Here is a 259804-nt window from a genome sequence, read left to right as displayed (position 1 = left end):
AGCACCCACCCCACCCCGTCCTCCCATGGCCCTCAACGGCAGTCACCACCATCACAACACAGGTCACCAGGAGACGAGGGAACTCAAGCCTACCGAGCCCCTGGGCATGGCGCACAGCTCGCCGGACACAGTTGTGTCCATATCAGTCCCCTCTGCAAGGCTGATCTGTGGCCAAGGCTCCTAGAAGTGTCCAGAGGAACTGGCCAGAAGGGGCCCAGAGACACAGGCCACAGGGCAGCCAAGAAAGGGTGGGGGCGGTCCGCTTCCCGGTCCAACCTCTTGGGCAGTGTCACACCTCCTTCCTCCTGGGGAAAAGGCCTTCTTCTCCAAAGCTTTGCCAGGATTGTTGACAAAAGGGCAGGGTGCCCGGGCTGCCTCTGAGGATCCCCTGCCGAGCGGCACCCCCTCCTCCCAGTCCTGGCGGCGATGCCCTGCCTCGTCTCCTCGCTGCACCAGCAGTCATGGCCACCAGGGGGCGGCTGATGTCAGGCCAGGAGGCCAACAGCTCTGAGTCAGGACTCAGCCTTCCTCCTTGGAGCCCGGAGGGTGGCAGCGATCCCGGTGCCTCCGCTGGGGAATCCAGCCCCAGGTTCTCAGGGCTGGGGCCCTCTCCAATGCGGCCATCCAGGGTGAGGCAGTCTCCCGTCTGGGTCCAGCTTCTCGGCAGGGCCTTTCCTCTCCCTGCACGGGGCCTTCTCTGCTTCCCTCCCCGACTCGCCCCTTTTAGAAAATCGCCCTCTCAGCCCAGCTCCTGATCCAGGACTCAGAGGGTTCCACCTCCCACCGCCAGGCCCAGCCCTCAGCCCCTCCCCAGGGAGGGAGAAGGTCAGGCGTAAGGAGTTCTGCCCACCGAGACCAGCTCCCAGCAGGGTGCCCTGAAGCAGTCCTGCTCACCCCACTTCAGCCCTGTCTCCCTGTCGGCATGCGTGTGTCTGAATGGCTTTGAAGGTGTCTTCCAGCCCAGACACTCCGGGATTCTAGAACCTAAACCGGTGACTGGCTTTCAGGAGGCTTGCCTCGGTGTGCACCCTGAACTCCCTTCCCCTCACCTGCTCACCATCCCCCGCCGCCGCCCGCCACTGCACGTCTCACGCCCAGATCGGCTTCGTTTCAGGGTCCTGTCCACAGCCTGAAGAACCCAGGGTGGGCCCAGCACCGGGAGGCTGGAATTGACGGTCCCTGCTGGGGACCACACCCAACTGGACGCTGGGCCCTAGAACCTCCTCGCGCAGCCCAGAGGGAGTGTATCTTCTCGGTGTTCTCCATAGCCACAAAATGATCCCGGGCCACAGCCACTCAGCTGTGACCCTGCCCCCGACATTGGAATCAGTGACCACTGACCTTGGTCACACGCTGAACCCTGATCCTGGTCACACACTGAGCTCTGGCCACACTCTGAACCCTGATCCTGGTCACACACTGAGCTCGGTCACACACTGAACCCTGATCCTGGTTGTACACTGAGCTTGGTCACATGCTGAGCCCTGATCCTGGTCACACACTGAGCTCGGTCACATGCTGAGCCCTGATCCTGGCACACACTGAGCTCAGTCACACGCTGAACCCTGATCGTGGTCACACACTGAGCTCTGGTCACACGCTGAACCCTGATCCTGGTCACACACTGAGCTTAGTCACATGCTGAACCCTGATCCTGATCACACACTGAGTTCTGGTCACATGCTGAACCCTGATCCTGATCACACACTGAGTTCTGGTCACACGCTGAACCCTGATCCTGGTCGTACACTGAGCTTGGTCACATGCTGAGCCCTGATCCTGGTCACACACCGAGTTCTGGCCACACACGAGCTTCCATCCTGGTCACACACTGAGCTTAGTCACACGCTGAACCCTGATCCTGGTTGTACACTGAGCTTAGTCACACGCTGAACCCTGATCCTGGTCACACACTGAGCTTGGTCACGTGCTGAGCCCTGATCCTGGTCACACACTGAGCTTGGTCACGTGCTGAGCCCTGATCCTGGTCACACACTGAGCTTGGCCACACACGAGCTTCCATCCTGGTCACACACTGAGCTTAGTCACACGCTGAACCCTGATCCTGGTTGTACACTGAGCTTAGTCACACACTGAACCCTGATCCTGGTCACACACTGAGCTTGGTCACATGCTGAGCCCTGATCCTGGTCACACACTGAGCTTGGCCACACACGAGCTTCCATCCTGGTCACACACTGAGCTTAGTCACACGCTGAACCCTGATCCTGGTCACACACTGAGCTTGGCCACACGCGAGCTTCCATCCTGGTCACACGCTGAGTTCTGGCCACACACGAGCTTCCATCCTGGTACAGACTGAGCCCTGATCCCATGGCCGCTTTGGTCCATCCAGAGCTTTGGTCCCAAGGCTAAGTGTAGACTCTAAGGCGTCCCTGATTGATAGGAAACAGAAAGGGGGGTATGAGGCCTCGGAGTGGGGCAGCAGGAAGTGTGCCTCAAAGTCCTATATTTCCAGCCATTTTCACATAGGACTGTCCCATCCTCAGGGAGGTGGGTGTTTGTTTGAGGCCACAGGGGAGCCAGGGCAGTCTACAACCCAGCTCCCTGACTCCCGTTTCATGGTCCCCCAGAGCTGTCTGCAGGGACCCCCAGGGCAGAATGAGGGCTCTTTGTATCCGCCAGTGCTTCTTAGGGCTGAGGTCGCATGGGGGCGCAGGAGGAAGAGGACCCCTGGTCCTCTTGAGGTACTCAATAGACTTTGCCAGCCAGAGGCTGAAGGGCCTCTGTGTGGGGGTGACCGGAATGGTGAGTACTTAGTGGATTCACAGGCAGAGGAGTTAACTGTGGATGCAGCAAGTCTAGGTTAGCCTCCCAGTCAGGACCCTTGGAGCCCCTGCCTACCACCATACAGGATCCTGAGGCCTTGCCCTCACCCAGCCTGTCCTGGTGCATCCTGGCCCCCCTCCCACCCCCAGCTCAGCCCGAAGGTGCCCCAAACTGTGCAGATGTTGAGGAAGGATGGGAAAAGGAGAGAGACTGTCAGAGAGCAAGTGATAGTGAGGGCAGAGGCTCCTGTTAACAAGGTTCTAACAGTGTGGTGCACCCGGCCTCCTCTTCCAGGAAGCCTCCTCTGGTCTTCTGGTTGGCAGGCATGGCCCCTTCCTGTGTCCCAGGCACATTGCAGGTCCTCTGTCTCAGCACACCCGTCAGTCAGCAAAGGCAAACATGGCCAGGACCCTCCCCGGTTCCTCTGCCCAGAGGCCCCATCTCCTGCCTGGATTCAGAGGAGGAAAGCAGCCAGTCCCTCCACCCAGGGCTCTGCATCCCAAGATGGGGGACAGAGACAAGGCACAAGCTGGCTCCCGGGCAGATGCACAGCCAGCTTCAATTCTGTGACATGCTGTAGTCCCTTTGTGGCCTCAGCCTGCACCCAGGCCAGGCAGCGTGGGGACCCATGGAGGTGACTCGGGCGTGCTCTGCTCTCCAGCCATCCCAGTTCAGGGCCTCGGTCATGGGGAGGAGTTGCGAGGAGGTGGCCTCCTGGCTGCCACCAGCCCAGGTTTCCAGGAAGACAGAGAGGACCCGGGGAGGCTGCCTTTCCCTTCCCCCATCCCCCATCCCCTTCCTCTCTTCCTCCCTAACCTCCCCTCGCCTCTGTCCCGGACAGCCCACCCCTGGACTGGGGCCAGCAAAGGTCAGAGAAGGCCCAACCCTTAGGTCCAGGCATCCGAGTCCAGAGCCAATCTCTGGATGCCTCTGTCCATGGAACTGCCTGTGATGGTGGCAGCGTTCTGTGTCTGTGCCGTCCGGCATGGCCACCACTGGCCTTAATGTCTACCAAGGGCATGAAATGTGGCTTGTGGCCTGGGGAACTGAATTTTTAATTTGACTGGCTGTAATCCATTTCCAGTTAGATAGCTACATGTGGTTGGTGGCTATTGTATTGGAAAGTGGTCATCCCAGCCGGGTCCAGCCTCCACCCAGATCCTGAGGCTTCCTCCAAGGTGGGGTTCCCAAGCAGGGGGTGCCTGACACTTGTCACTGCCTGGACTCCAGCAAGTGCACCTCCTGTGGCTCCAGGTCATGCCACCCAGCGCCCCTCCCCACACCAGGGACCCTGGGGACACCTTGGGAGGAATGGCTGGGTGCTGGCCCCTCCCTGCTCTAGCTGTGAACTTCAGACCAGTGGCTAACTCCGCCTGCACCTTCCCTGTTTTGCCTGTAAAGAGGAGGCAGCGACAGGACCTACCTAGGCAGTCCTTCTCCTGATTAAATGAGCATCTGGGGTCCTGGTCTGGACTGTGGTCCTCGCTCTGCAGCCGGGGCCGCCTGCCCTCCGTGTGCACTTTCCCACCCAGGCCCACTCCCAGCTCTGGCTCTCCTGCCTGCACTCACTCAGCCGGGCCCTGCTTCCCTCCCTCTGGGTTGGCAGGCATGCTAGGCGCAGGTGGAGGCTTGACCTCATACACCTGGTCCCGCTTCCGCTCTGCGCCTTGAGCTCCCTACCCCCACCTGCCTCCAGTGCTGCAGAACTGCCATTTCCCAGGGACCCACTGTGCTCCCCCTCATACTAACCCCCCTACAGCCCTATGGGCCCACCTGGTACAACCCACCCCCGATGGAAGCCTGTGCTAGCTGGCTGAAGGATGCCCCAGTCTCTGCTCCCCTGGAAGGGCAGGGATCCAGCCTCCCCACCAGACGCCAGCCCGTTCCAGCCCTCACCCCAGCACTCCTCCGGGCACCTGCCCTTGGCCCTCCTGCTCCAGCCTCAGCCCAGGCAAGTTTGGAAAAGTCTTCTCCAGGGCCTTACTCAGAAGAGGTGGGAACTGATGGGACATTGTTGCCCCAAATCTTGGGACAGCTGCCTCCTCTCACAGATTTAAGGAAGCCACTCAGGCCTGGAAAGGCTGAGGTCCCTACAGCCCATGCAGGGTGTGTGTTTCCCATGGGGGCCCCGGGGGATGGGTGCCAGGGCTGGGCTTGCCTCTTGAGGGTTCCTGCAGGCTGGGATGGGGCAGAGGTAAGGCGGGGGCGGGTTGGGTTTAGTGGGAGCCAGCATCCAGGCCTGCTTTGTACTCTGCCAAGCCCCGCCTGGGATGGTGGCTGCCCCAATGATGCTGGGCAGGGCCATTTCTCTGTGGTCTCTGGGAAAGGGGCAGAGAGGTGCAGGCGCTGGCCAAGGCCATGCAGCAGGCAAGTCTTGGTCTTGGGCACCTGGACCTGGCACAGGCACCTGGGGAGGGAAGGAAGGAAAGGCATTTCCACAGCACGTGGTAGGGGCACTCCAGGCCAAGCGTGCTGGGGACTTCCCTTGCCCTGTCCTCTCAGCCCCTGGAAAGCCTGCAAGGCCCAGGCCCACTCCGGGCAAGGACCCTTGGTTGTGAGGCAAGGTGATGCCCAGGTTCCTCCTGGCCCTGGCGCTGACGCTGATCCCTCAGCCTTCTCCCGAGGCCAAGGCCGAGCTTATGTAACCCAAGTGGCCCGGTCCACTCCACAGGTGCCCTTCTCTGCCTGCCCTGCCCTCTCTGAGAGAGGAGGAGGAGGCAGGGCGGGGGGTATTTTTGGGCTATTTTCAACCACTCATTTCACAGCTCTCCTTGTGAGAACCAGGCGTGATTGGCGGGTTTTCCTAACACTCTTGTAGGGACTGTGCAGAGATGCAGGTCAGGGAGAGGCGAGGTGGCACCAGCCGGGCAGCTGCTAGGGCTACAGGGCTCCTGAGGCAGGGGGTTCCCTTGGGGTCTTCAAGACCCCTGCAAATGGTAAACCTGGATATGCATTCTCCTGACATTTCCTCAGCAGCTGTGCTGACCAAACTGACTTCGCTCCCTGTCCCCATCTGCCCTCACGGCCATTACCAGAGGTGGCCAGGCGTGGTCCCATTCCATGGAAGAACCGTGGCTCAGAGGGGTCGTGTGTCTTGCTCAAGGTCATGCATGACCAGGGACCAAGATTGACACCAACGTTTGCACTCTGACCACAGCAGGGCCCGAGTCGTGGACTTGTTCTTGGAGGAGAGTCTTCAAGATTGACCGGGCAGAAAGGGAAGAAGAGGGGGAGTATTGCCTGGAGAATGTAACCTCCTGGGCCAGGAACAGCACAAAACACTTCAGAGCACTGTTTCCAGTCCCCACAACATCCTGGGTGAGGCCTGACCCTGTTCCTAGAAACCTCTGATCTCTCGTCACCATCTGAGCCCTGGTCCTGGGCACATATTGATCCTGATCCCTGATCACTGACTGAGCCCTGACTCTGGGCACATACTGGTCCTGATCCCTGATCACAGACTGAGCCCTGACTCTGGGCACATACTGGTCCTGATCCCTGATCCCTGATCTCAGACTGAGCCCTGATCCCTAATCACTGACTGAGCCCTGACTCTGGGCACATACTGGTCCCAATCCCTGATCACAGACTGAGCCCCGAGCCTCTGGATATGCTGGTCAAACCCTGAGGATGGGCATCAACTGCCACCATTCATCCAGTATTTATCATACCCCTCTTTCAGGCTTGGCACCCTGCCCACACCAGCCAATCCTTCACCCCATCCCCCAGCCGTTGCTCTAAAGCAGAGGCTGTGTGGACTTCAGGGCCTGTGCAGGCCACTGCCCCAGCTTCCCCTCCAGGCTCTCATCTGGGCTTAGTGAGCCGTAGGAATAGGGGATGCCAAGCCAGCTCTGGGAACTCTCGGTGGAGGGAGATTAAGCATCTAATAAACACTGCAGTGAAAATCAATGCAATCAGAGAGATCGAGGCGCCAACAGGAGTGGGGGCTGGAGGTGGGGCTCACCCGCTCTGCACTCTCACCTGCTCACACTCAGTGCGTGGCAGGCTCCAAGTGGTATGGACAGCAAGTCAGGGCAGGCTATGTTCTCTTCCAGCCTGAGCTGTCTCAGGCCCACCACTCAACAGCGTGCACTCCCCCACAAAACATCCTGTGCCACGCTCAGCACAGAGACTCCGGGCATCCAAAGAAGGCCCTCGGCCCCTCTTGGGTGTCCACACCCCAGGCCCTGATGTCCAAGCCCCACCAGGGCTTCAGTGGTTACTGGTGGGGGCGACCGGTCTGAGTACCCCAGGACACAGCCCAGCCTGGGAGTTGGGTAGACAGAGGGCAGGAGGCACAAAACCCCATGCCAGAGCATTTCAGAGGAAGGCCTCAGACCCACTGGGGGGCATGGAGTGACATTCTGGGGGTCCTCATAGCCCTGAAGCCTGAGACTGACTCAGGGGAGGATGGGGCGGGGCCCAGGTCACATGACCAAAACCCCCTCCCCTAATGCCCTGAGCCTCCAAGGCAGTCCCCAACCCTGCTGGGCTGTAGCCCTCTCTTCCCATCCACTGTGCCAGCAGGGCCTCAGTGGAGGTGGTCCCGTGTCCTCACTGGGTCCCCTCACTGTGTCAACAGTGCTGACACTGTTGTGCCCCGTGTGTGTTGACAGCACCAATACCGGAGCTGTTATCTGTCCCTGTTACAGAAAGGAGAGCCGAGGCTGGCCCTCCCCAGTTGTAAGTGCTGGAGCCAGATCTTGAACTCTGCACCCACCCCCACCTGACCCCTGCCTACCCACCTGCCACAGAGGGGCTCACCGGCTTCTTGCATACGTTCACTGGGGAGGTGGTGCCTGATGAGCCGCCTGTGGTGTAAGACCCACAGCTAACCCATGTGCTTCGCAGAACCCTGGAAGCCTGGAGGTAGAGACAAGGCCCCCATCATGGAGGAAGCTGAGGCTCTGGGCAGTGAGGTGACCTCCCTGAAGATACATAGCCATGAGTGGAGAATCCTAGACATAAGCCCAAGTCCCCAAGACCCCGTAAGCCCTGGGCATCCCTGCAGCCTCCTCGGAAGGTCAGGGAGGAAAGGCTTCAGCTCAGAGGCCTGGGGTGCTTTTTTCCCTTCCCAAGAAACGCAGAGGGAGGCAGTCTCAGGAGGAGCTTGGCTCGTCTACATCACCGGGCCCCTGGGGCTCCCACTGTCCTCCCCCTTTCCTCAGGTGGGTGCCACTGTGGGGGCAAAATGGCTGCCAAGCTCCGGGCATCACATCTTCCCATGGCCACCTCTAGAACGGGGAGGGAAAAAAGGAGGCAAAGAGGCTTCTGCTTGCATGTCTCCCGCTTCTCGGGGTGGCTGGGACGAGCGTCGGGCCAGCTACGAGGCAGGTGTGGCGACCCCACGAGAGGGGAGATTATGGGTGAATTGCGCCCCTCAGAGATGCATATGTTGAAGTCCCAACCCCCTGTACCTAAGAACATGGCCTTATTTGGAAATAGAGTTGACATGGGGTCACACTGGAGTAGGGGAAGCCCCTAATGCAATGCGACCATCTGTTTTTTCTTTCTTTTTTTTGAGACAAGGTCTCACTCTGTTACCCTGGCTTGAGTAGAGTGGCGCAATCTCGGCTCACTGCAGCCTTGACCTCTTGGGCTCAAGCCATTCTCCTGCCTCAGCCCCTCAAGCAGCTGGGATCACAGGCATGTGCCACCACGCCTGGCTAATTTTTTGTTTTTTTTTGTAGAGAGGGGGTTTCACCATGTTGGCCAGGCTGGTCTCAAACTCCTGGTCTCAAGCAATCTGCCTGCCTCAGCCTCCCAAAGGTCCAAGATTACAGGCCTGAGCCACTGCTCCCAGCCAACTGATGTCTTTATAAAAAGAACATCACGTGGAGAGACAGACACTCAGGGAGGCCACATGGAGTGACAGATACTCAGGGAAGCCACGTAGAGACATAGACACTCAGGGAGGCTACATAGAGTGACAGACAGGGAGGCCACGTGGAGAGACAGACACTCAGAGACAGGTAACTCAGGGGGCCACGTGGAGAGACAGACACTCAGGGAAGTCACGTGGACACATAAACACTCAGGGGGGCCACGTGGAGAGACAGACACTCAGAGAAGCCATGTGGAGAGACAGACACTCAGAGACAGATAACTCGGGGGAACACGTGGAGAGACAGACACTCAGGGAAGCCACGTGAAGACACAGACGCTCACGGAGGCCACATGGAGACACAGACGCTCAGGGAGGCCACGTGGAGACACGGACGCTCAGGGAGGCCCCGTGGAGACACAGACACTCAGGGAGGCCACGTGGAGATGGAGGCAGAGGCTATAACGATGTATCTGAAGCCATAGATCACAGAAGATTGCCAGCAACCTCCAGAAGTGAGAAGACAGGGAACACATCCTTCCCCAGAGCCTCCAGAAGGAGCCAACTCTGCTGACACCTGGATCTTGGTGTCAGTGCCGCCAGAGCAATGGGGAAGAATTTCTGAGCTGGCTACTTGGCCACAGCAGCTCTAGGAAAACAAGGCAGGGACAGGTCTCCCCCTACCCAGTCTCCCTCTTGTATCTCATTGGTCAGAAAGGGATCACATGTTCCAAGCTGACCAATCACGGGAAACAAAACAGGGTTGCTTCTCTGGCTGAGATCAATCATGGTTCATCCCCTGGGTGGGGGGTCTCTGCTGGAAGAGTCAGCCAGATTCAGGGGGCAATGGCATGTAGGCAATCCCCAAAGACCACCCACATGCCAGGAGACCAGGGCACCCTGAAACTCTTTTCTCTAGGGGACAAGAAGGTGCTTGTCAGAAGAGCAGGAGTTGTCCAGGGTTTGGGTAGCTGGAAATGTGGCAGATTGGGCTTTTCAGAAATGAATGCAATGATAGCGCCCATGATGCTGACACTACTCCACCCGGGGTGGGGTCTGCCTCTCCTTCCCGTGAATCTGGGTGGTCTTGGGACTGCCTGACTGGAGGTGACGCTGCCTGGCCTAGGTTCTTTAGCTCCCACCTGGTCGCTAGAGGACTCACTTTTGGAGTCCAGAGCTGCCATGTAAAAACTTGACTTCATTAAAATTAAAAACTGCTCTGCAAAAGACACTGTCGAGAGAATCAAGAGAGAAGCCACAGGCTGGGAGAAAATATTTGCAAAAGACACACCCAATAAAAGACATAATGAAAACATCCGAAGAACCCTTACAACTAGACAATAAGAAAACAAACAATCCAATTTAAAAATGGGCAGAAGATCTGAACAGACACCTCACCAAAGATGCAAGATAGCACATAAGCGCAAGAAAAAACATTCAATAGCGTATGTCATTAGGGAAATGCAAATTAAAGCCACAATGAGATACCACGACACACCTATTCAGATGGCCAAAACCTGGAACACCAACGGCACCAAATGCCAGCGAGGATGTGGAGCATCAGGAACTCTCGCTCATTGCTGGTGGGAGTGCACACTGAGCCAGCCACTGGGAAAGACAGCTTGGCAGTCTCTTACAAAACTAAACACGCTCTTACCTTATAATCTGGCAATCATGCTCCTTGCAATTTACCCAAATGAATTGAAAAGCGAGGCCCACAGGAAACCCTCCACGTGGATGTTCGTAGCAGACTTATTCATGGCTACCAAAACTTGGAAGCAACCAACACACCCATCAACAGGTGAGTGGATGAGCAAACTGTGATACATGCACATAAGGGAATATTAAGTGCCAAAAAAAAAAGAGCTATCAAGCCATGAAAACACATGGAGGCATCTTCAATGCATATGACTAAGCGAAAGAAGCTGCTCTGAAAAGGCTACTTACTGCATGACTCCAACTCTACGACGTTCCGGAAAATGGAAGACTATGGCGACGGTAAACACATCAGTGGTTGCTGGGGTAGTGGGAAGGGAGGGGTGAATGGGCAGAGCACAGGGGTTTTTAAGGCAGTGAAGCTCCTCAGGGTGCTGGTATAAAGGTAGATACGTGTCACACACATTGGTCAAAACCCGTAGAACGCGCAGTGCCCAGAATGAAGCCTGATGTGAACTGTGGACTTCAGTGATCATGTTGTATTATTGGCTTCTCAGTTGTAACAAATGAACTACATTAACACGAGTTGTAAAAAATGGGGGAAACTGGGTGGGGAGAGGGACAGAGTATCCTATTTTCAGATCCACAATAAGCCTGACACTGCTCTAAAATGTAGTCTATTGAAACAAAGTGCTGCCCAGAGCTCACTATGTGTTGAGGAAGCCCAGGCCACTTGGAGAGACCACACTGGTCACTAGCCGCAGCTGGTCACTAGCTGTACTGGTCACTAGCCGCAGCTGAGGCCCCGGAGACAAGCTGCCCCCCCCAGGCCTGTTGGAAGTCCTGACCCACAAACTCCACGGGCACCGCAACCCCGTGTTCTCAGGCTGGAGGTCACGGGCTGACTTGCTGCAAGGCAGCACTAACTGGTGAAGAGGCCTCGGGCGAGAGGGGAGCAGGAGGAGGGTAGGGCTGCCTTGGAAGGTGTGGGTGTCTGGCTGGGGAGTGCAGGCTTTATCCTAGGCCTGGGAGCCCCCGAAGGGTTTGAAGTAGAGAGGTTGATAGTCAGATCCACAACCTGACAGACCACTAAGCAGTGAGACCGCTAAGAGGCAGGTGCTGGGCAGGGGTGGGCCGTGGGCATCTTTAGGGTGCTTGGGACAGGGATCTGGGCAGGGGTAGGAGTTGAGGAGGCATCAGGGTGGGGGCATGAAGTCACCCTGAGAGACTGTGTGCCCAGAAAGGTGGAGGAGAGGAGGTGACACCACTTTGACCCCCGTCTGTCTGCTGGACACAGGCCACTCTTGTTTTCCAGTGCCCTGTGCTTAGGTGAGGCCACGTGACTGATCCCAGCTGATGGAGTGTGGGGCCATGAAGGCTGAGCTTGCAGAAAATTCTCAACCTGCTCCATGCACCCCCTGCTGCCTGGGGGCTGGTGGCGTCACAGATGAGAAGCCTGGGTCCTGGTTGTTGTGGGGTAGAGACCATCCTGCCACCACAACGACCCTGATGAGCAACAGAAAACAACTATGCAGTTTAAGCTGTTGCATATCTGTGGTGTTATTGCTACAGCAGCCCTGGCCTGCCTGCTCCAACTCACACAGAAGACTGGGGACGAAAGAAAGACCTGGGGTATTTCTGGAGAAGGCAGTGAGAGGAATGCCTGTGCAAGAGTGCACATGTGAGTGTGTGTGTGAAAGTGCATGTGTGTGTGAATGTACACGTGTGTGCAAGAGTGTGTGCATGTGACTGTGAGTGCACGTGTGTGCATGATAGTGCATTTGTGTGGGTGTACATGTGTGTGCAAGAGTGTGTGCATGTGACTGAGTGCACATGTGTGTGCATGATAGTGCATGTGTGCAAGTGTACACGTGTGTGAGTGCATGTGTGTGCAAGTGTACACATGTGTGAGTGCACGTGTGTATGAGCATGCACATGTGAGTGTGTGAGTACACATGTAAGCATGTGTTGGTGCACGTGTGTGTGAGAGTGGATGTGTGAGCGTGTATGAGTGCACTGTGTGTGCATGATGGTGCATATGTGAGCATGTGTGTGAATGCACATGTGAGTGTGAGTGGATGTGTGAGGACGTGAGTGCACTGTGTGCCTGATAGTGCGTGTGTGTGTGTGAGTGTATGTGTGTGTGTGAGCACATGTATGAGTGCATGTGTGTGTGAATGCACATATGTGTGTGAGTGGATGTGTGAGCATGAGTGTGAGTGCACGTGTGTGTGAGAGTGGGAGTGTAAGCATACATGTAAGTGCACTGTGAGGATGTGTGCACGGGACTGCATGCGCCCAAGTGTACTCTGCCTCAGTAGCCCAAGGGAGGGTCCGTGAGCCCTCCTGCACGCCCCACCCGCCCAGCACCAGCAGAAACTTGGCTCTAACATCCTATTAGAACAGGTACCTCAGTGGCCCTGCAAGTGTCCGCAACACAGCCAGCTCCTCCAAATGCAGATTAATTTTTTTTTAAAAAAGGAAGATGAACATGGGATTTGACACAGATTCCATCACAAGTAACTTCATGGATGGGCGCCTTCTGCACCCAGACTGACATTTGGGGCTGTCCGAGGCACTGTGGTTGCTCCTGGCCTCCTGACGGGTGGACTTCACTGGCCCAGGTCCCCCACCCACAGGCAGAAGGTGGGTCCCCAGGTGGCCACAGCTGTCGCTACAGCAACAGGAGCCTTTACATGGGGCCCAGGTGACGTGGGGGTCAGCTCCAGGCTCTTGGCTCTTGTGCCAGCCCCAGCAGAGAGGGCCCTGGAGATGGGCACAGGGCCTGGGCTTGGACTCTGGAACCCTGTCCCCCCGAGAGGGATGTGCACACCAAACCCTGCCTCACCTGAAGGCACAGAACAGCCAGGGTGCAGCAGGACTGTTAAATCCCTTCTGGGAAGCCCCAGAAGACCCTCTCACCCATCACTGTGCTGTGGATGAGCCCCAGGAGGCAGCCTGGTCACCCACATGCCCCTGGGAGGCATCCTCAGCCAGTGAAGGGCAGAGAGTGCTGGAGGGCTCCCAGGAGCCATGACATGTGGGCGTGAGCCAGCCATTGTCTGCCCCAGACTCCTGTGGGTTCCAGGGAAAGCTGGTCAACTCTTCAGGGCTGTGAAGGGGCTGCTGGCTTCCTCACCTCCAGCGCACCTTGCCCCAGGCTATCTTTCCTAAGGGCACCTGTGACCTGCCACTCCAGGGCTTCAGAGCCTTCGGTGGCTTTCTTTTCCTCCCGTGAAGCCCAAACCCCTCCCCACTCATGAGGCCTGTCCTGGTCTACCTGGCTGCTGGCCCACCTGCCTCATCTCCAAACCCTGCTGGTCACCACGCCTGCCAGGCTCTCTTTTGTCCTCTTACTCCTTGTTCTGCTGAGTCCTTTGTCCAGGACACCCTCTCCCTTTGGGCTGCCTGGACCACATTGCCCTAGGGAGAAACCTCCCTTTCCCTGAGGTGAGGGCAGCCCCTGCCTCAGTGTCCCCACGTCACTCTCCATATTGACACGCTGTGGCCTGGGCCCGTGGGGTGGGACCATGATGGGGAGACCCTAGTGGGGGGATCATCTCCTCTTGTGTCTCTCCTCAAAACCAGAGTTCCCACCATAGGTGGAGAGTGCGTCCAGAACCTGCAAGAGTGCCCAGGAAGAGCTGGATGAAGGGAGGGAGGAGAGAGGATGGGGAGTGAGTGGCTGGGAGCTGTTAGGGAGGAGGGAGTCAGAGGCTGACAGGGGAGACAATGAGGGAGGCTTGGGCCTCTGTAAAGACACAGTTGATACTTTGCAAAACAGAGACAGGGCAGCAGCATTGGCCAGTTGAGTTCAATCAGGTACTGATGTGTCAACGCCTTCTCCCTCCTCCTCTGACTTCCCCAACTCAGTCCCTCCCCATGTTCAAAGCCAGCGGCAGGGCAGCCCACCCTAAAGAACCAGGCTGGGATCTCCCAAAGAAACACAGGGAATTTGCATGTTCATTTGCATATTGTTTGCATTCCAGTCAAAGGTGGAATCAATCTTCCAGCTCCTGGGGTCCGTTCCTGGAAATTTTGCCCTCCGAAGACCTGACAAATGTGTGGTTGCTGGGAGGAGGGCTGGGGAGGGGGTCACTACTGGGAATGGGCTTCACATTGTGATCATAACATGTAAGATTTGCTCAGCACTTTACAATGCACACACACCTTCAAATACTTCAAATTATCTCACTCTCAAACAACATTGAAAAGCAGAGAGGTTAGCGAGCATAATTCCCCTCTTAAAGGTAGGGAAACTGAGGCTCCAAAATAGCACGCTGATGCACAAGATCACACGGCAAGCAAGTAACCTGACAAACTTTCTCCTGTTCTTCCAGACCAAACTGCCCAGTAGCCTTTGTCACCTGCCCTCAACTGAGTTTACACAGTCCTCTGCTCATAGCCTAATTGGGAAGATGGTGGTGGTGATGGTGATGGTGATAGCAGTGGTGGTGATGGTAATGGTAATGATAGTGATGATGGTGATGGTGGTGGTGATGGGAGTGATAGTGATGGTGGTGGTGATGATAGGGACCATGATGGTGGTGGTGCTGGTAGTGACGGTAGTGGAGACAGTAATGGTGGTAGTTGTGATGATGGTGATAGTGGTGATAGTGATGATAACGGTGGTGATGACGGTGGTGGTGGAGATGGCAGTAATGGTGGTGGTTGTGATGGTGGTGGTGGGGTGATGGTAGGGATGGTGGTGATGGTGATAGTGGTGGTGGTAGTGATGGTGGTGATGCTGATGGTGATGTTAGTGATTACAGTGTTAGTGGTGGTGGTGATGATGGTGATAGTGGTGGTGGTGGTGGTAATGGTGATAGTGGTGATAGTGATGGTGATGATGGTAATGGGGTGATGATGGTGATGGTGATGGCAATGATGATGATGATGGTGATGGTGGTGGTGGTGTTAATGATGGTGATGGTGGTGGTGATTATAGTGATGGTAGTGGTAGTGGTGATGCTAATGGTGGTGACGGTGGAGGTGGTGGTGATGGTGATAGTTGTGGTAGTGGGGTGATGGTGATGATTATGCTAATGGTGGTGGTTGTAGTGATAATGCTGATGGTGGTAATGATGATGATGGTGGTGGTGATGGTAATGGTTGTGGTAGTGATGATGGTGATAATGATGGTGGTGGTGATGATGGTAATAGAGATGGTGGAAATGGTGATGATAGTAATGGGAGTGATGATGGCGATGGAGATGGTAGTGGTGGTGGTTGTAGTAATGGTGGTGATGGTGATAGTGGCAATTGTGATGATGGTGATGGTGATGGTGGTGGGAGGTGACGGTGGTTGTCATAGTGATGGTGGTTGTGGTGATGGTGGCAATTGTGATGATGGTTATGGGAGTGGGGGATGATGGTGGTGGTGGTAGTGATGGTGGTGATAATGGTGGTGGTTATGGTGATGGTGGTGGGGGTGATGGTGATTGTCATAGTCATGGTGGTTGTGGTGATGGTGGCAATTGTGATGATGGTGATGGGAGTGGGGGGTGATGGTGGTGGTGGTGATGATGGTGATAATTGTGGTGATGGTGATGATGTTGATAGTGGTAATAGCGATGGTGGAAATGGTGGTGATAGTAATGGTAGTGATGATGGTAATGATAATGATGGTGATGGTGGTGGTGGTGTTAATGATGGTGATGGTGGTGGTGGTGACGGTGGTGATTACAGTGATGGTAGTGGTAGTGGTGATGCTAATGGTGGTGATGGTGGTGGTGGTGGTGATGGTGATGTTGATGGTTGTGGTGGTGGGGTGATGGTGGTGATTATGATAATGGTGGTGGTTGTAGTGATGATGCTTATGGTGGTAATGATGGTGATGGTGGTGGTGATGGTGGAAATGGTGGTGATAGTAATGGTAGTGATGATGGCAATGGTGATGGTGGTGGTGGTGGTTGTAGTAATGGTGGTGGTGGTGATAGCGGCAATTGTGATGATAGTCATGGTGATGGTGGTGGGAGGTGATGGTGGTTGTTATAGTGATGGTGGTTGTGGTGATGGTGGCAGTTGTAATGATGGTAATGGGAGTGGGGGTGATGGGAGTGGTGGTGGTGATGGTGATAATGTTTATGGTTATGGTGATGGTGATGGTAGTTTTGGTTGTGATGATGGTCATCCTGGGGGTGATGATGATGATAGTGGTGGTGATGGTTATGGTGATGATAATGGTGGTGGTAGTGTTTATGGTGGTGGTGGTGATGGTAGTGGTTGTGATGATGGTGATTATGATGATGATGATGATGATGGTGGTGGTGGGGGTGGTGGAGGTGATGGGGATAGTGGTGTTGATGAGGGGGTGATGGTAATGGTGGTGGTTACGGGGGATGATGGTGAAGGTGATGGTGGTGATGGTAGTGGTGTTCGGGATGAAGGTGGCGATGATGATGATGGTGGTGGTCATAGTTAAGGTGATAATAATGGTGTTGGCACTAATGGCGAAGGTGGTAGTGGTGGTGGTGCTTCAGGGGATGGTAATGATGATAGTAATTGTAATGATGTTGAAGAAAATGGACCTATAGGGTTTGGACGACCCATGGAGCCAGGAACCAGAATCTGTGTGGCTTTCTCCTAGATATCTTTAGAGCCTGGTAACTGGCTCACTCAGTGCCCATGCCATTCTTCCTGTGGTCAACCCACCATGTTTTTCAGTCTGAAGCTCTGGGAGGGTGGGGGAATCCTGGCCCCTCTGAGCTCTCCCTGCATCCTATTCATCCCCCTCTCCTAGGCAGTGCCTTCTGGTGTGCAGTCTCTCCCAGCAGAATGCGGTGGCATGGCCTGCCACATTTGGATTTTTGTATCTATCCCAGTCCCAGCTCAGGGCTGGGCCCAGAGCTGCTTGACTCAGCTACTATTTGATGAGTGGGTGTATGAATGGGTCTAGACGTAGGGGTGATAATCAGACAAGGTGGAGCAGCTCCTTATACCTCAAGACTCCACCATCACCCCACAACCCTCATCCCACTCCTCCACAGCACATGACCCAGGGCTAGCCACCTCCTCCTGCTCCCTTCTGTCCTCAACTGGAGCTAGGCCCAGGAAGCTGACAGCTCTGTGGGTCCCTCAGGGTCTCTGTCCCCCAGAGGGTCTCAGCCAGAGGTGTGCATGGGTGCACAAGCATAGGTGCACATATACACAAACACATGAAAACACAGACACAAAATGCAAACGTATTCACACTCATATATGCACACAAACTGGCACACAAGGCCCTGGATCACATGGCCAGGCAGGGCGGATCCAGCCTGGGGGGCTTTTCTCCTGATCCCATGATCCTGCTCACCCCAATGCACCTGCATGGCCTCGAATGCCAGGCAAGCCTCTGCAGGGACCCCAAAGGATGTCACCCAGCCATAGCTCGTGTACTCCCAAGGAAGGAGCTGTGGCTGCCCAGTGCCCATTCCTAAGAATCAGCCAACTGAGTCTTTCCTGGTGGCGGGCAGAGGGTCAGCGCCGCATGGAGAGGAAAGGTGGGACCCGTGCTCCCTCTTGCGGGGCTTCCACGTGGAGAGATGAGAGCCTTGGGAACCAGCATCCTGGGATGTTTTCAGGGATTCCAAGGACAGTCCACTCCCTGCTCCACCACTGGACGGCCAAGGAGCCCATGACACCCCATTAGTCCCTCTCCGCTTTGGGGTCATTTGTACCCCTGCAAGCAAGGCTCCAGAAGCTATCAGCATTTTACACCTCCATGGTGCTTAGTTACTGGGTATCTTTCTTCTTTTAAACATTTCTGTAATATTTCCACTAACTGAAGTGTATGGGGACAACATAATTGGCAGCCAACCCGGTACCCCGCTCCAATGCCTCTTAGCACGCTGCCACATTTGCCTCCGATCTCTTCTGGTTTTAGGGGAACAAAACCAAACGCTGCGGTCTGCTACCTGACTTTCCCTGACCCACAGGCCTCCCCTTCTTTGTGCTGCAATGGAGCCTCTGGTTCCCAAGTCCCTTTCTTCACCTCTCCCTTCCATACACGTCTTTCAGATAGTGCACAGAGGGGCTCCCCTGGCTCCTAAACTTGTAAATGGCTCCCCAAGTCACGCTCCCTTCAGTACTTTGCGTTTTGTGCTCAGTGCCATGTCTGAGGTTAATTCGCAGTGAGGCCTGCAGCTGTGTGCCTCCCAGCTCTTACACATGCCTCGGTCCTTCCAACCACTCTTCTGTCCCTGAATGCCATTCCCAGGATTTCAACTTCCCCCGCTGTTCTGTATATTAAGTGGGTTGTCACAGGTGAAACACAGGTTGTAGGGCCCGGCCTGTGTCTTCCAGGCTCACATGCTGTGTCTCCCTAGAGGAAGCTGCACAGGGGCCTCCTTGAGTATGTGAGGCACCACTCTCTAGGGTGCCTATGGGGGAACAGAAGCACTGGGCCGAGGCCACGTGCAGCCTGAGCTTTACCGGTGTGGATTCTCCATCAGCAGTGCATGCGTCATACGTGTTATTTTAGCCAGTCCTGCCCAGCGGTGTGGATGGGCATTTTGTTGCAGTTTTCATTTGTATTTCCTGTTGGCAGATATTCCATTGGCCGAGGAAATGGAGAGGGACAGGGACAAAGGTTGGGAAAGGGCCTGGTGGGGCCTGTAGACCCTGAGGCCCATAGACACTGGGAGTGGCAGCAGGATGCTGAGGCAGTGCAGGCGGGGCCTGGTCTGGTGCAAGTCCAGGTGCAGGGGCCATGTTAGAAGCATCAGTCAGGGCAGCTGCAATGGCCGGTGGGACAGATGGCCACACTGAGGCCTGGGGCTTTTCTCTGTCCCCCTGCCTCCAACCCCAAGCATCCTGGGACTTCCTGACGTTGGAATCCCCCTTCTTACAAGCCTCATTTCTGAATCCCTAGAGCACTTCTCTCAGCCAGGTGAACTCTGAGTAAATGAATGACTGAAGGGATGGATGGATGGATGGATGGATAGATAGATGGATGGATAGATGGATGGATAGATGGGTGGATGGATGAATGGATGGATGGGTGGATGGATGGATGGATAGATGGATGGATAGATGGATGGAGAGATGGGTGGATGGATGAATGGATGGATGCGTGGATGGATGGATGGATAGATAGATGGATGGATAGATGGATGGATAGATGGATGGATAGATGGATGGATAGATGGGTGGATGGATGAATGGATGGATGCGTGGATGGATGGATGGATAGATAGATGGATGGATAGATGGATGGAGAGATGGGTGGATGGAGGGATGGATGGATGGATGGATGGATGATAGATGGATGGATGGATGGATGGATGATAGATGGGTGGATAGATGGATGGATGGATAGATGGATGGATGCATAGATGGGTGGATGGATGGATGGATGGATGGATGGATGGATAGATGGGTGGATGGATAAATGGATGGATAGATGGATGGATGGATAGATGGGTGGATGGACAGATGCATGGATGGATGGATGGATAGATGGATGGATGGATAGATGGATAGATGGGTGGGTGGATGGATGGATGGATGCATGGATGGATGGATGGATTGGATGGATAGATGGATGGATGGATGGATAGATGAGTGTATGGATGGATGGATGGATGGATGGATGGATGAATGAATCAACAGACCAGTCATGAAAAGCTTCCTTTAGGAGGCAGGCAGTTAGCTGGTTTGGGGATGAGGTCTCAGGATGACCAGGGGACACAGGGATGGGCTTTTGACTCCCTGTCCTCTCAGCTCTCCTTGTCCCCAAGCAGCACAGGTGACAGGCCAGGTGCAGCCCCTCACCCTTTGACTCCCGCATGTGGTGCTCTTGGTCAAGGCTCTAGGTCAGGTCCAAGGATGGTGCTGCAGTGGGGCTGGAAGGAGCGTCCCAGTGGGAGGGATGCAGTCTCCGTGGAAGGCACATGTGGTGGCAGCAGTCCCTGGGGTGGTGCAAAGGGTCTGCCTGATGACCAAGCCCAACAAAGGGGAATCAGGAGCAAGTCGGAAATAAGTTGGTGCTGCCCGGGATCAGCACAGCATCACCTGCGAGGCAGTGAGCTCTCTGCCCCCTGCCCAGCCTCAGGCCATTCCCCTTTCCCAGGTGCTCCCTGCGTACCTGAGACAGAGCCTGCAGAGACGAAGGCGGCTGAGAGAGTGCCTCAGGCTTTCCCTAGTGCCCTGTCCAAGGCCTGGCTCCCGGGCACACTGCCCCCAGCCATCTCCCCACACAGCCTACTGGCAGGACAGGCAGGGGGCTGGGAAGCCTTGTGGCCCACGACGTGACTCAGACTGAGATGCCTGCCGGTGACTGCAGAACACTGCCTGCCAGATTAAATTAGGCGCCTCAACATTAAAAATACATATTTATTTTAACTGGTTGGGGTGTTTGGAAGGAGATGAAAGGGAGGGGAGATGAAAAATTACAAATGAGATAATTAAGGAAGCAGAGAGGAGTGCGTGCCGAAATGGGAGTGAGGAGGTGAATTGTGAATTCCCTGCGCCGCACCAATTTAGAGGGTAGAAAAAGGAGTTAGAAGCAAAGAGGAAAAAAATAAATAAACAGGCAACAAAAACCCAACCCAGCCAGCCTGAGCCATTTGCATTAGTGTTCATTTAGGAAATCAGCAGACGGGAAACGTTGGGGAGCGGAGTGGGCCCTGGCCTTGGGGACTGCAGAGCCCGCTCAGCCCTGGGTGGCTGGGCCCATATGGGCTGTGCCCCAGGAGCACAGGAGGACCCAGAGGGTGGCTGAGGGAGTCTCGCCAGGCTCCGGTATGGGTCCTGGCCCCTCACAGGTGCGAGCCTGGCCCAGTGACTATGGACGCTGTGGGAGGGCAGGCCTCTGATATGCAGGGGTGGGACTGCTGACCTGGAAGGTGGTGCTGGGCGTGTCTGTTGAAGGTGTGGTTGGCAACTAGAGAGAGACGGTGGATGGGATGATGCGGTTACCCATGGTCCCAGTTTTGAGGCTTGACGGTGACAGAAAAGGACGTCGGTGCTGGCCACGGCTGCTGTGGAGGTGGTGCTAAAGCTGATGGGGGTGGCACGAGGTTTGTCAGGAGGACAGTGAAGACGCTATGCTGATGGAGTGTGCCGAGAAAGACGGCGAGGGGGCCGTCAGGAGGGGCAGCCCTGGTGCTGGTGTTGGCAGGCGACGAGAGTCACAGAGGTGCCGTGGAAAAAGGGAGCAAGGATCTTCCCCAAGGCAGGGCGGGCTCCAATCCCAGCTCCAACCCTGAAAAGCCCTGGGCCAGTCCCCACAGTCAAGCCCTGGGCCAGTCCCCACAGTCACGGTCACGCGCGCACAGCCAGAATATCCCACATGGGAAGAACTGAGGGCCTGGGGGTGGGAGGGAACGCAGGCTCCGTGCTGAGGCAGGCTGGCAGTGACGCAGGTGGAGGTGGCTGAGAGAGGACAGACGACGCAGGTAATGACAGAGGAGGAGTCCCTCCACAGGGCCAGGCTCACCATGGGCCTGGGCAGAAGGCACTGTTGGATCCAGCCGCTACCACGGGTGGGTCCACAGCTCAGAGCCCAGATCCTTCGCCAGGATCTGTGGGGGCCCAGGGCATGCCACCAAGGGTATGATGAGGATGTACTCGTACACACACTGACTCTGTGTGTGTAAGGAATGCAATCTCAGCACACGCCCACGTACACGCCCTCCAGTGCCACACCCCAGCCTGCACTCCCGGCAGTGTCTAGAGTGCGTCAGGCAGGCGATGTGGGTCATGAACGGGGCCATGGCTTGTGTAACCATTGTAACTCATCCCCCTAGGCTGACCTCCTTAGTACCAGAGGCCGCTGGCGACTTGCCGGCCCCAGATTTAGAGGGCGTGAAGAACAACAGCTCCCCAAACCCTGAAGAGGTGGAGAAGGTTGTTTTCCCAAAAATAAAAGGAATAAAAGACACAGGCTGTCTCCTGTCCCTATCCCTGTCCCTGGCCTGGAGGAATGGAGGCCACATGGGTGGAGGCCGGTGAGCCGTGCTCGAAACTTGCTGATCTGAGACGTTCCACACGTTCCCTCCCTTCAGCCACCACGTGCCCCCCAAGCATGGGACCTCACCAGCACCAACGGCAGCGAGGGTCTGCACCAGGTTGGTTGACACAGACATTGGGATTGTGAGACAAAGGAAATCTGGGTTAGAGAGGAGGGGGCTTGGCTCTCTGAGACTCCCGTGAAGCCGAGGTCCCGCTGGGCCCCAGGGAGGAGCCCCCTGCTCTCTCCCAGAGCAGAGATCTGGAGCCAGCCAGCCACCTCGCCAGCACTCCCCTGGGCTTCAGCCACACCAGCCCATCTACCCGCCTACCCGCCAACCCCAGCTCTGAAGCCTGACCACCTGAGGATGTGCAAATCTCCCTGCCTGCTGAAGTCTTTAGTCTTTGGTTGGGAATCAAGGTAGGGGTGAAAAAGGGAGGCCCCTCCTGCAGAGGGGGAAGGGTGTGGTGCTGGGTTGGCCTGGGGACTGGTTCAAGCCCTGCACAGCCTGGGGCATGGGGGGCCCAGAGCTGGATTCTCGACCTCTGTCCCCAGCCGTAGCTAAACCCAAGGCTGGCAGGGGCCTCGCAAGCTCTGCCACAGTTGGCCGAGGTGGGCATGGCCCTCTCTTGTGGTGTCAGCTGGTCTCCCTCATGTCTGGCTGGACCCTGGCTCAACCCACGCCCCTTGCACTTCTGCCTCCACTAAATCTGCATGGAGAGTACGGCATATTGGCATGTGCCTGTATGTACATCTTCATGTGTATATGTGTGTGCACCACGTGTATGCATGGGCACGTACATGCATGTACACACATGTTCATGTGTACACTTGAAGTGCAGCTCTGCACATGCTCCTCGTATATGTAGGAGCATACAACATGCAGACACTCTGTGTACATGTGTGCACCCACTTGTATATACAGAATGCATATGCAAGTACACACCGTGTGTGTGTGCATGGACATGCTATGAGCATAAGTGCACGTGCACACGTACACCACACGCACACAGTGTACACATGGGTGTACAGTGCATGTGAATACACGCATGGGGTGCAGGCATGTGCACTGGCGTGTAAACACAGAGGTACACACAGAGCCCATCTGTCTATGCAAGTGCACATGTGTTTGTGTATCCTGTGTGCATGTGGTCAGAGGAGGGCAGCCCTGGGAAAGCTGGGAGGTGCGGTAACTAAATCTGAAGGGTACATAGAGGCCATGCCATGCTTTCCACAGTTCCAGGGAAGGTGTGAGCCGCTGCCTGAGAGCTTTAAATTGGGCCAAATGGAGCCTGGCAAAGGGCCCTGGGATTGGGACCCAGGGGCTACCTGGTTATCAGTCCAGGGGATACCAGCTCTCCTCCTGGTCTGAGGACCTGTCTCCCACACCCTCACCCACAGTATGGAGCACCCTTCCCTCCTTTCTCCCAGTGGGGCTCCTCCTCTAGGAAGTCTGCCTGGGTGCTCCAGGCTCACAGGCCAGCTGAAACACATTACTCTCCCACTGTATGTGTTGGGAAGTTTTCAGTGGCCTGTAACAGAAAACCCAACTCAAGCTGGCTGAAACCACATGCAGGCAGATGGTGGACAGTGGATTAGCCCAAGCAAATGGAAAACCTGATGTTGTTGTGGGTTTTGGATGAAGTGTGATGGGGCCGCAGCTCTGCTTCTCTGATTCTCCACGCTTTGCCTCTTCCTGACATGTTGACTGAGTCTTCACAATGGCTCACTCCACGGAGCAGGATGACGTCAGCATCTCTGTCCCTCAACTGCATCCCACATGGTTCCTCCTCATCTGTGTCTTATACCTCATGGTCCAAGGGGACTGCTGGAGCTCCAGCTGTCACACTCACCTTCTGTCCATCAGGAAGGAGCAGAGGAGAAGAGCGGCCTACACTGCTCTTTAAGGGCACTTCCTGGAGGTTGCACACATCACTTCCTATGCATCCCATTGGTCAGAAATGAGTCAGGCTGTGAAGTGAAGTCTTTATTCTGGCAACTACTCACCCAGCTAAAGATCCAGGATTCTATTCCCCAGGGACCACTGGCAGCTCATGCTACAGATGCCACCTCCTAGGAACATTTGGACTATTAGAGGCCAGACCACCCAGCACAGGGCCTGCCCTTGTTGGTCAGTGTTTCCCATGGCTGCCTCCTGGGGGCCGTGGATTCTGAGATGACCCATACACTGTCCTACTCATAGTCAACCCACCGTCTGGACGGGGGAGACAAACCTTGGACCCAGGGCAGGGGGTGGCCACAGAGATGGACAAATGCAGAGGGAGCTGTGGGATCTCTTCTTCAGATACTCCGGGCAGGAAGGAGGCAGGGCAGGCCAGGACAGGGAAGACCTCACTGGTGGGCATGCGGCCTGTGCTTCACATACCATCCGACGGCGTCACTGTGACAGCAGCCCAACGCGGGCTGTCCAGATGAGAGAGTGGGTGGCCTGCCGTGGACACAGGAGGGAGAACAAAGCGGGCAGGAAAGCCCAGGGTCCTGGGGCCAGCGCCTGCCTGGTGTCCACAGGCTGGTGTCCCCAGCCTCCACACCCACCCACCTGCCCTGCACAGCCAGCCCCCGGCAGCCAGACCCTGCCCACGCTGCCATGTCCTGCCCTCATTGCCTTGCCCCAGATCCTAAGAGCCACGGGTGCTCATTCTCACTCACCAGCCATGCAGGGAGCCAAAGTGGCATTTAATTAATTAACAGGTCCTCTGCGGCAGCGGGGAGCAAGTTTTTAGCACAACCCAGTTTGACTGCTACACAAGGAGCACTCGGCAGGCAGGCGCCGAGTCCTGGCCTCCACCCCAGAGTGCCTGTCGGTGCAAAGCCAGTTCCCTCCCTAGATGCCCCCCATGCAGGGGCCTGCAGAGAACCTGAGGAGTTCCTGCTTCGGTTTCAGGCTCCCACCCGGCACCCTGGCTGTCCTCACCCTGGGCACCGCAGATGCAGGCAGATGGTACACAGTATTGGTAAAGAACTGGTCTGAGAGCAGAGCTGCACACTGGGAGGGTGACCACTGGCTTCAGGTGGCCCTGCATCCAAACCAAGCCCCTCCTGGACCCACCCGTGCCCTCTGGCTCAGCCTCTAATGGCTCATCTGTAAAGTGGGGGCAAACATCCCTGCCCCAAGCATGTGCAGATAAATGAAGTGCCATTCCAGGACCTGGCAGGGGCCAGTGGAGAGTAGATGCTCAGTAAACCCCAGATCCCATCCCTCATTTACTTTGGAGAGCTTCTGGTCTAAGGGGAGGGTGACCCTGTTCTCAGAGAGCCGGACAGGAAAGACGGAGCAGAGCGAGAAGGCAGAAAGTGGAGGTCAGGAGGAATGCTAGCGTCAGGGGTGTTCAGGGCTGGCTGCTGAGTCTGCCGGGCCAATGTCACCATCAATCACGTCATATGATGACATCAGATCCCCTGCCCCAAAAGCTCCCCTGAGGAATGTTCCTGAAGCTTGGCCCTCCCTGGGTTCCAGTCCTTCTCTGGCTCTGAGGCCTTTCATCTAAGATAATTTAAAAAATTTAATTCACATGTGGAGTTCTATGAGTTTATACGTACAATTTTTTTGTAGAGACAGGGTCTTGCTATGTTGCTCAGGCTGGTCTTAAACTTCTGGCTTCAAGTGATCCTCCTGCCTCGGCCTCCTACAGTGCTGGGCTTCCAGGTGTGCGCCCCGTGCCCGGCCTGTGTTTATATGTAACAATCACCACCATGAGGATACAGAACAGTTTCTTCCCCTGCCCTGTGCCTTCTGCCTGCAGTTGCACCTCCCCCAGCCCCTGCCCCCTGCAACTCCATTGCTGTAGATCTGCCTTCCTGAGAACGTCATGTGGATGGAGTAGCATGTTCGCCTCCTGTGGAGGCTGGCTTCTCTCACTCAGCATAACACCGTTGGCAACCACCGTGTTGTTGCATATCCCAGAAGTTCGTTTCTGTTTCTGTTCACCACTGAGCTCTATTTCGCAGTGTGGATGGATCACAACTTGTTAAGTCGCTCACCTGTTGAAAGATTCGAGTACTTTCCGATTTAGGGCTAATATAAATAAAGGTGCTATGAACATTTGTGTGCAGGTTTTTGTGAATATAAGATTTTGCTTAACTTAGGTGAGTACCTCGAATGGGATTTCTGGTCCCTGTGGCAAGCACATGTCTAACTTGCTAAGAAACTGCCAACCCGTCTTCCAGAGTGGCTGAGCCATTTTGCATTTCCATTGTAATGTGACTGAGTTCCAGTTGCCTTGAGTTCTTGCTAACACTTAGTAGGGTCAGTATTTTTTTTTAATTTTAACCTCATTCTTTTTTTTTTTTTTTTTTGAGGTGGAGTCTTGCTCTGTTGCCCAGGCTGGAGTGCAGTGGTGTAATCTCGGCTCACTGCAACCTCTGCCTCCTGTGTTCAGGTGATTCTTTTGCCTCAGCCTCCTGAGTAGCTGGGATTACAGGTATGCACCACCATGCCCAGCTAATTTTTATATTTTTAGTAAAGACGATGGGGTTTCTCCGTGTTGGCCAGGCTGGTCTCGAACTCCTGACCTCAGGTGATCTGCCCACCTAGGCCTCCCAAAGTACTGGGATTACAGGCGTGAGCCACCACTCCCGTATTTTAGCCATTCTAGTAGGTGTGGAATAGCATCTCCTTGTGGTTTGAATTTGTATTTCCTTAATGATGAATGATGTAGAATATCTTTCCATGTGCATATTTACCATCCAAATATCCCCTTTCTTGAACTTTGTTGAGGTCTTTTGCCCTTTTTTTCCCCCTTAACTTTTTATTTCAAAATAATGATAGTCTCACAGGAAGTTGTAAAAATAGTACAGAAAGAGAGTTCATTTAGTTTCACTTCATCTGAGAATGTCTGTACTTCACCTTCACTCCTGAAGGCTGTTTTCACTTGGTATAGAATTCTAGGCTGTAGTTCTTTCCTTTCAGCATGAAAATTTTCCTCTGCTTCCATCTAGCCTCTGTGGTTTCTGATGAGACATCCAAAGTCATTTGGAGAATTTTTCCTTTTATAAATAATTCATTACTTTTTTCTGCTTTCAAGATTTTTTCTTTGTCTTTAGTTTTTAGCAGATTGATTTGATGTGTCTGGAAATAAATCTCTTTGGATTTATACTGCTTGGGGTTCACAGATCTTTTGTATCTGTAGGCTTGTTTTTACTAAATTTGAGAAGTTTGCAACCATTATTTCTGCAAATATTTGTTTCTGTATTATATTTCTCCTCTCCCTGTGGGCCCTGATTGCATGAATGTTAGACTTTGATATGGTTTTGGTTAGGCACTTTTTTGTTTTGGTTAGGCACTTTTCAGTTCCAATGTTTTTATTTGGTTCTTCTTTCTCTCCCTCCCCCTCTTGCTGAGCTTTTCTATGTTTCCATTTATTTCAAGAGTGTTTGCCTTTACTTGTTGGATCATTTTTATAATAGCGGCTTTTAAGTCTTTGTTTGAATCCTAACAACTGTGCCATCTTGAGTTGGCTTCTGTTTATTGTTTTGTTTTGTGCAAAACACAAGTTATCATTTTCCTGTCCTTCATATGCCAAGTCATTTTGGATCATATCCTGGAAAATCTGAATATTATTGTATAAGGCCTTGGATCTGGTCTAAATCCTGTGGAGATGGAGATAACTCTTGTTTTAGCAGGCAATCTCCCCAGCTTCCTGGCTGCAAGTAGTTCTTCTCCTTCTCTGTCTCTGTCTCCTTCCCCTTCTCTTTCTTCTCTTCTGTCTCCTCCTCCTCCTCATCCTCCTTCTCCTTCTTCTTCTTGAGACAGTGTCTTGCTTTGTTGCCCAGCCCAGTCTGGAGTGCAGCGTTGTGATCATAGCTCACTGTAACCTTGATCTCCTGGGCTCAACCAGTCTTCTCACCTCTGCCTCCCATTTAGCTAGAACTACAGGTATGCACCACCATGCCTGGATAATTCTTGAAAATTCTTATGGAGATTGAGTCTTACTCTGGGTTTGAGACCCAGGCTGGTCTCAAACTCCTCACTTCAAGTGATTCTCCTGCCTTGACCTCCCAAAGTGTTGGGATTACGGCATGAGCCAGCACACCTGGCCCTGGCTCCAAGTTCTGACCTGTCTTTCATGGGCTGTGATTTCTATGCCAGGTCAGTGTTTAAGGCCTCTCAGGGCTATTCATATGGGTCCTGTGTATGAATACCCCATGGCCATTCTCCAACTTGGGCAGTGTCTACCCCACAGATGGTTTCTCCAAGTGTGTGGTATGCTGTTTAGGGTCCATGCATGCTCAGCTTGGGACTGGTCCTAGACAATCATAAACAAGTTGATGATGTCCCCTTCCCAAGCTTCCTCAGTGCCCTCCTATACCTCTGTTCACTGGGATTTCCTCTTGTGGTCTTCTGGCCAAAAGGAAGATTTCCATTAGGACACTGCTCCATGCATTCCCCACGTGTGGGCCAAGTGGGACGAGGATAGAGGGAAAAAGAAAAAATTCAGGCTCACCCCATCTTCCTGTGAACTCAGCTCCTCTGATTAGAGAGGAAGTTTCCCTCCTGAGGTCTGTAAATGCCTGGGGCCCCCTTGCTGCTCTGCCTGCAGGACACTGCACCTGGGTTGCCTGGGGCTGGGGTGTGAGATAACAGAAAGGGACAAAATAAATGGAAATCTCTCCCCCGCTCTTTCCGTGTTAGGAGCCAGAGCTGGAAGGAGCTTCCTCCATCTCCCTCTGTTGGTGCTGATGCCCACTTCCAAACTCAGGCCACCTTGAGTCCAGGCTGGAGGTTACCAGTGGGGAGAAAGGAGGAGATTTACCACGGGCTTGGGGCTGCTTCAGATGTAAATTTTCCTCCCCAGTTCACCCACTAGCATTGACTTTTGAGAGTCCTCAGGCAGCTGCTGCCTGTCCAGGTTCATACCCTCGATCTGTGGGGGAGGAAGCTGGCGTGTGTGTGCTCCATCCTACCCAGAACGAGAGCCCAGGGTACTTTTACACAGACTCTCCCTCCCCGCTGCCTCCACTGCCCAGGGGCTCCCACCTGTTCCCAAACAGAAGGAAAAGGAAAAAGAGGGCAGGGTTCGTCCCCTCCATCCCTTTTCCATCTTCCAAACAGTGAAAAGCCACAGATTCTCCACCTGTGGATAGTTTGAGGCTGGAGGCCATGGCAGCACCCGCCAACCTCGCCAGGATTCCAGTTCAGGCAGGAGCTGGACACAACGGCTCTGTTTCTCCTGGGGCTTCTCTTGCATCTAGACCACTACAAACAAACCCTTTGGCCTGATTAGCCTCTGCATGCTCCACCATCCAGAAAACACTTTGGCTGGGATGGCAGTGAGGGCAGGGCCCAGATGTGCCCCAGTGGGGGCTCCCACCCTCCACAAGACAGAGACTCAGAGAGGCTTCCAGACCCCAAGAGCCATGGTGAGGCTACCAGGGAAGGTGAAGTGAGAACGGGCCCTCATGGAGGGGGATGGACAAAAGGGCAGGGACAGCAAAGGGTCCTGGTGACACTGAGCACATCCCTGCCTCCAGGCCTAGCTCTATGACTCAGACCCGGGAGCCAACAAGGTGTCTGCCCTGTGGCCTCCCTGGCCTGAAGGGTCTTCTCCACCTGCACACCAGAGCTCCACACTGTCTCCTCCCGCAGCGCCCGCTCTAGCCCCAAGGCCCCTGCTGCACCTGCTGCATCTGCTGCATCTGCTGCTGCGCCTGGACCTGCCCCACGCCCTCCTGACCTCTCAGCCTCCAACTTCTAGGTCTCCTTGACTCCATTCCAATGTGGCTCACCTCCTTTCTCTGCTTCACAGCCCCACTCTCACCTCCCAGGTGTGGCCACGCCTCTGCCTAGCCTCGCACTCTCACCTCACAGGTGCGGCCACACCTCTCCCCAACCTTGGCATTTTGTGCTATCCATACCCCTGCCCCAGGGCATCCCACCCCAACCCTGCAGGGAGAGCATGAGGACTGGCAGAGGCTGTGGCCCAGAAAAGCCAGGACCTGGGCTCTGAGCAGCCTAACCCAGGGGTCTCGAGGCCTCTGGGGAGGCCTGGGCTGTCTGTGGTGGGGCTCAGTCGCTTTGCCCCTTCCAGCCTCAGTCTTCCCCTCCATAAGATGAGGGGAACCAGGACGGCAAGTTCCTGAGGACTCTGCCCAGCGCTGCACGACAGGGTCACCCAACTCCTACCTCAATGCCACAGCCACTTTGCCTGGGCGGGCAGGGCGGGACACCCAGGGCCCCAAGGCAGGAAGAGGCTCCGCGGGCAGAGGGCGGGACACCCACGGCCCCAAGGCAGGAAGAGGCTCCGCAGGCAGAGGGCGGGACACCCAGGGCCCCAAGGCAGGAAGAGGCTCCGCGGGCAGAGGGCGGGACACCCAGGGCCCCAAGGCAGGAAGAGGCTCCGCGGGCAGAGGGCGGGACACCCAGGGCCCCAAGGCAGGAAGAGGCTCCGCGGGCAGAGGGCGGGACACCCAGGGCCCCAAGGCAGGAAGAGGCTCCGCGGGCAGAGGGCGGGACACCCAGGGCCCCAAGGCAGGAAGAGGCTCCGCGGGCAGAGGGCGGGACACCCAGGGCCCCAAGGCAGGAAGAGGCTCCCTGCGGGGGTCGGGGGTAGGGAGCCTGGGGCTGAGGGGTGAGCAGGTCTGGCTGCAGGGCTTGAGAGGAGCTGGGACCTCTCCTGGTTTATGCTAATGAAGTGACACCACGCGCCCATCAGGAGCTTCAGGGGCTGACCGCGAGTGCATTCACGTGCCTGCCGTGGGGCAGGGGAGCCCCAGGGACAGCTGGTTCTGGCTTCTCTCCTGGGCTGTGCCATTTCTCTCATTCAGTCACTCAACAAAGTAGGAGCAGAGTCACACTCCTCCTGCATCCCGTCACAGTGTGGGGTAAAGGGCCTGCCACGGGAGCAAATGGGACAGGGGGCCTGCCACGGTGCAGCCAATGCACTGGCCAAGCCCAGCCTGCTCTCTGTGCCTCGGCAGTGTCCCTCTGCCCCCTCTGCCCTGCGCATGGCCTCCTGGGGCTCCCGCTCCACCCAGGGGAGCCGCGGCAGCTCCGGCAATGGCCATGTCCCCTCCTACAGGCTTCATCCCTCCTTCAGGGCCTCCTACAGAGCCTCGCCATGGGACCCTGGTTGGCTGATGGCCAGAGACCCCAGCACTGCTTCCTGGAGCCAGGGGTGGTGGGCTGTGATGGCTAGAAGCACCTCTCAGCGCTTGGCAGCTACTCTCCAACCTCGTTGTGGCTTGCACACCCTGAGCAGTGTTCAGCCTCACAGGGCCCAGGAAGCCCTTTAGTTTCCAAGCAGGCCCCACTTTCCAGAGCCCACCACAGCCGGGTTAGGTGCAGATCTCCACTCAGAGGGGAACAGAGCCCAACTCAAGCCTGTTCAAGCGAAAAAGGAACTAGGACCCTGTACATTCCCTGAAACAACTAGCTGCAGGTCTGGGTGGATCCAGCAGCTTGTGGGGGCGGGGCATGGGGTCCCATCTTGCTCCCCAGCTCTCCAACGAGCTCCCCACTGCTGGCAGGCAAGCTGGTGGCATCAGGCCTTCAAGACCCATGCCCAGAGATGCAGCAGCCCCAGTCGAAAGTGTCAGAAAAGGCTGGGAGGCCCCGACCTCGGGAGCATCAGGAAGTGTCCACCCAATTCAAACAGACTGGGGTCCCCATGGGAAAGCAGCCTTCTGCCTGGAACAGATTCTGAGGTGGGCGTTTGCCTGATGGACATTTACTGGGGAAAGCTGGTAGGGGCAGCTCCTGTGAGGAGGCAGAGCGGGAGAATGGACTGGGCACTGTGGTCCTGGGGCCTTGGCCAGCCCCATAACGGCCCCTGGAGCTGAGATGTCCCTGCTGAGCTGTGCCAACCTGGGGTGAGCGGTCCAGGACTGTGTCAGCCAGTCCCGGGGGTTAGGCTGCCCTTGGGTGGGGGCGGCGAGGACATTGCTTCCAGTCAAAGACCATTCCCTGAGAGGGACCCAGCTAGGAGCTGGCAGCGGGTGACTCTCAGCAGTGGGAACAGGGTCTCCATGGAGGCCACTCCAAGTCCAAGGCCAGGCAGGGGACAGGCTTGGAGCTGGAAAGCAAGCACTCCCGAGGCTTCTGCCAGCCAGGGCAGCTCTCCGCGGGGGGTCCAATTGGCTGTTCGTGGCTCCCTTGCCCACCTGAAGCCTGAGGCTCATGTGGGCTTGACTTACAACAGCTGAACTCAAAGCAAAAATAGAGGACGGAACGCAGCCGGGGGAAGAGCCAGGCTCTCGGGAAGACATGGAAGCGGGGAGCCCACACAGGGAGGACCACACACATCCTAACGTCGGCACAGCCCTCGGCAGCGTGCAAAGCCCTCACAATAGCCCTGTGATGTGCAGGGGACCCGCGCCGTGGGATGCCGGAAAGGGACAGTTAGAGCCAGGGAAGTTCCAGATGAGGGCTGGAGGACAGATCCTGCCTGGGGTTTCAGGATTCTGGAAGCTCCTCCTACCTCGGAGCCCTGCTGAACCTGACTCTGGTCATGCAGGCGGCCTGGGGATGGGAGGCAGACAGGCCGCACTGGGGGAGACCCTGCTCCAAGCTTGGAGGGGGGCTGGCTGCCAGCGCAGGAGTGAGCACAGGGCTCCACTGACACCCAGCTGTCCGGCTGTCGTGGGCTCAGCCCTGTCTGGGTCCCTGGCCCCTGCCCCCTTACCCATCCCACCCCAGGCTCTGTACCCAGCTGGGAGGCAGAGACCACGCTGCGAAGCACTGCAGTGACTCACGCAGCTCCTCCTCACTTTATTTTTATCTCCATCGAGCCCTATAAATACAGCAATGATCACCAAATACAGTCAATATTCCCAGCGCCTCCCGCCCCCGGCGCTGGCCCACTGTCACCAGGGGGAGGCCAGTGAGCGGCCCATCCACACAGCAGGGGCACCAAACGGAGGAGCGGCGGGTCCCTGGCTTCCCCCAGGAGAGACCCGCATCCCCTTGCCGGGATGGTCTGGGATCCCTCTTCTTTCTTCTCAGTTCTGGTGCCAAGCACGAATAGTGTATTTTCCTCTGCTGGGGACCCGGCTGTCTCTTTTCCTGTCTAAGATGGGCGTGAGAATCAGGGTGGGTTGTGTGCAGTCGGCTCCGTGTCTACTCCGGGTGGTGGGGTGGGCAGGGGCTTTGCTGGTGTTGGTCGCTGCTGCCCCCCAGCGCCTGGGTCACGGTCCTTGATGAATGTTTTTGGGGTGAGTGAAGGACTGAGCGGGTGCATGGATGGCCTGAGAGCACAGCCTTGCGTGCCCGGGATGAGGGGCTGGGTGGGGATGATGCCACAGTGCTCATCAGAGCACCTGCTGCCCCTCACCTCCCGGCAGCCACTGGACAAGACAGGAATGGTCCCTGTCCCCATCACAGATGGGAAGGCCTCCTCACCTCTGTCAAGGCATGGATGGAAGCTGGGGCCTGGAGGCCAAACTCGCAGGGTGGACAGGAGGCACCCAGGTTGAGGTTGGGGCTTGGAAAACCAAAATTCCACACACACGGCCCCCAATCTGTGCCAAGCTTCACAGACATATTTCCACATGGTTGGTCTCAAGTGCCCGTTTCCTGGACAAGACAGTGAGGCCCAGAGAGGTAGAGTGACTTGTTCAAGGTCACACAGCAAGGGAGAGCTGAGGTTTGAACCCAGGCTTGCTGAGATTTTTGTCCACACCCAGGGATGAAGCTCCCAGGGCCTTCAGAATCTGAGTCTCACCTGGTTGAGGCCAGGCCGGCAGGAAGGCCACCGCCCAGCCACTCAGACAGGCTCAGGGCCCTCAGCTGCTGTCCCCCGCCACTGCCACTGGCAGTGCCCCCCATTAGCCCCTGCCCACTGTGTCCCCACAGCCTGAAGTCACACTAGGGGGAGGAAGGGAGGGGTAGTCCTTCATGCCAGAGAATCGTGGGGTCACACGGAGCTGCAGAGGCGCCTCCTCTCCTGAAGGCAGTACTGCCGCCCACAGCCCCAGGAGGGCCCCTCCCTGAGCACGCCAGGGCCCAGGAGCACCCCCACCCCAGCCTTCTTAACAGGTCCAGCTGGGAGCTTGTTCTTCCTTGATTGAAAGGGGGGCTGCAGGCAGGCCCCTTCCTCTCGCCTCTGTCCATGTGAGAAAGTGTGTGCATGTGTGTGAGAACATGAGCGTCTGTGTGTGAGGGAATGTGTGCATGTGTAAATATGCATGTCTGTGAATGTGAGGGGCTATATGCGTGGGTGTGAGAATGTGCGTGTCTGTGCACGTGATGGAGTGTGTGCATGTGTGAGAACGTGAGTGTGTGTGAGAGAATGTGCATGTGACAGAGTGTGTGCATGTGTGAGAACATGCGTGTCTGTGTGTGTGTGCATGTGTAAACATGCATGTCTGTGTACGTGATGGAGTGTGTGCATGTGTGAGAACATGAGTGTCTGTGTGTGAGAGAGTGTGTGCATGTGTAAACTTGCATGTCTGTGCATGTGAGGGTGTGTGTGCATGTGTGAACATGTGTGTCTGTGCATGTGAGGCGGTGTGTGCATGTGTGTGAACATGTGTGTCTGTGCATGTGAGGGGGTGTGTGCATGTGTGTGAACATGTGTGTCTGTGCATGTGAGGGAGTGTGTGCATGTGTACATATGCGTGTCTGTGAATGTGAGGGGGTGTATGCATATGTGTGAGAACGTGTGTGTGTGAGGGAGTGTGTGCAGGGGTGTCAGAACTTGAGTCTGTGCATTTGAGGGAGTGTGTGTATGTGTGATAATGTGCGTGTCTGTACATGTGACGTAATGCCTTCATGTGTGAGAACATGTGTATCTGTGTGTGTGAGGGAGTGTGTGCATGTGTGTGAGAATATGTGTGTCTGTGTGTGAGGTATTGTGTGCCTGTGTGTGAACATGTGTCTCTGTGCATATGAGGGAGTGTGTGCATGTATGTGAGAACATGCATGTCTTGTGTGAGGGAGTGTGTGCATGTGTGAACACGTGTGTCTGTGCATGTAAGGGAGCGCATGTGCATGCACCCTGTGAGGTGTGTGCATCTGTGTGGGGAGTGTGTACATGCATGTGGGAACGTGTGTCTGTGTGTGAATGTGCATGTGAAGGAGTGTGTGCATTGTGTGAAAACATGCGTGTGTGCATGAGCTGTGTGTGGGATATTTGTGCATGCATGTAAGGGAGTGTGTGCATGGCTGTGAGAACATGTGTGTGCATGCACTGTGTGTCTGCACGTGTTATTCAGGGAGCATGTGCATGTATGTGAGAACGTGTGTGTCTGTGTTGCTGTGCTGTGTACATGTCTGTGTGTGTGTGAGAACATATGTGCATATGCCGCATGTCTGTGCATATGTGTGTGTGAGAGAGTGTGAATGAGTGGTGTGTGTGTGTGTGTGTCTGTGCATGTGTGTGTATTTCAGGAGTGTGCAAATGTGTGGTGTGTGTGTGTGTGTGTCTGCGTGTGTGCACTGCAGGAGTGTGTGAATGTGTGGTGTGTGTGCGTGTGTGTGTGTCTGCTTGTGTGCATTGCAGGAGTGTGTGACTGTGTGGTGTGTGTGCGTGTGTGTGTCTGTGTGCATTGCAGGAGTGTGTGACTGTGTGGTGTGTGTGCGTGTGTGAGGTGTGTGTGTGGGTCTGCATGTGTGCATTGCAGGAGTGTGTGAATGTGTGGTGTGTATGCGTGTGTGTGTCTGCGTGTGTGCATTGCAGAAGAGTGTGAATGTGTGGTGTGTGTGCGTGAGAGTGTGTGTGTGGGTCTGCGTGTGTGCATTGCAGGAGTGTGTGAATGTGTGGTGTGTATGCGTGTGTGTGGGTCTGCGTGTGTGCATTGCAGGAATGTGTGTGAATGTGTGGTGTGTGTGCATGTGGGGCAGGGTGGATGCGTTTAGGGGAGGACCTTAGCAGGGTAGGAATCTCACTCTACAGCTTTGCGAACACCCCAGGAGGCCATCACACCCTTAAGTTTTGGGGGCACTCTGACAGCTTGGTAGGAGGAGCAGGACAGAGGAGGAAAGGCAGGAGATGGCCGCGGGGAAGGGGAGGTGTCCTATGCCTCAATGGAGAAATGGAGGTTGGGAGGAAGCCACAGGTCCCCCCAGCCCCGCCCTCCCCCTGCACCCCTCACAGGCCAGGCCAGGAGCCCCTGCCGCACTGGAGCCATGCCTGGCACTGTCTTGGCTGCCTTTCCCGGGAGCTTGGCCCCGAGCTTCTCCCTGCTCCAGGCCAGGGCCCACCAAGCAGCAGGTGCGCCCCCGACCCTGCACCTGGCAGCACAGGAGCCTGGTGAATGCATGACAGGTTCAAGGGCCTCTAGCAGCTACCCCGCTTCACTTACAGGGAAACTGAGATCCAGGGAGGTGGCAGTAATGCTCCAGGGCTGCCCCAGGCTTCGTGGGGGCAGTGCAGTGGGTTCAGTCTGCGGGTCTGGAGCCAGGCCCCAGTGGGGACCAGCTGCAGGGCCCTGGACTCCTGGGTGGGCAGGCAATGAAGCCCTCCCGCCACAGCATTGCTTCTCTGAGGGGCAATGTGGGTGGGTGAGGGGCAGTGTGTGGTGGGTGAGGAGCAGTGTGGGGTGGGCGAGCGGCAGTGTGGGGTGGGCGAGAGACCAGTGTGGGGCGGGCGAGGGGCCACCTGGTTCGCCCCCCTTGCCAGAAGCCTCAGTTCTGTCCTCCCGCAGGGAACGGTGCCCCACACTGAGAATCAGAACTGAAGACACAGCACTCATTTTCCAGATGGGAAAAGGGAAAAACAGCAAAATACCAACATTGCTCAGGGCCGCACCTGCCGGGCTGGGCCGGACCCACCTGGGCTCCCTCTCCCTTGGCCTCCTGCTGTCACCACCGAGCATCACCTGGGCATGGCTGCCCTGCCGGGGGCTGGATGCTTGTCCAGGGTGGTGACAGCTCCTTCCTGGGCCCTTCCTCACGTGGCACAGGGGAGCTGTGTTGGGTCCGCACCGCCCATCTGTCTTCATGATACCGGTGAGTTCTCTCTCTGCAACCTTGATGAAAACACAGGGAGAGGCCTGGGCACTCAGGATGATTCCACCCAGGAATGCTGCCCTGTGGGCTGGAGGCCACCATCCCATGGCCCCTGAGGCCCTGGGAGCTCTTGGCATGCAGCCCAAGGGAGCACTCTGAAGAGATCCAGCCTCGATGACTTTTCTCTTGACTTCCACGACCTCCAGAGACCAGAGGTACTTGTCTGTCCTGGTGCTGGGCCTCTCCCAGACCTGCACCCAGGTCCCTTGGAGCTGGGGAGAGTGATGGAGCACAGGCCCCGGGTTACAGGGGAGAATGCCTGGCCCTGCCCTCAGCACCTCGTCTGCTCTTCAGAGCCCATTTCTCAGCCACAGGGAAGCTGGGGTGTCTGGTTCAGAAAGGGATGATGGCGCTACAGAGAGCGGTGGGGACCCCAAGGGCAGAGGAGAGGCCATCCTGATGAGGGCAGGGCTCTGGCCCCTGGGGATTTTCCTGCATTCCAGTGGAGAGGGAAACGCACTGGCTGGGGAGCCAGAAACTCAGTTCTGCCCCCACTGCTGGATAGCTCTGGGGGCCACTTCCCTGCTCCGGGCCTCAGTTTCCTCCAGGATATTCCAGATGATCCCCAAGACCCCTTCCAGCTCAGTCACTCTGTCATTCATTAATTCACCTTCTATCTAATTCATTCATCCAACAAACACACAATGAAGAGCAGTAACGGCCAGGTGCCAGCAAGGAGGAGTTCCTCCATTTGGGGGTGAGGGGACAACACAGTCAGCGCCCAGCAGGCAGGAAGGTTGGGCCTGCAGAGCTTAGAGGAGGCCCCAGAGCTGGGCCGCGGGGTCAGGAAGGCTTCTTGGAGCAGGTGGTAGAGAGTGTGCAGAGGTGCAACCTTAAAGGATGCACCTCGAGGCGGAGGCCCAGGCTGTGCCAACACAGGAGCTGGACGCAGGCGTGTGGAGAACCAGGAGCTCTGGCTGCTGTAGTCAGAGGCCTGGGACACTGGGCAGGTGCTTGGATGTAAGCCTGGCATGACGCATGGCCCCAGAAGGCCTCAAGCAGGCAGTTTCCCAGGGAGACCAGGTGTGTAAGCCGAGCAGACAGGGGCACTGCTGGGCAGGGCCTGGGGCCGGGCACACCCCGGCAACCTTGAGGACCCCTTCTGCTTCCATCAACAACCTAGGAGTTGCCCCCCCACCCCCCACAGTTGCTTTCAGCCCACACACAGCACTGTCGTGAGCTTTGGCAGCACGCTTGCTGGGGAGGGAGCCCCTGGAAGTACAAACTGTTGTGATTTTGCAAAACGCTGTTCTCTCTGATTTTTACCTTAGCTCGTTAGCATCTCATTACCGTGTTTCCCTGTGTGCAGAAGTTGGGGTGTTTTGGGTTTCTGAGTGGGCATGGAAGCTGATTTCAGCACAGCAGAGTCAACTCCAGCTTCTGTGAATATAAGAATGTTTGTAACTGTATGTGAGTATCTGGGAGTGCATTTGTGTGCAGATGTGAAGAGAGGTGGGGGCCAAGGGAGGGAGGAGGTGTGAGCAAGTCCCTACATGTCATGTCTGGAATAGGAGTTGGGGCAGAAAGTGATGCAGGAGGTGGATGTGGCAACCTTCTCCAGCAGCCATGTTAGAGCCACATTGCTCCTGCCTGGCAAACTCCTACTCATCCGTCAGCACCCAGCCCAAATGCTCCTTCTCTGGGAAACCTCTCCAACACCCTGGACAGAATGTAGTGTTTCCTCATATCACCTTCTAACAACAGTCTCACGGTCTAGCGGTGACCCCTTTGGCTGGTCTGCCACCTCTTCAACTTGCGAGATACCCTGAGGGCATCATGCTGTGTTCCTTAGCTCCCATGTCTGGTTTTGGTGCTTGGCATCCATGCAAGATGTCAATGGCAAATGCTCACCCACACACAACGCATGAGCTTGCATGTTCCAGGGCTTCCAGAGGGCGAGGCCCTGTGCTCAGTGCTGTTCCAGGTTTCTCTTGCATTGACTCACTCAAGCCTCAGGTTGGCTCCACGGAGCTGGGAACTTTTTGGTGTGCATGGCACCGATGAGGAGGCTGAGGCTCTGGGCATGTGTCTCATGCACTGGGCCACCCAGCGGGCACACGGTGGAGCCAGGGGTCAAACCACACTCCCTGCCTCCAGGCTGAAAGGGACTCAGGGATTGGCTGGGAGGCTGGAGCTTCTGGTGGCTCAGCTGGAGGGAGCACAGAGCAGGGAGGAGGGAGATGAAGTGCGTCTGTCCCTAAACCGACCCTCATTACCGAGAGAATAATACGTGCCTTTGCAGAGCAGCTCATAGGATAACAGGTGGGCTGTGTCAGTGAAATGTGTCCCGGCATGGGGCTTCTTCAGCCACTGCCCCTCGAGGGACAGCTTGGCTCAGCTCCTTGAAGAGCTGCAGAGGCAGGGCCAGGAGGGAGAGCACTTGCCCTCGGCCCTGCCCTGAGCGCTCACCTGGTCTCCCCCAGGGGAACCCAAAGGTCAGGGCGCAGCCTTCTGCTCTTTCTGCCCCCAGCATGGGGGATGAGGGCGTGACCTGTTCCTCCGCAGGCCCAGGGCCACCCACTCGAGGTGGCAGAGGTGGCCGCCTTCTCCCTCCCCGACACTCAAACAATCCCCCTGTCATTTGCTTGTCTTCCTCATCCATGCACAAGCTCCCCATTCATCCCCCTCTCTGCAATGGGATGAGGCCTCTCTCCTGGGACACGATGCCCCTTCCTCAAACGCCCCAGGTGGACGTCTAGAATGCAGGAAGGGGAGGCTGAGGGCCTGCAGCAGGCCTGCAGCCCCTTCGCCTCTCTCCTTTTCTTTTCACTCAACCCTTGTCCACTCGACTCAGTGACCCCCAGGACAAGAACGAGAGCCTTGGGACCTGTCCCTTCCCTCTTGTGGCTCCACTGCTGCCGGGCGACTCTGCCTCCTGGCCACAGGCAGATGTGCAGGGAAGGATGGCAGGGTGCGCTGCACCCACTCCCGCATGGGGCCAGCCATGTGGGCCTTAGACGGCAAGAGGGGTCGGAAGTGTGGCTGCATCAGGGGGAGAAGAGGGGAGCATTTAGGGAGCAGCTGCCGCCATAGTCACCATTGTGTTCATGCTCACACCTCTCATCGCGGGCACTCACACACGGGTACATGCCCTCAGCCCCACTCACCAGTGGCTCCTGATGGTTTCTAAGGTGTCCACCAAGAAGCCAGGTGCCAGCGTGCACGTCTAGGATGCTCTCTGCCCAGCGCGCACGTCTAGGATGCTCTCTGCCCAGCGCGCACGTCTAGGATGCTCTCTGCCCAGCGCGCACGTCTAGGATGCTCTCTGCCCAGCGCGCACGTCTAGGATGCTCTCTGCCCAGCGCGCACGTCTAGGATGCTCACTGCCCCTAAAGTGTCCTGGTCTCATTCGGGTACCAGGTCTAAATCCAAACAGCGGACACACAAGAACCACACATTCAGAACCAAAACGTGTGCTGTTGACTGTAAAAGAAGTGGTGAATGACACCATTTTCAAAGTCCCTTCAGAGGCTGGGCGCAGTGGCTCATGCCTGTAATCCTAGCACTTTGGAAAGCTGAGACAGGTGAATCGCTTGAGTCCAGGAGTTTGAGACCAGCCTGGGCAACATGGTGAAACCCTGTCTCAAATAAAAGAATACAAAATATAAAAAAATGAGCTGTAGTCCCATCTACTAGGGAGGCTGAGACGGGAGGATTGCTTGAGCCTGGGAGGTCAGGGCTGCAGTGAGCTGTGATTGCACCACCGCACTCCAGCTGGGCAACACGGCAAGACCCTGTGTCTAAAAAAAAAAAAAAAAGGAAGCAGAACAAAATAAAGTCCCCTGTGACTTCATGGCTCTTACAGGCTGAATGTGTGGAGAGGGGAGGTACCATGACGAGGAGGCAGAGACCAAGTCTGGGGTGAGGGGACATGGGCTGGGCCCAGAGTGGCCCGGTGCTGGTCTGGGACCCTGTACGTGTCCCTCCCCTACCAGGTTTCTCACCTGTGCAATGAGGAGGAGCCAGGAGATGGGCCGTCTGAACCCTCCCGACCTCAAGCAGCTGGAGGGGTCAGGATGTGTCCACAGAGGAGAGTGAGACGTGGATGTTGCTGGCTCCTCTCTCGTCATGGTACTCACAGCTCACCCCCTAGAAACGCTAGCCCCAAGACTTGCCCATTTTGGTTTCCTCATTGACAGGGCTTCCCTGATCCCCATCCCCCCGGGTGCCCCCACACCCCTGATCGCTCCTACACGGCCTCAGCACAGGTTCCCAGCACACACGTGTGTGATTTGCAGGTTGTCGACATTGGCCTGCCTGCCAGGTGGTGCACAGGGCTGTGTCCTGATGCAGAGACTGCCAGGTAACCCCGTCCTTCCCTTTTTACTCAGTGCAAGAGTCCAGCTCTTAGCTGAGAACACAGCCGCTGAGGTGGAGACATGTCTTAGCCTCCCCTGCAGCTTGAAGTACCCGAGACCCAGCTGTGGCCAAGGGGGGCTGTAAGCAGAGGTGGGGTGTGCAAAATCCAGGCAGCATCTGTAAAAGTATGGGTTGCAAGGTTGGGAAGAGTATGCCAATGTATCCTCCCTGCTGGCTGAAAGCAGACATGATGGCTAGAGCTTCAATAGCTGTCTTGTACTGTGAGGCAGAAGGCCTATTTGGGGATTGATGGGGCAACCAGACTAAGAGGGCCTGGGGTCCTGATGATTGTGAGGCCACCTTTCCAGTCCTACTGTCTACCTGGACATAAAAATATCACATTAAAAGCAACCATCAATCGCTAAGCCACTGTTATTTGGGTTGTTCTGTCATCAGCAACCAAATCAAACTGGACGGTATCCCCGGATCCTAGCACGTTGCTTGACGTGGAAGTAAAGCTTGTTGAATGTGTGAAAGAGGAGACAGGCTTTGCCGATGGGATGAAGTGTGGCAGGGAAGGAAAGGGCAGCTGTGCCCAGCAGCAGGTCTAGCGGTGGTTGTGGAATCTGGGGGGACCGCACCCCTGCAGGGCAGAGGCTCCTCCTGTCCCCACGTCCCCACCTGCTGATCTCAGGCTCAGGGATGCCAGGAGGGGGCCGGGGAGTGGGGGGCATTCCCAGGAAGGGTGGCAAGTGTCCTTTCTTGGACGATGCATTAGCAAGAACAGCACTCCACATGCTTGTTGATGGATTTTCTATTCTTTTACTTCATTTTTCTTTTTGTCACTCCTGCTCCGTGTTAAACACCTTGGGAGGCTGTTATGTGCATCAGGCTGGAGTTGGTTTCTAAGAGCCTGGTCTCTGATGATGCAGACTGAGTCTTGAATGGTCAGACCCCTGTCCTGCGCTGGGGCAGTGTCAGGCCCTTCCCAGAGACTCCCACGTGTCCCCTCATGACACTGCCTCTGTGTGGGTGACGAGGGAATGTACCGCCACCCTCCCACACACCCCATGCCCTTGGTTCTGCCCAGCCCTTTACCAACCTCACTCTTGGGCAGGCCTCATGACTGCTCTGCCCCTACATTGCGGCTTTGGTGAACAAGCCCAGAGAAAGTGTGCCTCAGGCTGAACATCACACAGCAAGACAGGGCTTGGTTTGGTGTTAGGACCAAAATTTCTTCTCCTCCCCATCTTTTTATTTTTTAAGATGTGGTTGGAAGCCTGGGCTGCATGGGGACATGTGGAAAATAGGCACCTGGGAGTGTGGCTCCTGCGCCCTCACTCCTCACAAGCTCCTCAGGCTGTTCCAGGTGTGGGGCACTCGCTGTGTGTGGGGCCACGACGCGCCCTCGGGACCTGCCCGCAAGGAGCCATCGTTGTTGAGGGGCAGGACGCAGCTAATAGAACCATGTCCCACCCCCGTGAGCTTAGGAGCCCAAATCAGCTACAATGGAAGTGGCACTGGCTTGAGTTACAGAAAACCTAATGAAATCCAATGAGGCAGCCCCATAAAGAGAGCAGGGGCTTGTTCTCCCCATGGTGATGGGTCTGACGGTGCCATTGGGGCACCAAGGCGTCTGCTCACATCCTCAGCTTGGGCCCCTGCCCCTTGCTGGCCACACGGCTGCTGTCCTCGGGATGCCGTGCCCACACTTCAGGCTGGAGCCAGGAGAAAGGAAGACTGTCAGTGAGGCGGGTGGCCACAGCTGCCCCTTCCAAAGGACCAGGAGGCTCGATTGTGCCTCCTGCACTCATCCCCTGGGCAAACAGTGTCACAGCTGGCCACAGACGCTGGTGAAGCTGGGTACATTGATGCCTTGAACAAAACTGGGGTTCTGTTGCTAAGGGACAAAAGAGGCCTGGGTAACAGTGAGGGCGGCTCGGCGGGGTTGGTGGGTGCAGGAATCAAGGACTGAGTGCCTGTGGGCTTTGCTGGAGCAGACGCTGTGCTGGGAGCAGAGCAGGAGGTGCAAAGGCCTTCTCCTGTCCAGGCACGGGCTACAGGGGAGCAAGGGATGGTCTCCTGAGCAGGCGACATTGGAGCCAGGCAGCAGAGGGTAGAGAGGAAGGGTGGGAGGGCGGGGAAACTCACAACAAATCCATAGGTTGACACTGACCTGGAAATTCGGCTTAAACCCTGAGAAGTCCATGCTACTATTCAGACAGGGAGCATTTCTGGGGTCGGCTTTAGTGGGTGCTGCCTCAATGTTCCTTCCGAAGGCCTTGGAACCACCCCCCAACCTTGTTGCCCACATTCCCTCTGGGACCTGGAATGGTAGATCCAATTTGGGGGGTGCCAGCTGAGGACCAGGCAACCCCCGCCCCCTTAGGTAACAGAACTCAGCGTGCTGGGGCCAATCCCATTTATTCACCCTGTTGGTCTCGCCGGTTGGCCAAGGGGTGGGACCAGAGCTCTTCCCCGGGAGTCCTGCTTCTCTGGAGGAAGGAGAGAGCCCAGAGCTGCCTGAGGTCATGCGATGACCTCTTCCAGGGAGGGGCAGAGATGAGGGAAGGGAGGGGAGCCCCGGCCCTAGGCCCAGGCAGCTATTGGCTATTTCCCTCATCCTTTCCTGAGGACCCCTTAGCATCCTCCTCCCCCTCCCCATCGGCTCAGCCTGAGGGAGTGGGCTCCTGGCTCTTCCACGGAGAGGTTTACCTTCCCTGACTTGCTGTGGGGCACTCAGGCGGGCTCACCCCAGATTTCCGAGAAACCAACAGGTACGGAGCCCCTCCTCTGGTGGTTCCTACCCACGCTAGACCATTCCCCTTGCAGTCTCTAGGCACAGAAACATCCCCATATACGCCTTGTATGGCCAAGAAAGCGGCTCCTGGAGGTGGTCTGCCCTGGGAGGAAGGGGCTTCACTTTCCCCTCCTTTCCACACCTGAACACGGAGCTGTCAGAGGAGGCTGAGTGAAGGCGGCCAGAGAGACAGCGCCAGCCACAGAGGGGGAGGTGGGCACCGTGCCAGCACCCGGCAGCCTCAGTCCGGACTGCCAGCTCTCAGACAGGCATGGGTCCTGGCGAACCTTCCCCTTCAAGTGGAAGCTGGGGGGTCAGCAGTCATGGGCATCCTCCCTGGATAGGAGCCGGCTTCCCTGCACTCTAGCTGTCCTAGCAGAAGAGGGAAGCCCTGTCCAAATCATGGCGAGGCTGCAAGACAGGCACACACTACTGCCTCCTGGGAGCCAGGGGACACTTAAATACACCAGGGCAAGGAGCCTGGGTGGGCCCAGGACAGGCCGGCCTGAGCACAGGAACGCTGGTGGGCATGTGCCCCTCTTCCATCCCACCCATGTGTGCACACACATTTGTGCCATATACTACCGTTCCCATGCTCGCGGCTGGGCACACACTTGTGCCAGCATACACACACTTGTGCACTTGCACCTGGTGTCCAGGAACACTCCCTCAGCTCACAGACGTGCGCTGCGTGCACACACAGTACCACGCAGTGTCCACGAGCATACTTTTGTGTTCCTGTGCACAGAACCCGTGTGCGCACACGTGCACAGTCCTGGGCTGCAGAGAACCCCAGCCAGCGGGGCGGTGGGGGATGGGGAGGGCACACCCCCTTCCCAGGAGCTCAGCAAGGCTCTCTGCGGGAGCCCGCAGGGCTTTGGCGTGGGCCTCGCAAGGACGGCAAGCATCAAGGAGTGAGGGCGGCGGAAGAACCTCCGCTGGCCAGAGAAGGTGCAGCGGCCTCATCACTCTTGTTCTCCTGCCTTGGGTGTGACTCTTGGTTCACCTCTGGGGAAACAGGCTGAAAGGTGACCCTGGCGGCCCAAGGACACACACCCATTGTCCCCAGATTCCTCCCAGGTCTCTTCTCCAGCAGGTCACCAGGAGAGTGAGGGGCTGGAGTCGTTCGGGAGCTCAGTGCCCGCAGGCAGAGCAGGGAGAGGGAGGCGCCCCAGGCCCCTGCGGAAGGAGGTCCCAGGAGGGTCTCCGCAAGGGGGTCCCTACTCTGTGCTTCAGCTCCTCCAGGGAGGGGCTGCGACCTCGGGCAAAGGTCCATCAGATGTCTTGAGACTCAGTTTCCTCGTTGGGGACACTGGGCGTCCGGAGTCCTAGCAGGGCCTGCCAGCCCCCGGCCGAGCACGGCCCCACGCGGAGCCCGTGCAGCCTGACCTGGGGCCCGACGCCCGTCCCCGCAGCCCGAGACGCGCAGGTGCCCGGCCCTGCCCTGGACAAGACCCGCCGCCTGCGCAGCCCCGCAGAAGCTCCAGCTTTGGCCCGTGTGAGGTCCGGGCTCGGCCCGGGCTGGGCGAAGCCCGCTCCCGAAGCGCCTCAGCGCCGCCCTCCACGTGACCTCCACCTTCGCCGTCATCCCCATGTGCAAAACGGGGAAACGGGGAAACGGAGGCCCACCACCAGGCAGGTGAGGACAGCCGACTCGCGCGCGCACCCGCAGAGGCCTCTTGGCCCAGCCGACCGCCGTCCGCGCCGCTTCCGGCTCCGCGCGGGGGCCTCTGGGGCGGGTAGTCCCCGCGCGCGTCCGGGCCCGGCGGCCATTGGCTGGTGCGCGAGGGGACGCGCACGCCGGCGGCGGGAGGGGTCGTCACGTGATGTTTGGGTACCCGCCCCACCCGCCTCGCCCGCCGTGAGCGCCCGGAGCGGTCCGCGAGCCAGCGAGGCCCAGGTGAGGCGGTGGCGGTGGGGCTGGGGCCTGGCCGGGGCCGGGCGTGGGGCGGCAAGGGCGAGGCGGCCGGGAGCCGGCGCGGGGCCCGGGGCCCGGCGGGGGCCGCAGCGTGGCGTGGCGTGGCGTGGCGTGGTGTGGTGTGGGGCTTGCGGGAGGTCGGGCGGGGGGCGGGGCCGCGCCGGTGGGGAGGGGAGGGGGCGGGGCCGTGCCGGGGGTGGACCCCAGGGGCGCCAGGGACCCGGAGCCGCAGCCCACCGAGAGCGCCGCATTTCGGGGACCGGCCCGCGGGCATATAAGCCCCTCGGCGGGTCCTTGCGCGCTATCCAGACCCCAGGTCGGTGGGCTCTGGGCCGGGGAGCCGGTGCCTGCGCCTGGAGGTCAGTGCCGTCCCGGGGAGCGCCCCAGCGCCTACTTGTTGGGTGCAAGGGATGGTGCCCTGCCGCTCAACGAGCGGAGCCCGCCTTCGAGCCTGAGCTGGGGACCCCGCCCCTGTGTGATTGCCTCTCCACACCTTTCTGTCCCTTCTCCAAGTTGTAAGAAGTGCTTCCTGGGTACTGGGGCCTGCGACATCCCCACCAGGGACTTTCAGGTGATGTTGATCTGTGCTGCCCCCGCAGAAACTCTCCAGGGACCTCGTGTTTGTTGCCTCATGGTGCACTCCTCCTGCTCTGGAAGCTCTGCGATGTCCAGTGTGGTAGCCCCTAGGCATGTGTGACTGTTTACATTGATCTTAACATGAAGGATTCAGGTCCTCCGTGCCAGTGGTCACATGTCAGACATTCAGTAGCCACACGTGTCTGGTGGCGGCTGTGTTGGGCAGCGCGGGTAGGGAACACCGCTTATCACAGGAAGTTCTGTGAGCGGTGGTGCTGCTCAAAATGGGCCTCGCCTGTGCTTCTCCGCGCGTGCTTCTCTGCCCCTGCGTCTCTGCCCCTGATCCTGCCAGGTGCCTTTCCAGCCACACCTGGCGCCCTTTCCTTTCTCTGCTGCACACTTGCCTCTTCTTTTAGTTCCTAGCTCGCTCCTGGCTTGGTGGCAGCTCCGCTTCCAGCATGTCTGAGCTCACCTTTCTGACCACTCTCCCTACAGTATTTCTTGTTTGTCATTGTCACTCATCTGCTTGTTTTCTGTTTTATCTTTAGTGTCTGTGAGACAGGGGTGGGGATTGTTGCTTAGGATACCCCCAGTGTGAACACAGTATTAAGTTGAAAGAAAGCTGAAGTTTGTTAGTACTGGAGTGCTTCCCCCGACTGAACCGCTGCTTTCATACGGTTCGACCCCATACATCACAGGACCTCAGCAGAAATCTGGTAGAACAAATGTTTGGACACAGCAGCACAGGCCGTGAATGCAGGTGGCTGTAGGAGGCTGGCAAATCCAAGAAGACTTCCTGGAGGAGGTTGAGTTTTGGCTGGGTTACCTCTGTTTCTCTCCTCCTCTGCTGGCCTGGCCCCATGAACATCTGGCAGCCTGTGGCTGCCCTGACTCTATCCAGGAACCTTCCCTGGACGCTTCTCCTGAGTCTGGCCCTCTGCAGATGCTGGGGCAAGAGCCTAGACCTAGGCACTCAGTCTAGGTGCTCACGGGCTCACGGGTAGCCAGGTGTCCCTAAGTCTCTTCCACAGCTCCTCATGGTCTGCAGAGCGAGGTCCTGGGTTTGGCTCCTGCCAGCAGCTCCTGCCACATCTTCAGTCGCTGCTTTACGTCCCTGACAGTGCAGTCATTTTTCCTGCCTAGTCTGTGGCTTGTCTCACCGGTGTGCCTGTCGATGCAGAGCCTTCTGCTTGGCATGCCCTGGCACTCCTGTGTTTGTCTCTCCTGTGTGCCTGGGAACCTCTGTGGCATAGACCTCTGCTGTGTCACCCTTGTGTCCTGAGCGCCCAGCCCAGCACCGAGAGTAGGATGGGCGCCCAGCAGGTTTTGATGAATAAATAAACTGGACACGTAAGGCTTTGAGGAGAACGTGGTGAGAAGTACAGCTAGGTCACCATGCTGGAGCTTGAGACGGAATCGGGGAGTCACCTTCCAGGTGGGGGGAGTTGGGGAGTCACGTTCCAGGTGGGGAGGAAAGACACACACCTCGACCGTGGCTGTACCAAGCCATTTGCGACACGGTGTGGGTGCCTCTTTCCATGGTCCTGAAAAGGGGTGGTGAGTGTCTGCAGGTGATGACACTAATGATACTAGTCACAGCACTTCCTGGTGCCAGGTGACCAGCGACCTGTGTTCATTACTCAGTTTACTCTCACAGTCACCCTGGGAGGACGGTCTGTTATCCCCATTTCCCAGATGGAGAGACTGAGGCACAGAATGGTTATCTTGCCGTGAGTCCCTCAGCTGTCGGGTTCTAGGACGTTATTTGTTCAGCCCAGACAGACACATTTCTTCCGAGGTTGTTGGGCGTGTTATCCCTCTGAGTGGTGTTTGGCCATATGAACAGTTGGCTAGGGGTTAGCCTATCTTCTTCTTATTTTTATTTTTATTTTTTGACACGGAGTCTCACTCTGTCGCCAAGCTGGAGTGCAGTGGTGCAATCTCGGTTCACTGCAACCTCCACCTCCCGGGTTCAAGTGATTCTCCTGCCTCAGCCTCCCAAGTAGCTGGGACTACAGGTGCCTGCCGCCACGCCTGGCTAATTTTTTGTATTTTTAATAGAGATGGGGTTTCATCATGTTGGCTAGGATGGTCTCGATTTCTTGACCTTGTGATCCACCCACCTCGGCCTCCCAAAGTGCTGGGATTACAGGCGTGAGCCACCATGCCTGGCCCTTTTTATTTTTTTTGAGAAGCTTCCCTCTTGTTGCCCAGGCTGGAGGGCATTGGTGCAGTCTTGGTTCACTGCAACCTCTGCCGCCTGGGTTCAAGAAATTTTCCTGCCTCAGCCTCCCGAGTAGCTGGGATTACAGGGGCCTGCCACCACACCTGGCTAATTTTTTGTATTTAAAATAGAGACGGGGTGTCACCATGTTGGCCAGGCTGGACTCAAACTCCTGACCTTCAGGTGATCAACCTGCCTCAGCTTCCCAAAGTGCTGGGATTACAGGCGTGAGCCACTGTGTCCAGCCACCTCTTTTTTTTTGGCCAGGCTGGACTCAAACTCCTGACCTTCAGGTGATCAACCTGCCTGAGCCTCCCAAAGTGCTAGGATTACAGGTGTGAGCCACCGTGCCCAGCCACCTCTTTTTTTTTTTTTTTGAGATAGGTGTGTCTCACTATGTTGCCCAGTTGCCCAGGCTGGTCTTGAACTCCTGGCCTTAAGCCATCCTCCCGCCTCAGCCTCCCAGAGTGCTGGGATTCCCAGCTTGAGTCACGGCGTCTGGCTCCAGGCTTTCTGTTTTAATGCACACAGGCGTTTCTGTGGCTACTGGGTTTGTTTGGATGGTGTTGTTTGCTACAAGTAGATTTTGACCTTGTGGCCCAGTCCAGCTGTAATTCATTATGTTCTTTAAAGTCTGATTTGTGCGTCGTTCGTAGTAGCGGACTCCTGAGCAGCCCTCCTCTCAGATTCCTCTGCTTTCTGCTGGGATGCTCAGCCCTGTCTAAACGTTTGCGGCATCTGTGTGTGGAGCAGTGGTGACCAAAAGACTAAAGGCAAGAAGGAGTGAGCGGGAGAGTTGGAGAGCTCATGGCCGGCGCTGTCTCTCCAGAGGTGACGGTCATTTGTTCAGTGTGGATGCTTATGTTTGGCTCTGCTCTCTGTACTGAGGGCATCCTCATCCTGTCCCTCTTGGGTGCATTGAGGCAGCTGGGGAAGATCGTCATTCCTCCTGCCCCCACGGTCCCTAGCACCAGTGGTGGACTCTACCTTTCCACACCTCCCCGTCTGCCACCCCACCTGCGGGGAGCTGTGTGTCTCTGAACGTCCATCCAGCTGTGGCCCAGGGCCTGGGGCCCAGTGAATGCCTGGTGGAGATTTGCTGAAGAAGTGAGGGGTTGTTTCAGAGCTGATCTTGAACTTGTGCTGTTCTTATTCCACTATGCTTCCTGTTAGTGCTGCATGGTGAAGCCATCTGGAAGCTTCCATAGGAAGAGTTTTCTTGGTCTGAGTTCCCTGGGAGAGAAGAAGGGCACTACCAACAATGGCAAGCCAGGTGCCTTGAATAGGTTTCTGAAGATGCCTTATGGGCGGGGTGTCCTCATCTACGGAGCCGAGTTGGGCGGTGTCTCCTGCAGGGGCCTTGCTTCAGGGTGTCCTGCTTGCCATCCAGGGCTGTCCTCAGAAGCCAGCTGTGTCTGTCCTGCCTGGCCTTATCCAGGCTATGAGATTCTCTCGTCAACTTGCGGCTTGCTGAGTCCGGGATGGGGGTGAAGGTGGCTCCGTGTGGGCTTCAAATCTGGACTGTGCTGCACAGGGCCCTTCCTTTTTGGTCCTTGGGTCGGTCCCGTTAGGACTTGAACCCACTCGGGGGCCACTGCAGGCAAGCAGGATGGTCTGCTGGGGGTGCCTGCCTGCACAGGGTCATTGGCAAGTCCCCAGCCCCTGCCCCTGCCGTCAGGGCTGCTGTCTGAGATGTGTAGTGTTCTGTGAGACTATGCTAAGGCCAAGCCTGGCATGAGTCTTGGGATGGACACAGGGGCAAGCAGGATCAGGCTGTCCTGGCCTTGCTCCAGACACTGCTGTGCACCTTACAGAGCAAGGTCGCGGCAGTGGAGTGAGGAGGTGGGGAGGGCACCTTACAGAGCAAGGTCGCGGCAGTGGAGTGAGGAGGTGGAGAGGGCACCTTACAGAGCAAGGTCCTGGCAGTGGAGTGAGGAGGTGGAGAGGGCACCTTACAGAGCAAGGTCGCGGCAGTGGAGTGAGGAGGTGGAGAGGGCACCTTACAGAGCAAGGTCCTGGCAGTGGAGTGAGGAGGTGGAGAGGGCACCTTACAGAGCAAGGTCCTGGCAGTGGAGTGAGGAGGTGGAGAGGGCACCTTACAGAGCAAGGTCACGGCAGTGGAGTGAGGAGATGGAGAGGGGAGCTGACTCCGCTGGGGATGTGCTTTGGGAGGGTTTGGGGGCATATTTTGGGGCTGGGGGTGTATTTTGGGCAGGGCTGGGGGTGTGTTTTGGGCAGGGCTGGGGGCATGTTTTGGGCAGGGCTGGGGGTGTGTTTTGGGCAGGGCTGGGGGTGCGCTTTGGGCAGGGCTGGGGGTGCGCTTTGGGCAGGGCTGGGTAGATACCTGGGAAGAATCCTGGATGCTGGTGAGGCCTGAGTTGTGTCTGGAGAACTGAGTGGCCTTAGCTGGGGAGGGCAGGAGAGGCAGCTGCTCCAGGCAGCGAGAGGCCCAAGGGAAGGCAGTGCTGGACTCCTAGTAGGCAGGTCTGACTCGGGTCAGCTTGTGAGGGTCTTGGGAGGCAGGGTGAGGCCTGGGCTTTTCTGGTGGCTGTTGGTGCTGAGCAGGGAACCTGGGGCCCAGGCTGAGGTTTGCTGAAGAGGTCTAGAGATAGGGCTGGGTGGAGCAGTGCCATACCTAGGGCCTGTGTCTGGAGCCTGCAGGGGCCAGGCCCCATGCCTTGGCACTGTGTGGCTGGGTGCCTTGTGGTGGCCACGCTGTGGGCCCCCTCGATGGATTGTTGGGCTAGCCATGCAGCTGAGTGGACTGCAGCAGCTGCTGCTCATTATCCTGGCAACCCTGAGCTTCAGGCTGCAGGCTCGAGCCCTCCCCAGCATGGAAGCGAGTGAGCAGAGCCAGGCATTCACGCTGGCCTGGGAGCCCCTGGCCCAGTGCTCTGGCCAGATCAACTGTTGTTTTCTTCCACAGTGGAAGACTGCCTTGTTTTCTCCCTCTGATTTGCCCCGAGGGGAGGGCTACAACCCAGCCCTGACTTATATAGCATCCAGGTAGGGACACAGCATTGCCACATCTTAGCCGTGGGACCCTGACCATGTCACTCGGCCCCTCCAGAAGCCCTGATTTTCTGTGTCATTAGTCTGATCCTGCAGCCTCCTGAGAGGTGGGCGGCATCGTGTCTGTCCCAGAGACTTGGAATCTCCGGGCATCTTGGGGACATCACCTGAGGGGTGTAGGGAAGAATTCCCAAGGTGCACAGAGGGGCTGTGGAAGGTCAGGGAGTGCAGCCCCAGGGCAGGTGGAGCTGCCTCTCTTCTGTGAGACCCTTGGGCTGCCTCGCCACTGCCCCACGCATCAGAGAGCTTGCTCTACTCGGTCAGCCACGGCACGGCCAGCTTGCACAGTAGAACTGAGCGTCAGGCTGCCTTGGATCCTGATCATAACACCTCCCACTTTTGACCACAGGGCATCTGTCAGGCACCTGCTAGGCTCTTCCTACTCCTCAGATCAGGAAACTTCCCAGCCTTGGGAAACTTCCCTCAAGTCACAGGGGTGGTAAATGCCCAGCCATGACTTGAGCCCTGGTGTTCTGACCAGGATTCTGATCAGAGGCAGAAATCAGAGGCACTGCTCACCGTTCTGCCCTGCCCGCCTGGCGATCCTGCTCTGCTGCTCTCCAGGAGGACCAGGCTGGAAGCAGCTTTACAAACGAAAATTCCGTTTGAGTTAGAGGATGTTATTAATAACGGCAATTACTGCACTAATAAAGACCTAATCCTGTCCCTCCCTTCCATCTTGAGATGATGTTCCAGAGCAGAGTGTGGCAAGGGTTCACAGGCCTGAAGGAATCCAGGTGTGGAGGTTGAGATTTCTGATGGAGAGGGGAGGTGGGCGGAGCTCACGATTCTTGTTCCCATAAGTCTTGAGGCTAGGAGGTCAGGGTGGCGTGAGCCCCTGGAGGCTGTGGTTGCCTGTGGATGGTGTCTAGTTGAGTCAAGCGTTTCCAGGGCTTTGGGGCCCAGCGCACGCGCACGCGCTCGTGTGTGTGTGTCTTCATTGCCTGAGCCTGACCCTGGGTGTCATCTGAGGGGTGCGGACTGAACCTGTACCAGTGGGAAGCTGGGCATTGGAGGGGTGATGGTGAAGGAGTTGAGTGTGGCGTGGTCTGGGGAAGATGAGGGCCAGTGTTCTGAGGGCGTGGGTCATCAAGGCTCCTGTCAGAGAGACATGGACAGAGAGAGCCACAGGCGTCTGCCCTGGACAGAGCAGGCCACCTTGGCTGCCCTCTATCCGGACCCATGATCCATTCTAGCCAAGTATTTGGAAAGGGACATATTTTTAAACCAGGAGCCCAGAATCAGTCTGTCCCAACATTAGAAAGAAACAACACAACACAGCAGCCTCCTTCCTGGGCTGGCTGCCCTCGGTGCTAATGAGGAGCTGGATTCCTTGCTGGGAGTCTGACCTCCTTCCCCCTGCTGCTCACATGTGGGAAGGTGCTGATGAGCGTGGCGTGCTGGGAGTGGGCGCGGGAGGCGGAATTGCGAGTGGAGAGGACCATTGCTTCTGCTGCTTCCTAGTACCTGGGCATTTTCGCTGGTCACAGCCTCCAGCCTGGGCCCCTTAATTCTGCATCTTGCTGAGGGGTGGATCCGGCGGTGCCGCCCCCGGGTGACAGATCTTCCTAGCAGCCCCAGCCTCGCTCTCACTTGGCATTTACGGTGCTCCCTGGGCTTTCCAGCCCCTGGGAAACCTGCTGCGCTGACTTCTCAGGCTGCCCCCAGCCTGCCCCCGGTGTCTTTGCTGGGGCTGCCCCTCTGCCTGGAGTGGCCCCGACTGGTGACCTCCTGGGCTGTTGAAGTCTCCGCTCAGGGACGCCGTCAGGAGTCAGCCCCATCCCCTCATCCTGAGGGCCTGGTGCCTCCTGGGGAGGGCAAGGCAGAGAGAGGGCTGCAGATTTTGGGAAGTGGCTCCGCGTGGCTTGGGCCTTGTTGCATTGCAGTCGTTAGCTTTCCTCCTCCAGGGCAGGACCTTGTCTAGTCTGTCTCTGTGGTACCAGCACGGGAAAATGCCCACAGTGGGCACAAGATAACCATGGGAGGAGCTGAGCCTCACCTTTAGGCCGCTCAGCCTCTGACGCACAGGGCCGCCCCCTGCCCTGCCAGGAGCAGGAAGTGGTGGGGGACAGGAACAGCAATTCTTCCTGCAGGCAGGTAGGTCCTGACTTCCCAGAGCAGCCTCCAAGGTGACACCATCACCTTGTCTTACGGAAGGGAGACCGGGTCACCTGCCTGTGTCTCTCCTCATGGAGACTTGGCTTCTAGGGCCCTGCACCCTTACCACACCCCACTGTCCCCAGGGCGCAGGCACAGCCTGGGATGCTGCCAGCAGAGGAGCCTTGGCAGGGCACGCAGGGACGTGGACAGGCACGCTGGTGGCTGGGGTGTGAGGAGTGCTGCGGTGACCCTGTGGACCATCCCACAGCTCAGAGCTCAGTGGCCTGGTGGCCCTGGTGCCCCTGGTTGGAGCAGGGAGGTGGGAGTTGTTTTCTGTCCAAACCGAGAGGTGATGTAGTTTCCCAAGACCACGAAGCAAGCACAGAGCAGAGCTGTGGGAGGAATCCCGTGGGGTCTGGCCGTAGAAACTGTGGCCTGTCATTCCCACACTGTGCCACGGGAAATGGGCCCAGGACTGTGGGGCACTTCCAGGTGAGTCGATTTGCGCCTTGGAACCCCAGGGGTTCTAGTCTTAGACCTGCTGCCATCATCGTCTCTCCCTTTACCCAGAGCAGCTCTGATGTGATCTGTTTCACTTGGCGTTTTCTGAGTAAGGTTGTGTTTGGAGAAAAGATTCTGTAGCTAAGAATAGTTCTAGAGCTGCTTTCACTCCCCGGTTTACAGATGGGGAGTAAGAGGTCCAAGCTGTCTGGTCCACCCGCCCTGCTGCTGTGGGGTGCCCACACCCTGGTTCCTTCAGTCTGGTAGGGTGGTCCGACGGGCAGAGCACCTCCCGCCTTTCTGTGTATCTGCCCCCGAAGCTGTTATCTTGACACCTTAACCGGTGCGAGAGGGTATGGAGGCCACTGGAGGCTGCAGGCATAAGCGTGGGGCCCACGGGCAGCCTGCAGGCTTCTGCCTTAGCCAGGGCAGGAGGGCCTCCCAGCCCAGCAAGGAGTGAAGATGGGCAGCCGGCGTGGGCAGAGCTGTGATTGGACGGGTGGAGAACGTGACCATATAGGCAAGGTTTTGCTTTCGTAATGAACATCCCTCAGGTTTTAGTAGCCTGAAGCAACAAAGGTGTGTGTTCGTTGGGGACTCACGGTTCATTGGCCAGAAGGAATCACATGGCTGCAACCACAAGAGGCCAGGAAGTGCCCCACACTCCCCGAGGGAGGAGAACTGGAAGTCTCGGGTGAGCAGCACGAGCGATGCCACACCAGCACGTAGCCAAGCAGCTTGTGCTGTGAACTGGCCGCCTTTGCTGCCTGGGCTTTCCCTCGATTTTCCCCCTGGGCTTCCCTGTCTGCAGTAGGAGAGGGTGGGCTGTGTGACGCTTCGCCTCCCTCTAGTCCTCTACTCCAGGAGGTGGTGGAGTGGACGGGGCAGGTGCTTGGGGGAGCCAGACCAGGGAGAATGTGGCCTCTGCTCTTTCACTTAGCACCTTCGGGCGTGGCGTTTGACATCTCAGGATCTTTTTGTAAATTAAACTGTCTATTGTGACCATTGTAAATTCACATACAGTTGTGAGAAATAATACACAGATCCTGTGCACTCTTTACCCAGTTTTCCCAGTGGTAGCTTTGTGCAGAACGAGGACAGTAGCACAGCCAGCGGATTGGCCGATGTGGCCGCCATGCCAGAGGTTTCCATCATCACTCAGAGGAGCCCTGTGTCGGTGCCTGTTTCAGCAAAGCCTACCTTGCTTCTGCCGCGAACCCTTCCTTAACTCCTGGGAGCCACCAGTCCGCTCTCCATCTCCGTAATGTCGTCATTTGAAGTGAGTTGTAGAAGTGGAATCCCGCAGTGTGTGGCTGGGGATTGGCTTTTTCCATTCGCCATTATTCCCTGGACGGTTCTCAGGGCTGCTGCAGGGGCCAGGAGTGGTTTCTTCCTGTTGCTGAGGCCTGTTCCACGGTGTGGGTGGCCCACAGGTTATTCTAATGACCTTTTACTTTACTATTTTGAATAGTTTCGGTAGTTTGACAATTAAAACATGGCAGGAAGCATCCAGGAGAAAGTGTCCCTATCCCTGGCTGGCCCAGCCCTCATCTCCACAGCAGCCACTCTTGTGAGTTGCTTGCTTGCTTTTTTTTTTTTTTTTCTTTTTCTCCTTTTTTGAGACAGAGTTTCGCTCAGGCTGGAGTGCAATGGTGTGATCTCGGCTCACCGCAACCTCCACCTCCCAGGTTCAAGCAATTCTCCTGCCTCAGCCTCTTAAGTAGCTGGGATTACAGGCATGTGTCACCATGCCCGGCTAATTTTGTATTTTTGGTAGAGACGGGGTTTCGCCGTGTTGGCCAGGGTGTTGGCCAAACTCAAACTCCCGACCTCAGGTGATCCGCCCGCCTCGGCCTCCTGAAGTGCTGGGATTACAGGTGTGAGCCACCATGCCCAGCCTCTTGTGAGCTTCTCACAGTCACGTGAAGCATAAGGACGTTTTGGTGAATGATGGATGGTATAGACGAGGGTGGACCTGTAAGATTGTACTGGCGCCAAGAAATTCCTGTCACCTGGTGATGTCCTAATGGTCATGATGTTACTCGTGTGTGTGGAGACGCTGGTGTAAGCAGACCTGCTACACTGCCCGTCATCTAGAAGTTCAGCACATATGCTACATAATACTTGATAATAAACACTTATGTTACCGTTTTGTGTATTTACTATACTATACTTTTTATCATTATTTTAGAGTGTACTCCTACTTATTAAAAAAAGTTGGCTGGGTGTGGTGGCTCACGCCTGTAATCCCAGCACTTTGGGAGGCCGAGGTGGGTGGATCACCTGAGGTCAGGAGTTTGAGACCAGCCTGGCCAATGTGGTGAAACCCTGTCTACTACAAATGTAAAAATTAGCCGGGCATGGTGGTGCGCACCTGTAATCCCAGCCACTCGGGAGGCTGAAGCAGGATAATCACTTGAACCTGGGAGACGGAGGTTGTAGTAAGCTGAGATCGCACCATTGCACTCCAGCTTGGGCAACAAGGGCAAAACTCCCGTCTCAAAAAAAAAAAAAATTAGCTGCAAAACAGCCTCGGGCAGGGCCTTGAGGAGGTATTGAACAGCCTCGGGCTTGGCCTTCAGGAGGTGTTGTCACGGGATCCCTGGGGTGTCACTTAGACTGTTGGAAACCTCTGTGGCCGACAGTGCCTCTGGCTGAGTCATGCTTACACCCGCTGGGCTTGTTCCGCCCACTCAGCCCGGTAGGCTGTGCTCAGCTCGTGCTACCAGCCCAGATCCAACACCTGCCAAGGGTGAGCCAGGCATGGAGCAGTGAGGGGCGTGTGGGTGAGCGAGCATGGATCTGGCCACTGTGTGCAGCCAGGCACGCCGGCTGCTGCGGCAGGGCGGGCAGCCCCAGGTGCTGGCACAGGTGCTGGCTCCATGCAAGGCTGCAGCTGGACCAGATGTACTGCACACCGCTTCCACTGTGAGCACCCGCGTCTGGATGAGGGGAACATGGTGGCGCTAGAAGCTTGGAGGCGCCAGGAACCTCAGAGCCCCAAAGAGGGTGCCACAGCCCTGGCTCAAGGAGTTTCTAGGTCTGGGCTTCCTGAAGAGCTGAAGAGCTGCAGCTCTTCCTTCTTGTCACCTGCAATGTTGCAAGTGGGGGGAGTGTCTATTAGAAAGTCCCCCGCAGTGTACAGCATCTGTTACAGAGTCCCCAGCAGTGCACAGCGTCTGTTACAGAGTCCCCAGCAGTGCACAGCGTCTGTTACAGAGTCCCCAGCAGTGCACAGCGTCTGTTACAGAGTCCCCAGCAGTGCACAGCGTCTGTTACAGAGTCCCCAGCAGTGCACAGCGTCTGTTACAGAGTCCCCAGCAGTGCACAGCGTCTGTTACAGAGTCCCCAGCAGTGCACAGCGTCTGTTACAGAGTCCCCAGCAGTGCACAGCGTCTGTTACAGAGTCCCCAGCAGTGCACAGCGTCTGTTACAGAGTCCCCAGCAGTGCACAGCGTCTGTTACAGAGTCCCCAGCAGTGCACAGCGTCTGTTACAGAGTCCCCAGCAGTGCACAGCGTCTGTTATAACGTCCCTAGCAGTGTACAGCGTCTGTTACAGAGTCCCCAGCAGTGTACAGCGTCTGTTACAGAGTCCCCCGCAGTGTACAGCGTCTGTTACAGAGTCCCCCGCAGTGTACAGCGTCTGTTACAGAGTCCCCCGCAGTGTACAGCGTCTGTTACAGAGTCCCCCGCAGTGTACAGCGTCTGTTACAGAGTCCCCCGCAGTGTACAGCGTCTGTTACAGTCCCCCGCAGTGTACAGTGTCTGTTATAAAGTCCCCAGCAGTGTACAGCGTCTGTTATAAAGTCCCCCGAAGTGTACAGTAATGTCCCAGGCCTTCACATTCACTTGCCACTCACTCACTGATGCTCACAGGCAACTTCTAGTCCTGCAAGCCCCATTCATGGTAAGTGCCCTATACAGGTGTACCATTTAAAAAAATCCTTAAAATTGTATTTCTGCCGTACCTTTTCTATGTTTAGATATGTATAGATATGCAAATTCTTAGCACTGTGTTACAGTTGCCTACGGCATTTAGTACATTTGCCTGCTGTCCAGGTTTATAGCCTGGAGCAATAGATTTTACCACATGGCCTGGGTGTGTATTGGGCGCCAGCATTTGGTGTGTGAAGATATACTCTGTGATGTTTGCACAGTGAGGAAATCATCTAATGATACAGTCCTCAGATTGTATCCCCATGGTTAAGCAAAGAATAACTGTTTGTCCTTCCAGAGCTTCATTATACATTCCAAGCAAACATAAACATTTCTTTTTTGCTTTTTCTTTCACAAGTCATGATATGATACATTCCTGCATCTTGGATCCCTCCCTCCCTTGGCGAAGTGTTAATGTGGTAAGTGATGTGGAGATCTTTTGGAATCAGTCCAGGGTTCCTTTCTTGTCTCTGACAGTCACAGAGGATTCCATGGTGTGGATATGCTCAGACTGATTTCATAGGCCTCTGGGGTTGGACATTTAGGTGACTTTCTATCTTTTCCTATTACAAAATGGGTGGCCTAGTTCATATGCTGCTTTGCACATGTTTAAGTGTGACATATGTGCAGGATAAATGCTCAGAACAAGTGCTGGGTCAATAAGGGTACACACTTTTGTAATTTTGATGTACACTGCCAAATTATCCTGTAACCCCATTTATTTCCACTTTTATTGCCTTTGCTTTTGGGGTCATATTCAAAAAGTCATTGCCCAGACTGATGTTATGGAGCTTTTGCTCCCTTTTCTTCTAGTTGTTTTACGGTTTTAGGACTAAATGGTTGTCTTTAATCCATTTTGAGTTGATTCTTGTATATGGTGTGAGATGTGTCCACTGTTATTCTTCTGTATCTAGAGAAGCAGTTTTCCCAGCATCATTTATCGAGAGACTCTCCTTTTCTCATTGTGAATTCTTGGGACCATTGTCTAAAATCATTTGACCATAAATGAGTGGATTTATTTCTGGGCTTTCTATCCTGTTGCGTTAGGCTGTATGTCTGTTTTTATGTCATCACCATGCTGTTTTGATTACTATAGCTTTGTGGTATGTTTTGAGTCAGGTTTTCTTTATCCTCAGAAATTTTATCCCTTTTATTGTTGTTCCAAGGAATATTTTTTTCTTTATTTATCATATATGTGTGTGAATACTATTGTATTCTAAATATTAATTTTGGGCCAGGCACAGTGGCTCATGCCTGTAATCCCAGCACTTTGGGAGGCCGGGGCAGGCAGATCACCTGGCTGAGGTCAGGCGTTTGAGACCAGGAGTTTGAGACCAGCCTGGCCAATGTGGCAAAACCCCGTCTCTACTAAAAATACAAAAATTAGCTGGGCATAGTGGCGTGTGCCTGTAATCCCAGCTACTCAGGAGGCTGAGGCAAGAGAATGACTTGAACCTGCGAGGTGGAGGTTGCAGTGAGCTGAGATCCTCCCACTGCATTCCAGCTTGGGTGACACAGCGAGACTCTGTCTCAAAAAAAAAAAAAAAAATTGTTTTTTTCTTCTTTTTTTTTTTTTTTTTTTTTAGTTCATTATCTTGGGTTTTCAAGGTATCCATTCATGTGAACTGCAAATAGTGATGGTTAACCTTATCCTTTCCAATTTTATACTCTAGTTTCTTTCTCTTACCTATTTTTGTGGACTAGATCCTTCAGCATGATGGTAGCTAATAGTGTTTTTAGTAGATACCTATTAGGAATGTCTCTGCTGTTACTCCATAAAGCAGAGTATGGCTTTGGATTGAGAAAGGTATGTTAATGAAAAACCTGTACTTTCTATTTTATTTCATGTTTTCCTTTTTAAAAAATCAAGAATCATTATTGAATTTTGTCAGTTGCTTTTTAAAAAAATCATCTATGGGGTGATCATATGATTTTTTTCTTAAGACATATTAATATAATGAATTATACAAATGAAGTTGCTAATAATGAAATATTCTTAAATTCCTTGATTATACTTCACTTGGTCTGATACATAATTCTTTTAAGGTGCTGGTGAATGTACTTTTTGCTGATATTTAATTGATTTTTGTGTATTGCTCTTCATAATTAAGGTTGGTCTGTAGTTTTGTATGTACACTTTTTTTGGTTGTGATATCAACATTATAGTTGCTTCGTAAACATAATATAGAAGTTATATTTCTTATGCCATTCTCTGGAATAGTTTAATAGCACTGAATTGCCTGGTCTCTAAAGAGTGGTTAGATTCCTCTGTGAAACTGTTGGGGCCTGGTGCTTTTTTGTTTGTTTTGTTTTCATTTTGAGGATGAAAGTTCTTTTATGATTTTGTCTTTATTATTTTCCCTGTGGAAATTATTCTGTTTGAACTTTTTGGGATCAGTTTTGTAAATATTTTCCCAAACGATTATCAATTTCATCCCGTTTGTCAAATTTATTCATGTAGGCTAGAGTAAAATGATCTTCTGTGACTCTTTTAATATCTTTGGTTTTTGGGGTTATTTCCGTCTCAGTTGCTTCTCTTGTTTTTCTTGGTTAGGTTAGTGAATAGTTTCCATTTTATCGTTTTATTCTTTCTTCCAAGATTCAGCTTTTGAATTTTTAAATTAAATTAATTGCCTTATTTCTCTGCTTTTTAAACTCCCTTGTTTTTGCTAATAATAATCCCTTCTACTTTTTCTAAATGTCTGGTGTGAATGCTTGATTCATTTTTTATTATTCTTTTCTTTTTTTTTTTCTAAGTATTTATTGATCATTCTTGGGTGTTTCTTGGAGAGGGGGATATGGCAGGGTCATAGGATAATAGTGGAGAGAAGGTCAGCAGATAAACACATGAGCAAAGGTCTCTGGTTTTCCTAGGCAGAGGTCCCTGCGGCCTTCCGGCCTTCCGCAGTGTTTGTGTCCCTGCGTACTTGAGATTAGGGAGTGGTGATGACTCTTAAGGAGCATGCTGCCTTCGAGCGTCTGTTTAACAAAGCACATCTTGCACCGCCCTTAATTCATTTAACCCTGAGTTGACACAGCACATGTTTCAGAGAACACGGGGCTGGGGGCAAGGCCATAGATCAACAGCATCCCAAGGCAGAAGAATTTCTCCTAGTACAGAACAAAATGGAGTCTCCTATGCCTACTTCTTTCTACACAGACACAGTAACAATCTGATCTCTTTTTCTTTTCCCCACATTTCCCCCTTTTCTTTTCAACAAAACCGCCATCGTCATCATGGCCCGTTCTTGATGGTTGCTGTCTCTTCGGAGCTGTTGGGTACACCTCCCAGATGGGGCGGCCGGGCAGAGGTGCTCCTCACCTCCCAGACGGGGCGGCCGGGCAGCGGCGCTCCTCACCTCCCAGACGGGGCGGCCGGGCAGAGGCGCTCCTCACCTCCCAGACGGGGCGGCCGGGCAGCGGCGCTCCTCACCTCCCAGACGGGGCGGCCGGGCAGAGGCGCTCCTCACCTCCCAGACGGGGCGGCCGGGCAGAGGCGCTCCTCACCTCCCAGACGGGGCGGCCGGGCAGAGGCGCTCCTCACCTCCCAGAGGGGGCGGCCGGGCAGAGGCGCTCCTCACCTCCCAGAGGGGGCGGCCGGGCAGAGGCGCTCCTCACCTCCCAGACGGGGCGGCCGGGCAGAGGCGCTCCTCACCTCCCAGACGGGGCGGCCGGGCAGAGGCGCTCCTCACCTCCCAGACGGGGCGGCCGGGCAGAGGTGCTCCTCACTTCCTCCCAGATGGGGTGGCGGCGGGGCAGAGGTGCTCCTCACTTCCCAGACGGGGTGGTGGCCGGGCAGAGGCGCTCCTCACCTCCCAGACGGGGCGGCAAGGCAGAGGCGCTCCTCACTTCCCAGACGGGGCGGCCGGGCAGAGGCGCTCCTCACCTCCCAGATGGGGCGGCAAGGCAGAGGCGCTCCTCACTTCCCAGACGGGGCGGCCGGGCAGAGGCGCTCCTCACCTCCCAGACGGGGCGGCCGGGCAGAGGGGCTCCTCACATCCCAGACGATTGGCGGCCGGGCAGAGACGCTCCTCACTTCCTAGACGGGGTGGCGGCTGGGCAGAGGCTGTAATCTTAGCAGTTTGGGAGGCCAAGGCAGGTGGCTGGGGGGTGGAGGTTGCAGCGAGCCGAGATCACGCCACTGCACTCCAGCCTGGGCAACATTGAGCATTGAGTGAGCGAGACTCCGTCTGCAATCCCAGCACCTCGGGAGGCCGAGGCGGGTAGATCACTCGAGATCAGGAGCTGGAGACCAGCCCGGTCAACATGGCGAAACCCCGTCTCCACCAAAAATACAAAAACCAGTCAGGCGTGGCGGCGCGTGCCTGCAATCCCAGGCACTGGGCAGGCCGAGGCAGGAGAATCACAGGAGCCCCAAGCAGGGAGGTTGCAGCGAGCTGAGATCACGGCAGTACAGTCCAGCTTCGGCAACAGAGGGAGACCGAAGAAAGAAGGGAGACCGAAGAAGGGAGGGGGGAGGGGGAGGGGTTATTATTCTTTTCAAACTTATTTTGTATTCAAGGGCTGATGCCTAAGTTTTGATGAGACACATTTTCCTTATTGCTGTTTAGAAGTTCTGCAGTTTTGGTTTGTATTTTCTTTTTGGTTCAAGAGTTTTTCAGGAGCAAGTTTTAAAATTTCCAAGTAACAAGTCTTTTAATTTCCTGATTTTGTTAGTATTCCAGTTTTAATTGCATTTTGGTGAGAGAATATTGACTATTCCCTCTTGAACTTTTGGGTTTCGGAAGGTTTCTTACATTCCTAATTTGGAGTCAGTTTTCATCACTGTTACACTGGGGCTTGAAAAGAGGATTGGGTTTTTGTTTTGGGTTACAGAAGTTTGATGTGTATATCAATCACTTTTACTGCCTTAATTGTGTTATTTAAGTAATGTGTAATCCTTACTTAGTTTTTGTCTCTTGCTCTGTTGTGGACCAAGAGGAGTGAATTAATGTCTACCATTGATAAATTTCTGTTTCTCCTTTTGGCTCCTGTGAATGTTGGCTGCTATGTGATTTGTTGCATAGCTATTTATAACTATTATATTTTTATTCTGAAGTGCATGCATTAGGATCAAAGTGCCCTTCTTTGTCTCATTTCTACTTGTCTGACTATAAGATCATAACTAGTGCTTTCTTGAGTTTGTATCTGCTTGGCCTACCTTTGCCCATTAGAAAATTTTAACTCTACCGAATTATTTTAGATGTGTCTCTTATACCATGTGAAGTTAGATTTTGCCTTGTGATTCAATCGGGGAATTTTTTTTTTCTTGCCTAGTGAAGTTAAACTAATGTACATTTATTGATAGGTCAACTACATTTGACCTGAGTGGTGGTGTGCTTTGTGTGCGCATGTATTGTTAAGTCTTTTACTCTGTGGTCCATTTTCTTTCCTTTTTAAACATTTTAAAGAGTTCTTATATTGAAGAGAGTCTATACTTTTGTCTATATGAGATATTATAGTATCTCATGTAATTCATAAATGCCTCTAATACTTCGTGTTGAGGGACCATTTATTAAGTACCTTCTGTGATAGCCAGAATAATGTTCTCCCATTTCCCCAGATAGCCATGCTCTAGTCCCTAACACCTGTGAACATGTCATGTTACATGGCAAAAGGGTCTTTGCAGATGTGATTAAAGGGTATGGATCTCAAAGTAGATTGATTATCCTGGATTACCTGAGAAGGCTGAATTATCTGAGTCCTGAAAAGCAGAGAGCATTCTCTGGCAAGAAATGAGAGCTATGTGGTAAAGGAGGATGTTAGAGAGGTCCCAAGAGTGAGAAGGATTTGCTGGCCCCTAGATGCAAGGACTCTCGGGGCTAAGAGTGGTCCCCTGCCAGGAAGGAAACAGGGTCTCAGTCCTGTAGCCACGGGAGCCTGGATTCTTCCTGCAATCCGAGTTATTTTCCCAGTCTCCAAGTAGGAACACGGCCCAGCTGGACTTCTGACCTGCAGAAGCTGTAAAAGAGCAAATTTGTCTGTTTTAAGCAGCTACATTTGTGTTGATTTGATATGGCAGTCATTGGAAACTAGTACACCTGTGAGTAATTACAAAATGAATGTATTTTGTTTTCTTCCTCCCATCACCAATTTTCGATGACAATAGTACCTTTCTCAGTGTTTGCCTTTATACTATTAAATCTACTTGTATTTCTGTTACTGAAATGTCAGCTTTAAATGATATCCTTTGACTCCAGTTCTTACTAATGAGATGAGGAGCTAATTATTCTACCTCACTCCCTCTTGTCGCATTCCCTTCCCAGGTGTCATCAGTTGACTCATTACTCCATAGTCAGGGCTTATCTGCATTCTGTTCTGTCACCCCAAGCTCACATTTGTTTTAGTCTTAAATCTACTGGTAAATATATTAATAGTTCATGCTCATTGACAGTCGTTTTGATGGCATTTCCCCTGTCTGCTTTTGATTGGCTGAGGTTTGTCTTGAAGGTGTTTTTTCAGAATGGTGGGTGGGAACAGTCCCTAAGTGCTGCATATTCAAAGCTGTGGCTTCTTGGCTTGCGGGATGGTTTGAATGTTGCTGGAGCCCTTGGTTTGGGCCGCCGTCCTTCCAGCTTCTTGGAGGTGTCACTGCATTGTCTTCTGACCTCGAATGTTGTTTCAGAGGAATCTGTGGCCTGGCTGGTTTTTCCTCCCTTTATAAGTGCCTGCCTGCCTTCCTGCCTGCCTGCCTTCCTTCCTCCCTCCCTCCCTCCCTCCCTCCCTCTCTTCCTTCCTTTCTTTCTCTCTCTTTCTCTCACCTCATTTCATTCACTTTTCTTGTCTCTATCATGCGTGACACTTTTAAAATCAGATTTTTTTGTTGTTGTTGAGTTGTAGGGATTCTTTACTTATTGTGGATGTTAATCCCTCAACAGACACGTGACTGGCACGTATTTTCTCCCGTGTTGTGAGTGGCCTTTGCACTCTGTTGATAGTGTACTTTCATGTACAAAAGTTTTTAATTTTGATAAAATCCCATCTATTTTTTTCTTTTCTTGTTGGTGCTTTTGGTGTCTGTCATAGCTAAGAAATCATTGCCAAATCCAATGTCATGCACGTTTTCCTTTATGTTTTCTTGTAAGAGTTTAATAATTTTAGCTTTTACTTTTAGGCCTTTGATACATTTCATGATAATTTTTGTGTGTGGTTTAAGGTGAGGATCCAACTTCATTCTTTCGCATGGGGCTATCCAGTCTTTCCAGCACCATTTGTTGAAAAGATGATCCTTTTCTCATTGAATAGTCTTAGCATGCTTGTTGATGATCATATGACTATGTATACACCAGGGCTTATTTCTGGGCTCTTTATTCTATTCTTTGCGTCTATATATCTGATTTCATGCCCTACCATACTGTTTTGATTACTGTAGCTTTGTAGCATGTTTTGAAATCAGGAAGAATGTGGCCTCCAAATTCTTCTTTTTCAAGATTATTTTGGCTATTGGGTTTTATTTCATTTTAGAATGTGTTAGTTTTTTTCTGGGCCAGCTCCTTGTAAGAGTCCTCGCAGCTTCCTTCTCAGAGAGGCAGGAGATGGGGATGTAGGGGACGCAGTAGCTTTCCAGAGGCCCTGTCCTTCTCCTACAGCCCTGCCACGGAGGCAGACTGCACATGTGGCTCTCTTAGTGATTCCATGTGTGGTCGCTACTCTGCTGCTTGGGTCTGTCGACTGTTCAGGAGGCTCCTGACGCCAACCCTTCTCACCCGGTTCTGTTGCTGGTGGTGTGACAAAGAAAGGCGTTTGAGTTCTGGGTCAGTGGCCACGCTCAGAGAGCATGTTTCTGCAGGTGCTGCACTGCACCCCTTCCACCGTGAGTGCTGCTTCACTCCCTTCTGCGTGGGCCCTGCGTGCCCTCTCTGTTCTTGGTCATAGCCCTCACTTGTGCTTTAGGGCCTATAGATTGTATTTATTTCCTGTTTTTTCTCAACATGAAGCTTGGATTTTCAAACTTTTTGTTAATTTGGTAGCAGTGGTGGGGGCATTCTCCTTGTTGTTTTAAGGTGAGTTCTAGAAGGAAATAGGAAAAATATGTACGTAGCCATACTTACACTCGAGGTCAGTTTCCTCACCTTGATAACCTCCTAGGGTTGTGAACATTGAAAAAGGAAATGTTCCAATGCCTCTTTTGGTGGCTGCACACAGTAGGCACTTAGCAAAGATGCATCCACACCCCTGCCCCCTGCCATGACAGTAGGGCCTCCAGCCCTGGCAGGTGCTGAGCTTGAGGCTGGGGGAGGGAAGACCCCCTGAGGCTTTAGTGGGTGTGGACTAGGCTGGTGGGGGCAGCTTGCAGTCTGTGGCTCTCAGCACTGCGGACAGCACCTGGCCAGCTGTGCTTGAGACCTCCCACAGAGGATGGCTGTTTGGCATTTGCACTCTGTCCTGGGTGGTGCCTTGTCTCTGGGCCCTGAAGTGGCAGCATCCTGTTCTCTGACCACACATCCTACCCAGCCTCTGTGCCCTGCCCCGGCCTGTCTTTCTCCAGGTCTCTCTCAGCTGCTGCTGACCAGCCTGACCCTGGGTTGTTCTCCACGCACACTGACCCCGGTCCTCCTGTCTCCCCTCCCTTAGGTCCTGTGGCCTGTGACTCCACCCCTGTTTCTGAGGCTGCCTGTAGGAAAGCCACCTGCATGATGGGGCTCTTCTTGGTCCCAGGCAGGGCTAGAGCCAGCCTTTCCCTGTCCGGTTGTGGGTCCCTGTGCTCTTCTCCAGAGAGGGTTCCCACCTTCCCTTGAGGCCCCTTCCCTGCCCCCCTGCCCTCCTTTCCCCCCAGACCCTGCTCGGCTGAGGCTGTGCTTCCAGCACGGTGGTGAAGAGCCTGCACTTCGGGCCCTTACCGCCTGCTGCCTGCTGCCTCCACCCTGGACGAGGTCCGGGCCCACTCCGTGGTTGATCTCCAACTCTGTGATCTGTGGAAGGACAGAAAAGTGCCTTCAGCACAGACCTGGGAGCTCACTGAAGTGACGGCCACTGGCTCTAGGCAGGGCCTACCGGGCCCCTTCTCTCCTGGAAAGCTGGCCTCTGGTGAAGTGAACAGCTTTCCTCTGGAGTGAAATGTGCCTGAGTAGAGGGGGCCCATGGGTCCCCTCCTCCTTATGGCCTGAAGGTGACAGTGGGTGGCTCTGCTTCTCCTGGCCACCCCATGGCCGGACCTTCTCTCTGCCAGGAGGTCCCTGCCTGAGGGCGCAGTATGACTCTTGGGCTGTGTGCAGCTGCGTGCAGCGGTGCTCCCTCCCCCCTGCCCACGTGACTCAGGCGCTGGCATCTTGCTGTTTGCTGCTGCCATCCCGGGGAGAAGGGACTGGTGGGCAGTGCTGGCAGCTGGTCAGTGGGCAGAGGCCGGCCTCCCAGGGAGTGGTAGAGGTTGGGAGGGAGAAAGGATGTGTGTTGCTGGTGTTCTGACTGCCCATTTGTGCCGTTAGCGATCGGTGCTTCTCCACCGCTTATTCTGGGCGTGGTCTACGAGGTGCCTGGGGGGTGCCCGGCTGGCATTCTGCTTGATGTGGAGTTGAAGTTGCTATAACAACACTGATTCGTGTAACTGCAGCTCCCCAGCTGGGCCCTCCTCCTCCTCTGGCTCTCTGTCGCACACACGAGCACACACGCTCACACATGCCACTCGGATGCCCATGCGCAGGGGCCCCACTCCACACGGAGGCTGCACAGGGCTGATGCTGGCAGAGGCGCGTGGGCCTGGGCATGGCCAGGCCTCCCCCACCGAGCATCTGGCCTGTGTGTGGGGGGGTGTCAGGTACCCGTCAGAGGAGGAGGTGGCGGCCTGCTCACCGAGGGGAGGACTGGGCAGTGTCTGAGAGTGGGTGTGGGCATGAGCCGTGGCCGTGACTCAGTGTCTCCCACACGCAGGATGAGCTGTGGCACCCGCGGATGCTGCCTGTTCCTGATGCCAAGGCAGGCAGGGCTTGTCTTCTGTTCCATTAGGGGCTGGCCCAGGACGCCGAGCTGCGGGGAGGGGACGGTGCTTGCCGAGGTCATCTGGGGTTGGGGACTTGCTCACAGCCTGGGGCCGATACTCCCACTGAAGGAAACCGGAAGACTCTGTGGTTTGCCCCGCGCAGCTCCTCCTCGTTTAGGTGTGTGGCTCTCCTGGGTGCTGCCCTTCTCCTGCCTCACGCCAGACACCTCAGCACTACTGGGCGCCTGCCTCTGCTTCTGGGTCTCCCAACAAGGGCGCTGAGCTCCAGGACACACTCCTGCCTGTGCCACCGTCCCTGAGCCCACCCTAACTTCCACCCTTGTGCTTGGTGGGGGGGCGCTGATAGATTTTAGCAAGGGGAGGCCCCATTGGGTGCTGGAAGGGGGAGGCCGGAGGCTCCCCCAGCACTGACAGGAGGGCGTTGGGCAGCTCACTTCCCTGGACACCTGCTGCCCGGCCCTGGGGTTTAGCCATTCATCCTGGGACTGTCACAGAATGGGCAGGTGCTGGCCATATGGAGGTGGCTGAGATGTGGCCTTGGGCTGCCCATGGCCCGACAGGGACCTGGGCTGGGTGGATGCTGTGGAGACAGGAGTTTCCCCAGTGCTCCAGGAGTCGAGGGACAAGGGCGGGCAGGATTCCCAGGGGAGCAACTTCTGGCACTGATTCTGAAGATGATTTGGAGCCCAGCAGTTGGGCCAGGGCAAGGCCCTCATGGCCCTGATTGGCTGCTGAGGCCTGGGAAGCTGTGTGCCTGCTTTGAGTCTGCAGTGCTGGGACTGAGGCTGGAGCCAAGGACTTGCTGTGGGTGATGCTGGGAGGCCAGCTGTGAAGGTGTGTGTGCAGGTGCATGTGTGTGTGGGGGGGTGAGGGCGAGGAGGGAAGGGCATTGGAAGATTTTGCAGCATTTCTCCCCCCTTTATTATTTCTTAAAAGGACTTTATCTCACCTTCCTAAGAGTAGTACTCGTTCCTTGTAGAAAACTCAGACCACGCCTGTCAGCAGGTGGTGTCGGTGGCAACCGCCGTGGGCCGTCCCTGGCGGCCACTCAGACTTTCCTGGAACATTTTCTTCTTGCAGTCTTTTTTCGTTACGGGTATTTTACCAAATTTCAGCCTCACCACACAGCTTGTTTCCACACTTGCTGTTTCCCCGTGAGGGAGGCAGGACTGTCCTCTGGGCAGGGGACAGAGGGAGGGGCTCTGCAGGGAGCCCACAGTCTGGCTGGGGAGCCCCATGGAGGAGCTGCTGTGAGAAGTGGGGTGGCCTGGGGTAGGTGAGGGCAGGGGTGGGGGGTGGGGTCAGGATGCAGCGTGATAGGGGCACATCGCCTCACGGTCTGTCCCCTCTGCCCTGCATGCAGTTCATCCCGCAGGAGGCTCCACGATGCCATGAGCCTGTCCTGGGCCCACAGAGCCCCAGTTGAGCGTCCCAGCTGCCCCCTCCCTGCTCTGTGGCCTGCTGCTGCTGTGTCCGGTGGTGCCCTGAAGGAGGAAGGGGCCGTTGGCCGTGGGTGGGACCCCGGGCTCTGCGTCCACCTGCAGAGGGCAAGGCCCGGCCTCCCCATCGACTTGCTGCAGGCTCTCCTTGTTCTTTCGTCTGTGTCTCCGTTTCTGTCCTGTGGAGTTGTTGGGACGTGGGAATGAGTTCAGGGCTTAGGACAGTGCCTGGCGACGTGGTACGCCCTGGACAAAGCTTGGCCTCGGTGTCCACATACCTCCCCACTCTTCTTGTTGTTGTTGTGACCTGGAACTCCCAGCGCAGATTTGGCAGTGGGGAGTGTGCGGGACTCATGTGTTCTCCTGCCCTCTCCCTCCAGTGTCAGTTCTCTCTTCTGCTGGGGACAGAGGCACAGGAAGGCCCTTCAGACCCTGGGGAGAGGGGGATTAGATGCTTCCTTTCCCTCAGGGACCACAGAGCCCTGCTTGGGATAAGAGCCTGCTGAAGGCTGTAGATCTAGCCAGATTTGGGTGGGTGGCACTGGGGCATCCCCCGGCCCTGCCAGGCCTACGTCAGCAGCCTGGAGCTCTGGAGGCTGAGGCAGCCCTGGCCCCACCCGTGAAGCTAGAGCCCTGAGCTGAGGCCCTGCACCTGACTTGGGGGCTTGGGCGGAGCACTGGGGGCTGCGTCTGTCTGGTGGGGTCTCCTGTCTCTTGTGTGGTCTGGCGCCTCCCCGTCAGGCAGAGAAGGGCTTTCAAGGGTGTGGAAGTACCTATGGCACGTTGAACCCTGGAAACTGAATTAGGAAATGAAGGTGTAAGGACAAGTGGGCCTCCCCAGCCCGTTCCCCATCGTGCCCCCGGCAGGATTGGTGTTGGTCGTGTTTGTTTTAGAAGTTGTGAAACCACTCTCCCTTTTCCCAGACAAGCACCTCTGGGCAAGTGTAGCTTATCATCCAGCGTGCGGCTCATCCCCCTGCTGGCTGGCCCCAGACGTGAGTGCAGCATGAGTGCAGAGCCGCTGCTCACTGGGAGGGCGAGGTTGGGGGCATTTGAGTCTGGGGGTTAGGAGAGGCAGCCCCGGGAGGCTTACTCAGAGGTGTGGTGCCCACTCCGTGGCGGACGGTCTGTCTTTGATGGCAGCGGCCCGCTGAGGCGTGCCCACTCTACAGATGAAGAGACTGATGCACTTGAGGCCGCATCTGCTGCTGAGGCGCTGACGTGGGGTTGGAGGACGTGTGTGAGCTGCTCTGATCTGTGCTGATCTGCTGCGGGCTTGGTCCCCTGCTCTGAGGGTCCTCTGCAAAGGGATGCTGCTAGCCTAGTCTTCCCAAGGCTGGCGTGAGAGCCACATCCAGGGAGCTATGAGAGTGCCCTGTGAGCTTGGCGACCACAGAGCCTGGTGGTGGGAAGGGTGTCTGCCCAGGCCGGCCTTGGGTGGTGAAGGGTGGGCCACCCAGGGCCTCAGAGGAGCTCACACTCAGAGGCTGCAGTGGAACCAAGGGTGCTGGGCCTGTGGTGGGCTGTTGGCAACACACCCGTGCCCCTTGGAGTACCTAACACGCCCGTCCGTGCACCTTGAAGGACCTCTGGGCGGTAGCTTGCCGGCTCCCTGAGGCCCACCAGGAGCAGCTACTGAGGTTGTCTCCTTGTTACCACTGGGCAACCCCTAATCTGTCTTGTGGCTCTGTGGATTTATGGGTTCTGAGCATTTCCTGTAAATGACCTTGGATGACACGTGGTGCTTTGGGACTGGCTTCTTACCCTGAGCGGTGGATTCAAGGCTCATGCCTGCTGTCACATCTGGGAGAACTTTACTCTCGGCTTTGTAATAGATCTCCTTCTAGTCTTTTTGCTGTGCAAGTGCACAAACTTCGAGCGTGTATAATTAACACACAGTAGGACACACAGCTCCCCAGTGTTCCGTGTGATGAGTTTTGACGGCTGCCTTTGCTCGTGCCACGAAGGTGATCTTCCACCCCAAGAGGGTCCCTTGTGCCCCTCCCATGCCTTTCTGAGTTCTGTCACCACATGTGAGTTTTGCCTGTTCTAGAATTTTCTGTAAATGGTATCACACAGCATGACTCTCTTTGGCCTGGCTGCTTTTGCTTTCCTGAACTGTGGGTGTGGCATCTGAGCCTTCTCCCTTGTGATGCTGAGTGGTGTTCCCGTGTGTGGACAGACCAGGGTTTGTCCTGTGTCCTGGGCTGTTTGGGGCGATCGGCACAAGGCTGCTCTGACCATGGTGTACGGGGTCTTGGGGTCGCGCGTTTCCAGCGTGTAAGTAAGTGCTTGGGGGTGGCAATGGCTGGATCAGGGACTGCTGCATCTTGATATCAGAAAGGACCGCGTAGTTCACTGCGCCGATCCCTGTGTGGGATGGCTGTGTGACGCACGCACATGCAGCCCATCCACTTCGGCATCTCTGAGCACTTACCCACATCACTAAAGACACGTGTTTAGACCCTGGTTAGAGATGCTGCGTATGATATAAATGTGTAGCGCGGTTTGCTATTTATTTATTATTGAGTCTTTAGGACGTTTCCAGCTACTTGATTTTTGTTTCCAGTGCTTCCAGCTTCTGGTAGTTTCTGTCTGGATTCCTTGGAGCAGAGCTCTGGGGGTGCAGTGAAGAGGGGTCCCTCTGCATGATCATTTTGCAGGGGCCTGTGCTGCTTCGCACCCCCACAAGCTGTGTCTGAGGCTGGGGTCCCTGCTGTTCCCCCAGTTATGCACCAGCACTAACCCAATGACAGGTGCTGGCGTCCTCTGGCTGGGAGCAGCCTTCCTGCGATTCTTGGGTTATTTCTCATGCTGGTGGGGCGCTCGCCTGCCTTCCTGCACGCTGCCCTGACTTAGTTCATGTTATGTCTGAATGTTTTAAAAGTGAATTTGTAAGAGGGCCTTATTTATTGAGGGTAGCAGCCTTTGTCATGTTTGTTGCAAATATGTTTTCACTTTATCTTTTGCCTTTTAATTTTGCCTATATTGCATTTTAACTTATAGAAGCTTTTTTTTTTTTAGTATGCTGCCAAGTCTGTGTTCGTGTGTGTGGATAACATTGCTTTTGTATTTGGTAGATGTTTTCTTTGGGGCTGTCTTAATGTTTTACTTTTGATTTATTTGTAAGTGATGTAGCCCTTTAGTCTATCTGGGGTAGATCTTGGGTAACTGATGAGATGAAGAGCTGGAGTATGTTTTGTCCCAAGTCACCCGCTGGTTTCTGGGCTGCTGGATGAGGAGTGTCTGCGGAGAACATGAGGGGACGTGCTCTTGGAGGGATGGGCTCTGAGGGTGCTGCCATGTCCCCTGTTGACGGGGGGAGGTGGCAGGGTGGGCACAGCAGAGAGACGGGACAGGAGGGCAGGCCTGAGGTGTGGGGCACTGCCAGTAGCTGCCCTCTGCTTCCCGTGTGACCTCAGGAGTGCTTCCCTCTCTTCCTGAGTCTAGGGTCCTGTGTGGCTCTCCCTGCTCTGCCCAGGTTCTGCTGATCCACCTGAAGCTGTTGGCCCGGGGGAAGGGCAAGGAAGGGCTGGCCTCTCTGCGGGGTGTCCACTGATGGCTCGGCACACGCTTCCCTTGCACTCCAGGCCCCGGGTCTGCCACTCGGGGTTACAGCCCCCATGCCCAGGCCCTGGGAGTCCCGTGTCTGGGTGGGCCCTCCAGCTGGCTTTGTCTCCCTGCCTGACACCTTCTCCAGGCCATGGAGCCTCTCAGTCCATTCAGGCTGGTGAACAAATACCATGAACTGGCTGGTGACACTCATTTCTCATCACTCTGAAGGCTGCAAGTCTGAGATCAGAGTGCCAGCAGGGGTGGTTCTGGGGGGCCCTCTTCTGGGTTGCAGGTTGCTGACGTCTTGCAGTGTCCATACATGGTGGCAAGACGGCTGGAGCGCTCTCGGGTCCATTTGACAAGTGCACTCATCCCACTGATGAGGGCTCTGCCTCATGACCTGTTCACCACCCAAATGCCTCACCTGCTGATGCCATCGCCTTAGAGGCAGGATTTCAAAGTGGGAACTTGCAGAGGACACGAACATTCAGACCACGGCAGGGTTCACTGGGCCCCAGGGTCGCCCTTGCGATTCTCAAGTTCCCCTCAGGGGAAAACAGGGCACCAAGACACATGTGGAGTCTCCCTTCCTGAGACACACCCTTGTCCTTTTCTCACCCCTTCAGTAGCCCCGCGGGGTGCAAGTTGCTCCCGCACTTTGGATTATGTGGATAGACTCAGAGAGATGGAGCGATTCTCTGAAGGTTGCACGGAGGTCAGGGAGGCGCGGACTCTGCAGTCTGCAGTCTCCGCTGACTCTGCTGGGACCATGTTTTCTGTGTGTTTATAGCGGTTGGTGCAACTTTTGAAGTCTCCAGCACAGGGGACCTCTGTTGTACCCATGGACCTGGAGGGGCAGCCAGAGCTAGGAGGCCCTGCCTGCCGCTTTTGCCCACCCTCTTCCTCTTTCCTTACACCCTGCAGGCGTCCACACATCTCTATCAGTTGGAACCCCAGCCTGGGCCTGTGCTGGAAGGTGGAGCCTCGTGGGAGCCAGCCAGGCCTGGGAACAAGCAGGCTCTTGCTGCTAGGAAGCCGCATCTTCTGGGCCTCAGTTGCCATGACTGGGGGGGTCTCTGTGCAGGGAGGTTGGCCCAGCAGCTGAGTGCTGGTGGCATCACAGGCAGGATTTCATTTTCATTGAACCACTTGCTTTGCTAATTGAAGGGTCAGACCTTTGAGAGAGCATGCAGTGTGCACTGTGGTGAGCTGGATGGCGGACTTCATCAGGAGGTGCACCGAAGGCTGCCCAGTGGGCTGAGCATTCAGGCAGCTGCTGCCAGGCCTGCCTGGCAGGTCCCCTCGGAGCCGAGGAAGCTGGCGCCCAGCCCCCGGGCATGTCCTGCCAGTGCCTGCCCTGCAAGGGCCTGCCCCATCCTCTGCCAGCCCAGCTTCCTTTCCCTGCAGAGACTTAGGGACACACCCGCACTGCTCTGACCACCATGTGTGGTGCTCCTCACCTGCCACCCGCCCTCCCCCAGGGCGCCGCTCCACTGCTGCTCTCTGTCCAGCAGAGGCCAGGCCCTGGGTGTGCACCCCTGTCCTCAAGGGCGCCGTTCCACTGCTGCTTTGTGTCCAGCACAGGCCAGGCCCTGGGTGTGCACCCCTGTCCTCAAGGGCGCTGCTCCACTGCTGCTCTGTGTCCAGCACAGGCCAGGCCCTGGGTGTGCACCCCTGTCCTCAAGGGGCCACATGCAGCTGTCCGCTGTGGGTGCCGGGAGCAGCTGGGAGACTGCCCCATTCTCACGGGCACCCAGAAGCAGATGTGTGGCTCGTCCCTTGCTGTACCCCAGTGTTTAGGACAGGACTGGCACGTGGCAAGCTCGGAGTATACTGTGACCAATGGGGCCACCCCTGTGTGAGACCCACTTCTGTTTGGGTACTGTGGTCGAGTACTGTGGTTGAGGTGTGGTGACCCTAAATTTGGGTCTTTCCAGCAAGCCTGTCTTCTCCCTGGGGAAAGGGGACAGGAACTAATGGTGCTTGGGCACCTGCCTGGCGCCGGGTCCCTGGTGGGTTCTGTCAAATGTGGATTGGTTTGGCAGCAGCAGTCAGATGTGTGTGGGGTCTTCCCAGGGCAGCTCCGAGGCCAGCGCCTGTTCCCCAGGCTGAGCTGTCTCTCCTTCCTCCGCCCCAGCCCCTCCCTGCCCCCACTAGTTTCCAGAGCCTTCTCAGAGCCTCTTTCCCCTTTTCAGATGGTCTTTGTTTGAGAAAACTCTCCAGGGGCCATAATTCATGCATTTCCCACATTTCTTTTTTTTTTTGAGACAGAGTCTTGCTCTGTCGCCCAGGCTGGAATGAAGTGGCCTGATCTCAGCTCACTGCAAGCTCCGCCTCTGGGTTTCACGCCATTCTCCTGACTCACCTTCCCGAGTAGCTGGGACTACAGGCGCCCGCCATCACGCCTGGCTAAGTTTTTTGTATTTTTGGTAGAGACGGAGTTTCGCCATGTTAGCCAGGATGGTGTCGGTCTCCTGACCTCGTGATCTGCCTGCCTCGGCCTCCCAAAGTGCTGGGATTACAGGCGTGAGCCACTGCACCCAGCCGCATTTCCCACTTCTAAGTTGATTTGCCTGGAAGCCAAGTCCCCAGTGAGTGAACTGTAGTCTTTTTTTTTTTTTTTTCTTTTGTTTTTTGAGACTAGGTCTCGCTCTGTCTCCCATGCTGTAGTGCAATGGCACGATCTCGGCTCACTGCAACCTCCGCCTCCCCGGGTTCAAGTGTTTCTCCTGCCTCAGCCTCCCCAGTAGTTGGGATTACAGGTGTGGGCCACCACGCCTGGCTAACTTTTGTATTTTTAGTAGAGACGGGGTTTCACCATGTTGCCCAGGCTGGTCTCAAACTCCTGACCTCAAGTGATCTGGCTGCTTCAGCCTCCCAAAGTGCTGAGATTACAGGCATGAGCCATGTCGCCTGGCCTGAACTTTAGTCTTTTAATTTTTTTCCTCACTGACTCCTCCTGGAGACTTCCCCTTTGCTCCACACACACGGTGTATTACCTGGAGCCTGAGGTGTTTCTTCTTGTTGATGTTTTAGTCCCCTGGGTGTGCCGCTGCCTGTGCTCTGAGCCCTCCCTCCCTGGCTGTCCCTCTCCCTGCTTCCCCGCTCCAGCTCCCTCTCCTGTGTGTGCCTGCTTGCCTCTGCCTGGAGTGGGTAAGGCTGTCTTCTTGGATCCCGGAGGTCTAGGTCTCACCCTGATGGGCAGCAGGCGGGTCTCTGGAGGTTTTCTGTGCTCGGCCCTTCCTTGCCTGACTCACTTTCTCTCTCCTGTGGCAGGTCCCCGTATGAGAGGTAGAAGGAGGGGTGGGGGTGGGGGCGTCACAGAGAGCAGGGGCCAGCGTCCATCAGCTGTGGGATGGTGGTGTGGTCTCAGGGTCCCGTGGAGCTTGTGGGCCTGCCGGGCTTTCTTCCTGGAGGATGGCAGTGAACCCCTCTTGATGTTGTCTTTGATGCCTGTGTCCTGGTTTCTTGGGCCAGGTAGGGTATTGGCGGGAGTCTGGATTGGCCCTGCCATCCTGCTGCTGGCCTCCCCGGTGGGTGTTTTCCCAGCCTCCTCTCTCCCAGCCACCAGTCAGCGTGAGGCCTGGCTGGACCTTTGAGATCACCCAGCTGTCCTTTGAAGGTGGCAGCACGGCCGGGCCTGAACGAACTCCCGTGGTCATAGCCCAGGTTGCACCCTGCAGTACCTTCAAAGACCAGGTGGTTTTCTTCCTAAGGGAGTTGCGCCCAGCTCCAGGCTGGGCTCACGTGCCTGCTGCCTGGTCCTGTGAGGCCTCCCTTCCTCTCTTTCTTCTCCTGACACCCAGAGACAGAGGCTGAGGGAGACACAGACACAGTCCAAGAGAGACAGAGACCCACTCAGGGGTCTCAGCAGACAGGTGACAGGGGAGGCCTAGGACAGGCTGAGGGGTAGGATGAAGGGGCAGAGGGAGGGAGCGGAGCAAGAAAAAGCGTCCAGAAGTCAGGGGCAGGGCCTTGGCCAAGAGGCCACAGAGGAGGCCTGTGGGAGTCTGCTGGGAGAGGCACAGCAGGGAAAGAAACGGCACTGGTGGGGTGGCCTTCTCAGGAGGAGGCCTGGGGGAGTCTGCTGGGAGAGGCACAGCAGGGAAAGAAACAGCACTGGTGGGGTGGCCTTCTCAGGAGGAGGCCTGGGGGAGTCTGCTGGGAGAGGCACAGCAGGGAAGGAGAGGGCACTGGTGGGGTGGCCTTCTCAGGAGGAGGTGCTGGGAGAGGCACAGCAGGGAAAGAAACGGCACTGGTGGGGTGGCCTTCTCAGGAGGAGGCCTGGGGGAGTCTGCTGGGAGAGGCACAGCAGGGAAAGAAATGGCACTGGTGGGGTGGCCTTCTCAGGAGGAGGCCTGGGGGAGTCTGCTGGGAGAGGCACAGCAGGGAAGGAAACGGCACTGGTGGGGTGGCCTTCTCAGGAGGAGGCCCGTGGGGCTGTTCCGGGTCCTTCTGCGTATGTGAGCTAGCTCATCCCCCAGCATTGCTGTTAAGACTGTTTCATGGAGGAGGAGCACAGAGGCTCGGGAACGTGCCAGGGCCCCCCCCAGGCAGGAGCCCCTTTGCCCCTGCTGCTCACATGAGGGGTGAGGGAAGCCAGCACCCCCACTCCACCCCGCAGCCTCTGTCTGTCCCTGGGGCCCGGTTTCTCTTCTCATCCTTCCAAAGCCAGTGGGCCCACCCTTAAAGAGGGGAGTCCATCCTGTGGCTGCTGTAAGGCTGACATTCATGGTTGTCCTCCGTGTCCCAGCCCCTCCAGCTCTTCCCTTCCCTTCTCCCTCCCACTCATCCTTCGCTGGTTTTCTCTCATTCTTTCAGCAAATGGTTGTGGGGCTCCTCCCGCTCTGCTGCCAGATGCCAGGTCCCAGGAGCTGAGGCTGCAGTGAACATGCCCAGGGCCCATCCTGCGTCTGTCATGCTGCAGACCTGTGGGATCAGGCTCCTATGGTGGGTCTTTCAGTCCTAGCCTTTCCCCTGAGATCAGATCCTGTGTTCAGTTGCCCATACTGTGTTTTCAGTGAGGTGGCTTCTCAAGGTTAATGTCTGCCAAGCAGAATTCAGAATCCACCACCTCCTCTCACAGCCTTCGTCTCCTTGGTTGATGGCAACCCTATTCTTCCATTTGCTTAAACCAGGATCACCACACATTTCCTGGAAAGGGCCAGACTGTAAATATGTTGGTGTTCTCCGGCTTTAGAGTGTCTGTTGCAGCTACCCAGCTCTGCCCCATGGTACAAAAGCAGCCCATAGACAACTCATGGATGAATGGGCGTGGCTGTGTGCCAGCAAAGCTTTACTGCAGATGAGGCAGAGCGTCTGTGGGTTGTTGTTTGCCAACCCTCAGCTTAGGCTAAAAATTTTGTATTCATACTCTTTTTTTTAGAGTTGGCGTTTAGCACACGTATGGTAAGAGACAACGTACCTTAAGTATACAGCCTGACAAATTGTTGCAGGTGTATCCCCCCCTGGAACCACCACCTCGATCCAGAAACAGAGTGTTTCCAACGCCTACAAGTTGCCTTTGTGCTTCTTTCCAGCCCGGTACCTCCTTGCAAGGGTGACTGTGATCCTAGTTGCTGTCATGATTAATGAGTGTCGTCTGGTTGTTTTTGTGATGTCAGCCTTATTGAAGTATAATTTATATACAATAAAATTTACTCTTTTAAGTGTGCAGTGAATTTTGATGAATTTGTACAGTTGTGCATCGCCACTGTCGTCAAGATACCGGACATTTTCACCGCCCAGGGTGTCTTCTCCTGCCCCCTGCAGTCCATCCCTATGGCCGACTCCTAGCCCCTGGCAGCCGTTCACCTGACTTTACTTCCTGCAGGATTTTTTTTTCCCCCTTCATGGAAGAGTTTATGTATTTGGTATTACTTCTTTAAATGTTTGATAGAATTTGCTCTGAAGCCTCTAGGCCTGGAGTTTTTGTTAATGGAAGGTTTTTAACTACCAGTTCAATGTGTATTTAATAGATACAAGGCTGTTCAGGGTTGTGTCCTTCAAGGAATTTGTTGATTTCATCTAGGTTGTTGAATTTATGGGCATAAAGTTGTTGGTAATATTCCCTCCTTATTCTTTGAATGTCTGTAGGATCTGTAATGATGTCCTTCTGTACCTGTGAGAAACAGCTTTGTCAGCTGAAGTGTAGTGTTTTTATACAGTTTCTTTTGCTTCAGTCTGACATTTCCAGTCAGAATGCTGTTTTCTGAAGGTAGTTAGGTCAGCAGCTTTTTTTCTCTACTTTATTTTTGAAGATATTTTCATTGGGTATAGAATTGTGGCATGCAGGTTTTTTTTTCTTTTTTTCCTCCCAGCACTTTAAAGATGTCACTCCATTGTCTTCTGGCTTGCATGATTTCTGAAGGAAGGTCAGCTGTAATTCTTTTCTTCATTTCTTTGCATGCGGTCTGTATTCTTTCTCTGTCAGCTTCAAGATTTTTTAACCTTTGGTTTTCATCAGGTTGAGTATGATATTTCTATGTGTTTTTCACTTTCTTTTTTATTTAGTATTTATTTTCCATAGTGTTCTCTGAGCTTTTTGTTGTTGTTGGGTTTTGTTGTTGTTGTTTTTGAGACAGGATCTCACTGTGTGCCCCCAGGCTGGAGTGTGGTGGTGCTTGGCTCACTGTGATCTCAAACTCCTGGGTGCAAGTGATCCTCCCACCTCAGCCTGCTGAGTAGCTGGGCACATATCATTGTGCCCAACAAATGTTTAAATTTATTTTTTATTTTTTGTAGAGATGGAGTCTCACTTTGTTGGCCAGGCTGGTCTTGGACTTCTGGCCTCAAGTGATGTTCCTGCCTTGGCCTTCCAAAGTGCTGGGATTACAGGCATGAGCCACCATGCCTGGCCCCTCTGGGCCTTTTGGGTCTGTGGGATGATACTGTCTGTTTGTTGAGGCTGCTGTAGCAGAATACCATAGACAACAGAAATGTGTTTCTCACAGTTCTCAAGGCTGTAAGTCCAGGATCGAGGTGCCAGCAGATTTGGTGTCCTGTGATGGCCTATGTCCTAGTTCCTAGATGGGGCCTTCTATCTGTGTCCTCACATGGCAGAAGGGTGAAGGGTCTTCCTGGGGTCTTATTTATAAGGGCACTGATCCGATTAATGAGCACTCCACCTCCATGATCTCATCACCTCCTAAAAGGCCCTCCTAACACTGTCATGTTGGGGGTTAGATGCCAACCTTGGAAAACACATTCAGTCTAGAGCGAATGCCTTTCATTCTTTCTGGAAAATTCTCTGCCACTGCTCTTTCTTCACCTTCTGGGATTCTAGATCAACATTTGCTGGGACATTTGATAATGTCTGGTAGGTGCTTGTCTTTTGTTTTCTTTTTTCACTTTTTTCTCTGTGTTTTGGTTTGGGTAATTTCAGGTTGACTGACTTTTCACTCTTGGCTGTGTTGAGTTTATGGCAGAGCTCCAGAAGCTTCTTCATTTCCGTCTGGTGTTTCTAATTGTTGGCATTTCCCTGCGACCCCCTGTTAGTTGACATTTCTCTGCTGAGCTTCCCCACTGCTCATGCATTTTGTCCATCTTTTCTACTGGGACCTTTCACATAGAAGCCATAGTTATTTTAAATTCCTTGATGGTTCTGACCTCTCCTCAGTCTGGCTCTGCTGATTGTCTTGTGACTTGACAGTGGTTTGCTTTTTCTAATGTTCCTGTGTGTCTCCTACTTTTTGATTGATTTGATTGATTTTGACTTCAATTATAGGACTTCAGACTGAGATAAATAATATTTATGCTCAGAAATGGGCATGCCCCTTATGCTAGGCCATTTATGTGGGGTTGAGTCCAGCTGGTCAGGGGTTGGCCTGGATTCGGGTTTTGTTGCTGCTGTTTTTACCCTCAGTATATGACCTGGCTGCAGATTCCTCTGGAGTTACTTTGGGTTTAGGGTGGGTGGGTGTTCCTGCTCTACCCCCAGCAGTGTTGGGCTTCCTCCTGTGCCCACGCTGCAGATACAGAGGTGGTCTCTCCCCATACTCGTTCTGCTCCTGCAGCAGTAGGTGTGTCTGCTGGCTGTTGGAAGCCTGGCAGCCGGGTGGCGGTTGTCTCATTGCAGCCTCAGTCTCAGGTGGGCCTGGTCTGGGGAGAGGGGGTTTCACAGTGACCCTTCCCTCTCCCTGCAACAGTCAAACTGTGCTTGAGTCCTTTGCTGGTCTTTAGAGGAGGGTGTTTTCTGCCTCTCCTGCACTCCTGCAGTGGGCCCAGGAAGGTGCTCTGCCCTTTGTCCAGAGACATAAAGTGTTTTTTGACCCTTCCTTAGCCACTGTGAGTGTTCACGGATGCCCTGGGGCCACAGGGCTCAGCCATTGCTGCCCTTAACCCATAGGCTTGGACTTTTATTCTTCAGGGGAGAGGGGCTGCCTGTCTTTGAGCTGCAGGGCCGCCCGTCTGCCGGCACCTGCACCCCAGGGGTCCTGGCTTGTCCTGTGCTAGGCTTTCTCTTGAGCCCATGGAGAAGAGCTTGTGAGTGGATGTGGCCGCCCAGGTGGCTTCATTCTTCTTGTCTGCCTGGGTGGCCCCTGGGGTCTCCCGTCCTTTCTCTGCTGCAGAGGCCAGTGGTCCCATCTTCTCTCCTGGGACTCTCTGTCTTTCTTTAGGTTTCAGGCTGCTCCATGGCCCTGACACTTCAGCTGTCTGATGAGTCCAGGCCTTTTTGTATTGTTAGGTTTGGGCAGCACTCTTTCCAGCTTCCTAGTCACGGGCAGAAGGGGAACTCTCTGAACCAGTATAAATTGCATTTCTCTAGTTATGAGTCAGCTTGAACAATCTTTTCACATGTTTAAGCACCGGTTTTATATCCTGTGTGTGTAAATTTTCTGTTTGTGTCTTTTGCCTGTTTTTTTTGTTTGTTTGTTTCCTTGTAGTTTTTATGAGCTCTTTATATGTTTAGGATAATATTTGTCCTTTGTCTCTGGCATATGTTGCAAATCTTTTCTCCCTGCTTGTCTGTTGTCTTTCTGCGTTGCTTTTTTCTTTTTTTAACTATGTAGAAGTTTTTTTTTGTTTGTCGCCTTGCTTTTATAAAAGCTGTAACATGTGTCAGTCTTCCCTTTTATAGTATTTTGATTTTGAGTCCTGCTTGGGAAACTTTTCCCTACATAGAGGTTAAAGGGGAATTCATTTTTTCTGCACATACTTTGATTGTTTTATCTTTTTTGTATTGATAGCCATGATCCATTTGGAGTGTGTTCTTTTTATTATGTGAGGTATGAACCAATTTTTTTCCAAATGTCTAAGCAGATGTCTCAGCACCATTTATGAAAAAGTCCTTCTTTGATTTGTGATGCCACATTTATCATATACTAAATTTCCGTGTGTACATGGCTCTATTTTTAGACTTTCTTCCTTATTCCATTGGTCTGTTTATATTTTCATGCACAGTTTTAGTTATAGAGGCTTTCTAGCATTTTTATAATAGCAATGTAATTCACATATCCTAAAGTTCACCGTTTTGAAGTGTATAATTCAGTGAATTTTAGTCTATTTACAGTGTTGTACATTCATTACTATCAAATGCCAGAATATTTCCATCACCCTGAAAAGAAAGCCCACATATATTAGCAGTCACTCCCTAGTCCCCCTCCCCCTCCCCCGCCCCGGCATCCATCTATCTGCTTTCTGTTTCTGTAGATTTGCATCTTGCGGACCTCTCATGACAGTGGAATCACACATGTGTGGTCTTTGGTGTCTGGCTCCTAGCCTAGCACAGTGCTTTCAGGATCCGTCCCTGTTGTAACGCACATCAGGGCTTCACTCTCTAGGGTTCTGAAAGTCTGCAAGTGCGAGCCCATTTTGTTTAGCGTTTTACCAGTTATTCTTGTGTCTTTGTTTTCCTAGGTGAACTGCCTGTTGTTTTCCCATAAGAACTGCCTGCCAACTTGTCCAGCTCCATAAAAACACATGATGGTATTTTTATTGCGATAGGAAAACTGACGTCTTTGTGATACAGTCATCCTGTTCAAGAACAAGGGATAGCTTTCTGTTTGATCAGTTCTAGTTTTGTGAACTTTAAAATACTTTAAAGTCCCCTTGTAGAGATTTTTCCCATTTCATGTTAAATTTATTCCTAGGTATACTACATTCTTCGTTGCTATTGTAAATGGGTTTTTTCCTACCATGACAGCCTCAGACTGGTTTCTGTATATGTGAAGGCTGTGGATTTCTGCATGTTAATTTTATATCCTGATACTTTACCAAAGTCTTTATTGTTCAGATTTTAACATTGTTTTGCTAGGGTTTTCCAAGTATACTGTCATATCATTTACAAGGAGAGATAATTTTGTTTCATTTCTTTTTTTATTTTTAATGTCTTGTTGATTTCTTGTTTTAACTGCATTGGCTGACACCACCAGAACAGTGTCGAATAGGACTAGAGATAGCTGGCACCTTTGTTTTCTTCTTGATCTTTGGGAATTGTTCCTAGTGTGTTTTATTAAATAAGGTGCTCGTTTAGGATGAAAGGTTCTTTATTTTATCATTATAAGACAGCTTCTTGTGTTTTCATCAGGAATGAGCGTTCAACTCTGTTGATGCTGTTTTTAACATCTGTAGAGAAACTCACCAGCTTTTCCCTGTAGGTCTCTTAGGTTAATATGGTGTAGTGCACTGGTGAGTGTCCTCATGTTGAGCTAGCCTTGCATTCCTGGGAAAAACAAGCAGAGGGGATTTTGGATTTTATTTATTAGTGTTTTATTTAGTATTTTTGCATCAATATTTATAACATATTCATTTGTAATTTTTTCTTTTTCTTGTTTTTAGACTAGGTTTATTAGGTTTTGGTGACATGGTTATACATGCTTCATAAAAGCAATCAGATTGGGAGGCTGAGGCGGGCGGATCATGAGGTCAGGAGGTCAGGACCATCCTGGCTAACACGGTGAAACCCCATGTCTACTAAAAATACAAAAAATTAGCCGGACGTGGTGGTGGCTGCCTGTAGTCCCAGCTACTTGGGAGGCTGAGGCAGGAGAATGGCGTGAACCTGGGAGGCGGAGCTTACAGTGAGCCGAGATTGCGCCACTGCACTCCAGCCTGGTCCACAGAGCAAGACTCCTTCTTAAAAAAAAAAAAAGCAATCAGAAAAGTCTTTCATTTTCAGTGTCCTGGGACAATTTTTGGCACATTGGAAATGTTCAGCCAAATTCCTCTACAAAACCATCAGCTGCTGTAGCTGCACAGTCTTGAGTGTTCCTGTCCATGAACATGGTAGGTCCCTTCACTCATTTACATGTTCTTCACTTAGTAATGTTTTGCACTTTTCAGTGCTTGCACCTTTTACAATTTATTCCTGTGATTAAAAAATAATTTCCAGTGAGTTTTTATTTTAGGTTTAATTTAGAACTTTTGGACATAATTTTAGTTTTAAAGAAAAGTTGCCAGATTAACAGGAAAACTTGTTGTGTATATTTTGCCGAAATATCCCAAATGTTAACATGTCCCTCATTTGGTTTATTCTTTCTTCCCCTCTCTCTCTCTCTCTGTGTGTGTGTGTGTGTGTGTGTGTGTGTGTGTGTGCGCGCGCGTGTGTGTATGGATGGTTTTTCTCAGAACTACTTGATAGTGAGTTGCAGACGTGATGCTCCTTGATCCCCAAATACACAATGTGTATAGCTACAGCACAGTGATAAAGATCAGGACGTTGACATGGATATAATGGGCTTCTCCATTCTAAAGGTCGTGTTCATATTCACAGGACAACAGACCTTTTGAATTGTGCTCTTTTTAGCAAAACGTCCTTTTTAGTAACATAAAATCCCAGATCCTGTGTTGGTTTTAGTGATTGTCTCTTTAGTCTCCTTTTATTTCAGACAACACCTCAGTTTGCCTGTCTTTGATGACATTGACATTTTGAAGATGGCTGGTGAGTTCTTCTCAGTCTGAGTGTCTCTGCTGTTTCTCACAGTCACACACTTTGGGCAGGGAGATCACGGAAGTGATGTTCTTCTCTGTGCATCATGTCAGAGGGATATGTGGTGCTGGCTTGTGCCATGGCTGATGATGCTGACTTAGATCATTTGATTAAGGTGATGCCTACCAGGCTTCTCTTATGTAAAGTTATTTTCTTACATTTTTAATTTATAAGTATCTCAGGGAAGATCCTTTGTGATTATGTAAATATCCTGTTATTCATCAAGCCTTCACACACTAGCTTTAACATCTGTTGGACATTCTTACCAGAATGAATGATTATCCTGCTGGTTGCTGGTTCCATCATTCCTTCCACAGTTATTAGCTGGCTTTCTACTCTAAAGAAAAGCTCTTCTTGTTTTTTTCTACTTATTCATCGATAACAGTGTGGACTTATAGATTTTTATTTTATTCAATGAGTTACACAGTTCTTATCATTATTTATTTTCATGCTCAGATTGTCCAGATTTGGCCAGGGGACAGCCTTTTCAAACTGGTTCTTGTGTCCTTTTGAGATGCCCCTACCTTTATTTGAGCTCTTCTGTACTCTTTTGCTTAACAGCATGCTCCATGATCCAGACTTATCTTTTACTTTCCTGGGTATAGCCCTGGAATCAGCCATTTCTCTAAGACATCTTAATATCTCTTGCTTGCTTTCGGTGAAGAGTGGTATTTAGGAAGCAAGAGCTCTGTGCTGGGTGTGCCCATTGCTGTGGGGGTGTGTAGTGTCTCAGCCCTCTCAGTGGACAAAGCTAGGGAGTAGATGTCTGTCATGTACACACTCAGCTATGTAAATGAGTGTGTGCCTGTGTGATTATATATACCCACACACATCTATATCTGTATTTCTCTGTGCATCTTAAAAACTATGAATTCACGCTGACTCCTCCAAGTTCTAATCGAGTATCACTGCTTGGTGAGTGAGCGCGGGAGTGATTAGAGTGGCGGGTAGGATGATGAGGACATGCTCCTCTTCCTCCATAGCTCATGGCCCAGCAGGGAGACTGCCATGAGGGCAGACCTCAGGCCTTAGTGCCAGTGCAGGGAGAGCGCCGAGGAACCCTGAGTGTGGAAGCTGGGGCAGGTAGAAGGCACTGCAGCCATGGGGCGCCAGGTACCTTATTCTAGATCCGCTGCGTCCCTGTGACCTTGATAAGTGATTTTCCCTCCCCAGGTTTTGTTTTCTCATTTTAAAAATTGAGGTTTCAGTTAGAGAATTCCTAGTACAGGTGACTCTTCTTCCTCGCCTGGAACCATGCTGTCTGTCATCACTCATCATCCCCTTTGACCCCCAGACGGGTCCTACACATCTCCACATGAGACTGTGGTCTTGCGAGCAGGTGTGACCAGACGCAAGGCACCGTCTGTTGGGCATCCCGGTCTCTTGCGAGGGCGTGCGTGGTCTTCACCCTGAGATCTCTGGGTCGGTTGGCTTCCAAAGCACCCTGAGGGCACATTCATGGGTGGGAGCCATTTTGGGGGATTCTGTGGGCAGTGGGCAGTAGAGGGGAGGGTGGTCCAGGGGACATCAGTCACAGCTTGAAGGCTCCTGTGGGGACCAGTTCGTGGTGTCTGTCTGGCCCTCAGGGTGAGTGGCAGGCTGGGCAGCTCAGGATTCCCTGGGAACGCCGTCTTCAGGTTGTGTTTTCATGTTCCTGCAGGGACCGGTGGACCAAGAGGCCACCTTGAAGGGGCTCTGTGGGGGCTGGTGGGAAGCCCCGGGTGGCCTAGGGAATGGGTGCAGCGGAGCCAGACTCATGGGGCTGGGAAGGGGCACGAGGCCCCTGTGCACCTTGAATCGGAGCTTTAAGCCACATCTTTTCTCTCTCTCCCCCTGGTTCCCGCCGAAAAGGCCACGCCTCCCCAGGCCACCTCCACCGGTGATGGATCCGTATGACATTTTCTTACAGAGGGCAGGGCCAGCAGCCTCCGTACTGAGCTAGAGGAACCAGGAAACAGGATCCAGAGGCTCCCCGCTTCCTCACCAGGCCCCGCTGTTTCCCCTGGGCCACGTTGTCTTGGGATGGCTCTCCCCGTAGGGCCATCCCCGGCAGATACCAGTGCACAGGGAGCCACAGCCCTCACACAGCCACGTGGGGAGATGACAGAAGGTCCTCTTGCTTGCTGGCGTCTTGGAGACTGGTCTGTTTGAGCGTAGCATGGTGGCTGTGGGCTTCTGGGGGGCCGGGAACCCTTCTAGATGTCTATGTGTTAGGGTGGGGCCAGGGACCCGAGTGTCCAGGGACTTGGAAGTTGGGCTTTGAGCTCCTGCCTGGGACCTAAGAGTGGCTCACATGTTTCATCTCACTGGTCTTCACACCCACTCTCTGAGATTTCCCTTCTTGGTCCCATTTTACAGAGGAAGAAACAGTGTCAAGGGCCAGGACTTGCTGACCACAGCAGGCTAGAGAGAGAACCAGCTAGAGGTTGAGCTGGGACTTTGCCAGGTCTTCTGCTCCTGGACTCGGACTGTGCTGTGGTGTGAATGTCCCCTCCAAAACTCATAGAAATCCAGTCACCATTGTGACGGTATGAAGAGTGGGACCCGTGAGAGGTGGTTGGGTTGTGGTCACTGCCGTATCTGGGGGTGGTCTCCTGAAGAGAGGAAGCGCTGATCCCTACTTGCTCTCGGCCTAGTGTGCTTGTGTGCTCTTCCACCGGAGGCCCCTCCGTCTTGGACTTCCCAGCCCCCAGAACCGTGAGCTGAGGAAATCTCTTTTCCTTACAGACTCCCCTGTGTGTGGCATTCTGTTACAGCAGCAGAAAGTGGGCTCAGACTGTGTTCTCTGCCTTACGCTGAATGCTTTTAGGGATTATACAGAGAAGTCTAAAGAGGCCGAGAATATCCAGGGCAGGGAGGTGACCTACTGCTGTCAGCATGGGTCTGTTGAGGCCATGTGAGGGAGTCAGCTAATTCACGGTGGGAAGACAGCTCCAGCAGCAACCCCTGAGGCCACAGCTCCGCCGGGGTCCTGGTTCTGTCTCTTCCTGCCTGGGAGTAGGATGCCAGACAAGGTGCTCACTTTTCCTGGGACTGCCCCCTCCCGTGCCGCTGTCTGATTCCTGCCTGTGGAGAGGCTGTGTTACGGGTGTGGCGAAAGCCGAGCACCCAGCAGAGGAGCTGGCCACCCATGGGGGTCCTGGTGGGCAGCTGCCCTGCTGACAGCAAGCCCTCCTGCTGCAGGCGATCAGGGCGCCTCATCCATCATTCAGTTTCTCCTCTTGAACTTTGCAGTTTCATTTTGCCATGGAAAATGGTTTCCCCCAAAGGGTAGGCTTTGGGGAGCAGAGGTTTGCGTTGTGGTCTCTCCCTGTGGTGGGGCGCGGCTGAGGGCTCCTGGCAGTCTGCAGCAGGGTCTGGCCGTGGTCTGGCCACTGATCTAGGCCTGTGCTCCCTGTGTGCCCCCGTCCCTGTGAACTGACAGCTCTTTCTGTCTTTTCTGGCCTTGCCTGTGGAGCTCGCCTGAGGCTCATTTAGGGAGTGTGAAGGTAGCATGCGTTCCACTGGCCAAGGGCAAGCCTGAGCCTGAGCTCCCTGGGAGCGGGCTCAGCTCCACCTCGGTCACCATGTTGTTCCCCAGGGGACAGGGGAGGCTGGGGGCTGCAGAAAGCCCACGCGTGAGTAGTCCAGCTGGGGCCAGAGCCTGCCCCAGGATTCACTCCGCCACACTGGGTCTGCAGGTGGAGGCCACAGGTTGCCCGTGCCCTGGCCCCTCGTCCAGGTGTGGGCCCTGGGCTGCTTTCTGTGCCCTCGCCCCGCCCTGGGCTGGTTTCTGTGCCCTCGCCCCTGGGAGGCAGTGCCACTTCTTGCCGTTGCCTCTGCTGCTGTGTGTCCCGGCTGGCGGCTCAGCCCTGGGCTTGCCCGAGGAGCCCGTCCCTGCGCTCATGTCCTCCAGCCTGAGTTGTCGGGGCCTCCGGTGCCCTCACTGACCTGGCACATCCAATCAGCTGCCCTTGTCGTTTCCTGCCCCATGGGACAAGCGTGATGCCGCTTTCCCGTCTGTCCCCGTCTGGAACACAGAGTCTCCGAGAGCCAGCCAGGCCCGTCTGGAGCTGCTGTGTTCCCACCACGGTGCCCGGGTCAGAGGTCCAGAGAATGCGTGCCCGAAGGTGAGGGAGGGACTGCTATCCGTTTGACAGGTGAGAAAACCGAGGGTGGGAGAGCTGATGTGACCTGTGTGGGGCCTGGCCCTGTGGGTGACCTGCTCTCAAGCCAGGCTGAGGGGCTGGGGCTGTTCTGGAAGCCCAGGCCTGGGGAACACTGTTCCCATCTGCTGGGGGGTGGGTGGCCCAGCCTGGGTGTCCTCTGCCTGTGTGGGGCCTGGCCCCCTGCCTCAGAGGCCCTGTTGGGGAGTCTGACTGAGGGGCTCAAGACCCACGCACTGGCCCCACAGCCCAGGAGTTGGGGACCGAGCCCCAGAGCTGGGGCTGGGAGCCCGGTGGGCAGTGGGTGTGGCCTGCTGCCTGGCCTCCCTCCTCCTGGGCCAGGGCACTTTGTCCCAGGGGCAGGCTGAGTTGCCGGGGTGGTGGCACGCCTGAGGTGGGTGTTCCCTGGCACCGCCGCTTCCCCTGGCGCCCTGCAAACAGGATCTGGGCAGTGTAAGGACAGACGGCTCCCTTCAGGCTAGCGAGGGGCGGGGGCCCTGGGAAGAGCCGGCGCCAGCCTGAGGGGCACGAGGCCGGAGGGGCTGGTGGCTGGCCTCGGCGGGCACGGAAGCAGCTCAGTAGGAAGCCTCCTTGGGAGCAAGTGGAGCAAGTGGGGCATTGTCCCTGGCCTCTGTCCAGTCTCATTGAGGCAGCCCTGGGGCTCAGGCCATTCTTGGGCAAAACAGCCTGGCAGCCTCTGCCCACCCCTCCGGCCTGGCCCCGCTGCCAGCTTCCGCCCAGCTGGGCTGGGAATGGCTTCTGCAGCCCTCGCCCAGGCCCTCAGCCACATCTGGCTCAGCCAGTGCCCGCTCTGCCCTTGCCACACTCCCGCAAGGGACTCCGTGTCCCCCTCACACCTCTTCCCTGTCCTCTGCCACATTCCCTCCTGGCCGTGCCTCTGCCTGCCCAGCCCTCCCTCCTCTGAGTGCTGGCCCTGGCTGGGTCCCCTGCCCATGTGCAGCCCCTTATGCTGGCCTGCCTTCTCCTGGAGTTCTCGGGGGCGCCACCATGTCCTGAACTCAGCAGAGTGCTTTGGTTGGGAAGGCCTGGCTCCCTCTGTTGCTGTGCCCAGGCCTTCGAGGCCACAACCCACAGTGCCCGGCTGCCTTCCTGGCTCCTGTGCCACAGCCCTTCCCTGCACCCAGCTCACTTCTGGGAGGCTCTGGTGGTGTCCGGGTGAAGTCCCGCCCGAGCAAGCCAGCATGCCTGGGCGCTGACCCCTCCTCCTGGCAGGGCAGCTGTGCCAGCTGTGGTTGGCAGCGTGCTCCTGCTGGGACAGAAGTGGCATGCTGTGGCCAGGGGGTCTGAGGCCTTTTGGCATGTTCCATGCCCTGCACTGACGGCTGGCTGACCCCGGGCCTTAGTGTCCTCTTCTTGAATGGGGTTATAACCCCTGCCTCACAGTGTGGTGAGGATCAGCATTGCTCACACAGGTGAGGCACCTGGCCAGGGCCTGCTGAGCAGGTGCAGGTGAGGCAGGCAGGCTCTGGGTGGCCCAGGGCCAGTCAGATTCTCTTTTGGGGATTTCCCTGGCTCCCCTGTGAACGGGATTCATGAGAGAACCTCCTCATGGACTCGTGTGGCATCCAGCGACGTGAGCAGTGCCGAGTCTAAGGACACTGGCTCAGCACCTGTGAGGGCTGGGCTTCTCATTCTTTCCTCCGTCAGTGAAGGGTGGGCCGATCCTATGGGGGTTCTTGACTGGGGACGGGAGACAGGGTTTCCGATCTGGCCTGCTGGGACGTGCTGAGGTCAGGGCAGGGCTGGGGTGATGAGGCACTGGACCGGGCCAGCCCTGGGTGAGAACGGCTCCAGCGGGTGTGCAGCCTCCCCCAGGCAGGGAACAGGTGGGCATCTACATTTTATGGAGTGTGGCGATGCTCGGCCTGACGTTTGGTAAGCATCGGGCTCTGAGGTCAGGTGTGGGCAGGAAGGTCAGGATGGGAGCACCTGGCTGGCCTGGTGGGACAGCTGAGTTGAGAAGTGGGGGCATGAGCTGGCTGCCGGGTGGAGGAGCAGGAGCAGCTGGCTGCCGGGTGGAGGAGCAGGAGCAGCTGGCTGCCGGGTGGAGGAGCAGGAGCAGCATGGGGGAAGCCGAGGCACAGCCTGGGTGAAGGCACAGAGGTGGGAGGTAGCCTGGGTGAAACAGGCAGAACCCCCAGAGAGTAAGGGTGTGGGGCAGGGGTGCAGCAAGAGCTGAGGCTGGGGCAGGACAGGGCCCAGCTCCCAGAGACCTTGGGTGCCGGTGTGGGCACAGGCCACTGCGGGCTGGGGCAGGACTGGGGAGGGCTGGGCCAGCACAGGATGGGGGTTGAGTCAGACACTGGAGGGAAGTGGAAGCGTGGGGCACCTGGGGGGTTTGGGTTGGGACAGCTCAGTACCCCATGGCCCCTTGTGGTCTCCCAGAGATGGGGGGGTTGCACCCACTGGATTCCAGGTGTCCCCAGGGGCCCAGAGTGGCTGGCTGGGCGGGGCCGTGAATAGGCAGAAGACACATGCTGCCATTTCGTGTTTCCAGACCAGCCTCCCCTGCCTGAGGTTTGACTCGGTGGCCCTGACCGCGGGTTAGCCTTTGTCCCTGAGCTGGCTGAGCAAACACAGAGGTGTTTCATGTTCCCGTGTGCAGCGAAATGAAATTGTGAGCTTGGTCAGGTGGTCTCTTTGGCGGCGGTGGAGCAGCTCACGAATCTTCACTCCCCTCCGCGTGCCTGGCCAGAGCAGAGGGGAGTTGGGCAGCCTTCCAGTCCCCCCAGGGGCCCCAGCTCTGATTCAGCTGAGATCTTTCGGACTTGAATCCCTTCCCTCCTCCCATGAGTGTTCCTACCTCTCATGAGCCCTCCTCAAGCTTCCTGTGCTCCTCCTTGTCCTGAAACCCAGCAGACTCTGCCGCCCTTTGCAGTGATGGCCGCTGGCTGCTCCCCTTGTCCTGAAACCCAGCAGACCCCGCCACCCTTTGCAGTGATAGCCGCTGGCCGCCCCCTCCTCTCATGGAGCCTCTGCCGTGGCTTTCGTGGCCTCTGGTTAACATCCCCCTGACTTGTCCCCATCTCCTGTGTTGTCTGTGGGGCCCTCTCCTCTCTCCGCGGTAGCTTCTCTCCCTGGGAGTTCTCTTCCTTAACAACTGTGCCTACACAGTGGACTCCCCCTCTGCATCTAGCTCCACCTCCAGGGCTTTGGGTATCTGCCTGCCTGTGGGAGCCCCTCTGGGCTCATCCCTGCACACGGCTCCCCTCACTTTCTGGCATGAGGAAGTCAAAGCACTGTCCGTGTGCCTTCTGGGCCAGAACTTGGGACTTGTCCTTGACTCTCCCTGGATTCCGTGCCAATCCCTAGCTCCACCCTCCTCCCTCCCTGGGCCCTGATTCCTGCCGCCACCTGCTCACTGCCCTGCCAGCCCCTCACGTGCCCCCAGCAGCTTCCTCTCGATCCTGAAGCAGAGGGAGCTCCCCAAACACAAGTTTCGTGTCAGGCCTGGCTGGCCCCGCCAGCACCTCACCATCATTTTAGGTGATGGCAAGTAGTGCCCTGTGCTCAGGGCCCCCTTGAGCTGCTTCCTTGGGACTGCTGGACCCTCCCCACCTGGGGTTTGAGCGCCCCTCCCCGAGTTCTCTGAAAGCCTCTGCAGCAGCCCTTGCCCAAGACGGCTTGTGCTGGCTCCTCCATGGAAGTTCATGTCCTGAGGCCAGGACAGGCCTGCCCTGCTGGTGCGGTGGCACTGGGGCACGAAGGGCGTATCTGTAGGATTGGGCCATGCCCTGCATCAGCTGTGCCTCCCTGTGGCCTGTGTGGCCACCTGGGACAAAGCTAGGTGCTCTGGGGCCGCCTCCCAGAGGTTTAAGGAGAGCCCTGGGTGCTCAACTGGCTCTTGTCTGCTGAAGGCCCACTGCCCAACAGCCCTCCCCTTGGTTCCAGATAGGTCTTTCTAGATGATGTTTCATTGGAATTTTACAAATTAAGCTTTAATACTTTAAAATTATACATGCATGTAGTTTAGAGAGTAAATGAGTTAAATGAGTTGTGCAAAGTTAATTAAGAAAAACAGTCATCCCCAGTTGCCCTCCATCCCCTTCCGCAGAGTCAACTGTGTCTCATTCTTCTAGTAGATTCTTTTGATGTTGATCTCTAAATAGTAGACCTCTATTGCTACTTGATTTTTAAAATGTTTAGGCATTATTTATCGACTTGCAAGATGAGGGTTCAGGTCTGTCTGCACACACAAGTACCTGCTGTCTCGCAGGTACACACAAGCACACACATGCCCCCCACATATGTACATACACGCATACACACGCACCCAGGGGCACACAACACATATGCATGCACACACGTGTGCACACACTTCTGCTTCCCCTCCTCCCGGTGTAGCTACAGTGTTGTCACACTCTCAAGGAGACCAGAGCTTTCCTAATTAGAACCACATGTGCTACTGGAATCAGTCATAGGAAACTGGGATGATTTTTCTTCCCTGCTCAACCTTTGGTTTTCCCTGGAGTTTGTAACTGCCTTTGTTTGCCTGGTGTTTTTTGTACTTCTTAGGAGCCTGAAGCCCTCCTCTACCTCTCAGTCTCACGTTCCTTCACATCAGCAGTTCGGCTTTTGTCTTCTTGAAGAAGTCTCTCTAGAACATTCTGCCGGGGCGCTGTCAGCGGGCTGCCGTCCTTGCCTGGGCACAGCTTTTGCCCTGGGTCCCCTTCAGCTTCATCTGGTTGCGGGCAGTCCAGGCCTTCCTCCCTCCTCACGGTTCCTGGTTTTGGCAGAGCTCACCCTCGAGTACTTCTCCGAGAAAACATGCGTGGAGGGGCAGTCTGGGGACCCCAGTTGTAGGAAATGGCCTCCTATGGCCCTCACTCTAGTTCTCCTCCCAGCACTGGAGCTGTGGGGATCTCCCCAGTGACTGTGGCCTCTGATGTCGGATATGGGACTCGGCTGCCTGTGGACAGTCTCCTTGTCTGGGTGTCCTGAGGTCTCACGGGACGTGAGGGGCCCCTAACCGGCTCGAGTGAGCTCCGGCTGGGATCAGTGTGAATGCTGTTCCTGACGATTCTCTTCCCCGGCCCTCCTGTCCTTCTTTCTGGAACTCCCCTTCCTCGGATGGAGAAATGCCTGTGCAGGGCTGGTGGTTTCCTCTGACTCCGCGGTGTCTTCATGCTCTGGTTTCTGGAGGCCCCCGCTCTGCCTGCCCCTTCTCTGGAGCTCTTTGCTGCTGCTCCCGATGTTGGCTTCTCGGTGCTCCTATGTATTCTCTGAAAGTCCCTTTCTTGGCATCCCGTTCCTGTCCTGGGGCTGTTAACACAGCCTTTGTTATCTGGGCCCGTTCCTTTGAGGGCAGTACAGAGAACACAGGTGTTGGAACCAGACTGCCCGAGCCTGAAACCTTCTCCACCACTTACCAGCTGGGGGACTTTGGGCAAGTTACCTCACCTCTCCATGCCTCAGTTTCCTCAGCTGCAAGGTAAAGATACTTGTGGCCCCAGCTTAGACGCGTTGTGAGGATGAATCTGTGCGTGTAGTAAAGCGCCTCTGTGATTGTCGTCACGCGCCAAGTGTTAAGGAAGTGCTAGCTGCTATGCTGTTACGTGTTAAAGTTTTCTCTCTGGATGGTGTCTGTTTGCTCCATGCTGTGTTTCCCCCATGTGTCTTGGGCTGTCTTCCACATCTGAGCTTTTCCCGATGAGGCCCCGGCACGTGTGCGGAGCTCTCTGCTCACTGGGTTGAGACCTGCCTCTCACTCGGGGCTCCTGGAATCCCACCCGCCGTCAGAGCCCCCTCTCCCCTGGGGCAGCAGACGTCTCCTGCCTCTTGTCTCACACTGAGACCCAACTTCCTGCTCACCTCCCCATGCCAGGCAGCATGCAGAGAGGGGAGGGAGGCCATGGCGACTGGGCAGGTACCTGGGATGCAAGGCCTGAGACCTGTGGAGAGAGGGGCTGAGGACCGCTCTGCTTGCCGCCTCTCTGCATGGGGCCAGGCATTTTCGTGCGCCCTGGGCAGAACAAGGCCTGCGCCAGCAGCAGGTGTGAGTCCGGCCGTCCTGCTGGGCCTGCCTGGAGGGTGCCACGACTGTAGGATGGCACCGCTGTCTCTGAGGGGTTTTGTTTTGGAAAATGCAGTGGTTTTTAATAAAGGTGTTTTCTGTGTTCACAGTAAGAGCTTTGTTATTTAAAATGAATTACTACTATTTCAGAAGTCTCCGTTTGAGTTTCTAATGCAGTGGATGTTGGTAGGTGCGATCCGCAGCAACCAGAGCTGTTTGGGTCCTGATTGTTCTGAGCAGGGCAGTGGGGCCCACTGGGTCAATGGTGTCCTGGTGCTACCCTGCTCTGGGCGGGGCTGGATGGCACAGGGGGGCGTCTTGCTGAGAGGGAACGTGGGGTCACACCGCCTCCCCCGGCCCTAGAGACTTGGGTCTGTACTCAGCTGGCGTGAGGCTCACTTTGCTTCAGGTGTTTGTGTGGGTGGGTGGAGCGCTTGCCCTAAGGTGTTTAGAACTGAGTGTGGCCTGGCCGGTGGGCTCCGTAGTGATAGCACTAGTGCAGGCCAGTCAGAAGTTGCCTGCACAGGGACCCCTGCACACAGGGAGGACGCTCTGGCAGTGTCTGGGCAGGAGAGCTCCTGTTGTCCTCTGGTAGTTTGCTCTGAGTCCCTGGAGCTGCAGCCCATGGGAGGAGAGGTTTGGGTGGGATGCCCAGCTCCCCATTCCAGGGATTGCTGGTGCCCCAAGGGTGGCGCCAATGCCGTGAGTTATGTGTTGAGTGCTTACTGTTCACCAACCATAACGTGTGTCTGATTACATCTCACAACAGCCCTAAGACACAGGCCCTCTTCTTCCCCTTACTTCACGGATGAGGAAACTGAGGCCCGGAGAGGCCCCATGGCTCTTGCCCAGCTGCACAGGTTTCATTCAGCCAGGGCAGAGCCAACCCCGGGCCTGACCCAGCCCCGCTACCGTGGAGTGCGGCTCAAGACGACGGAGCTAGAGATGCTGGCAGGCTGCATGGGTGCCGGGTTCTCAGCCCGGCCTGGGCCTGACTCACATGCAGTGGATGCTGCCCTGCCTGCATGGCGGGGGCCCAGCGCTCCCAGAAGCCAGCTGGGAGGCTGGCGGTGGGGGTTGGTCTTTAAGAGCTGGCCAGAGGGCTCACCTTGCTGGGGGTCCCTGTTGGGAGGGGAGGGGGCACGCCTTCCTCAGGCTGTGTTTCTGTGTTCCAACAGGGACCAGTGGACCAAGAGGCCACCTTGAAGGGACTCTGGGGGGGGTTGCTGTTTGGGGGCTGGTGAGAAGCCTGGAGTAGCCTAGGAAATGGGTACAGTGGAGCCAGGGTCTTGGGGCTGGGGAGGGGCAGGCGGACCCTGTGCACCCTGAATTGGAGCTTTAATCCCTATGTCTTCTCCCTCTTCCCCCTGGTTTTCGTGTTTCCTCCAGCTCAGTGTGGAGGCTGCTGGTCCTGCCATCTGTAAGAAGATGTCATACGGATCCATCGCCCGTGGAGGTGGCCTGGGGAGCCGTGGTCCTTTCGGGGGACCTTCGAGACAAGGCTGTCAGCCCCTAGGTAATGATAGTAGCTGGCAGTGGGGGCGGGGAGGGGGGATGGCAGTGGGTAGGGTAGGGTCCTCACTGTGTCATGCTGATGGCTGTACACCAGTTCTATTCTTTTGAGGAAAGTGGCCTGCGTCTTGAGATGGGGTGTGACTCTTGAGCTCAGGCCATTCAGGCCCCTGAAAAGGAAGCATCAGGAGTGGCTGTCCTGTGTGCGGGCAGACCTGGGTGTCCCAGTTCATGCTGGGCATGGAGCTGGCGCTTAGAGCACCAAGCTGCTGGTGGGTGGTGCTCGGGGTGTTTGGAGAGTGGCTGAGGGGGTGCAGGATCTCACCTGGCCTTCCTAATGACGGTGTGGGGCAGGTGGCACTTTGCACTCCGTACAGAGGAGGAAGCTGAGGTCCCTGGGACTCGCAAACCTCACCCCAGGGCCGGGCAGCTGGTGCAGGGCAGAGCTGGGGTTTATTTCTAGGTGTTGCAGAGCATCGAGCCCCTGCTCTTCCATTTCACCTCATCCACCCCCACCCTGCAGACTGGCCCCACTTAGGTCCTCATGGTACCTGAATGCCACGGTAACCCTCCCTCTCCCACTCTGCCGTCAGCTTGGTCTGCAGATCCGGCCCTTCACGTGGGCAGGCCTGGGTCATGTAGGCAATGCCTGGGTGAGGGCAGCCGCCATGAGGGTTGTCTGGGTGTGGGGAAGAGGACTGAATTTGGGGCCTCAAGCTCTTTGCATACCTCTCTCCACCCAGTGCCAGGCCTCGGGCTCACCCTAACAGCTGTGCGGGAAGGGTCTCCTCACCCTGGGGCCCTTCTCTGCTGGGGTGTGAGCGTCCTCCCAGCTGTGCGGGCAGGTCTCCCTCGCCCTGGGGCCCTTCTCTGCTGGGGTGGTTTCTCCCTTGCAGCTCTGCTTGGCTCTTGGCTGGGGCTCTGGTCCCCAGGGTGGCCTGTTCAGGGAGTGAGGCCAGCTGAGGGGCCCTTGCTGGCTCCTTGGCAGCCCCCAGTGCCCTGGATTTGTCTCTCACCCCCGGCCCTGCAGAGAGGGAGCAGCATGTGCTCAAGAGGGCGGCTGCCTGCCTCCGCCCTGCTGGGATTGGATGGCAGCAGGGAGGATGAGTGCGCTGGGATAGGATGGCAGCAGGGAGGACAGGGGTGCAGATGGCCATTGGTGACATCACCAAGTGCCCCTCCTCATCTTGCCATCACCTCTTAGCGCCTCGCAGGCCAGGTCCTCTAGGATGCCCTCATCCTTACTGCCCACTGGGAGTGCCGGGCTGGCCTGGTCTCCTCCCACTTCTGCCTCCCTTTCCTCCTTCCCACCGAGACCATTGATCTAGTGTCTGCTGTGTGCCAGGAGTCGGGCAGGAGGCAGAGAGACAAGTGAGTCCTGTGCCCCTAGGGAGCCTGTGTTCTGACTGGGATGGTTCTGTGATCCTCTTTCTTGAGTGCTAGGAAGGAAATGACCCAGCAGGGACTGGGACTGCCAGCCCAGAGGGGTGGACTGCATGAACTGAGGAGGTGAAGGAGGGCCCTCGGGGAGGGGGTGCTTAGTGGAGAGTAGAGGGGGACCCTGGAGGAGGCAGCCCTGGGAGACCTGAATGGGAGTGTCCTGGGAGACGGGCCGGCGTGGATGGAGGTTCCTTCCATGGGCCAGGGGAGCCTGCGGGGCCTTAGGCAGGGCATGGTGTCAGCTGCTTGATCTATTTTGTGTTTAAAAATGTGTTCCGAGGGACGCTGAGTAGACACAGGATTGCGCATGTGCACACGTGTGCGTGGTATGTAGACACAGGTTCAGATCCAACGGTTGGGAGGTGGTGCGCCTGACCCCCAGGCCCCTGCTCCTTTACCCTCCCGCCTCCCTCGTCCTTGCTCTGAACCATATATGTGCCGCATCTTGCTGGTTCTTCACAGTTTTGCTTATGTGTGTGCATATCCCTGAGCCGTATGTTGCTGAGCTGTGCAGGTTTTGAACTTCCCTGGGCTCAGACGATTTGTGTTGCTCCCTGTTGTGCTACTTTTACACGTCATGTTCTGAGAGGCTCCACGTTGCGCGTGGCTGTGGCTCCTTTGATTTCACGCTGCATCATGTTGGGTTCTGTGAGCACACCGCGGTGTCTGTGCGTGTTCCGCATCTCAGGGATGCTGAGGCTGGCTTCTGTGTTGTCCCTCACAGCCTGTGCCCATGGCCGGGGCCTCTGCAGGTACACGGGGCGTGGCGTTCCTGGGCCGGGCCACCTGCAGCCGAGCTGATGCGGGCCCCACCCAGAGCCCTCTTTGCTCCACGTCCTTGTCAGCACCCAGGGGTGTCGGACGGCGATGTCTTGCCAACCTGGTGGGTGTGGCTTGTCCTCTGTGGTTGGAATGGATGTTTCTCTTACAAAGAATGGGATGGATCCCCTTTTCATGTTTATTGGGCATGTAGGTCTTCCTGCCAGTGAGCACTGTTTGTCTGCTTTTCTCTTGGGTTTGCCTTGTGCTTATGGGTTTGCAGGCTTCCCTCCTGTGCTCTGCAGATGAAAGCCTCATCAGGTGGGTTTGCACAGCCCGATCCAGGCCGGGCCGGCTTCTCAGTGGGAGGCCTGCTGGGAAGCAGAAGTTCTCAGCCAGGGCAGCCTTGAGTTGATCCTTCATTCCCTTCAGGACTTGCACTTTTCTCTTTAGTAACTTCCATCACAAGATGATAATGCTGCCATCTTTTACTTCCCTCTAAAGATTGAACAATTTGTTTTTCATATTTAAGACTGTAATTGACCTTTGATTTTTGTTTATGGTGTGAGATGGGGTGAGTGTGGAGGGGAAGCTGTGATGTTGTTTTTCTCTGTTTGAAGAACAAATTGTGTGGACTGTTGAATTGCCTTTCTTCTGCAGACCTGCAGTGACAGCTCTGTGATAAAGTTTTCATTTGGATTCTCTGGTCAAGTTTGCTTTTCCTGTGCCAAAATCCACCTTAATTTCTATAGCTTTGCTATAATTCTCAATACTTTTTAGAACAAATTGCCCTTCTTATTTTTCTACAGAGGTGTCTCGGGTGTGTTTGGCGATTTGACGTTGACCATAAGGTTTAGGATCACCTGTCGCACCCTGGAGTTTTGACTAGGTTTGCCTGGCGTCCCTGCGTCCGCGTGGGGAGAAGTGACTTCTTTATCGTTCTGAGCCTTCCAGTCTGTGAACAAGCACATGTCTTTATGGGGTTTTCTTTAATGTCTTTCAATGAAGTCATATAACTTTCTCTACAAAGATCTTACATATCTTTTTTAAATTCATTTCAACAAAGTAAAAACTTTCTTTCCTGCTGTTGTAAGTGGTGCCATTCCGAATATTACATTTTCCAAATGCTTCTTGCTGGTGTGTGCATGTAATTGGCTTTTTCTAAGAACAAAGTCCAGACATTGTATTTAATTTTCGAATATTTTATGTTTTAATTTTTCTAAATGTGGAAACTTTCAAACACATCAAAGTAGGCACAGACGCGTCGCGGCCCCTGGTGTACCTCGGCTTCCCCTCACTGCTGTGGCCAGTGTGGTGGTACATGTGCCCCCAAACTGCTTCCCTGCGGTGTCATTCCGGAGTAAATCCCAGATAGCAGATCATCTCGTCTGGTAATATTTCAGCGTGTCTCTAAAAGAGAAGGACTCCTTTTACGTATGACCAGATTTCCAGTGTGACAGCGCGTTTGGCTGCCATACCCGACCTGCAGTTGAGGTGGCCGATGGCCTCTAGGAGTGTGTTTCAGGGATGCTGTTTAACATGGAGCCTCCCGAGATCCCTGCTACAGCTGACCCGTGCTCCTCCTTCGAGTGTGTCTCTGTCTCTGGCTTCCCTCCATCTCTTTATTTCCCTCCAAGTTTATTTGTTGAAGAAACCAGGGTTTTCCTGTGTGGTGTAATTGATTTTTGTGTACTGGTTTGTGTCCAGCCATGTTGCTAAACCCTGTTTATTGTAATGATTTGTCTGTGGAATCTTTTGAGCTTTTCCTGTAAATGGTGGTGGTTGTGCATAATGACAGCGTTTTCGCTCCTTTTCCAGTGCTTTCACCTATTATGTGTTTCTTTTCTTGGCTGGAACCTCTACTGCAGTGTTGAATGGAGATAGTGGTTCTATTCTTGGTGAGTTTGTGGAAGAACAGGATTATGTATTCCTTGAATGTTTCTGGGATTTTGCTGTAAAACTATGTGGGTCTAGTGTTTTCCTTTGTGGAAAGATTTTCTGACTACCAGTTAATTCCTCTAGTTGTAAAACGTTATTCAAGCTTTCTGTTTCTTCTTGGGTCAGTTTTGTTAAGTTGCATTTTTCTGGAAATTCGACTGTTTTATCTAAATGTTCAACTTACTGAAATGAAATTGTACACAATAGCCTTTCGCTGTCAGTTGTGACACTGGGGCACCCTCATGTAATGGTTAAGATGCAGATGCAGAAGCCGGCCTGCCCTGGTCCCAGCCCTGCCCGCCCTGCCTGCCCTGGTCCCAGCCCTGCCCGCCCTGCCTGCCCTGGTCCCAGCCCTGCCCGCCCTGCCTGCCCTGGTCCCAGCCCTGCCCGCCCAGCCTGCCCTGGTCCCAGCCCTGCCCGCCCAGCCTGCCCTGGTCCCAGCCCTGCCCGCCCTGCCTGCCCTGGTCCCAGCCCTGCCCGCCCTGCCTGCCCTGGTCCCAGCCCTGCCCGCCCTGCCTGCCCTGGTCCCAGCCCTGCCCGCCCTGCCTGCCCTGGTCCCAGCCCTGCCCGCCCAGCCTGCCCTGGTCCCAGCCCTGCCCGCCCTGCCTGCCCTGGTCCCAGCCTTGCCTTCCCTGCCTGCCCTGGTCCCAGCTCTGCGAGTCTTTGTCCCAACGTGCCAGCCCTGCCTGCTTGGTCCCTGCCCTGTCTGCCCTGCCCTGTCTACCCACCCGCCTGCCTTGGTCTCAGCCCTGCCCACCCTGCTGCTCATGAGCTTTGTGAGCTCAGGGTTGGGAAGGGGAGGTGAGAAGAGGCCTCCGGCCCGGTGGTCATGCAGTTGGATGCGTCGACACCCGTGAAGCTCGGGCAGGGCCTCTGAGGGCTGGTGGTGGCTGCTGCTGCTTTCACAGCCACAGCTTCTCAACCACGTCCCCTTTCTCATTCCTGATGCTCTGTATTTGTACCTTCTCTGTTTTCTTTTATAGTCAGTATCGACAGAGACCCGGCAGTTCCACAGGTCTCTGCAGAGATATGGCCCCTGGCTTCCCTCTTCTGTGCGTGCAAGTTTTAAATTGTGATTGATTTCTGCTCATAGTTTCATCATTTCCCTCCTTTCTTTAAGTTGATGCTATTTTATTTTTCTTACTCCCAGATTGAATATTTACCACATTCACCATGAATATGGTAAATATTCATTTCTAATAAAAGCATTGGAAATTAGAAATTTCCCAAGAAACTGCTTTAGCTGAATATCACACATTTTGAAATATATAGTATTTTAAATTTTTGTTCAGTTCTAAATATGTTTAACTTTCCATTATGATTTCTTTGTTTAGGAATTACTTGGAAGTTTACTTCATCATTTTCAGATGTACTTTTTTCCAGTCTTTTTAAAGTGATTTCAAACCCGATCACACATCTGAAAGAAAAGCACCAGTGTTGTCCCGGTTTGTTAAAAATTGTCGCACTGGGGCTGCTTCTGGGGCATGGGGGCGTGCCTGGCTCAGCGCCTCCTTTGCTCCCCTCAGCTCTTGGCCTTCTGTGTGGGCGGGGCCTTCGAGGACCCTCAGAGCTGGGCAAGGCCTTCCAGGCAGGCCGGTGGGGCCTGGACAAATTCCCCATAGGTGTAGGGTCAACTGCATGTGCCCAGTCCCTGCTGTGTGCCAAAGTCCTGCCACCCTAACTGTGCAGCACCTTAGGGCCGTTGTGTCATTGTAACGTCCTCTGGACAGAGGCAGCAAAAAGCCAGCTAGTGAGTTGTCAACTCATAAACAACTTAGATACACAGAAGAAAGCTCCCCAGAGCTCCATGCACACGGGCCAGGTCTGTGGACAGCTAGGACATGTGGCTGTTTCCTCAGTGCACCAGCAGTGGTCGGCCTCACAGTAACCTGGCAGGAAAAGAAAATGTTGACACGTCCATGGCAGCCTGGGGTGGGAGCAGGTGCCAGGGGAGGGTGGGCATGGGGTGCTGGGAACAGCCAGCTTCGGGGCACCCAGGAGTGTTCCTTCTCTTAGTCCAGCCATGCTTCCTCTTGGACTCTGTCTTAGGAGATAGACACACGGGCAGAGGTGTTCACCACATATGATTTGTGCGAGTGCTGACTCAGAAATACTGTAAGCACCTGGCTTTAGGGGGACGATTGTGTTATAGCTGGGATAGAATTCGATGTGGGCATTAAAGTCACATTGTCGAAGGCCCTTGTGTGACCTGCGCACGTGCTGTGATTTGTGGTGAATGTGGTGCATAGAAGAAGCAAAGCCATACGTGCAACATTTGCCTGTGGAAGACAGCCGCCTACCTCCAGGGTTAATAATGTTTATCTCTGGATGTTGTGGTCTTTATTTTTTTATTTATAACTGTCTGCATTTACATTTTTTCTGTAATTTGTGGGTATTATTCTATTCAAAAGCAAGCAGTAAATGTCCCAGGCCTGTCCCTGCCATGTTCTAGGTTCACGTGGCTCAGGTGGGCAGAGCATACTGGCCCCTCGAGGGGCGTGGGGAGCAGCATGGAATAACGTTGGTGCAGTGGGCAGGACTTGGACTTGGGTGAGTGGATGCAGTGTGGCGAGGTGATGGCGTGTCCTTCTGGACTTGGGTGAGTGGATGCAGTGTGGCGAGGTGATGGCGTGTCCTTGAGTGACAGCAGGACCTGTGGTCTCTCTGGGGGCCTGTGGGACCCCATTTCTGAGCAGAGGCTGAGCTCAGTCACCAAGTGTCGGATCCCCTCACAGGCCGTTGTCTGGGGTTTCCAGCCTGGAGAGTGTGTCTCTGTGCAGAGAGAGGGTGGTGTGGATGCCAGGGGAGAGGGGCCTGCCGGGAGCTGGAGGGATGGGCCCTGCCCTCTTGGGAGGGGTGTCCATGCTGGAGGCTCACCTCATCAAACACTGAGAGGCGTTTGTGACTTGGGGCCCCTCCCTCTGTGACTTGGGCCCCCTCCGGGCCTTGGCCAGTGCCTCTTTCGTGGGTGCCTGGTTTTCCCAGGGCAGTGTCTGTCTCCAGGCTGCAGCTGCTCCCTCTCCAGCCCCCCCAGAGGGTTGTCTTCTTCTGACTCTGATCCACTTTGCTGCACTTCTCTGCCCTGCGGAAACCTCTGCCCCGAAATGAACCAGGGAGCTGCCCTCTCGTCCTTCCGCAGGCTTCTCCCTCTTCCCCCCACCAGGGCCCAGAGCTGGAGGGTGAGTGAGCCCCAGTCCAGAGCAGTGAGCTGGGCACTGGAGGCCCTTCCCTGAACCTGTGTGGCCGTAGGCCTGTCTCTGCCTATGTGGTTTGGGCAGTGCTGTCTGGGGGCAGGAGGATGGACCAGGTGGCCTTTGGGCCCTCGCCCACCTCCTGGGGGTCCAGTGAGAGGCTTTGGGAAAGTCCTTCCCTCCCCGTCACGTTGGGCTGTAGGGTCCCCCTAGACGGACCCTGAGAGGGAGCTCACCAGGGCGGCCCCTAGTGTCACTTCTCTGAGGGTTGCATGAAGGGCCTTTTCCAAGAGCTGCTGCTTCAGGCACTTGGCTCAGGGATGCAGCCCTGGGACCCAGTGTGCCGACCTGGCCCTGGAGGCCGCGGACGTGGCCGGAAAGTGCTTCCGAGCCAGCAGCATCCTTGTGACCTACCGGGACACGTCCCGGGAAGAACAGGTTGCAGACAGGCACGCGGGGTCCGGCTTCGGAGGCCTCAGCCTGGTGCACACGGCGTGTCTTTGACTCTGGGGTGCCGTGGATTGAAAGGCACATCGTGGTTCCAGAGATGTTAAAAGGCTTTTATAGGGTGCATCTGAGGATCAGTGAATTTCAGTGAAATGTGTCCAGAAATGTTTTGTGAACAAATGGAAATAATGAGAGAAAATTACGATGCGTTCTGTGTGGGGGCTGGGAGCCGGGAGAGGGGAGCACGCGTCTCTGCCTCCGCAAAGCCGAGTGGGGACAGCAGTGTGGCTTTGCTTTTCATCTCCCATACACTACGGAGTGGCACTTTTGTAAAATGCAGTAGAATGATTCTGAGCGTGGAGGTCGCAGCAGTTTCAAATTGCCTTAAACGATGCTGGAGCCGCACTTCCCATTTTGTACTTTGTTGCTGACTGGTAATAGCTGTCCAGGGATTAATCTGTGGCTACCCCTGCAGGCCCTGAGGGTTGTTTGCTAGTTTGCAGTCACATTTCAGAACTGGTTCAGAGAAAAATCCAGAACACCTAAAGTTCTGAACTCCTTGCTGGCATTCAGCAGAAGGGGGATGATCCAGAGGATAGAGCAGGCAGGGAGGGCTTCCTGGAGGAGGAGCCCTGAGTGGAGCATCTCGGGTCCTGGGCGTCTGCTGTCCGTGCGTGGGGGCCTGGCACTGCCAGGAGCGCCCTGAGCTGAGAGTAATCGTGACTGTCCCTTGCTGTCTGTAGAGTGCGCTAGATGTTGGACCGAGTATGGAATCCGCCATTTCCCCTGCCCGTCGCCAGAGAGCAAGCTGCAGAACCCCTGTGTGGGGAAGGACGGGGAAGGTGATCTGGGGCCGGCGGGCATGCCTGTTGTCCCAAGGGCCAGGAAACGAGGTACTTCACTCAGACGCTGGGTCTCGGGGGTCCTGGGAAGGCGGCTTGGAGATGCAGGTGCTGAGGAGGGCAGGGTCAGCAGGCGGGAGCTGCAGGGAGGAGGCTGGGGCCAGGAGGCAAGGGGCCTGCATCCCCTGCCCCCCACCAGGCCGTCCCCTGAGTAGGGCGAAGGGTGCAGCCGGCCCATACAGGCCACAGGATGGAAGCTGCGTGGTGGCCAGAGCTGGCCAACCCTGTAGGCTCAGGACGGAGCAGGGGTGCTCCCGCTGGGGGCTCTGGACCTGCTCACGTGGCCCCTCACCCTCAAGCCCGACTGTCCTTGTGCAGTGGGCTGGCGAGGGGTGGCAGGGTGCTTGCTGTGGTTTGGGGAGGAACAGGTGCAGTGACCTCTGCGGGTATCCTGGTGGGCTTCCCTCCAGGTGGAGGGGCCCTGTCCAGGTGCTCCTGGGACGCCAGGACCCCAGGGAGAGGCCTGCACTTGAGTGCTTCTCCTCGGGGGCTCAGACAATGCAGCACCAGGGAACCTGCAGTGTCGGGCACTGTCCCCGCCTTCAGGAAGCTGGTCTGGTTAGTGAAAAAGCTCGTATGTGAGCAAAGACGCAGAGACTTTGCCACTGTTGCTAGTGGAGCCCTGTTCCCTTGCAGGTTAGAGGGCTGTGGAGGCACAGGATGGCAGGGGGGTGAGGCTGCCGACCAGGCCACCATGTCCCCACCGGCCTCGGCCCAAGTGTGGGAGGGGAAGTCAAGGCTGGCCACTGTGTCTCCACCGGCCTCGGCCTAAGTGCGGGAGGGGAAGCCGGGACTGGCCACTGTGTCCCCACCGGCCTCGGCCCAAGTGTGGGAGGGAAGCCAGGGCTGGCCACCGTGTCCCCACCGGCCCCGGCCCAAGTGTGGGAGGGAAGCCGAGGCCGGTGCTCAGAGGGCTCTTAGTTGTGCTGAGGGCAGGTAGGCAGGAGCCTTCCAAAATGTCAGCTGGCAAGGCTGTCCCCAGGCGAGGGCTGACCCCGGGAGCAGCCCAGCCCTGGCCTGAGGGCAGGAAACCCTGGAGAGGGTCCAGGGCTGCAACCTAGCATGCCCAGCTCCCGCACCCCTGTGGTGGCTGCAGGGGCAGGCAGGGCTAGTGGTGTGCTGTCTTGGAGATGGGGCACTGTGACCCAGAAGCTACGTGCTTGCTGACGGCACCTGGTGAGGCAGTGTCAGGGCTAGGAGATCGTGGGCCCAGGTCTCTGGACACCCAGCAGGGAGGGGTGGTGGCCAGGACCAGGCAGCCGTGTCCTGAAGCAGAAACCAGAGAGGAGGTGCCGTAGGGAGCTGCCGCCGGGGCCCCTGCCTCCACAGGCCCAGGGCCTTAAACATCCGCCTTTTGGTGCCTTTCCAGGGCCTGGGGTTGCCCCTGAAGGCAGCCGGATGCCGGAGCCCACCTCATCACCCACCATTGGCCCGAGGAAGGACTCGGCTGCTGGGCCTCATGGCCGGATGGCAGGGCCCAGCGCTACCCGGGCCAAGAAGAGGAAGCCCAACTTCTGCCCGCAGGAGACTGAGGTGCTGGTGTCCAAGGTGAGCAAGCACCACCAGCTGCTGTTCGGCACAGGGCTGCTGAAGGCCGAGCCCACGCGCAGGTACCGCGTGTGGAGCCGCATCCTGCAGGCCGTGAATGCGCTGGGCTACTGTCGCCGCGACGTTGTGGACCTGAAACACAAGTGGCGGGACCTGCGAGCCGTCGTGCGGCGCAAGCTGGGCGACCTCCGGAAGGCGGCCCATGGCCCCAGCCCTGGTTCCGGCAAGCCCCAGGCCCTGGCCCTCACGCCCGTGGAGCAGGTGGTGGCCAAGACCTTCTCCTGCCAGGCCCTGCCCTCTGAGGACTTTGGTCTGGAGCCTCCCAGAGGTGAGTTCCTTGCTCAGCTCACCTTGCTAGGGCACCACTTTGTCCAGCAGGAGGGCGGGGCCCATCTTGGCCATGTCGCCCTGCGTCCTCCTCCACAGTGCCTTTCCTCATCCCCCTCCTCTCCCCCTCCTCTTCCCCTCCACCTCCCCCTCCTCCTCTTCTTCTTCTTCTCCCCTCCTCTCCCACTCCCCGTCACCACTGTCTCATCTGGAGTGTTCTTGTTCATTCATCCTCTGCCCCATTCACTCTTCACTCGTCTGTGCATCCACCCATCTGTGCATTCAGCCAATATATATTCCGTATAAAGGGAGCGTTAGTAAATTTTGTCTCCCTGCTTGGCGTTTGATTTGGCCTCTCCCTCACCCCGTCCTAGAGCAGAGCTGAGCACGCAGACAGGCAGGACAGAGTTCTCCCGTCACCGTCACCCAGTCACACACTGGGACCACGGCCGTGGTGAGAAGGGCATTCGCCGTTGCTGCCTGGGGTAGACACACACACCGAGAATCAGGCATTTCTAGCCGTGCCGACGCTCCCCATGGCCACGCGTGCTCATGTTCCTCCTGCTGCATCTTGTGCTACTCATGAAAGAAAAAGCTGGTTGCAACTTACTAAACTGGTTTTCTGACCTGGGTTTCAGCGCCATGGTTTGAAACATGCTGCTCTGTTACTGTTTTTAACACCCAGAAGAGGCCTTCCTACAGGCTGGCGCCGCCCCGTGGTGTCAGGGTGGACAGGTTGAGACCTGGGAGGCAGCGTCTGCTCAGAGCTGCAGTGGGGCCTTCTGCAGACCCCAAGGCTGAGGTTCAGGCAGAGTCCCTTTTCCCGGGGAGAACATCACTCTGTTGGTGTCCGATGGGTCAGGAAGGTCCACAGGAGGTCAGCATGGGCCCAGCGTCTGAGCTTCTGCTGTGGTGGGTCTGGACAGGTGCTGGGCGTAGGCACTGCATCTGAGCTTCTGGTGTGGTGGGTCCGGACAGGTGCTGGGCGTAGACACGGCGTCTGAGCTCCTGCTGTGGTGGGTCTGGACAGGTGCTGGGCATAGGCACGGCGTCTGAGCTCCTGCTGTGGTGGGTCTGGACAGGTGCTGGGCGTAGGCACTGCATCTGAGCTTCTGGTGTGGTGGGTCCGGACAGGTGCTGGGCGTAGGCACGGCGTCTGAGCTCCTGGTGTGATGGGTCCGGACAGGTGCTGGGCGTAGGCACAGCGTCTGAGCTCCTGCTGTGGTGGGTCCGGACAGGTGCTGGGCGTAGACACGGCGTCTGAGCTCCTGCTGTGGTGGGCCCAGACAGGTGCTGGGACAGGTGCTGGGCATAGGCACGGCATGCTGAGCTCTTGCTGTGGTGGGCCCGGACAGGTGCTGGGACAGGTGCCCGTACAGGTGCTGGGCGTAGACACGGCGTCTGAGCTCCTGCTGTGGTGGGCCCAGACAGGTGCTGGGACAGGTGCCTGTACAGGTGCTGGGCGTAGGCATGGCATCTGAGCTCCTGCTGTGGTGGGCCCGGACAGGTGCTGGGACAGGTGCTGGGCATAGGCATGGTCTGAGCTCCTGCTGTGGCGGGCCCGGACAGATGCTGGGACAGGTGCTGGGCGTAGGCACGGCATGCTGAGCTCTTGCTGTGGTGGGTCTGGACAGTTGCCTGGACAGGTGCTGGGACAGGTGCTGGGCGTAGGCACGGCATGCACTTAGGCCTCTTGACTGTTGCACGAGGCCGTGCTGCAGGAGATCTGGAAGAGGGGGGTGGCAGCCTGGTTCCCGCACTGGATTCCAGCTGTGGGTGATGAGGCCTCCATCCTGGTGTGGAAGCTGCCTGGACACGCCCTGCCCTGGGACTGGATGGGTCCCTAGAGCGCGGGGCTGCAGTGGGCCAAGGTTCCCCTCAAGACACTGGCTGGGATCTGCCCGCATACCTGAGCCGAGTGTGTGGCGAGGACGGCAGTGCTGGCTGTGGTGGAGCTGACAGTGTCTGGAAGAGGATCTGAGCAAGTGCTCCCAGCCCCACCTGGACGGGGCAGACCTCAGCAGGCATCTCTGGTCACGGGCGCTGAGGCCTCCTGCTCAGCCCCAAGATGAGGTTAGCAGGCAGTGGCAGCCCCGGCCCCGAGTCACCCGGCCTTGCTGCAGGAGCTTGCTCGGGCTTGACTGTTTCAGCTTGAGGGAGGTCTTTACGGGGCAGCCCTTCCTTTTGGCACAGTTGGGGGCCATGGGGGAGCCCCTCTCTGGCCGTCAGTGGGATAGCTGGCCCCAGGGCCTCCCCTTTGCTGTGTCTGAGGACAGGGGCTCTGCTCTCTGGCAGCCGCTGTAGTGGCTCAGTAGCCCCAGCAGTGGGGTCAGCCCGTATTGTAGGCGGCCGGCAGGGCCTGGGACTGGGGTGACACAGAGCACTGCTGTCATGGGCTGTGGGCTGCTTGTCTCTGGCTTCTACATGAAGAAGGCCTCCTGCCCTCCTCACAGGGTTCGGGTGGGTTTCCTGGTGCTGTCAGGGCTGGGGGTGCTGAGTGAGCCAGTGGCTGTGCTGGGCACTGGGTAATTAACGAGATGATGGAGGAGGTGGCAAAGTTAGAGGCACAGCCCGTGGTCCTCCGCAAAAGGCCTGGGCTGTAGGAGGGCTCATTGCAGCCTGCCAGGCAGTGAGTGGCTGATGGACAGTGACACTGACGGGGGTGACCTCACTGGTGTGGAAGAAGAGGAGGTGGTCCCGGAGGGGAGGTGGTGAGATGGCGTCATATCCTCCTTGACCTCCTGCTGTCCCAGCCTGTGTCCAAGACCTCTGGCCCCAGCCGTGTGTCCGGATGCGCTCCAGGCACACACTCTGCTTCGGGTTGGAGGGTGGAGTCAGGCCTCCAGGGCCCCTTGCCGGCCTGCCTGCTCGCCTGCCAAGGCCCTCGTGGGACGTGCCTGCAGCCCCAAGTGGCCTCTCTACCACTGCCTGCGCTTTACTCCTCTCCATGCTCGTCAAGGATGAGCCTTTATTTCCTGTGAACAGGAGTCCCTTTGCCCTTGCCTTGGCAGGAGATGTGGGCCTGGATTGTTACTCTGAAGAAGACTGCCCGCCCAGGCCTGGGGGGGCGGGTGCAGGGAGGCTGGGAAGGGGGCACTTGAGGGCACTCTCAATGTCCTTGTCCTCTCTCAGTCCCCACTGTGGCACTTGAACTCCCTCCCCGATGTCGGGCTCTGCATCTGAGAGGGTGGAGCCACGTGTGGACCGATAGGAGGCGTCGGGAGGCAGGGGAGGGGTCTGGGGGAGTGTGAGAGTGTTTTGTGAGCACCTCCTTTTCCGACCCAGGCGGGCTCTGGAGTTAGGCCTTGAGGGGCATTTCTCTAATTGCATACCTCGTCTTTGACTTTGAAACAGGCTCCCTAAAGTGTATTAAGAGCTTAAAAAGTGAACAGAAGCCAGTACAGACTGCTCCTTCTCTGACACCAGCCCCATGCCAGGTTGTGGCTTCTCCTCTGGGCCCAGGGAGGTGTCTAGGCACGTGGTGTCGTCCGTGGGGTGTGAAGTCCGAGCAGCCTGCAGGCCCTGTCTGCGTGCGGGCTGGGTCATGCAGCCCTGGGGTCTGAGGCAGAGGGCTAGAGAGGTCCTTTGAAATCCAGACAGTGGTGGGAAGGCTGAGGTCGAGAGGGGACGGCTCCCTTGGGACTGAGCCGGAACAAAGCTGCCCGGCCCTGCCTTTCCCAGCTCTGGGGCCTTTGGTGAGTGCCACAGCCTTATTATTTTCTCTTTATTGACATAATAGTCACATATCAAAGTTTGTCATTTCACCCTTTTAAAGTCTTCAACCTGGTGATGCTAGTTCATTCCCAGTGCTGTGCAGCCACCGCCACCGTCTCAATTCCAGAGCATTTCCGTCTCCCAAAAGGGAGCCCTGGCCCTAGGCAGTCCCCCCACCCTCAGCTCCCCCAGCCCTGGCAGCTCTAGTCTGCGGTCTGCCTGTGGCTTTCCCTGTTCTGGACGTTTCCTGTGAGTGGAGCCATGCCCCATGTGCCCCTGTCTGTTCTGTAATCCTTGGAGCCTCCGCTCCCTCCTCTATAAAGTAGGGCTCCCGCCATCACGAGGAAATACGGGACATGCCTCGGCCAGGGCTGGTGCACAGGAGGCCCCGGCAAACCTCACTTCTCTTATGTGGCCCCGTGTTCTTTCTGGACTGGTGCTCGCCTGCCTCCATCTTCCAAGGCCTGAGTACCACCCCTGAGCCCCAGCCTTCGTGGATGCCTCCTTCCTGGAGCGTGAGGCCCGACCCTGGCCACAAACCCAGCCCTGTGCTGGCCAGTCTGGCCCCGACCCTGCCCCAGAATGAGCTGGTTCACTCCCCAGCTCCCCGGCTGCGTCGTCAGCCCCTGTTGGGAAGCGCCTCTAGCCCTCTCAGTCCTCTGCGGAGTTGCCTGCATGGTGCAGGGCTGTTGCCATGTGTGTTGGAGACACCCCCGGCGCGGCTGTCCAGAGGAGGGCTGCTCGCAGAGGAGGAGGGCACCACAGGGCAGGTTTGCTGCTCTCGGCTGGTGAGGGCCCAGACTCGGCAGGTGTGGGGAGCGAGCCTTGTGTTTGATGTGTCCATCTGCCACCTGCCTTTCCCGCAGACCTCCCTCGGGAGTGGTTGTCCAGGTGGGCAGGAGCTGCCCTGTGCTTCCCTGGCTGCCTCATGGCTGCTGGCACAAAGCCTGGCTCTCAGCTTTGCCGGCATTGGCAGCTGGGGTTTAGACGCATCCTCACCATGAGGCCCTCAGAGGTGACCCTGTCTCCCTGGGGTGAACCTTGCCAGTGCTTGAGTCTGGTTTCTCAGCGCCCCGTGGGAGCCAAACAGCATTTGCTCTGGCCACTGTGAGCTGCCCCTCCCGGCCATGGCACCCTGGCCCACACCCCCTGCCCTCTCGCCCTGGCTTCCCCTGCCTCATCCACGGTATAGGTCCACGGGCCTGTGATTCTCCCTGGCCTGCAGAGACCCATCTCCGTGGTCGCCTGGGCCAGTGTAACAAGAGTCGTCACACATCACGTAGCTGCCCAGCTTAGTCAACGTCAACTTCGCTTTGAGCCGCATCCGATTCTTCACTCCCTCGGCATGGGCTGGCCCAGGGCCAGCTGGGGAAGTGACCATCAGCCTCAGTCACACGCTAAGCCGGGGCAGCGATCATCAGCCTCGTCAGTCACACACTAAGGTTTTGGGGTACTCTGTTTCTCCTTGAGGACCCCCAATGGTGCTCTGTGGATTTTGAAGCACCATCACGGATGTGCAGAGGCCCAGAGCGGGGATGGCCTCCCGGGGCTTCAGACCTCTGTCCCTACTACCTCTCTCCTCACGTCTGTCCATCACCAGATGAGTGGGCAAGAAGGGTCCTCCCAGGGTGGGAGGTGGGCCGGTCACTTGTGCCCTGCCCAGGTCACGCTAGCAGAATCTGGCAGCAGCTCACGTGCAGGGTAACAGGGCCAAGGCATCTCACCACAGGGCCAGTGTATGGTGGCTCCCAGATGGCAGAGGGAGGGCCGGCCTTGGGCTATTCTTCCCTTCCCTGGGGCCACTGCATATGGACTCGGGCACACACCACGTCCTGTCTGCAGCCGTGGGACGGGGTTAGCCTTGCATGTGGGGCACCCAGCTCAGCTCAAGCCAAGTCAGGCTGCACGCTGTCTTGACTGGGCTATTTCCTGCCTGAACCTGAGCCGGGTCCTCATCCTTCAGCTCATCCCCTCTGGCAACTGGGGAACTGCCTGGCCAGCGTCATGCCTGGTGGCAGCAGAGCCTGGCAGCCTGTCAGCTTGCCCAGTGGTCCAGGCAGCCAGGCAGGCTTGGGGTGGGTGTTGGGTGTCCAGGGGGGCTCGGTGCTGACTGTGGAGTGGCTGTGTGGGTGCCCTCCTCAAGCTCCTGCCCTGGGGACCCCCTCGTGCTGGGGCTGCATCGCCTTGGGACCTGGTTCAGTGAAGAGCAGGTGGGGACCCAGACCCTTGTAATCCCACACACGGCCAAGTGTTCATCAGAGGCCTTCGTCTGCAGTGGGCAGGTAAGTGGGGCCTGCAGTGAAGCGTAGGGGACGCAGCCCTGGTGGGGAGCGTGCCTGCTTCCTTTTGGCGTTTTAGGGTGTCCCGTTATCCCTGTTCACAGCAGAGCTGGAGGGTGGGGATGGGGATGGCAGAGAGAAGTCCCGATAAGCACTGCTGACATTTTGTTTTGTTTTGTTTTATGGAGTGTTAGTGAAGTTGCTCAGATGGTGTGAAGATGGAATCTGGGAAATGAATTTTTCTTCCTTTTCCTGGGAATGGGTGTTGGGGACAGGACTGGGAATGAGGGGGACCTTCTCTGGACCTCCCTTAGGTCCCCGGCCAGAGTCATGGGATTGTTACTAACGGCCTGTGAAACCAGAGTCTTCAGCTGGGTGGCCGTCCCTCTGAGGGTTCCTGGACCCAACAAACCTGTGCTCCAGCGGCCGCCTTGGGATATGTGGAAATGGGCGCTTCCTGAGACCAGGATGTGGCGTCTTGCAGGTAGTGATGAGTTGGCCTGGTGGGGGCTGGAAGCGGCAGGTTGCCTGTGCTGTGGTTGGCGGGGCTGCAGTGTCACAGGAGCACAGTGGTGGTGTGGGATGAGGCAGCCCCTGCCTCGTGACCGTAGACCCCCAGCAGTAGCAGAGGCAGTGCTTGGGGGAGGCCCCACAGCCTGCCTGGTGACAGGATGGCACTCCCCGCGGCTCCCTCAGTCTTGAGGTTATGCTGTGACTCAACAGCCTTTCTAGAAAGCACGGTTGCGCCGAGTCCTGGCTTTATTGCTGGGTGGCAGGCATGCCTTTGGACATACCACAGCCTGTGTTTCCACCTATCGATGGATGCTTTCGTATTCTCCAGCTTTTGGCTGTTAGGCGGAAAGAGGCTGTGAGCATTTCTGTAGGATCTTTGTACGGACAAATGTTTGCATTTTGTTGTGGGGGGATTATTACCTGCAAGTTGAATTGCTGGCCATAGGGCTGGTGTGACTTTTAAAGATATGCCCAATTAATTAAGATCAAGATCAATTAATCTTGATCTGAATAATTTTATCATCTCAGTATTATTCCCATGTAAATCGATTGATTTTATTAATCATTTGAAAGATCCAGATGTTGATATCATTAGTTTTCTCTATTGATTTGATGTTGATTTAATTGGTTTCTCCTCACCTTTATTATTTCTTTCTCCTGCTTACTTTGGGTTAATGCTTTTGTCAGATTATTGACTTGAGATCTTTTTTTTTTTCCTAAGTATTTATTGCTATATACTTCCCTCTATGCATTGCTTTACTGATACACATTTTAATATCTTGTGTTTTTATTTCATTCAGTTATTTCCTAATTTCTCTTTGATTTCTTCTGTTACACATGATTATTTAGAAGTGTGTCGTGTAATTTCAGATGATTATGTCATTCACAGATACCTTTCTGTTACTGATTTCTAGTTCTCTCTTCAGGGGATGTATTTTATATGGTTTCAGCGATTATAACTATGTCAAGACTTGCTTTAGGGCCTAAAATAGAGTCTGTCTTAGTGAATGTTCCACGTGCATTTGGCAGGAATGCGTATTCCCCTGTTGCGTGGGTTAGGCTGGTTGATGGTGTTGGAGTTTCTGTGGCCTCTGTGCTCTTGTGTCTGCTTGCTCTGCTCACCGCGCTGCCTGTAACTGTGGATTTGTGTGTTTCTTTCCAGTTCTATCAGTTTTTGCTTCTTCTATTTTCAAGCTGTGATATTAGGTGCATACATACTTAGAATTGTTTTATCTTAGTTGACCATCTGTTTTGAAAGTGTCTTTCTTTTATTTCTATTATATTTGTGGTTCTGAATTCTACTCTGATATTAGTGTAGCCATTCCGGCTTTCTTGTGATTACTGTTTACATGATATATTTTTCTAATTTTCACTTATAATTTTATCTGATTTTATATATGAAGTGGGCTTCTTGTATACGCTGTAGAGCAAGATCTTGCCTTTTTTTTTTTTTGAGACAGGGTCTCTTGCTCTGTTGTCCATGCTAAAATGTAGTGGTGTGATCAAGGTCACTGCAGCCTCGATCTCCCAGGTTCAAGCAGTCTTCCCACCTCAGCATTTCAAGTATCTGAGACTGCAGGTGTGCATCACCACAGCTGGCCAATTTTTATTTTTTTATAGAAAGAGATCTCACTGTGTGGCCCAGGCTGATCTTGAACTTCTAGGCTCAAGCGATCCTCCTCTCTTAGCCTCGGAAAGTGTTGGGATTACAGGCATGAGCCGCCACGTCTGGCCGGAATCTTGCTTTTACTCTCGTCGGAGAAGCTCTGCTTTTTGGTCGGAATGGTGAAAGCAGTGACTCTGTCCAGTAGGATTTTTGGTAATGATGAAAGGCCCTGTCATCTGCATTCTTCAGTGTGACAGCCATTTGCCACATGGGGCTCCTGGGCACTTGAAATGTGGCTAGTGTAGGAAGCAGCCGAGTTTACCATTTAATTTAATTTTAATTAATTAAAATCTACATTTAAATTGCCGCAAGGGGTTGATGGCTACTGGAGTGGACGAGCCGTGTTCGGCTCATGCATCATTAAGTGTAAGGCCTTCATGTTTGGCTTTAACTCTACTGTCTTGATGTTTGCTTTCTATATTTCCTTTTTTCCCCCTTTTATTTTCTTTCTCTTCCTTCCTTTTTTTTTGGACTAGAATTGAGTGCTATTTAGCATTCCATTTTATCTCCACTATGGGCTTATGAGAGATTCCTGTTTGTTTCTTTTTTTAGTGGTTGCTTTAGAGTTTACAGCGTAGATCTTTAACTTTCTGCAGCCCGCCTTCAAATAGCACCATATCATGTCCTGTGTGGTGGATCAGCCGCACAGGTATGCACTTCTGTGTCCCTCGCCCACCTCGTTGATGTGGTTTCAGTACATTCAGAACCACGCGTCATTTATAACACATGATGACCCCGCCTCGCTGAGATGGTTTCAGTTCATTCAGAACCACACGTCATTTATAACACATGACGACCCCGCCTCGTTGAGGTGGTTTCAGTTCATTCAGGATCACGCGTCATTTATAACACAAGATGACCCCGCCTCGCTGAGATGGTTTCAGTTCATTCAGAACCACGCGTCATTTATAACACATGACGACCCCTCCTCGTTGAGGTGGTTTCAGTTCATTCAGGATCACGCGTCATTTATAACACAAGATGACCCCGCCTCGCTGAGATGGTTTCAGTTCATTCAGAACCACGCGTCATTTATAACACATGACGACCCCGCCTCGTTGAGGTGGTTTCAGTTCATTCAGGATCACGCGTCATTTATAACACAAGATGACCCCGCCTCGCTGAGATGGTTTCAGTTCATTCAGAACCACGTGTCATTTATAACACATGACGACCCCGCCTCGTTGAGGTGGTTTCAGTTCATTCAGGATCACGCGTCATTTATAACACAAGATGACCCCGCCTCGCTGAGATGGTTTCAGTTCATTCAGAACCACACGTCATTTATAACACATGACGACCCCGCCTCATTGAGGTGGTTTCAGTTCATTCAGGATCACGCGTCATTTATAACACAAGATGACCCCGCCTCGCTGAGATGGTTTCAGTTCATTCAGGATCACGCGTCATTTATAACACATGACGACCCCGCCTCGCTGAGGTGGTTTCAGTTCATTCAGAACCACACATCATTTATAACACATGACGACCCCGCCTCGTTGAGATGGTTTCAGTTCATTCAGGATCACGCATCATTTATAACACATGATGACCCCGCCTCGTTGATGTGGTTTCAGTACATTCAGGATCACGCGTCATTTATAACACAAGATGACCCCGCCTCGTTGAGGTGGTTTCAGTACATTCAGAACCACACGTCATTTATAACACGTGATGACCCCGCCTCGTTGAGATGGTTTCAGTTCATTCAGGATCACGCGTCATTTATAACACACGATGACCCCGCCTCGCTGAGGTGGTTTCAGTTCATTCAGGATCACGCGTCATTTATAACACATGACGACCCCGCCTCGTTGATGTGGTTTCAGTTCATTCAGGATCACGCGTCATTTATAACACATGACAACCCCGCCTCGTTGATGTGGTTTCAGTTCATTCAGAACCACGCGTCATTTATAACACATGACGACCCCGCCTCGTTGATGTGGTTTCAGTTCATTCAGAACCACGCGTCATTTATAACACATGACGACCCCGCCTCGTTGATGTGGTTTCAGTACATTCAGGATCACGCGTCATTTATAACACATGACGACCCCGCCTCGTTGATGTGGTTTCAGTTCATTCAGGATCACGCGTCATTTATAACACATGACGACCCCGCCTCGTTGATGTGGTTTCAGTACATTCAGGATCACGCGTCATTTATAACACATGACGACCCCGCCTCGTTGATGTGGTTTCAGTACATTCAGGATCACGCGTCATTTATAACACATGACGACCCCGCCTCGTTGATGTGGTTTCAGTACATTCAGGATCACGCGTCATTTATAACACATGACGACCCCGCCTCGTTGATGTGGTTTCAGTTCATTCAGAACCACGCGTCATTTATAACACATGACGACCCCGCCTCGTTGATGTGGTTTCAGTACATTCAGGATCACGCGTCATTTATAACACATGACGACCCCGCCTCGTTGATGTGGTTTCAGTACATTCAGAACCACGCGTCATTTATAACACATGACGACCCCGCCTCGTTGAGATGGTTTCAGTTCATTCAGGATCACGCGTCATTTATAACACATGACGACCCCGCCTCGTTGAGATGGTTTCAGTTCATTCAGGATCACGCGTCATTTATAACACATGACGACCCCGCCTCGTTGATGTGGTTTCAGTACATTCAGAACCACGCGTCATTTATAACACATGACGACCCCGCCTCGTTGATGTGGTTTCAGTACATTCAGAACCACGCATCATTTATAACACATGACGACCCCGCCTCATTGAGGTGGTTTCAGTACATTCAGAACCACGCGTCATTTATAACACATGTTGACCCCGCCTCGTTGATGTGGTTTCAGTACATTCAGAACCACGCGTCATTTATAACACGTGATGACCCCGCCTCGTTGATGTGGTTTCAGTACATTCAGAACCACGCGTCATTTATAACACATGATGACCCCGCCTCGTTGATGTGGTTTCAGTACATTCAGAACCACGCGTCATTTATAACACATGTTGACCCCGCCTCGTTGAGATGGTTTCAGTTCATTCAGGATCACACGTCATTTATAACACATGATGACCCCGCCTCGTTGATGTGGTTTCAGTTCATTCAGGATCACGCGTCATTTATAACACATGATGACCCCGCCTCGTTGATGTGGTTTCAGTACATTCAGGATCACGCATCATTTATAACACATTGATGACCCCGCCTCATTGATGTGGTTTCAGTTCATTCAGGAGCACATGTCATTTATAACACATGATGACCCTGGCACATAGTTATGGATTTTGCTTTCACAATCGATAGTGTTTTAAATAAATGAAAGTATCTTTTTTCTATTTACCATTCTGGCATTCTTTAATTCTTCATGGAGATCCAGATTTCTTGCTGTTACTTTCACCCTAACTAGCTGCTTCTAACGTTTCCTGTACTTCACATCTGGTTGGAACTGATCCTTTTCACTTTTGCTTGTCAAAATCTGCCCGTGTTTGAAATCTATTTCCAGTGGGTGTAGAATTCTAGTTGCAAGTTTTTCCGTCCAGCACTTTAAAGACATCCTTCCATTGTCTTTCAGCTTCCACAGTTTCTGATGAAAGGGTTCAAGTCCTTCTTATGTTTTTTCTTCCTCATGAAATGTGCAGTGTTTTCTCTGGGCCACTTTTCAGGTTTCTTTATCACTGTTTTTCTGCAGTTTGCCTGTAATGTACCTTGGATTTAAAAAATATATATTTATTCTGCTTGTGGATTGGTGAAATTTTTGAATCTCCGAGTTTATAGTTTCATAAAATTTGGGTACTTTTGGTCATTATTTGTGGCAATTCTTTTTGTTTTGTGTCCCCTCCCCCCTGCTGCCCCCCTCCCTGTGTGTGCCACTTACTGGCCTGTGACCTTGAGCAGGTCACCTGCCCATCTGTGAAGGGGGAGAGTGATCCTGGGCCCTGGGATAGGTTCTTGTGCTCCTGCCAGAGCTTGTTCCATAGTAAAAGAAAAACTTGAGCTGAAATAAATTTAAAGGAGTTTAGTTAAGCAGTGAACAATTCATGAATTGGGCAGCCTCCCGAGCCAGAGTAGGCTCAGAGACTCCAGCACAGCCATGGGGTAGAAGATTTTGGACAGAAAAAGGAAAGTGACATACAGAAAATGGTAGTGAGGCATGGAAACAGATCAGTTACAGCTTGGTGTTTGCCTTATTTGAACACAGTTCCAACAATTGGCTTCGTTTGGCCAAAATTCGGTGATTGGCACAAGTGTAGACCACGGTCCATTTACACTCCCTGTTGTTATAGTTCAAGATGTACAGATAAACCTTTAGGCTGAACTGAAAATATGGAAGGAGGCGCCTTTAGGCTAAACTTGATTTAACTCATCCTCATTCTCGTTGTTCCACTAATGCAACTGAGGCCCTGGCTTGACCTTGCTAGGCTGGGCCATGGTGACATCGAGGGGTGGTGGGTGCTGGGTGATGGGGGGCCGTTCCTCAGCCCTCGCCCTCCTGGAGGCCGCCTGGCAGTTCCTCCTTTCTCCAGGCCTTGCCGTGAGTGCGGCTGCTGGACTGGGAGGCCTGGGGCTGGGGCAGGGTGGAGGTAGCCGGATGGAAAGTGTGCAGGGGGCCAGGACTTGCCGGGGAGCCAGGGGTGCACAGAGCATATGTGGACAGGCCTGCGTGCACCCAGATGGAGTGCCAGGGTCAGCCCTGCCCTGGCCAGGCAGCTCAGTGACCCCGAGCAGAGCCGGGCTTGGGCCTTGTCCTGGTGGAAACCCAGATGTCCAGCCAGGGGTGCTGTGTCCCTTCATGCCGGGCCACCTCAGGCCAGCCCAGACAGGGTTGGTGTTGGGAGGGTCCCCCTGGCACCCGTAGCATCTTCTAGCCCTCACACCTGTTTGTAGACCTCAAACCACGTTCTTTTATTACTAAATTTTAGTCTGGAAAATTGTAAACTCGCAGAGAAAGTTGAAAGAACTGCTCAGACACCCACGTAGCTGCCGCCTGGATGTGAGCCTGGAGTCTGCCTGGTTTAATCGCACCTTTAGTGCCTCCACCTGCGTGCATTTCGGAGTGAACTCGGCCCTCCGTGCGCTCCCTTCTGAGCACTGGTTTACTTGCCATTCACTTTTCTTTCATTTGTGTGCAGTGAACTGCACAGCTCCTAAGTGTGCCATTCTGGGCCTTGTGACATAAGTGTGTAACCCACAGCTCTGTCCAGGCACAGGGCAGGCCCTCACCCAGGAGGGTCCCTCCGGTCCTGCCCCAGTTCCCCCGCCTGGCCCAGAGGCCCCGGGGATTGCCTTGGTCTTTCTGGACCTTTGCCCTGTTCATTCTGGTTTCTGAGATTCACTTTGTTGCGTGCCTGGAGTTTCCTTGCACAGAGGCCCCGTGTGGCTGTCCCTTCCCCGGTGTCTCTTGGACACCAGCCCTTTCTCCGGGTGTGAGCTGGTAGCAATCAAGCTGCTGGGAGCTGGGAGCGCTCTTCAGGAGCTTCTCTGGATGTGAGCTCTGCTCTTCTGTATAACCCCCGGGGCTGCTGACTGGAGGGCAGGCAGCAGCGAGTGTTTCGATGTGCTTTGATGTGTACTCTGCTCCTCTGTGTAAATGCCCAAGATGCTGGCTGGGGGGTGGACAGAGGGTGAGTGTGTGCAGCCTGCAGACCCTTCCCATGGTGGCCGTGCCGTTTATCCTCACCATGCAGTGGGTGAGCGTTCCGTCCACCATGTCCTCATGAGGACTTGCTGTCCTCATAATGTTCTGTAGATTTTTAAAAATTGAGGTAAAACTCAGTCACTCAGCATTCACCGTCTTATCCGTCTTAAAGCATACAGCTCAGTGTGTGTTAGAATATTCAGCATTCTATAATCACCACTTTCTAATTCTAAAATGTTTCCATCACCCCCAAAAGGACCCCCGTACCCATCAGCGGTCATGCTCATTCCTCCTGCTCACTGCCCCTGCGCTGGTTCTGTCCTAGGATTGGTCTTGCTGACATGGTAGGTGTGTGGAACCGTGCGGCGTGTGGCCTTTTCCTGCTGGCTTTCATCTGTGCATGCTGCACTCGGGGCTCACCTGCATTGTGCGGAAACCAGTGTTTCTGTGTCCAATGCTGAGCTGCCAGTGCAGAGCTGAACCTTGATTCTGTTGCTTCATCAGCAGGGCTGCGCTTTCACTCTTAGTGATGCTGCTCTGAGCCTCCACGTGCAGGTGCTCGTAGCTTCCAGGCACACACGCCAGCTGCTGCGGTGTACGGAAACTCAGGGTGCTGCCTTTCTGAGGGACCACCCCCTGCCTTCCTCTCTCCTTCCTTCCAGCTTGTGGGTACTGTGAAGGCAGGCACGGGTGTCCAGCCCTGACTCCAGAGTGGCCAAGCCGCAAAGGCAGTGAGAGGGGTTCAGGGCCACTCTGCCACCTCTCGGGTGCCTGCCCCTGGGGACTGCCCAGAGCGGTTAGCAGAGCTGGGCCCACAGGCTTCACCCTCAGCCTGTGTTCTCTCCTCCTCCCTGTCTTCTCCCAGCCACCCAGGTCAATCCGCGCGACCTCCAGGAGCTGTTCCAGGAGACGTCGGCCAACGTCTTCCGAATCAACTCCAGTGGTGAGTCAGCGTCTGGCCTGGGCCTGCCCCTCCATCCAGGCACCCTGGACCACTGATGTGACATTGGAGGCAAGGATGCTGGATGGCTTCTCCCCTCAGGCCGTCCTGCGGTGCAGTCCCGGGTTTCATGGGTGGGAAGGAGCGAGGGCTGGGTCAGGGCTGGGTACTGCTCCTGCTGGCTGCTCCTGCCTGCTGCCCCCTGCCCGCTGCCGGCTCCTCTCCCTGACCCCACGCTGCTCCTTCTCGACACCTTTTGTGTGATCTGGATAGAGCCCAGTGGAGGAAGGAGCATCCCGGGGACTCTCAGATGTGCAGACCAGAGGTCACTGAGGTTGAGAACAGGGATGAGAGCCACGTCCCAGATGGCCAGGGGAGGGGCAAGGGACCGGGTGAGGGGAGCAGGGTTGAGAGAAGTTGTCTCCAGAGCCAGGGCAAGACTGCTGGAGGCAGCTCCTCAGAGCCCCTGAGCTGCACGTGGGCCTGAGCACCTGTCGCAGGCCAGCTGGGGAGGGATCCTGGCGGGCGTGACCTTATGCTGAGGCAGTGTGGGCCCTGGCCTCCAAGCCACTTAGGTGGTCTGCCCTGGCTCAGGCACTGGTCCTTGGGCTCCACTCACCCTGCCCGGGCTGCAGTGGGGTGGGGGCCACCCATGTGGAGTAGCAGGGAGCAGGGAAGCTCCTTCTGCCCTCACCCTATCCCTCTTCTCTCGGGCAGTGACCTCCTTGGAGCGGAGCCTTCAGTCCTTAGGGACACCGAGTGACACGCAGGAGCTTCGGGACAGCCTGTGAGTGTGTGGGCCACGGTATCTCCGTGCCTGGGCATGGTGTACATTTCGGGGCAGGGGCGGGAGTGTGGTCCTCCTGTGCACACGGGCTTTGTCCACACAGCTGCTTGCGCACAGCTGCCTGGACACACACGTGCGCACATATGCACACGCACTTGCGGATAAGCCTAGTCAGTGCTGTGAACCTGAGACTGGGCCCTCAGCCTGCAGGTGCCCTCCACAGGGCATGCAGGTGCACCCCGCCCCGACGTAGAAGCCCAGGTGCACCTGTGCATGCCCCAGACACGCGCATGCACGTGCCAAGGTCAGGGGTTGCATGCCTGCTGGCACACGCTTTTCCCTGCCAAGATGCTCCAAATGTGTCTTTGTCACGTCTGAAGGCTCCCTGTTGGGGCCTGCTCAGCTATGGGCACAGGAGGTGACACAGATGTGCCATTTGCACAGCCATGGGCTAGGTTGGAGTGGGGCGTCCGATCTTGCTTCTGCCCTTTTGGGGAGCTGAGACTTGGTGGGCTCCCACTGGACTTTCCTCGAGGGGTGCCCAGCGGCCTGCCCTGGGTTGGGCTGGTCTGGGATGGGGAGAGGTGCCTCGAGTGCTGTCTGCTAAGTCCGAGCCCTGGCTGGGCTGGGGAGGGGAGGGAAGGGAGCATCTGCCCTGGGTGTGGTTAGAGTGGCACTCTGGGGTCTGAGGGGATGCTAGCAGTCTATACTTTACCCCTCCAGCTGTCCCCCACTGCACTTGCTACTGTGACCTCCTGTGCTGGCCTGTGTCCCGCCCTGCAGTGAGCAGGATGCCTGCAGCCCCAAGAAACCCAGCCAGCCCCAGGCCACTGCTTTGGGACGTTGTCCTCGGACTCCTCTGTGCGGAACTGGTGGCCACACCAGCCTCGCACCCTGAAAGGGCCAGAACTGAGAAGGCTGGGAGGGCCACGGCTCCCACAGGGGTGGAGGGTGCTGGAGTCTCTGCTCCTCCTCACAGCGGCTCTGTTCAAAATCCACAGACGCCCTGCCACACAGCCTCACACACCAGCTGCGGAGCACCCTTTGCAGATGTTCCGGGCAATTCTATTCTTAGCTTTTTTTTTTTTTAAGCTCTTTTATAAAACTGAAACTTAGTGTTTTCTGATGTGACAGTGACGTAGGCTCATGATAGGGAATTTGGACACAGGATGCCTGGGAACTGCTGTTAGCATGTCGATATTCCCTGCCAGTCTTCCTCACACCCACGCATATTCGCAGAGTCAGAGCTCAGCGAGGGACTGTGGGCCTGCTGGTCACACCTGGGCTCTGGGGTGCTCGGGCTCAGGAAACGCGTGGCCTCTCAGAGGGCCCTGCTGATGCAGATAACTTGTGTAACTCTGGGCCGAGTCTGTGGCTCTCTCATCTCTTCAGTGTGGTGAGCAGAGTTCCCAGCGAAGCTGTTGTGCTTAGATCTTTGTGCCGCTGCCTGACTCCTGGGTTAGGTCACAAGGGCCAGGTGGGACGGGCACTTCAGGACCCTGGCCCTCATGTGCGCATCCTGGGCCGTCCGGCCTGGTTAGCTGAAGACCGACACCACCCGCTGTGGGCCTTGGAGAGGAGAGGGGGCCCCAGCGTGGAGTAGGAGACTGTCCTGGTCTGAGGACCGAGTATCCCAGCACCTTGGCTCTCCCCTGGGCTGGCCTTAGCTCTCAGGTCTGGAAAGTCTCGCCTTACTGCTTTTCCGACCCTCCCTGCGTGGCTGGCTGTGGGCCTAGCCTGCTTGTCATGGCTTATCTAGAGTCTTCTGTGGCCCCTTTGATGCTCCCATATCATGGACTGTTAACATTTAAAAATAACTTTTCAGACCAACATGGTCGCCAGTTCTATATTTCCTCCACATTGACGAAGTCACCAACTGAGGACATTTAAAGAATATACCTTCATCCACGGCCACCATCATTTCATCAGGGAAAAGGCTTTCCAGCCCTGCAGTGTAGGAGGGACCCAGTCTCCGGAGGGAAGGTGGTCCTTCCACCTGAATACTTTCAGCTCCAGAAAAACCTCACCAGATGGGGCCCATTTCTCTGATCCCATGCAAGGCCGCTGTGGCCAGGTCATTTCTGTCACCTGTGTGCGGACCCGCCCCGGGCCTCCCTGTCACAGACCCCCACACTGGAGTCCAGTGGCCACGTTGCAATCCAGTGGGCGGGGCTCAGTGGCAGCTCGGCTCATGCACTCCTGTCTGGGCTCTATTCCCTTCCACCTGGGGGCCGTCACGATCTGGAGATGGTTTGTGGGCCGGTGCATCCCCTGGTGTGTGGCTGTCAGAAATGCTTGTTCCTTGGTGCCAAAAAGAAGAACTAGCACTCAGACAAAGAATTTTCTCAGCAAGGCAATTTTATGTTCTGCACAAGGGGTGCTGCCTGTTAGGAGTGCTGCCTGTTAGCAGTCCTGCCACGAGAGCACAATTGAACAAAGAAAGGCAAGAATATTTATCCCTTATGCATTGGGTCCTTTAGACCTGATTGGCTAACAACTTAAAACTTTCCTGAATAGGTAAAGGTAATGGAGAACAAAAGGAAAAGAGGAAGTTGCTTGCGAAAGAACTTAGAAAAGTAATAACATTTCCAAATAAGGAGGGCACATAGGCTGTGAGCTGGGACATGCTTGAGCATGTTTAGAACAAATATCTTGGTTAAAGTACAAGGACATAGGATGTACTTATTCCCTTATATCTAGCAGCTACATAGGATAGGGTTTAACAAAGAGCTATTAGTATAAAAGCAAGGAGGCTTGAAGGAAGTTAGTTTTTTTAAAAAAACTATTATTTCTAACACTTATGATTTATTCTTTAGTAAGAAGGGAAACTTTGGAGAGGAAATTTTTTACTTTCCACAGTGGCACAGAGGACCCGTTCCCCTTGGGGCTTTTGGACTTGTTCCCGTGGGCCGCGTTCTCTGATCTGCCTGGGGCACGCAGCGATGCCTCTTTCTCACTTCCCCAGTGTGGTGAGGCTGTAGGTTGGGTGGCCCTGGTGGGGATGCATTAGAGGTGGCTGCTGAGGGTCTGCTGGCCCACTGCCCAGCATGCAGCGATGGGAGTGGGGTCTGGGTGAGCTAAGTTGCTGCTCCGCGTGAGGTGTGCTCTCCTTCCTGGCCTGGGATTTGTCTGTTAGAATCAGCACCAGAAGGGCTCAAGGAGCCTTGGATGATGATCATGCAGCACCGTGGGCCCGTGCTTGGCTGCTCTTTGAGGGGCTTAGTCCTGATAGCCCCGCCTCCTGCAGTGAGAGCTTAAGCAGGGCAGGACCATGATCCGTGTGTGCGGTTCATCCCATCCCAATTGATTGAAGGCAAGTCCCTGTGGCAGAGGGGTGGCCAACAGGGTGTGAAGAGCTGACCTCCTGGAGTGCCAGATGGAGGGCTCTGTGAGGGGGCCAGAGAGGGCTCACAGTGCCCTCCATATGTAAGGACAGACCCATTTGCCAGCTGGTGCAGAATTGCACCCCTCTGTCCCTCTGTAAGGATGGACCCATTCACCAGCTTGTGCAGAACTGTGCCCCTCAGTCCCACTGTGAGGATGCACCCATTCGCCAGCTGGTACAGAACCGTGCCCCTCTCCCGCTGTAAGGATGGACCCATTCACCAGCTGATATAGAACTGCCCCCTCTCTGTCCACTGTGAGGACAGACCCATTCACCAGCTTGTGCAGAACTGCACCCCTCTGTCCCACTGTAAGGAAGGACCCATTCACCAGCTGGTGGGCATTTGGGTGACTTCATTTTGACCACGATAGATAAAGCTGCAGTGAATGTTTGCGGTAGGTGTTTGCGTGGGTGTAGATTTTCACCTGTCTTGGATATATCCCCAGGACCAGACTTGCTGGGTTATACGGTGGCTCTTTGTGTAACCCTTTGAGGAACTGCCAGACTTTCCAAAGCGGCTGCCCCATTTTACACCCCTGCCAGCAGTGTTGGAGGGTTTCTGTCTCCCCACCTCACTGCCAGCACTTGTTGTTATATGTCTTTTGGATGTGGCTATCCTAGTGGGTGCGAAGTGGGGTCTTGTGGTGATCTCATTTGCATTTTCCTGGTGATTGAAGGTTTCAAGCATCTTTTCATTTGCTTGTTAGCCATTTGTATATCTTCTTGGAAGGAATGTCTATTCAGATCCTTTGCCCATGTCCTGATCAGGTATTTTTCTTTTTACTGTTGAGTTCATTCCTTCTAGAAGTTTCCTCCTGCTGTGCAGCCCATGCTTTCCAGGGCCTTCGCTGGTGCTGGTTCCTCATCCGTCTCATGCTCTCTGGGGCCCTGGCCTTTGCTGGCGCTGGTTCCTCATCCGTCTCATGCTCTCTGGGGCCCTGGCCTTTGCTGGCGCTGGTTCCTCATCCGTTTCATGCTCTCCGGGGCCCTCGCCTTTGCTGGCACTGGTTCCTCATCCGTCTCATGCTCTCTGGGGCCCTCCCCTTCACGGTGCTGGTTCCTCATCCGTCTCATGCTCTCTGGGGCCCTGGCCTTCGCTGGCGCTGGTTCCTTATCCGTCTCATGCTCTCTGGGGCCCTCGCCTTCACGGTGCTGGTTCCTCATCCGTCTCTTGCTCTCTGGGGCCCTGGCCTTCGCTGGCACTGGTTCCTTATCCGTCTCATGCTCTCTGGGGCCCTGGCCTTCGCTGGCACTGGTTCCTCATCCGTCTCATGCTCTCTGGGGCCCTGGCCTTCGCTGGCACTGGTTCCTTATCCGTTTCATGCTCTCTGGGGCCCTCCCCTTCACGGTGCTGGTTCCTCATCCGTCTCATGCTCTCTGGGGCCCTGGCCTTCGCTGGTGCTGGTTCTTGATCCATCTGCTCCAGCCTCTTTTCCTCTTTGACCTCCTCCCCTCCCTTGGTGGTGTTGCGTATCCCACAGCTCAGAATCCCTCCTCAGTGGGGCCTCAGAACCCCAGGTGTCCCTCTGGCCCTGCTACCTTCTTGCCTACTAACTTAGGGTCCTTCTGGACTGACCTGGGGTCTCCCTGTCAGTCCCAGGCCAAGGAAGGGACCTCCAGGACCCCACCCCACCCCTGCCCTCACTGGTCATGGGCTGGGCTGGCCTGTCCACTCCTCTTGAGCTGCCCCCTGTCCACGCACTTTTCACCCTCCTCTCCACCTTCTGGTCTAGGCCCAGCCTTGGCCCCTGGGCTCCTGCACTGTCTCCTCTTGGCCTCCCCACCCCAGGTCTTGCCCCTGACAGTGGATTCTCTATGCAGAGCTCAAAGTGATCTTTAAAAATGTGGATCTGATCACATCGGTTCCTGCTCAGGATGCTCCAGTGGCCTCCTCCCAGTGAAGTAAAACCCACAGTCTGGGCTGTGGCCTTTCAGGTCTGTCCAGCATGACCCTCACGACTGTAGACCTGTCTCATGGCCACACCATGTCCTCCAGCCCCACGGCCTCCGGCTTCTGCCCGCGCTGCCCTCTGCCGGCCTCACTTCCAGGCCTTCTCACTCCGGGCCTTGCCGGCCCACTCGCCCTGGCCACCTCTTCCACTGTGGGCGGTCCCTGGGTCTGTGCGCCAACACCACTGTGTTGTGTTGACTTGGGCGTCACCCGCTCATGAAGGTGGGCCGTGGTCTACATGGAGTAACTCCTGGAACATTGCCAGGTCTAGGACGGGGCAGTGTACCTACTGGGAAAGGGCCGGAACCAAGAAATCAAAGCAGCCCAGCCACAGGCTCTTCCCACAGCCCCTCAGCCGAGGGACCGGCAGGGGCGCTGCAGTCACTGGGAACACGGGCAGAGGGACGGGAGTGCCGATTAACCACTTGGGTCTGGAGCGGGCAGCGCAGCAGGGTGTCTTCCAGGGCGAGTGTGTCACCTGGGAGCTGGCATGGAGGCTGGGAGAGCTCAGGGCCCGGTGCCAGGGAGCCTGGGCTGGTCCTGACCCTACCTCTGCCCACCCCAGCTCACCAGCTCCGGCCTGCAGGTGCTTTTGTGACTCAGGACCTTGTGTCTTCGTCTGTGAAAGACAGGTGGCCGTGGGGGTAAATGAGCAGGTATGAGATATGCAGGACATGAGGTGCTTCTAAACGACATCTGAAATAATGACAAGCAAATGAGAGAGCCTCTGTACTCAGGTCGGTTCCGGCCCCGGCAGACTAGGGCAGGGTGCTAGGGCAAATGGGCCTCAGGTGACACACCCCACAGGCAGGCCTCACAGACTCCTCAGTCACCTGACTGCTGGCAGCAATGGCACTACCTGGCTGGTGGTGCAGGAGCCACCGAGCCAGCAGCTGTGCAGGCCTCGCACAGGAGTGCTGGGAGAGGGATGCTTGGGTCAGGTTTCCTGGACCCTGTAGCCGCCTGCTTGGCCTTTCACCAAAACCATGCAGAGCTGGCTTTGTGGGGATACGTGGGTTTTGTAAAGTGGTCGTGGGGCTTCAGGTGCAGTTTGATGAAGGCTCCAGTTCACTTGGTTTCTTTTGGCTCTGCTGATGCGTCAGATTCAATCTCAGGCCAGCTTTTCTTGAGGCGACAAATGCTTCCGGGCATTGCATCTGTATCCCACATTGAATGTGGAGAGATGGGCCTGCTCTCTCAATGTACAGCTAGCGTTTCCAGCTTTCTGTGCCTCACTTGGCTCCTGGCTGAAGCAGTCCAGGGCAGGTGAGGGTCACAGGTTCACTGACATGGGCCTCGCTGTGGTGTTGGGGTCATTAAGACAGGTGCAGTCTCATCCGTCTCCCTGCACTCGATCCACTGCTCTTCCCCAAGCCATGCATACGATGGTGATGGAGTGGGACCCCCTCCCTCGGTGGCCGTGAGGATGGATGGGGAAGTGAGACACAAGCGGGAGGGGCGCTCTATTTGCTGTTGTGGCTACTGCCTCTTGATGGCGAGTGGAAATGCTGACATCATTGGTCCGTTCTCTAGTGAGGATGGCGACTCCCTGGCTCTGACAGTGTGAGCTCCCGTGTCCTTGGGCCAAGTGCCCTGCTGGTCCTGGGTTGCTCTGTTGCCCTTGCTGAGGCACCTTGGCCTTTGGAGCAGTGTCCAGCCTCAGATTGGAGTTGCCATTTCCTGGAGGAGCCCCCTCCAGTGGGACCCACACTTGGCCTTGCTGCCCCGTTGCCCCCCACGAGGCCTCCCCATGCCAGCAGGAGTCTGCCTGAAAGTGCATCTTTAGGTTGTCTGTCATACTTTGGCAAGAGGCAGAAGTTCCAGAGAGTCCCCGATGGCTCACCGTCCACTCTGAAGACCCAGGAGGTGGCCATGAGCTGTCCCTCGCTTCACCCGCCCCATGCCACGGCATTCAGCCAACCACGCTGGTGCTGCCTCCCGTGCTGCCCAAATGCATCTCCTCCTCTCACACCCCTTTGTAACTCAGTATACATTTTAGAATCAGCTTGTCAATTATCATTTCTTTAAAAAAAAGCTTTCTATAATTTTTTGGGATTACCTTGAATCTGTGGATAAATTAAAGAACTGGCATCATAACAATATCGTCATCCAGCCCACAGACACGGCCAGGCCGGCCTTTCATAACAGTATCATCATCAGCCCATAGACATGGCCAGGCTGGCCTTTCATAATAGTAATGTGGTCCAATCCACGCACATGGTAAGGCCGGCCTTTCATAACAATATCATCCAGCCCATGAACATGACCAGACCAGCCTTTCATAATAGTAATGTGGTCCAATCCACAGACACGGCCAGGCCGGCCTTTCATAACAATATCATCCAGCCCATGAACACGACCAGACCAGCCTTTCATAATAGTAATGTGGTCCAATCCACAGACACGGCCAGGCCGGCCTTTCCTAACAATATCATCCAGCCCATGAACACGACCAGACCAGCCTTTCATAATAGTATGGTGGTCCAACCCACGGACACGGTAAGGCCAGCCTTTCATAACAACATCGTTGCCCAACCCACAGGCATGGCCAAGCTGGACTTCCATAACAATGTCGTCATCCACCCCACGGACACAGGCTGGCTTTTCTCTTATTTGTGTTCCTCTCCTCTCGTTGGCTGCAACTCCATAGAAATATAAGTGGCTTCTGTGCACTTCCTTGTATCCTGTGACCTGCATAGATTCACTTGCTGTTTAGTTCCTGGAGCTTCTTTTTAGATTCCTTGGGATTTTCTATGTAGGTGTACACGTCTCTGTGGCTGAAGACGGTTTTACTCTTCATTTTCAATGTTTGTGCTTCTTAGTTCTTTCCCCCTTATTCCTAGGTAAACTTACAGTATGAGGAGTAAAAGTAGTGAAAGCATGCGTACCTGCCTCGTTCCCCATCTTGCGGGGAAGCATTCCGTCTTTTGCTCTAAGTATCCTAGATGTTTGTTTTGTTTTTTACTTAGCAGCCTCTCTGTATCAGGTTGAGGGAGTCCTCTTCTTTTTTCTAGTTAAGGAAACTAGGAACTAAACTAAAGGAAGTTTTAGTCTAAAATGAGTGTTGAATTTTGTCACATGCTTTTTCTGCATAATTTATTAAGATATTTTTCTCCTTATTACATTTGCTCTGTTGATATGAGAATTACACTCACCGATGTTTGAATGTTGAACCAACCTTGTATCCTCTGGGCAAATACCTCTTGGTCATGGTGTACTATCTCTTTCATATATTGTTGAATTCGTTTTTCTAAAATTGTATTGAAGATTTTTGCTGTTGGGTTTGTGAGTGATATATGGGTTTCTTTTCTTTAGATTCTCTGTGTGCGTTTTGTTATCAGGGTAGTGTGAGCCTCATGCAATGTGTGTCTCCTCTCTATTTTCTAGGGGATTGCATGATATTGATATTGAAGCCTGTTGTGCCTGTGTATTTGCAGCAATGTTTTTAAACACAAATTTAATTCTTGCCACACATATAGAGCTATTTAGGTTTTCTATGTCTTTTTGAGTCAGTTTTGATATAATTCATGTCTTTTAAGGAATTTTCTATTTCATCTTAGTTGTCAAATTTATGGGCCTGGTATGATTTGTATTTCCTTAATGTTCTTTTAATGTTGGATCTGTAGTCAGGTTCACTCTTTCATTCTTGATCTTGGTAATTTGCAAGTGTGGTTTTTTTTCCTCTTGACCTGTCTATAGAGGCAGAGTTGTGTAATGTTTTGAATGGTTTTTATTTTATTGTTTCTATTATTGGTCTGTTTGCTATTTTCTTAATTATTGAACTGACCTTTATTATCTCTGTTCTACTTCCTTTGTGTTTAATTTGCTGGCTTCTTTAGGTGGACTTTCTGGACATTGATTTTATTCTTTTCTCTTTTCTAATATAAGAATTTAAAGCAGTAATTTCCTTGTAAGTACTGTTTTAGCTGCATCCCTTAGCTTTGTGTGTGTGTGTTCGTTTAGAATGTGTTTTCTGCTTGTTTGAGGTAGGAGGTACTGCCTGGTACCATGGCTGTAAGTGGAGGTCTCCTCCGGGCCTTTTATTGGGATGAGCATCATGGAAGGTGGCCCCTCTGCAATGCCGTTCTGCCTGGCTGCCCTTCCTTGACTGGCGGCTCTCATTCCCCACTCCCTTCATCATGTCTTGGTTTTTCTGGTTGGCAACCTCCTGTTCCCACGATGGACTTGGCAGGGTGATCTGATGCCTGGGGTGTTGCCAAGTTGGGTAAGGAGGCCTTGTTCACTTTGATCCTGCATGGTGCTAACAGTTTGTGAGGGAGGCACAAATGAGACGAGATCCTGCCTGGAAAGAGAAAAGCCTGACCCACCGCATACAGGAAATGGACTGCCTTTGTGCCAGCACTAATGGCTCCAGGAGGATGTTTCAGTGGGGGCATGAGTGAGAGCCCCTGCCACATGGGAGTCTAGAGGAGTGGAGAGGTCAGCGCGGAGCAGAGAAAAGTATGAGCTGTGACCTGCCTGGCCCTCCCAGGGGAGTTATCTGGGCAGGTGTTGGTGCTGGGGGCGTTGCCCACGGTGGCAGCGTGACCACAGACAGCTGCTCCTGGGTCAGCAACTAGGGCTTGGTCGTCTGCATCTGGCCTAGGAAAATGTTAAGGCAGGGATTTGTCCGGCTCATTCAGGAGCAGCAGAGACTCATGGGCCAGGAGTGAAGTGAACCCAGGAGCGGTGTGGGGAGGTGAAGTTGCAGGAACAGGAGGCTGCCCACGTGGGCCTAGAGCCTAGGGTTGGTGTGGGGAGGTGAAGTTGCAGGTGCAGGAAGGCGGTGTGGGGAGGTGAAGTTGCAGGTGCAGGAGGGCGGTGTGGGGAGGTGAAGTTGCAGGTGCAGGAGGGCGGTGTGGGGAGGTGAAGTCGGAGGTGCAGGAAGGCGGTGTGGGGAGGTGAAGTTGCAGGTGCAGGAGGGCGGTGTGGGGAGGTGAAGTTGCAGGTGCAGGAGGGCGGTGTGGGGAGGTGAAGTCGGAGGTGCAGGAGGGCGGTGTGGGGAGGTGAAGTTGCAGGTGCAGGAGGGCGGTGTGGGGAGGTGAAGTTGCAGGTGCAGGAGGGCGGTGTGGGGAGGTGAAGTCGGAGGTGCAGGAGGGCGGTGTGGGGAGGTGAAGTTGCAGGCAGGTGTGGGAGGGCGGTGTGGGGAGGTGAAGTCGGAGGTGCAGGAGGGCGGTGTGGGGAGGTGAAGTTGCAGGTGCAGGAGGGCAGTGTGGGGAGGTGAAGTCGGAGGTGCGGGAGGGCGGTGTGGGGAGGTGAAGTCGGAGGTGCCGGAGGGTGGTGTGGGGAGGTGAAGTCGGAGGTGCGGGAGGGCGGTGTGGGGAGGTGAAGTTGCAGGTGCAGGAGGGCAGTGTGGGGAGGTGAAGTCGGAGGTGCGGGAGGGCGGTGTGGGGAGGTGAAGTCGGAGGTGCGGGAGGGCGGTGTGGGGAGGTGAAGTTGCAGGTGCGGGAGGCCCCCCGCGTGGGCTTAGAGCAGCGCTAGAGGGACTTTGGCTTTGACTGGAATGAGATGTGGAACTGTTGGTGAGCTCTGAGGTTTGGACTGGCAAGATCTGAACTGTCTTTAGCAGAATCGCTCAGGCCTGCTGTGCACAAAATGTGAGGGGATGCAGTGGTGAGTGGGCCGGGGACGGGAGGCCGAGTGGCAGCCCAGGGAGAGGGACAGGAGGCTGGGTGGCAGCCCAGGGTGAGGAGGGGACTGGTGGGAGCCGGGGTGAGGGGCACTCTGCTTCTGCATCCTTCTCACAGTGTTAAGCCAGTGGTTGGCCGAAGAGGCGTGTTTGGGAGCTGGAGGCACTGGAGGCTCTCCAAAGCTTCAGACGCCAGCCGCAGGAGGAGGCGGCCCTGACCAAGGCCCCGGGGAAGAAAGCTCCTGTCCCCGCGGTTCCCACCTAGTCTGTGGTAACCTTATGCCTCCTTGCGCTCCTTGGCCACACCCTCTCTAGCCTGCTGGGTGCCTGTTCTGGGGGGCAGTCTTACTTCTCTGTGTGCCACAGGCTCTGACCGCCCAGGGTGGGTATCAGGAGGTGGGCCCCGCTCCTGTAGGCTTGGCCTGCGATGGTGGTGCCAGGCTCGCTCCCATGTGTTGGCCCCAAGGCCTGCTTGGTGCAGGTCCTGGGTGATGCCTGAGGGGCCTGCAGGGGCCTTTTGGGCTATACTTGAAAGGGTCACTGAGGCTCCCCAGTTTCCAGCAGGCCAGGGTCCTCCCTGCACTTGGTGCGTGTGCCTGCAGCCAGGCTGGGATACCGTTGCCCTGGTGCTTCTCTCTCCAGGGATGGCGGTGGCGAACCCCAAGCGGGAGACGGGCTGGTCTTCCCAGTTGCTTTCGAGGTCATGCTTGGAACTGTAACCTGGGACTGTCCTGGCCTCCTTGTGTCTCACTGGGTCTGGGTGTGAGAACCGTCTCACCCGGGGTCCCTCAGAGGTGTGCACGGGGGTGAGGACTGCTGGCCTCCCTGGGCCATGGCGCTGTTGCCTTGATTCTCCTGCTGGCTTTCTGAGGAGAGTTGGCCCCGAGAGGGCCCTTTCTGCAGGGAGGGCTCGTGGCTCAGCCTCCTGTCTGTGGGGTATTTGGAGGTGGTTGCAGTGGGGGAGCAAGATGGTCCTCACAGTGGCTGATTGGTGGGGCCCGGCTGCCACCGTTCTGGCTGGCTGGGCCACCCACCCCAGCCAGAGCTTACCTGCGCCATCTCTCTCTGCCTGCCTTTCTGCCCCCACTGCCTCTTGCTGTGTGTCTGCCCGTCTTCCCCGTCTCTTGCTGGGTGTCTGCCTGTCCCTCCCTATCCTGGCTTATGGGCCCCCTCCTCTTTCTCTGTGGGAGTCACTGCTGCTCTCGTCTCTGTTCCCTTCTCTCTTTCTCTGAGCCTTTGCCTCTTTCTGTTTGCTACCCTTTCCCTACTCGTTTTCCTCTCTGCTGTTTTCTCTGTCTCTGTGTGTCTCTTGGCCCTCTCTCCGCCTGTCCATCCGTCTGTCTCTGTCTCCCCCACTCGGCCCGTGCATCCCTGCTCGCCGCGCCCTTCTGGGCCCTTGATATCTGCTGCCTTCCTCCCCTGCCTTCGCTCCTGGCTCCTTCTCGGCCCCCAGGCACACGGCGCAGCAGGAGACCAACAAGACTATCGCAGCCAGCGCCAGCTCCGTGAAGCAGATGGCCGAGCTGCTGCGCAGCTCCTGCCCGGTATGTTCCTGGGGTCTGGGGCTGGGAGGGAGGAGAGGAACAGACCCCTGTGCCTGTGATGGGAGCGGGGACGTCACACGAGGCAGGATACAGGGAGGCTGATGTGTATATGGGCACAGACTGGCCTGGCACCCAGCCTCACGTGGCTCCATGGCTCAGAACCTGTGTTCAGTCATTCGGGCAGCAGCCGTGTGCTGTCCACGTGCCGGGAGCTGGTGTGGCCACCCGGACTCTTGCTCTCCTTGGCTTATGCAGTAGTGGGGACAAGAGCACCCTGGGTCTTCCCGGCCAGGCCTTACTGGAAGCTGATGGCCCACCATTGTTTGTTTCACCATCCTCTCCCCTGCTCTGTATCCCCTGCCCCTCTGCCACATCAGCCACCCAAGGCCACCTGCACGTGCACCCTCCCTATCCCCTCACCTACGCTGGCGCCTTACCAGACGCATGGGCCTCAGGCCAGACATATGGCCGTGGCCGTGGCCATCAGCACCCCCACTGCCACAGCCATCACCACCGTTCCAGCTCAGCTGCCCCAGGGCTGTTCCCTCGTCTCTACCCTGTCCCCAATGTTTTTTTTTTGTTTTTTTTTTGAGATGGAGTCTTGCTCTGTCTCCCAGGCTGGAGTGCAGTGGCGTGATCTCGGCTCACTGAAGTTTCTGCCCCCTGGGTTCAAGTGATTCTCATGCCTCAGCCTCCTGAGTACCTGAGATTACAGGTGCCCATCACCATGCCCAGCTAATTTTTGTGTTTTTAGTGGAGGTGGAGTTTCACCATGTTGCTGAGGCTGGTCTCAAACTCCCGGCCTCAAGTGATCCGCCGACCTCTGCCTCCCAAAGTGCTGGGATTACAGGTGTGAGCCACCACACCTGGCCCTGTCCCCACTTCTAACCGTCCCCACATCCTCCGCTCCACCACACCAGGTCAGTGCCCAGTTGCTGAAGATTGGAGGGTACTCGTGACAAAAGATTAAATACTGCTGAACCCTAAGATTTTACGGGGCAGGAGTCAGCAAGCTGCAGCCCGCTGGCCCGCACCCGTTTCATGCACACAGTGTGAGCCTCTGGCTGTACCTGCTTCATGCATACAGTGTGAGCCGCTGGCCCGCACTCGCTTTATGCATACAGTGTGAGCCGCTGGCCGCACCTGCTTCATGCACACAGTGTGAGCTGCTGGCCACACCTGCTTTATGCGCACAGCATGAACAGCTGGCCACACCTGCTTCATGCATACAATGTGAGCCGCTGGCTGTACCTGCTTCATGTGGACAGTGTGAGCCGCTGGCCGCACCTGCTTCATGTGTACAGTGTGAGCCACTGGCCGTACCTGCTTCATGCGTACAGTGTGAGCTGCTGGCCCGCACCCGCTTCATGCTGCACCCACTTCATGTGTACAGTGTGAGCCGCTGGCCGCACCTGCTTCATGCGTATAATGTGAGCCGCTGGCCGCACCTGCTTCATGTGTACAGTGTGAGCTGCCTTCTTGCACCCGTTTCATGCTACACCTGCTTTATGCGTACAGTGTGAGCTGCTGGCCATACCTGCTTCATGCGTACAGTGTGAGCTGCTGGACTGCACCTGCTTCATACTGCACCTGCTTCATGCGTATGGTGTGAGCCGCTGGCCGCACTTGCTTTATGTGTACAGTGTGAGCTGCCGGCCGCACATGCTTCATGCATACAGTGTGAGCCGCTGGTCATACCCAATTCATGCGTAGTGTGAGCCATTGGCCATACCTGCTTCATGTGTACAGTGTGAGCCGCTGGCTGCACCTGCTTCATGCATACAGTGTGAGCTGCTGGCCTGCACCTGCTTCAGGCATACAGTGTGGGCCACTGGCCCACACCTGCTTTATGTGTACTGTGTGAGCTGCTGGCCCACACCTGCTTCATGCGTATAGTGTGAGCTGCTGGCTGCATCTGCTTTATGCTGCACCCGCTTCATGTGTACAGTGTGAGCCACTGGCCATACCTGCTTCATACGTACAGTGTGAGCCACTGGCCCGCACCTGCTTCATGTGTACGGTGTGAGCTGCTGGCCCACACCTGCTTCATGCACACAGTGTGAGCAAGACGCCAACCTGTCCCTGCTGTAGGTGCTGCCCGTAGCTGCTCTCACTGCCTTGGGAGGGCTGGGGTTGCAGGTTCGGCCTGCTGCAGAGCCAGCAGCATGGATCAGCTAGTCCTACAGGGGAAATGCATGCCGCCCTCCCTGTGGAAGATACACGTGACATGGCCAGTGCCGTGTTGGGTGTGGTCAGCAGTGAGGAGCAGAGAGTTAGGCAGCCACAATGTGGTGAGGCTCGAAGACCGCATGCCCCCACGCAAGAAAACACACAGTGTATGGTTCTGTTTGTGTGAAACATCCAGAAAATGCAATCTCTGGAGACCAAAAGTCGACGAGCAGTTGTCAGGGTTGGGAGCAGGGGTTGCTTTTGGGGTGCCTGCAGGCAGGCGTAGTGCCCTTTCTGGGGTGATGGGAATGTTCTAAAACTGGGTTGTGGGGATGGCTGTACAACTAAGAGTTACTGAACTCTACACTTAAAGTGGGTAAATTTTATCAAATCTAAATTATACAGTAATAAAACTTGTACTTAAAAAAGTAGAACCAGTTCAAAAGTTAGTTACACTAAAAAACTGTGACAGAGGCAGCAGCCTGCTGTCCAGTGATGGGGTGGCCAGAGTCTCCCTAAAGGCAGATGACAGGAACACTGGGAGCTTTGTGCTGAGTGGCCTGGAGCCTCTCCATGCATGGGTCACTCCTCTTAGCCATGGCTGTCCTGTGGGGACCACTCTGTGGGGACCGGGTGCTGCCCTGGCCTGTGCCCTCGGGCAGTGATGTCAGCAGTGTCATGACCAGCATTGACGCCTGTGTCTGACCTCTTCCTCTGTAGCTTTGTTCTCCATTCTCTGACTCAGGTGTGCCTGAGTCACTTATACATTTACTCATTCATCCAAGAATACACGCTGGGTCCCTCTTACGGGAGGCGCTGCGCTTACGTGAGGTGCTGAGCAAGGCCCCACATGGTGGAGGGTTGCGATTCTGAGAGGTGTTTCTGTGGGGTGAGAGCAGGGTTGGGTGGTCTGCGCAAGCCGTTTCCTCGTGAAGCAAATGGCTCCTTCACGCGGCTTGGTGGGCTCACAGTCAGTGCCTACTGCATCTTTGACTTTGTGGGCCATGGATGCTTCAATGAGATGTAGTGCCTTCGATTGTGGGAAGAGGTGAAGGCTGTGATAGGCTGCTCCCAGTGCCCCTCGGCTGTCAGGGGTTTACTCTAGACCAGCCCGCCTTAGCCTTGGCTCTCTCCAATCCTCTGATAGCCATGGGGTGGGTGCTGGAAGGAAGCTGTGGGTTCCTTGGTGCTCCTGCTGGTGGGTGGTGCCCACGGTGAGCCAGAGCAATGAGGCTGGCCCCAGGGCTGCTTGTCCAGCCCCACCCCGGCTCAGTGCTTCTCCAGCTCCAGCTCTGAAGCAGGTGCCTGGTGGGCACTGAGGTGTGGTGGCGAACATCCCAGCGGGAAGGAACTGGGGTTGGTGGACCCTGGAGGCCACGGGGAGCCCAGGTACAGGCAAGATGCTGGGGAGGGGGATGGTTCTGGCAGTGGCCCCACCACCTGTGAGACCACAAGCCACTCGGGACTCAGGGCCATGATGTCCTGTGCTGTGGAAGAGGAGTCACAGTGCTTCTCGCGGAGGTGATGTGGGGCCAGGTTTATGTGCCTTGAATAGCTCCTGGCTGCGGCAGGTGGTGTTGACCCCTGCGCTGGATTTTGTGGTGATGGTGTCCCTGGGGACCCTGGGTGTGCCTGTGGGGACAACGGTGACACAGGGGAAGTAGTTGATGGCGAGCCCCATTCTGAGTGTGGGAAGGTGGGACATTGGTGCAGGAGGAGGTGTGGGTGGTGGGGGCTGCTGGGGCAGGGCCAAGCCTCCCATGCCGTGCCAGCTGTACCCTCTCTGCAGCAGGAGCGTCCTCAGCTGGACCGGCTGAAAACCCAGCTCTCAGATGCCATTCAGTGCTATGGAGTGGTGCAGAAGGTGAGGTGCTGGAGGGGCAGCGGGGGCCTGTAGGCCAGGTGGGGTGGGCCTCAGTTCCCGGAGCACCCTCATGACTGTCTTGTCCCTGTGGGCCTGGTGCAGCCCCATCCCCAAAGGCAGAGAAGAGCGTCGTCCTTGCAGACAGTCTCCAGGCAGCCAGGATCCAGACTGTGCCTCAGGGCATGTGTCCTAGAGGACATTTACCTTCAAGAGCTGACCCATAGTAGCTCTGGGGAAGCAGGAAGAACAGGTCTCACCCTGCTCTGACAGGTGAGGAAACTGGGGCCCAGGGAGCTCCCACGCGTGGACAGAGGCCATCCAGCGACTCGCTGGCAGAGCTCAGCCCCAGCCCCGGCAGCCTCTTCTGGGAGTGGCAGGCGTGTTTTGCCGCATCATCGTCCAGAACCCTGCACTCAGCTGACCATTTCTTCTCTCTTCCCCACCTTATTTGCTCTTCTTGTCTTTCTTGTCTTGTCCTTTTTTCAACAGAAAATTGCAGAAAAGTCCAGAGCGCTGCTTCCCATGGCGCAGAGGGGCAGTAAACAGGTGGGTGCCGAGTACTGACCATGGTCAGTGGCTGTTAGGGGACAGCCCAGAATCCGCTGCCATCTGTGCTCCATGGAAGGGCGGGGAGGGCCAAGGGCAGGGGTGTCATCTGAGGGGCGCCCTGAGGCACAGCCTTGAAAACGTGGGCATTTTGACCTTTGGGCCCTGGCACAGTACCTGACAGGGGCTCAGCTCCCAAAGAATGACTGCAGATAGTTCCATGTGCTGGGCAGGACTCACCGGTCAGACCAGCTCTCCTGCCGAGAGCCACTGTAAAACCTGAGTTAAAACACACACGTGGCCAGGTGCGGTAGCTCACGCCTGGAATCCCAGCACTTCGGGAGGCCGAGGTGGGCAGATCACCTGAGGTCAGGAGTTCAAGATCAGCCTGGCCAACATGGAGAAACCCCGTCTCTACTAAAAATACAAAAATTAGCTAGGCATGGTGGCGAGCACCTGTCATCCCAGCTACATGGGAGGCTGAGGCAGGAGAATTGCTTGAACCCAGGAGGCAGGGCCGAGGTTCCAGTGAGCCGAGATCGCGCCACTGCATTCCAGCCTGGGCGACAGAGTGAGATTCTGTCTCAAAAACAGAAACAGAAAACACAGGCACATGCACACAGGAAAATGCACACAGACATGCAGACACACAGATAAACACAGATGCACAGAGATACACACACAGACACAGACACGCAGAGACTTGCAGAGACAGAGCTAGAGACACACAGATATGCAGAGACATACAGATAAACACAGACACACAGAGACACATGCAGAGAAACACAGATGCGCAGACACATGCAGGTAAACACAGACATGTAGACACATGCAGATAAACAGACATGTAGACACATGCAGATAAACATGCAGAGACACAGATAAACACAGACATGCAGACCCATGCAGATAAACACAGACATGTAGACACATGCGGATAAACATAGACATGTAGACCCATGCAGATAAACACAGACATGTAGACACATGCAGATAAACACAGACATGTAGACACATGCGGATAAACATGCAGAGACACAGATAAACAGACATGCAGACACATGCAGATAAACACAGACATGTAGACACATGCGGATAAACATGCAGAGACACAGATAAACAGACATGCAGACACATGCAGATAAACAGACATGTAGAGACACACAGATAAACACGCAGAGACACAGACATGCAGAGACACGGATAAACACAGACACACAGATGCAGATAAACACATGCAGACACATGCAGATAAACACAGACATCTAGACACATGCAGATAAACACAGACGTGCAGACACGTGCAGATAAACACAGACATGTAGACACATGTGGATAAACATAGACATGTAGACCCATGCAGATAAACACAGACATGTAGACACATGCAGATAAACACAGACATGTAGACACATGCGGATAAACATGCAGAGACACAGATAAACACAGACATGCAGACACATGCAGATAAACACAGACATGTAGACACATGTGGATAAACATGCAGAGACACAGATAAACACAGACATGCAGACACATGCAGATAAACAGACATGTAGAGACACACAGATAAACACGCAGAGACACAGACATGCAGAGACACGGATAAACACAGACACACATGCAGATAAACACAGACATGCAGACACATGCAGATAAACACAGACATCTAGACACATGCAGATAAACACAGACATGTAGACACACAGATAAACACACAGAGACACAGATAAACAGACACACAGTCACACATGCAGATAAATGCAGACACACAGACATGCAGACATGAAGAGATGCAGATAAACACAGACACGCAGACACATGCAGATAAACAGACGTGTAGACACATGCAGATAGATACCCAGAGACACACAGATAGATGCAGACATGCAGACACACATGGATCCAACATGGGGGAAGCATCGGAGCAGCTGGGAGCCAGGCATAGAGAGGCATGCGTTCCCAGATCACTCAGGCTCATCATCACTGCCTTCACACCCCCAGGACATTTGCCAGCTTGTGTCTCAGCTTATTGAGACTGAACAGCAGTGGTGGCTTATAGTTTTAGTGGTCTTACTGGGCTGGAGAGACAAAAATTAGAGTTCAGGACCCTTAGGAATAAAACCCTGGAGCACAAGGGGATTGCAGCACTCAGTCCGTTTTCCCCTTGAGGCAGGCTTTTGCTGATCCATATTTGCTGGTGTGTGTGTGATGTGAGAGTCTAAGAAGTCAAGCAACAAGTACTTTATAGGAAAAGCTGCACAGAAATCGGAGTACCCTGAGAGTACTAAGAAGATGAAAGTTGGATTTTAAGGCCTACCCAGGAGGAGGGACTCTTGTAAACACAAGTTGTGCTTGAGACCATGAGAGATGAAGGTAAACCAGAAGTAGACCAGCCCTGACCAACCAAACCTAAAGCATAGCCTGGAATCATGTCTATGTTGTCTCTCCAAAGACAGAGGACAATTCCATCATCTAGAATCTCTGCAATTTTTCATACAGTGTTTGGGATTTAAGCCAAAGTCATCAGGCATCACAGGTAACAGGATCCAATTACTAAAGCCAAGGAAAAACAGGAAGTAGAAACTGACCAACAGGTGATGTAGATATTGAAATGGTTGGACACTCAGCTTATGGGTTGAGCATCCCTAATTTAAAACTCCAAAATCCAAAATGCTCCAAAATCTGAAACTTGTTGAGCCGACCTGACGTACAAAGGAAATGCTCATTGGAACGTTCAGGTTTTTGGATTTTTGATGAGGAATGTTCATCCAATAAGTACAATGCAGATATTCCAAAATCTGAAAATAAAATCCAAAATCTGAAAACAAGTTCAAAATCTGAAACACTTCTGGTCCCAAGCATTCCGGATGAGGGATATTCAATCTGTCTTATTAACATGTGAAAGGAAATAGTAAATGGTATAGACTTTTACCAGAGTACTTACATTTTATTTTAAAAAGGGAGTTCTGGTATTGAACAATACCATAATTAAAATTAAGAATCTGGTGGGTTAGCTAAATCTCCATGTAGACAAAGCAGAAAAAAGGATTAGTGAATTAGAAGGCAGGGCATAAGAAAACTTATATTGAAATGCAAAAGAAAAAATGATAGAAAATCTAAAGAATATAGAGTCCTGGATGAACAGGAGAGAGAGAAAATGGATAGAAATAATATTTGAAGAGGTAACGATTGAGAGTTTTCCAAAACTGTCCAAATACTTCAAGTCACAGATTCAAGAAGCTCTATGAATAGATAAATTTCTTCTTTTAAAAAACCACCCTTGCCAGGCGTGGTGGCTCATGCTTGTATCCCAGCACTTTGGGAGGCCGAGGTGGGAGGATCACCTGAGGTTGGGAGTTCGAGACCAGCCTGACCAACATGGAGAAACCCTGTCTCTACTAAAAATACAAAATTAGCCAGGCATGTTGGCACATGCCTGTAATCCCACCTACTCAGGAGGCTGAAGCAGGAGAATCGCTTGAACCCGGGAGGCAGAGGTTGCGGCGAGCCGAGATTGCGCCATTGCACTCCAGCCTGGGCAACAAGAGCAAAACTCCATCTCAAATAGTAATAAAAAAAAAAAACTAGGGAGGCTGAGGCAGGAGAATTGCTTGAATCTGGGAGGCAGAGGTTGCGGTGAGCCAAGATTGTGCCATTGCACTCCAGCCTGGGCAACAAGAGCGAAACTCCGTCTCAAATAATTAAAAAAAAAAAAAAAAACACCCTTGGCCAGGTGCAGTGGTTCACGCCTATAATCCCAGCACTTTGGGAGGCCGAGGCAGGTGGATCACTTGAGGTCAGGAGTTTGAGTCCAGCCTGACCAACATGGTGAAACCCCGTCTCTACTAAAAATACATAATTTTTGTCGGGTGTGGTGGCAGGCGCCTGTAATCCCAGCTACTCAGGAGGCTGAGGCCGAGAATTGCTTGAACCTGGGTGATGGTTGCAGTGAGCTGAGAGCACGCCATTTCACTCCAGCCTGGGGGACAGAGCGAGACTCTGTCTCAAAAAAGAAAAAACAAAAACAAAACCACCTTTGGTCATAGCATGATAAAAATTTGAAAACCAAAGACAAAAAATCTTAGAAAAGCAGATTCAAACTAGAAAAAAAATGTTAAGAGCACATTAAAGTCAGAGAAAAAAGTCACATGGTTTTTAAAGGGACAAGACTGACACCTGACTTTCTTAGAAGAAACGATGGAATCCAGAAGACAGTGGAAATGTGCCTTCAAAACGCGTGAGAAAAATAACTGATCTCCAGCTGCACCCTGGGGAAGACACGCTTCAGACATAAAGGTGAAGTGAAAACAGTTTTAGAGGCACAAAAACGAGAGAACTCCTCATCAACAGAACCCCCTCCACGTGGAAACGGAGTGATCTCAGAGGGAAGCATGTCCCGGAGGAGGGAGTAAGGGACAATGGAAAGTTGATGTGGCTGCGCCCAGGTTAATGTCGACCGTGGAACAGTGATGATGAGGACTGGCGGGCTTCAGATTATGGTCAGGTGTGTGCTATTGACAAAATGGCCCAGAAGACAGAGGGGAGGCAAATAGTGTTAAAGTGTCATGACGTCCTCGCATCATCAGAGAAGTAACATACATGTTGAAGGCAGACTGAGTAAGCATTATGTAGTAATATATGCAATTACTAAGGCAGAAATTAATGAAATATAAAACAGACGTTCAGTAGGCAAGTTAGCAAAGCCAAAGAATTGGCTCTTTGAAAGGATTGTTAAACCCCTACAAGATTAATCAAGATAGAAAAAGAAAATACAGATTACCAGTTGTCAGAATGAAAATGGATAGATCATTACCAGTCCTACACATTAAAAAAAGAAAAACGCAGGGATGTTATAAACATCAATAAATGTGACAACTTAGAGGAAACTTTTTTTAGAAAACAGTTTACCAAGAGGTATAGAAAATGTGGGTTGTTTAATATTTATTAAAAAATTAAATCCATAATTTAAAAATATCCCACAAAGAAATCTCTAGACCTCAATAGCTGTATGGGTGAATTCAGTCCCATATTTGAGCAGTAGCTAGCAGCAGTTTACACATGCTGTTACAGAGAATACGGCAGGAGGAAGCACACCTTGCCTGCCTCATGAGGCCCCAGTACCTTGATTCCAGATTCTTACGAGGTTCCCAGGAAGGAAAATAACATGCCTGTCTCTCTTATGAACATAGACACAAAAGTCCTAAATATTAGTAACTTCAATCTAGCAATATGTGAAAGGATGATTCATCATTATAAAGTGGGCTTTATTGTAGGGATGCAGGATTGATTTGCATTCAGAATCTGGGTGTGATTCACCACGTAATACAGAATAAGTGAGGGAATCTGTACAGGTCATTTCAACAGATAGAAAAAAGCGCTTGATAAAATTCAACACTCGAGGAGGCTAAAAAACTCTTGGCAAACTAGGAATAGATAGGAATGCCTTTAATCTGCCAGAAGGTATCTTCAGAAACCCTACAGTTAACGTTAGACTTACTGAGGAAATGTTAAAAGCTTTTCTCCTAAGATAGAGGATAAAACTAGGGCATCTAGTACTATTGTTTCTGTTCCCCATTGTGCCAGAAGTCGTATCCAACGCAGTATGGCATGAAAAAAAAAGGAGTAGGATTGAGAAGAAACTGTGTTTCATAGACAGTGTGATTATGTCCATGGAAAATCCGAACGCATCTGTAACGTGCTGTTAGAATTCATCAGTGAATGCGGCAGGACAGGTCACTAGACAAGAAGACACTGTGTATGCTGGCAAAAGACAGTTTGGAGAGGAAATTTAAAGACTGATATAATAAAATTATTACAATAGATAAATTTCTTCAAAAAATTCTATGAAGAGTGGTTTAAGGCCTCTACATTAAAAAACATGCCAAATTACTGAGAGAAATGACAGATGACCTAAACCATGGAGGGGTTGCTGTGCTTATGGAGATGTCAGCTGTCACCCAGTGGATGATCTAAACCATGGAGGGGATACCATGTGTATGGAGATGTCAGCTCTCACCCAGTGAATCTGTAGGCTCAATACAATCCCAATAAAGTTCCAGCAGGTTTTCAGTGTGTGTTTGTGTGTGAACTGTCAAGCTGATTCCAAAATGTATATGGAAATATGAAAGACCCAAAATAGCGAAGACAATTTTGAAGAAGAATGAAAGGGATTTATACTATCAGGTATTGGAACACACTATAAAGCACAAAAATGAAAACAGTGTGGTGTTTGTGTGAGGCTAGACACACCAGCCCATGGACACACCAGCCCATGGACACACCAAGCCGTGGACACAGCAGCCCACGGACACACCAAGCCGTGGACACACCAGCCCACGGACACACCAAGCCGTGGACAGCCAGCCTATGGACACACCAAGCCGTGGACACACCAGCCCACGGACACGCCAACCCATGGGACAGGGTGGAGACTGGCCACAGACCACACGTATATGGTGGCTGAGTTTGTGGCTGAGGTGGACTGCCCTGCCACGGGAGGTGGTTGATTCATTCAGAGCTTGATATGGATCACTCAGATGTTTGAACTGGAAAAAAAGGACCCTTTGCAAATGTCAGCTCACCCTGTGCAGAAAGCATTTCCAGCTGGACCACAGACCCACATGCGAAAGATAAGGCAGTAGCACATCCAGAAGGCACCATGGGAGGCTCCCCTGACGCCTTCACGGTGGGCAAGTATTTCTTACACAGACGCACAAGTGCCAACCGCAAAGGAGAAGGTCGACACACTTTGTTAAAATTATACCCCAGGAAGAGAGTGCAGCCCACAGCACAAGGGAGGGTGTTTGCACAACACGTGTGCAAAGGACTTACATCCTTTATATATAAAGATATCTTACAAATCAACAAGGAAAGGGCAGACAACTCTGTTGAAAAACAATAAAAGGACAGCAGCTTTCCACAGGCACCTCACAGAAGAGGATTCCAGTTGGCTCATAAGCCTATGAACGTGTATTTAGCAACACGAGTTATCAGAAAAATGGCAAAGAAACCCATGATGGCAAATCACCACACACCACACCCACACAAATAACTAGAGCAAACATGAGTGAAAACCTCTGCAAAAGCCGGGCGTGGGCTGCATGCAGGCAGTTGCACTCTCATGCCTTTACCGGTGAGGTGTGCCTCTGCATCACCACTTTGGAACACTGTTCGAGAATATCCATAAAGTCCAGCATTTTCTGACCTAGGATCTTGCAGTTCTGCCCAACAGACATGCATATTCAGTTGGCCCTTCGTATCCATGAGTTTCACATCCATGGATTCCACCAATCACAGACTGAAAATATTTTTAAAAAATGGCAGCTGTTGTGAACATGTACAGCCTCTTCTTTTCTTGTCATCATTTCCAAAACAATACAGTAGAAGAACTATGCTATTTACTACATAGCATTTACATCATATTAAATATTACAGGCAACCTAGAGGTGATTTAAATATATGGGAGGATGTACGTAGGTTGTATGAAAATACCAAGTCATTTTATATCAGGGACTTGCACACCCACAGATTCTGGTATCTGTGGGAGTCCTCGGCCACTCCCCCGTGGAGACAGGACAACTGTGTGTTGACAGAAGTCACATGGGAGAATGCTCATAGCAGCACCCCACGCAGTGGCACAACCTGGAACACTGCCCAGTCTGACCAGCACGGAAAAGCAGCACCTGCTGAATTCACGCCACTGGGGACTCTACAGCAGCCAAAAGAGTGAGCTGTGGCTACTGTATGATCAGTGGCCCCACCAGTGATGCATCGGACATAACGCTGAGTCCAAGAAGCCTGAGACCCAAGGGGATAGATTGTAGGATTCCATTTCTGTAGTGTTCAGAACGAGGCCCCACCGGTGGACAGTGTTAGAAGTCAGAACTGGGTTCTCCTCTGTTGGGGGCCTGGGATGACAGGTGCTGGAGGGAGGCCCCGGGGGTCCTGGCCAGTGTCCTGTGTCTTGGCTGGGATGTGTTTCCTTTGTAAGCAGTCATAGAGCTATATACTCTTTGCACCTGGCATTGAGACATAGACGTATTGCCTTTCGGTAGAATTTTCTTTTAAAAGGTGGGGTGTGGCCAGTAGTGCTTCTGAGGAATCATGAAAGGTTAGATTATTTCTAGGAATTTGCAAACTATAAATGATGAGATGATATGCAACCCTGTTCAACAAAAGGACTTGCCAAGTTGATGCTGGGCTGATGTGGGGGTCTTGGGGGCTGCTGCTCACAGGCCGGGCAGCCCTGGCAGGGGCGAGGGGCACTTGCTGCCTTCCCTGTCTCCCGCCTGTCTCCCCTGGGTGTGGGGTGGGCAGCTCAGCCTGTGTGGAGTTGGCGATCCTGGCTGTGGTCAGTAGTTTTCAGCTGGGTCAAAGGTCAGTCTCAGACCCAGCTTGGGCTCAGCTAGTGAGCAGCATCCCAGTCCCTGGGGCAGCATCAGGGCAATGGCCCCAGTGGCAGGTCATGCTCTGTCTCTGCCGTCACTAGCCACCTCAGCCTACATTTCCACCAGCACTTTGTGTGTCCCCAGCCGGGCTGCAGAAGTGAAGACGCGCTTCACTCTCACGGGCTGGCTGGAAATTCCCCAGACACGCCTCCCTGTCTGAGGCACAGGGCTGGGGGTCGCCCCTTGTCTCTGGATCCAGTTCCCTTTGATTTAGCGTGGGGCTGGGGGAAGCATTGCCACAGCCGTGTCCGTCCTGATGTTCTGGGCTTTGCCTCCAGAGACTCCATCAGCTAATAGAGTCCATTGCTGCTTGAAGGAAACAGTGAGCTATCTGGGGCTCCTGAGAAGACACCACCACTCCCTGTGTGAGCGCCTCTTGCCCTGGCCCCTGCCCTCCCTCGGGTCGGAGTGCATGAGAAAGTGTTCTCCTTCCCAGAGCCTCAGAGAGCCCTGAGCGCCGGCCTCGGGTCCCTGCTTTCTGAATGCCTGGCTGAGCGGAGTCTCTTCCCACGGGAAACCGTGTGTGCCCTGTCTCCAGCACTCACGTTAGAGCATGTCTCTTCCCTACGTGTCGGAACAGGGACCCAGGCCCTGAGGCCTGTGGGGAGGAGAAAGCCGCCTTTGTCCGTCTGCCTTTTGAGCTGGAAAACTATCACAGGGCCGTCCCCTCTGCGCTGGCCCCAGCACCTTGCCAGCAAATCCCTAATCCCAGCCTCGGAGCTCAAGACCCAAATTGGGCCTTTGTGAGGAGAATAAAGGAGCGCTTTGTGAGCCTTTCAGGAGGAGGCCGCGGAGGGACCCGGGCATCTAAGCCATCTCTTCCTCCCCTGGCTTTTGTCCTGCACTGCTGGGGAGAGCGGCGCCAGGCCCCCTGATACTCCTGCTGTGGAGGTGAGGGAGAACGAGCACCTGCGGGGTCTCCTCCGGCCTGCACCCCAGCCCTGCCGCCTTCCTGGGCGTCCACACGGCCTGCACCCCAGCCCTGCCGCCTTCCTGGGCGTCCACACGGCCTGCACCCCAGCCCTGCCGCCTTCCTGGGCGTCCACACGGCCTGCACCCCAGCCCTGCCGCCTTCCTGGGCGTCCACACGGCCTGCACCCCAGCCCTGCCGCCTTCCTGGGCGTCCACACGGCCTGCACCCCAGCCCTGCCGCCTTCCTGGGTGTCCACACGGCTTGCACCTCAGCCCTGCCGCCTTCCTGGGCATCCACAGGGAGCCCTGTTTGCACCCCCCTCCCACCTCTGCACCCTCCCCGTCCTCCTGAGCTTCCCCCTTCTCCACATGCAGGAGGTGGCATCAATCCCAAGGCACAGATCCGAGGCAGGTCTCCGTGGGTGCCGGGCACCCTCTGCCCACAGCTTCTGGGGAGCTGTCACTGAAACCCCCAAGTCCAGGGAACATCACACAGAATGTCCTATGGTGCCTTCTCCACCCGGGCGTCTCACTCACCCGCATTAGCTGCCCTGGAGGATTTCATCGTAGGAGGGACCACATTTCCTCCAGCCCCCTCGCCTGTGGCTGTTTGCTGTCAGGGCTGAGGGCAAGCTCCTGCATCTCCGTCCTTGGGCACAGCAGCCGGGCTGCCCCGGGGACCTCTTACCTCAACAGTTTATTATGTTTACCTGGGGGCTTTGACTTTACCCAGGCCACGGGATCCCAGTCAGTAGGGCTGTTGTAGGACCTGTCACCGTTGGCAGGCAGGAGGCTGTGCTCAACCATCTTGCTGCTCTCCAGGGGTGTGTACGGCCATGTCCCCCTGGGAGGAGCATCTCTGCCCTGTAGCTCACAGCACTTGGGAAAAGCACAGCTCAACCTGGTTTTCCACCTGAGTCCGGAAGGTGACATCTCATGGCATCTTTGCTGTATGCTGCAGCCTTGCGTGCCTCACCTCGAGCTCTCCAGGAGACACTAGGATGTGGTGAGGTCAGCTCCATCCCCTGGAAGTGAAGCTGGAGGCTCAGGGAAGCTGAGGACCCTCCCCAGGCCCACACAGGAAGTGAAGGGCAGTGTTCCTGAGCCCTCGCACCTTAGGAGAGCCTCGTGCTCAGGGGCTCCTGGTGGAGTGAGGTGCGCGCCTGCTGTGCTCTGCAGACATGAGGGGTCAGACCGTGTGGGTGGAGCTTGAGGGGCGTAGACCACGGGGCTGTGAGTGCCGCTGTTCCCATTCTACAGATGAGGACAGTGAGGCCCAGAGAAGTCCGTGGCGTGCCTGGGGCCTCACAGCTGGCACCAGTGCTGGGCTGGAACCTGAGCCCAGGCTCTTTCTGCAAGCGCCCCGGAAGCCTAGGGGCTGGAGCCGTAGGAAGGAGGCGTTGGGGTTGCTGGGCTTGGCGTGAGGCCAGTGCCTCCCTGGGCTCCCACCGCCAGGCACTGCTCACTTCCTCCCGCCCACTCCAGGAAGGGGAGGTGATAATTACTACCTTGGACGAGTTGCGCTTGTCAACAGATTTTTTAGATCTTTTATTTTATATTCATCTATCCACGTATTTATTTATTTAAAGGCCTCTGCTAGCTTCTACCCATGTCAGGGTGGTGTGTAGGAAGAAGCCGGCTTGGGAAAGAGAACCTGGCTAGGGCAGCCTCACCATCGCACCTGCAGGACCTGGGCAAGCCACCCTTTAGATGAGGGTGGCCGTGCCCCCGCTGAGGGGCCTGAGGAAACGGGGGAAAGGAAGTAGCGCCTAGCCTCGTGCCCCGTCCCTCCTGGGGTGGCCGGTGCTGTGGCTGTTGGTCCTGTTGTCTCCAGCCTCATGCCATGTCCCTCCAAGGTTTCTGTGGCTGTTGGTCCTGTTGTCACTGGCCGTCTCAGGCAGACTGGGGACTAGTGAGGAGCCCTGCTGCCCCGTCCTGGATGCAGTCATACCAGCATATAGCCCTCCTAGCCTCGCGCCTGCCTGGAGTGGCTTCTGCCAGAAACGCAATGAAGTGCTTGTTTGTGGATCCACTGGTTCAGTGCCCAGCCGGGGTTCATCTGTCCGTACTTGGTTGTCACCTGTCCATCTGCTCCAATCCCAGTGCCTGGCATAGGGTGGGCACCATGGGCCTCCCATGGGCGTTCCTGGCAAGAAAAGCATGTGAGACGGGGCGGAGCCCTCAGTCTCCTGTGTGGTGTCTGGGGTCTTCCTTCCAGCGGCCAAGGCACAGTCCTTTCCCCACCTTGGCCAAGAGAGGGTTCTTGGGCTTCAGGAGGCGGGGGCACCTCACCGGGCCCTGGGCATAAACGTGACCCAGCCTGGGCGGTTTTTGGGAGCAGCACCTGCTGGGAAGCCAGGCGGGGCCGGTGACTGCTTCAGGGGAGGTGAGCCCCCCCACCCCGGGAGGCCACCCCGGGAGGCCTCCCCAGGAGCCCTCACGGAACTTCCTCTGGCCTGGGGTCTCTGCACGTGCCCACCCTGAGCTGCACGGCATGGTGAGGTGGCTTTCAGTTCGGGAAAGGGCAGAAGATGAGCAAGTTGCAGCCTCTGCAGCTTCCTTGCAGGGCGACTGAGGTTGTAGTCCCTGAGCACTGGGGGAGCCGGCAGAGCAGGTCCCGTGAGCCAGGCTGCCCTGCAGCCCATGTCCCCAGATGCCCACACACATGGGAGGGGCACGGCAAGAGCTCTGGATGTGAGTGGGATGGGTTGGGGTGGCAGCTGTACCCCTGGTGCCTCCATGCCTAGCGCTGACAGAGGATCCTTCACCGCGCCTTGCCTCCTGGCCTGCATGACCGGCTGCTCTTGGCGGACAGTGCTGTCCCTAGGCACAGCGGAGGCCAGCAGGGTCCAGTGGGGAGAGATTAGGCAGAGCGGTTGCCTGCACCCCAGGTCTAGCCTGGATTCCCATTCCCAGTCAGTTCCACACATTGTACCCAGATTTCACGCATAGGATGACACCTAGGCAGGGCCCTGTGCCCTCAGAGGCTAGGACCTGGCAAAGCTGTCCACACTGCCTGAGGGCCCTGATGAGCAGAGGCGCAAAGCTGGCTGGGACCCCGTGCTTTGCGGGGCCTTTCCCAGACCTGGGAGAGGATGTTGATTATGTTCCCTGCAGAGGGCTAGGGAGACGGGTGGGGACAGCAAGGGAGGGGGCCTGTGGCTGAGTCCCCGGCTCTAGTGTGAGCTGGGCGGCCCCCATCCTGAGAGTCCTGTCCCAGCAGGGGCTCCGATCCAGGCCCAGCCACTGTGCCTCCTGCTCCACTGCCACAGAAGGCCCCGAGGCATCGGGACCTGCACAGCCCCCACCTCTGTCAGATCCTCCTCTCCAGACATGTGGTGACATCCGCTGGGCCAAGACCAGCGGCCGGACGAGTCAGCTGGGAGAGCGCCTGCCTGGGCAGGCAGGGTGGTCCGAGGATTTGTGTCAGGGGGCGTGTGGGCACAGCATGAGTGAAGCTGAGGGGAAGCTGGATCTGGGGGCGGAGCCGAGGGCGCCATGGGTCTGCTCCTGAGGGCTGCAGGAGGCAGCAGCCTGGCCGGGTTTGCTGAATTGCACGTTCACTGCAGAGTGGCTTGGGTGGCTGTGAACTCCCTAAGTCTCCCGGATGGTGGGTAGGGGGGTCATTATGGTGCCCCAGGAGCATGAGGAGCGAGTGAAGGTAACAGTGGCCAGCGTGGCATCAGTGGGCCTGGCACTGTTTGTTGTCAGCAGTCCCCACCGCTGTCGCCTTGTCCTCGCGCTCACCGAACCTTGATGTGTGTCTGAGAGCAGGTGCTGCTGCAGAGCCTCACGGGCTCTCCCTGATTTAGCACGGTGCCAGCCCCACCTCACTCTGCCTCAGTGTCCTCGGCTGTTGTGGAGGCCCTGGCTCCTCCCTGCAGGGTTTTCAGGAAGATCAGGGGGCACGGCTGAGTGGAGCAGGTGCTCGTGGTGAGGCCGGTCCTGGCCAGGCCGCCACCTCAGTTTTCTGCTTTGCCCATTCTTGGTGCCTTTTCTCGTCTCCCTTTTTTCCTCACACACACACACACAGTGTCACATGGTCACACATCCCACAACCACACAGGCACAGTCATACGCGCACAACCGCACACACCTTCCTAAGGTGAAGGAAGGCCTCCTGACATGGGCAGGGCAGGTGGGGGGCACTGTGGCCGGGCTTCTGATGGGAGGGGAAGGAAGGGCTGTGGGGTGGGATCGCCACTGTTGCCGTGTTTTCAGTTCGGTATGAATGTGTGCACCTGGAGGGGGCGGCTGCAGCATGGACCCTTCCTGCCTCCTGCCTACCCTCCCCTCTGCTGGGTGCTCCCGGGCCCCTACACCCCCACTTGGGACCTGGTGCGGGGGGGCTGATGACACTGGGGATTGACGTCTATGGTCTTTCCCAGGTGACTGGCACCTGGGAGGCCCAGATTGATGCCCAGTGACAGGCTCATGGCCGCAGAAGGCCCCCGTCTCAGACCCAGATCGTCCCCTCAGAGAGCAGATGGGGATAGTGAAGGGAAAAGCACCATTTTGTTGAATTTCAAAATGTGGCCAATAAATTAGCAAGGAATTAAAACAAATTCCAAAAACCTCTCGGGCTTGCTCCCTGAGTCTGTCACGAGAGGGCGGGTTCCTCTGGGTTCCTGCGGGAACACCTGTGCCTTGCCTGCAGTCCCACCTCATCTCTGAGCCCCGCGTTGCAGCCTGCCCCTGGCTCTGTAACTGGCTCCTTGATGGGGCCTTCGTTGGGCTCACAGCACCCAAAATGAAGAGGTAGAATTTGTGTTTTGGTGCATAGGGGCATTTTTCTGGCGGTTCACAAAGGGGCCTGTGTCCCCCAAAAGCTGGGAACACGAGGTAGACTGTGCTCTCTGGGGTCGGGGCCACGTTTTACTCTTGTGTCTTCCATCTGGCCAAGGACGGGGTAGCCCTGGCTTGGCGTGGGGGCCGTAGGGCTCAGAAGTTCTCCTTGCACAGGCCTGGGATGGCCAGAGAGGGGAGCATGTGCCAAAAGGCGGGGACGAGGGTCCACTTGCCTGTGACCCTGGTCCACTGCTCACGGTAGCCCCAGCTCCTCTCCTGCCCCCACAGTGTGCATGATGTTGCCCAGAGCTCTGGGGGATCCCACCTCCCAGAGGCGTGGGAGGCCAAGGCCTAGCATCTGTGGCCTCATTTCATCTTGAGACGGAGCTGGGTGGCCTGCCGGGAGCCATGGGAAGACTTGCCCTGGGGCATGGTGGTAATGGGGGGTGTCAGTGCTAACAAGGTCTGGGCCTGGGGTGTGGTGGTAATGGGTGGGGTGGGGGGTCCGGTGCTGATAAGATCTGGGCCTGGGGTGTGGTGGTAATGGGTGGGGGGTCCGGTGCTGATAAGGTCTGGGCCTGGGGTGTGGTGGTAATGGGTGGGGGGGAGCTGCTGATAAGGTCTGGGCCTGGGGTGTGGTGGTAATGGGTGGGGGTGTCAGTGCTAACAAGATCTGTCTGTCATCAGCAGAGTCCCCGGGCCCCGTCTGCCGAGCTGGCTGATGATGAGAGGGTCTTTAATGGGAGTGACAACACGTGGCAGGGCCAGGAGCAGGCGCTGCTCCCGGACATCACTGAGGAGGACCTGGAGGCCATCCGGCTGAGGGAGGAGGCCATCCTGCAGATGGAGGTGAGGCTGGCGTGGGCAAGGGTGCTCACTCTCCACGCTTCACATGAGGCCAGGGACCAGGGGAGCCCAGGTGCCAGCCTTGCTGCACCATTGCTTGCCCTTGGCCTGGAGGGGCTGGAACTAGGCCTCTGTGGCCTTGCCCTTTCTAACCACCTCTCTCTGGCCATCTGGTCCAATAAGGGAGAGACAGGGGTCTGGGAGCCCCATCCCCATCCCCTCCTTCTTGGGTTTCCCTAATAGGGCACAGCCCTCTGGCCAGGAGCTGGGGTCTATGCTGGGGTAGCCTCTCAGTCACCATGGCCATTTCATTTGCTGTGTGGTTAGACTTCCAGGAGGCTGTTTAGCTCTAATGAAGATGATTTGGTGCTTAATGCAGTTCCCAGTAACTTTTTTTTTGAAAGGTTGAATAAATTGCTCAGAACCGAACCTGCAATTTGGTGGTGCTACCAGCAGGTGGTGGGGTGAGCTGTCGGGGTGCAACTGTAGAGTGTGGGCATTGGATGCTGCTTATTTTTCATTTCTTTAAAGTTTACACATGTATAATACCTGCTGCCAAATGTGTCTCTAGCCCGTGGTTAATCTCCTTGAGACAGTTGCTAAAACAGAGTATCCCAAGAGGCACCTGAATCTGGGCATGTGTGTATGTATGTGTGTGCACGTGTGTGCGTGCATGTGAATGCGTATGTGAGTGCATGTGTGTGTGTGTGATGCATGTGAGTGCGTGTATGAGCGTGTGTGCATGCATGTGATGCATGTGTGTGCGTGTGCATGTATGTGTGTGCGCGTGCATTGCGTGCACGTGTGTGCATGCATGTGATGCATGTGTGCATGCATGTATGTGTGTGCGTGTGTGTGTGCATGTGTGCGTGCGTGAGTGCGTGTGCATGCGTGAGTGCGTGTGTGCATGCATGTGATGCATGTGAGTGTGCATGTGTGCATGTGTGCGTGCATGTGTGCGTGTGTGAGTGCATGTGCGTGCATGAGTGCGTGTGTGTGCATGCATGTGATGCGTGTGTGTGCATGTGTGCGTGTGTGCGTGCATGTGTGCGTGCGTGAGTGCGTGTATAAGTGCATGCATGTGTGAGTGAGCTCCCTTGATGCCTGAGTGTACATAGAACACGTCACTCAGGCAGCGTGGTGGGGACACGCTCTGTTGGTGGGATCCGAGCCTCTGTGTGTGACCTTGAACGTCCTTCCCTTCCTCTGGCCCCCTCATCTGCAGAAGGCGCTAGGGCCTGCCCACTCTGAAGCTCCCAGAGGCTGGGTTTCTGGAGCAAATGTGTGCTAAGAGCTGACTCTTTTAGAAAAGCAGAGGCCTGGCAGTAAGTCAGCTAAGTCACTGGGTTAGGACTTGTGGCTGGTTCTGCTCTCCCAGGGAGCAGGTCTTCCACTCTCGAAGGAAGGGAATACCCTACAGTGCTGGGGCTCAGCTCCTTCTCCCTTGCCCTTTACTTTTGTGGCCCCCACCTCCCTGTCTCTGCTGTGGCACCCCCCTACTTTGACCTGGTGGAGGAGCACCCATTTCTCAAGACCTGTGTTCGGGGCCCCCGCCTCCTCTGTGAGGTGTCCTCCCCTTCACCCTTTCCTGTCCTCGGGCTCCCAGGATAGGAAGGCGCCAGCTCTGGGCCTGTGGCCCTGGCTGGAGGCTGCTTCGGGGGCTTCTCTCTGGGGCCGAACGAGCCCTTTGCTGCTGCCGAGATGCTCCAGAGAACCACCCGAAGTACAGAGATGGTTTCCATCCCTCCCTGCTGGTGCAGCGAGGCCCACTGCTCCCAGAGAAGCGGAGAAACGGGCGCTCGTGAGCTCCTCCAGGAGCACTGCCCTGAAGGCTTCACATCTAGAGAGACAGATGAACCGCTTCCCCTTTGTGCTGGAATCGAGATCCTCCTGGGAAGGTCCAATCACAGCCCCTCGGGCAGCTCAGGCTTAGCCCTCCCTGTGGGGCATAGAGTGGCGTGAGGAGAGAGGAGGCGCTGCTTGTTGATTAAGTCCAAGGAGTGGAGGTCGCTCATAGAAGCTCATTCTGTCAAAAAGCCCAAACCCCCACAGAGGGCTGGGGGCATGAGGAGGCCGTTAGAGGGCAGCATCCAGGGAGAGGTGTGGCTCCTGGCCCACCTCCAGCCTCCTGGCGCTCACTCAGCAGCATCTATGGCACAGGTCTCGGGGTTCCGGCGTGGCGCCTTCACCTGAGGGGCTGGCTTCTCCCTGTCCTGGCCTGGGAGTCCTGCTCCCAGGGCCTGGTGAGGGCTCATGCCAGTGCAGCCACCCCAGGATGGGGTTCAGAGGAGTGGCGGCTGGGGCTGGCTGCCCCGTCTGCGATCCTCTGTGTGAGGGCCTGTCCAACCGGCAGTCCTGGCCCCGGGTTCCCTCTGGCGCTCTGTGTGATGAGTGTGGGCTGAGCAGCGGCCTTTCCCGGGGCAAGGGCGCCCCACGTGGAGGCCACTGCAGTCGTCCAGCTCAGAGATGGCGAGGCCTGGGTCAGAGTGAGAGGAAAGCTGGGGCTCTGGGCTGAACTGAATTCACTCAAGGGCCTGGGCTTGCGTCTAGACCAGAGGACCCAGGTGGCCTGGGCTCTGCCTGTGGCCCTCGGGGCTCCTCACAGCTCAGCACCGTGCGGAGGGGTGGTAGCAGGGGGGACTAGGAGTGGTGCGGAGTGGGCAGGCCCCATGGCTAGCGTGGCCCTTCCAGCCTCAGTTTCTTTGTCTGCAGTATGGGGGTGATGCAGAGGATGTGGATCCTCATGCCAGCAACAGCAGGCGCGGGACGGAGGGCGGCGGGGTGGGAGTTGTTCTTGGAAGGCGTCTGCACACCTCACTGCATCACTCCCTCCCTTTGGTCTCTGAAAACGGGAAAAACAAAACGCAAATTGTCATTAGCCTTTAGGAAGCCCTCCCCGCGGTCTGCAGCAGGTCCCGGTGACAGTAACTCCAGCGTGATGCGTGAGAGGCTGTGACGCAGCGGAGTCCCACGTGCCAGGCCCTGCTGGCCCGATTGCTCTGGAGCCATCTTTGCAGCCTGTGCAGGGCTCAGGGGTGGGCAGCAGGGTTTTGTGGAACTGTGTTACGCACCTCGGCTGGCTGTAGCCCTTTCCTGTGGAAGCCGGCACCCTCATCCCCTCATCTCTCCTCCCACATTCACTGGGGGCTTTGGGATTTGCAAGATTGTATAGGTTCAGAAGTCCCCCAGGGCAGAGTTGGGGTCTGAGAGAGAGCCCCCTTTGTGGCCAGCCCTCAATGACTTACTAGGTGGCTAGTGGGGGTGCGAACACAAGGGCCAGCTGAGGCCCAGGGAGGGGAAGCCGTATCACAGTAGTGGGCCAGTATTGCGCGATTCCTGGTGCCCACTTTCTGCCTTGCTCTTGGTCTCCTCGAGCGTCCGCGGCTGCTGTCAGGCAGGGTGCAGATCGGGGTTGTGTTGGGGGCTCCTGTCCACTGGGACAGATGGCCACGCCCAGCATCCCTTTCCTTTGTCCTCCTCCCCAGCATCGTCCTTGGGACAAAACAAAGGGCCAGGCTGGGGACATGCTGTCCTGGTTTAGGCCCGTGTCCGCTCACTGGCTGGGTGACCTTGAACCCCGATTTGCCTCAGTCGTTTCATCTATGAAGTGGGCAGGTGGAAGGTCACTCTCTGTCGTCAGGGACTTGCCAGCTGGGACAGCCCATGTGGCCGTAGGCAGAGTGTAGCGGGCCCTGTGGGGCGTCCACAGGCCCTGTGGAGGTGACAGCCTGTCAGAGGACCCACAGGGTGCCATGAGGCTGGCTTGAGAGGCCACCCACGGGAGACAGTGGAGAACAGGCCAGCCTCAGTTCTGGGCAGTGACCTTGGCGCCCCCCAGGCCTCGTGCAGTCGGATTCTGAGTGAGGGTGTCCTGCCCCGTCCTGGGGAGCCTGTGGGGACTGCTGAGACCCACCCTGAGGACCCCTGCTGGCTTCCATGTGCCCCTGAGCACCCTGCCCCGATCTGAGCATTGCTGCTTCCACAGCGTGCCCTCCTCAGGGAGGCCCTCCCCACTGCCCTCGACTACCCTAGCTCCCTGTCCACCTCCCACGGGGAGTCTCTGGTGGGTCCCTGCCCCGACAGAAGGTGAGCGGCCCTTGCCTGCCTGGGGTCAGCCCCATCCCCAGAGCCTGGAGTAGTGGGCTCCACAACAACTTGCCAGTACTTGTGGAACCGACGTGTCAAACTGGCCAGTGCCCCCAAAGACAGTGACTGCCCTTCCCCCACAGTGACCACCTCTCCCCCATGACAGTGACCGCCCCTCCCCCATGACAGTCACCACCCCTCCCCCATGACAGTCACCACCCCTCCCCCTTGACAGTCACCACCCCTCCCCCATGACAGTCACCACCCCCTCCCCCATGACAGTCACCACCCCTCCCCCATGACAGTCACCACCCCCCTCCCCCATGACAGTCACCACCCCTCCCCCATGACAGTCACCACCCCTCCCCCATGACAGTCACCACCCCCCTCCCCCTTGACAGTCACCACCCCTCCCCCATGACAGTCACCACCCCCTCCCCCATGACAGTCACCACCCCTCTCCCATGACAGTCACCACCCCTCCCCCATGACAGTCACCACCCCCTCCCCCTTGACAGTCACCACCCCCTCCCCCTTGACAGTCACCACCCCTCCCCCATGACAGTCACCACCCCCTCCCCCATGACAGTCACCACCCCCTCCCCCTTGACAGTCACCACCCCTCCCCCATGACAGTCACCACCCCTCCCCCATGACAGTCACCACCCCCTCCCCCATGACAGTCACCACCCCTCCCCCTTGACAGTCACCACCCCCTCCCCCATGACAGTCACCACCCCCTCCCCCTTGACAGTCACCACCCCCTCCCCCTTGACAGTCACCACCCCCTCCCCCATGACAGTCACCACCCCTCCCCCATGACAGTCACCACCCCCTCCCCCATGACAGTCACCACCCCTCCCCCTTGACAGTCACCACCCCTCCCCCATGACAGTCACCACCCCCTCCCCCATGACAGTCACCACCCCCTCCCCCATGACAGTCACCACCCCTCCCCCATGACAGTCACCACCCCCTCTCCCTTGACAGTCACCACCCCTCCCCCATGACAGTCACCACCCCTCCCCCATGAGTGACCACCCCTCCCCCATGAGTGACCATCCCTCCCCAATGACCACCCCTCCCCCATGACAGTGACCACCCCTCCCCCATGAGTGACCACCCCTCCCCCATGAGTGACCACCCCTCCCCCACAATGACCACCCTTCCCCCATGACAGTCACCACCCCTCCCCCGTGACAGTGACTGCCTCTCTCCCATGAGTGACGTCCCCCCTCCTGTGACAGTGGCCGGCCCCTCCCTGATGATAGCCAGCCCCCAGTGCTAGGCCTGTCCTGAGCCCTCACTGCTGGCATCCAAGATGGACTCAGGTCCCACAGGTAGCATCTCATCCCTGCGCACAGGGTGTCCTGCAGAGCCATGCTGCAGGGCTGTGTGGTGAGTGCAGGGGGTTGGAGGTGCAGGGAGAGGCTAGACCAGCCCCAGAGCATTCCCAGCCTGAGTCTGGGCAATGGACGGCCCAGCCGGAAGCACACCAGGCCACATTTCTCTTTACTGGTTTATGTTGGGCCTCTTCGTTTTTCTCTCCTGTGCGGGAATGGAGTTGATAAATACACTAAAGTTCCTCTGAGAGCAGAAGTAGAGCCACCCAGGGGCCGGTGGAGGCTGAGGGCTGCCAGTGACTGGGGCCTGCCCCCTGTGTGTTCCGTGGCCTGTTCACTGGCCGCAGGGCAGCTGTCCTTGGCCTGCATGGAGCCCTGGCCCTCTCCATGGTGCCAGGACTCTCCGCCAGACAGGCCCTGCTCCAGCTGCACACACAGGGGTGTTAGAGGGGCAGAGCGGCCACCCGAGAGTGAGCAGGACCTGGGGCCTGCTCAGTGCACAAGCCCCCTCCAGGGAGGACACCATACCCACTTCCCAGTGGGGGAGGCCACAGGGCTGGAACCCAGGCAGTCTGACTCTGACCCAAGTGCCATCTGTCTCTGGAGGGTGCAGGGTCTGGCAGCCCTGGAATTTGAACCTTTCACCCGGGGCTGCCCACCATCTCCCAGATGAGGGTCGTAGCGGGAGGGGTCGTGCCAGTCACATGTGGAAGCTGAGTCTGCTTATGGGTTGCTCAGGTGGGAGAAGGCTCGAGGGGTCCCGGAGTGTTGCCTGTCTGCACTGTGTACTCACTCCCCTCCCTGGGGCTCCCCTCCCTGCCTGAGCTGAGGTAGCCTGTCTCTGGCCTTCCAGCCTTGGGTAGCCCCTGGTGCTGGTCCCGGACTAGAGCCCCAAGCCTCCCAGGACTCCAGGTGTTCGGTATCCAGGTGCCGCGGAGGCGAGTGCTGTCGGCTGGCAGCCTCCTGGCCAGCGGCCCTGTCTAGATGGGGGAGAAGATGGAGAGGCCATTCCCATCTCATCACCGGGAGTGTGAGCTTCAGTTGTGTCTGAGCAGTAGTACGAGCCCCGGCGTGGGCGAGGAGGTGTCTGAGCACCCAATTAGGTCGTGTCCAGGAGCCACTGCCCGTCCCTGCAGCAGCAGCTCCTCTGTAGGGCTGTCTGCTGACTCTCAGCTGTCTGCCTGTCCAGCCAGGCCCTCCGAGCTCCCGCAGCTGTGCTGGCCCTGTATGGACCCTGCTGACTGGCCCCATCTCCTCTTGGCCTTGGCCGGGAGAGAGCTGGCTTCCAGGACAGCTGCCTCCACCCTCTGCACTGAGCTGCGGGACTCCCAAACGAGGCAGGGTGCCCATGGCCACACAGCAGGGCCGCCAGCTGCCGCCAAGAGCCCAGGCCAGAACCATGCCCGGTGCCTCCCAGGTCACTCTGAGCCCTGGTCTCCGACTCCTGCCAGATGGTTGGTAATGAGAAGACCCTTGAGGTAGTGACTGCAAAGTGCTTTGCAAACCAGTCCGTGTGACGCTGTGGGTGAGGGCGTGAAGTACAAAGGACAGCCCTCAGCCTGGTGTTTGGGCCCTTGCTGTTGCGCCAGATGTTAGCGAGGTGATTGATCCCTGCCTCGTCCCTGCAAACTCATGCCCTTCGATTCTCCCAGGGGCCTTGGGCACCCTGTTGACATTCGCTGCTTCTCACCTCCGGTGCCCTTCCTCACACCGCCCTCAACCTTCCGTCTGGCCACTCTGTGTCCTCTGAGGTCCCCAGGGGGTCTCAGACCTCTGTAGACCCTAAAGCAGTTCGCTCTTTCCTCCCTGCCCTGGGCTCCCTTACTCCCTCTCCTCATTGCCCCCTGGGTGGGCTGCCCCTGCCCCTGTCCCTGCGCCTCCAGGTGGGGCCTAGGTAACCTTTTTTATTTGACCAAGATAAAGAATAGGGTGGCCGTGGTGGCCAGGGGAAGCTTAGTGCCAAGGCTGGGCCAGTGTGGCCCCTCCACTCCCGCCCCCACTGCAGCCCCACTTCCTGCTTGCTGAGGGCCCCATGGGGCTGAAATGCATCCCTGCAGTGTGTGGGCAGATGCAGATGCTCCAGGGCAGAGCCAACAGGTGGCGTCTGAACACCAATAGCACCCAGTTAGCAGGAGATGACCCTCGATCCGAGGTGGCCACAGCTGTCTGGCTGCCAGGCTGGGGGAGGGATGACAGCCAGGTCTCCAGGAAGCTTCCTTGTCCCCTGGGGAGGGGAGCCAGCAGGCCTCAGGCGTCTTCTAACCAAGGAGAAGTAGATGCTGGTCCAGGATCCCAGGCTTGGGCACAGCCATACCACTGGGCCATGTGACCCTGGGCAGGTCTCTCCTGGAGCCTCGGTTTACTTATCTGTAAAATGGGCACAATGACAGCAGCCTTTGCTGGCCTCAGGGTGAAAGTGCCACGGTGGAGTGTAACTGCCTGGCGAGAACTCAGGCCTGGGAAGAACGCGGGCCAGGAGGTGTGGCCGTGGCTGTCCAGGTGCCCCATACCCACCCTCCTGCCGCACTGGGGATCTCCACCTGCCCCTCCCTCCTTCAAGCGTCCCGGCCCTCTGCCTCGGGAATGCGGCCAAGCTCTAGGGTGAGCAGGTGAACCCTGGGCTTTGCTCTTGGCTCAGCAGCTCACTGTCTGCTAAGGGGTTAGCCTTGCACTGCTGCCAGCTGGGGTGTCAGTGCCACTGAGAACAGCAGCAGCTGCTGCTGATGGCCTGCGGTGCGGCTGCTCGAGGGAGGGGTTTGTGTTTTCTTGGGGACTCCTGATGAAGGAAAGCACTCAAGCATAGGAAGTGCCGGAGTCCTGAGATTTCTTCATGTGGGGTCCTGGGGCTTCTGGGGCAGGAAAGGCAAGCCGTGGTCTGACACATGGCCCCCCACGTGCTGTGTGCTAAGTATGGGGGAGGTGGAGCTTGCCACCCCGTGAAGAGCCCGACTGACAGGGGTGTGCTTCTGTGGTGGTGCAGGGCTGTGGATCCACACTGGCGGGGCACCTGGTGAAATGTGTTCTGCCTGCGTTGGTCTGGGATAGGGCTGGGAACTGGCTCTTCGGGGCTCTGAAAGGCCCTCGGTGGGTCTGGTGCAGCCAGGAGTAGCGCTCCATGCTCAATGTGGAACAGTCTTCCCGTGATTTGTTTCATGTCTGCTGTCTTTCCCTGTCCTCACCCACTGGTGACCTTGACCTTGACGTTGCTTCTCATTCCACGGAGAAACAAGCCCTTAGAAGAGCGCATCGATAGCCTCCTGGGGCCTGGCTGGCCTCCTCTCCAGGGGCGGTGGGTGAGCTGCTTGCACCACAGCTAGCCTGTGGCTCCCGCCCTGGCTGTGCCCCTCACCACCGCCTCCACAGGCCCAGCTTGGACCCTCACGTCTCCCTCTTCCGATTCTGCCCATCAGCAAGCACATTGCAGTCATGCCCGTCTTCAAAACTCCCATGAGAAAGGGTGCCGCACCTGCCCGCCCACCACTGGTTCTCGGCACTCCTCCATTCCTCTCAGGCCCTCTCCTCGCTTCCACGAGGGAAGCGCGTGGGTTCTGTGGGTCAGAACTTCCAGTGGGGCAAAGCTGAGACTGCTTTCCCTGTCCACTAGCTCGGAGAGCCAAGGATGGAGACTCTCGGGAAGGCTTGTCTGCCCCTGTCTCGTGTTGGTGTTCTGGCTACTGGCTGGGATGCGGGCTGGGCTCTGGGCCGGAGCTCCACGCTTGGCCTCTCCCATGGCCTGGTTTCCTCCCGGCATGGAGGCTGGGCCCTGGAGGATGCTGCCAGGACCCCGGCAGAGCCAGAAGGAAGCCAAGCCTCAGAAACCCTACAGTGTCCCTTCCATCACATTCTGCTTGAAGCAGGTGGCGGGGCGGGGGTGGCGTGCGTTGCTGTGACCGTCCACGGGAGAGGCAGCTGACCCCATACTCCCAATGGACTGTCCTCTCTCTCATTCCTCACCCCGCACCTCACAGTTCCCTGGGCAGGCCCGGCCACCCCTGCTCCTGGTTCCTGTTGCCCGAGGCCCAGAGCACCCTATGCCCAATGCCTGAGCCGCTGGCTCCCTTTCACTTTCAGGCCCTCACTCCAGGGGTGCCCTCACTCCAGGGGTGCCCTCACCTCTAACCCCTGCCGCTCCCGCGCTCGCCCCACAAACCGTTGGGTTCTCTTGTTAGGATTCATCTCTCGCCACTCGAACGTAAGCCCGTGGAGGCAGCGGCGTTGCCTGTTCCAGTCACGTCAGCGTTCGCAGCAGCTCACCGGCCTGACGCTGCCTGGCACCCAGTGGCTGCTGAATGAACAAATGAGTGGGTGGCGGTGCCGGGTGGGGTGGGTGGAGGAGGGCTGGGTCGGGGGCTGGGTGAGTGCGTTTCTATCCTGGGACTCCATGGAGGCTCTGTGTTTAACGACAGGGCCCTGCTGACATTATTTATATGCGTCTCAGCCCACACCAGAGCTCTGTGAGAGTGAACACTCCTACGTTCTGATTTTGTCAGAGATGACGGTGGCTTGGAGCAGGCCCATCGCTTGCCCGGGGTCACACAGCTCACACACCAGGGAGCTGGGATTCGAGCCCAGGTGCCCTGCTCCAGCAGAAGGCCATCCTCACTGCGATGCTTGAGAGCCGACTCTTCCTGGCCTTTCTGAGATGAGGATGGTGGGATTTGTCTCCAAGGCCACCTGCAGGTCCAGAGCCAGGCATGGAAAGAGCCAGTGCCCCAGGAGCCGGTGACTTAATCCCCAACTGAGGACACCAGTCCTGAGCAGCAGGCGGCGGGCAGCGATTCATCTCCCCGGGCTGGAGAGGTTGGAGGGAACAGGCGCGTGCCCTTCAGTCCACTGCCAGCGTGCAGCAGGCTCACCGGGGCACTGGTCCAGAGCTGGTGTCTGCTTCCCGCCAGCTCTGCCTACCTGCCCCTCTGTGTCTGCACTGGGCTTCCCTCGCCAAGCCCATCTCACCTGCTGGAGCTCCTGAGCGGGCATCACCTGACCCAGGTACAGAGCTCAGAATATGCCAGCTGCTCTGTTGCCATGGCTACCTGGCAGGCCTGGGAGGGCGGAGGATGGGATGCGGAAATGGCCCAGGCAGGGCTCCAAGGCCCCAGGCAGAGCCCAGCAGACCTGCCCTGTGTTTGGCATTGCATAGCCTGAAGGTGCCTGACCTGGCTGATCTCTAGCTATAAATGGGTGAGTGGACAAATAAATGCATACGGTTTGGTGGCTCCATTAACTGGAATAGTCGTCTTTGTAGGTGGATGGTTGCCAAGTTCCTAATTATAAGAAGAGATGGTGTGATAGAGAAAAATGCGGTGATGTTTTGACTTCTTGTTCTGGAAAGTGAAGGGAACACACAGGCACACACACACCAAGGTTTTATTATGTCTCGTGCAAGGGGCTTTTTCCACTGTGCCAGTGAAAGAAGAGAAAGCAAATTCCATGAGAGCTTTTAATGAGTTCTAGTTTTAGAAGCAGTCTGAAAAATAATTGCATGATTTAACCATCTACTAAGTTCTGGGTCTCTCCCCCGCTCTCCCGCTTTCTGGCTGCCATGCCAGGGCATGACCTGCCTGTCCCCAGAGAACAGCACCAGGACTGCTGCTGCCCTGGAGGGCTCCATCTGGGGCAGTCCCAGCCCCTCGCGCAGGCCCCACCCTTCTCAGGCCTGGCCTTGGCCTCTCTGTTGCCCCAGGACTGAGGACTGGGCTTCTGCCTGGAACTGGGCTCCCACCTAGGCCTGTGGGGGAGCCCAGATCTCTGGCAAGTCCCCCAGGTGTGCCTGGGGGTGGAGCTGCGCCTGCCCCGAGCTTCCTCCTCAGGAGCCGAGGCCTGCCCAGGTGCACAGGGCCCAGGACCCATAGTGCCTGGGGGGCCCAGGGCCCACAGTGCCTGGGGGGCCCACCCATGCTAGCTGCCTGCCTGAGAGGCCCTCCTCTGGCTCTTGCGGTGGGCCCTCTCTGGGCCCATCCTTGGGATCTGCCTGCACCATCAGCGACAGGCCCAGCTGCAGGTCCCAGCCCCACTGCGCCTGCCCGGCTCTCTCGCAGCCACAGGGTGTGTTCAGCTCTTTATTCCTCTGTTCGTTCTGAGACCAGCACTGGGCTAGGACGAAGGAGAATCTCCAGTAAGTCCCGGCAGCCTCCAGTGATGGAGGAAGAGACAGAAAGGCAGGCAGTGCCTCAGGCTCCCTACTCCCTTCAGGAAGCTCCTATGCAGAGGGCTTGGGGCTGCCTGGTAGAAGTGGCCCATCCCTTCGCATCTGGGGCCTCTAGGGCAGGCCTCAGGGCCAGGGTGCACCCTGCCCCATCCTGAGACAGCACAGTGGTGTGTACGTAGCCCACAGCTCGTGTGGCTGATGTGGCAGGACCTGGGTTTCTGGGGCTGCCTGTGCCCTGAGCAGCCCTCTCAGTTGGTTCCGTGAGATCCTCGGCTCGGTCGCCAGGAGGGGTCTTGGGGCCCTGGCCTCCAGCCTCAGGTTGGGGAGCAGGGAGGGGCCCCAGGCTCACTATCCGAGTTCAGCGTCCTTTCCCTTCTATACGGAGAGTGCTCCCCAAGGACTAGGTCCAGCTGGCCCTGCCTAGGGCCTGTGGGAAGTGGTTCTCTGTGGTGAGCCATTTTCCAGAAAACAAGGGTCGGGGGTTTCTTAACTGTGGCTGCTTGCCTGGAGCCTGAGCTGCTGTTCAGGCTTTGCTTCCCGCTTTGTTCGAGGTGAACGATGTTCACTCATCAATGAGCGCCTCGGCAGGGGGTGCCTCCGAGTGGGCTGGGCTGGCTGGCAGCTCACCCATCTGCTGGGAAGTGGGACCAGGCCAATGTTTGAGTGCCAGGCGTCTTAAAAAGAGGGGCGCCTAAAATGAGGAAGAGCAGGCTTCGCACAAATGCTGCGTTCGCTCGTAAGAGGTCAGGGAGTGGGAACCTCTCGGCATGCAGCCCTGAGGCCCTGCCAGCCCTGCCGGCCGAGCCTCTTGAAGCTGGGGTGCATGAGCCCGTGGTGCCAGGAGCCATGGTCCCCTCTCACAGGAGGCACAGCCACTGCACTGAAGGCTTGGACTCTGTGTGTCCCCTACGCTGGCTGTGGTGCAAATTACCATTCTGTGTCTTAGCTCATCCCAATGGGCAGTTACCACTGTTCCTGCTGCTGCTCTGCTGAGCCCAGCAATGAGTGGGCAGGAGCCCCGGCAGCAGCCCCAGCCCAGAGAACATGCCCCCACCCCCCACCAGCTCCTCTGTCTGTGTGCCTGACATGTTGCTGGTAAGGTCAGCGGGGATAGCAGGTGGCTTCACCAGTGCTGGCTCCTGTCAGCCGCATCCTCGGCACCAGCACTGACTACAAAACCCTTCTGCCCAGGAGGACCCGGGGCCCTGGAGGAGCAAGCCCTCTGTGAAGCCAGGCAGCGGCAGTGAGTGTCGGCGATGAGACGGAAAATCACTTTGGCCATTGCCTCTGGGGGCCTCCCCCAAAACCTAGAACGCAGGCCATCTGTGCCCTGTGGGCGCCACAGGGTCTCTGCCTGTCTCGGGAACACCATGTCCCAGCCCACGCTTTCGGGGTTATGGAAGTTGACTCTGATGTCAGCAGGGAACGCCCAGTGCAGTGGCCGTGTGTGCACAGAGGCATGCCTGGAACACTGAGGCCGAGCCTCAGGGACTCACAGCTGTCCCTCTTCCACCCTGCCCCAGCAGCTAGGCGTCCCAGGCCCCTGAAAGGCACTGGACTTGGCCTTGCTCAGCCACACCCCTCCCTGGCATCTCTCACCAAAGCTGCATCCCCACAGGCTGGGCAGGGGCTCGGAGCCATGCTTCCCCCCAGGGACACAGCAGCATCATGCCAGTGTGGCTTTTCTCTGCCCCTGCTCATGGGAAGCAGATTGATTGGTGCACACACATGAGGCCCATCCCATGCTGGTGGCTGCAGCACGGGATGTCCTGAAGGGAGGCCCACCATCCCTCAGATCTGGCCGGGGTCCTGGGTTCCACATCCTGGAGGGCGGCCTTGGGTGCCACCCTGCGTGACCTGGGTTGGACTCTGCCTAAATGTGGGTTGGATGCAGATTCCAGCATTTTCCAGCTGTGTGTCTTTGGGCAGTCACTAACTCTCAGTGACTCAGTTTCTGTCTTCCCTGTCAAATGAGGCAATAACGAGTGAGTCACACTCCACATGGGGAGATGCTTGTGCCTGTGAAGCCCTTGGGAAGGCTCCTGCAAGTCCCTGAGGTCATGAGCCACCAAGACCAGGCTCAGGGTGCACCAGGCCTGGGTATGCTCAGTGGCCAGGGTCGAAGTTGGTGGTTGTGGGGTCCTGCCTGGCTTCTGACGGGGTCAGGTCTATAACTGGGAAGCCTGTGGAGGTGGGGACCCGCCTGGCTGAGCCATGCTTCATGACCTTGATGTCCCCGTTGTAGGATGGAGCCTAGGCTTGGTCTCCAGAGCCCGTGACCTCACTCCAGCAGAAAGTGGTGGTGACGAGGAGACCAGAAACCGGCCCGGGCCAACCCACACCCATTCTTTCATTCGCTGTTGCCCCCATTGCCATGCCACAGATGCACACCGAAGCCGTGACCCCTGGGCCCCACCTTCTCGCTACCTTCCGAGCCACTGCCCAGTTCCTGCAGAGGGACTGCCTGCCTCTGTATCACATTTAAGCCTGTTAATTGAATTGCAATTGATGCTACGTGTCAGTTTAAGATCATGCTAATTGCTTCATTTCCCAGAATACTCCTAAAGAGAAAATGAATTCCCTTGTAACATTTTGCAGTGGGGTGAAATGACCCTCGTGGAAATCAGTCCCAGCTCTGGAATGAGCTGCTGAGTGGACGGGTGTGCCAGGGCAGGGGTCATGGCAGGCCTGAGAGCGCTTCCCCTGGACTTGGCTGGAACCTAGCCATGTGTCAGGCGCTGTGTGAGGAGGGTTGGTTTTGTTTGGGTGATAAGTGAGCAAACCTGGCTTGAGGTGACCAGGCTTGCCCAGGGCCACGCATCTGGCCAGCGGAGGAGCCGTCCTGGGTGCAGCGCGGCAGTCAGGGAAGGAGTGGGCATCTGGTCGGTGGGCAGGGGTCTGAGTCCCAACTCTTTCCCTTTCCGAGAGGCCCTGGAGGTCATGGGACCACTTGAGCCCCCACTCCCTGCTCTGTTAGATGGGTGCTAGGATGCCCCTGGGTGGGTGCCAGGTGTGAAGGGGATGGTATGTGCCCTGCCTGAAGCACAGTCCAGGTGTGTGCTCTGAGAGTGGCATGGCCACATCCCTTAGGATGATCAGGGCCACTTTACTGGGCAAAAGGAGTTAGGGTAAAGGTAGACAGCATGGAAGATGGAAGAGACCAGCACAGTATGCCGGGATGGAGGGGTACCCAAAGTCCTCCTGGCCCACGTTTCTGTTCCTTATTCTGTTCACTAGCTTCATGGAGCCACTCAGTCCTTGGATAGCAGTGGAGCAACCATCCATCTAGCCGCTCATTGACCCACCCACCCACCCACCTGTCCATCATCCATCCACATATCGTCTGTTCACTCTTCCATCCATTCACCCACTCATCTATCCCCCTATCATCCATCTATCCCTCATCCATCCATCCGTCATCTACCCACCCACCCACCTACCTATCCACCCACCCACCTATCCACCCATCTACCCACCCATGTACCCATCCATCCATCCACCCACCCCACCCACCCACCCATCCATCCGTCTACCCACCCGTCTACCCATCCATCCATCCATCCATCCATCCATCCACCCACCCACCCACCCACCCATTCACCCATCCACCCACCCACCCATTCACCCATCCACCCACCCATTCACCCATCCACCCACCCATTCACCCATCCATACATCTACCCACCCACCCACCCATCCATCCACTCACCCACCCACCCATCCATCTACCCACCCGTCTGTCCAACCACCTATACACCTACCCATCCATCCATCTACCTACCCATCCATCCACCCATCCACTCACCCATCTATTCATTCATCCACCCACCCATCCACCATTCCATTTGTCCACCCACCTATTCACGAATCTGTCCATCATCCTTCCATCTACCCATCCACCCTTTTGTCCACTCCTCTGAACCCGTTCATCCATCTATCCCACTTCTTTAGGATTTGCTGAGCAGTGCCTGTGTGCTGGCCCATGCTCAGTGCTGTTACACAGAGAGGGAAAGGTAGACCCTTCTGTCCAGGAGCCCCCAGGCAAGGGGGGATGGTGTATCTGCCCTAGACATTCTCTGCTGTCCTGTAGTCAGGCCTTTACAATGCTGGGGATGCTATCGTTCACTAGACTGCAAATCCTGGAGATAGACCCTGGGACCTCTGTACCCAGAGAAGCAGCTCACAGCCCCTAGGACACCTGGAGAGGTTGGGGTTTGGCCTCAGAGTCAGGAGATGGAGCACTCAGATCCCTGCCCTGTCTCTGACTTTTGGGGTGACCCTGGGCTCACCGCTGGCCCTTTCTGGACCCAGTCATGCCTTCTTTCAGAGGAAGTAGACAGACCAGCTGGTCCCCAGCTATTCTCTGGTTCCTGATTCTGCAGGTGCCACCTGGGCCTGCCCCAGGCTCCATGGGAACTTTCAGGTGTCCTTGGTGTTTGCCCCACAGCCCTGCTCCTGATGTGGCTCTGTGTTGTTTCCACAGAGCAACTTGCTGGATGTGAATCACATCATCAAGGACTTGGCCTCCATGGTGTCAGAGCAAGGAGAAGCTGTCGGTGGGTACCCGCCCCAGCCTCGGGCCGCCTGCTGCCCCGAGGGCCTGCCTACCAGCCCCCAGCCCTCACCCCTTCACCTAAGGGTAGGTGGAGCGGCCTCTAAGAGGAGCCAGGCACAGGTTGGGGTCCAGGTCTGAGCATCTGCTCTCTCCCCTCCTGCCCTGTCTTCCTCCAGCCCTGCTCCGCTCGTTGCCGCTAGTCCCTGCTCTGCTCATTGACAGACACTGGCCTCCCCTCTGCTCATTGACAGACACTGGCCCCACCTCTGCTCATTGACAGACACTGGCCCCGCCTCTGCTCATTGACAGACACTGGCCCTGCCTCTGCTCATTGACAGACACTGGCCCCGCCTCTGCTCATTGACAGACACTGGTACCCGCTCATTGATAGACACTAGCCTTCACCCTGCTCATCGACAGACACTGGCTCCATACTCTGCTCATTGACAGACCCCACCCTACTCATTGACAGACCCTGGTCCCTGCTCCCCTCGCTGACAGACACCGGCCCCGCCTCTGTTCATTGACACTGTCCCTGCCTCTGCTCGTTGACAGACACTAACCCTGCCTCTGCTCATTGACAGACACTGGCCCCACCTCTGCTCATTGACAGACACTGACCCCGCCTCTATTCATTGACAGACAGTGGCCTCTTCTCTGCTCATTGATAGACACTGGCCCCACCTCCGCTCATTAACAGACAGCGGCCCCGCCTCTGCTCCTTGACAGACACTGGCCCCGCCTCCGCTCATTGACAGATGCCGGCCCCGCCTCCGCTCATTGACAGACGCTGGCCCCGCCTCCGCTCATTGACAGACACTGGCCCCACCCTGATCATTGACAGACGCTGGCCCCTGCTCTGCTCATTGGCAGATACTGGTCTCCACGCCTTCATCCTGGGCCTCTGCCCAGAGACTCCCCGCAGTGAGGCTGTTCTGGGGTGGATAGGGTTGTGAGGTTGCAGAGATGTGGAGGCTAGAGCTCTGGTTCTGCTATGGATGTGCCCGTGCTTTGGGGGCTGTGGGGAGAGCGGCATGGGAACGTGCAGGCCTGGCCAGGGCATGGTGTCCTGAACTCCCTGCATCCACGAGAAGAGGGGCTGCACCGCAAGCCAGGGCACCTCCCAGCCAGCACCGTGGGCCCTCAGCCCTGCGTTCCTCTGGAAAAGGAAGTGAAGCAGCAGGGGCGCCCGGGTGCCCAGAGTCAGGCCCTACCTTAGCGCCAGGGTCTGTGTGGGGGCGGGAAGTGGGAGGCCCACAGTCTTGTCCCTTTTGCCTCTGAGTCCCTGGGAGAAGCCCCACCCTTTTGCCGCTGGAGGCCGCCAGCCAAGGACTTGACAGGTGAGGTTGGGATGAAGGGGCTGAGCATGGAGCCAGGGAGGCTGGAGGCTCCATTCAGGGAACCCTCACCCAGGGCAAGGGAGGGGCCTTCCCAGACAGACGGGACAGAGGTCACAGTGCCCAGTGACCCCGCCCAGGCCTGCCGACTCCCCAGCGCCCCCACCCGCCTTGGTTGCCCACCCACCCTGGGCCACAGCCCTTTCTCTATGGGGTTGCTCACGGACCTCCCTAGAGAGGTCCTCACCATGAGGTCTAAAAGCTCTGGGTCCCCTTAACCCTGACCCTAACCCTGGGGTGACTGCGTCCAGTTCTGACTCCATGTGCTCTGTCTTCCTCTGCTTGTGGAGAGCCAGAGTCCCTCATGTCCTCTTCCCACTGTAGTGCGAAGAGGCCTGCCTGTGCGGCCCCCAACCATGGTGGGGCTCGAGGTTTGCAGGGGGCTTTTGAGGGGATGCTGACCTTGCCCCCCTCCCATAGGGACCCCATCCCTGCTGTGTTTTGGTGTCTTTCCTGCTCCCACTGGAGGGCTCTGACCCATTCATCCCGCCCTGTCCATACCTGCTGCTGCCAGGAGCCCTGGCTCCCAGGCCGGTGGGGAGGCGCTCCTGGCTCTGGCTGGGTGTCTCTTTTCCTCAGTTGAGGAAGTGCCCACAGGCCTTTGGTTAAAGCACTCAGCTGCCCACCAGGACTCTCGGGCCCCACCCCACCCACCCATTCTCCCTCCGTACCCTGAAGCTGTGGCCTCACCTTGGGGCCCGTGCAGAGAACAGCCTCCTGGTCTCTCCTGCTCTGATAACTGGCAGTGTGTCCGGAGACCCTCAGGCAGCTGGCGTCCTCTTCCTGGGCACTGTGCTGTGTCCCCAGGAGAAGAGTGATTGAGGCTCAAGCACCCTGCTGCTCCCTGGGGTGGGACTGGGCCAGGCTCGCCTCTCAGTCCCCTCAGAGCCTGGGCTTCCAGCTGCTCCATGGCGGCATACGGGGCCTGCTGGGCTGCCCCATCACTCCCTTATCACCTCCTCTCCCCAGGACCGCTCCTGTCTCCCTGTCCTCCTGCCTTCTCCCCACTGTCGGGTTCCAGAGGTGGCTGTAGCCATTTCCGCCCCCGGCCAGCTGTCACCAGCCGGGATGTGCTGAGTGTGTGGAGCGCTTTGTCCACTCCAGGTGTCCACCCAGTCCCAGTGATGGATTGATCAGTCCCAGTGAAGGACTGATCAGGAGAGGCACTCAGGCCAGCAGTTCAGGGAAGGGAGCAGTCGTGGTGAGGGGGACAAACCAGGGCTGACCCACCAGACGTGGTCAGGGCTCCGGGGAGGGCAGAGGGCACCTGCCGGGTGGACAGGCGGGAGGTCCAGAGAGTAGCTGAGACAGAAGGGCCCCAGTGCAGTGGATGCAGGCTGCCTATGCGGGTGCCGACACGAGGCCTGGCCACTGTGCACAGATGCAGGGCCTGTGATGACCTGTGATCCCCGAACCTGGCTGCTCTCCCCAGGGTCTCTGCCCCCTGCTCAGCCTCTGGTGCCTTTCCAGGGTCCAGCAGCAGCAAAGCTATGTGCCAGCAGAGCTGCAGCCCCGAGCCAGCCGCGGCAGCCCTGCTGCCGGGTTTTGGGCCAGGATCCACACCCCTGCGGCCGGGCCCCCACTCCCGCACCAAGACACGCAAGCCCAACTTCAGCCCCCAGGAGACGGAGGTGCTGGTGCAGAGGGTGAGGCGCCACTACCCGCTGCTGTTCGGGGCGCTGCGGGGCACACCTGCCCGAAAGCACCGCGTGTGGAACCGCATCCTGCAGGCAGTGAACGCGCTGGGCTACTGCCGCCGCGACCTCGGTGACCTCAAACACAAGTGGCGGGACCTGCGAGGCGCTGTGCGCAAGAAGCTGGCGGAGGGCGGCCCCACCCCCGGCCTTCTCCTCACGCCTGTGGAACGCATGGTGGCAGAGACCTTTTCCGCCCACGGTCCCCAAGGCGAGGGCCAGGCCACGGAGCCCCTGCCAAGTAAGTGGGCCTTCCCCACAGCCTGCCCCCCGGGACCACCCTGCCCTGGGGCAAGCAGGGCTGGCGAGTGGGCTGTGAGCCTTTTGCACCAGCTCCCAAGAGGGAGACCTAAAGACCCATGGAGATGGGCCGCCACCCTCCTGGCCCATCTCTTCTTTTAGGTGGAGAAACCAAGGATCAGGGCCAGGGAGGGTTCTACCTGTCTCGGGAGTGGAAGGGCTGTGGCTCACGCCTGGAGTCCCAGCTCAGGGTCCTCCCGGCATTGCCAAGCATTGTGCCGCCAAGGGGCTCGACCATAGACGCCACCTCAAGCCATGCCCACCGGGTGTCCAGATGGGACGCTGGGGCCTAGTTCCACGTCACTGTAGAGAGGTGAGCGCTACCATGGGGAGGGGGTCACAAGGTGCCTACTGGGACCAGTGCCTGGTGAGGGGCAGAGACGAGGGCAGAGCTCCCCGATGCGCAGCAGCAGCGGGTGTGGCCCAGGGTGCCCTGGTGCCCTGCAAGGTCCCCATCTTGGCCTCTGCCATTCCCGCCTGATGTCGTGTGGCCAGGAGGCCTGTTTGGCCCTGGGCCTCGGCCTGGCCTTCCTCTCCACGGGCAGCTCTCCCCTTCCAAATGCAGTCCAGCGGTGAGCACAGCTGTCCTTAGCAGCCAGGTCTTCCAAACCAGTGGGTCCCAGCAGGGAGAAGGCCCTACTTTTCTATGCAGGGCAGCAGGGCCCAGCTGGCCCCAGGGTCTGAAGACAGGGGTGTCTGGGAAGAAGGAGGGCTTCCCTGCACTCTCCCCCAGCCCCAGAGCCCCAGGGTACAGCTACCATGAGAAGGCAAGGCCAGCCAGCAGGCGGGAGGAGCCTCAGCCCATATGCACCTCCAGCCGGCTGCCCCTTGCCTCAGCTCCCAGGGAGCAGGAGGTGACCTGTCCATTCATAGTTCACTGTCGAGGAGTTTAGGCAGAGCCAGGGAGGAGCCTGGGCCCCAGCTTGACTCTTCCCCACCCAACGCTGTGCCTCACTCTGGCCTGCAGTGGCCTCCCCCTCCTTCTGCAGGCCCTTCCCTCTGGGCCCACTTGGAAGCCCCACGCGCGGTGCTATCCGGTGACTCTCAGCCTGTCAGGCACGCTGTGCCCCTTTCCGAGCCCATGGGCCTACTCCAGGGACCACCGGAAGCCAGGCGTTTCTGTCCGGCTGGGCCTCATCTGCAGCCCGCAGCTGCCCCTGGCTCCAAGGGTGACACTGGCTCTGAGGGTGACGCTGGCTCCGTGCCGCCTCCTGCCGCCTCCGCGCCTCCTCCTACGGCACCTCCTCTCCTCCTCAAGACACCGCGCCAGGAGCTCCTTCGCCGTCCTCCACGTCTGGTGGCCCACCTTTCGAAGCAGAGCCCCGCTGGACCCTCCCCTTCCTGGGAGCTGCTGGAAGGACTTTGGGGCGAAGCCCCGGAAGCAGGACCAGCTCCTTCTTGAGGCCACAGAGTGGACAGAGGGACTCAGCCTCACAGGACAGGCAGGGGCTGGCCTCAAACGCCCCCAGTGGCAGCCATGGCAGAACTTGGAGTGCTGGGGCATCCTCAGCTGCTCCTGCTCACAGTGGTGCATGAGGCTGGGACCCATGGGCAGAGTGGGCCGGGCTGGTTGGGAGACGCCAGTAGACCCAGCCAACCCTGTGGCTGGGCTTGGGCAAGGGGCCTGGGCTGTGGGCCTTGGGCGATGGGCCCGGGCACTAGGCCTTGTGATGGGGCTTGGGGGATGGGCCTGGTCAGTGGGCCTTGTGATGGGGTGGGGCCGGAGGAGGACCTGGGTCCTCTCAGGCGTGTGCAGGCCAGGGGTGGCTGGATCCACCCCCAGGGAGGCCACATTGTCTCCTGCAGGGCAGGTTTTTGCAGCCCAGGGTTCTATGGGCAGAGGCAGACCTGGTTTGGGGGTGCTTCATGGCAAGGGTGGACATGTGGTGTGGGGCTGAGAAGGAAGGGGCTGGCAGGGGTGGCACTGGTGTGGCCCAGGTGCTTAGTCCTTTTCTGCAAGTCCCCAGCCCTGGAGGCTGCAGGAACTCAGGTTTGCTCACCCTGCGGTTCCCTGTCCTAGACTGAGACCCAGCCTCGACTTCTGTGACCCCTGGTGGATCAGCCACTCCAGGTGCACAGGCCGCTGGGCTCACCTGCATCACGGGAGTCTTTGGTGCCTGTGAGCTGCTCCGAGTGGCCTGCCCTGCTGCTGACGGCAACTGACATGTTGAATTCCCGAGCGAGAGTGCTTGGGACAGGGCCGGACTTCGCCTCGTGGGCACTGAGGCAGGGAGTAGGGAAGTGGCTGCGAAGCCTGAGGACAGGGTGGGGGCATCCCAGCTGCAGGCCCAGGTGCCCTGAGCCGGCCATGCTTTCCGCTCTGCAGCAGCACTGCGCGGGGTTTGGGCAGGGCCAGGCCTGCAGGGCTGATCACGGCTATGGGGCTGGGGGCAGCAATTTGACCCAGTGCATGGCGGTCTCACAGGGGTCCCTGTGCCCTGAGGCCACTGGGCAGGCAGTTTCCTTTGAGGTGTGTGTGCTGCTCTGCGAGTGTCTGGGGAGGGCAGTCCCAAAGGCTGCTCTCCTTGGCCCCTGGAGGCCTCTGGCCTATTGCTTGGGTATCCCTTGGACTCCTGGAGTCAGGGGATCTGCAAGGGGCCCCCGTGGAGCACTCTTTGTGTTGGGAGGGGCAGGTGCCCAGGGCCTGTGGCTCTGCAGGGCTCACCTCTCAGACCAGGGGTCTCCAAGACCTGGCAAAGCCACTGGGCCCAGGGCTGATGGCTGTTGAGGTATTGGAGTGTCGCTCAGTATCACAGGACCCACGCACCGAACCTGTCCTCACCCCACAAGCAACACGGGGCCGCACAGCACCAGGAGCAGCCCCCCTTCCCCTTGTGCATCTCTGTGCACCGCCCCGGGGCAGGACATGGCATGCCCACCTGGCAGCCTGGGCGCTGAGGGAGATGTTGCTGGCTGCGAAGCTGGGCAGTGGTTGTGTGATGTGTCTTGAATGTGGGTAGTGCCATGCTGGCTAAGAATGCCCCTGGGACCGCCCTGGGTCTGTGGCCCGTGCATGCAGCCCTGGAGCAGCAGGACATCAGTCCCCATTCTGAGGGTGGGCCACCAGGTCACACGCTACGATCAGAGTCCCCAGGGCCAGGGCTCGGCGTAGAGCAGGATTGGGCACCGGCTGAGTCCAAGGGTGGGGTCCAGGGCTTGGCTGAGGCTGGGTGTGGTCACGGGGCAGAGAAAGTGTCCAGCCAGGGCACATGGCCTGTCCAGCACCACCTGTGTTAGCCCAGACCACTGTGGCCTTCCTGTCTCTGCTGGCAAATTCTCTCCACTGTCCACATTCACCTCTCAGCAACAGAAGCGAGGCTAGGCTGTTACCACTGCAGGTGTAAGGTGGCTCCTTTGCACGTGAGCGGGGCATTGCCGGGGGCCAGGCTAGCGCCTCCTCCCTGGCAGGCTGGTCCCTCCTGGGTGGCAGTTGTGGGGGGATCTGTCACATTTCTGGCCCCATCTTCCTTCCCTCTCCTCCTTCATTGGCTGAGAGGGTCATGACCCTAATGTGGCAGGACATAGAGAGCCAAGTTCATTTGGGGGTGTCTGCAAGTGAGCAAAGGGGTGCTGTGCTCCAGGAGCAGCCGAGGCCGTCACCCATACCCGCTCTCTCTGGGCTTTGGCTCCTTGTGCAGGAGCCTGGCTCTCCCCTCCCTGGCTGGGGCAGGAGCCCCCATATGCGGCGATCAGGGTGTGTCTGCGAGTGCCTGCGGCCCTGGGCTGGGGGCGAGGGTGGGGTGGAGCCGGTGACCAAGGGTCCAAGGATCCCTGTGAGGCCTGGGTGGGGGCTTCTGAAGGCAGGGCTCATGGGTTCCACCTCCTGCCCAGGGGGCTTGCAGAGATGGGGCCACAGTTCCCCGATGAGAGTAGGGAGTCCCTGCTGGGATGGCGGGGAGTGGCCTTGTCTTTCTGAGGATCCTCCTCCCTCAGAGCCAGTCCTGCCAGGCCGGAGGTGATGCTGTACCTGGCAGCAGTCCCTGTGGTTGTAATGGCCTCTCTATCCCAGGCCTTAAGACCCCTGAGGCTCAAGTCAGCTCAGGCCTGTGCCCGGGTAGGCACTGCAGGTGCACAGTTTGTTTAGATGTTCTTGGCTCCCAAGCTCTTATCCAGTTGCCTGATTGGAGGCAGGCCTTGCAAGGAACCTCCCTCCGGGAAGAAGGCATGCCCGTGCTCGTGTTTGCATCTGGCTAGGTTGCGGACCCAGGCTGCGCCTGCGCTCCTGGTGCCCAGGTGGCATGTGTCCTTCCCTTGGGTGGAAGAGAATGCTGAGCACCAGGGACCACCCAGGTTGAGCACCTGCGTTTAGGCTCTGCTCCTGCTGGGGGTGACACCTTCACCGCTCACTGCCGCGAGCCCACAGCCAGCCCCGCATTCCTTGTGGGGCGAGGACAGCTTAGGTGTGTGTAGCACCTGGTACTGCCATTTTGCTGCTGGTGGGGCGGTGTGGAATCTTCCGGATCGCTGGGGCTGCCCCGGGCCTGGTCTGGGCCTCCCGTGGGCCCTGCTGATGTGGCTGCCCCGGGCGGCACTGCTGCAGCCACCGAGCCCGGCTTTGCCCAGGTACCGTCTCCCGTGATCCCCACACGGTGGCACAACTTTCTGATCAGCCCCCTGTGCTGAGTCGAGGGCCAGCGCGTGTGGCAAACCAGAGCCCTGTGCTTGCAGACCCGGTCTCCATCAGCCGCGTCACAACTCCACAGACGTTAAGGCAGAGGCTCTGCCCCTTCAGAGGGGGCCGTGGCCACAGAGTGGAGGGGCTGGCCCAGACAAGGTCATGACAGAGCAGGACTTGACCCCAGCCCTGACCTCCGCCTGCCACTCCCACCCTTTCCTGAGTGGACTCTTCCTGCCCCACCCGGTGTGGGCACTGAGGAGTCCCCTTCCCTGGGCCACCTCCAGGCCTCCGTTCTAATGTCATTGCTGCCCACTGCCAACACCACGCGGAGCCCTCGGCACGTCTGGCAGCCCAGCGCCCATCCCTGCAGCCTGTGCTCCTCTGGAGGCCCTGGGCTCAGGCTCCCCTGGGCTCGCCTTTTGGGGGTGTCCTCAGGGCAGGGGCGGCCGGGCCTCCATCTGTAATTGCCTTCTGTTGTCTTGATTTGCAGATAGTATTGAAGCCAGCCTTGAGGCTGCATCCTCGCATGCGGAGGCAGCCCGCCAGCTCCTGGCTGGAGCCAGCCGGCACCAAGTAAGTCCATGTGAGGGCCACAGTGCCCGGCCGGCCCGGCCTCCGTCCTCTGTCCTCCAACCCTCCCTCCGTCTGTCTGGAGGGGCCCAGGCCCTGCCCTGTGCCTGGGAGGGGCATGCCCACAGGCCTCCTCTGAACCAGTCTCTGCCCATGCCCTGGGGGCTCTGGGAGTGGCGGGCTTGCGGCAGCAGTAGTCCGCGTGGTGCCCACAGCGGTCTGCACCTTCTCCTCTCTTGTGTGTACCATGCCACCCTCTCCCATGGATCCTGGGCGCAGCCGAGGGGAGGCCCTTGGGGCCCTCCCGCTCCACCTCCCATGCCAGATGCTGACATGCGGCTCGGTGTCCATCCTGGGGTTGGGGGACTGTGGAGGGGACTTTGTGGTTGGGGCAGGTCAGTGGCTCAGAGGGAACAAGAAAGCTCAGGCCTTTATTTTCTTGAAGTGGGACTTGGAGCTGCCTTGAGGACCAGCCACTCACTGGGCCTTGTTGCTGACTTGTGGTCACCACAGGAGGACCTGACAGGTCAGGCTGGCTAGAGACTGTGGCCCAGCTGAGATGGAGGCCCAGCCACCGTCTTCCCCTCACCGGCTCTGTCCCCATCGTGGCCTGGTGCTCCCCACTGGCCCTGACAGGCAGAGATGACCAGAGCCTGTTCCTCAAGGAGTCCCAGGGGCCAGGCAGGCTAGACATTGGTCCAGCAAGGTGAGGGTGACACGGGCCACCGTGGGAGCGCAGACGAAGCCCCTGGGCCAGCTGGGGCCTGGAGAGCACACATTCTTGACGGCGGAGCAGGGACAGTACTGGCAGACGAGATGGTGCAGTGGGTATGAGGTCGGGGTCCGGGAGCAGCCACACGAGCCCAGGACATCACAGGCAGGTGTGACGAGAGAGGAGCCACATCCCCAGGACGCTGGGATATCACGGCTGTGCCTGCAGAGGGTCCTCAGTTGCCTCAGGGGTGCAAGAGGAAAAGGGGGCCGCAGCTGGAACCACGCAGGGGCCTGACTGGGTGGAGAATGAGGGGAAAGGCCAGGGCCACCTTGAGCTTCCCCAGTGGGACCCAGCCCGGCACCCCCACCAGGGGAATGTGTGGTAACGGAGAGGCTGAGCCCACTTTGGGCCTCCCCGTTTCTGTCAGGGGCCATCAGACTCAGAGGGTCGGGGTCACCAAGGGTCGGCCCCTGTTGACAGCTGGTGAATGTCAGGCTGGGAGACAAGACCTGGGAGAGGCCGTGCCAAGGTTATCTGCAGGATGGGGTCAGAGGCAGGGCTGGGGCTGGGTCTCCTGGCACCAGCTCTGGGCTGTTTGGCCTCGGCCCTTGGCCCGGCACCTCTAGTCGCTGAGGGCAGCTAGGCCCAGGGGCCTCCAGGAGGCAGAAGGTGGAGGCTCTGGTGACAGGCAAGGTGGACTCGCTGGAAACTCAGGGCCACACCACGCAGAAGGCCTTGTTTCAAGAGGAAAGCAGCCAGCCAGCAAGATGACCCCTCCTGAGCACCCTGGGATCACCTGGTCAGAAGCAGCGCTGATGCCTGGGACAGCAGGAGGACGATGGGACAGTGAGGAAGAGGAGGAGGAGGAGAAGGAGGAGGAGGAAAGGAGGGCGGTGGCAACTGGGCCAGCCACCTGTGCCATGGATGCCGTGCCGCGTTCCCAGTGAGCCTGTGGGCCCAGTCCTGGCAGAGCAGGCACCCCCCCACACGCTGCAGAGGAGGTGGGCAGGGCTCAGGCCCAGGAGGCGGCTGTGAAGTCACCTCTGCGTAGGCTGTCCTGCTCCTGCTCCCGAGGGGGCCCACCAGGGAGTATCAGGGAGGGACGAGGTGTCTGTGAAGTCGCCTCTGCGTGGAATGTCCTGCTCCCGCCTGCAAGGTTCCCTCCCCACGGTGTGTCAGGAGGGACCAGGCGTCTGTGAAGTCGCCTCTGCGTGGAATGTCCTGCTCCCGTCTGCAAGGGGCCCTCCCCATGGTGTGTCAGGAGGGACCAGGCGTCTGTGAAGTCGCCTCTGCGTGGAATGTCCTGCTCCCGCCTGCAAGGGGCCTCCCCACGGTGTGTCAGGGAGGGACATTTGTTCACCCATTCTCCACACCCAGGGAACTGGAAGGGTCAGAGATCCCAAACCTAGAGACTGTGAAGCCAGGCCTTTAATTTGCAGACTGGGAATTTGAGGCCTGCAGAAGAGAAGGTGTTGTCTAGGGTCACACAGCTATTGAGACCAAGCAGAGCTGGTCTTGGAGCCCACGTCTGCTGCATCTCAGGTTCAGGCCTCTTTCCCTGTTGCCCTAGGGAAGCTTGACCCCCTTGTCTTCCTGGGGACATTCACTTAAGTGGATGGGTGCCTGATGGACAAGGCCATGGCCAGAAGGATGATTGGAAGAACAGATGCATGTGTGGATGGATGGAAGGAGGAAGGTGTAGACGGGTGGGTGGACGGAAGGAGGAAGGTGTAGACAGGCGGGTGGATGGAAGGAGGAAGGTGTAGACGGGCGGGTGGATGGAAGGAGGAAGGTGTAGACAGGCGGGTGGATGGAAGGAGGAAGGTGTAGACGGGCGGGTGGATGGAAGGAGGAAGGTGTAGACAGGCGGGTGGATGGAAGGAGGAAGGTGTAGATGGGCGGGTGGATGGAAGGAGGAAGGTGTAGACAGGCGGGTGGATGGAAGGAGGAAGGTGTAGACGGGTGGGTGGATGGAAGGAGGAAGGTGTAGACAGGTGGGTGGATGGAAGGAGGAAGGTGTAGACGGGTGGGTGGATGGAAGGAGGAAGGTGTAGACAGGCGGGTGGATGGAAGGAGGAAGGTGTAGACAGGCGGGTGGATGGAAGGAGGAAGGTGTAGACAGGCGACTGGATGGAAAGAGGAAGGTGTAGACGGGTGGGTGGATGGAAGGAGGAAGGTGTAGACAGGCGAGTGGATGGAAGGAGGAAGGTGTAGACAGGCGGGTGGATGGAAGGAGGAAGGTGTAGACGGGTGGGTGGATGGAAGGAGGAAGGTGTAGACGGGTGGGTGGATGGAAGGAGGAAGTTGTAGATAGGCGGGTGGCTGGGTGGAAGGAGGAAGGTGTAGATAGGCGGGTGGCTGGGTGGAAGGAGGAAGGTGTAGACGGGCAGGTGGCTGGGTGGATGGGAGGAGGAAGGTGTAGATGGGTGGGTGGATGGGTAGATGGAAGGAAGAAGGTGCAGATGGGTGGGTGGCCGGGTGGATGGACAGACAGCATGGATAAATGGGTGAGTAGATGGATGGATGGATGAATAGAAGGAAGAGGAGATTGGAAGGGGATAGTTGGACAGTGATGAACAGACAGGTGGACAGATAGATGAGTGGACGAGGTGGGCGTGTCTATGTGGAGGAATAGACACGTGGGTAGCAGGATGGCGGGTAGACCGGAGGGCAGGCGGACGAGCGGACAGAGCACAGGGGAGTCGGTGGGAGGATGAATACAAGTGGTGCTGTGACGAGTGGGTACGCAGGCTTTGCACTTGGACAGGCTGTGGCTTCAGTCCCAGCACTAGTAGAGTGAATGTGCCCACCTCTCTGGGTCTGTTTCCTCATCTCTCAAACGGGTGCAACTCCCACTGCAGACAGAGCATTGTGAGACCCAAACAGCTCCAGGTGCAGAGGCCTCACATGGGCACTCTCCCTGCACCCCGCTCAACCCCCAGATCACTGGGTTTTGGATGTGCAGGCTGACATTTCCCTGTCTCCCTCTGTTAGCTGATGAGGAGGACGAGACCCCCAGCTGCTTGTGGCTGCCCCTGAGGACCCTGGAAGGGCCCAGCCCGCCTGAACCTGACCCCCTGGACTTACGAGGAGTCTTCCACGCACCCACCTCCTCACCCTCCCCACCTGCTTCCCCAGCCTCCACCCCACCAGCAACCACACTCATGGGGGCCTTCCAGCCTTCCCCGCCCTCTTCGGCGCCAGCACCTCCCTTGCCCTCCAGGAGGACCCCAGTGGCAGCATCTGAAACGTCCGCATTTGAGCAGCGGCTGCTGGACTCCCACTGGCAGCAGGGCACCCTGCTGTCCTCCTGGGCCCAGCAGCAGAGCACACTCATGGCCCAGCAGAACCTGCTGCTGCAGCGGCTGGCCGAGCAGAGCCAGCGTCTGGCCGATGGCGTGGAGGCCCTCAACCGGACCCTCGAGAGGCTGGTGGAAGCACGCCCTACCCGAGAAGCCTCACCCTCACTCCAGGATGGTGGTCCTGCCGGTGGAGTGGCCCAGGGGCCTGCTGGAGGCTCCCAGGACAGCCCCCAGGGCGCCCACTCGGGGCTCGAGGTCTTCTCAGGGATGATCTTGAAGGTAGAGGAGGAGATATAGGGCTGGTCGGGGGTGCTGGCAGAGCCAAAGGGCAGGAGCAGGGCCTCTAGTCTTTGCCCTGCTGAGTCCAGGCAGGGTAGAGGTGGCAGTGACTGGGTGTCCAGGGCACCGGGACAACTCGAGTCCAGGAGACCAGAAGGATGAGAGGATGTGGGCTGTCTGCCTGTGATGCCGCGTCCTTGCCATTGCCTGTGGAGTGTGGTGACCTGCAGGGAAAGACTGCGGAGAGCCGACCTGTGGGGCTCAGTGGACCAGGTCTACTCAGGGATGATGCTGTTGGAGGCTCCAACGCCATGTGGCAGCGGCTGTGAAGTCTGCAGCCCAGCGCCCCTGGAGGCAGGGGAGGTGGGGAAGATGCACCGAAGGGCCCCCTGCTCACCAGAGCTCTGGAAATGGTGGCTCGGCCAGGCCCTAAAAAGGTCCCAAGTGTGATCTGGCGTGACTCCTGAAAGCCCCTGTCCCCTTCGTGGGCGTGTACACTCGGAGGGCAGGGCTTCTGTGCCCTACGTAGTTCTGGCCCAGAGGAACCACATCCCATAAGCCTGGAATAATTTCTTTCCAATTTTCTATCTATGTTATAAATACATACATACATATATATATATATATATATGCCTGTATATTACTTGGTACTGTATGGGGCTGGGATGACATTTTGTACCTGTAGATTTTTCTTGCAAAAAGTATTTTTTTACATAAGCATAAAATAACAAAGCAGGCAGCAGTGCGGCTGCTGACGAGCATGTGAGTTGGAGCCCGCTTCTCCGGCCTGGCGGGCGCTGCTGCTTTCAGCCTCCCTGCGGGGGCCCGGGCACTTGCCTGTGTCTTCAGGTCCTTCTTCCTCCATTACCTCCTTTGACTCTTGGGAGATCCCTTGGCGGGGCTGCCCCATCTCCAATCCCTGTGCGGCAGGGCACAGTCTGCAGCCTCCCAGCCTGGGCAGCCGTCGGGAGCGAGCAGGAGCGGCAGGTGGGACCAGCCCGGGCCTTGGCTGGTCTGGGGCCTCTGCCTGGCTCCCATGGCCCAAAGCCTGTCCCAGGAGCAAGATGCTGGCTGACTGGCCTGAGTGGGAGGCATGCTGGTCCCAGCAGCTTCCGGGGAAGCTCCGGCACGGCCGAGAGGCAAGACTACAGTGTCCCTGAGAGCAGGGAGAGGGGCCTTTTCCTCGTTTTGTGTTTTCCCCTGGAGCCAGCAGTGTGTCAGTAACTCTTGTCTGTGAAAGAACCTGAGGTGTAGCCACATGTCCAGCTGCCTTCTGCGCACACCTGGCCTCCCTCCAGGCTACCCCCTCTGTGGGTGCCCATGGTGCTGCTGTTGGTTCTGGGCGGGGCCTCCACTCTGATGGTTCCACCCCGGGAAAGCTGGCCTTCCATCCTGCAAAACTAGGTGATCTCAGTCCCACCACCTCCAGGAAGCCTCTGTAGATCTTCATTCTGGGTTCTTGTCCATTAAAAATACCCACCATTGGCTGGGCACAGTGGCTCATACCTGTAATCACAGCACTTTGGGAGGCTGAGGCAGGAAGATCACTTGAGGCCAGGAGTTCGAGACCAGCCTAGACAACATAGCAAAACTTTGCTTCTACAAAAAAATAAAGCTCAATAAATAAAGATACCCAGCATGGCTGACTGGCCTCGTATGGCCATGTGTGTTTTCTGTCTTGCGTTAGTCTTAACCTGGACACAGCCTCTACTCTGGCCCTGGCTGAGCCCCAACGTTCACCCCACACTGTCCTGACTGCAGTTGCACGTTGAACCTTGACCCTGGTCACACACTGAGCCCTGATCCTGGTCCCGCACTATGTCCTGACCCCAGTTACACATGGAGCATTGATCCTGGTCACTGACTTAGCCCTGATCCTGGTGACAGACTTGGCTCTGATTCTGATCACACACTGAGCCTGATCCTAGTTACACACTAAGCTCTGGCCCCAGCCCTGACCCTGGTCAGTCCAGGCATCTTCTGGGAGTATCTTCTGGGCTGAGCCCTTACTAAGTGCTGAGGATACAGAAACAACCAAGGCAGACTTGAGGCCTCTCCTTCCAGAGCTTAGTGTGTGCTACAGAAAACGTATACTAAGCAAGTCAATACATATTTGATGAAAGTTATTTTGTGTATCAGTTAAAAATCGGTGTAACTGCATTTGGGAGGAAACAGAGAATAGAGTGTCTTAGAGTAGATAGGTGTCATGGCCCCTACGTCACGGACATTGATGACCTGGAGCTGGCAAGGCAGGGCCACAGTCCTCAGAGGTCCAGGTGTCTTCCTGCTCCCTTCTCTGCCATGGTCCTCATGGCCCAGGATGGCTGCAGGCCTCCCCACCATCACACTCGTGTTCCAGGTAGCAGGGTGTAGGGAAGGAATGGAGGAAGGTCACACACACTCCCTTGAAGGAGATCTCTGCCTGCATCTCAGCCCACTGACTGGGAGTTAGTCAGATGCCCACATTTTGTTGTGTTAGAAGCTGGAAAACGTAGCTGCAGCCCCAAATCGGGATTTTGTTACTGAGACGGAAGGGACTGGATGCTGCGATAGGCAGCATGCAATCTGCCAAGCTGGGGCATTGACAGAGCTGGGATTACACAGCCTAGAGTGTCAGGGGCTTCCCTGCAGGACGGACAGCAGAGGCCTCCAAGGCGATTTGGCAGTAATCACTGCAGCCAGTGAGGGGCAGGAAGAGCCAGAAGTACCCCAGGCAGAGAAGACCAAGGGCCAAGCTAGGAGAGCCTGCTCCACCTCTGCATTCTGGCTGAGGAGCAGGACTCGAGAACTTAGGTGCAGAATGGGCAAGTCCTGGTCCATGTGCCTCCACAGTGCACATGTGCCCTTTGCACTCTAGGACAGTTTCCTGAGAGCTGCTCAGATGCCGAGAGGCCAGGCAGGAGCATGGCCAGGACAGCAGATGGCTGTCCACGAAGCTCCATCATCCAGCGGGGGCATAGAATGGCAGGTGGCACGCAGGGAGGGCAGAGGCTATGCCTGGCCCTGAGGGCAAGGGCGTTTCTGGATGAAAGGAGGGTCCAGGAGTGTCGCCCTCAGACCTGGGCCTGGAAACCCCTTCTCTTGGATGTGGGCCAGGGGTGGCCTGAGGTTCGCCAGGAAGGACACTGTGGTCTTGGCTTCACCAGGAGCCCATCAGGATCAGAGCTTTTGAGGAAGGAATGCTCTTAGCAAGCGTGTGAGAGAGGCAGCCAGGAAGACCTTGAGGTTGCTGACCTATCCTGGATGGGATTTCAGTGGGATTCATATCCACACTGCTCACCTCGGACGCTGTGCTTCTTGCATTCCATCCCCCAGGCAGCCCAGATGTTTACCAGGAGAGATTAGGAGGATGGTGGGTCTGTGATGAGAAATGGGATGTGGCATTCTGTGGCAGAGCTTGCCTGCAGGGCCTTCCAAGGCGTGTTTTAGAAAAGAGGCCGGGGGGAGTGGTGGGGATGGTTCCTCTCAGAGCTAGAGAGCCCGGGTCCCCTCACCAGGTCCCCCCATTTTACAGACAGACTGAGAGCCCAGGGTGGTGTTGGAGGGGTGGTGTTGAAGCTGCAGGGTCATATCCAGGTTCACAGAGAGTTCTAGAGGCAGGCTTTGAACCAGGTGTCTGGATTCCAAGTTCATGCCCCTTCCCTACGCAGTGCTGCATTCCCGGTGAGTGAGGACGGTTTTCATGTGCCTCATCCATCTGGCTCAAATGAGCACAGCCAGCTTGCCTACCCTAGAGGATCTCAGGAAACAAGGGAGGTTCTTGTCCTGAGCCCAAATAAGCACGAGGTCTACCTGTGGATCCTGGATCCAAGCAGAAGTTTCTGGAGAAAAGATCCCCTAGTCAGGCCTTTGGGATACCCACAGAATAAGAGAATCTTTTGGGCCTCCAGTTGGAAATCACTTAGTCTGTAATGGGGCAAGCCGTTGGGGGAAAACCAGGAGGAATAACCAACAAAAGCAAAAATATCAAGTTTAGACCCCAAAGGACTTCAGCTGTTGGAATTAATCAGACACATAATATGATTTATGTGAAATATTTTTAAAAATAAAAAGATGAAATCACAAAAATGAGCAATAAGATTCTAAAAAGTGATTAGGCCAATCTGTGAAAGATCAGTATGGCTTTTAGAAATGAAGAAATTTGTGGATGGGTTAAGCAACATACTGGACATAGATGAAGTTAGTAATAGCAAACTTGAAGATTCCTAAAGAAATAATATTGCAAAGGGAGGTAAGAAAATAGAAACTATGACGGATGAAGAGATGGGGAGAGTAGAACCAGAGATGCAACATACGTCGTCTTGGAGTTCCAGAAGAGGAGGATCAGTGAAATGGAGGAAAGCAATGTGTGAAGAGGTCGTTGATGTGACATGTGATTCCATGGACACAGGAAGCACCAGCATGCTGAACACATACATGAAATACCTTCCTGGACACATCATGGGGGAACTGCGGAACAGCACAGAGAAAGGGACAGCCTTGAGCAATTTGAAAAGAGGGAGAAGTGTTGACAATCTTGCTGACATTTCATGTTACGTTGGCAACAGAAGCAGCCAGAAAATGGTGGCATCTACAAAGTATTGAGAGAAAGTCGGTGTCCACTTAGAATTCTGCAACCGACAAGACTACCTTTCAAGAACAAAGGCAAAATACAGACATTCTATCCAAATAAAATCTGCGAGGGCTTACCACCAACAGGCCTTCATGAAAGCGGTTTCCAAAAGATGGACTTCAAGGTGAAGGACTGGAATCCCAGAAAGAGTATGTGTAATGCAAGAAGAATAGTGAACCAAGAAATTGGTAAATGTCTAAGTACATCTAAATACTCATTAAGGTTTTAAAAAGTCCATAATTACTAGAATTTCTAATTTGTGGAATTGAATTTTTACAAAGGATGAAACTACTGGACAATGATAGTATATTAAATGTGAAGAATTGTTCAAATATTCTGAGATCCTTGTATTTGCAGGGAAGTTAAATATTGATTAATTTTAGCCTGTGCTAGTAACCATACATCATAAAAAAGCTCAAGGATTCCTTCATCAAAATTGGAAACTTCTGCTCTGCAAGAGATCCTGTTGAGGGAATGAAAAGAGAAGCCAGTAACTAGTAGAATATATTTGCAAATCACATATCTGATGAAGGATGTATCCAGAATATATAAAAAGCTCTGTAATTTCAACAGAAAGAAAACAATTCAATCAGAAAGTGCACAACAATTTGATCCAGCACTCACCAAAGTAGATATATGGGTAGCAAGTAAGGTCATGAAAAGATGCCCCACAGCAGTAGCCATGAGGGAGATGCACATTAAGCCCGCACTGCGATGCCACTGCCTGCTGCTAAAGTGACTAAGAAGCACGGGGATGAGGAGAAATGGCTCGCTCATGCACTGCTGATGGGAATGTCAAATGTTACAGCCACTCTGAAAAACAGTTTTGTGGTTTCTTAAACATGTAAACATAACACTTACTATACAACCCAACAGTTTCACTCCTGGGCATTTATCCTAGAGAAATAAAAACTCATGTTCACACCAACACTTGCACACAAATGTTCGTCGTGTCTTTATCTGCAGTGGCCCCAGAGTGGAAAAGCCCCGCTGTGCCTCTCAGCAGGTGAGCAGGTGAACAGATTGCCACAGCCACACAGTGGAGCTCTACCCAGGAACAAAAGGAGCCCACTCGGAAATGCCAGCAACTCAGATGGTTCTTAAGGCATTGTGCTTAGTGAAAAAGCCAGTCTCGAAAAGGCCATGCTTTGTGACTCCATTTCTGTAACATTCTCGAAAGGGCGAGATCATAGGGATGGAGGGCAGAGCGGTGGCTGGTTGTCAAGGGTTAGGGAAGTGGAGTGGGGTAGGGTGCAGCTGTAAAAGGCTGCAGGAGAGCATTGTGGTGATGGGACAGTTTTGTATTTTGAACATGGTGCTGGTGACATGAATCTACATACATAATAAAATTTCATAGAACTACACACATACACAAAAACTGAGTAGAAAGTTAACAAGAAACTTAAGACTAAGGTAACCTAAAAGAAGACTATTAGAATATATAACTTCCAAATCAGTAAAAATGGAATAAGAATACAATTAAACAAAAACCTATGTTGAATAGAAAGGAGAAGGGAAAAAAAGCAACAAAAAGAAAAGGAGAAGCAGATAATACAGAAGAAAAATGCAGGACAGGGCGAGAACACAAAGAAGCATTTCGAACTGTCCAGTGAGCAAAATAAATGCAGACAGATTAAAAGGGCTCATCAGAGTTAAGGACCGTCAGGTTGGAGGAAAAAATAACACCTTTGCTACTGACAAGAGAGACACTCCAACATAAGCCCGTGGGGCATTGGAAGGAAAGGTGTGAAGATTTGCCAGTCAAAAGCTATGCAAAAGAGAGTTTAAGTAGCAATGTTAATTTTAGACAAAATGGACTTTAAGACAAAAAGTATATATTAAGGATATACTGGAGGCACTCCAGAATGGGTTCAGCTCATCGGGAGGATGAAAAATCCTAAACCCTTCTACACTTAATAAAATACATAAAGCAAAAGTGGGTAGAATTACAGAAGGAAATCAATGAATCTATCAGGACAGTGGAAGGTTTCAGCACATTGTTTTAGAGACTGATGGGGAGTGTCAGCAGGAAACCTAAAAATTTAAACGTCAGCGTTGAACTGCACGTATGCTTACAGAATCCTCTGCTACACAAATAGAGGGCACTCATTTTCTCAGGTACAACTGGAATATTTCCAGATTTTGACCATGGACTAGGTCATAAAGCAAGAGTCAAAACATTTCAAAGGATCAGTAATGTGTAGAATACGTCAATCATTAGAAAATGCAGTTAGAAAAATGCAGTCGTTAGATATTGGTGGCAAAAAATAAAAAGGTCATTGTATGTTTGGAAATTTTATTTTATTTTATTTTTTATTTTTTATTTTTTTTCAAGATTAAGGTATTTTATTTTATTTATTTTTTTATTATTATTATACTTTAAGTTTTAGGGTACATGTGCACAATGTGCAGGTTAGTTACATATGTATACATGTGCCATGCTGGTGTGCTGCACCCATTAACTCGTCATTTAGCATTAGGTGTATCGCCTAATGCTATCCCTCCCCCTCCCCCCACCCCACAACAGTCCCCAGAGTGTGATGCTCCCCTTCCTGTGTCCATGTGTTCTCATTGTTCAATTCCCATCTATGAGTGAGAACATGCGGTGTTTGGTTTTTTGTCCTTGCGATAGTTTACTGAGAATGATGGTTTCCAGCTTCATCCATGTCCCTACAAAGGACATGAACTCATCATTTTTTATGGCTGCATAGTATTCCATGGTGTATATGTGCCACATTTTCTTAATCCAGTCTATCATTGTTGGACATTTGGGTTGGTTCCAAGTCTTTGCTATTGTGAATAGTGCCGCAATAAACATACGTGTGCATGTGTCTTTAGAGCAGCATGATTTATAGTCCTTTGGGTATGTACCCAGTAATGGGATGGCTGGGTCAAATGGTATTTCTAGTTCTAGATCCCTGAGGAATCGCCACACTGACTTCCACAATGGTTGAACTAGTTAACAGTCCCACCAACAGTGTAAAACTGTTCCTATTTCTCCGCATCCTCTCCAGCACCTGTTGTTTCCTGACTTTTTAATGATTGCCATTCTAACTGATGTGAGATGGTATCTCATTGAGGTTTTGATTTGCATTTCTCTGATGGCCAGTGATGATGAGCATTTTTTCTTGTGTCTTTTGGCTGCATAAATGTCTTCTTTTGAGAAGTGTCTGTTCATGTCCTTCGCCCACTTTTTGATGGGGTTGTTTGTTTTTTTCTTGTAAATTTGTTGGAGTTCATTGTAGATTCTGGATATAGCCCTTTGTCAGATGAGTAGGTTGCGAAAATTTTCTCCCATTTTGTAGGTTGCCTGTTCACTCTGATGGTAGTTTCTTTTGCTGTGCAGAAGCTCTTTAGTTTAATTAGATCCCATTTGTCAATTTTGGCTTTTGTTGCCATTGCTTTTAGTGTTTTAGACATGAAGTCCTTGCCCATGCCTGTGTCCTGAATGGTAATGCCTGGGTGGTTTTCTTCTAGAGTTTTTATGGTTTTAGGTCTAACGTTTAAGTCTTTAATCCATCTTGAATTAATTTTTGTATAAGGTGTAAGGAAGGAATCCAATTTCAGCTTTCTACATATGGCTAGCCAGTTTTCCCAGCACCATTTATTAAATAGGGAATCCTTTCCCCATTGCTTGTTTTTCTGAGGTTTGTCAAAGATCAGATAGTTGTAGATATGCGGCGTTATTTCTGAGGGCTCTTTTCTGTTCCATTGATCTATATCTCTGTTTTGGTACCAGTACCATGCTGTTTTGGTTACTGTGGCCTTGTAGTATAGTTTGAAGTCAGGTAGCGTGATGCCTCCAGCTTTGTTCTTTTGGCTTAGGATTGACTTGGTGATGCGGGCTCTTTTTTGGTTCCATATGAACTTTAAAAACTACTTTAAAGTATGTTTGGAAATTTTAAAACAGTTCTACATAACTCAGAGGTCAAAGAAGAAATCATTAAGGGATATGTAAATTAATAGCTAGGTACAAAGACATAATTGGATAATAACGAAAATACTGCATATCAAAATTTGTGGGATACTTCAATGAAACTTAGTAGCCTTCAATGCTGATACTACCAAAGAAAGCTGAAAATTAAAATAGACATTAAAAAGACTTTTTTTTTAAGTAAAGGAACAACAGAATGAACCCAAAGAAATAGAAGGAAGAAACTTGCAAAGACAGGAGCAGAGTGAACTTTAACTTTAACTTGTTAAAATTTTAATGGAAGGCTCTACAAAGTCCAAAGCCAGTTTTTAGGAAGGACCATTTAAATAGATGAACTACTAGCAACAGCAGTCCAGGAGAGAAAGAGCAGACATTTCAAAATAACAAGAGGAGTCCATGAATAATCTTATGCCAACACGTGGGGAAACTCAGCTAAAAAATAGACAGATTCCTAGAAAAGTCCACTTTGCCAACATCAACTCTAAATAGCCTCAGTCATTCTTTAAAGAAATTGAATCAGTAGGAAACATTCTTTCCATGGTGAAGACACTAAACCCAGAAGATTTTTAAAGCGTGTTCTACCCAACTTTCAAGGAAGAAATCCAGTCTTACACAAACCTTTCAAGGAAAAAGAAAAAGAGGGGAAATTCCTAAATGCATAAGATGAGGAACAAGCCCATGAGAAGGGGATGTCAGAGGCCAGTCCACCCGTTGAACTAAACCGTGGTGATCCCAAAGAAAACACCAGCAAACTGCAACCAGAAGTGTGTGGAGATACGGCGTCCTCGCCAGGTTGGATTTATGCCGGAAGTGGATTTAACACGGCTTATTTATTCATTTAATCAACAGGAAACCTATAAATAGAATTCACCCCACTGGAACAGAAGAAATAAGAAAAAGCAGATGATTGCCATTTCCAGATGTCCTGAGAAAGTATTTGTTACAATTGAATACCCACTCATATTTTTAAAACTCATCAAAATAAAAAGGCAAGAATTTTCTTAACTGACCAGGATTATCTACCAAAACCTCAACAGCGAACATTCACGGTGAGACATGAGAAGCCCTCCTTTAAAAACAGAGAAAGTCGAGGGTGCTAGCTGGGCTCAGTTAGAAAGGAAACACAATCATATATAAACGGAATCGTATATAAACGCAATCATATGTAAAGACTGGAAAAGAGGAAACACAACTGTCTTTATTCATAAAAAGAACTCCCGGACAAATTAGTAGAATTTATAAGAGAGTTTGTGAAGTGGCTTGTCTGAAGTCCACATGTTATTACAATCAAATGCGTTTCCACACATAGTCAATAAGTGCGTTAGTCCATTCTTGCTTTGCTGTAGAGAAATACCTGAGACTGGGTAATTTACAAAGAAAAGAGGTATGATTGGCTTATGGTTCTGCAGGCTGTATGGGAAGCATAGAGGCTTCTGCTTCTGGGGAGGCCTCAGGAAACTTACAATCACGGTGGAAAGCGAAGGGGAAGTAGGCACGTCTTACATGCCTGGAGCAGGAGCAAGAGAGACGGGGGAGGTGCCACACACTTTTAAACAACCAGATCTTGTGAGAACCCACTATCGCCATGACAGCACTAGGGGGATGGCATTAAACTGTGAGAAACCGGCCCCATGATCCAGGCACCTCCCACCAGGCCTCCAACACTGGAGATTACAGTTCCACATGAGATTTGGGTGGGCACACACATCCAAACCATATTAATAAGTAAGCTGCATTTAAAAACATACCATTTATAATACCAACAAAAATACCATGTGTAAAATAACAAAATATAAGGACAATATTTGCGGAGAAAATTATAAAGCTTTATTACAAGACATAAAAAATTCTAAATAAATGGACACACACACACACACACACACACCATGTTCATGGATAGGAAGAGTCGGTCTTATAAAGCTGCCAATTCCCAAATCTATAGGCTCAATGCAATTCCAATCACAATCTGATAGTGTTTTTCAAGGAGTTTGGCAAGCTGATTATAAAGTTTGTGAGCAAATGAAGGCCTAAAAACGGCCATGCCACCTGGAACAAGAAAGACGAGGTAGAGAGACTGCTGTCCCACCATGGAGTCACTGCAGGCCTGAAGGGGACTTGAGTGTCTGGCTGGAGAGCTGGGCCTTGTCTTGTTACATGAGCAGGTAGGCGTGAGCGGTTTCATGAGCCTGTGAGAGGGACGCCAGGCAGGAGTTGATGGGGCTGGGAGCAGGCTGGCCCCGCCGTGGGATGGAAGGAGTGGCTGTCGGGGAGATGTCCCAGGCAGCTGTGGCTGGCAGGACTCTCCTGGGCATCAGCCCTGCTGCCCAGGTTGGACTTGGCTGCAGTCTGGCACTGTGACCTGTGCCCCCAGGGCAGGTCTGAAGGACAGACTCGCGGCATGTTGGAGGAGGCTCTGCTGGGTACAGCGAGGGCAGCCTCAGACCCCTCTGTGCCCCTGACCTGCCTTGTCGGAGCTCGTGGTTTGGCAGGAAGGCCGGGAAAATGCAATCGTTAAAGGAGAATAATAACCCCCTGCACCCCCACGCCAGGGCTGTGGCCAGGATGAGGAGTGAGGAGAAATGCCACCTTCACAGATCCTTCCTCTGCCAGGAACATCCTGGGGCTCACCTGGGTCAATGCATTGAGGCGTCAGAGCCCCTGTGCAGCGGGAGCAGCTACAGTCTTCAAATAACTACAGAAAGCAGGGAGTGCCAGCATCCCAGCATGTGCTGAGTTCCCAGCAGGTGTTCACCACTCTCCCTCCCCCCCATCCCTCCTTCCTCTCTCCTCCCTCTCTCCTTCTCTCCTCCCTCCTGCTATCCTCCCTCTCTCCTCCCTCTCTCCTTCCCTCCTCCCTCCCTCTATCCTCCCTCTCTCCTTCCTTCCTTCCCTCTTCCCTCTCTCCTTCTCTCCCTCCTCCCTTCTCTCCCTCTTCCCTCTCCCCTCCCTTCCTCCTTCCTCCCTCATCCTTCCTTCTCTCTTCCCTCCCTCTTACGTCTCTCCTCCTTCCCTCCCTCCTCCCTCTCTCCTTCCCTCCTCCCACCTCTCTCTTCCCTCCTTCCTCCCTTCCTCTCTCCTCCCTCCTGCTTCCCTCTTTCCTTCCTCCCTCCTCTTTCTCTCCTCCCTGTCTCCTCTCCTCCCTCCCCCTCCCTCCTCCCTCCCTCTCTCCTCCCTCCCTCCTACCTTCCTCCCTCCTCCCTCTCTCCTCCTTCCCTTCTCCCTCCCTCTCTCCTCCCTCCCTCTCTCCCTCCCTCTCTTCTCCCTCCCTTCTCCCTTTCCCCTCCTTTCCTCCTCCCTCCCTTTCTGCTCCCTCCCTCCTCCTTCTTCCTCTCCTCCCTCCCTCCTGCTTCCCTCCCTCCTCCTTCTTCCTCTCCTCCCTCCCTCCTACTTCCCTCCTCCCTTCCTCCTTCCTCCCTCTCTCCTCCCTCCCTCCCTCTCCCCTCCCTCACCCTCCCTCCTCCTCCCTCTTTTCTCCTTCCCTCCTGCTTCCTTCCTCCCTCTTTTCTCCTTCCCTCCTGCTTCCCTCCTCCCTTCTTCCCTCCTCTCTCTCTCCTCTCTCCCCACTCCCTCTCTCCTTCCTCCCTCCCCCCCGCCTGCCTTGTCCTCTCTGCATCCTGCCTTGCTGATTCCCCTTAGGTCTCAGATATGTGCTTATCAGAAGATCTGCCCTCACCTTCCCTTCCCTCCCTGAACCAGCTGCGGAGACTCTGCCCTGTGGTCTCCCTCCCTATGGAACATCAGCTCCATGGGGCAGGGCTTTGGTGCCTGAGGCAGAGCTCTGCATGCGATAGGTGCTCAGTAAAGGCAGATCACAGAGTGCATGTGCCCGCTGTGCTTCCCTAACTGGTGAGGCTGGGGTGTCAGGATCTTTCCCCGGGAACTCAGCCGACTTTTGGGGTGAGATGAAGACATGCAGAGAGGTCTCTGGCCACATTGAAGCTTTCCAGGGGAACGGGGCTCAAGGTTCTGAGAAGTGAGGCTGGGTCAGATGGTGGCTAAAGAGTTTGGGCTTCTGAGTTAATCCAAGGCCAACAAAGGGCAAGGTTAGCTGATAACCCGCCCGGCCTCCCTGGCCATGGGCCCCGGCCAGTGTATGCCCCAAGGGAGGACAGAGGGCGCCTGGCCAGAGAGGGCTGAGTCCCTTGAGAGTGGGCTGCCAGCCCCGGCCCCAGTGCCCCATGCTCGCTCATCTGGCCCTCAACTTTCCGACTCACTTTTCCTCCCTCCTTCCTTTCTCTCTTTCCGTCTCTAAACAGTTGTGCTTCTGTGGCTGTCAGGCTCTGAGCTAGTTGTCCTGAGATCATGATTTAACTTTTTCTACTTTCTTGCCTGTAAAATTAGGGGCTTGCACCAGGGTAAGACGTTGCACACTTTTTTGAGGTGGCTTCCAGGTGGCAGGCTCTGGGTTCGGGGCTGTGGAGACTGGAGGAAGGAGTTAGCCATTGGCTCTGGGGAATCAAGGGAGGCTTCCTGGAGGAAGAGACACTTAACTGTGCCTGGAAGCCAGGCCCAAGCAGAGGCGGGCTGGGGGAGTGCAGAGGGTGAGTCCTGGGCCTCTGCGGCCTGAGGGCACCTGGGCAGGGCAGGGCTGGGTTGGGAAGGTGCACCAGGCCCTGAACCACTGTCCTTTTCCTGAAGGCCAAGTTTCCTTGCCACAACAGCCTTCAGGGTTTGCTGCGAGGCATCCTCTAGGTGCCCCCGAGGGAAGGTGTACCACCAAGTCTCCTTCCAGCATCCCTTAGTTGCATTCTTAGCAACTCGGTGTTTTAATCCTGAGAGCTGGGAGCGGCCACGTTGCAGGCAGGAAGTAGCGAACGGTAGGGGAAGGGGCCTGTGCCGGTCCTGGGCTGGCAGCCCTGTGAGAGGCCGCTTGTGGGGGAGGTGGGCCTATGTCCGGGGCGAAGGAGGTTGCCTTTTAATGTGGAGGCCAAGCAGGTTAAATAAACAGCAATTGGATTTTGCTGAGGCCTGAGCTGCCTGCAGTGTCCCCAGGTACACCGAACACTGGAGAATCTCATTTTCGTGATCAGATTGTTATAAATTCTTCCCCCAGTCTGCTGAGAAATGTAAGTGTGAATTGTGTTTCCAGGTGCTGTAAACGACAGCCTGTAGGGGTACGGAGGTCAGGGAGGGTGACCCGGTCTGAACTCGGCCCTCTCAGGCCTGGGGCCCCAGAGGCCGTGCCCTTTCCTGTCTACAGAGGCTCTGGCCGTGCCCATTTGACCAGTCCTTTTCTGGGAGAATGCTGAGCAGAAAAATAACCCTAGGCAAAGATTTAAATCAATTTGCTGCGTCTAATAAATACCAGACTCACAGCTGAGGGAAGGGTAGAGACAGCCGCCACGGGAGGTGGGGTGCTGTCGCCCTTCCGCCCCGTAGCCCCGTCCTCAGACAACGTGCCTATCCTCCTCACCTCACCTGGGAGTGTCCTTGGTGACTCAGGAGCGACTTCAGAGTCAGACAGGCCTGGGTTCAAGGTGGGCTGTGCCACGCCTCAGCTGCAGCATGACTGTGGCTGGCTGTGTCTCGCCGGAGCTCACCGGATGGTGCAAGGCGGTGGCTCAGGGGCCCGTCGGGCTGGCGGTGGGCGTGGGGCCCCGGCGATGCTGGACCCACACACACCGTGGACACCCCTCTGTGCTGGCACCATGCCCTGCATCTGGGGCTCTCCCAGACTCTGAGCTGGCTGGGTTCTGGGGTCTCTGAGGTGAGCAACAGAAAGGCATGCGTTCTGGCTGGGAGTGGTGGTTCACACTTGTAATCCCAGCACTTTGGGAGGCCAAGGTGGGTGGATCACTTGAGGTCAGGAGTTTGAGACCAGCCTGGCCCAACATGGCAAAACTCTGTCTCTACTAAAAATATGATAAAAAAGCAAAACCCTGCCTCTAATACAACTACAAAACAATTAGTCGGGTGCGGTGGTACGTGCCCGTGATCCCAGCGCATGCCTGTGGCTGAGGCATGATAATGGCTTGAACCCAGGAGGCAGAGGTTGCAGTGAGCCTAGATCACGCCACGGCACTCCAGCCTGGGCAACAGAGTGAGACTCTGTCTCAAAAAAAAAAAAAAAAAAGCACAAGTTCTGCAGCTGACTGGGTCCCAACTGAGGGACGGCAGAAGGCCCAGGGGGCGAAGAGAAGACTTGTCCAAGATACAGTAAGCACTCCCTGAGTTCCACCTACAGCGTAGGTGTGCACTCAGGGCAGCAGTGGGTGGGTGCATGCATTTACATATGCCTGCATATGTGCATCCGTGTGTGTGTGCATTTGTGTGCATGTGTGCAGTGTGCACACGTGTGCCTTCATGTACCGGTGTGCATTCCTGTATATGTGCACATCTTATGCACTCGTGTACTGTGTGTGCACACAGGCATCTGTGTGTGCATACAGCATGTGTTCATGTGTATCCATGTGTGCCTTCGTGCATAGGCATGTTGCGTGCAGGTGTGTACATGTGTGCATGAGCATGGGTTTTGTGTGTGCATGTGTGAGCACAAGTGTGTGTGTGCATGTGTGTATAAGCACAGGTGTGTGTGTATGAGCTTGGGTGTTGTGTCTGTGAGACAGCACGGGTGGTGTGTGTGTGTGTGTGAGCTTGGGTGTTGTGTGCGTATGCGTGCTCAAGCCCTTATGCTCACCCATGGGGCAGTGGGTGGGAGCACCAAAGTGGGAGTGCCTCACTTTCTGGCTATGGGGCCAGCAGAGTGGGCAGAAAGGGCTTCTCCCGGAGGTGGCTGGATCTCCATGAAGCGGTGAGTGACTGGCAGGGGTGGCCTGGCCAGGGTGGGTAGAGGAAGAGTAGCACCCCCAGGGCCAGGCCTCCCACCCCTGGGTCATCGGGGGGGTCTTCAGAGGGACCTGAGACCCTGCCTATCAGGCCCCTGGAGTTGTCCCCTGGGAGGCCAGCTTGAAGCACCTTCCCAAACTGCTTCCTCCCAGCCTGTCAGCCTGGACCCCTGCAGCGGCAGGGGAGCTGCCCAGTGTCCCGGAGCCAAGCAGCTGCCGGGGAAGCAGAGGGGAGCGGTGGGTGGAAGGTGGTGGCCTACAGGGGAGGAGACTCCCAGAGTCTCCTGGCTGGGCAAGACAGCTGCCTGGGGGTCTCCAGGAGGCAGCACTTGACATCCTGTCCAGTCCAGGTGTTCTGGCTGTCCACGGCCAGCTGTCCAGTATGCCTTGGGCTTGCGAGCAGCTCCTGCCCTCCAAGGGCCCCTCCTGAGCACTGGCCCTGCAGAGGACCTTGTCCTGTCCAATCTGCCCTTCCATCTTTGCATGCTCAGCTAGGAGGGCCTGGGAACCCCGGGCTGCTCCAGTTGGGTGGGCTGCAGTCAGAGAGAGGAGGTTCCCTGTCCAAGGTCACCCCTGAAGTGGGCACCATGCTGAAAGTGGAGACTTGCCTCCCTCGGAGAGCGGTGATGAGGGGCACCGCCCCATGTCAGGGTGTCTGTGTCTATGGTGATTGAGGGATGGGTATGTGTGCGTGGGAAGGTCCCTTTCAAGGCAGAACAAAGCAGCTTGGAAGTGGTGGGGAATTGTGGCTCCTTTTAGCAACTGTATGCAAATGGCATGCAAATGAACCTGTTTTCCCTCCAATACCTGTGGCTTAGAGCAACAGTGTTCCTAAGGACCCCTGAGGCAGCCCCTGACCCTGGTCCTCATTCACCAACAAGAGCCCCTGCTTCAGAAATTGTGCTAAGTAGCAGTGGCTGCCATTGTTTGCTTAACAAATGAGGATTGTCCCCGGAGTCAGGCAGAACCCGGTTCTAATCCCAGCTTTGCCAGTGACTAGTTGTGTGCAACTTAGAGCACACTGTTTAATCTCTGCCCCTCATTGCGCTCTCCTGTAAAATACGATACCAGGAATACCTCTGGGTTGCCTGTGAAAGCATGTGGCATAGTTACTTCTGCTGATTGTGGTGGTGATGGTGATGTTGGTGATGATGGTGATGATGGTGATGATAGTGATGGTGATGGTGATGTTGGTGATGATGGTGATGGTGGTGGTGGTGGTGATGGTGATGGTTACAGTGATGGTGATGGTGGGGATGATAGTGATGGTGTTGGTGGTTATGGTAATGGTAGTGGTGATAGCCATGATGATGGTGGTGATGGTGGTGGTGGTGGTGGTGATAATGATGGTGGTTGGTGCTGGTGGTACTGGTGGTGGTAGGAATTATGGTGATGGTGGTGATGGTGGTGGTGATGGTGATGGTGGTGGTGATGGTGATGGTGGTGATGGTGATGATGGTGGTGATGGTGATGGTCATGGTAATGGTGGTGGTGACAGCCATGATGATGGTGATGGTGATGGTGCTGTGGTGGTGATGATGGTGGTGATAATGATGGTGGCTGGTCTGGTAGGGATGGTGGTGGTGGTGGTGATAGTGGTGGTGGTGGTGACAGTCACAGTGGTGGTAGTGATGGTGATGGTGGTGATGGTGGTGTTGGTGATGATGGTGATGGTGATGGTGATGGTGATGGTGGTGATGGTGGTGATGGTGGTGGTGACAGTCACAGTGGTGATGATGGTGATGGTGATGGTGATGATGGTGGTGATGGTGGTGGTGACAGTCACAGTGGTGATGATGGTGATGGTGATGGTGATGGTGATGGTGGTGGTGTTGGTGATGATGGTGATGGTGATGGTGATGATGGTGGTGATGGTGGTGGTGACAGTCACAGTGGTGATGATGGTGATGGTGATGGTGATGGTGATGGTGGTGATGGTGATGATGGTGGTGATGGTGGTGGTGACAGTCACAGTGGTGATGATGGTGATGGTGATGGTGATGGTGATGGTGGTGGTGTTGGTGATGATGGTGATGGTGATGGTGATGGTGATGGTGGTGATGGTGGTGATGGTGGTGGTGACAGTCACAGTGGTGATGATGGTGATGGTGATGGTGATGATGGTGGTGATGGTGGTGGTGACAGTCACAGTGGTGATGATGGTGATGGTGATGGTGATGGTGATGGTGGTGGTGTTGGTGATGATGGTGATGGTGATGGTGATGATGGTGGTGATGGTGGTGGTGACAGTCACAGTGGTGATGATGGTGATGGTGATGGTGATGGTGATGGTGGTGGTGTTGGTGATGATGGTGATGGTGATGGTGATGGTGATGGTGGTGATGGTGGTGATGGTGGTGGTGACAGTCACAGTGGTGGTGATGGTGATGGTGATGATGGTGGTGATGGTGATGGTGGTGATGGTGGTGATGGTGGTGATGGTGGTGGTGACAGTCACAGTGGTGATGATGATGGTGATGATGGTGATGATGGTGATGGTGGTGGTGATGGTGATGGTGGTGGTGACAGCCATGATGATGGTGATGGTGATGGTGCTGTGGTGGTGATGATGGTGGTGATAATGATGGTGGCTGGTCTGGTAGGGATGGTGGTGGTGGTGGCACGTGGTGATGGTAGGTATTAGGGTGATGGTGTCAAGTCCTCCATACTAGGCACTGCGTAGGGAACTGGGAGAATGGGATAAAGAAAGTGACCTCTGTCTTTGGGTGCTGAGTTCTTACTGACAGGTTCATGGGGCTGGGGACAGAGTCCCCACCTGCGTCACTCACCTTCAGCCGCTGGGGGCCTCTGTCTCTGAGAGCTCTCCTCTTGCCCCTGCTGTTCTCTGTTATGCGACAGGGATCTGCCTTTCCCACCTGGCCTCAAGATCCTCAAAGGTGGCGCAAGTCTATGCCCCCAAACCACCCAGGCAGTCAGCACAAGGCTGGGCTCAGAGTGAGTGTCCAGGACCTGCCAGAGGGGCCCGGCCCAGGGGAGTGGCAGGCAGGGGAGGGCATGGGGTGTGCAGCTTCAGCACCAGAACCCCAGGTGCAGCACCACCCCTGCGAGAGACTCTCCTCCCCTCGGCCGTCCTCAGCCCAGCAGGCACCTGCAGCACTGTCTTGTGTTGTCCTCGTTCTATGGATGTGAGATTGAAACTGGGGTGGGGCTGGGACTTGCCCCCATCATGCAGCTGGCAGGTGGTGAGGCCAGGGTTCGAGTCCAGGCCTCTCTGATGCGCCCCCTTCCCCATACGCCAGAACACCTCTCCCATAGCCCGCATGGCGGGGGAGGAAGCATGTTCTGCCAGGGGGGCTGGAGGGAGGGGGAGGAGCCAGAGAAGGGGCTGCTCAGGGAAGAACACAAGAGGTGAAGCAAGATGGGTCCCACGGGGATCCCGTGCCACAGCTGTGCACAGAGGTGCTGCTTAAAGGCACATTGCTTTCTGGGAACTCAGGAAGCATTTCTGTCCGTCTGCAGGCTCTGGGTGGTTTGGAGTGTTGGCCAGGTGGGCTTGGGTCCTTCCTCTGAGCTGGTAGATGGCATGTCTTCTGCAGACAGCAGCAGCAGGCGGCAGGGAGAGGCCCGGGCAAGGGGAGGGCCTCCGTGCCAGGAAGCATGGCCCCATGGGGCACTGGGGAAACCAGCTGCAGCCTCCGACTCCTGGAAACCACAGCAGAACTCAGTTGGCTGTACCCTGCCTCCTGCAAACAGATATAGATCAGTTTCATTAAAAAGCCTTAACACACTGCCAGGCTTCCAGCCGGCCGGGCTCCTGGGGCCAGAGCCCACGGCTCTCTGGTGCCTTCTGCCAAGAAGAAGGTGGAAGGAAGGCACAGGGCATTTTATTGTTCTCTAAACGAAAAGCCAAGAATATCTCTGCGTGGAATTGATTTCTGTCTTCTGGAAAAGGCTTGGCGTCTTCTCTCAGCCCTGCCTAGTCCTAGTCCAGTCTTGGGCCTGACGGGGTCTGGAGGGATCAGTGGGCAGCCCTGGGTGGGGGGAACCTGAGGGCTCCAGCTCCCACCTCCCTCACCCACTGTCCTGTTCTGGGCTCGGGAGTCCATGAGGGTGGTGACACACAACATGGGCCACGTGCTGGGCCCCTGGGAAAAGGCTGGCCACGCGTTCCCACTGACCCGCTGCAGGGTCCTGCGGGGGGGGTCACCATTGCCACTTGGGGATGAAGCGATGGAGATTCAGCGAGGTCACCCATCCTGCTGGAGGCATTGCAAGGAAGTTGGTGATGTCAGGGCAGAGTGACCTCGAGGCAGGGGCAAACACAGAGCCCAGCTGGTGACTAGGGGGTGACTGCCCTACTGCAGTGGGTCATGCCCAGAATGGCCGCTGGGGCTGGCGACTGGGGGGTGACCGCCCTAGCTGCAATGGGTCCCCGCCCAGAGCAGCCACTGGGGCTGGTGACTCGGGGGTGACTGCACCCTCAGGATGGCGATCAGTAAGGTCTCATGACCGGAACCTTGTCTGTGCCTTTCCTGGACTGGGCTCTCTGACCCTGTGCAGACGCAGCACGCATGGTGGCCTGTGCCTTGCTTGTTGCTTGTGTTCAGGAGGTGGCCCCAGCGGTCCTGCTTCTGCAGGCACTGCCGTCACCACTGCCATGAATCCATTGCTGCCGGCCCTCTTCCCGTACCCCTAGTGCCGGCCTGGGCTGTCGCCAGCCTGTCCACCTCCGCACTCTCACCTGCGGCAGAGCCCAGTCTCCTCGCCAGGCTGCCTGTCCGGTCTCTACCCGATACTGCACCCGGGAGTGGGCACATCCAGTCTGTGAACAGGCAGATGCCCTCCTGCAGGCCTGGGGAGGGGACGTGGGCAGGGCAAGGCAGAGGCTGGACCTTGTGTCCTGCTCTGAGCATCCCCACACCTGGGCCGGAGCGGACGGAGAGCAGGCGTGTCTGTGCTTTGACTCAGCCGAGCTTCATACCTGCCCCACTAGGACAGTGGCCAGGAAGCAGCGTCCCATTGTGCAGAGGAAATGGCTGAGGGGTGGGGAGGGGAGCACCTGCGAGGTCTGCAGGGGAGCCAGGATGGGGGCTCAGGGCTGAGGTCACTGCGGAGGCCTGCTTCCAAACCACCGCACACAGGAATGGAGACAGCAGGGATGGCCAGAAGTAAACAGCGGCCCTCACAGTGCTATTGGCACCTCCAGGGAAGGATAAATGCTTGGAAGTGCCCTAGCCTGGGTCCTGGCTGTGTTACTTGCTTGCTGTGTGACTTTTGACAAATCGTGTTGTCTCTGAGCCGTTTCTTCCTCGCCTGGAGCTTTAGGAAGATTAAGCGACACCAAGCGGGTAGCTCCTGCTGGGGTGCTGGGCACAGGTGGCTGCCGCTTCTTCCCCTGAGCACTGTCGCCGGCAGCACCACCTCAAATCTCAGGGCAGGACGGGGTCTCCAGCCTCATTTACAGATGTGGGAAAGAGAGGCTCAGAGAGGTTCCAAGGCTTGGCCTGAGACACGCAGCCAGTGGGTGGCACAGCCAGGACAGAGCCGGTGCCCTGGTACCGGGGGGGCCTGGCCCTGCCTCCTCCCACCCGCAGCCCATGCATTACGAATGCAGGCCTGCTTAGGAAGATGAAGCAGCCGTCTGTTTACCTCTTGACAGCATAAAGGGAAAACAACAAAATTAAACCAAACAAACCGCCCAGACATCAAACAAGCTCTCTCTCAACGTGCGTGCCCTACAGATAGAGAACACGGGCGGCAGGTACATGGTGCCCGGGCCCTGCAGATAGAGAACGTGGGCGGCGGGGTACATGGTGCCCGGGCCCTGCAGATAGAGAACGTGGGCGGCGGGGTACATGGTGCCTGGGCCCTGCAGATAGAGAACGCGGGCGGCGGGGTACATGGTGCCCAGGCCCTGGCAAGAGGCACTCAGTGAAGGGTGTTGAGGGCTCCTCTCATGAGCCGGGCCCTGTCTCCAGGCAGGAACATGACCAGGGCCTGATGGGTGCTCTCAGAAGACAGAGGGTGCCAGAGCAGCGCCGCTCAGACGGACAGGTGCCTGCCACACCCTAACTGGGAGGACAACCCCTGCCCTGAGCTGCTCGTGGGCCCACTGCTTATGGGAGGCGTCGGGATGCTGCAATAGAGGCATGAGCCGCAGGGCCACACTTTGCAGCCCTTTCTCTCAACTTCCCTCAGAAGCAGGAGGAACCAAGTCTCTTTTTTTGATTGTGGCTTTTGCGGGGGGAGGGGGGCGGGGCTTAGTTTCTCCCTTCTCAGCCCTAGCTGATGGGAATCTCAAGCTCCGACACGGCCTGAGCCAGCAGTATGTGGCACGGGGGGCAGGCTGCGGTGTGCAGGGGGGCCGGGGTCTGGAGACTGGGAATCTGGTGGAAGGCGGCGGGGGCCTGTAGGGAGAGTCTGGATCTGATCCCAAATGCCCTGGGCTGGAACTCCTCACCTGCCCGCCCGGTGACTCTGGGCCTCAGCATTTTCGTCTTTTAAATGGGCACATATCCCCAGCAAAGCCCTCTGGCCGGCGGGCTGCACCAGAGTTCTGAGCTCCAGCACCCATGGGCAGCTCCCATGACAGCCCGCTGCTCCCTGGAGGCTGAGCCGCCCTTACGGGGGTTTCCTCGGCCTTCCTTTACTGGGTCAGGCCTCGGGCCTGGACAGTGGTGAGTCATGCTCATCCCTCTCTGAGAGGCACAGGCAGGGAAAGGCTAGCCCCTCGTCCATCGGCTCCTGTGTTCGAGGCAGTCTGCACGTGGACTGCGTCCATCACCATGGCAGCTCCTTGGAGCAGGCAGCCTTGACTGTAGGTCAGGGAAGCAGAGCTGGCCAGCCTCGGGGTCAGCTGCCTGTGCTGCCATGCCCTCGGTGTTGCCTTCCCCATGTCTGCAAGCGCCTGGGGCTGCAGCTCCATGCTCCCCAGCGCCTGGTGCCTAGCTGCTGCTTCAGGTGCATCCAGCGAGGGCTCATTAACGCTGCCATCAACAAGACAGATGAGAACGCTCCGAAGGAAAACAAAAGCAGCAGCAGGCTTCTGCGATTGGGCCTGGAACCTGCTCCAGATGCCTTCACTGGCGGGTAAGTGTCCACCTCACCGAGGAGCCCGTGGCGCTGATGGCTGTTTTCCCTGTCCCCTGGCTCAGCCCCCACGCCGCTGCTTGGAAAGGGATCCGGGATTATGCAGAAGCAGGGATTATGCCTTGGCACGCACTGCTCCAACCTCGCACCCTGAGGAGCTCTAACTCTCTCCTACTCCAGGGGAGGAGGCCTCATTAGAGCGCCATTTTTAGCCTGGTGAAGAGCTCCCCCATGTCCCCCAAATTTGCATTTTTCCCTCAAAATGCTCTTGCCGCTGGCAGGAGAATGGCTGTAAAAATCCGAGAGGAGCACATGGCTGGAAGTGTGAGTGGCTGCCATGTGGATTTCATTAGCTCAGGGCCTGCCTGCATTCATGACTCCAGCACACTGCTGCGCTGCCGGCCTTGCTCCAGCAGGTCTCACGCGGTGTACTCTGAAGAAGGGCATGGGAGGCCCAGGGAGGTCTCTGGAGCTACCCAGGACCCCCCAGCTAGTTTGTGGCAGAGCTCGGCATCCCCCGGCCCCCACTCCCCAAGCTCAGAGCTCTCGTAGCCGTCAGCTCAGGCTATTAAGCTGCAGTCACAATTGCCCCCAGGTCGCGGGTGTGATTGGTGCTTGAGCTGCGAGGCCACAACGGGCCGGTCTGGCTGTGGCTTTGCTGCTGTGCTTCCCACTCTGGGACCCCAGCTCTCTCGAAGACATCATGGGCTCTAGGTAGAGAGGAAGAGGGAGGAGGAGTGCCACGGTCGCCCTGAAGGGATCTGCTTGGAAACAGCACATGTGACTGCTGCTCCACGGCATTGACCAGAGCATTTCTCACGAGCCGGTCCTGACGCTGACGGCCTGCTGTGCAGCACCCTGCGCGGAGAAGGGAGAGGCGCCGTGAGAAGGCTGCACAGGCTTGTGAACAATTATCCAACCCACTGCGTCCTTGAAACCGCTGCCTCCGCCCCAGTCGAGTCCTCTCTGTTTCGGCTCCCGTCCTCCCCCTTCCTTTAGCCTCTGCCTAGGACCTGCCCTCCTTGGGGATCTTGGGAATCGCCACCCAACCCCCCTTTCCAGGTCGGCTGTCCGCCTTCCTAGTAGCCACCTCCTCCTGGGTCAGGGCTGGGCCCCAGGCCCACCTCTCACACACGCTGGCCTCGGCAGCCTTCCCGGTAGCCGTTCCTGTTCCTTGCCGGCTGCCCAGCCCACCCTCTGCCCACAGTTCTCCTCCAGGGAGAGAAGCTGCCTGGCATAGGCCTGGATCTACCGCCCTTGCCCCGTCTGGATGACATCCCTGGGACCTGGGTCCACTGCCCTCGCCCCGTCCGGATGACGTCCCTGGGGTTTGCAGAGCATATCTAGGCTTCTGGTCTTCAGCCCCTTCTTCATGTTATAAACTGGGGTCAAGCCGATGGCATAGTTGTAGCATGGCCCCATGAGGAAAGGGCATTGGGCAGCCTGGCCGGGGCCCAGTGCCTGCCTCAGTTTAGTTCCTATAGGGGAGGTAGCATTACTAATGGAGACTCAGGCTTTGAGAGGTGGATGCCCTGCCCAAGGCCACAGGGCTGGCTCCCTCCAAAGGCGTGGCCCTTCTAGAAGTGGAGGAGGCGTGGGTAGTGGGTGCAGCAGTGCCCTCCCTGCTGAGCACCCAGCCCTGTGAGCGAGGCCCTCAGCTGCCCCTGCTCCCGAGAACCATCCATGACTGGCAGGAGTCTGCAACCGAGTGATACAGGGCAGCAGGAGGCTGGCCTCTCTGCCTCCAGGTGGGGGACGTGGAGTCCCCGTCGGCCAGGCTCAGGGTAGACACTGTCTGAGCCCAGGATGTCCTGCTTCCCCTCCTTCCAGGCTTCCCAGGAGCTCCACCTCCGTAAACCAGACCCAGATCCCAGCCCAGACCTGCTCCTAGGGAGTCCACTCTCAGCGCCACGAGTCCTCAGTTTCAAGATCATCTGCAGTGCCAGAAACCTACTCTGCCCAGAGCTGGCCCCAAAGGGCAGCATTTGGGAAGCACTTCCTGCCATCTGGGGGCTGCGTTTTCAGCCTGGGAGCCAGACAGAGATAGTGAGGCAAGAGCAATCTTTATGAGTCTGAGAGAGAGAGAAAGAACACCAGGAGCCCTGTGGGTGCCGAGTTTCTGGCTGGGGCTTTTTGCCCCGTTACTCAATCCCTTTAACTCCCCTGGGGAGCTGTGCGGGCTTCCTGGAGCTGCCATGTCGGTGCTCTCAGAGCCCTCTTCTGAACGTGGGTGTCTTCATCCGTTTGTGCTGCTAAACAGAATACCTGAGACTGGGTAATTTCTAAAGAGCAGAGATTTACTTCTCGCAGCACTGGAGGCTGGGAGTCCAAGGTCCAGGTGCCACATCTTGTCCGGGCAGGGTCTCCCAGCTGCGCCCTCAGGTGGCAGAAGGCAGAGGGCGAGGTGGAGGATGCTGTGTGAAGCCTTGTAAGGGCCTTGGTCTCCGTCATGAGGGAGCAGCCGCCAGGCCTCATCACCTCTCGATACCATCATGGCAGTATCACCTGGATTTTGGAGGGGGCCATTCACACCTTTGCATTCTGCCCCTAGCCCCCAAAATTCATGTCCTTCCCACATGCAAAATAGCATCATTCCATCCCAGTAGCCCCCACATCAGCTCGTTCCAGCACCGACCTTAAAGTCTAAGTCTAAAGTCTCATCCAAACACCACAAGAATGCTGGGCATGGTGGTGTGTGCCTATAATCCCAGCTACTCGGGAGGCTGAGGCAGGAGGATCGCTCGAGTGCAGGAAGTCTGGGCCCCTCAGGTGTCCACACTAAGTTCGGCATCTATATGGTGATCTCCTGGGAGCGGGGGACCACCAGGTTGCCTAAAGAAGGGTGAACTGGCCCAGGTGGGAGACAGAGCAGGTCAGAGCTCTTGTGTTGATCAGTAGCAGGATTACGCCTGCAAATAGCCACCGCACTCCAGCCTGAGCAACACAGTGAGATCACATCTCTTAAAACATCACATGGGCGAGACTCAAGACATGATTTGTCCTGAGGCCAATTCCCTCCACCCCCCACTATGAGCTGTGAAATCAAACAAGTTATTCACTTTCAAAATACAAGGGTGAGACAGGCATAGGACAGACATTTCTACTTCGAATGAGAGAAACAGGAAAGAAGAAAGGGATCACTGGTCCCAAGTAAGAGTCCAAAACCCAACAGACAGACAACATTACATCCGAAGCCTTGAGAATAATCTCTTTGACTCTGTGTCCCACCTTCTAGACACATCAGGGCGGGGGCTGGACCCCGAGCCTCGGGCAGTAGCGCTCCCAGAGCTTTGCTGGGCTCAGCCCAGGCAGCCTTTCTCATGGGCTGAAGTTTCGTGCCTGCAGCTCTCCAGGGCTGGTGGCTCTATAGATCTGGAGTCCCCGGGGGTGGGCACTCGTCTGCTGCTCCCTCCCTGCAGCCCACACCTGCCCAGGCTCAAGGCTCTGCTGACACATTTGGCTCAGGACTGGCATCGGGGTTTCTCCAGGAGGAGAGAGCTGCGTGTACAGGACATCGTCTGGCCACAGCTGGTTGCAGCACCTGGTGGGCACAGATGTGTGTTCATTGAGAAGGGGAAGGATTGGAGAGACAAAGGAATGACTGAGTGCGTGCTGCGGCCACTTTCAGATGGCAGCCTTCGTGATGGTCTTTGCTCATCGCTGCCTCACACATTCTCAGGGTGGTGCTGATGCGTAGCAAGTGCTAACACAGGTTGGTGGGGATGACTGGAAGGAGGAGTGTCTCTGGCCACTTAGAAGGCAGAGGCACAGCAGGTGTTTGGGCTCAGGCCAGCCTCTGTGGCCTTGAACGGTTCTCCTGTGTCTGCGCATCTCACTTCCCAAGTCCTCAGTCAGCCCTCTGTTCTGCCATCCTCCATGGGGAAGACGAGGGACCCAGGGCTCAGGGAAGCCAAGAGGCTTCCCCAAAGCTACACTTGAGGGGCAGAGCGAGGTTTGCACCCCATCTGCTTGACCCTAAGTCCAAGACCCAACATTTTAAGCAACATTTTAAGCTGCCTCCTCCACCAGGGATGAATGAATGAATGAAGCTGGGGTTGTGCCCAGGGGAGGAGGGGGCATGCCAGGGAGGGGGTGGGCAGAGGTGTGGAGGCTGGCTCCTGACTCCTCAGATGGGGGCAGGCTGGGTGGTGGGGGGCAGGGAGAGCCAGCAGCAGGAGCACCTGTGGCTCTGCCCAAGAAATGGGCCCTAGTATAACTTGGAAGAGGGGACCTGGCCCACCAGCACAGTGTGGAGCCCTCGAGAGGACCCTCAGCCCAGCCCTGCCATCTCCTGGGGATCCCCCAGCCCTGCCTTCATGGGGGTAGGGGTGGCTACAAGGTGCTGCTTTGCCCTCCCAGGGCTGGCCACTGAGGACACTGAGGCTGGCCACTGAGCTGGCCACTGAGCTCTCCTCAGGCTGGCCACTGAGGACAGGCCCCGGGTGCCCTTGGCAAGTGGACACCCCCTTTGGGACCCTTATGGGACAGGGGCTGTGGAACTGAAGAGTGGGGAACTCTCCTGCTGGGAAGTCCTTAGCTCCGTGCTCTGCTGTGCTGTGCTGTGTCTTCGGTAATTGCTGTGTCTTCGGTAATTGTGGAATTAGCATGTTTGGATCTTAGAGTGGTGAAATTTTGGAATTGTGGAGAAGGTTACCCGTAAGGGTTAGAGGTAAAGTTTGTACAAACCCCTAGCTTGTCTCAGTATTGTTGTATGAGCTTTTCCTGATCCGTTATTCAACAGCCACACGAGGTTGTGTGTAGCATGTATTTAATCCTAAATCCTTTATCCTAATCCTTTATATCCTAAAGGATAGTGATGTAATGAGTGTCTATGAATCACCTCCTAACCCAGAACTGACAGGACCACTGCTTGCTCCCGGGAGCAGCCCTGCCCCATTGCACCCTCTGCCCTCACCCCAACCTAATCTTGTCCCCAGATTGTGTGTCTGTTATTCCATTGCTCTTATGTAGTTTTAAATGGTTTTGCCTTATTTTATGCAGGAAATGTTGGTAAGATGTATTCACTACTAAACAATGTATTATTTGGTTTTGCTTATTTTTTAGCTCATAAAAATTGAGCCTACTATTAGTATTCTTCCGAGACTGGCCTTTTGTCATCCAGCTTTGTTTTGAAGACTAATCCATGTGCTTATGCATAGCTACGGTTCATAATTTTCGCTGATGCAGAAGATGACATTGCGTGACCGTATCATAATTTATATCCATTCTCCTCTTAATGGATGTGTAGAGTGTTTGCAGTTTTTGGTGAAAAACCAGCACTGCTCTGAGCACACTTGTGTCGGCTGCTGCTCTGACGAGCGTGTCTCCAGCTCTCTACTAAAGTGTGATCCTTGGGTCTCAGGGATGCAGATGCTTCCCCTCTGTCAGCTGAGACTAAACTGCTTTCCAGCCATGTGCTTATCGCATTTCCACCAGCAGTAAACGAGCTCCTCTCAATCTGCTCACTGGCTATCTTGTATTCGATATTGTCAGACTCCTCGATTTTTGCCAGTCTGCTGGGTATAAAATAGTAACTAATTGTGGTCTCCATTTGCATTTCCCTGATTACTAACGAGGCTGGAATTTTTCATGTGTTTATATTTGTGTTTTGTTCACTGCGAAAAGTCTGTTCATGCCTCTTGCCCATTTTCAAAATTGGATTGTTGGTTTTTTTCCGTCGTAATGATGGTGGAGCGTCTGCACACACGTGCGTGGGCTCCGACCTCAAAGCCAACACTCTCTGAGTCTACACGTGTTGCAAATGTCCTCTCTGGCCGATGCCTCCCGCTGCAGGTGCAGGAAGGCCCCTTGCCGGTCTGCCCTGCTCCCCTTGCTCCCCTGCGGGTGGCAGGTTCTGTGCCAGGCTCCCTTTCTGCTCTGTGGGCCGCCGTGAGCGTCTGTCTCCCTGCGTCCCCGCTCACTGTCTTAGTTGCTACTCTTCTGTATGAAACGATGAGACCTGTTTGGGCTGGCCTCCACCTCCCGGATTCGTTCTAGGAGTGTCTTGGGGACATTGGCCCTCGCTCTTCCATACGTATTTTAGAATCACCTTGTCAAGTTCCATAGATAACCCTGTTAGCATTCTTATTGGCATTGCATGGAATCTGTGGATCAATGTGGTCAATCTTATCCTCACGATGATGAGTATTCTTGTCTGTGAACATAGTATATCACTGTTTACTGACGCCCTCTTTAATGTTTTAAAATACATTTAAGTGATGATTTTCTTTATACATCTTTCTTTTTTTGACTTATTCCTAAACATATATTTTGTTTGTTTCTATAAATGATGCCTCATTTTAAAACCACATTTTCTAATTGGATGTGGCTGATACGTAGAAATGTGTGTGATTTTTGTAAATTGAGTGTATAGTCAGCCAAGTGTTAATTTCTCATTATCTCTAATAATTTGCCTAAGAATTTTTTAGGTGTCCTGTGATGATAATTCTGTTATTACCAATCATGACAGTTTAATGTCTTCCCTCTAGATCCTGATCCCTTTAAAATCTCTTTCTTGTTTTCTTGTGGCCTGGAGCCCTAGTTCAGTGTGGACTAGGCGTGGGGGTGGCCGCCCCTCTTGTGCTCCGAATTTTAAAATAAATGCTTTTAACATTGCCCCATTAAGAATATTAATCTCAAGTTTATTGTAGATACTCTTTATCTTAATCTTCTGGTCATCTATAGGTTGCCAGAAGTCTGCTAAGGGTTTGCTAAGAGGTTTTTGTTGTTGTTGTTGTTAATCCTGGTTGGGTCGGGTGTTCAATTTCATCAAATGCTTTTTCTTTTTTGCATCTATTGAGATAATTACTTAGTTTCTCCCCTTTAATCTGGTGGATGACATGTACAGATTTCTAACATTAACTGCCCTTTCATTTCTAGGGTAAACTCAACTTGAACAGCATCTGTAAGAATAAGAGTGTTCCCTGATGGATGAATCCAGTGTGAAAATACTTCATTTAGGATTCTTGCATCTCTATTGGCCTCTGTGTTTCCCCACTTCTGACCTTGTCTGATTTTGATAGCAGTGCTATATCCATCTCAGAGACTGCATTAGAGATTACTGTGTCCTTTTCTTTTTTGTATTATTATTTTTTTTTGAGACAGAGTCTCGCTCTGTTGACCAGGCTGGAGTGCAGTGGTGTGATCTCAGCTCACTGCAAGCTCCGCCTCCCGGGTTCACGCCATTCTCCTGCCTCAGCCTCCCGAGTAGCTGGGACTACAGGTGCCCGCCGCCACGCCTGGCTAATTTTTTTGTACTTTTAGTAGAGACGGGGTTTCACTGTGTTAGCCAGGATGGTCTCGATCTCCTGACCTCGTGATCCACCCGCCTCAGCCTCCCAAATTGCTGGGATTACAGGCGTGAGCCACCATGCCCAGCTTCTTTTTTGTATGTTTTTAAATTAACAAATGTCAAATTGCATATATTTATGGTATACAATGTGATGTTTTGACATATGTATTACTGTGGAAAAATTAAATCAAGCGAATTCACATACCCATCCCTCCACATACTTATTTTGTGATGAGAACATTTTAAATACATTCTCTTAGCAATGTTTTAGTATATTATACATTATTATTCACTATAGTTACCATGCTCTACGATAGAGCTCCAGAACGTATTGCTCTTGTCTGATGGAAACCTTGTACCGTTTAACCCAGATCTCCCCACCTCCTCCCCTGCTCCCGCAGCCCCTGCTAACCACCATCCACCTCTCTGCTTCTGTGAGTTCAGTTTTTTTTAGATTTTACGTATAAGTGAGATAACGCAGCATTTGTCTCTCTGTGCCTGGTTTACTTCACTTAAGCATGATGTCTTCCAGGTGCCTCCACGTTGTCACAAATGACAGGATTTCCTTCTTTAAGAAGCTGAATCGTATTTCCTGGTGTATATGTACCACACTTTCTTTATCCGACTTTAGATGGACACTTAGGCTGATCCACGTCCTGGCTATTGTGAATAGTGAAGCGATAAACATGGGTGTGCCAGTGTCCCCTTTGACATACTGGTTTTATTTCCTTTGGATATATACCGAGTAGTGGGATTGCTGGAACATATGGTAGTTCTAGTTTAAATATTTTGAGGAACCTCTGTACTGTTTTCCATGATGGCTGCACTAATTTGCATTCCCACCAACAGTGCGCAAGGGCTCCCTTTTCCCCACGCCCTCACCAACATTGATCTTATATGTATATGTGTATGTGTACAGAAAAGACATTCTAACAGGTGTGAAGCGATACTTCATTTTGGTTTTAATTTGCACTTTCCCGATGAATAGTGCTGTTGAGCACCTTGTCATATATCTGTTAGCTTTTTTTTTTTTTTTTTTTGAGACAGAGTTTCACTTTTGTTGCCCAGGCTGGAGTGCAATGGCATGATCTCAGTTCACTGCACCTATGTTTTCTTCTAGTAGTTTTACAGTTTTAGGTCTCACATGTAAGTCTTTCATCCATTTTGAGTTGATTGTTGTATACGGCATGAGATGGAGATCTGTTTTTATTCTTTTGTGTGTAGATACCCAGTTTTCCCAGCACTGTTTGTTGCAGAGACTGTCATATCCCCGTTATGTATTGTTGACAACTTTGCCAAAGATTAGTTAACTGCAAATGCATGGATTTATTTCTGGGCCTTCTCTTCTGTTTCGTTGGTCTGTATGTCTGTTTTTGTGCCAATACCCTGCTGTTTTGGTTACCATAGCTTTGTGGATTTTGAGTTTATTTAATGTGCTCTCTCCAGCTTTCATCTGTTTGCTTAGGATTGCTTTGGCTATTTGAGATCTTTTGTGGTTCCATACAAATTTTATATTTTTTATTCTATTTCTGTGAAAAATGTTGGAATTTTGATAGGATTCTGTTCGATCTGTATATTTCCTTGCATAGTATAGACATTATAACAGTATAAATTCTTCCAATCCAGGAACACAGTATATCTTTCCATTTATTTGTGCCTTCTTTAATTTCTTCATTAAGGTTTTATAATTTTCATTGTATATATCTTTTGCCCCTTCCTTAAATGTACTCCTAAGTAATTTTTTATACTATTGTAAATGGGGTTGTTTTCCTGACTTCTTTTGTGGATAGTTCATTGTTAGTGTATAGAAATGTGACTGACTTTTGTATGTGGATTTTGTATCCTGCAACTTCCCTGAATTCGTTTGTTACTTCTGACAGGTTTTGTGTGGAGTCCTTGGGGTTTTCTATCAGTAAGACCATGTCATCTGCAAACAGAGAGACAATTTAACTTCTTCCTTTCCAATTTGGATGCCTTTTACTTCTTCGTCTTGCCTAATTACACTGGCGAGGACTTTCAGTGCTGTGTTGAGTAGAAGTGACGAGAGCCGGCACCCTTGTCTTGCTCCTGATGTTGGAAGGAAAGTTCTTCCCTCTAAAGTTGGACGTTTGGCCCACGAATTTTCAGCCTTTCTTATTTTCTAACATAAGCATGTAGAGCCTATAAATCCTCCTGAAAAGGTCTGCTTATACTGCATCCTGTGTTTTGATACATAATATTTCCATTATTGTTCAGTTTAGAAACTGTATATGTCTATTATCATTTTTCTTTGACCCATTACTTAAGGAGATTATAAAATTTCTAAATGCATGGGGATTTTTAATTTACTGTTTTTTTATTACCTTCTAACAATTGCATTTTTCTCAGAGAATTTCTTTTATGTGCAACACTGCTTCTTTGAAATTTGCAAAGACTTGCTTTATAGCCTAGAACTTTCCATCTCTGTAAATGTTCCATTTGTGCCTGAGAAGAATGTGCATTCTTTAATTAGTGCATGGAAAGTTCTATTAGTGTCCCTCAAATCAAGCTTGTTAACTTTGTAGTTCAGATCTTCTGTATTTTTACCTCTTTTTGGTCTGTGTGACCTATCATAAATTGAGAGGAATATGTTGAAATCTCCTACCCCACTGGTGGATTTGGAAATTTCTCCCAGTAGCTCTATAACGGTTTGCTTTATGTATCCCGTGGCTATTTTGTTAAGATTGTATACAAGTGTGGAATGTATCATCTTGGTGAAGTGAACCTTTCAGCATTATAAAGTGACCTTTCTGATTCCACATAATGCTTTTTATCTCAAATCCATGTTGTCTGCTCTTAACAGGACTATCCCAGCTTTCTTTTGATTAATGTTTTCATCATATATTTTCCTGTTATTTTTCATTTTCAGCATTTCTATGCCTCTGTGCTTTTGAAATGCCTCTTGTAAATAGCAGATAGCTGGATTTAAAAAAATCCCATGTGACAATCCCTGTCTTTTCATTGGTGAGGTTAATCCATTATTGATATATTGGGACTTGTTTCTCCCTTCTTACTTTTTGATCTCTATTTATCTTGATGTCTGAAAGCTTCTTTATTTTTTATTGCTAGAGTTTTAAACTTTTTATTTTGAAAATATTTCAAATGTACATAACAGTCGCAGAAATAGGACACCAAGCCCGGCCTCTTTGGGTCCCATCTGCCGTTGTTAATGCTTCCTCATCAGGATGCTGCAATCCCCAGCCCTTGAGTAGCATCAGGAAGAGCCGAGATTCTCTCCAGCACACCCTCAGAAGTGGCGAGTTGGCGCTAACCACGTATTTAACATGACTCGCTAATCACAGGCCCCACTCGGGTTTTCCTGATTACTCCACTAACGCTTCCTGTTAAGTCCAGGATGGAATTCAGATGCACCTGGTGCATTTACTTTCCACGTCTCTTGAATCAATGGAGTTTTAAAAAGTTAGTTCATTTTTTTCTTACTCTACTTTCAAAAGTCTTCTTCTACACTTTATTTCAATCTTGTATTTGTTTCCCTTGAAATGTTGCCAGGTCATTCTACTGAAATGAAGTCTCAGGTTAGACATCATCCTAGCCCCTTCCTGAATAATGCATGGGTCTTTAAACGCTTGAGCTCTGATTACTCCCTTCCAACTTCCATGCTATTGTTACCCGTTATTTTTAGTTCACGCTCTCCAGGCCTGTCTTGGCTCTTACCTGAGGGGCTTTAAGGCTCCTTGTGGAAAGGACGTGGCTGCCCCCGGCCACCTTCTTCTGCAGAAAGGAGGGGTGTCAGCTCTGGGAAGCCCACCTGGCTAAGGTTTGGCTGCTGATGGCAGCGGAGGCTCAGTGGGACCCTGAACTCAGTTTTCTGGCTGTGGCAAGCTTCCCCTGAGCCCCAGAGCTTTCTCTCCCGTAGGCCTTCACCCAAACCTGTCCCCTTTCCTGGGGGCCTTTCCTGCCTGCCCTCTGGCCCCTACATCTCTTCTGGGCAGCTTTTTCCTACTCCTTTGCCTCTCATCCCGTCCCTAGGCCCAGCTGGTGCATCTGCACACTTATTTACCAAGTGTCATGGAGTCTGCAGTGCCAGGGACCAGCCAGACACCACCCCCGCCCCGGTGGGATTCTATGGAAGCCGTGCTAGCAACACCTCCCCTGGCTGGTGAGCAGGAGTCTGAGAGGCTTCCTGGAGGAGATGCCGCCTGAGCTCAGGTTGGGAGACTGAGTAGGCATGAGTCAGGTGAGGAAGGAGAGAGAGGTGTTTGGCAGAGGCAGGTGTGCAGGGGCGGGTGTGCAGGGGTGGGTGTGCAGGGGCAGGTGTGTAGGGGCGGGTGTGCAGGGGCGGGCGTGCAGGGGCGGGTGTGCGGGGTGGGTGTAGAGGGCGGGTGTGCAGGGGCGGGTGTGCAGGGGCGGGTGTGCAGGGGCGGGCGTGCAGGGGCGGGTGTGCAGGGGTGGGTGTAGAGGGCGGGTGTGCAGGGGTGGGTGTGCAGGGGCGGGTGTGCAGGGGCGGGCGTGCAGGGGCGGGCGTACAGGGGCGGGTATACGGGGCGGGTGTACGGGGTGGGCGTGCAGGGGTGGGCGTACAGGGCGGGTGTACAGGGGCGGGTGTGCAGGGGCGGGCGTGCAGGGGCGGGTGTACAGGGCGGGTGTACGGGGTGGGCATGCAGGGGTGGGTGTACAGGGTGGGTGTACAGGGGCGGGCGTGCAGGGGCGGGCGTACAGGGCGGGTGTACAGGGGCGGGCGTGCAGGGGCGGGCGTGCAGGGGCGGGTGTGCAGGGGTGGGTGAGCAGGGGTGGGTGTACGGGGTGGGTGTACAGGGGTGGGTGTGCAGGGGCGGGCGTGCAGGGGCGGGTGTGCAGGGGCGGGTGTGCGGGGTGGACGTGCAGGGGTGGGTGTACGGGGGGGTGTACGGGGTGGGCGTGCAGGGGCGGGTGTGCAGGGGTGGGTGTGCAGGGGTGGGTGTACGGGGTGGGAGTGCAGGGGTGGGAGTGCAGGGGTGGGTGTACAGGGGCGGGTGTGCAGGGGCGGGTGTTCGGGGTGGGCGTGTAGGGGCGGGTGTACAGGGGCGGGTGTGCAGGGGCGGGTGTGCAGGGGTGGGTGTGCAGGGGCGGGTGTGCAGGGGTGGGTGTGCAGGGGTGGGTGTGCAGGGGTGGGTATACGGGGTGGGAGTGCAGGGGTGGGTGTATAGGGGCGGGTGTGCAGGGGCGGGTGTGCAGGGGTGGGTGTGCAGGGGTGAGTGTACGGGGTGGGAGTGCAGGGGCGGGTGTACAGGGGCGGGTGTGCAGGGGCGGGTGTGCAGGGGCGGGTGTACGGGGTGGGCGTGGAGGGGCGGGTGTACAGGGGCGGGTGTGCAGGGGCGGATGTGCGGGGTGGGCGTGTAGGGGCGGGTGTGCAGGGGCGGGTGTGCAGGGGCGGGTGTGCAGGGGCAGGTGTGCATGTGCAAGTGAGCACTAGGAGTGTGCAGGGGAAGGGCTGGGGAGGTGAGGCAGGAGGAGTGTGGCTCGGAGCCTTGAGCATAGTTCTGGCTGGAGAATGGCGTGGAGGGGAGAAATGGGGCTCCCGGGAGCAGCTGGCAGATGGTGGCAGGAGAGGTACCACGGTGTGGGGTGGAGCAGGTGTGGGGGCTCCATCTCCTCAGGTCCTGGCGTTTGCCTCTGGCTCCCAGCATCTGTCTGTCGAATGTGTCTCACTGCGGACTGGGCTCAGCGGCAGGGTTTTATTCCTTCCGTGTCCCTAGCTCCTGACTTGTGGCAAGAGTTCAGTTAATGGTGCGGAAAGGAGGGAGGAAAGGAGGGGGAACAGGATTGTCAGGTATGGAGGTGACAGGTGGTGGCCCAGGAGCCAGGAGGATGTGAGCCGCTAGGAGCCCCGGGTTGCTGCCTGCAGAGGGGCCAGGCCCAGTCGAGGCCCTGCACATTCTGAGCAACCTGGGAGGGTGGGGAACGTAGGCCGGGGTCCTGGGGACCCAGGGAGACAGACGGCACTCCTTCTCCCCAGGAAGAGGCCAACAGGGGTGCGGGGTGGAGGGGGGGCGGGTAATGCAGTCACCAGGATGCCTGACAATCACAGCATTAGGTGAAGCAGACGCGCTTCCTGGGTCGGGTGAGGGAGCTGCTGCCTCCCTAAGTCAGATGCTTGGAGACCTGGGCGGGTGGCGTGGGCAGGTGGGTGGTGTGGGCCAGCAGGGAAACGGGAGGTACAGGAGATCCTTGTCTCTGGTAGACTCGCCTTCCCCCAACCCGATTCTTCTCTAAGTCAGATGCATTAAAAAGCTGTAAGCCACCCTGTGGGGCTGGTGGACAGGACTCACGAGCAGCCACTGCAAGCATGGTTCGGGAGAGAGAGGTCCAGGAGAGATCCAGCTCATGGGCCCTCCCTCCGCATCCACCCAGGGCCTGCTGGTGGGACCGCATGACTCCAACCTTGGAGCGACAGTGTCCAAGCACGGCCCCTCCGAGCTCTGGGAAGGGGCTGTCTGCAGGAAGGAGAGTGTGCCTGTGCGCTCACAGCATGCGGCCACCGACCAAACGTGCAGTCACCTCTGCCATCCTCAGGAGGACTTGCTTGTCAAAATGTTTGATTGATAAGGAAACGGAGGCTCAGGGGAGGGCCCGGGTGGTTCCGCTGGCACACGGCGGAGAGAGCCAGGGCCTGTGCACTCACGGGGGCCCCCTTTGTGCCAGGACCTTTGGGTGGAAGGCCATGAAAGGCCCTGTGGCTTCACTTGGTAGGGATATTCAGCAGGGAGGTCCACAAAACCACGAGCCGCCCGTGTGCCAGTCATTGACCCCAGCTTAGGGCTGGGGACACAGGCCTGAACAGACCAAGACCCCTGCCCTCATGGAGCCACCCACTGGTGGGCAGAGCAGGCAAGGAACAGCAGGTGGAGGAAGCCTCAGCCCCTCCAGGGAGAGAGTGGTCCATGCAGGGAGAAGCAGGAGGGGTGGCAGGCGTGTGACGGCAGGTGGCAGGTGAGTCGGGCTGCAGGAGGGGAGGCTGAGCAGGAGGTGGGCTCTGGGGAAGAACTGGGCAGAGGGAACAGCGAGCCCAAGCTACCCGCCCACCTGCCGTTCTGGGAACCTCAGGCCCCTGGCTCCCGGCTTTTGATTGCCTAGAAAGCTCCCCCCTCATAACCATGGGCTTTTCCCTTCCTGCCTTCAGGTCTGGACTCAGAAATCACCTTGGCAGTGACACCTTTGCTGACCAGCCCCTGCCCATTTTCTTCATCATCGCCGCAGGGTGCATTTCCTCTGCGCCTGCTTCCTGTGTCTGCGCCAGGGGCGGGGTCTTTGTTTCCTTCCCTGACATCCCCAGCACCTAGGAAAGCCCCTGCACATAGGCAATGAATATGAACTGATTAATTGATACGGAACATGAGGAGAGGGACCGGGGCAGACAGGTGTGGGTGTCAGCTCTGCTCAGGGAGGGTGGGAGGAGGTGGTGGTATGGAGGGACAGGGATGAGCTCACCTGTGTGGAGGTGGGGTCTAGGGGAGCCTGGTGTCTTTGGGGATTTCTTAATTTTTTAATTAATTAATTAATTTATTCAGCCTCCAGTGTGAGGAGGCCTAGGGACATTGGGATCAGCCTGGGACTTCAATCACAGAAACAGGGGAGGGGGGCCAACTTGGGGGGATTTCTCATGCCTGACGAGCCCAGGAGATTGCTTGGCATAGGGAAGGTGCCCAGCAGAGACTTGGTGCAGAAAGGAGGGTGGGGATGGTCACGCCACCTCAGGTGAGAGTCCCAGTCCTGGGCTCAGCCCTGGCCAGGCTCTTCCTGCCCCACCTGCCCCTGCCAGGCTCCCCACCTCCTGCCTCTGTCTGCCCCCCTCTGAGCCTGCCCTGCCCTGAACCCGTGGCCTGTGTCTCAGGGGTGGGTCTGAGGAGCCGAAGGCTCTTTAAAAGGCTTCCCTCTTTGCATTTTTGTCTTCATGAGGGAGGCTTATTGTAACAGAAGTCAAACCAAAAGAAAGCACCCCAGGATCCCACCTTCAGAGGAAACTGACCGGGGAAACTGAAGCCTCGAGTGGGCAGAGCCTCATGGCCACACAGTGAGGCTGTGGCTGGAGCCTGGCTGCCGAGTCCTTGCCCTGAAGCTCCAGTGTCCTGCACAGCCTGGGGCTCATCGGAAGAGGCGAGCCTGTCTCCCCTGGGGGTCTTGCAGCATTCCATGTCCCCGTCTCTCCAGGTGAAGCCCCTCCTGCATGCCCACCTCCTCCTGCCCCGCCATGCTCCTCAACTTGTCCATCCCCCACCCTGCATGAAGCCTTCCCTGAGAGACAGGACTCCCATGTCCCATGCCAGACGTTGGCGGGCCCTGGCACAGAGGAAACGCTCAGGGCAGCTTCCCTTTCAGGACAGTGGGAGCCAACGCCATGTGCTCTCACCCGCTGCCGCCTTTGGCCTCAAGTGAGTGCCCAAGGACACAGCATTCCTGAGATCCAAGTCATAATTCTGTAATTTTCCCCAGCAGAATGCGCCCATTTCAATAATTACAGCATTTGTAATCCACTTAGAAAACATGGTATTTTTGACGTGAACATTTAAGAAACAATCCGTTCCACACCCATCTATCCAAATGGCTCCGATTTTGAATAATTCTTTTGAAATGGAGTCTAAATATATACAAATAGATGTTTCTGAAATGTCACGTGTTCTGAATGCATTTGCATGGGAAGCGGATCCTGAGGAATGGGGGGCCAGGGTGCAGGGGGGTCAGGAGGAAGGGGCAGGGGGTAGGGGCAGGGGTGGAGGGGCAGAGGGAGGAGCAAACCAGGTGGGGACGAGGAGGCCTCATGGCCCGAGGAGGGCGCTGGGGCCCGCGTTAGATGTCCACCATCCAGCCCCCTGCCGGACCCTGCCTGTGGGTATCCTGGGTGAGTCACGTCCTTCTCTGGGGCTTGTGCTGCCCTGGATCATGGGCACCAGCACCCAGGGCGCTGGGTGCAGGCAGGTTCCCCTCGGTCCCCCCAGCCCCAGGTCTGTGCCCGAATGCCTGCCCTCCCTGTGGGCTGTGCTGGCGGCCGTTTTCTCCTGCTCTGTGTCTGTGAATTTCTGTTTGCTCTGCTTCCATTCTTTTTGCTGGGGGCACTCCTCAGCCATCTGTGGTCCCTAGTTTTCTGCTTGTATTTAGACTGGGGCACTCACACACTGGTGGGGAGGTGTTGCGGGGGACGAGGGGACTTCAGGAGGTGGAGTTGGGGTGAGGATGTTGTGGGGGGACGAGGGGACTTCAGGAGGTGGAGCCAGGGTGAGCCTTCCCAGATGTGTAACCCTCTCTAGGCTTGGGCGTCTCCCCCTCTCCGTGTCTGGGGGTGCACTGTGGACCCTCATGTTAATGGGACGAGGGAGCAGGTGGATGGGGTGCCTATCTGTGTGCCCCACCTGACTGACAGCCCAGCATTCCTCCTTCCTCACCTGGACAGGGAGCTGCAGAGGCCCGAGGGACTGCCCTGGTCACACAGCAGGGCTGGGCTGCCCTCTGGGCAACATCTACAGAGACCTCATGGAGCCTTCCCTGAATTCGTGGTTGGGGTCATGGAGCCATCTTGAGCTTTCCCTGAACCCGTGGTTGGGGTCATGGAGCCATCTTGGAGGCTTCCCCGGCCTCCATAATTGGGGTCACTTGTTTTCTCCTCTCTCTTCTTGGTTACCATGTTTCCACTGAGCACCTGCCACATTCAGATGGCTAGGGTGGCCACACCTCATCCGCCTCCCACAGCTCCACTGGGGAAGGAGGTGAGATTTGAGCTGGGAGGGTGCAGCGGTTGGTTCTGTGCAGGGGAAGCTGGGAGGGTGCAGCGGCCGGTTCTGTACAGGGGGATGCCAGGGCTCTGGACCCTAGTGACTCAGCGTGACTCGGGACATCTGGGAGGGCGTCCTGGAGGTGGTGGGGCTGAAGATGGTGATGAAGAGCCAGCAGGCAGAGGGAAGAGCCCTTGCGTATGCCCTGCAGGGAGCAAGCCGCCTTCCCAAACCGTAACCTAGGCACTGGTTCCCGCTGGGGGCAGGAGGCAGAGCAGACAGGGGAGGGGCTCAGCCTCCTGAGGAGGTGAGCTTGTGTCCGTGGGCCTGGTCTGGGCCTGGTCACCAGCCCTGCTCGCACAATGAGTTAATTAAACACGAGCACACCGGCCCCTCCTGGCCCCGTTGCTGAGATGGTGTCAGCTGTGATCCCATGATGCAGGGAGGTTTCCCGGGTTGGCATCCTGGCATCCCCCAGCCCCGTTTCCCTCTGACACTGAGGCAGGGTAGAACCGTGCCCCAGGCAGGTCTCAAGGCTTGACGTGGATGAGGCCGGCCTTCCCCAGCACGAAGAGTGGGGGCTCTAGGTGGGCTTCTCGGCCTTGACCGTCACCCATCCAAAAACCCTGCTTGGGTCCTAGGCCCTCCCATCTGTAAAAGGGGCCTGAGCCCTAGGAAAGCTGTGCTGGCTCTTCGTGCCTCATGGGCCTGTCCTGCGCATCCTCCAGACACAGTGATATTTAACAGGAAAATTCATCTCGCCTCGTTAAGGAAGGTCCCTCTCCACTCTATTCAGGTCATGGGTGTGGTCAAAACATTTTCACTAGGGAGCCAGAAAGGTCAGCCCTATGAGTGGGGACTGTGTGCATGGCCGACTGTCGCCTCCCCCAGCTTGGGGAGGGTGGCTTCTCATCTGCAGGGTGGCTGTCTGGGTGCCTGCTGGAGTGAGGAGGGCCCAGGGGGCTGCAGTGAGCCCCAGGTCAAGGTTGGCCACAGCAGGAGCTCAGTCCCTCCGGCCGGGCAGCTCCTCCATTCCAGGGACGTTGCTGGGCCGCAGCAGCTGGTGCGGAGGTTGGGGTCGGGGAGGGGAGCTGGACAAGTCTGGGGCTGCAGAGCCCTCATCAAAGGCCTGCCTCTGCTTCTGCCTCCACCGTCTGTCTCAGCCCCAGCATCCAGCATCCCTGGGCCCTGCCTGTCATCGCCTGTGCCCACCTCTTCCCTTGAAGTCAGTGTTCAGATATGGAGCAGTGGCTTGGTGATGGGTAGAGAGGAGGCTGTGGAAGGGCCGGGCTTGGCAGCAGCTGGTCAGAACTTCAGAGGGTCCCTTCCCTTCCCTTCTTCCGCAGGTGCTCCCTCGGGCTCCTCTGGGGCACATCCTTTGCTACACCTGGCTCCGCCCCTTTGGCCTGTCCGTTTCTGTGGTTTCAGCTTCCTTGCCTCCCTGCGGCTGCCCTCCCCTCCTCTGTTGAACCCGGCAGGTTGGGGGATGGAGGGTAGACACAGAGAGACGTAGCGCAGGGAGACAGGCCTGACCTGGGACCATGTAAGGAGGCCCTCGGTTGGCCAACTTCAGAGCCCCAGGAAGTGGCCGAGGGCCCAGTCTGGGCAGGGCATGAGCACAACACCCAACTGAAGAGGAGTATGAGGCCAGGCTGGGCCTGTCAGCTGCCTGGGGTCTGGAGCTGGGTGTGTGGATAGAGGCCCAGGGCAGTGCTTCCGGCAATGGCTACCAAGTTCTTCCCATGCACCAGCTCCTCCAGTGTGCACCTCCACCTGCAGACCAGGGCAGGGCACCCCAGGTCAAAGGCCGGGACTGCAGCTGCTGCGAGGCCCAGCACTGTGCTCAAGGCCACGGTCTGGCAGTGATGTGAGGACAGGCCTGGAAGCAGAACTGCCAGACCTCAGCTCCTGTTTCCTCTCCATGCCCTTTGCTCCCCTCGGGTATCTGGGAGACCCCCACGCATGGTTCATCAGGCTCCATCTCAGCGTAGGTGACCCGAGTGTGGGAGTAGGGCTGACACAGGACAATCAACCTCACACCCTTATGGCACATACAGGGCACAGGTAGCTCCAAGTGCACGGGCCTTATGGGGCAGGGTGTGGAGTCAGCAGCAGGCTCTGTGGCTGGGTGCCCAGCTCCAATCCTGGCTCTGCAGATCTCAGGCTGGTGGCTTTGGGCAGGCCACATCACCTCTCTGAGCCATCTCCTCTTCTGTAGACCGGGGTGTTGGTGGGAGCCACCTCAGTGCCGTGGTGGGGGATGATGCTTGGGAAAGGGCAGCTGTACTGCTGACTGGGATGATGCTGGTGAGGGGACCATGGACCCGAGAGACACTGGTCACCCACAAACCCCAGTACCCCAAGCCATGGGCACTGTCATGGGTCCTGAAGTTGTCCTTAATTCAGAGCACCTTGTCCTGTGCACTGATGCAGAGCCCTGTCCCTGCCAGGAGGGTTGACTCCACCCCCCCACCCCCACCGGTAAGCTGAGGGCTTTGTCTGATTCACTCTTGGCCACCCCCCAACCCCTTATCACCCTGCCCACATCCTAGGATGTCCAGGCAGCAACATGACTTTGTGACAACAGCTAGCGGGAGAGAGACCTGAACCTCAGATCTGCCACACACTGCGAAACCTGGGAAGGTCTCTTTACCTTTTTGAGCTTCAGTGTCCTGGCCAAGAACACAGGCAGCAATGTATTTCCCAAGGCTGGGAAGCAGTGCTGTTTCAGCAATTGGTCATTTTCAGGCTAGTATGTGGGTCCGTCTTAAGGTGCAATGACATGGAGGCAGTTGAGGGAGCTGAGCTGGGGGCTGGTCATCTTGATGGATAGCTGGGTAGAAAGATGGGTGGATAGGTGGGTGGGTAGATGAATGGGTGTATGTTTGGATGGATGGATGGATAGGTGGGTAGATGGATGGATGGAGAGGTGGGTAGATGGATGGATGGTTGAATGGATGGATGGATGAATGGATGGATGGATGGATGGATGGACAGTTGGATAGGTGGGTGGATGGATGGATGGATGAGTGGGCGCATGGATGGATGGATGGATGGATGAATTGATGGGTAGATGGGTGGATGAATAGGTGGGTAGATGGATGGATGGATGGATGAGTGGGTGGATGGATGGATGGATGGATGGATGGATGCATTAATGGATTTTCATCCCAACATTTAACTGATGACCCAGAGGGGTAACCGAGGGGACTCGTCCTTGGCTTGTCCTCTATACTTCACTCCTCTCGCCTATCCAGTTACTCCTATGTTCTGAGGATTCCACCTTCTGGTTTTGACTCTGTTCCCTCTTACCCTCCCTTCTCTGCCCTCCCCTAGGCCCCTGCCCATCTTTCATGGACACATTAGTCTTCCTCCTGTCTGGCATCCTTGTCTCAGATCTCTTTTCTACCCATCTTCTTGTCTGGCTTCCTGAGTGCTCTCTCCAACAACACACTGCTAAACATGTCACTCTCCTGCTCTAAACTTCTGTCTTCCCTGCTGTCTAGGGGTGGTGTCTAAACTCCTTCATAATTTGCAGGACTGTCTCATCCCAACCTTTCCCCCTTCCCATTCCCTGACCCTTGCTCCCTGCTCCCTGCTTTGGATACTTGGTACTTAGCATTTTATTTAAGCTCCCGTTTTTCTCCGGGTTCTCCCTTAGTCCCTTGCCTCTCACCCTCTGGTCTGCCTAGGGGTTTCCCACCCCACATTCAGGACCTGAATGAGGCATAGCCTTCTACATGAAGCCCTCCAATCCCTCTCTAATCAATCCCCTAACACAGATCAATGTCTTTCTCCTCCATGAGACCTTTGATGGTGGGTCCAGAATTTGTTAAATTAGTAATAGCCACAAGAATATACAAGTAAGACTATCTGGTGAGGACCATATGTCTGGCATTCGCCAGGCCCCAGGCTATGTGGTTTCTAGGCATCATCTTAATTTTAAGGCTTTCAAATGTCTCCATGGAGTCCGTGGCATCATCCCATCCTTACAAAATAATTTAAGGTACCAAGAAGGGAAACAGCCGAGATCCCTCAGCTCAAGATGGACAAAGCATGAATCACACCCATGCCTGGCTGACTCTGGAGCTTAAGCTGAGTCTCCTTCTTCTCTCCCTTTGAACCTGGCTCCAGAGCCAGCCCAGAGCAGTTCTTCAATAAACAATCATGCCAGCTCAGGGCAGAGCCCCTTGAAAGACACAGGTTCTGTCTGGACCCTGCCCCAGGGTGGACTCAGCCCCTGCATGCCACAGCCCAAAGTATGCACAAGCCAAATGCCCCTGAGGATGGGAGGTTGGAGGACCAGGATATGGAAACAACCTCTCTCTCTCTCCCAGCTCCAGAGACACAAGATCAAGTGCTACTTCCTATCAGCTAGAGTCACTGCCGTGCTTGTCATCATCATCATCATCATCGCCACCTCTGTCCGAAAGTGATGCCACCCGTGGTGAGTACCCCACCTGCCCGTACACCATCCATTCATCTGCACATCCACCATCCATTCATTCACGTATCCACCATCCATCTAACAATCCACCATCCATCCATCTATCCATCCACCCATCTACCACCCATCTACCATCCATCTGTCCATCCATCCACCCATCCACCATCCATCCATCCATCCATCTATCCATCTGCCATCCATCCATCCACCCATCCACCATCCATCCATTCATCCATCCACCATCCATCCATCCATCCATCCACCCACCATCCATCCATCTATCCACCCATTCACCATCTGTCCATCCATCCACATTCCATTCATCCATCCACCTTCCACCCGTCTATCCACCCACCCACTATCAATCCATCTATCCATCCACCATCCATTTATCCATCCATCCATCCATCCACCCACCCACCATTTATCCATCTATCCACTCATCCACCCATCCATCCATCAACTCATCCACCCATCTATCCACCCATCCACCATCTGTCCATCCATCTACCTTCCATTCATCCACCCACCATCCACCCATCTATCTACCCACCCACTATCCATCCATCCATCCATCCATCCATCCACCATTTACTCATCTATCCACTCATCCACCCATCCGTCCATCAACCCATCCACCCATCTATCCACCCATCCACAATCTGTTCATCCATCCACCTAGCTACCATCCACCCATCCACCTGTACACCATCTGTTCATCCATCTATTCACCCATCCACCATTCATCCTTCCACCCATCCACTCATCTATCACCTATCCACCTATCATCCATCTTTCCGTCCTTCCTCCCTTGCATCCATTCATTCTTCCTTCCTTCATCACCCTCTATGTGTTTGTTGAGCACCTCCTCTGTGTTAGGCATGGGCTGGGCTCTAGGGACCCAGTGGTGCACATGGCAGAAGGGTGCCCTGTGTTCTTGCACCTCAGAGCCACTGGGGCAAGGCCACCCTGAAGCCTCTCTTTTCCTAGGCACTGACCTCCAGAAGTTTATGACTGGCAATTTCTCTGGGGCTAGCAGTCAGTGCACAGAGCATGCTGGGCCTTGTGGTAAGTGTGCATTCGGAGCACAGAGGAAAGGAATGAGGCATCAGTGAGGAGAGCTCATCAGGAAGCTTCACCAGCTCCTGTAGGCAGGGAGGAGTGGGTACTGAGACACGTGGCTGGCAGTGGAGCATGGCTGTCCCCAGGGCACAGGGCCCTGGGCTGCAGCTGGGCAGGGCTGGGACAGAATGTGGGAAGGCCCTTAGTGTCTGTGGAGCCTCTGAAGCATGTTAAGCCGGTATATCCATTACTGATACTGCATGCCAAGTTAGCTTAAAGCTTAGTGGCTGAAACCAAATCAATGTTTGTTATCTCACAGCTTCTGTGAGTCAAGATTTGGAAGTGGCTTAGCTGGGTGGCTCTGGCTCTGGGTCTCTTGTGAGACTGTAGGTAGATGTTGGCCATTGCTGCGTCATCTGAAGACTCAACTGGGGCTGAAGGATCCATTCAAAGCTGGATCTGCATGTGGCTGACACTGGTGCTGGCTGCTGGTGGGATGGAGGCTCAGTTCTTCTCCATGTAAACTCCAGGAAGGCTGGCAAGGGAGCAGGGTGGCTGCCACGCTTGCTCAGTTCTGCAGTACTTGGCTGCTCACTCAAGACTGCCCTACTTGAGTCTTACTGAGCACTGGAGACTCCCATGATTGGTCTACTGTGTGCCAGGCCATGCGTTGTACATCCATTATCTAAATTAATCCTGTAGCCTCCTGAGGAATGTGGAGGCAGAGCCCAGCCTTCGGGGCCAGCATGGCCAGGAGAGCATGGACTCAGCAGGTCTTGGATTTGTGTGAAGACACACTGTGAACCTTCCAGATATTGTGTCGCATCCCTGGGGTCTCCCCAGTCAGCTCGTCCCCCCACAGCGGGGCTTCTATGTATTCACATTAGGCAGGGCATGTGAAGACCCCAAGTGGCCTTACCTCATTTGGGTCAGCTGAGGTCTTGCTACTAAAATCCTGGATGGCAAAGAGAACTCCTGGTGTCCAGAGCTGCTGGTGTTGGGGTTGTGGGCGGAATGGGGGGCCTGGCTGTCACTGGGGTTATGGGCAGGAATGAGGGCCTGGCCGCCATTGTGGTTGTGGGTGCAGTGTGGGTCCTGGCTATCACTGTTGTGTGGGTGCAGTGGAGGTCCTGGCTGTCACTGGGGTGTGGGTGCAGTGGGGTTCCTGGCTGTCACTGCTGTGTGGGTGCAGTGGGGTTCCTGGCTGTCACTGCAGTGTGGGTGCAGTGGGGTTCCTGGCTGTCACTGCCATGTGGGTGCAGTGGGGGACCTGGCTGTCACTGCCGTGTGGGTTCAGTGGGGGGCCTTGCTGTCACTGCTGTGTGGGTGCAGTGGGGTTCCTGGCTGTCACTGCCATGTGGGTGCAGTGGGGGACCTGGCTGTCACTGCCGTGTGGGTTCAGTGGGGGGCCTTGCTGTCACTGCTGTGTGGGTGCAGTGGGGGTTCTGGCTGTCACTGCTGTGTGGGTGCAGTGGGGGTTCTGGCTGTCACTATTGTGTGGGTGCAGTGGGGTTCCTGGCTGTCACTGCCGTGTGGGTGCAGTGGGGTTCCTTGCTGTCACTGCTGTGTGGGTGCAGTGGGGTTCCTGGCTGTCACTGCCGTGTGGGTGCAGTGGGGTTCCTGGCTGTCACTGCCGTGTGGGTGCAGTGGGGTTCCTGGCTGTCACTGCTGTGTGGGTGCAGTGGGGGGCCTGGCTATTACTGCCATGTGGGTACAGTGGTGGTCCTGGCTGTCACTGGGGTTGTGGGTGCAGTGGGGGACTTGTTATTGTGTCCATTTTCCAGATGAGGCTCAGCAGCTTGCCCAGGGAGCAGGTGAGGTGGGGCAGGGCCCACAGGAAGGGAAGGGGCCTTTGAGCCCTAGGAAGGGCCCTGCCATGGGGAGCCCTTCTCGACCCCTGCTGCTTCCTTATGCTGGGAACTGTTGTGGTCCTGCCAGGCTCTCTCTGGAGGTTCTGCCCTGGGGAGCCCAGGCTTCTGCCTCTATTAAGCCTGGGCTTGGGGCAGTGACCCCATTCCTCCAGCCCCCCAGGACTCCAGAGCCAGTGCTCTTTAGCCAGAGGAGTGGGGCTGAGCAGAGTGGGTGGCCTGAGGGGGCTCTGAGTGTGGGGTCTGGACAGAATCCTGTCTCTGGGGGCCACCAGGGTCCCCCTCCCAGTTCTGAGTCCTCGTAGCAAAGGTTCTCTGGGAGAGGATCCACGGAAGAACAAGCAATAGGGGCAGACGCAAGCAGGACAGCGTGGGCTGAGAGGTGGGCGGGAGGTGCCAATCGTAGCTCGAGTGCAGGAGCCGGGCTGCAGAGAGGACCCCCGCCTGCTGCCGGTGCTGCCTGTGTGACGCAGGCTGCATGTATGCGCAAGCCCATGCGTGTGCCCGGCCACACTCTGAGCAGTGCCCACCCCTCTCGCCCACACTGGGGCGGCCCCAAGCCAGCCGGAAACCAGCCCTGGTAATAGTAATAGATCCTGTGGTGATGGTGACGACCCCTGTACAGAGCTGACTTAGTCCCTCTAAATCAGGGTCTTCACCCCAACACCTGTGAACATGGCCTTATTTGGGAACAGGGTATTTGCAGATGTAATGAGTTGACATAAGGTCTTAACGGGTTATGGTGGGCCCTAAATCTGACAGCTGGTGTCCTGAGAGGAAGACAGGACACAGAAGCACCCGGAGGAGAAGGTCAAGTGGAGAGGGAGCAGGAATGAGGTGATGCAGCCACCAGCCCGGAAACACCTGGCACCACCAGAAGCTGGATGGGGCAAGGAAGGACTCACCCTGGCACGCACGGCCCGGCCAATTCCTCCATCCCAGACTTCACCTCCCGGGCTATGAGAGAACACATGGCTATTGTTTAGAGCCCCCCCCCTCCACACCACGTATGGTACTTGGTTGCAGCAGCCACAGGAAGCCACCATGTCTGAGTGACAGGTTGTGGTTTGCACACATTACCTGTGTTGGCCTCATCATGGGTCATGGGGCAGGCGTCACTGGTACCACTGTCCCAGCCTGCAGAGGAGATTGGCCTAGGCAGCACATGGTTTGCCTGTAGTCACTCGCAAGGGGGTATGGAGCTGCTCTGAGGCGTGGCGGTCCAGCAGCACCCATGCCCTGTGGTCAGAAGGCAGAGGGGAGGAGCCAGCAGCAGGACTGCAGAGGGCCCAGGAGTGCCCGACCTCCCAGCAGGAGAGACAGACGGACACGGACAGTTACGGCACAGCCACACACGTGAGCACCTGGCAGGGGAGGGTTAGGGGAGTCGGGGAGGGTTAGGGGAGGCAGGGGAGGTGGCTGAGCCAGGGGCAGGGAGCACTGCAGCCCTAAGTCCGTGTGAGTAGAGAGGTCCCAGCAGGGCCAGGGCCAAGGAGCAGAGAAGGTGGTGAGGCAGCAGCAGAGGCCAGACCAGGAGAGCCCTGGGGTCTCGCTGGAGATTCAGAGTGTGGAGTATTCCAAGGGCAGGTGAAACCGTGGAGGGTGGGAGCGAGGGCAAGCCGTGTCCACATCTGCATGGGTGAAGAGGGTCTGTGGGGAGCGGGGAGGCATGGCGACCATTGGGGGCTGACAGCAGGGAGCGGTTGGAGGGGCACATTGGGCCTCGGGGCCAAGCAGGGGGACTCCTGGCAGTTTGGATGTGGGCTGAAGGGAGGCGAACAGGCCTGCAGCCACGCATCCCTTGGCTCTGTTGCTGGAGTGGGAGCAGCTCCCAGCCTGCAGGCTCAGGTGGGGAAGTGGTTTGCTGGCCCCACCTTCACTCCTCTGCTGGGGATTAATCAGGGCCACCCAGCCCTGCCCTCTGCCCCACTCCCTGCAGGCTGAGCCTCATCAGCATCCTGACTGCTCTGCCGAGACCCACCAAGACTGTGGTGAATGAAATCACAGGCACCTGGTCTGGACACATCCCATTCAGAGTGGCGGGCGAGGCCATGCCAGCCTGGGAGCTCCAAGAGGCCCAGCCCCCAGAGCACCCCTCCCTGGCTCTGACAGCCACAACCCGGCTTGGACTCAGCTCTGCCAGGATCTTGGAAGTCCATCCACCTCACCTCCTGCCTGGCGCTCGCAGGAGCATGGAAGAAATGGAGACGGGGCCCTCCTTTGACAAGGGAGCAGTGGCTGCCACCAAGTAGGCCCTGGCAAGTGCTGTGAGTCTCCACAGTGAGGAGGGACAGCACCCAGCCAGCCTCACTCATCTGCAGGTCCCAGGACCCAATTCACAACTAATGTGAAGGCTTGCCTGGGATCAGGGGCAGGGCCCAGCATTTGGTGAGGGTCAGAGGTCAGCATATGGTGAGGGTCAGGGCTCCATATGTGACCAGGGTCAGAGAACAGTGTGTGACCAAGGTCCATAGTCAGGCTTGGGGCATCCTCAGTCATGACAGGCATTAGGGGAAAGCCTGCCTGCCGCACTTGATGGAGCCATTCCGGGTTCCAGCCCTGGTCTCTCCATTGGAGCCTCCCCTTTTCCCACCAGCCACCCTGCCCCAGCCTGTGCCGGTGTTTCCAGAAGCCTCTCCAGGCCCCATTGCTTGGTGAGGAGGCCTCTTGCTGTAGATTAAGGATCTGGGCCATGTTCAGCATAATGGGGACAGAGACCCTGCACACCAGGATGAGGAGGGTGCTTTGGTGGTGGTGCATCCCCCAGGACTGCACTGATGGCTCTCAGAGAATGAAGTGGCCCCATGCAGGCTCTTCAGAAAGCCCTGCCTGGGCTCCCTTGGCAGCCAGGCTACAAGTCGGGGCTGGTGCCCTGGGTGGCCAGGACGTGGCATTGTCCAGGTTTCTCAGATGTGGCTGTTGCAGAAATGAGCTGGTGGGACCTTGTAGAAGCGAGGTGAGCCCTTGGGATCTGGGATTTGGGCGCCTCCTCTCTCCTTATCCATGATCTCCCTACTCTGGCTCCCAGGACCCAAGCCCCTGCACCCACAGAAGCACCTCCCACATTGGTCTTTGGTAGCTGTTGACCTGTCTGTGAACTCCTGGGGATGTGATCTCTCTGCGGGAAAGGATGGAAGGAGTGAGTGAATGAGTGAGTGACAGTGAATGGGTGAGAGAATGAGTGAATGAGTGACTGAGTGAGCAAATGAGTAAGTGAATGAGTGAGTGAGTGAATGAGTGAGTGAGTGGAAGAGTGAGTGAGTGAATGAGTGAGTGGCTGAGCGAGTGAGTGAAAGAGTGAATGAGTGAGTGAATGAATGAATGAGTGAGTGAGTGACTGAGTGAGTGAATGAGTGAGTGAATGAATGAGTGAGTGAGTGAATGAGTATGATGAGTGAGTGAATGAGTGAGTGAGTGAATGCTTGAGTGAGTGAGTGAGTGAATGAGTGAGTGGGAGAGTGAGTGAGTGAGTGAATGAGTGAGTGGCTGAGCGAGTGAGTGAATGAGTGAGTGGCTGAGCGAGTGAGTGAAAGAGTGAATGAGTGAGTGAATGAATGAATGAGTGAGTTAGTGACTGAGTGAGTGAATGAGTGAGTGAATGAGTGAGTGAGTGAGTGAATGAGTATGATGAGTGAGTGAATGAGTGAGTGAATGAGTGAGTGAGTGAGTGAATGAATGAGTGAATGAGTGCGTGAATGAGTGACTGAATGAGTGAGTCAGTGAATGAGTGAGTGAATGAGTGAGTGAGTGAGTGAATGAGTGAGTGAGTGGATGAGTGAATGAGTGGATGAGTGAATGAGTGAGTGAGTGGATGAGTGAGTGAGTGAGTGAGTGGATGAGTGAGTGAATGAGTGAGTGAGTGAATGAGTGAGTGAGTGGATGAGTGAGTGAATGAGTGGATGAGTGAGTGAGTGAATGAGTGGATGAGTGAGTGAGTGAATGAGTGAGTGGATGAGTGAGTGAGTGGATGAGTGGATGAGTGAGTGAGTGGATGAGTGAGTGAGTGGATGAGTGAGTGGATGAGTGAGTGAGTGGATGAGTGAGTGGATGAGTGAGTGGATGAGTGAGTGAGTGAATGAGTGAGTGAGTGGATGAGTGAGTGAGTGGATGAGTGGATGAGTGAGTGAGTGAATGAGTGAGTGGATGAGTGAGTGAGTGGATGAGTGGATGAGTGAGTGAGTGGATGAGTGGATGAGTGAGTGAGTGGATGAGTGAGTGAGTGGATGAGTGAGTGGATGAGTGAGTGAGTGGATGAGTGAGTGGATGAGTGGATGAGTGGATGAGTGAGTGAGTGAATGAGTGAGTGAGTGGATGAGTGAGTGGATGAGTGAGTGAGTGGATGAGTGAGTGGATGAGTGAGTGAGTGGATGAGTGAGTGGATGAGTGAGTGGATGAGTGAGTGAGTGAATGAGTGAGTGAGTGAATGAGTGAGTGAGTGGATGAGTGAGTGGATGAGTGAGTGAGTGGATGAGTGAGTGGATGAGTGAGTGAGTGGATGAGTGAGTGGATGAGTGAGTGGATGAGTGAGTGAGTGGATGAGTGAGTGGATGAGTGAGTGAGTGAATGAGTGAGTGAGTGAATGAGTGAGTGAGTGGATGAGTGAGTGAGTGGATGAGTGGATGAGTGAGTGAGTGAATGAGTGAGTGAGTGAATGAGTGAGTGAGTGGATGAGTGAGTGAGTGGATGAGTGGATGAGTGAGTGAGTGAATGAGTGGATGAGTGAGTGAGTGAATGAGTGAGTGGATGAGTGAGTGAGTGGATGAGTGAGTGAGTGGATGAGTGAGTGGATGAGTGAGTGAGTGGATGAGTGAGTGGATGAGTGAGTGGATGAGTGAGTGAGTGAATGAGTGAGTGAGTGAATGAGTGAGTGAGTGGATGAGTGAGTGAATGAGTGGATGAGTGAGTGAGTGAATGAGTGAGTGGATGAGTGAGTGAGTGGATGAGTGGATGAGTGAGTGAGTGAATGAGTGAGTGAGTGGATGAGTGAGTGGATGAGTGAGTGAGTGGATGAGTGAGTGGATGAGTGAGTGAGTGGATGAGTGAGTGGATGAGTGAGTGGATGAGTGAGTGAGTGAATGAGTGAGTGAGTGAATGAGTGAGTGGATGAGTGAGTGAATGAGTGGATGAGTGAGTGAGTGAATGAGTGAGTGGATGAGTGAGTGAGTGGATGAGTGGATGAGTGAGTGGATGAGTGAGTGAGTGAGTGAATGAGTGAGTAAGTGAGTGGATGAGTGAGTGGATGAGTGAGTGAGTGGATGAGTGAGTGAGTGGATGAGTGAGTGAGTGAGTGGATGAGTGAATGAGTCAATGAGTCTGTGAATGAATGAGAGCCCGAGGGAGCAAATCTCTGTCTGAGGGCCCCTGGCTCCTGGAGCCACAAGGCTGGGCCTCAGTAAATAAATTACAGTATCCAGGCAACGATCAATCAAGTATTTTTCATAAGCACAAAACATTTAAGGGGCTAAGTGGAGGAGCATAGCAGGTCAGGGTTTTAATGTTTTCTGAAAGCCGTGAGATATCAGCCTCAAAGCCATTGATTTCCACTTGGGAAGTGTGTGGCGGGACCTTTACGTGCTTCCTGGTGTGGCCTTTGTGTTATGTGCCTGCGTGTGTGTGCACATGCTTGCATGTGGCAGACTTGCACTGGCTATCCCAGAAGGGTGGGGACAACTGTGGTTCCTCCATGTTATCTTCTGTCTACCAAGCACTTAGTAGGGGCTTTAATGGGCATTCTCTCACTGACTCCTTGCCACAGCGCCGCAAAGAAGGTGCTGTGAGGTCCCCATTTCTCAGATGAGAAAACTGAGGTGCAGAGATGAGAGGATTCGCTCAGAAGCCAGGCACTGTGGAGTGAGGCAGGATGTCTCTCTCACTGACCACTCCATTTAGGGCTGAAGCACAGGAGTGCAGCGTTCACACACCAGGCATTTATGGGACGTGACAATGCACCACACTCATAGCTGCCATTTATTGAGTGCTTGCTGTATGCCAGCAGAGAGTGAGCACTTTACATGGATTCTCTCAGTCAGTCCTTCATTTCACAGAATCTTCTGTGGTACTGCGAGGGAAACTGCTGGCCAGGAGGTACAGTATTCAGCCCGAGGTCGCACAGCTAGCAAGTGCCAGGCTAGGTTTTTGGCTTGGGTCTGGTGACACTGAGGCCTGGTGGGCTGCACTGCCTGCCGGCTGGGGCGCTGTGCTAGGGTCTGTTTGCCTTTTGGTGGCCCAGGACAGTTCAGTGCATGCAGTGGCGCCTTTCACTCAGAAGCCTGGGAGATAACATAGATGCCCCTCTGTGCTGAGCGGATCAGAAGCCCGAGAGGGCCTGGTTCCCTGGTTCCAGGTCTGGATCTGGGGCCCCTCCCTCCTTGGCCTAACCTGGAGGCCACCCAGGCCTGACCCTGCCCTTGGGGTGTGAGAGGCTCCCTCAGGTCTTCTGTGGCTCTCTAGAAGCTTCTCCAGCAAGATCTTTCCCCTGGGACCCAGACCCAGCCTCCCCGAGCTCCAGGCAGATGGAGTTTGCTCTGAGTACCGCCTCTAAGGGCAGAATCTGGCAAGTGGGCTGGAGGCAGAGCTGGGCAGTGGAGGGTGCTGTGCAGCAGAGGCCTCCTCACCGTGGGGCCTCTGCATGGGGCTTCCCCTCTCTGAGCCTCAGTTTCCTCACCTGTGAAATGGGACATGTGTGCTACCTTGCAGGGCCACTGAGCATTAGGGATGAAGGCCTGCAGCCTGCCCGGCGTCTAGCCTCACTCAGTCATGGCTGTGGAGCTCACTGTCCGTCTCTGCTACCCCTGTGGGCTGCGGTACTATTACCCTGCAGGCACTCTGCTCTATGGACCTGAGACCCAAGGCGGGACACAGCGGTGGTTTCTTTCCGGTGCTCCCACATGGCCCTCGGGCCAGCAGGACACTGGGGCAGGGTGGCTGGCCCCAGTGGACCCCTGTCCCCACCTGTCCCCTCCATCTCTTCCTCACCTCCTGCTGTTCCCAGCTGGCATGTGACTCTCAGCTCTGGGCTGGCACCCATCCACAGTGGGCTGGAGCAAACACACAGCAGCCCATGGGTTGTCCTGGGCAGCAGGCCCTCGGGGTGAAGGAGGCTGGGAGGCCGGGAGCCAGAAGGACGGCTGAGGCCTGGAGGGGCAGGGAGGAGGGGCAGAGCCATCCTCATAGGCAGGGCTCAGGGTCATCCTGGGCATCCAGTCCTGCCTCCCCATTCCCCCAGGACCTCTGCTCTTCCGTCAGGAAATGGACAGGCAGGAAGGCGGGTGATGGGAGGGGGCCCTGGGGCTTAACTGTGGGCAGCTGCGACCTTTCCAGTAGCAGGGCCGCGTGTTGGCCGGGAGACCTCATCCCTGTGGCCCATGGCCCTGGGTTTGAGTCCCCACCTGGCCAGGTCCACCTGGGTGCCCAGGGACAAATCACCACATTTCCTGGAGCTTTGGTACAAGAATCTGTAAAGGGCGACAGCCTCTCCCTGAGGGCAAGGGTGCAGATACCGGGACCCGACCTTCAGGGCCGGATTAGAAGCTGTGCCTGGGGGTGGTAGCGAAAACAAGGCCCCCACTCCTCTCCCCTCCTCCTCCCCTCCTCCTCCCCTCCCTCCTCTTCATCTCCTGCCATCCTTCTCTCCCTAGCTTTCTTTCTCCTTCCTCATCTCTCCCTCCTTTTCCTCCTGCCTGTCTGGGCAGTGGACCCCAGCATGATACGGAAGGAAGAAATAGGGGTGCTGCCTTCAGGGTTCCCCTCTTAGCAGAAACAGGGATTCTGGCTCCACCCCAGGGAAGCAGCACCCAGGAGGTGACACTCAGCAAACAGGAAGCATCTTTAGCCAGCCCTGACAGGGTAAAGAAATTTTGCTTTCTAACCGCAGCAAGAGAGACTTCAGTGGGACACAAGAAGGAATCCCCAGAGGTGAAGGCTGCAAAGCTTGTTCTGAAATTGGGATGTGCTTGGCAAGACTCCTGCCTCCTTGACTGTCTCCTCTGCTCAAAGCAAGCAATTTTGCTTCCGGGTGCTTCTCAGTAATTGCAATAATAAATTGAATAATTAAGTTAAATCCACAGAAGAGAATTAAATATTAATTTCTAATAAGCTATTTGGAAAGTGTCAGCAGTGGAATGTGAATGCGCTGGGTGCTCCAGTTGCCCAAGCAGAGAAGGGCCTCAAGGCCCCAGGGCCACCCAGGGAGGGGCGGGGAGGGCTCAGGGCCACACACGCCCAGCCTCTCACAGGGGGCTGGCAGCCAGGCGTTCGGACCCTGAGTGTGTCGGGTGGCGGCCTGTGGGTCTGGCATCAGGCAGTCAACAGGGGCAGATGCCTGCTCGGGCTGAGCTCACAGCTCCCTGGCAGCTGAGGCTCTTCATCGAGGGGTGGCCCATGCTATTTGGCAGAGTGGTGAGTGGGATGAGAAGGAGACATGTCTGAGGGACATTGGCAGTGAGCTGAGGGATGGGCACCGTTCCCAACCAGACCAGGCTCTGAGTGGTCTGTGCTCCAAGAAGGCCTAGAAACCCACACAGTGAAGCTCAAGGGAGCCCACGAAGTGGTCTGGCCCTCGTGGTGCCTCAACAGACAGCTCTCCAGGGTGGACACTGGATATGACCTGGTCACAGGTTGAGCCCTGACCCTGGTCACACACTGAGCCCTGACCCTGGCCACACACTGAACCCTGATCCTGCTCACACCCTAAGCCTGATCCCAGTCACACTGAGCCCAGATCCTGGTCACACGTTAAGCCCTGACTCTGGTCACACTCTGAGTCCTGATCCTGGTCACACTGAGGCCTGACCCTGGCCACACTCTGAACTCTGATCCTGGTCACACTCTGAACTCTGATCCTGGTCACACACTGAGCCCTGATCCTGCTCACACCCTGAGCCCTGATGTGGTCACACACTAAGCCCTGATCCTGGTCACACATTGAGCCTGATCCTGGTCACACACTGAGCCTGATCCTGGTCACACACTGAGTGAGCCCTGATCTGCTCACACACTGAACCTGATTCTGCTCGCACCTGAGCCTGATCCTGGTCACATGGAGCCCTGATCCTGGCCACACACTGAGCCCTGACTCTGTCCACACTCTGAACCCTGATCCTGCTCACACCCTGAACCCTGATCCTGCTCACACCCTGAGTCCTGATCCTGGTCACACTCTGAACTCTGATCCTGCTCATACTCTGAGCCCTGATCCTGCTCACACACTGAACCTGATTCTGCTCACACCCTAAGCCTGATACTGGTCACACACTGAGCCCTGACCTGGCCACACTCTGAACCCTGATCCTGCTCACACCCTGAGCCCTGATCCTGGTCACACTCTGAACCCTGATCCTGCTCACACTCTGAGCCCTGATCCTGGTCACATACTGGGCCCTGATTCTGGTCACACACTGAGTGAGCCCTGATCCTGCTCACACACTGAACCCTGATTCTGCTCACACCCTGAGCCTGAGCCTGGTCACACGGAGCCCTGATCCTGGCCACACACTGAGCCCTGACCCTGGTCACATTGAGCCCTGACGCTGGCCACACTCTGAACCCTGATCCTGCTCACACCCTGAGCCCTAATCCTGTTCACACTCTGAACCCTGATTCTGGTCACACCCTGAGCCCTGACCCTGGCCACACCCTGAACCCCAATCCTGCTCACACCCTGAGCCCTGACCCTGGTCACACCCTGAGCCCTGATCCTGGTCACAAACTAAGCTCTGATCCTGATCACACACTGACCCTAATTCTAGTTACATTTTGAGCCCTGACCTTGGTCACAGGCTGAACCTAAGTCTGGCTATGGACTAGCCCTGACCCTTCATTGATGAGGCCAGAAAGCATGGTGCATGCACACTGTATTTGCCTGGAGCAAAAAGTTGATGCTGATGTAGCAGAAGTGGGCAGGTCAGAGTCACCTTTTAGGTGATGAACTCAGTTCAAGGGCTTACCCATGCCCGTGACCACCTGCCCTTGCCTGCCTGCTGGCTCTCGCCTCTGGCCAGCATTCAAGCTCTCAGAACCATGGACAGCAGCAGAGCGGCCCAAACCCTTTCTTGGGTCAGCCATTCCTTAGGCAGTTTCTTTCTTTCTTTCATTTTATTTTATTTTTGAGACAGAGTCTTGCTCTGTTGCCCAGGTTAGAGTGCAGTGGCGCGATCTTGGCTCACTGCAACCTCCACCTCCCAGGGTTCAAGCAATTCTCTTGCCTCAGCCTCCTGAGTAGCTGGGACTACAGGCATGTGCCACCACGCTGGCTAATTTTTTGTAATTTTAGTAGAGACAAGGTTTCACTGTGTTAGCCAGGATGGTCTTGATCTGACCTGGTGATCTGCCCACCTCGGCCTCCCTAAGTGCTGGGATTACAGGCGTGAGCCACCACGCCCGGCCCTTAGGCAGTTTCTCCACGACTGTTCACCTACCATCTCCTCTACCTGTTTCATCTCCCCTCTGATGGGGGCTGAAACCCCGGTTCCCCTGGTGTCTGGTGTCCAGCCCATTGTGGGGCCCAGGGACGTCCGAGGCAGATTTGTCAACTGAGAGGAGGATAAACAACCAGGCGGGGTCGGTGCCAAGTGTCTGTCCATTTTACAGATATTGGGACAGCTCAGAGGGGTTGATCCTCACCAAGGACTTTGGGCCTGCGTAAGTCTGTGCCTCTGCTCGTCCCCCACCCCAGGCTTTGCTCCTCTCAGGCAGGAGGGAGAGGATGGAGCAAGGCAGAGCCCTGTGCCCCGTGCCCAGGCTGCTGACCAGTGCGGGGAGGGGTGGGGTGGGACAGAGGGTGCTATGCTGCTGTGCCAGGCCGGGAGGCTGACACCCTCCAGCCTTATCTCCCTGAGAGCCAATTTCCAAAACCCTGCAGTAGCATCTTCCTGGAGACCCCTCTTGGGCCCCCGAGCCTGCGGCCAGAGGACGCCAGAGCTCAGGCAGCTCCTCAAGTTCCAGTGATTATACCTGTGCTGCTCAGCCAATCAGGGAGAGCCTGGGCCTCATCCTTCCCAGCCCTATACCCCTAGTCCCTGGCCCGGCCCCTGCCTCTCTGCACTGCACCAGCATCTGCCCATCTGTTCCAATCCAAAGGTCTCCCCAGTGGCATTCATTCCAGTGCCATATGGCTGAGGCTCAGCCCTCAGAGGAGGGGCGGGGGCACCATGGCAGAGGTGGGAGCTTCTTCTATGCTGGGTCCCTGGGGGTGAAGAGACCCAGCTAGAGGTCTGGAGGAGCTGGGGCTGAGGGGTGGCAGGGAGTGGGGAAGGCTCATGGCCTGGGCCTAGAGGATGCCATGGGAGCCTTTCCCCCTTAGATCCGCCCCGTCACAGGGCCACTCAGCCGGCAGGTGCCACATGCCATCTGCTGAGGCAGGCAGAGGCTGGGCTGGTTTTACACAGGGCCCGAGGCCCATCCATCCCTCTGTTCCCAGCCAGGCCTCACCTGGAATTCCATGGGACCATGAAACCAGCCTGGGGTGCAGGTGGAGGGTGGGCCCATTGACCATCGAGGCTCCAGAGCTCAGGGGAACGTGGCCTGCACTAGATGCTGAAGGGCGTGTCCAGGCCCAGCTGGGTGGGGCTGAGCTGGCAGCTTCAGCAAAGGTGCCCACGTGGGGCTGCCACTGCCAGCTGGCCTCTCACAGGTGTGTGCTGGGTGGGGCAGGGATTTCCCTCCCAAGCTGCTGCCCCCTTGGCCTGCCCTTCCCCTCTCTCAGCTCAGTCTTCCCTACAGGTGTGAGGGCAGGGAGGACTCCCTGGTAGGTCACGGGGGACAGCTCTCCTGGGGGTTCTCAGGTTCACGGCTGGGCCCTGCTGCCCTGGCTTGGACAGAGTGTGTGTGGGGAGGCCGAGGGGTGGTGGTGGACAAGGGCAATGGACGAGATCCAGTTCCCAATCTTGGGGGACACGTGGGGATGGGAGGGGCAGTTCTGGCCAGAAGATGGGGGCGTCAGGCACTGCAAGGCTGCTCCCTGACCACCATTGCTGCCACCTCTCATTAGACCCTGTCCACCGACACCAGGACACTGCGTTGTGTTGAAGGGCACGCTGAGCACCACCATCCTTGGGGCGCCCCCACCCTCATCCCCAGGCAGTTAGGAAGTGGGGGGTGCCTCCGAACACAGCTGGACACCCTCATCCCCAGGCAGTTAGGAAGTGGGGGGTGCCTCCGAACACAGCTGGATCCCGGTCCGGCAGTCACTCTGCCAGAGCAGTGCAGTGCCTGGGAGTTGGAAACAGCCGTGCACATCACAGATGTGTTCACTCCATCAATGCATATTCATGGTGTCCGTGCGGGCCCTGGCCTGGGCCCGGGGACACCTCTGTGGACACCTCCGTGGACACCTCCGTGGACACCTCCGTGGACAGGACAGGTCTCTGCCTGCAGGTGCAACCGTCTGGCTAGGAGCATGGGCAGAGTGTGTGATGAGGCCAGAGGTGAAGCCCCTGAGGTGGGAAGTGCTGGGGGAGGGAGCCCTTATCGGTAGGGGGTCCTCATCAGCTCAGCTGCTGTAACCAAGCGCCACAGGTGGCTTCAACCACAGAAGAAACTGCCCTTTGCCCTGGAGGCTGGAAGTCCCAGATCAGGGTGCTGCCAGGGTTGGGTTCTGGTGGGGCCCTTCCGGGCTGCTGAGGGCAACCTCTCCTACATCCTCAAGTGGTGGAGGGAGGGCAGGAGCTCTTGGGGCCTGGATCCCACCAGGAGGCTGCACCCTCAGGACCGCCGCACCTCCCAGAGGCCCCACCCCTCACACCATCACCCTGGGGGCTATTTTCGCCTTTGAGTTTTGGAGGAACACACTCAGACCGTAGCAGGGGCTGGAATGAGGTTGGCTGTGATTTTAAACAGGCCTCACTGAGAGTGGGGTGCAGGGAAAATCATTCCAGCAGAGGGAACAGCCCGGGCCCAGCGCAAGGTAGACCTTGGGCCTGGCAGAGCCCAGAGTTCTGGGCAGGAAGTGAGGGGCCAAGTTTTGGGGATGATTGGAGAAATATCCCGAGGGATCCAGGGACCGGGTGCAGTGGGGTGGTGGGGAGAGGAGGCGGCAGGGGTGGGGCGGCCCCAGTGGGATTCTGGATGTGCCAAGGCTGAGCCCCAGGCTGGAGTGAAGGGTCCAGGGAGACCCTGCGGGGTGGATGGGGCCAGGCTGTGGGCTGTGGGCGGGGAGTCGGATCTGCTCTGACTCCAGCTGCAGCCCTGCAGTGGCCGCCCATCCTCCCTTCTGGGTTCCCAGGGCCAGGCGGGCCACACCCAGCATCATCGCCTGGTCCCTGGACCTTGGCTATGTCAGAGTTGGCCGGTCCCTGAGCCCTGAGGCCCTCAGACCCTGGCCGTGCCTCTTGCCAGCCCTGAGGACCCCCTCTGCATACCCGCTATGGAGAGCCTTGGGGGCAGGACAGGTGTCTCCAGGGACTGGCATTTTGGGGAGAATCCTGGAAAGGCCAGGGCTTCCCGGGGGGCTGGGCTCTGACGGGGAGCCCCACAGCACCGGATGCCTTGGCCCAGCTGGGCCCTGCAGGAGCCGCCTGCATATCACGTGGGCCACCTGCTGGGCACCTGGCTCAGCACCCAAGAGGCCCCTCACCGGCCCAGGCCCACAGCCTTGCCCTCCCCTCACTTCCCTGCTCCCTGTGGTAATTGGATTTCGGGGAGCCAGCAGTGAGTGTGCCACCAAGTCCTGAGGGGCCCCCTCCCCGGCTGCCTCCTCCCTCTGCTCCTCCAGAAGGCCCAGCTCCTGGCCGCAGGGTGTTCGCTGCCCACAGCCCTGTCTCCAGCTGCCTCTGCCCACGGCCAGGCAACTGGCATTTGTCCTTATTGGACTTTTATAGGGGTTTTCAGCTTTTTCTTTTGAAAGCAGATTTATTGGTTGTGCAAAAATGATACATGCTTGCTGCAAAAAAGTCATCGTGGAAAAGTACAGAGAAGTAGCAACTGCCCCCTTGCCGTCTGCCCAAGGCTAGAGGGGCATGTGATGGAGCCTCAGGAGCAAGTGGCCTGCTCCCCAAGACAGGGGCTGGAGGAGGGGCATTCTCCTCAGCCCTGGAGTCTGCACAGGATTTCCCTGGCAGGGAAGGATTAGAGAGGAGGGGAGGGAGGGGAGAGTCGGAGGAGAGAGAGGGAGGAGGAGGGGGTAGGGAAGTGGGAGAGGAAGAGGGGAGGGAGGGGAGAGAGGGAGGGAGAGGGGAAGGGAGGGGGAAGAGGAAGGAGTGGAGAGAAGGTGGGGACGGGGAGGGAGGGAAAAGAGAGGGAGAGTGAGGGAGGGGAGACAGGAAGGTGGAAAGGGAAGGGAGGGAGAGGAGAAAGGATTGGAGAGAGGGAGGGGGAGGGAGAGGGAGGAGGAAGGATTGGAGAGAAGGAGCAGAGGGGGAGGGAGAGGAGAGAGGGAGGAGAAAGGATGGGAGAGAGGGAGGGGGAGGGAGGGAAGAGAGGGACCGGGCAGGAGAGAGGGAAGGGGAGGAAGAAGGACTGGAGAAAGGCGGGGAGGGAGGGAAGAGAAGGAGAGGTGACGGGAGATGGAGGGACAGGGGGAAGGATTGGAGAGAAGGAGGAGGAAGGGAGAGGGAGGGGCCAGGGAAGAGGTAGGGTCGTCTCGTGGGCTTTGAAGTCAGGTGGAAGCGTGCCCAGGAGAGGGAGGGCTGGTGGGTGCGCCAGGCAGGGCCTGCTGAACTGGGCCTGGGGAGCTCCGGTGGACTCGGCAAGGCTCTAGCTGCAGGAGTCCCCAGCCTGGGCACATGGATGCATCCAGGAAGGATGGATTGGGCAGGGATGGAGTGCAGGGCAGGGGATGGTGCTGAGCGTGGGGACGGGTGACCGAGGCCTGTGTGGAGCCTGACCAGGGCCAGGAGAGTCTGGGCTGGCCCCTGCAGCTGCAGGAGGCCACTCCCCTCTCAGGGCCCTACCTCCATGGACACTGTCAGCCCCCAGACCAGGCCCAGGTGCTTCTCACCCCACCCTCCGGCACCCTGAGCTCTCCCTGTCACCTGGTCAGGGCCCTGACTGAGCCTCCACTTTCTCATCTGCAGCATGGGCCGCTGAACCGTCAGCTGGCTGTGGTGTGGGCTCTCCAGCCCCGAGCACCCCTCCTGGCCCGGAGCTGGGAGCTGATGGAGTCCGCTGCGTTGTCAGCTGATGCCATCACCTGGCCTGCAATAGACACGAGAGCTTCACAGCTGCCTGCTGTCCTCCCCTGCACTGACCCCACTCGCCCCTGTGTCGGCCCCAGCTGAGCCCCCGAATAAACCGCTGCAGCTTATCCAGCCACGCACCTGTCTTCACCTGTCAGGGACCCCTGAGATGAAGCCTGGGTGGGATCTGGGTGGGAATGGATGCCAACAGGACTGCAGGAGGCAGGCTGGGGCTTGCTGGGGCGTGAGTGTGGCTGTGTGTGCGCTTGTGTATGAACATGAACCTGTGCTCACAGCTGGGGAGGGGTGTGCTGTGAGCCTTGCTGTGGTGGCAGGGTGGGAAGCTGGCTTGGTGCTGCGTGGAGCCAGGGCACTGCTCCCTGCCTGGGGCTGTCCCAGCCCCCACCAAGAGGGGCTTCCCTGAGGAGGAGGCTGCCTGAGCCGCCTGGAATGCCACACTGAGCCCTTGATGGGCGGAGGTCCTTTGCCTTCCTCCCTGAGGGCCTAGGACAAGCCCTTGCCCCTCCTGAGACCTCAGTTTCCCACTCCGAAAGCAAAGGACTGGCTTTGGCCCTGGCTGCCCCCAGGCTGTGGCCTCTCTGCTGCCTGCCGCCCAGCCCCACGTTGGGGGCGCGAAGGGGGTCCCTGGCAGAGTAGAGCCTTCTCTATGGCAATCCTAGGCTCCTCTTCTCTGCACCTGTTTCCCCAGGAGTAGGGGGTAGGACCCCCCAAAACAGGAGGGTCCATGCAGAGTAGCTGCTCTGCCCACCGTGGCACAGAGGGCACCAGGTGAACAGTGCCCTGAGGGCAAAGCGTCTCACCAGCTGCCCCAGGCTGCATCAGCACAGCGGCTGGCAATCAGGGGTCGCCAGCACCCTCCTCAGCCAAGGACTGGGGGTGGGGGCCGCACGACAGACCCTGCAGGGCAGGCGGAGTCTGTGATCCTCCCAGGAGAGAGTGCGCTCCCCTCCACGCGCATTCCAGCCAGGTCTGCAGATGCTGGTTCCTGCTCAGGCAGAGGGAGGAGATGGCCCCAGCCTCTCCCCGCCCCACGCCGTCCGCCAAGGCCTGAAACCCCCACAAAGCCAACACCACACACGGCGCTTCAGGGTTTTAGAGATTCTGTGAAGCTATTTCTCAACAATTTTCTTCCCAGGGGCCTGAGAAACACACCACTGAGGCAGCACTGCTGGGCTCAGTGACAGGTGGGGGAGCTGGGCAGATGGTCCCCCCTAGAGCTGATGCCACCTTCTCAGATTTGCCGCTGCAGCAGGCGGGCCCCAGGATGTCCGAGGAGGTGTCAGGGAGCAAATTGGATTTGGCACCTCCTGGCTGCAGGTGTGAGGGCTCCAGAGGCTGAGGAGCCCAGACTCAGTCCAGGCAGGCCGCAGTTGCTGGGAGGCTCATGATGAGGCCGAGGGAGGAGACTCTGGGGGCAGGGCAGGCCGAGACTTGATGGTGGAGGGGCCAGGTGCTCACCACCCATTTCTCTCCTATGCAGCTGGGAGGCAGCCCCTGGGCCGGGGTCACGTGCACGGTCTACAGATGAGGAAATGGAGCCCGGAGAGGAGGGGCTTGCCTGCCGGGAGGGGCCTGAGCTAGGCTGCCAGGGAGGGAGGACCAGGCTGGGGCCTCTGCCTTCACTCTCTGTGAGCTGCGTGACCTTGGAGGCTATGTGGGAGGTCAGCCCACTGTGGAATGCAGCCCTGTGACTGGCTGCCCCGAGCCTCTGCCCCGTCAGCACTTCCCTGGGGTGGGCCCTGGGTGGGAGCAGGTGTTCTGGGGTGAGGAGTTCAGTCCGAGAGCCAGCAGGAGGGGATGCCGGGACAGTGCTGCCTTGGCAGCAGCTGCTACCACCCGGCCAGACGCGGCCTCCCCACTCAGGACTGAAGGGTCAGAGTCACCTTCAGGTCCCCCTGTCTGGAGCAGCACGAGGCTGAGAGCCCCGCCCGCTGTCCCAGCTGAGCAGCCCCAGCCAGAGAGGCCCACCTGGCGGGTGTCCATCTGGTGCCAGGACAGGACGGGATAGGAGAAGGGGCGGACAGGAGGGCAGTAGCCACAGTAGCACCTCAGGAGGCAGCAGGCCAGTGAGGGAGGGCATCTCGGCACCCTCACCAGCCCCCTCCTTCTTGAGAAGCCAAGGTCCAGAGAGATACTCGGCTTCCCCGAAGTCGTCCAGCACCTCCATGGCAGAGCTCAAATGAAAATCAGTCTTCTGGTTCCCAGGCTGGACACAATTTACGGGAACCGAAAGGTCAGAATTGTTGACCTTCCGGGGAAAGTTCCTCCTGACAGGTGATGGAAAGAACATGACGTTGGTGCATAGTAGGTGGACCAGAGGTGTCTGTCCTGTGGGTATCGTGTGCCGGGCCAGGGCTCAGGAGTCTGTGGCCCTCTCTCTCCTGCCCTCCTTGCTGGCTGTCTCTGGTATGATGGAGACAGCATGGATCACACAGCTCTGCCTCACATCCTGCCTGGGAGGGTGATATGGACAAGCTTGCGGGGCGTGGAGGCTCAGGCTGCTGTGGGAGGCTTGGGCCTGGCACCCTCCTCACACAGGAGCTTGAGGAACTTCCCCGTGCCTTGGGGAACCCACTGCCCAGGAACTTCTCGGCTGCTGGCCTTAGGGCCCCAGGACACTGCTGGGCCCCTTGAGCTCTGAGCCATGGATCTGCCGAAGGAGCTCACTGGAGAAGTCCCTTCAGCTCAGCAGCAGCCACAGGATTTGGGGGTCCCAGTGCAAAATGAAAATGCAGGGCCTGGACCAGAGCAGGAACATGGGTCCTCTCTTCCCTTTGGCCCTACATATCCCTAGTCTTACTCACCCCGCCAGCCTCCTAACCCCCAGGTTTGGCTCAAAGTCTTTGGGCTGGAATCACCTGAAGCCTCACTCAGTCACATGCTTCCTGGTTGATGCTGGCTGTCTGCTGGGACCTAAGCTGGGGCTGAGGATTCCAACACCCACACGTGTCCTCTCCATGTGGATTGGGCTTCCTTAGAAGATGGCAGCTGGCTTCTTGGGGAGCATTTCAAGAAAGTGAGCTATGGCTGGGCACGGTGGCTCACGCCTGTAATCCCAGCACTTTGGGAGGTCGAGGCAGGCGGATCAGGAGGTCAGGAGATCCAGACCATCTTGGCTAACATGGTGAAACCCCGTCTCTACTAAAAATACAAAAAATTAGCTGGGCGTGGTGGCGGGCCCCTGTAGTCCCAGCTACTCGGGAGGCTGAGGCAGGAGAATGGTGTGAACCCAGGAAGGCGGAGCTTGTAGTGAGCCGAGATTGTGCCACTACACTCCAACCTGGGTGACAGAGCAAGACTCTATCTCAAAAAAAAAAAGAGAGTGAGCCAGGCAGAAACTGCATCCTTTTTATGACTTCTCCTCAGAAGTCACATGGCACCACCTCCATCACATTCTCTTGGTTGGAGCTGTCACAAGCCCCCTAGGTTCCAGAGGAGGGGAAGGAGACTCCACTTGTCTTAGTCTGTTTGTGCTACTATAACCAAGTACCGAAGACTGAATACTTCATATCAAACAGAGATTTATTTCTTACAGTTCTGGAGGCTGGGAAGTGCAAGGTCCAGGGGCCGGCATCTTTCAAGAGCCTTCTTGCTTCATGATCTCATGGCAGAAGGACAAGAGCACATGTGAGAAAGAGGGAAAGGGCTGTACCATTCTCTCATCAGGAACCCACTCCCTCAACAGTGACATTAATCCATTCATGAGGGCAGAGCCATCATCACCTAATCACCCTTGCGATAGTGTTGAAAGGTCCCACCATTTAACACTATTGCATTTGTGTTTACCTGAAGTTTTCAGCGCATGAACTTTGGGGGACACATTCAAACCATAGCACCACCTCTTGATGGAAGAGTGGTAAGGTGACCATTTTCGGAAAACACAATTTGCCACAATTCCCCTTTTCTTCGTGCTCAGCTTGTTGGAAGTTATTTTACTGGTGGTGTGAGTCAAACTGTCACTCTGAGACTTTCAGGCTTGGCGGTCCCTCCTGAGTGGGGTTGTGGTGTCTTCCACTGGACATCATGGTAACACAGCTGTATCCAGAAGATCCTCTGGGTTGTGGGCACTCTCTTCATGTGGTTCTTCAGGCCTCTTGTCCTTGATAATCAGGGTTGATTCCCCAGCCACTGCCTTCGTGCTGCTTTGCTTGTTAACTTGGTGGCACCAGACAGGTGGGCAACTCAGCCCCCAGGGCAGCAGAGCATTTCCTGTGACCCCTGGTGGAAACATTCCTGCACTGGGCATTATCTTGGGCAGTCCCTAGAAGGGGAATGTGAACTGGTAAAGAATGTAACCATAAGAGACACCACCTCATAGGTTCTGCCTGGGGGAGAAGGAGCTCCAGATATAAGTCCCTCGTTCTCAGCACACACCCCATCCTGTAGGACAGCACTCCCTCCGCATGGGGCATTATTTCTAACTGGGGTCTTCAGGCACCCTCTTTATTGTACAGGAGGCCAGCTGCTTCAGGGTGATGAGGAAGCCAGGGAATCCTGGAGGCCTCAAGTGTGACTCTGCTTTTTTTTTTGGCTACGAAATAGTTTCCTTGTTGGAAGATTAAAAAAAGGCTCTGGAGTCTCAGGCCCAAAGTTCTTGCAGAGGGGGAGAAATGGCTACCTGCTGTCAATAGCTTAGTCTTTTAAGTCTGTTTAAGCATCTCTCCATCCCCCATCTATCATCCCATTCCCCATCCATCCATGCATCCATTTATCCCTCTAACCCCCATCCGTCCATCCACCTATCCATCCATTCCTCCCCATCCGTCCATCCACCTATCCATCCATTCCTCCCCATCCATCCATCCACCTATCCATCCATTCCTCCCCATCCATCCATCCACCTATCCATCCATTCCTCCCCATCCATCCATCCACCTATCCATCCATTCCTCCCCATCCATCCGTCCACCTATCCATCCATTCCTCCCCATCCATCCATCCACCTATCCATCCATTCCTCCCCATCCGTCCATCCACCTATCTATCCATTCCTCCCCATCCATCCATCCACCTATCTATCCATTCCTCCCCATCCATCCATCCACCTATCTATCCATTCCTCCCCATCCATCCACCCACCTATCTATCCATTCCTCCCCATCCATCCACCCACCCATCTATCCCTCTAACTCCCATCCGTCCATCCACCTATCTATCCATTCCTCCCCATCCATCCATCCACCTATCTATCCATTCCTCCCCATCCATCCACCCACCCATCTATCCCTCTAACTCCCATCCGTCCATCCACCTATCTATCCATTCCTCCCCATCCATCCATCCACCTATCCATCCATTCCTCCCCATCCGTCCATCCACCTATCTATCCATTCCTCCCCATCCATCCATCCACCTATCTATCCATTCCTCCCCATCCATCCATCCACCTATCTATCCATTCCTCCCCATCCATCCACCCACCTATCTATCCATTCCTCCCCATCCATCCACCCACCCATCTATCCCTCTAACTCCCATCCGTCCATCCACCTATCTATCCATTCCTCCCCATCCATCCATCCACCTATCTATCCATTCCTCCCCATCCATCCACCCACCCATCTATCCCTCTAACTCCCATCCGTCCATCCACCTATCTATCCATTCCTCACCATCCATCCATCCACCTATCCATCCATTCCTCCCCATCCGTCCATCCACCTATCTATCCATTCCTCCCCATCCATCCATCCACCTATCCATCCATTCCTCCCCATCCGTCCATCCACCTATCTATCCATTCCTCCCCATCCGTCCATCCACCTATCCATCCATTCCTCCCCATCCATCCATTTGTCCATCTTTCCTTCCATCCCCCATCTATTCATCCATTCCCCATCCATCCACCCATCCATCTACCCATACCCCCATCCATCCACCCACCCATCTATCCCTCTAACCCCCATCCGTCCATCCACCTATCTATCCATTCCTCCCCATCCATCCATTTGTCCATCTATACTTCCGTCCCCCATCTATTCATCCATTCCCCATCCATCCATCCACCCATCTACCCATACCCCCATCCATCCACCCACCCATCTATCCCTCTAACCCCCATCCGTCCATCCACCTATCTATCCATTCCTCCCCATCCATCCATTTGTCCATCTATCCTTCCATCCCCCATCTATTCATCCATTCCCCATCCATCCACCCATCCATCTACCCATACCCCCATCCATCCACCCACCCATCTATCCCTCTAACCCCCATCCATCCATCCATCCATCTATCCATCCACCTATCCATCCATTCTTCCCCATCCATCAATTTATCCATCTATCCTTCCATCCCCAATCTATTCATCCATTCCCCATCCATCCACCCACCCACCCACCCACCCACCCATCTATCCCTCTAACGCCCATCCATCCATTCAGCCATCTATTCTTCCATCCCCTGTCTATTCATCCATTCGCCATCCACCCACCCACCCACCCATCCACCCACCTATCTATCCCTCCAATCCACATCCATCCACCTATCCATCCATTCCTCCTCATCTATCCATTTATCCATCTATCCCTCCGTCCGCCATTTATCCATCCATGCCCCATCCATCCTCCCACCCCCCCACCCACCCACCCATCTACCTATCCATCTATCTCTCCAACCCCCATCTATCCATCCACTCATCCATCCCCATCCATCCCCCATCTATGCATCCATCTATCCATCCCCTACCCACCCATCCATCCATTCCCCAGCCATTTGCCCCTCTTTCCCCCATTCACTCATCCATCTATTCATCCAATTCCCCCATTCATCTACCATCCACCCATCCATTCCCTATCCAGCTCCCATCTATCTACCCACCCATCTATCCACCCATCCACCAACCCACTCATCCATCCATCCATCCCCTATCTATGCATTCATTCATTCATTTCGCCATCTGTCCCCCACACATCCACCCATTCATTCATTTGTTCTCTGGACAGCTGCCTTCTAAGCACCCCCACCCCCCCTACCTGGGCTCAACACAGGAAGTAAAGCAGGACTCCTATGCCCCAGAAGCTCCCAGTGTGATGGGAGTGCATCCGTGTAGACAGAGAAGCCGCGTTCACCACGGGCGGCGCAGAGGACGAAGAACACAGGAACAAAGGTGTCACAGGACAGGTAATGTTGCTGGGGTCTAGGTAGCTTCCAGACGGGGTGACCTTGACCTGCAGGCAGGGAGGAGCTGGTGACCTCCCTCCCATCTAGGGTCACCTGCACAGTCCTGTAGCAGCCAGATGCCTAGAACCAATTTTTGGCCTGAAGTTTTCAGTTCTGCCTTTAACCAAATCATTGCTCCTTTTCCCGGCGAGTTTCCAATTTAAATACCCAAATTGTTTACTTGCTGAAATCAATCGACAAGGGACCAGCTTGTATTTGCGATTCAATTGACTATGATACACTGTATTACAATTACAGCTCGAATGGATTTCTTTTTAATTTATTTTTCTCTTAATGGTCTCCTCCGCGGTAATTCCAAGACTAATTGTCCTCCCGATCATCCTCATCAGCGGAGGAAGGATAATGAATTGCTGCAGTTCGTAGAGGATGCCGGCCAGGAGCTGCTGTGTCCCCAGCCCTCCCAGCACCCCTTCCCTGGGTCCTCCCTTTCAGGCCAGCCCACGTGCTGTGAGCTGAAGTCCTCTCAGGGGAGGCTCCACTGTCAACGGTTTCATCTGTTGGGCTCAAGATGGGGCGAGTCCCAGAGGAAGACGGCAGACCCTGCCCCTGCCCCTTCCCTTGCCTCGTGGCTGCTCTGCGAGTTCCCATCTGGCAGGGAGCAGGCTGGAGGCCGTCGAGCTCTGAGGGTCTGTGATCTGCTGCATATTCCTGATTGAATCTCTTCTCCCTGGGCCTTGGTTTCCCCATCTGTGAGATGGGCCCCCCGGTCTCTACAGCCCCTTTGGCTGAGACCTTCTGTGAGTCTCTTTAGGGCTCAGGGAAAGGAGGGCTGGGCAATGCGTCCTGCACGACTCTGGCTCAGACCCTGCCTCTGCTGTCACCTGTCCTTCCCCCTTCCCCTCACATCCCACCATCCACTCTGGGTTCTGTGTGCCCGTGTGCCTGGGGCCAGCTTGGCACCAGGTGTTGGACTGGCTTGGCTGTGCAGGTGGGCATCATTGCCAGCCCTGCTTTCCAGATGGGAATACGGGAGGCCCTCAGGTACCAGGGGCCTTCAGTCCAAGAGCTGGGCTTCACCCCAGAGTGGTGTGGCCATGGAGGCGCTGCTTCAGCTGTGCCCCGCCGAGGGCACTTGCCTGTGCTCCCTTGGGAGAGACTTCACTGAGCCCTGCATCCACCCTGGGGCTTGCTTCAGTGAACAAGCCACACCCTGCCCTGGCATGTCCCGTAGCGGGAAGAGGGGAGGCGAGGTCTCGCCAGAGCTCAGGTGGGGCCCCCAGCACCGCCAGGTGGAGACCCCTGCAGGAGAGGCCACCAGAGGCAGAGATGCCACGACCCCCTGAGAAGTGCTTCCGGGTGTGTACGTGCCTGTGTGTGTTTGTGTCTGTGTTTGTGTGTGTCTTGCTTTGGTGTGAGCATGTGTGTGTGCATATTTGTGTGTGCATATGTGTGTGTGCATGTGTGTGTGCATGCATGTGTTCCCTGCACATGTGCATGTATCTGCATTGTGGTGTCTGTGTGTGCCTGTGTGTGTGCCCATGTGTGTCTCTGTGCACGTGTGTGCCTGTGTGTGTCCATGTGTCTCCGTGTGTGTCTGTGTATATGCGTGTTTGTGTGTGTGTGCATGTGTGTGGGCACATGTGTGTGTCCATGCGTGTCTCTGTGTGTGCATATGTTGGCACGAGGGAGCCACTCACAGAGCCTGAAGCAATGGGGTCCTGGCTCCTGTCCACCTGATGCCTTCCTGACCGGGCCTCAGTTTCTCATTTGTGATGTGGGGTGAGGGTGAGAGGCGTCTGTGTGGCCCTTTAGAGGTGACCAGATGCCTTCGTCTGTCCTTTGTCCTCTGACCTTCACACAAGTGAGGGATGTGGGGGGTGTATTTAATGACCCCCCTCAGCGCCTGGCAGCCTCCATGGTGGCCCCAGCATCTGGGCCTCTGCCCCTGACCCCACCCCCGGCGCTCCCTCCACACCCTGACACACGGGAGACGCGCAGCTCCCCAGGCTTCCACATGGATTGATTTGGCGGCCCCAGGAATAGATGTGTCCATACAGTAGGTGCATGTGGAAACACGGCCCCAGTAACTCCAGCCCGCATGCCTCTGCCTGAAACATTCTCTCACGATGGGAATTATTTTGCTATTTTGGGGTATAGATCCTCGCAGGAGCTCAGATGCCGTTTCCATCATGGGTGCCACGATCATGAAAAGGAGAATCAATGACAGGGTGCGAGGCGTGACGAGTGAGGGGAGCCCCGGCTGTCTCTGGTGCCGGAGTCAGCCCCCAGGCTTCCAGAAAGGTCCAGGTGCCGAGGGCACCCAGCTGGAGTCAGCCCCCAGGCTTCTAGAAAGGTGCAGGTGCTGAGAGCACCCAGCTGGAGTCAGCCCCTGGGCTTCCAGAAAGGTTTGGCTGCCGAGGGCACCCAGCCTGCACCTCCTGGCCTCTCTGAAGCCGCCAGAGGTGAGGTCGGCAAGGATGTCCAGCCACAGGAACCAGGAGCTCAGATGGCCCTGTGGACTGGAGGGGACAGGAGACCTCCCAAGGCCATGTGGCAGCTGGACACGGGCAGGGTCTTGCCCAGTCACTTGAGTTTCTGCCCCACAAATACACCAGCCAGAGGGAGACAGCGCCCCCTGCACATGCAGATCCTGATAGACCCCGAAAGCTCCTGTTTGTGGAGTCCCGGCCTTTGGCTCCGCCCCTGCTGATTACCCTGGGGCAGCCCCTTCGGCTTCATCTCAGATGCACGAAAGGTCCTGGGTCTGGGTTCTGACTCTGGTTTCAAATCAAGCTTGGTGGTTCAAACTTAGGAAGGTCGTTTCCTTGACTTCAGACTCCTTATTTGTACAATGAGCCAATAATACCTTCCCCTGAAGGTTCTGAGTAGCTGGCATTTTGATATCTTAGGTAGGTGCTTGGTAAATGCAGCACTTTTGGCTCTGTGGGTCTGTACTGTCTGCAATGGGCTGGGTCGCTCAGAGGCAGTGAGTGCGCAGGCAGAGAGGGGGCCCACTGCTCAGGTGTGGGAAGCTGGGTGAAAAAGCTCTGAGGTCTCTTCAAATGGAGTTGAGACAGAATGGCAAGGATGCCCAGGATCTGAATCACCCAGCCGTGCCTAGAACTGCAGACGTCCTTCTGGAGCTGCGCCCCCCGTGCTGCAGCCAGGAGGCACGTTCTCCCTGCCCCTGCCCCTGTCCCAGGGGAGGGGGCTGAGGTTCCCAGCGGTGCCTGCCATGCATTGAGATGCCAGGGAGCCTGAATTCAATTACGCACCAGGTGTTATGTATGTGGCATCCCACGGATGCATTGATCTCTCAGGATGACAGATCGGTTATGAATCGGGTAATAGACCAGCTTGTAACTGAAATATATTGGATTGTGTAGGCGGCCTGGCTGAGTATTGGCTTGAGGGGAATAGGGCAGATTTACGAGCCTGGGAGGGTGGCTGGAGCATCAGCCGTTCACCCTGCAGTCACAGCTGCTAGCCTCACACCTGTGCCCGGGGAGCCCGGAAATAGATAGTTGATCTGGGAGAGGAGGAGGGAACAGCACGGAGAAGGGTCCACAGGTGGGAGGGCCCAGGAAGGGGGCAGAGAGCAGGGCAGGGAGGCTGTGGGCCCTCAAGAGACCCTGGGGGCAGCGTGGGAGGATCACGGGTCTGGAGTCCAGGGCAGTGTGGCACTCCTAGGACCTGATCATGGTTGTGGTCCCTTTCATGAGGGCTTTGTGCCCCGGGAACTTGTCAGTGATTGCCTGGGTCCCCTCTGATGAGTCAGATGCCATCATCATCCCCTTGCAGCTAGGCAGGCTGAGCTCAGAGATGGCAAGAAACCTCTCTGTGCCATGCAGCCGAGGGGAGGCCAAGATTGCAAAGCCAGGCAGACTGACTTTGTGCCTTTCGCTTCCCTGCTCAGCTCTTCTGAATCATGACAAGCAGGAGTGAGGACCCATGAAGGGGGCCCTGCCCTGCCACACTCAGGCAGTGCACCCCAGGCCCCCGGCACTCAGCCTGTTCGACCTCAGCCTTTACACACAGCAGACCAGGACAGTGGCCCTGCTCAGAGGTGGGAGCAGTGCTCTGATCTGCCTGGCAGAGGGCGGAGGCAGACGCTGGAGGGCTCTCAGGATCAGAGCTGGGGGCCTGGGCATGGGAGGGCAGGGAGAGCCGGGCTGGAGACTCCCGTCATCCTCAGCACTTGGCTGATATCACTGTTTAGGTGTTGCCTCCCCACGGGGAGTTAAATGCCCTGAGGACAGGGGCCCTTTCTTTCCATAGGCAGAGCCCAGCCAGGGCCCGGCCTGTGAGAAGCTCAGAGAGAGGGCAGCGTGAGCGGATGTGGTGGACGCCCGGGAGCACCCACAGTCCTGGGGCTTGGGCCCGCCTGAGATGAGACACCAGGGCTCAGGACTCAGCCTCCAGTCACAGTCCGGGTTCAGTGTGTGACCTGGGTCAGAGCTCAGACTGTGACCAGAGCAGGGCTCAGTTTGGGGCCAGAATCGTGGCTTAGACTTTGCCTAGGATGAGGCTTGGAGTATGATGTGGGTTAGGACTCAGTGTATGGCTATGATTGGGGCTCCGTGTGTGGCCCAGATCAGGGCTGGTGGTGCGGCCCTTAGAGGAAAGGAGCTGCCTGGGCCGCTGGAGAACAGAGCTCTCATCCCCTGGGTCCCTTCACTCCATGCTTTCACCAAGGACACGAACAAGACCATCAACGGATGCACAGAAGCTTCTGAATCTGCTCAGGCCTCTCTGTGGTGGGAACCCCCCGGCCTCCCCTCCCTGCTGTGGGTCTCTGTCACTGAGCAGCCCCGTGAGCATCTCTAATGAGCTCCTTCCAGGGGGAGGCTGGGGGGTGGAGGGGGCCCAATTTATCTCTATTTATGCCTCTCCTTATAGCTCCACCAGCTTCTCAGTAATCTTTATGGGGTTCAGTTATTGTATCTTCAATTGATATGAGTGATTTCAATGGTTTTTAATGTTCCATGTTAAATCTCCAGTGTAAAATATCTTTAATGTTCAGCATAAAATACCTAGTCATCACTGGCAATGCAGCCATGGAAGCCTCGCCGGGAGCTGCGGGCCCGGTTCTGGGTGGCAGGTGAGGTGTCCTCACCCCTGGGCCCACACATCAGTGTGGGATGACAGCCCCTCCTTCACCCTGGCAGCTGGAGCACCTCATGGTGAGAACTTAGGTTTTATGGGAAAATAGAGCTGGGGCTTGAGGCTGGGAGCGATCCGACGTACCAGTATCCTGTTTCTGTTGTAATAACTAACCACCAACCCGTGACTTCAACCAACAGAAATTCGTTTCTCACAGCTCCAGAGTCAGAAATCCAGAAGGAGAGTTAGGGGCTCCATCTAGGTGTCGGCAGAGCTGGCTCCTCCCAGACGCCCCGTGGGAGGCTCCCTCCTGGCCTCTGCAGGCTTCTGGAGACCTTCTGCTTTCCTCGAAGCCTCTGTCTCGCAGCCCTTCCCCTCCTCACATCTGTCTCCTGCCTCCCTCTCTTTTTTCTTTTTTGAGATTGGGTCTCACTTTGTCACCCGTGCTGGAATGCAGGGCTGGAGTGCAGTGGTGCCATCATGCTTCACTGCAGCCCCCATCTCCCGGGCTCAGGTGATCCTCCTGCCTCAGCCTCCCAGATGGCTGAGACTACAGGGGCACGCCACTATGCCCGGCTAATTTTTAATTTTTTCTGTAGAGACAAGGTCTTGCTATTTTGCCCAGGCTGGACTTGGCGTCAAGTGACCCTCTCACCTTGGTCTCCCAAAGTGCTAGGATTATAGGCATAAGCCTGGCCACCTGCCTTCCTCTTAAAAGGACCCTTGAGGTGACATTTAGGACCCACCTGGGTCCCCCAGGATTGTCACACATCTCCTGGTCCTTCACATCCGCACATCCCTTTTGCCACGTTGGGGGCATATAAGCAGGGTAAGGTCCATGCATGGTGTGTTTCCATGGTAACATGGTAAAAGGGAAACATGCAAGGACAGGTCCTCACCATGCCTGTGAAAGCCCCAAGGCTGCCCTCATAGTTGCAAGGGGTGCGGCTGCCAACCCTACCTCTCGTGTTTGCATCACTACCATCCTCCCCCAGTAAGAGCAGCCGATGCCCCTGCCCGGCCCACACGGGAGCTCCTTGTAAACACACTTTGCTTTGCTATAGCTCATGTGCATCTTAAAGGAAGTTTCTACTGAGCCGTGTCCCCTCCTCAATGTTGTTCAGTCATGCAACAGACACCTGTGCAGACAGAAGGAAACAGAGGTGGTTCAGACACCAGGAACACTCAGCGGGAGGAGGCCGGCGAGCAAACGCATCTCACAATTCAGCAAACGAAGGCTGCAAGGTGCCTTCCAGGAAGTTGGGACCGTGGACTGAAGGGAGGATGGTGGCAGGGTGGTCTGGAAGTGGCCAGGAGTAGCGGTGACCTCAGCCTGCCTCCAGGTGCTGCCTCTATCTCA

At 55.7% G+C, this 259804-nt stretch overlaps 1 protein-coding gene across 38 annotated transcripts; it reads left to right on the top strand.

The window, feature by feature from the left end:
- The first annotated feature begins 46031 nt into the window (after nt 1-46031).
- Nucleotides 46032-185956, top strand: TSNARE1 (t-SNARE domain containing 1). 38 transcript variants are annotated; one of them, XR_010141347.1, is made up of 15 exons: nt 58834-59016; nt 97026-97152; nt 105667-105816; nt 107195-107701; nt 122365-122442; nt 123157-123226; nt 135645-135735; nt 139694-139768; nt 140258-140314; nt 155152-155313; nt 171371-171443; nt 174310-174774; nt 174936-175146; nt 179942-180024; nt 183731-183749. XR_010141347.1 is itself a non-coding variant. In XM_063726860.1 (14 exons), the coding sequence occupies exons 2-14, from the start codon at nt 97065-97067 to the stop codon at nt 183773-183775; spliced, it is 1941 nt and encodes a 646-aa protein (XP_063582930.1). In that variant the 5' UTR covers nt 46032-46169; nt 97026-97064; the 3' UTR covers nt 183776-185956. The 38 variants fall into 38 exon arrangements, 33 of the variants coding, with proteins under 33 accessions (XP_063582930.1, XP_063582929.1, XP_063582933.1 ...); XR_010141346.1 differs by having other exon boundaries at nt 174936-179233; nt 183731-183744; XM_063726860.1 differs by lacking the exons at nt 58834-59016; nt 174936-175146 and adding an exon at nt 46032-46169 and having other exon boundaries at nt 155155-155313; nt 183731-185956.
- The last annotated feature ends 73848 nt before the right edge of the window (nt 185957-259804 follow it).

The sequence above is a fragment of the Pongo abelii genome, chromosome 7 (genome assembly GCF_028885655.2).
Source record: "Pongo abelii isolate AG06213 chromosome 7, NHGRI_mPonAbe1-v2.0_pri, whole genome shotgun sequence".
In the NCBI taxonomy this organism is placed as follows: Eukaryota; Metazoa; Chordata; class Mammalia; order Primates; family Hominidae; genus Pongo; species Pongo abelii.
The sequence above is the reverse complement of the archived record's forward strand: the minus strand, read 5'-3'. Positions and strand labels throughout refer to the sequence as shown.

Bases quoted from the DNA above. Each gene is read 5' to 3' on its own strand.
- TSNARE1 (XM_054518939.2), top strand. From the start codon at position 58,834: ATGATACAGTCCTCAGATTGTATCCCCATGGTTAAGCAAAGAATAACT. The intron at 97,153-105,666 runs GTAATGATAGTA...TGCTGTCTGTAG, and splicing joins ACAAGGCTGTCAGCCCCTAG to AGTGCGCTAGATGTTGGACC. The intron at 139,769-140,257 runs GTGAGGTGCTGG...TTTTTTCAACAG, and splicing joins GCTATGGAGTGGTGCAGAAG to AAAATTGCAGAAAAGTCCAG.